Source organism: Ochotona curzoniae, unplaced genomic scaffold (genome assembly GCF_017591425.1).
Source record: "Ochotona curzoniae isolate NIBS_2020 unplaced genomic scaffold, NIBS_Ocur_1.0 contig_2688, whole genome shotgun sequence".
In the NCBI taxonomy this organism is placed as follows: Eukaryota; Metazoa; Chordata; class Mammalia; order Lagomorpha; family Ochotonidae; genus Ochotona; species Ochotona curzoniae.
Window position 1 is genome coordinate 2,612,327 of NW_024465553.1, and position 265,390 is coordinate 2,877,716.

General features: G+C 56.2%; 5 protein-coding genes across 9 annotated transcripts; 2 read left to right on the forward strand and 3 right to left on the reverse strand.

The window, feature by feature from the left end:
* Positions 1-974: 974 nt before the first annotated feature.
* LOC121153095 (cholesterol 24-hydroxylase) lies at positions 975-26,365 on the reverse strand. Its single transcript, XM_040975553.1, has 15 exons — positions 26,108-26,365; positions 20,958-21,038; positions 20,311-20,392; positions 9,646-9,719; positions 9,270-9,356; positions 8,728-8,866; positions 8,206-8,316; positions 7,237-7,387; positions 7,086-7,148; positions 6,373-6,445; positions 4,858-4,942; positions 4,298-4,408; positions 1,757-1,845; positions 1,246-1,312; positions 975-1,161 (listed from the first exon to the last, which is right to left on the reverse strand). The coding sequence occupies exons 1-15, from the start codon at positions 26,224-26,226 to the stop codon at positions 991-993; spliced, it is 1,503 nt and encodes a 500-aa protein (XP_040831487.1). The 5' UTR covers positions 26,227-26,365; the 3' UTR covers positions 975-990.
* A 9,579-nt stretch (positions 26,366-35,944) lies between these two features.
* On the reverse strand, positions 35,945-47,290 carry HHIPL1 (HHIP like 1). Its single transcript, XM_040975554.1, has 7 exons — positions 47,012-47,290; positions 43,234-43,880; positions 41,654-41,797; positions 37,841-38,169; positions 37,476-37,602; positions 37,021-37,166; positions 35,945-36,034 (listed from the first exon to the last, which is right to left on the reverse strand). Exons 1-7 carry the CDS (start codon positions 47,288-47,290, stop codon positions 35,949-35,951), a joined length of 1,758 nt encoding a protein of 585 aa, XP_040831488.1. The 3' UTR covers positions 35,945-35,948.
* Positions 47,291-69,958: 22,668 nt separating this feature from the next.
* CCDC85C (coiled-coil domain containing 85C) lies at positions 69,959-122,747 on the forward strand. The gene is made up of 7 exons (XM_040975075.1): positions 69,959-70,757; positions 111,975-112,048; positions 113,307-113,309; positions 120,120-120,224; positions 120,999-121,094; positions 121,389-121,487; positions 122,072-122,747. Exons 1-7 carry the CDS (start codon positions 69,959-69,961, stop codon positions 122,159-122,161), a joined length of 1,266 nt encoding a protein of 421 aa, XP_040831009.1. The 3' UTR covers positions 122,162-122,747.
* Positions 122,748-124,522: 1,775 nt separating this feature from the next.
* CCNK (cyclin K) lies at positions 124,523-143,257 on the reverse strand. The gene is made up of 11 exons (XM_040975074.1): positions 143,188-143,257; positions 138,089-138,337; positions 136,869-136,950; positions 135,544-135,675; positions 132,592-132,697; positions 131,397-131,454; positions 130,572-130,741; positions 129,981-130,279; positions 129,365-129,398; positions 126,843-126,914; positions 124,523-125,628 (listed from the first exon to the last, which is right to left on the reverse strand). Exons 2-11 carry the CDS (start codon positions 138,283-138,285, stop codon positions 125,003-125,005), a joined length of 1,776 nt encoding a protein of 591 aa, XP_040831008.1. The 5' UTR covers positions 138,286-138,337; positions 143,188-143,257; the 3' UTR covers positions 124,523-125,002.
* A 71-nt stretch (positions 143,258-143,328) lies between these two features.
* Positions 143,329-198,503, forward strand: SETD3 (SET domain containing 3, actin histidine methyltransferase). 5 transcript variants are annotated; one of them, XM_040975070.1, is made up of 14 exons: positions 143,329-143,407; positions 156,976-157,085; positions 157,877-157,969; positions 159,153-159,301; positions 161,021-161,093; positions 161,237-161,266; positions 161,359-161,615; positions 186,246-186,304; positions 186,922-187,036; positions 191,283-191,357; positions 192,575-192,741; positions 193,471-193,556; positions 195,844-196,004; positions 197,367-198,503. In XM_040975070.1, the coding sequence occupies exons 2-14, from the start codon at positions 156,983-156,985 to the stop codon at positions 197,775-197,777; spliced, it is 1,779 nt and encodes a 592-aa protein (XP_040831004.1). In that variant the 5' UTR covers positions 143,329-143,407; positions 156,976-156,982; the 3' UTR covers positions 197,778-198,503. The 5 variants fall into 5 exon arrangements, with proteins under 5 accessions (XP_040831004.1, XP_040831003.1, XP_040831005.1 ...); XM_040975069.1 differs by lacking the exon at positions 143,329-143,407 and adding an exon at positions 143,837-143,944; XM_040975072.1 differs by lacking the exon at positions 143,329-143,407 and adding an exon at positions 144,579-144,603.
* Positions 198,504-265,390: the final 66,887 nt, after the last annotated feature.

Here is a 265,390-nt window from a genome sequence, read left to right on the forward strand (position 1 = left end):
GAGCTGTGTGGGGTGGGGGCTGCAGAGGGCAGGCGAAGGAGTGTCAGCAGGGCTGTGCAGGGATGAGGCCCAGGGTGGAGTCCAGGCAGTGGCAACCGCATCCAGAGGGGCTGCACTGTGCAGGGTAGGGTCAGCGAAGGGTCGGCCAGGCTGTGAGAGGGCATGGGGCCCCTCGCAGGCAGCTGGAGATAGCAAGGGAATGTAGCGTGGGCCTAGGTAAGCAAAGGCCTGGCCAGACGCTAGGTGGTCAAACAGGGCCATCTCTTCCAGCCACGGCCTGATCTTTGTGGGTGCCCGCTGCCCCCATAAGCTGGGGGGAGGGAACTGACAGGAACCCAGACCTGCAGCTCCACTCCCAGCCCTGCCTGTCTGTCACCTGCCCACCCAGGCATAGGAGACGGAATCTGCTCTGTGAGGTCCACCCCTGGCCCTGGCACATCAAGTTGTCACTCAGCCTGTGACCTGCCCATACCTGGCACCTGAAGCCGTGCCAGCCCCATGGAGCAGTCTCAACCTCTCCCTTCTACAGATGCACAAACTGAGGCAAGAGCGCCAGGTCATTCATGCAGTCGACACGTGTTTATTGAGCTCGGGCTCTGCCAGGCCCCAGGCCAGCACAGGGGGCTCAGAGAGGAACCGTGAGTGGACCCCGCCCCGGAGGTACTCAGCCTGCAGGGCAGCCAGCCACGACAGCAGACACTCAAGATGCAGGGTGGTCAGTGTGGTGTTAGAGGTAGCTCGGGTGCCTGCGGGAGCATGGGGGCAGCAGGGGGGCTTCCTGAAGGGAACAGCTTCAGGGGCAAGGTCTGTGCAGGGGCGGGAGGCAGGGCAGACGACAGGCAGGACAGGCAGCCGGTCCAGGGAGGACCACGGGCTCAGCAAGCAGCAGGGAGCACTGGGGACTGGAAGCAGGCAGCCGGCAGAGGCCGGCAGGGACGCCAGCGTGGCGGGCGGCGGGCAGCAAAGGAGGCCGCTCCAGCCCGCAGGCCCTCAGCAGGGCGGGGGCGGGGGCGTGGGCTGCCAGCGCCGGGGCCTCAGGGTGCAGAGCACGGGGTCCAGCGGCTTGAGCGTGGCCTGCTCCTGCAGCCCGAAGCGCTGCCCGGGCACCAGCCGGAACTCGAGTCTCTGCAACAGCTTGGCCATCACCACCTTCACCTCCATCTGCTGGGCAGGGCAGGAGTGAGGGCAGGGCGGGGCCACTGGGGTGCACTCAGGGCTGGGCAGGGGCAGGACCTGCCCTCCTACCTGAGCAAACTGCTGCCCGATGCAGGAGCGGTGGCCCAGGGAGAACGGGAAGTAGGTGAAGCGTGGCCTGCGGGAGAGAGATCCGGCTAGGGTCAGGGCACAGCCACGTCTCACTGCGAGGCCCAACTCCACAAGCAGTTGAGGGCCACTGCCCCTCTGGCCTCAACGGAAACAGCCACCACCTTCTCCATTTCACAGATAGGACCTCCAGCCTCAGGGAGCTCGCCAGCTCTGGGCAGAGTCCGAATCTGACCTCAGGGGTCTGTCCAGTGGTGCTTTGGGCAGGGACACACGACGCAGCCAGCAGTCATGTCCCTTGGGGCTCCCACTGCTCAGAGTGGACCCTCGAGGCCTGGGTTTGGGGAAGCACAAACAACCTGCCCGCTGACCAAGTTACTGCACTGCGGCTCCTCCCACACCCCTCTGGGGGCACTCAGATGCCATGTGGCCCTGCTGGGGCCGCCCCTCCCGCCCCCCAGGCCCACTCACAGACATCTCAAGGGGGACTTACTTGGGTGCGCCAGGGCTGAAGCGATCAGGATTGAAGGTCAGCGGATCCTCAAAGTATGTGTCCATCCGCCCCATGACATAGGTGCTGAACTGCCGGGCAGAGGAGCCACATGGCCCTGGCCCCCAGGGCCAGCCCCCTGTGCCTCCTGTGCCCCCTGTGCCCCCAGGGCCAGCCCCCTGTGCCTCCTGAACTTCTACAGCCACCCAGGGGGTGACTCGGAGTGGAATGGCCCCCACCCCTGGGAGTGGGATTCTGTTCCCCCAACCCTGCTGGAAGCTGGCCCAGTGTGTCAGCTAGCTCGGCAATTAACCCATTTCACAGCTGGGTAGATTGAGGCTCAGAGCCTTGCTCCAAGTCCTTGGGTGAATAAGCGACTAAACCAAGATTCAGGAGCTGCTGTCACTGTGTTTTGTAAATCAAGGCTTGCTGCGGTGTGCAGGAGGCGGGTGTGTGTAGGATATGAGTGACCACTTTGAGCTCAGGGCTGGGAGGGGCTTCTCGAAGCACACCCGGACAGCCCTCGCCGCCAGTAAGTGTCAAAGACGTGGCCACGGAGACAAGCCACCTTCTGAGAAGGCACACTGCACACGGCAGACCAGAGAGTGACACAGGAGCCTGACATGGGGCCTTGTGCAGCCATGAGACGAGCACCCCGCAGAGGAAACAGGGCCAAGCGGCCTGGAGGAGGAGGTACAGAGGGCGTCCTGTTGGTTGGAAACGCAGAGAGAGGCTCAAGACCCCGGGTACCCAACTCTCCCACACGGGGACTTCCAAAGATGCAAAATGCATCATTATGGCAAAAAAGAAGAAACCCTTTTGATTTTCCATGAAGCGTACAATTGGTCATTTATTTGAGTGAAAGAGACTTTCCACCCACCGGTTTATCCCCACAGATGTCTGCATGGCCAGGGCTGGGCCAGGCTGAGTCAGGAGCCCAGGGCTCCATCCTGGTCTCCTGTGGGGGTAGCCGGGAACTCGGCATTCAAGCCATCACTGCTCTTCCCCGGGTACTCACTGGCAGGAAGCTGAGCCAGGACTTGAAGCCAGGGACCCCAGTATGGGATGTACGCTCCCCAAGCTTTGTGCCATGTCCCCACTCTCCACTGAGCTTTTGACAGTATCCTGGTGCTGGTGGGCACAAGTAACGAAACTGGAAACAGCGTGGGAGTGGACAGGGAGCAGTAGGCTCCTTTCCGCCTCTATTGGGTGTCCGTGTTGGTACAGGATGTGTGTCCTACAAACCAAGCCTCCCCCAGCTTGGGGAGGTGCCTCTCCCAGCAGGACACAGGGGTGGCAAAGCAAGCAACTGGAATCTGACACAATACTGAGAAGCTGTGGTGGCTGACTCCCATGGCAAACCACCAGGTAGCAGTGCCTTGGGGAAACCTACCCAGATCTCAACAGTTACTGCACTGAACTAAAAAGCACAGCTGGAGGGTCCAGCACCACGGCCTAGCAGCTAAAGTCCTCACCTTGAATGTGCCAGGATCCCATATGGACGCTGGTTCTAATCCCAGCATCCCCGCTTCCCATCCAGCTCCCTGCCTGTAGCCTGGGAAAGCAGTCGAGGATGGCCCAAAGCCTTGGGATCCTGCACCCGCATGGAAGACCTGGAGGAAGCTCCTGACTCCTGGCTTCAGATCAGCTCAGCTCTGGCCATTGCAGTCACTTGGGGAATGAATCAACGGATGGAAGATCTTCCTCTCTGTCTCTCCTCCTCTCTGTATTTCTGACTTGGCAATAAACATAAATAAATCTTTTTTTAAAAAAAAAAAAAGTACAGCTGGAAGCCACCACCCCCAATGCCAGCATCTCATACAGGCACTGGTTCAAGTTCCGGCTGCCGCACTTTCGATCGAGCCCCCTGCTAACGTATACAGAAAAACAGCAAAGAGCGGCTCAGGTGCTTGGGCTCCTGCGTCCCGCGGGAAGCCTGCATGGAGTCCCAGGCTCGTGGCAGCAGCCTGGCTGCTGTGGCCATTTGGGGGGTGAGCCTGCAGGTGGAAGATTCTTCTCTCTCCTCTCTGTAAACCATTTTTTTAAAGGTAAATGTAATGCCACATCACGTTCTGTGTATACACATATACACGAGAGAGATGCCAGGGAAGGGCAAACTTCAACTCAAGGCGGGGGGCAGGGGGCAAGGTGGCCTTCTTTCCCTGCAGGGTGGAAGGGAAAAGGGCTGTCTCTGAGTGGACACCTGTGGGCAGATCCATGAACGGATAAGAAGCAATGCGTACAGGAGGGTGGGGCAGGGACGGGAACAGCAGCTGTGGGTCAGAAGGGACGTGGCCCGGCTCCTCTGACGCTCCATGTCCTCAGTGAGAAGTGGGCACCTACCTCCAGGGTGATCTGCTGCATAGAGGCCCTCCTGCAGTCACAGGGTCACCAAGCGGGCATGGCAGGGAGGCCCGGTGCAGGGACCATAAAGGGGCACTCGGGAAAGGTCAGGACCGGCCACGCTGAGAGCAGGCAGCCCCCCTCCGGCCCCCAGCCCCCCTCCGGCCCCCAGCCCCCTCCGGCCCCCCAGCCCCCACGCACCAGGAGTGGGGTGTTGCCAGGGACTCTGACACCATCAATCAGTGTCTCCTCCTCGAGCAGGCGGAAGGTGCCCCACGCAGGTGGGTACAGCCGCAGCGACTCCTTGAGAACCTGGTGAGACCGGGGCAGATCATGGGGCCAGTCAGGAGCCCCTGGACAGCCCAGGGCGGCCCAGGCCCCATTCACCCCTCCCGCTCCCAATGCTGTGTGCACACCCCCAATAGCTGGAGAGGTCGAGAGGCCCAGAGGGAGAAGGAGGCTGTGCAAGGGACTCGGTGGGACTCGGCAGAGCTGGGGCCAGGAACCTATGAGCCACAGGCTCTGCCAGAAAGCCGAGCTTGCGGAGCCCAGGGCAGCTGGGAAGCCCAAATGCGGCCTCAGGTCCTGACTGCCACCATCACACTGGCTGTGCATGGGCACTGCCCAGGAAGTCCTGGCCTCTGCCAGGCCCAGGGCGGCCCAGGCCTCAGGTGTCAGCAAGCTCCCCGTGCAGCCCAGGTGCAGCCTCTGCAGGGTTGGGAGTGCGCAGGTGCGCCCGCCTGCTTCTGCCCCAGCCACACCTGGGACAGGTACTGCAGCCTCCCCAGGTCCTCGCAGTCCAGGTGCTTCTTAGAGCCAATGACCTCATCCACCTCGGCCTGCAGCCTGTTGGGGAAGACAAAGTCAAGTTCGTTCCAATGAGACTTGCCCCATGTTCCTTGTAAGAAGTGGGAGTTGCTGGTTGAGGCTCGAAGTGCCCCGCCCACAGACCCTGCCTGCTCCCCAGTGAAGGACTCCAGCAGTGCTCCACCAGAGAGAAGAGAACCATGCTCTGGGGGCTCTGATGCTTGGCATCTGCATGCCAGACCCACGCATGAAGGCATGTGCGTGGCCTTTTCACAGTGACCACCACTGGAGACGGGAGCATGGAGTGAGCAAGCTTCAGCACCGCTCTCAGAAAGCAGGGAACACCGCGTGTCACCGCGCACATGCCAACAGCCGGTACACTGCTCCGGGGGACAGCAGACGTGGCCTCCAGAACTGGCATTGCCTAGCCACAGCAAGGCCACTGCAGGTGGCTCCCAGAGGACTCAACGGCAGGATGCAAGGGTGTCTGTGTGCTCAGAGCGGTATTTCCAGAAGCAAAGGGAGGAGTGCCGGAGGTGGGGGCTGAGCCAGAGGAAGAGGAATGAGGCCCCAGAAGAGGAGGGAGCTTTGACAGGATGCAGTGCCCGGAGAGATGAGCCAGGCCTGAAGGACCAGTCCTGCGCCACTCATCTGCACAAGGTGCTTGGGACACCCAAGGGCTGCAGCCCAGGAGAGGGAGCTTGAGGCTGGGGGGTGGAACCACCAAGAGGATGGCTCCCCACCATCAGTACTGAGCAGGGCTTGAAATGGTGCATCCCACACTTGTTAAAAAGCATGGATCTGGGAAGCAACCAAGCAGTGGGAGGCTGGGGCTGTGACCAAGTTTATGGTAAAGACGGCCTTGTACCTGGCCTGGCAAGGTTACCATGGCTGCTGTGCACGGCCTGCCTCGACTACATCTGCCTCTGGATGCCTGTCACAATGGACCCAGGTCACCAGGCCCAGGACTCTCACGGGTCGTCGCTTCGGCCCATTGCTGTGCAGCCCCTCGCCCTAGGGTCATCCCCAGCTCTGGCCCTCGTAACACCACCAGTACAGCCCAGTTCTGCCGCTGGAGTTCTGGTGGCCTCTCAGCTCCAGCTCAAAGCCCTGAGCAGAGGGAATGTGCCTCACTTCCTGTCCTCCTGTGGTCTCAGGGCTACACAGCGGGAACAGGTGCCTCCCAGGAGCTGGGAGGTGAGGGCAGGAGGCACAGCCACCTCCTTGGACATCCCAGAAAACTTGGCTTCGGGAGTAAGGGGAGGAGGGGGCTAATGGAGCGAGGGGACAAGCAGCGAGGGCAGGGATGGGGGAGGTTTGAGAAGTGCAGGGAGGAGAGCTTCCAGAAACAGCACATACAAAAGCCCTGGGGTGATGGGATGGGAAACAGGACACATTGGAGGGGCCCCAGCCCTGGGGATGGGATCCCAGACAAACTCTTCTGCCAGTCTTGTGGGCAGCACCCATACCTGGCCACGATCTCTGGCTGGCGAGACAGCTCCAGCACTGTGAACGCCAGGTGGTTGGCAGAGGTCTCGTGGCCTAGAGCAAAGGAGGACTGTGAGGCCATGAACTCAGCTTCTGAGTGCCCAAGCCCCTGGTGTAGCCTGGGCCCCGCCAGGCACCCACACCCCAGGCCCAGCCAGCCAAGCTGAGGGGGACGCTTTGATCACTGCCGCCTCTTCAGAGCCGGCTGTGATGCTCAGCAGGGTGTCCCCTTGCACATCTGACTTGACCCCCAAAAACCCCTTCTTCCCCACACCTGAACTTGGCCGAGCAGGCGTTTGCCCCATTTTGCAACTCTTGGCACACAGCAAAGGGCTGGGACCCAAGGTCTGCAAGCGGGACCCTGAGGGAGGAGAGCCCAGGGGGTTCAGGCCCAGTGACAGTGCCATTCCAAGCTGGGCTGGGGCAGGGGAGCACAGTCCAAGTGAATTCACTCAGAGGGGCCACTGGCTGACCCAGCCAGGAGAGTGTCTGCCATTGCAGCAGGCAAGGGCAGGAAGTCCTTCATCCAGGGCAGGGAATGGCACCCGTCTGTTCTGACCCTGGCCACTTCCCCAAGTCCCCTGGGCAATCCACACAGGCTTGTCTCCCCTGCCTCCCACCCCCGCAGGATCCCCGGTCCCCCCATCCCTGCCAAGGGCTGAGCCCACCCCAGGGCACCGCTGAGGCTACCCACCAGCGATGAAAAAGGTGACGAAGTTGTCGAGCAGCACCTGGTCATCCTGGGCCCCCTCCTCAGCTGAGAGACAGGGAGAGGGCGGCTGAGTGCACCTGTGGGCGCCTCGGCTGCCGTCCGGAGCACCGCCCGCCGGCCCCCCGGCACTCACCCTTGAGGATCTGCGTGAGGATGTCGGCCGGGACCTTCTCCCCTCTCTGCAGGGCTTCCTGGCGGCGCTGCACCCACTCCTTGCCCACCTGGCGCAGCAAGCGGATGCTCTCACGGATCTCACGGAGCTGCTTCCTCTTTCCTGGCAGAAACTAAGGGGGGATCTGGCTCTTACCACACACCCCGGCTGCCTGCTGCCCACTGAGGGGCCGGCTCTTACCATACACACCCCCGCTGCCCACTGAGAGGTCGGCTCTTACCACACACACCCCCGCTGCCCACTGAGGGGCCGGCTCTTACCACACACATCCCTGCTGCCCACTGCCTGCTGCCCTCTGCCCGCCCCCCGCTACCCCAGAGGATTAACAAGCTGGGAGGTCAGAAGGTGAGAAAAGTCTAGAAAATGCACAGCAGCCAGGGAGACTAGAGCATCATGAGTTTTTTCTCCCCTCAGGGGTCACGGGACGGGGGGGCCTTAACACAGCCACGGCACTCTGGGAAATAAGAGGGGTGCCCCAAAGGAGCAGGGTGTTAGGAGCGAATCACAACGCTGGGGAAGTGAAGGGGGAGGAAGGCCCAAGACATGGGCTGGCATTTGAAGCTGAGGTCTCGTGGGGCCAGAGGGGACCCTGAGGAGCAACTCAAGATTGCCTTATTTCTCTAGCCTTTGTCCTTCATCCCTGGAACATGGAAGCAACGGCTGGAGCTGCCGCAGTCATCTTAGGATGAGGAGGTGTGTGTTGAGGAGAGTGGGGCCCAGGAATGTTTGGCTTTGCCAGGTCATCAAAGCTATCCCAGCTGGCCTGTTCTTGAGATCATTTCATACGGAAAGCTTTCATGCCAAGCCCCCATTGGAGGTGCTACAAGCCTTGCACGTCCTAATTCAGAAGCCACTGAGAATCCACTTGGAGGGTCCTACAAGGTGGGGCTCTGGCAGATTCAAGTCACACGGGGCCGGTGGGGGCAGTACCTTGGCCAGCGTGTTGCGGGACGCACTGATCCCCTCCAGCATCACTTTCACCGCCTGCGAGAGCGGCTTCTGGGCACCCAGCAGCATGCTGGTCTCCATCCCGAAAGCTGCCTGACGAGAGAGGAGGGCGAGGTCAGGCCACGGGAAGGAGAGGACCAAACAACCCAGCCACAGCTCGCCGCGTCCTCCACTTCTCGGTGCGACCCAAAGTAGGAGCTGCTGCTGTGGCACAGAAGGCTAAGCCATCACCTCCAGCAGCAGCATCCCTTATGGGCACTGGTTCAAGTCCCAGGTGCTCTACTGTCAATCCCGCTCCCTGCTAATGCACCTAGGAAAGCAGGAGGGGGAGAGAAAAGCAGAGGGGGAGGACGGGGAGGAGGGGGAAGGAAACGGGGGGCGGGGGGGGAGGAAAGGGGAGGAGGAGGGAGGAGGTGGGAGGAGTGGGGAGGAGCGGGGAGGAGCGGGGAGGAGTGGGGAGGAGCAGAGAGGTCTCCCGGCCCGAGCTCCAGCCACCGCCCTCACCTTGGCCAGGATGTCAATTGTGGCGCAGGTCAGCATGTCCTGCATGGACACGGGGGTCTGCCCGTCGGCCTTGGCCTCCAGGATCTGTACCAGCTGCTCGGCCTTCTCGTTGAACGTCTCCATGAGGCTGAGCAGAGAGCTGGGGACACAGCCCGGTATGAGTGGTCCTCAGAGCGGGCCGGGAGCCCCGACGGCCCATGTCTACCCGCTCCTTGGGGACCGGGCTGTGCACAGTGTGTGTGTCCAAGGGGCACGGTGGGGGAACCTTGTTGGCTTCTCTGGGCTGCTCTTGGGAGCGCAGTCACCAACCACTCCCCTCCCTGCATCCTGAGGGGTTCACAGGGTCTCTGGCAGCCACTGAGGCTGAGGTCACCCAGGTCCCCTCCCTGCCACCTGCAGCCCGCAGTGCCTCCTGCTGCGGACAGCTCTCCTCAGACACAGAGCTCAGAAAGGCATGCAAGGACTGGCCTCAGGTCCTGACAGGGCTGCTGGCCGCCCTGCTGTACACTCAAGGCCCAGACCCCATGTGCCACCGCACTCACCTGCGGCTGAAGGCCAGCTCGATGACTCGCCGCTGCTTGTGCCAGCGCTCGTAGTTGCACTCCGACACCAAGCCCTGGCCAAAGAGTCTACAGGAGACAGACAGGTGGTGGGAGGTGGGGCGGGCGCACGGCTTCCTTGGGGGGGCGACAGTCACACCATACCACATGTGTGACATGCACCCGGATTGGAATCTCAAAGGGGGTTGAAACTGATGTGGTGATCATTCAGCACAATCATACACAACGAACGGGGAGATTTTGTGCCCCAACCTCAGTAACCCCGGAGACCCACCTAGATGCCACCTGGGGCCCCCTCTGCCGGGCCTCGTGCCCTGTGCTGCCCACCCACCCTGAGGCCCCACTCCCGGCTCCTCACCTCTCTCCAAACACAGTCTGGATGGCGCGGTACATCTTGGAGTCCTTGTTGTACTTGGTTGACATCAGGAATCTCTAAATATCCCCAAGAACCCACATGAGCTCATGCCCTATGGGAGGTGACAGATATACCCAGTGCCAGCCCCAGTGTGAGCACCTTGCATGCATGGCCTCAGGGGATGGCAGAAGGGGACACGAGGGGCTGGTGGTGTCTCCCGTGGACATACAGCTGCAGGGCAGCCCCTCACTGCAATGCCCAGACGCCATGTGCCACCTCCCAGGACAGCAGAGTTGGAACAGGCACCTGCCATTCTGAGACCAGAGCAGGGAAGCAGGAGGGAGGCCTCTGGAGCACAGGAGATGCCCAGCCCATGATTCAGTGCTGTTAGGACCAGACAGGCCATAGAGGGCCAGGGCACTTCCCACAGGCTGGAGGGCAGCCTGAGCTGCAGAGAACAGCACACAACCTGCCTGCTCGGCTTGCTGAGGACCTGAAGGTGCTGACGTGGTACGCAGCACGCAGGAGGTGCCAGGTGCCCCTCAGCCCCTGCTGCACCGTGCTGCACCCTGCTGCCGAGTCGGCCTTAAGACCTGTGTGCAATTCTGTGTCCCCTTAGGCAGACAAAGAAACAGATTTAGAGACTGGCATGTGGCTCAGCAGGTTAAGCACTGCTTGTGACACCAGCATCCCACACGGGCACCAGTTTGAGTCCTGGCTGCTCCATTTCCAAGCCAGCTCCCTGTTGATGTACCTGGGAAAGCAGTGGAGGCTGGTCCAAGTGCTTGGGTCCCTGCCACCCACAAGGACACCTGTTTGAGGTTCCAGGCTCCTGGCTTCAGCCTGGCCCAGCCCTGACTACTGTGGCCATCTGGGGAGTGAACCAGCAGATAGAAGAGTCTCTGCCTCTCTCTTCTCTGCCTGTCTCTTTCGCTCTGTAACTGCCTTTCAAGTAAATAAATTAATCTTTAAAAAAAAAGTTCTAAATGGTCCCAAGGAGATGTACATGGCACATGATAAGATGAATTGGAATCCAGGTGAGTCTCCACAGGGAGAGAAGGGGAAGATTATGGCCAGGGCGAAGGGAGGCACGGGAACAGTGGTTCAGAGAGCGGCCCTGGAGCAGGTCACAGGCATCAGGGGCTTCCCTCGGGGACAATGAAGTTACCCACAGGCATCGGGGGCTTCCCTCGGGGACAATGAAGTTACCCACAGGCATCGGGGGCTTCCCTCGGGGACAATGAAGTTACCCACAGTGTGCTGAGAACCAGGACACTTCTCACTCTCACCCACCCCAGGGCCTGCTGGTCTCTGTGAGCTGAAGGGGCTGTCCAGAACTGACTCACACTACCACAGCAGGGGTCCCGGGGCAGAACTGGATGTCCACTGAGCTGGACCTGGACACACGGAGAAGCACCCACTCCTGTCACTTCCTGTACACGCCCACACTGCTGGCTCCCTCCTGCCATAAACACCCAGAAAACTGGGCAAGAGGACTATTTTCAGACACTAGACACCAGGCAGTGCAGGACTGTAAGCGTCAAAAAAAAGAAAACTGCAGTCCTCTGACCCAGGATTACCCCAGATTCCCACCCAGTGGCGATTCTGGGACAACGACGCTAAGAGACCTACATACAGCCCGCAGCCTTGCAGATGGAGATCAGAGTCCAGGCGCATGGTGGAGGACATGAGCACAGGGGAGGAGCTGGCCTTGGCCCCCGTGCAGGCATCCGCAGGCAAGACCCAATCTGAAAAACCCCTGGGCAAAAGCAAGTTCTAAGAAAGAGAATTACTGGGTGACTGTAGACTGCAAATCTCCCCACAGCTTGCTCAGGGCCAAAAAATAACTCAAATTCCAACCGGTGGAACCGCCGAGACACACACACGGGACTGCAAGCAGAGGCTCCAGCAGGAACACACGTGAACAGGGCTGAGCCGGCTCCAGAGAGACAGTCTACCCCATGCTGCAAAGCACAGAGCTGGCCTGTGAGTAACTGCCGTCTGTTAGGAGATCCAACATCTCCCAAGGAATATGCCAAAATCCAGTGGGCCAAATACACACTGTCTACCTTGCAACAAAAAATTACTAAGCAGTGGTGGACACGGTGGTGGACACGGACATCCACACGCCGTATCAGAGCATCACTGTGAATCCTGGCTTCTCCACTTCCAATCCAGTCTCCTGATGATGCCCTTGGAGGCAGAAGGTGACAGCTCAGGTACCTGGGTCCCCATCACACACCTAGGAGACCTGACACAATCCTGGCTCCTGCCCGCAGCCAGGCTCAATCTCAGCTGTTGCAGACATTTGGGGGAGTGAAGCAGCACATCAATGAATTGAAGAGCTCATTCTTTGAAAAAATCAGCCAAATAGATACATATGCCACTAGCTCAACTGATTAAAAAGAGAGAGAGAAGACATAAATCAATAAAAACAGAGACAGAAAAAGAAAATATAACAACGGATACTTTGGACATGCAAAAACTCATGAGGAACTATTACGAGAAACTACATACATGGCCATAGACAGGGAGGCATCACCTGCCATTTTCAGATCGGCCTTTGTGGTCAAGGCTTTGCCTGGGTGTTCAGATCGGCCTTGGTGGTCAAGGCTTTGCCTGGGTGTTCAGATCGGCCTTGGTGGTCAAGGCTTTGCCTGGATGTTCAGATCGGCCATGGCGGTCAAGGCTTTGCCTGGGTGTTCAGATCGGCCTTGGTGGTCAAGGCTTTGCCTGGGTGTTCAGATCGGCCTTGGTGGTCAAGGCTTTGCCTGGGTGTTCAGATCGGCCTTGGCGGTCAAGGCTTTGCCTGGGTGTTCAGATCTGCCATAGTGGAGAAGGCACTTCCTACCTGGGCAGGAAGGAAGCAGGGGATGGCTCCAGGACTCGCATCCTGGTCACCCATGTGGGAGACTTGAGACTGAGTTTTGGGCTCCCGACTTTTACCTGGTCCAGTTCCAGCTGTTGTAGGCTTCCACTGATAGAAGGTACCTCTCTCTGTCTGTCTCTATTTGTCCCTGTCTCTCCTTCTGAATTTCAAATTTTAAAAAATTTTAATTAAAAAAATGAAAGAAATGCTAGAATATCTGAATGGCCATATGCTAATGAAATAAACAGAAAGAAAAGTCAGACCCAGCGACTACACAGAGGAACCTGGAGGGAACTGTGCTAAACAAAATAAGCCAGTTCTAGAAGGACATACATTATAGCACTCCACCTGCAGGAGGTACCCACGGGAGTTAGAGTAATAGGAACAGAAAGTAGAGCAGTAGTGGCCAGGGGCAGGGGAAAGGAATGGATGTGGAGCCAGTGTGTAATTGGCACAGCTTCAGCTTGGGAAGACAATGCATAACAATGGAGCTGTCCTCAATGCCACTGAAAATGGTTAAAATGATAAACTGCTGCACATATTTTTACCACAATAGAAAATCTGGAAATATACCATTGCTTAAAAAGAAATTAAATATGTAGCTTAGAAAATCAACAAATGGCGGTCAGTACTGTTGGCGTAGCAGTGAAAGCCACGGCTTGTGACACCAGCATTCAATTTGAGTCCTGGCTGCTCCATTTCTGATCCAGCTCTCTGCTAATGGTGTGGGAAAGCAGCAGAAGACGGGCCCCTGCACCCAAGTGGGAGACCCAGAAGAAGCTCCTGGCTCCTGGCTTCGGATTGCCTCAACTCCAGCCACTGAGGCCACTTGGGGAGTGAACCAGTTGATGGAAGACCTTTCTCTCTGTTTCTCTTTTTTCTCTATAAATCTGGCTTTCCAATCAAAATAAATAAATCTTAAAAACAAAAGCACACACAGAGAAGTCCCCCAGCCCGCAAGCCCCAGGGGCACAGCCTGCCCACCAGCCCTCCAATCGTATTGTTCCAGACTTCTCATTTTCCCTTCCACTCTCACTGGTGTTTCGGGTTTCATAAACCATCATTGAAGCCAGGACACGAATCGGACAGACCCCAGCAAGCTGCGTCTCCACCACGTTCCTGGGGGCTCGCCTGGGGTTTTTTCTCCCCGAGCTGAGCCAGAGCCCACCCACCGCCTGCCAGTCCTACCCGCTGCTTTCTCCCACTGAATGACAGGCTCTCCCTCTCTACTTCTGTTTCTGAGTGGACCATTCCAAGTGGTGGAAGAGAGGTAAGACTCCTGGAGTCCCCCGAAAATCCTCCTTGGGGTTTTCCCACGGGATGACTCCCTGCTCCCCCAGCAAGTCGAGAAACACACAGTCAGGAAACGGACTTCCTCTGGTCCCTCCTGACCTCTCTGCTACTGGTGTTTTTGACTGTCAAGCGACCATATTCCTGTGGCTGTAATTTTGCCACCACGGGTTTCTAGGCAAAAATCCAGCCCAATAACCTCGAAAGCTGCACGATATATGTGGACTAACCAGGTGACCAGGTCTTGCTGACCTAGCGCCTTCTTCCTGAGACCTGATTTATGGACAGCCCCATGGCTGAACACTTCCATGCTGGCCTCTGGTCCAGAGGCAAGGCTACTGCTCTGTCACAGGGTCCCTGGTGTTTCTCTCTCTGCCTCTTTGAAGGTCACTACCCTGACCCTTGAGGGACCTAGGGAGACCTCCTATCTTTTCACTCCCTTCCCTTTGCCTTTGCACCCCACAAAAACCTCGGGTCTTCTTGGGTGGCTTGAGTGGACTCTGGCACTGACCCTGTGGGAACTCCAGAGGGACGTGATCACCAACTTGGTGTGACATTTATAAGTCCACCACGCGCTGATGAAGGGCCACTCCGGTGCAGCGGTCTGAATTCCGGACAGGCCCCTTTTTTCAGGGAGTATCCCCACACTCTGGATGGTGATGGCAATAAAGGAAAGTTTGCGGGCACCCAGAGCTCATCCTTGTGTGGTAGGTGGGTGACACTCCCTGGGCAGCCCCACTATGCTGCAATTCAAGGCATCCTGGGGACGCAGACCAGGGGTGGCTATGCAGGTCCGCGCCCACCTCCCAACCTCTCCCTCACCGTGGCTTCCCACAGCCCAGGGCCTCGGCGATATTTCCAGTAAGGAAGAGCCACCTGAGCAGGCCACCAAGACGCAGAGAATTCTTTGCACACTCTGATGTAGTTCTAAAAACCAACCAGGGGGAGACCCTAGGAGACTCGAGTGTTCAAAGTGATCAAGGCTCTGAACAGAGCCTCGGGCCTTAAGACTTCAGCTGGTTTCCCGGCACTTTGGAACAATGAGATGCAAATATGGCATGGAATCAGCAAAATATCTTCATAGCCTAAAAATCCATGATCAAATTAGGGAGTTGACCTTCTGTCGTGTTAGCGAAGGACCTGAGAGGTAAGATCCATCCTCTCCCCTCCTCGGGTGCAGCCTTGAGGAAAAAATGCCTGTTGATTTCTCCCTCCATTTTCCAATTAGCTTAGCCCCTCTCTAAGATCTGACTAGACAATCCCATGCATGACCACACCAGAGTAATGCCTCTTGTGTTACCTGGGCCCAGCTACAGCTGGACACTGGAGTTAAAGGGGTTTCTCCATTTTGAAGCCAAGAAAATCAGTGTTTACTGCTTTGTGGCAAACATGTAAGTCACCGCTTTCTAGCTAGAGCTGCTCTATGAAGGAGAAAAAGGAGACGAAATTCTGAATATCCAAGCTTTGATGTTGTACTAAAGTGACAGGACAGATTGGTCTAGAAAGATTATATGAAGCCAAATGCCTGTTGGTTTCCAGGGCTCGTGTGGCTCTTTGATAATTCGCTTTGAGCTTGTTTTATTTTAAGGGAGGAAGATCTTTTCAAAGCTGTGACCATACACTGGTGCTTATGTTTGTAGGCCCAGATGTATTACACTTCCCATTCTGTCATTCAAAAGCAGAGAAGGCTGCTTTTGGTCTGCCGGCTCCCCACTGGCTGCCCTGGACTGGCGAAGATGGGTCCTCCCACAGGCTTTCTGGTACCACTTCCTCTGGTTTAGGTCTCTCTCTCTTCGGATCCACCTCTCTCAGATCCTTCCTATGCAGTCCACACCTCGGACGACCTCACCATGCTGTTATCCCTCGCCTGCCTAGTCGCTGGCCTGGGCAGTGGCCAGGACTGGCACCTTCCCTCCCTCAAACTCTAGCTCAAACCAACTCTGCAAGGGTTCTTGTTGTGAAGGTCCCAGGAGACAGGACTCAGGGTTGAGAGGCAGACAGAGGAGCTAAGCATCGGCCAGCAGGCCTCTGGGAACGAGACCTAGGCAGGCCCTGCCCTGCTGCTCTGACAAATACAGATCCTACCCTCCTTCGACCTACATAGCTTAAAGAAAAATCCTGACCTTTTTCCGTACCACCACCTGGACTAATGACAAGCCAGAGGACGGAAGGGTTAGCCTGTACGGGATGAACTGCCTCTGTCCAGACTCTCTGTGCTAAACTGTCCCAGATTCCGGGGCGAATGAGAATCCCCCCACTTCCTCAGAACATTTTAGGGAGACTCTAAACAAATATACTCCATTAGATCCTGGCTCAGCAGGACAGGTGATTTTAAAAGACTGATGCCTGACCCAGCCTGCCCCAGACATCAGGACAAAGTTCCAGGACACAGCGGGACCTGCGAGTACCCTACACAACCTCTTAAAGGGTTCCCCAACTTTAAGTGGGGGATCCAGAAGCATGGTGACGGGCTAAGAAGGGGTACTCCTTGGCCAGCCTCAGCTCCAGCGAGTCCCGGGACCCTCCCAAGGGCATGAACACTCAAGGACGGTCAACTGAGCTTGCACCTTAGTGTAAAGAACTCCCCAAAAGATGTTCTGCAAAGCCCTGTCAGAGGCAGGCCCATGCTCTGCGCCTGCTCAGCTAGAAGAAACCAGAGCGGTCATCACCCTAACCCTTGGTGGTCTATGAGCAGAGCGGGCAGCACAGGAGCCTAGGACTAAGAGCAGGCCAGGCCAACGCCATCCCACAGCCCCTTGTCAACACCTTCGCTCTGTTCCTTCCCATCATGGACACACTGAATAAAACCAGAAGGAAGCCCCTCATGACAAACACCTATTAACAAACACGAGATCTAGGTTTCCGTAAGAAAAGTCACAAAGGGCTCCACTACCCCAGCCTGCACAGCGACCAACTCATAACACTAGCTCTGTCCTTGGAGATGGTGTGCTAAAAACAAGAGTCCCCCGTACTGCAAGACCCTGTGGCTTGGTCTCTCTCTCTATTGTATTGTCCCAAATTTGTCGTTTTCTCACTTGAATAAAACCCTTCTTCTACACTCACCACTGTGTGTGGGCTCCTAAACCGTCACCAATGGCAGACCCTTCTCAGCAGTTCTGCAGTGCTTTGGGGGGTGAACCAATGGATGGAAGATTCTCTCAATCTCTCTGCGTGTCAAAAGAAATACCGCTGCCTTTCAAATAAATTACTAAATCTTTATTTTAAAAAAATAAAATAAAAAGAAAGCAGGGGCCCGGCACCATGGCCTTGTGGCTAAAGTCCTCGCCTTGAATGTGCCAGGATCCCATATGGGCACTGGTTCTAATCCCAGCAGCTCCACTTCCCATCTAGCTCCCTACTTGTGGCCTGGGAAAGCAGTCGAAGATGACCCAAAGCTTTGGGACCCTGCACCCGTATGGGACACCCAGAAGAGGATCTGGGCTTCTGGCTTCAGATCAGTGCAGCTCCTGCCGTTAGGGTCACTTGGGGAATTAATTATCAGATGGAAGATATTTCTCTCTGTCTCTCCTCCTCTCTGTATACAACTGACTTTGTAATAAAAATAAATAAATCTTTCTTAAAATTAATAAATATTTAATAAATAATTAAAGAAAAAGAAAGAAAGCAGACAAAACTCCTCAACCCCTCAGTTCAAGGTGAATCCAACAAGCCTAAAACAAAGATTGATACCATTCCTGAACTCACACTGCAGCTTCTCTCCCAAGGCCGAGCACCAAAGCCAGACAAAGGCAGCGCAAGGAACAAAACCTCCTAACAAGGTGCCATCAGGGCCAGCGTTTTGTCACAGTGCCTGCAGGCTCCGCGGCCCATAGGCACACCAGTTGGAATCCTGGCTGCTCTGCTTCCAAAGCAGCTCCCTGCTGGTGTGCCTGGGAGAGCAGCGGGGACAGCCCAAGCACAGGGGCCCCTGCTTCCAAAGCAGCTCCCTGCTGGTGTGCCTGGGAGAGCAGCGGGGACGGCCCAAGCACAGGGCCCCTGCTTCCAAAGCAGCTCCCTGCTGGTGTGCCTGGGAGAGCAGCGGGGACAGCCCAAGCACAGGGCCCCTGCTACCTCCTGTGGAGCAGTACAGACTTCCTGGCACTCAACTGTTCGCAGCCATTTGGCAAGTGAACCAACTAAGGGAAAATCTCTCTCAATGACTCCCTCTCTCTTTGCTTTTCAAAATAAATAAGACAAATCATTAAAAAAAAATCTAGGAAATGGAATCTAGTAATATAGAAAACAAATCATGACTAAGAATGCAATGCTGCTAGAACACGGAATATCATTTTACCAGAAGTCACTGTATTAACACACTTCTAAATTCCTTTTCTCATTACATTTTTTACAGATTTTTCTATTTTTATCGGAAATGCAGATTCAGAGAGAGAAGGTGAGGCAAACTGAATGATCTTCCAACTGCTGGTTCACTCCTCAAGTGCCTGCACCAGCTGCAGCTAAACCGATCCAAAGCCAGGAGCTTCTCCTGGGTCTCCCACATGAGTGCAGGGTCCCAAGGCTTTAAACGAGCTCCACTGCTTTCCCAGGTCATAAGCAGACAGCTGGATGGGAAGTGGAGCAGCCAAAACACAACCCAGGGCCCAAATGGGATCCCAGTGCTTGCAAGGGGAGGATTTAATCAATTGAGCTATTGCACTGGGTTCTTATTAAATATTATGGCAGTCTTTGGGCCTGGTTTTTCTAGCATGTTTTAAAAGTCTTAAACTGGGGCCTTGGCACAGTAGCCTAATGGCTAATGTCCTCGCTTTGCATGCCTGGAATTCCATATGTCCTTGCTGCTCCACTTCCCATCCAGCTCCCTGCTTTTGGCCTGGGAAATCAGAAGAGGATTGCCCAAAGCCTTGGGACCCTGCACCCATGTAGGAGACCTGGAAGAACCTCCTGGCTCCTGGCTTCGGATCAGCTCAGCTATAACCATTGGAGCTACTTGAGGAGTGAATCAGCAGATGGAAAACCTTCTCTGTCTCTCCTCTCTGTATATCTGACTTTCCAATTAAAATAAATAAAGATTAAAAAACAAAAAGAAGCCAAAAAAAAAAAAATCTTAAACTGGGGCCAGCACTGTGGCTCAACAGGCTAGTCCTCCATCCTTAAGTGCCAGCATCCCATATGGGCACCAGGTTGTGTTCCAGCTGCTCCACTTCCCATCCAGTTCCTTGCTTGTAGCCCGGGAAAGCAATGGAATATGGGCCACAGCCTTGAGACCTTGCACCCAACTGGGAGCCCTGGGAGAAGCTGCTGGCTCCTGGCTCCTGGCCACAGCCACCATTTGGAGAGTGAACCAATGAATGAAAGACCTTTCTCTCTCAGTCTTTGTAAATCTGCCTTTCAAGTAAAAAATAAGTCTTTTTTTTTTTAAAGAAAAAGTCTTAAACTGTGGTTTTGCTTGAAATCGAACTAAAAGTAAAATAAACATTCTGTTAGTGACATGGTTGCCAACCTATCCTTGACCCTTCTCAATGTCACCACAGCCCCCTCCAGGCAGATGACCCCACCCCTGCGTGCCCTGAATGCCATCATTTATGGAGAGACCCATGTGCCAGGCCTGGCCGAGACGGCTCCCACGCACCACTGCAGCTCCACTGGGGACTGAGGTCAAAGAGAACGCCGTAACCTGTTCAGACCGAAGCCCTTGACTTGACTCTGCCGATCACAGCTGGTCTGATGCTGCTCTCAGTGCCCACTGCATGGCAGGCACTGCGGGCGGAAGTGCCTGCTTTGCCTTCCAATCCTCTCAACTGGAGACTACGGGGCTGCTGCAGTGGCGCAGTGGGTTCAGCCACTGTCTGTGAGACCAGCATCCCATAGCGGAGGGCTGACTCCAGTCTTGACCACTCCACTTCCCAACCAGCTCCCTGTTATGCATCTGAGAATGTGGCAGGGGACGGTCCAGATGCTTGGTCCCTGATCTACATGGGAGACCCAGATGAAGCTCCTAGATCTTGGCTTGTGCCTGGCCCAGCCTTGACAATCAAGGCTTTGGGGGCATGAACCAGCGGATATGAGATCTGTCTCTCTCCCTCTCTGCCACTCTGCCTTCCAAATAAATATGCAAGTAAATAAATCTTTTTTGTTTTAACGGGGGTTAAATAAGAGTTCCTGCCGCTACAGCAGTTAAATGGGAGAATAGTTGTGAAATATGTGGAAGAGATACAGCCTTAGTAAAGCACCAGTTAAGTATCTTTTGGTGAAATAGACTAGTCCAAGTTGATTCTCATCAGAGCCCCGGAGGAGAGGGGTGGAATTCCCAACGTGCAGAGTCTGAGAGGGGACCTCATGCGTGCGCATGTGTGCGCGGGTCTGCGTGATTCAGACCCGCCACAGTGGGGAAAGCCCCCGCTCACTCCTCTGAAGGAGCCCCTCCCAAATGGTGAGTGGCAGGGGAGAAGGCGTGGGGGCTGGGAAGGCACTGCCCACGCGCCTGGCCCTGGGAAGCCCCTCCGTAGCCCCAGCAAGGGAGCTGCCCCTGGAACCACATGGCCTCCTACCTTGACCGACTCGGGGCTCGTGATGATGACTGAGGTTTTGTGGAAGACGTTGACCCGTACAACAGGGCCATACTTCTTAGCCCTAGAAACCAAAGTGTCCAGAAAGAGGAGGTCAGTGGCATGAAACCGAATGCCCTGTGTCCTGGTCAGCACTCCCCACTGCCACGGGCACCGAGATCACACCACCCAAAAGTGCTCTCCAGAGAGCCTGTCCCAAGAGGCCTGAGGCACCGCCAAGTCTCGTGCCCCACTAAGCCTCCATGCCATACCCGTGAAGAAAGGGGGCGGCCCCCACCCTGTACCCCAAAAAGCCACTGTGAGAACTGGACAGTGTCCTGACTTGGAAAGTCTTCGAGGTGTGTAAAGCACCACCCCCAAACCATTGCTGTGCTCTCATCATCCCCACCCGGTCTACAGGAGAGGAGACTGGGGGCAGGGGAGGGTAGCAGCTGCCCGAAGCCCCCAGGATGGGAATGGCCAGGCTCAGCTTCCGAGCCAGCCTCACCCGCTCCCTCCAAACCAGTGGCCTGCTCTGGGAGCAGGAACGGCCTGTGCCAGGTGCCTGGATGGAGTGGGCTGGGTGGGGAGAGCTGCTCCCACATTGGGGACCTTGAGCGAAGGGCAACGAGCAATAAACCAGAACCCACCAATCCAAAAACATATCTTGGAGGACACGACCACCAGCCTCATCCTTTCTCCAGAAGTAGGGGAGGTGTCCTAGAAGGAAACTGGAAGAAACAGGAGCGATCAGGCTCCACAGCCCACCCAGCTAAAGCACCGCCCCCAGAAATCTGCTGGGTCGGCCTTCCTGGGTCCACTTCATAGGCGGCAGCACTGAGGCTCAGGGCCAGCAGCAGAAAGCACACGGGCAGGAGGTGGCCTTCTTAGAAAGGAGTTGGTATCACTCATCCCTCTGCCCCTGGCACAGAGCTCGGGGGCTGGTGCCCACATGCCACACACCTAGCCCCGGCATCACCTGGCTGCCATATCTGTTGTGAGCCAGGGGAGAGACAGAGAAGCCAGGATTAACAGCTGAGGCCACGCACTCACGGGGCACCGCTGGCACCAGGGTCCCTGACGTCCTTCCACTGGGGGACGGCTCAGCACGTCAGCCTTCAATGAGATCACCGGCTTGTTAAGGAGTGTCTGGTGTCATCTTGAGCACATTCCAAGGTGCCCAGGACTTCCTGTCTCCTCCGGGATGGCTCCCATCAACCCTCAGGGCAGCGCTGCCAAGGGGGTGAGCACAAACTTGAACTGGGAGATTCTCGGCTTGCGCGGAGTCAGGAAACAGACAAAAGCCAACAAGGATGATGTCAGACAGGGGATGTTGGGGGTGGGGCAGTGGGGCAGAGGTGACCTGAGGGGTGACACCTGCAAGAAGCAAGGACTTTGGTCCCAAAGGCGCCTTTGCCATAGCATTTTAGGCAGCTGGAGGCACAGGTGCAGAAGCCCTGGGGTAGGAGTGGGCTCGCACTATAAGGCCCAGGGGCTGGAGGCAAAGCAGTGCCCAACAGAGCCACCAAGGCGTAGGTGCACAGATGATGCTGGGCACTGTGGGCTGTGGTCCAAACTCCAGCTTAGATGGTGGAGGGGCTGGGGAGCAGAGAGGAGACCTGACTCAGGTTGAAGAGGGTCATGTGGTACTGTAGCCAGGGTGGGTACAGGGGACAGAGCAGCAGTGACCGGCAAGGGGAGATGAGGAGAGCTCAGGCTGGGGGCAGCGTGAAGGCGATGAGACACAGCCAGGTTCTGACCCTGCGGGAAGGCAGAGCCAGCAGGATGACTGACAGGTGTGAGGCACAGGGGGCATCAGCAGTGACTCCGGGAAGGTGGGAAGGACCGCTCAGATGAGGGGGGCTGAGAGGAGCTTGATGTGCCCACCAGTGCCATCCTCCAGGACTCTATCCAGAGCTGCCTAGTGGCACAGACAGGACAATCCGGGAAGTTGTACCACCTGATCCCTACTCCCCTGGCCTCTAGCAGTTCCCAGCATTCCCAGGGCACCTGCACCCGAGTTTGCCCAGCCTGGTTTCCCTACCCCCACCCCAACTAGCTCTGTGTCATTCCTGTCTCAGGAGGAGTGTTGCAGGGCCCAGTAGCAGGAGCTTGGCCTCAGCCCTATCAGGTGTGGGATGCCTCTGAACAGCTCAGGGGGCTTTTGAGCCAGAAGCTACACATTCCAGTCTGTGGCCGGAGGACAGCTCCAGGCTTAAGATATCAACTCGAGACAGGCCCCAGGAATAAGCAGAGAGAAGATGAGCAAGCGCCACCGCACAGGGCCTGGCAGCAAAGGGAGACCAGCCAAGGGCAGGCAGCAGGAGGCACAGGTGAGGAGGCAAGGTCAGGCTCGGCTCCACCTCAGGCTGCTGGGCCGGGTGGGAAGACCAAACACTTCAACCTGAGCAATTTCAGCAGAGAGGTAGCGGCCAGAACTCCGAGGGACTGGGACGCAGCAGAAGCAGGATGGGAAGAAGCGGGGCCCAAAAGGCCATCTGCCAGCGACCTTCCTGGGGGGTGAGGGGCAGCCAGATCAGGACTCTGGGGGACTCAGGCAAAAGCCAGCATGAAGCGGGTGAAAAGGGGCACTGTGTGGGCAGGAGAGGGCATGCCATGGGCTGAGGCAGGGGTGGGCAGCTATGTGGCAGGGCCACGGAAGGAAGTCCTCTGGCTGTTCCATTTTCTTGGCCACGCAGAAGGCAATTCTAAGTGCTGGGGCCCACAAAGAAGTGGCGGGGGGTAGATGTCTCCTCCAAGCGAGCGGCCATGCATGCACACCTGTTCACCTGCAGAAAGGTAAGGCCTGGCTGTAGTGCCAGAATGATTTCCCCCAAAACGACACTTTCAGAGTTCTGAGTCATTGAATGAGGACAGTCTGGGTCCTACTGCCCCTCCCAGGTCAGACGTCAGAGCCCCTTTCCTGGCCCTCAGGCACCCTACCATCTGGGAAGGAAGGCGAGTGCCATGCCAAGGGGGCCAAGGGCTTGGCAGGCAGTGGGGTCTCTACCACCTGAAAACAAAAAGGGAGCCGAGACCTATCCCCTCGGGTTCCTGCAGGGGGCGCCAGAGAGAAGGCAGAACGGGGAGGCCAGGTGAAGCCAGCAGGTGCAGCTGATGGGATGCTAGAAGATGCAGACTTGCAGCTCCCTGACCCAGGCAGATAGAAGACCTCTGGACATGCCTCTGGTGACAGACTGGACGTGGCTGGGTGGCCCAGGGAGAAAGGGGAGGGCAAAGACTTCCCCCAGCACCTCCTGTTGCCTATACCGCTGGCTGGTCAGGTGTGAATCACATTTCTCGTGTGTAGAGGAAGCTTAGGGCAGTCACCAAAATCTGGACCACAAGACGAACCATGAGGCCGCCCAGAGGGGGTGGCTGAAGGGGAGGGTCCTGCACCACGTGCCAAGGGGGACAAAGGAGCAAGTGCTCAGCTGGGGATCCGACAATGCTCCCGTGCCTAGGAAGCGTCTGTTGCTGGAATTTGGCAAATCCAGATGTGAGGAGAGAATCAGCAGGGCCCAGATCTACTCTAAAATATACAAAAACTGGGAGAAAGTAATAGACCTTTGATTGCCAAGTGTCTCCCCCACACTACCAGAAAGCCCAAAGCAGGGACAGAGGCAGGAAGAAGCAACAACCGCCTGCATGGGGTCCCGTTTGCAGCTGCTGTGTGGCTCACTGCTGCAGGATCAGGGCACAAGCGGCGCACTCAGGTGGCGAGGAGGAAAGAAGCTCCAAGCATCTGTGAAACCAGGAGTGCGAGGGGCAGGTGCCTCGAGCAGCCACAGGGTCCCTGCCTGCAGACTGGCCACTTCCAGGCAGCACGAGGGAGGAACGGCCACCCCAGGAAACTCGCCATGGCTTGGCCCATCCCGGCTGCTGGAAGAGGTGCCAGGACCTTACTTTGCTGCTGCCTACACGTGACCGCCTAGCAGCTTTTCTTCAAAAATCTCTTTTGAAAATGTATTTTCATTTCACTTCTTTGAAATAAAAAACCCAGGGGGGACTACAGCCAGCCTTCACACCCCTCCCCCAGCACCCCCTCCTCCACCCATACGTGTCTGGAGGTCACGTGGAGACTGCAGGAAAGATCTGGGGGGAAATCCAGCCGCCAGAAGGAAAGAAACAGGCACACAGGTGCTGCTCCCAGATAAATCAAAAACACCATGCTAAGCGCAAGAAGCCCAAGACGGAAGGCAATATCAGGCACGGTGCCCTCTGGGTAAAGTCCCCAGGGCCCAGAGCCAAACAGGCTGGTAGTGGCTGGCTAGGGGAGAGGAAGTAGGGGTGATGACCCATGAGGACAGCTTCCTTTCGGGGGTGATGGACGTGAGGTGACCGCTGTGCAGCTGGAGGAATGCACTACCAAACCAGTGAGCGGCACCCCTCCCACAGCTGTGTGGTGTGGCACGGACGCTGCACGGAGAGGGGCTCAGTTGGGGTCTTGCCTTCTCAAGCCACAGGAACCCATGGGGGCTGCCACATTTCAAGCACCGGGTTTGGGAGAGCACACTCAGGGGAGGGCACAGCGCAGACCTACTGGGTCTGGCTTTAAGCAGCTATTCTGAAAACTTGCCAGAGGGGCGCTGTACGTAACCAGGAGCCTTCTACCCTGGGACCCTAAGGTGCCATGTGTCAGTGCCAGCGGCTGTTAATGCTGAGAACAGAACGAGGCAGCAACGAGTCTGTGCGAGACAGACTTCGCAAAGGGGTGCATAAACTAGTCCCCAGAGACCATGACACCATGGAGAACCACACGGTGGCTTAATAAGGGCTGGGAACATGAGCACAGTATATGGGGGAGGGGGGAGTAGAGGGGCCTCCTCAGGAAGCTGGCATCCCAGCCCAGCCTGCCAAGTCAGAGCAAAGGGGCTGATCCAGGCACGGGAGGGCAGAGCGGCAGCCTGACAGCCGCGGGCCACGAGCTCTCCGCTGAAGCCATGGCGCAGGGTGATGCGCAACAGGTGCGCAGCAGTCAACAGGTGGCAAGGAGGCAGCTTGGGGAGGGGTGTCCCGCAGGAGGCTGGAGGCCGGTGGGCGCCGCACAGGGGGGCGGCCAAAGACCAACCGGGTGGAGCAAAGCGGAAGTTTGGGAAGAGAGGGAGGGGGTCGGGACCAGCAGATGGAGGGGGCCAGCGCCCAGAGGGCTCCAGGCGCCGCCCCCCATACACCCCGGGGCAGGGGCCTGGCCAGTCACGCCATTCACGCCAGTCACTTGGGACACTTAATTTAGAGCTGGGTTCTCGAGCCCTGAGGTGCTGGGGAGTCCGGGATGCAGGGAACGACACCTCTAATTCACGCTTCCCAAAGAGGTGAGTGCGGTGGGGGCGGGGTGGCGGTCGGGGGCGACAAGGATGCCATGGCGGCAGCGAGGAGACCAAACGCGACCTACGTGGCGGGACCGGACACACACCAGGGAAGACGCTCGGAGCACACTACGCGCTGGGCTGGGGCAGCCGGACCCCCTGTCCGAGTCGCGAAGTTCAACGGCGCCCGCTCCGGAGCCGAGCTGGCCGGGGCCGGACCCGAGTTTGCCCAGCTGCGTGACCTTGGGCAGGCGACTCGGCCTCGGCGACTCAGTCTCCTCGTCCGAAGGATGGGGCGACGAGAGCGCCCGCGCGACAGGGCCGCGGGGCCCAGCCGGGCGCGGGGGGCGCCGGCGCCTGCGACGCTGAGTAATTGGTTACTAAGAATAGTTGGCGCCCCCCGTGCCGGCCGCTGGCCCCCGGGGCGGCCGCTGGCGGCCGGGCTGCCCCGCGCCCCTCCTCCGCCGCCCGCCCCCACCCACCCCGCTCACCTGGGCCGCGGCGGCCCCGGGATGTGCTCGTAGCGGCTGCGAGCGCGGTGCACGAAGGTGCAGCAGAGGCCGACGGCGAGCAGGACGGCGCCGCCGAGCAGCAGCAGCCCGGGGCTCATGGCTCCGGGGCAGCCCCGGCCGGGGCAGGGGTCGGGCCCGGTGCTCGCCGCGAGCCGCCTCGGCTGTCCGCGCCGCGAGCGCCTCGGCCCCAGGCCCGGCGCTCCCCAGCGCCGCCCCCACGCGCGGCTCCGCCCCCGCCGGCCCCGGCCCCGCCCCGCGCGCGCGACCTTCGCCAATCACAGCTGCGCTCCTGGCTCGGCCCCCCTCGGGTCCCCGCCCCCCTCGGCCCGGAGCCACGCCCCCCGCACCGAGCCCCGCCCAGAACGCGTTGTCCGTGGCAACCCCGCTTGCTCCTGCCCACTTTGGCAGGCTGGTTCTGCCCTCTTGGGTGGCTGCGCCCTCCCTGGCGCCTCCAAAGAACGGCGTCTCTTCGCGCGCGCGCTGTCCGAGACCCCCTGCCTGCCTCCCCCAAACCCCGGGAAAGCTCCACATACCGCGCGTCTCTCCCTGGAGCCCCCGATCCCCGCAGTGCTTTCCCGTGGTGCCCGGCCTGTCCTTGCCCAGTGCCCGCGCTGCACACCCGGGTGGCACCTGGCGAGGCCTGCGCGCCTGCACGTGAAGAGTCCTCCCGCTCCCCGGGCTGGAACGACCAGACACTGGGAGGAGGGATCCTCCCCCACGCCGACGCTGGCAGAGGCTGAGAAGTGTGCCCAGGGTCTGCTGCCCTGCCTCTCCCGGTGCCCACACAGGTATGGCAGAAGACAGCCCTCCTCCTACCCGGGGGCCTCGCAGAGTGACAGCAGTGGACAGTGAGCACTGGGGCTGGCCCCTCCTGCTCCGGGGCTTCGTGACTAGGGAGGGAATGCTCCAAGAGCGTGGACGCTGCCGGGTTCTTGCAGAAGGCCAGACCCCAGAGGTTCGAGGGCTGGAAAACAGGACACCTGAGTAGCGCCTTTCCATGGCTGCGGCGTGACGAGGGGCTTAGCTTTATGAGCTGTGCCCAGTACATGGAGGACACAGGGATGTAAGTTCTAACCTGGGGCCTCCCAGCCCCGACAGGTCCAGCAGCGAGGCATCTACCCAGGCGCGGGCACCTGCGTCCCGGTCCGGCTGCTGGGGGGCCGCGCCTTCGTGTGGCAGTGGCAAGCAGCAGCGGCAGGTGTCCACTGCAGGGACCTTGGGCTGGTCTCGGCGAGGGCAGCTGAGGGCTGAAAGCGGCCTCTGACCGGCTGAGGAAGCATCAAGGTTTGGGGACAGTGAAGAGGGAGGGTGCACTACCAGGTGAGCTGGAGGAAGAAAGGTCGCCTGACCATATCCGGCATCCAGCGGCTGCCCTCAGAATCCACAGGATGGACCTGGCTGCATGGAGCCCACGCACAGCAGGCACCCCCAGCGGTGGTTCCTGGAGGCAGGGCCAGACCCTGCACAGCCTGAGACCCCACGTGAGGTGGGCAGAGAGCAACCACAGGCCACAGGGGCCAGCCCGAGCCTGTCCAAATGGGGGTCGAAGGAGGGGTGTGGAATTGCTGTTCTCCAGCCCACCGGGCAGCACCAGTGGCCTCTGACTCAGTGGGGCCGTGGCTCACCTGGGAATTTCCATCCACAGGGCAAGAGTTGGCAGTCCCCTCTCCCTGGACGCCAAGTCCAGAGCTGCCCCAGCCCTCCTGGGAGGACATGGAGGGACACCGCGCTGCATGCCCAGGTCCGGGCTGAGCGCCTGCTCCCGCCACTGGCCAGCAGAGGGCGCTGCCTGGAAGCACGCGGCCCACGCACCCCCCCCGCCCCCCCAGCCCCTGGCTGGACAGGTCTGCAGGTTAGCCCACCTGGTCCTGCAAACAAGCCTGGCCAAGTATTACAGGTGGTGTGCATGAAACCCACGCCGAAGTCCCTGGGCTTAACACAAAAGGCATCCTTGCAAAAGTCATTGGTGTTTCAGTATGGATTCCCCATTAAAATACTGTGAATGGTGAGGTTACATAAAAGATTTAAAATGTTACCTGTATTTTTGCTTAAAAAAAAAAAACAGGTATGAGGATGCTTTAAATGACGTCAGATTATGCATCTGTTGAACACGGCCTGTATGATCGTCAAAGTGCAGCGCCTAGTACACAGCTTGGATACCCCCCTGGGGGATTAGTGGGGCCTGCACACCTCACATGCCCTGGAAGAGGGGCCCAGTAGGCCAGGGGTACGCACCTCTGCAGGCGACTCTCCTTGTGCCACAGGGCGTGGGCTTCTGGACGCAGTGCCAAGGCAGTGGGGGTGGATGGCAGGGGTGGGGTGGGGGATGGAAGCGGGGAGGGGCCTGGCAGGGCAGAGGAGTAGAGACCAAGGAGGGGAGGACGAGCTCCCCCAGAGTTGCCTGCACAGCCCTGGAGATGTGTTGCATAACCATCCTGCAACCCATCCCCCATCTGGACGAGACGCCGGGTGATGGAGAGGGGGCATCATCAGGGTGAGAGGAATTACACCGGGAGAGCCCTGGCTGAGAGCTCAAGACAGGCTGCTGTGGCAGGGAGGGCCCGCTGACCAGAACCTTGGTTCTGCTTGTTAGCCGAAGGGGCTCTTTCTCCTCCGTCTCTAAGACTTCCTCCCTGCTCCTTCTGAGGCTGGTCCTCCGGCAGCAGGTCCCTGCCTGCTCTCAGACTGTCGGCAGCTGCCAGCGGACACCAGAAAACCATGCCGTCTGGTGTTCTGCTTCCTGTCCCAGAGCGTGAGCTGGCTGGTGCCCAACAGGTCACGTCGGCTCACCTTTCACTCTAGGCTCCCGCTGACAGCCTGTGTGTCAGGGAGGCCCGGAGACTGAGTGCTCCAAGGACACAGCCAGGACTGCAGCCCAGTCTGCAGCTTCTAAGCCTCCCCAAGAGTGAGGAGGTGGGGGGAGGGCACACAGGCATCCCTAGGCTGCTGACACAGGAAGAAGTGTGTCTACCAGACCATGACCCAGCTGGGGTGTGCCAGAGGGACACGGGTGACAAAGGAACAAGCCGGGCTCCGTTAGCGCCCAGGTGGACAGACTGCAGGCTGAGGCCTCACTCACAGAAAGCAGCAACACTGGCAGAGGGCAGTCCCTCTCCGCCCACCCCTCTGCCCCAGCTCCTGCCAGGAGATGGGATGAGAGGTGGAGATGGGGGAGCTCTTGGGATGAGGAGCAGCCCTGGCCTCCAGCCCCAGAGGACCCAAAGGCCAGGGACAGAGCGGCCAGCCACAGGTGGGGAAGCAGTTCCGCCCCTCCACACTCCTGTTGACATTTAGCGAGGAACCACTGCCTGCCCAAGTCTCAGCTTCCACACCTGGGAACTGGGAGCACGGTGTTGGGCGGTGGCACCTGCCTTGACTATTGGCATGGAGGAGAGGATGACAGGTAAGATGCTGGGCGCACCTAGAAACCGCTGCAGGTGTGCGCCGTCTACAACAAGGAACACAGGACTCCCAGTGCACCCTGCCTTCCGGGGGTCAGGCCCTGGTTCCTACCACGTCTCTGCTGGCACACACACACCAGGGCCTGCTCAACTCTCAGATCTCACCATCATCACCTTCTCCCAACAGCCCCAGTGTATGCACAGGTTGGGGACGGGGGCTTGCCCCAGATCCACTCCAGAGCCCCCCAGCACGGACTGAAATCCCCTTTCACTGCCCAGGGACTCACCTACCTACCCCCTCAGCCAGAGGGACTCCTGTGAAACAATAGGCCCTCCCCTGTCTCCCACCCCGCGTCTTAGGGGTCCCGAGAGAAACAACAAAATAGCGGTGGTGAACAGTCATGTTGGCACAGACCCTGCTGACAAGGACTCTGCCCATAGCCTGCCTGGTCAGTCCCCAGGCAGGGCTGGAGGCAAAGAAAAACAGGGGCCTCTGGGACCTCCAGAGCACGGGCAGGGACAGGGGCGACAGAGGCAGCCCTAGAGGTCTTAGCCCAGTCGCTAAGCAGGAGAGATCCAGCCCCTCTGGGGTCCCAGCGGCTTCTGTGGAGCAGCAGAGTGGGAGGAGTGGGAAGGTCGGGCTCCCCAGCAGGCTTCTCCAGCGCAGGGGCTGGCCTCCTCCTGGGCAGTCATAGATGAGGTCGCCCCCACTGGACACCTCTCCATTCTCCTCTAGGTCCGCCACGCCGGGCCACTAGTCCACACTGTCTGGACCACATTCTGCAGGCCAGGCAGGGTCCAGCTGACCTGGCACCTCCCAGGCTGCTCCCCTCCCTGAGTCTGTAGGCTGTGCCTGGGTCACTCCTGCCTGGGAAGAGAGGTTCTCCTTTGTCCTCCGAGGCCGCGGCCAGGTGTGCTGTGGCTGCTGTCTGAAATGCTCGAGAGGTCACGAGAAGCACTTGTCGCCCACTCACAGCGACCCACACTGGGCGTCACACCACGCACACCTCACCCGCGGCCACCGGACGGCATCACGGGGGCTGGGGGGGCACTTCCGTGTGCACTCACTGCAGGGCTGCTGAGGCCGGCCTACGGGCCAGGGTCCTGGTGGCTGCACTCGACGCCCGCGTCCTCCTCGTGGCCGCAGTTGTGCTTGCCCACGCCGGCGTGCGCGCATTCCAGCAGGCTGTTCTCGCTGCCGGCACAGCGCACATCGTCCAGCAGGATGGGCAGCGCGCGGCCCTCGCCGAACTCCGCGCGCTTGGAGGCGCGCACGGCCTGTGCAAAGCCCAGCTGCCGACACACCACTGCGGCTGCCTTGGAGTCCCACGCGTCGTCGCACACCGTGCCCCAGCGGCCGCCCACGAACACCTCCACGCGCCCGCGCCCAGAACCCAGGCCCGCGGGCCGCACCAGGCGCACTGCGCCGTCCGAGGGCGCCGGAATCGCTGTGCTTGGTCGCCCCTGCCGCCGCCCGCCGCCACCTCTCCGCCCCCCTGTACGCCGAGTGGGGCTGGTGGGCCGAGGGGTGGGCCTGACAGGCCTCGGGGTGGGCGTGGGCGGAGCGGCCGTAGGACGCCTGCGGCGCGGTGCTTTGGTGGGTGCCTGTGCTGTGGGGCGCGGCTTGGGGCGTGGGGTGCTGTCCGTGGTGTGGATGAACTCTGCGTAGAGAAAGAGCAGATAGAAGGGTCACAGCTGCCCAGCGCGGAGCGTCCCCTGCACCTGCCCTCCGTGAGCCCTTGAAAACCCTGGACTGCCCCTTGGGGCACAGTGGGCCTGCAGTGTGCAGTCTAAAGCCAGGTGCCAGGCACTTCATCAGCAAGTACCCACTGGTACCTGCTTGCTGTCGGTCTGCTGTGGGCCCTCCCTCAGCGTCTGCTGGGGAGTGCCCAGGCTGGTGGGAGATGAACCTGACCATGTAGCCCAGGGTTCCCTGGGTGGTTTCCAAGAAAAAGAAAGGCCTTTTTGCTTCCATCCCTGGTGTTCAGGGTGAGGGTGCTGTGGTCCCGATGGGACCCTCTGGCGGGCCCAAGGGAGTCCGGCTGGCAAGGCTGCCCCTGCCACAGTGGGCTGAGTGGTAACTCTCGGGGTACATGGCAAGGCCCACATGGATCCAAGCTGGGAGTGGGGTGAAGAGCAGAGTCCCCAGTGCCAGCACTGGGTAGCTCCCGGGGTCATGACCTTTGTCCCTGCAGGATGTAGAGACAGGTAGGGTGCAGGTTGGCCCCAGGGGACAGTCCAGGGTCTACATAAAATGTGTTCTGTCCAGTCCCACCCCACACAGGCACAGGTGGTACAGCTCTGAGGTCAGGGGAGGGTCACTGTCCCCAAGCCAGATGAGTCCCTTTATCTCTTGACCCACCCTAGCCAGTCCCATTAAGAAAACCCCTCAGAGTTGAGAAGGCCCCCACTAGCAGGCTGAGCCACGGGTGATTTCCCATTCCGGGAAGGCCCTCCTGCTCCCCAGGCCACTGCAGGACTCCTCTGCTTCCCAGGCTCCAGGGAGTCCCACCCCCACCCCAGCCTGGCACGGCTCTGGGAGGCTTCCCATGGGACCCGGCACACACTTGTGTCACGGGGCCTGGGCACTAAATACCTCCTCTGTCCCATCCAGGCGGGACATAGCCTGGTCTGGCTCCGGCCTGGGGCGCAGCATCCAGCTTGGAGATGGTGACCAGAGCCAGGCCAGAGCCTGCTGAATGAGTGAGGCCCTCGCCAAGCCAGAAGCTGCTGCAGCTGGAAGCAACACCCAGACACTGAGCCCAGCCTTTCCTCGGGGCCCTGCACCCTACCCCACTCAGATGCCCAGCCCCTGCCTCCAGCCCCTCCCCCCAGACACCCAGCCTGCCAGCTGGGACAGAGCTGAGCAAGCACACTTGGCCCTCTGAGCTAGTTCCTCTGGCCCCTAGGCTGGTTTTGACAATTCTGAACCTGTTGCCAACATTTCCCATTGAGATGAATGGAGCAGCCCAGAAGGCAGGCCCAGGCTGCCTGGCTCACTTGGAGCCCCGCTCCGAGTCCATATGCTCCAGGGCAGGCAGGAGGGAGTTCCCGGCGCCTTAAAGGCTACAGGGCCTGGCAACACGGGACCCTGTCCCTGCCTAGCATGGGCCCAAGGCACGGCCCCTTCCGTGGGCCCATGGCCCCACAGGCTGTGGCCTCGCCCGGCCCTCCAGCTGCGCAGGAGTCTGCTCACCAGCCCCTGCCTCCCTCCTCACTGAGCCTCCGGCTGATGGAAGAACCTCAAGAGCCCAGCTACCTCCTAGCCACTCGCTGCCCTCTCCCCGTCCTCACACAGATATGTCCTCTTGCTCATCTCTCCTAAGAACGCTAAGAAGACCTCGCCTGGCACCAGGCGTTCCTCCCCTCGCCATGTACCTTCTAAGGCATGCAGCCCCACGACCTGGCACCTGGCCAAGGGGCCTGCATTGTGGTTAAGCCCCAGCCTGCAATGCCAGCATCCCATATGGGTGCCGATTTGGGTCCAGGCTGCTCCACTTCCTATCCAGTTTCCTGCCACTGTGCCTGGACAAGCAGCAGAAGATGGCCCAAGGAGCTGGGGCCTGCCACTCATATGGGTAACCCAGAAAAATCTGGCCCAGCCAGGAGCCAACCAGCTGATGAAAGCTGTATCTCCTTTCTCCCTCTCCCTATTTCTCTCTTTTTCTTTCTCTGCCACTCTGCCTTTCAAATAAATTATTAAAGAAGGGAGTTGAGGCCTACTAAAATAACAGTACTGCCTAGTTGAAGTTCTACCCACTGAGATAGTGTCTAATGAGAGCCAGGCTGGGGCAGTGGGCCCCGAGGGCCAGCTGGGCTGAGTGGAGGGGCAGCAGGTGCAGTCTGTAAGGTCCCCCCACCCCGCCCTGCCTCCCCGGGCTCCCCTCGGTGGGCACTTACTCTCCTTGCGTACAAACGGGATGAGACGACTCCTCACCTTCACCTGGGCAGGCTGGATCTGGCACTTGCCAGGTGGTGCCCGTCTGCCAAAGACACACAGAAGGTCATGAGGACCACCCAGGGAGCCACCCTGTCTATGCCCCCTGGCACCTGTCCTGTTGTGAGGCAGAGACAAGGAGGTGCAGACAGGGCAGAAATAGGTGACCGTCCACTGCCATGCAGCCTGCAGCATCCCTGTCCACTCTGCAGCCACAGGGTCCCAGGAACCCAGGCTGGGTGGGCGCACAGGCAGCTGCCGCCTGCACAGCGCCTGTCCTCCCCGAGGCTGCAGGCTGGGCTCCACGGGTCCCTGTGGCTCCTGTAGCTCTGGGGCTGCATGAGGGCAGAGGCCCTTGGGCCTGGGGGAAGCAGGCGGCGGTGAGGGCAGGCTCTACTGCGGGGGGCTGGGACAGAGCTGAGGGCTTGAGGGAGGAGGAGGTACAGAGCGGTTGCCAGGCTCCCAGTTGGGTCTCCTCTAACATTTTTTGCGACAACGCACAGGGAAGGAATGGAATTCCATCTTAATTAGTTTTTGGCCATGGATCTGTGGCTCTCTGAATGAGACCGGCCCTGTTCAGGGACTGCCCCCCACCTCCGTGGGCACAGACTTCAATAGGGTGCCGTCAGCACGAGGTGGGGAGCAGCCCCATGACACACAGCAGCCTCCTGGCCATGGAGAGTACGGAGGAGGGACTGGACGGCGGCTGGGAAGGCCCAGCCAAGCCACCGGGCTTCCCAGAGCCTGTCCTGACCTCTGGCTCACAGCTGGCAGAGGGGGTTGTTCTGTAGGGAATCACAGAGAAAACCTTTGCTTGGCAGAAGCTAGGGCACTGCCCTTCAAGTGCCCCAGCAGTTGTGTGTGAGCACACCCAGCCCCCTCTGCCTTCCACATTAAGGGAACATATTTCTTCCAAAAGAGACAGGAGGAGAAGGCCGGGGCTGTGCAGCGAGGGCGCCGTGGAGCCCACGCCTGGCCTCTGCAGCTCAGATTCTCCACCTCTGGGCCCCCTTCCCCTGACGCCCAGACAAGGAGGGGAGGGCAGCGGAGCCAGGAGCCAAGTCAGGGGCAGCAGCTGGTGGGAAGGCCAGGATTAGTGCAGTGCTCTCCACAGCACAGCAGCCGTGGTCACACCGGAAACGACCTCAGAGCTCCCAGAGTGGGACAGCGACTTAGCAGAAACCACAGGGCCTGCGGGGCCATCCTGGGAGGGGTGGCATGGCAATGGGCAGGCTTCCTAGCCAACAGGGGCGGAGGCACACAGGAGTCTCTGACCACACGGGGGAAGAGGGGGACACAGGCAGACAGGGCCCAGTGCTTCTTGATACAGTCATGTCACTGATTAATAGATTGTTCCTCACGGAAAAAAAAAAAAAAGGTGGTGGGGGGGAGTGGCAAACAAGGCCAAATCTAGATGGCTCCGAGCAGGGACCACAGGACGTTGAGGACACGGCAACGAAGGTATTCCAGAAGAGAAGGCAGACCCCAAGGACCAAGTAGGAAAACCCGGGACGAAGGAAGAAGAAACGCAGCCGTGACAGTCCCTGGTGAACCTGGGGGTACCTGGCCTTGGGAGCTTCCTGTAAATCCCAAACTGCTCTCCAATTAAAGACGAGGTTTCCAGACCTAACAGGTGCCTCTAGGTTTTTCCAACCCTCACGTCTCCCAGTTTGGGGCTTCTCCCGGGGGGGCCAAACCTGAGCAACTGCCGGGACACCCTCCCGGGCCGAGAACACACTGTGGGAAAGCCAGCAAACACCCAAGGCCGGAGGGTGACTCCCAGACCAGGAAGGAGGCAGTGCGGGGGCCTCGGGGGTGCACAGCAAGAGCTGCAAGGAAGCCAGGCAAGGGCTAAAGGAAAGGGGTTGGAGAAGGTTCCCTGCCTGGACTCACAGGGCCCCGGCACATGATTTAATGACTCATTTCCTCTTCCAGAAAATGGGTCACTGAGCACCAATGAGCCACGCACAGAAGGAGTCAGCATACAGCCCAGCACTTAGCCTGACACTCCTGCTCCGGGGCCAGGCACCAGGAACAGGTGTGGACAGAACCAAGGGGAGCTGGGGAGGGGCTTGAGGGCTCCTGGGAGGAGGGGTCTGCTCAGTGGAAGGCAGGTCCCAGGGCGAGGGAGGGGAGGAGGAGGAAGGGAACAGGCTCAGATGGGGACACATCAGAGTGAGGGGGTCTGAGGGGCATTCCACAGCCAAGGCCCGGGGGGAGTTTCCTCCCGGTAAGTGAGGAGTGGAAAGGGAGCATGCCAGACCGAGGAAACGGGACAATGTAGGGGAGGACGTCTGGCGAGATGGTGGCAGCAGAGTCAGGGACGCCGCGCGCCTTTCTGTCTGAACAGCCCCACCCTTGGAGGCAGGTCCACATGGACACCTGCCCATCACCAATGGTGCCTCTCCTCCCTGGGTCTCGCTATTCACATCTGAAATAGGTCTATTAGAGACCCCTGCCTTGGGGAGTCAGGCACAGGGACTTACCTAGAGGGGTCGATGACTTTGTAGATAACTCCCCGGGCAGCTGTGGCACTAGGCACGCCAGTCGACATGAAGTATAGCTCCCCTTTGAATAATGAGCAGGTGACAGTGAGGCGGCCTGCAGGACTGTCCCAGCCAGCTGCAGGCTCCCTGGTTCCAGAAATGCACCCCAACCTCAGAATGCCACCAGCTGAGATGCTGGGGCAGGCCAGACTGCCCTGGCTTCTCGGCACAGTTGCCTGGTAACGGGTCACTCTGCTTAGACCCACCCAGGCTCTGACCATCCCTCCAGCCTTCTGCCTGGTGACCCAGCCCTGGCTGACCCCTGCCTGCATCTCACAGTCAACCCCACACACCCCACGGCACGAAAGAGGGTACCTAGCTTAGCCACAGCCAGGCAAGAGGCTGCTGTGCCTTCCTTCCAGGCCCCATATCCGCAGGGGACCAAGACCCCTGCTTCAGAGCACACAACAAGAGCTCGGTGGGCCGGGGCTGGGGCTGATCCCAAAAAGGTTTCCGAGCCTGGGCCCTTTCAGTCCCCCTGCCCCCAACTCTGCCAGCCATGGATGTTGCCTAGCAACCCTGACAAGCATCCACAGGGCCAGCTTGCCCCCCACCCCCAACCCGGCTTTTGTCGGAACAATCCCAGAGCCCAGACAAAGGCAGGAGGCTGGAGCTGGATCTGCCCTCGGGGGCCCTGCCTCCTGCCCTGCCAACACCAGAGCCTGCTGGCAGGCGGTAAGCCGTCTACACTGCTTTGAAATGCCGCCACTGAGGTGGTTTCCAAAGGGCTCCCAACTCCTGCCTTCAGGAACCCAGGATAGTGGTAGAAGTCTCTGGAGAGGCACTCCTCCCAACCTGCCTGCATCCCCGCATTCCTGATCCACTGACTGCTGGAGACCCTGTCATCTGGCTGACATAGAGGGATGCGAGGAAGCAGAGCCTCAGAGAGGTCAGGACTTGTGCAGGAGGGCGCACAGGTAAGGGCTGGCCTCCAACGCCTCCCTCCGCGGAGCAGCTATTACTTCCAGCCTGGGGGTGTTGGGGGCGGGGGGTCTCAGGGACGCTCACCGGCTTCATCCTCAGCGAAGGAGATGATGTGTGGGTAGTAGTTGTTGATGAGGCCTGGGAAGGCGCAGGTCTGGCCACGGCCCATGCAGATCTCACTGTACTGCCACTGGCCTGTCCCCTCATTCTCTCGGAGGGACATCAGCCGTCTGCAAAGGAGCAGGAGCTGCGGGAGTCTTGTGGGTGTGATGTGCAAGGGGGACCCCACCCCAACCACAGTGTCTATCCATCCATCTGTCCAGCCAGCCAGCCACTCCTGTGTCCACAGGGCCAGGGCATAAGGCCACCCACCTGAGCGGCTCTGCACAGGTGGCGAGTGACCCGGGAATTACTACCCCTATTCTACAGGCTCAGGACGCACACAAGGAGGAAATGGGCAGGGCCTGGCCGACATTGCACCATCTACATGCACACCACAGCAGCCAGGGGTGGAGCCCTCCAGCCCCCCTACTACTTACCCGCTCATGAAATCACCAAAAATGTAGAGGCCATTCAAGTTGGGGTACTCACAGCCTCGGTACACATAGCCGCCGGTGACAGACTTGCCCAGCTTGTGTGGGTAGGCAAAGATGGGCAGTACGTCATCTACACAGGGGACAGACAGGATGAGCCAGAGAGTACCCACACGGCTCTGGGAACAGGATCACCAAGATGGCCTGAGATGGAGGTGCAGGAGGGAGAGAGCCAGGGAGGTGCAACAGGTCTCCTCCAAGGAGACCTGCGTACAGCCTTGGGTGTGGACGGGGGTCCGGGATAGGGGCCACGGAGGTGGGAAGGGGGCACCCGCGGGCCGAGGCCAGGCGAGATGCGGGCAGTCACCCACCGAGCGAGGCGTTGGCGCACAGCTTGCGGTCATAGCACTCGAAGCCCTCTTTGGCGCGCCAGCCGTAGTTGCCGCCGCGCTCTACCAGGTCCACCTCCTCGAACTTGTTCTGGCCCACGTCGCCGCAGAACAGGCGCCCGCGGCCCGCGCCTGTCACCGGGTCGCCGCGGTCGAAGGAGCAGCGCCACATGTTGCGAACGCCCAGGGCGTAGACCTCGGGCCGCGCGGTGGGGTCGCCCACGAAAGGGTTGTCGGGTGGGATGCGGTAGAGCGGGCCGTGCTCGTTATGTTCCACGTCGATGCGCAGCACCTTGCCCAGTAGCGCCGACCTGCGGGAGTGACGGAGCGCCGGCTGCGGCCGCTGGGAACGCAGGAGCCTCACAGGAGAGGTGCCTGCGCCGGCTGCAAACCTAGGCTGGGGGCAGAGAAGCGGCTCCTGCCAGCTCCAGCACTCACACACTTCCCACGCGTAAGGGACATCTCACCGCCTGCCAGGCCCTGAACCCAAGCCCTGGCTGCCAGGCCCTGAACCCAAGCCCTGGCTGCCAGGCCCTGAACCCAAGCCCTGGCTGCCAGGCCCTGAACCCAAGCCCTGGCTGCCAGGCCCTGAACCCAAGCCCTGGCTGCCAGGCCCTGAACCCAAGCCCTGGCTGCCAGGCCCTGAACCCAAGCCCTGGCTGCCGCAGGTCACCCACTGCATCATCTGCATCTCTCCGAGTGAGTGTGACCCACAGTCGCAGACACGGCAGTGGAGTTTGAGTCGCACAGGGGGCCCTGCCGCCAGCCCTGCTCGGTTCTGCTGCATACAAGGTCATGCTGGAGGGCAAAAATCCCCCTAGAAAGAGTGCCTGGCTCCCTCTTTCTCCAGTACCCAGCCCGCTGACTACAACAGTGGATGAAGAGGGAGCCGCCAGAGAAAGAGCACAGTGAGGGCCAGGAGTTGGGAAAGAACCAGGACCCATCCCTAGCGCTCCCATCCCGGTCAACTGGAACGCAGGGTGTCGCTTCTGGTTTCACTGGCCACATGATAAAAATGACGGAAAATCCATAATGTGCTTGGAGGACACCATGAAGAGGAAGGGCTTTCCAACTATGCTTCTTTTACTTTCTGTCTTCCGTCCACTGGTTCACTCCTCCAAATGGCCACCATAGCTGGGCCTGGGACAGGCTGAAGCCAGAAGCCAGCCAGGGGACTAGAACTTCATGTGGGTATCCCATGTGGGTGGTGCCGTCTTTGGCTGCTTTCCCAGGGGCATTAGCAGGGAGCTGGATCAAAAGTGGAGCAGCTGGGACTGAACTGGCGCTCATATGGAATGCCAGCATTGCATGAGGCACCACTCCAGCCCCTGTCTGTGCTTCTCCATACTCCTATTAAACACATCACTTTTGGAGTGGATACTGTATGGCAATGAACCAAGTCCTGGCTTGGGATCCCCCTCCACTTCTGGTGCAATTCCTGTTAACACTCCAAGGAGGCTACAGATAATGGCTTGGGCACTTGGGGCCTCGCCATCCAGGTAGGAGAGCTCTCTGAAACAGCCCGGCCAGCCCTGGCAGTGCTGGCAGCTGCTGGCAGTGGTTAGGGATGAACCAGTGGATGGAAGATCTGTCTCTTTCCCCCTCTCTCGCTGTCACTCTGCTTTTCAAATACATTGTAGGCACTTTTTAAAATGTGTCGCTCCCTGTGCTTTCTGGTAGCACTCGGATGTCCCTAATGTGGCCTGCCATGGTCTGCATGTTCACATGCTATGTGTCATCACTCTTACACAGCATTGCACTCATGTGCTGCCTACCTCCACAGACACAGAGCCAACATCCTCTTATCCGTGCTAAAGCACTCCCCATCCCCCTTCACAGATGCCTCGTGCTGCTTAACCCCTGTCTGCTGGCCCTGGTTCCCCCCACCCCTCCAACCGGTGAGCTTCCCCCTGTCCCCCAGCTGCTCCAGCCTGCTGCACATCACAGCAGAGACCCCGCCCTGGGGGCCTCCACACCACCCGGCAGGCAGAACTCATAACAGCAAAATAATGTGTTGAGGTTCTGCCCAATTACCCACAAGCTTGTAATTTCTGTTTTCTCAACTTCCTTTGCAAACACATCCCAAACGCAAGAAAGCCGGCTGGCTCTCACACTGCTGCCGAGGGAGGCACAAGCCACACATTGTGAGCGCCTTATTGGCTGTCATCAGCATCATGCGCGCTGTTCTAATTTTCTGCGCTGTAGAAGGGTTGGTGGTTTGCTGACTTAAAGACTCCCAAGTATCCCTGTTTATGTCTGTGAGGTGAGCATGTGCGGGTATGTAAGGAGTGCACTGAGGGCAGGCCTGTGCTCCTGCTAAGAGATGTGCACATGAGAACAACTTCCAGCTCCCCACCTGGGGCACAGGGGGTACTATGTGACACTTCCAGCTCCCAGCGGGCCAAGGCGTGCCCCTTCCCTTCCTCCGGCACTCAAGCCTCAGGCTGATCTTAGTCCTTCCTTTTGTTGAGTGTCCCAAGGCAGGTTGTGGTCTTAGGCAGCTAGTTCATGGTCATGAGCTTGAAAGCCACATCTCCCCTATCTAGGTGGTCCTTTCTGCCCATCTATGATGCTCACCTATCATCCTCTGGAACCTGAGAGGGGGCAGAATTGCATTATTGTGTAACCACTCCCCTCGCAAGCTCCCATAAAGGCCCATGATAGGGAGGGGCTGGCTCGCTCCCTCTCTCTCTGTCACTCTTGTACTCTGACTCTAGGCCTTCCCCATTACTCACTTGCTCTCCGGCTTCCCATAGACAGACTCCCAGGACAGGTCGCCCCTGAACATGGCCCCTGTATCCTGTATTCTTCACTCTACTCACGGCGTGGGCAAGTCAGTGAAGATGCAAAGGTTAAGATGCTTTGTATTTCTAGTTTGTGTATTCTCAAGGTTTCCCGCGGGGGTATGGCAATCAGTGATGAATACGGACAGAGGAGCCAGGAAAAGGTGAATGTTAATAGCTGTGTGTGTTCAGGTATGTGCACGTCTCTCAGGATAACTGATATCGCTGGGGAAGCTGGGACATGGGTCTTCAGTTTCACAGACAGGTTTCATGATAATGTCTATTTGTTCCTCTTAGGGTTTCAATTCAGACTGGGTTGCCACCGGACTTCTAATTTGCTAATTTCTAGTGGGCCCTGCCATCACCAAGCTTGGCTGACAAACAAGATCCTTAATACATCCTAGACCTGTCCAGTGCGGTCTCTTGTATCCCACGACAGGTAGACATGGTCAGTCAAAAGACTGGAAAGATCTTACAACCCTGGAGCAATGAAGCTGATGAGCATATCAACCACTCAAGCAGCACCTTGAAGCACCCTCCCCCACAGCAGAGCCTCGAAAGCGTCGTAAGCCCCATGCTGACTCAGTTTGACAGCGAGGAATGGTCCACTCCCCCTTCCCTCACTGTGCACACAGGGGAAAAAACTCCAAACATTTGTCTCATCCCCTTTCTCCATCCCTTGACCCTCGTCACCCTAACAGACCCACATGGATGCATCCCTCTCAACTATGCAAACAACAATACAAAGAAAATAAAATCAGTGCCTTCTTCCCTGGGCTCCCTGACGTCACTCAGCAGGTGGCTGTGACAAGGGGGCTAGTATGACTACCAACTAGCAGACTCCCCCTGGAGATGATTTTCCTCCCCCTCTAATTCACGGGGTCCCCAGTGAGCCGCAGGTGGATGCTTCGCCCCTGCTCCGTATCTCCCGGCCCCGGGGAGAAGCTCCCTTGAGGAAGGGGAGAGAAGAGCTTAGGTAGACCAAGCCACAGCCAGCTCCAAACACACATACTTGTTTTGGGCATTTCCAAACGTCCCAAAGGGATCACCGGCCATCCCGCCATCTCCGGTGAAGACATAGAGGTTCCCGTCGTCCCCAAAAAGCAGCTGGCCCCCGTTGTGGTTGGAGGCCGGTTCCTCAATCTCCAGGATTATCCTAAAAGCAGATAAATCCCCACCACCGATAAGAATCATTACCCAGATTTCCTGACATGAAACCCAAACCGAAACAAGTCCCAGCATAAAACCTCCATGTCATTTGAAGCGACTGTTCTGAGTAACTTGCTCGAGGTCACACAGCCCACACACAGCGCACCAAGCTGGAACCATAACACCAGTATCCTAGCTCTGGTTTCCTGCTTTGTTAACTGCCCTCCACTGCTAGCACCTGCTGCGTTAGGAATATGTCAACTGTTGACCTGGTCCCAGGCGTACATGATGGTTCCATCATCCCAGCATCCCACCGCCGGCTTTGCTTGCTGCAAACATTGCACCTGCACCCTTGCTTGCTAGAATCTTGACTCCCAAGGACCCTGGGCAGAGGGCAGGGGCCACATTCAGTGAGCCACTTCTGCCTGGGAACCTCTTATGCCGCCACTACAGGAAGCTGAGAGAAAAGAGCAGCCAAGAGGCAGGGAGAAGCTCACGGTGCTGCCTCCTGGAGCTGCTGCACAAGAGGCAGCAACAAAGACCCCAACAGGTCCTACAGAGGGGTAGGCACTCGGCCTGGTGTTGGGTCGCCTGGTCCTTCAGAGGGGAGCAGGTGTTTGGCCTGGTGTTGGGTCGCCCAGTCCTTCAGAGGGGAGTAGGTGTTTGCCTGGTGTTGGGTCGCCCAGTCCTTCAGAGGGGAGCAGGTGTTTGACCTGGTATTGGGTCGCCCGGTCCTTCAGAGGGGAGCAGGCTCTCGGCATGGTGTCTGGGTCTCCCAGGCCTTCAGGGTGACATCTGAGCATTGGCTCCAGAGTACTGGCTCTGACTTCCAGCTTCCCACTAGTGCAACGCCCAGAGGGCTGCAAGTGGTGACACAGGTGCTTGGGTATCTGCCACCCAAGACCTGGATGGTATTCCCAGCTCCTACCAACCCCAGTTATTACAGGTATCTTGGGAAGACAACCAAATAGATAGAAGCTCCCCTGTCCTTTCCCTGGCATTCAACAACAACAACAAAAAGTTTAAAGAACCAGAGTGAGGCCCAGCATAGTAGACTAGTGGCCAAAGTCCTTGCCTTGCATGCACTGGGATCCCATATGGGCATTGGTACGTGTCCCAGCTGCTCCAGTTCCCATCCAGCTCCCTGCTCGTGGTCTGGGAAAGCAGTGGAGGATAGCCCAAAACCTTGGGACCCTGCACCCAATACGGGAGACCTTGAGGAAGCTACTGGCTCCTGGTATCAGACTGGTTCAGCTCCGGCTGTTGTGGCCACTTGAGGAGCGAACCAGTGGACAGAAGAACTTTTTCTCTGTATCTCCTTCTCTCTGTATATCTGCTTTTCCAATAAAAAATTACTAAATCTTCAAGAACCAGCCTGTGGAATTCTGCTCCTTGCCTCCCTCAGCGCTGCCCCCACCCCAGCCCAGGCTCCCCGGAAAGCACCTTTCGGAGCGGTGATCCACAGTGTTCTGGTCGTCCTTGGAGATCTGAAACTCGCTGATGCGGATCCACTCGTGGTAGTCCACGCCCACCGAGTAGTAGACGTAGAGCTTGCCGTTGAGTCGGAAGCGGGGGTGGAAGGCGAGGCCCAGGAAGCCCCGCTCGTCGCCCTCCCATGGCGAGGTGAGCACTGCTCGGCTAACATTCAGGAAGGGCGTCTCGAGGCGTGTGCCATCGGGCAGGTAGGTCCACACCAGCCCCACCTGCTCGGCCACAAAGAAGCGGTGGGTACCATCCTGTGCGTGCACCATGGCTACGGGATTACGCAGCCCATTGGCCACCTCCTCCAGGCACAGCTGTAAGCAGCCACGGGCGTCAGCTACCACGCGGCCCAGGTTGGAGTTGAGGTTCGGGTTGACCAGCAGGTGGGGGAAGCAGTAGTCCACATCATCCAGGGCCATGTGGCGGCAGAACTTGGCCCGGTTGTCCTCAAGCGCCCAGAGCTCAGGGTCGGGCGACAGGTGGCGGAACAGGCCCCGGCAGGTGAGCCACATGTCCAGGCAGTAGTCCTCACAGAGCCCGGGCAGCGTGCGCAGCGGCGTGGATGGGTCCTCAGCATCGTACAGGTGAGCTGCGTAGGGCGAGCACTCCTGTGGAGACAGGTGGGACTCGGCGCTGCCCTTGTGCGGCCTCTCCAAGCCCTCTGCTGGCATGAGTGCACTCAACCACAGCCCCCCAGGACTCCCACCTTCCCACGGCTGGCCCTGGGTTTGGCCGCAGCACCTTCTGAGCACCTGCTGTAGGCGAGCCACAGCAGGGGGCGCTGGCTCTACCCCCTGCCCCCTCAGGCCATCCCCATCCCCCCTTTCATTCCTTGTGACCTTCTCACTTTGCTTACAAACCAGACCCCCGCCCCCAACGGTTATCTGGTATTATGAGGAAATGCACTAGCTTACATGCTCGGGACATAGATGCCATCAGGGCAGGAATTTCTGCTCATCTCGGCCACCACTGTCTCCCAGAGCTTTGTGGAAATACAGGTGTGGGAACCTGAGTGGGCCTTGCCAGTGCCCAGCCAGAGCCGATGCCAGGGTTCCAGTGCGAGGCAGCCAGGCCCTCTGGACCCAGCTCCGCCCAGCTCCAGCCTCTCCCTGCTGCTCCTGACACCTGCCCTCCTGCTGTTGGCCCCCTCTGACCTCAGCACACACTGTTCCCGTTGCAGACAGGCCCTTCCCTCTGTTCTCTGGCAGGCAAAGTTCCCACGTCCCTAGGGAGTGGCCCTAGCACAGATGCCAGGAGCTCTCAGGCCCTCAGAGCTAGAGGGCCAGCACCAGGCATGTCCTCGGGAAGCCACTGAGCCTCAGACCCACTGTACAAATAAGGAAGCCGCCGAGCACCCGGGCCGGGGTTTGAGCCAGGTCTGCCCAACTCCACGGCTGGCTCGCACGGACCCACCCCAGCTCTCAACGCCCACAACCACAGCAAAAACCTTGGGCCTCCCTGGCCTGCAGGCTGTAATTATTCACCATGTGTCTGGGCTCACCAGGCTAAGGCCAGCTCTGACTCAGCTGAGGGAGCACGTGACAACCTCGGGTCATGGTGACTCCTCAGACGAGGAGCTGAGGCTAACAGAAGGCCACGTGCCAGGAGATGACCACACCAGGGCCAAGACTGTGTCTCCTGGCCACGCACTCACGAGTCAGCAGCTTCCCGGACAAGCATGTGCTGGGTGTGCAGTGAGCTGGGCACTGTCTGGAGACACAGTGAGGAGTGGGAGAAACAGCCTGGTGAGGATGAAGCAGGTATTTACAAGCCCTGTGCTTCCCAAAGCCCAGAGCTGCAGGGGTCTCAGACACCAGGCCTCTCACCCCTGCGCCCTTGGGCCCCTCTCTCATGGTCTCCACTCTCCGACTCATCCACCCTGCAAACACAGTGCCCACACAAGAGGTCAGTGCAAGCAGTGGGGCCAACGGCTCTTGGCAAGTTAACAGCTCCAGCGATGGGGACTCCCGAGCTTCTGGGAAGCATGGGCAGAAAACCCGCGGGGCTGGGCCAGCACTGTGGCATGGCACAATAAGCTTCTACCAAGGTACCAGCCTCCCTCACCGGTACTGGTTCAAGTCTCAGCTGTTCCATCTCCAATCCAGCTCCCTGCTATCACACCCAGTAGAAAGCCTGAGAACTTGGGTCTTTGCACCTACATCACGGTGCCCTTCAATGCCAGTCACCGAGCCAGCTGACTGCAGTGTGAGGGCAAGTTGATTCCATGGGAGGCCCACAGCAGCTACGGCGCAGAGGCCATGTGCCCAAGCAGGCCCCGGTCCTCCCCAAGGACACAGGCATTTGTTGGAAGAGGGACTTCCCTGGACTTCCCCAAGGCCCCTGACATGCAGCCTCCATGCTGTCACCAACAGGCCCCTCGGCTGCCTCCCTGGGTGAGCTGCGTGGTCCTGGCTGGCTCAGGGCTCAGCCCTCCTGCCAGAGCTCACCACAGGCTCGTCAGGGAAACAGTGACCCAGCCTCAGCCGCCCTCTGCAGACCCACTCCAGACATGAGTCACTCCCAGAGGCGCCCAGGGCTGCCCCTCTGCTGGATTCCCCATTAGCTTGGCCTGGGCAGATGTCACCAAGCCTTCCTCCTGGCCCTTCCTGCCCTGCTTGCATGCAGTACTTGTGAGTTGAGCACAGATGTACAGATGCGTATGCCCTGGGTGGGGGCAAGGCCCTGGGTGGGGGCAAATCCCTGGGTAGGGGCAAGGCCAGGTGGGGGCAAGGCCCTGGGTAGGGGCAAGGCCAGGTGGGGGCAAGGCCCTGGGTGGGGACAAGGCTGGGTGGGGACAAGGCCGGGTGGGGGCAAGGCCCTGGGTAGGGGCAAGGCCCTGGGTGGGGGCAAGCCCTGGTGGGGCAAGGCCCTGGGTAGGGGCAAGGCCGGCTGGGGGCAAGGCCGGCTGGGGGCAAGGCCCTGGGTAGAGTGACAGGGCTGCAGGAAGGTCCACAGAGGTGAGCAACTCTCTTCTCAGCATGCTTCCCAACACCCTCTGTGCCTCTCTCCTAGGCCTCCCAGCGCCTGGCCCATGCCTGACCACATGAGCAACAGGGAGGACCCTAGGCCCAGCAGCTGGGCTGTGTCACCACCACAGGGCCAACAGCCAGCCACCTCTGCGTCTTGCCTGAATGCCTCCTGGATGTCCCTGGGCTGGACACGGGAGAAATCCAAGCTGACAAGCTGACCACTGGGCTACCTCCTGCAGGGCCAGGGCTAGACTTAGGGCTTCCACAGATGTCCACATTGCCCCCTCCAGCCAGGCCTGCCCTGTTCGTGTCAGGCACAGGTCTCCAGAGAGCTCCTGCCAGCGGAGGGTGCCTTCCAGGGAGAGAGCTGGGAGACTTGCGGAGTTCAGGGCCTGGGAGGGGGGCCAGGCTCACAGGCAGCAGCGCCACCCCGCGGGACTTGCCCCCAAACCCACAGCCTTGGCAGGGATGGGCAAAGCAGCTGAGAGCAGGCAAACGTCCCACCCGGGTCCCCAGAAACGGAGGCCTACTGGGGCCAGCGGGGATCCCAGGTCAGACACACCAAGCCCCCCAAAAGGGAGGGATGTCCTGAAGCAGGAGGGGTCAAGTCACAAAAATGAGGCCCCCGCCCCCGCCCTGGGCCGTATTGCACCCTCCACGGGCCTCCAGCCTCCCACCCAGCGCCGCGCCGGTGATTCCCGCCCCAGCGGCGCTCCCCGTTCCGCGCCCCGACCCACGGCGGTGCCGCCGGCCGCCGCGCGCCCGCTCACCTGGCACAGCAGGTCGAGCGCGTAGCCGGCGCACGCGGCCCACACGGCGGCGTCCACGCGGGCAGCCAGGGCCCCGAAGCGCTGCGCCAACGCCGCGTCGTGCTCGGGCGCGCAGCAGCCGAAGGCCGAGTACTGCGCGCAGAAGCGCAGGGGCTCCGGCGGCCGGAAGGGCGGCCTGAAGTCCAGGCACTGCGGGTGCGCGGCGGTCCGAAGCGCCCGCAGCGCCAGCAGCACCCGCAGCGCCAGCAGCGCCCCGGCTCCGGCCCGCCGCCCCGCCATGCCGGCCCCGCGCCGCCCCTCGGGAGCGCCGGGCCGCGCCCCGAGCACCCGCCTCCCGCCTGCCGGCACCAGGGCGCTCGCGGCGCCGGCGAGGGGCGGGAGCTGCCCGCGGGGCCTCGGCTTGGACGAGCTCGGCGGCCGGACGTCCCCCAGGACCTCCGGACACGGCGGGCGGGGCGGCGCACCGGCCCTGAGGCTGCCGTCCGGTCCCGTAGCTTCCCAACCACAATGGCCGGGCCGCCTGGAAGCCCCGGGTCCCAAGTATGCGAGCTTCGTCGTTTCCGCCTGGAGCTTGGCTTCTCCCGCCCCAACACCCCTCCCAGGGGCGCAGTTCAGCTCGTGAAGCACCGGAGCCCAGGAACCCCGAGGCTGGACTCCAGGGTCCCAGCGGCCACTCACACAGGGCCAGGGAGGCACAAGATGGAGACGGGTCTCAGGACGCTTCACGGCAAGCTAAAAATGGAGGTACGGGGCCAAGGACAGGTGAACTGTAGGCCCGGGCTGAGTGGCCTCCTCTCCGGCCTTCCTGTAGAGAGGTAGTTAGCTCAGGTGTCTGTCGGATTGATAAGTTAGTGAGCCCAGGCACACTTAAGGTGTGCAGAATGGGGTGGGAGTCGGGTGTGTGTGGTGGCATGGTTGGCTGATCCTCCACCTGCAGCGCCTGCCAGAGGCTGACTGCTGGTGTCCCGCTGCGCCCTGCCTCCACCCTGGTGGAAAGCCTGCCAGAGGCTGGTCCATGTGCTGGATCCACAGATTGAAGTTGAAGTGGTCTCGGGATGTGGGCTCCCCGGGCTGGCCGTTCTCCAGGTGAGCTGGGTGCCTGAGGGGGCCGAGGCCTCAGCACACAGACCTGGCACCTCCACACTGGCTCAGGCTCCCGGGACTCTCCTGCCTTGGCAGCACAGGGCACGGTGTCTAGCTTTTGATGGATTATGTTGCCAGAGGTGCAAGGCTCAGACGTGACATGTGCCACAGGAGCAAGCAGCGAGGTTTACTGAGGACATGCACCTGCTGGCCGGGCAGGCCGGGCAGCTCAGCAAAGAGCTGGGTTCCCAGGATGCGCCCAGGCAGCACTTGTGCTGCACAGAGCCCACCGGCAGACCCACAGAGCAAGTTCTCCAGGGCTTTCTCAGGGCAGTGTCCTTGGATCAAATGCTGGCACAAGCCGGGGCCAACCCTGGCCAAGGAGGCCCTTCCGGGGAAGTGCGGTGACAGCAGGGAGAAGGGAGGGCTCTGAGGACCTGTGACGACTCCAGCCTTACAACACTGCCAGTGTTGTGGCATTATGGGTTAAGCCACTGGCTGTAATGCTGGCGTCTCATATGGGTGCTGGGTGGAGTCCCAGCTGCTCCCTGATAGCGCACCTCGGAAAGCCACTGAGGATGGCAGAGGTCGTTGTGCCTCTGCACCCACGTGGAAGACCTGGAAGAAGCTCTTGGCTCCTGACTCTGGCCTGGCCCGGCTCCAACCACAGTGGGCCATTGTAGCTATTTGAAGAATAAAGCAGCAGATGGAGGATCTCTCTCTCTAGCTCTCTCTCTCTGCAACACTGCCTTTCAAGTAAACCAAGTCAATCTTTAAGAGAGAGGAGTAACAGTAAAAAGAAACCAAGCACCACAAGATTCAAATATAAATTTTCAGTCAAGGACTAGTCATGGGCCCAGCACAGTAGCCTAGTGGCTAAAGTCCTCACCTTACACATGTTGGGATCCCAAAAGAGCACCAGTTCTAATCCCAGTAGCCCACTTCCCATCCAACTCCCTGCTTGTGGCCTGGGAAAGCAGTTGAGGACGGCCAAAAAACCTTGGACCCTGTACCCGTGTGGGAGACCCGGAAGAGGCTCCTGGCTTCTGGCTTCGGATCAGCACAGCTCCGGCTGTTACAGCTACTTGGGGAGTGAATCATTGGATGGAGGATCTTCCTCTCTGTCTCTCCTCCTCTCTGTATATCTAACTTTATAATGAAAATAAAATAAATCTTAAAAAATAAAGGACCAGTCATGAACTTAGCATATCCATCAATCATGAATGTGATGATATCAGCATGGGATAGATCTGGTACACAGTTAAGGCCTAGCAGGAAAGCTGGCGACAGGGAGAAGAGATGAGCAGTAAGCCAGACACAGGGGCACTTGAGAGAAGACAACTTGAAAGCTGAGCCGGGAATCAGCAGTGCGGTCACAGGAGGGAAGGTGCCTTTGCCCAGCCCTCCGGAGTGTGGTCATGGCTGAGGGAGTGTCGGGGCTGGGCAGGGGCTTGCCAGGAGCTCCTGGGGAACACAAAGACCGGCAACAGGACGCCCCAGCCGTGTGTGGCGTTTCCAAAGGTGGGCAATCTGACCCACTGGAAGACCAAGAGGAGAAGCGAGAGGGGTGCACAGCCAGCGGAAGCCAGAGGCCAGGAATTCTCAGATGAGTGGCACACGCCAAAGAAATGACCCAGGAAGCTGAAAGGGCAAACAGCAGGTGCCTCAGATTCAAACTCCAGCAGAAGAGATTTGGGAAGCAGCAGGAGGAACAGATGCGCCTTTTCTGCACAGGAGCCAGGCCAGCACAGTGGGATGGAAGAGAAGCCGCCCGCCCAAAGTTCGTCTCCAGCCAAAATCTTGGGAGTAAAAGCAAGCGGAGGCTTTCGCAGAGGCGCCCGCAGCCCCGCCAGCAGCCCCGCCAGCAGCCCCCCCCTGCGCGGGAAGAGGCGTGGTGACCCAAAGCAGAGCTGTGTTACTTCAGAATGTTTCTTCTGTGTCATCTGCTCACACCTCTGTAGAGCTACAATCATCCTAAAATAACTTCATTAGTAAAAAGTTACAACAGAAGCAATAATGCATAATTACATACTCCACAACAAAAACTTGAACAGTTTTTGTAAAGATTCTTTCATTTATTTATTTATTTAAAAGTCAAAGAGACAGAAAGGGAGGGAGAGAGAGATCTTGCACGTGCTGACTCATTTCCCAAAAGACTGCAAGTGCCAGGGCTGGATCAAACAGAAGCCTGGAGCCAGGAGCTTCTCACCCACCCACAGGAGTGCCAGGGACACAAGGCTTTGGGCCGTCCTCCACTGCTTTCCAGGCCGCTAGCAGGGAGCTGGATCAGAAGTGGAGCAGCAGAAGTTAACAGCCTCAGAAAAGCAGCACAGGATGGCCCACGCGTTCGGGGCCCTGCACCGTGTAGGAGACTAGAAGAAGCTCCTGGCTTGTGACTCAGCTCAGCTCTGTGCTGGTTGTTGCATCTGTCTGGGGGAGTGAGTCAATGAATGGATACTCTCTCTTTCTCTGTAACTCTTTTAAGTAAATAAATAAGAAAGAGAGAAAAGTGCAAGAGTTGTACTCCAGTCATTATCTCTGGTTTGCCGGCATCATAAATGCTGGTTTAACCCATTATGCTGCAAACACTGACCCATAGAATATTTTTTAAAATGTTTTAATTGTATAAATTTTATTTCTTAAGGGCTACAGGAAAGTGGATGACAGCGTCGTTTTCACATTCTCTTTTCCTTCCTGTATCTGAGGGAAGGGAGAGATAAAGGGAGAAACCGCACCCAGCCTCCCACCCATCCCAGGGTCCCTGAGGTGGGGCAGGCTCCGAGGGCCCTGCTCCAGTGGTTTGATAGTTCAGCAGTTCCATATTGCTGCCGATCTTGCCACTCTGCTAGCTGACATAGTCCACCTTAGAGTCTCCGTTTGCCCAGTATTCACGGCCAACTCTTGGCTGGGATAGTTGATTGATTTATTCTGTCCTCCGTTCTCTGTTATGGTACCATGGGTCCTCTGCAGGCTCCAGTGGACTGCCATGTCCTCCATGTGCATCTGGATATGCTGTCCACTGTTCCATGTAAGCCAACATGAGGCCAGTGCAGTGGCTCAATTAGCTATCCCCCCACCTGTACATGCCTGTTTCCCATATGGGCACCAGCTCGTGTTCCAGCTGTTCCACTCCCTTCCAGCTCCCTGTTTGTGACCTGGGAAAGCAATGGAGGAAGTCCCAAAGCCTTGGGGCCCTGCACCCATGTGGGAGACCTGGAAGGAGCTGCTGGCTCCTGCTTTGGATCAATTCAGCTCAAATAAATCTTAGACTCCCAACTCATTTTTAAAAATTAATATATGCATTTAATTATTTGAAAGGCAGATGGAGTGAGGGGAGAGACATTGAGCGAAATCTTCCACCCCCAAATGGCAGCAACAGCCAAGACAGGACCAGGCTGAAACCAAGAGCCAGGACTCCATCCAGGCCTCCCAGGTGGTGCAGGAGCCCAGCTGGCCTGGCCGGCCTAGTGCTTTCTCAAGCATGCCTTGGGCAGCTGGCTTGACTTCTGCACTGGCCATGTCTCCCGTCACAGCCAGGGGTCAGTGAACCCAGTGATGCCCAAGAGCCAGCTGCCCTCAGCCACAGGTGGAGATAGTGCTAGGAGTTGTCTCGTGAGCATTGGCAGGGAGAAGGCTGGGCAAGGGGCCTGGGGTCAACAGAGAGCTCAAACTGGACACGGAAAGCTTTTGTGAAGGCCTCACACTCACGGAAAATAACAGAAGGAAGGGTTCCCAAGAACACGCCACTGGACTCCAGGATGTCCACGTGTGACCACGTTGGCACTCGGATGTCAGGAATCTTTGAATGCACAAGAGCCTGCACACCCTGTGTGTCCGGCAAGTGGTGCTGATAATCAAGGGTTTGCGTTTGGGTCCTAGCTCTGCCACCTTGGACAGCTCCCTGGACTGCTTCACGTCTCAGTCTAGTCATCTGATGAGTGGAGATAATTCACGAGGTCATTAGAGAAAGCCTAGCGTGCAGTCTGTACTCAGTAAAATGAGAGCGGGTGCAGACTGCGTGCTGCCCACCCCGGTGCCCACATGCTCTCCTGCAGATGTAGCGTGCAGGTGCCATGGAGTGCACAGAGCAGCAACCAGCAGGTGCCGACACTCTGTAGCAACGGCCCGTCGCCACCCGCGCCTTAAGTGGCTTGGAGCTGCCATCTCTTTAGAGCTGGTTCCTGCTGATCTAACCGCACTGCACCACCTGCTGCAGAGCGCCTGTCGCCCAGCGGCTGTTTCACACCCTGACATCCCTGAGCCCTGGGCTTGCCAAGCTGCCCTTTGGGTTGCTTTTTACCCCTTTGTGTTGTTTTTTGCTGGTGCCACTGCTCTCTTTTCAGAACACCTATTTTACATTTTAAATGTGGGAAGAGAGGGAGGAGGAAGAGATGTGGGTGTTCCCACTTAGCAGGCTCTTGCCAGCTCCTCACAGGCAGTCACCCGCCTGCAGCTCCCCACTGCCCACCCACGTGCTGGCAGGAACCCTAGATTGTCTCCCTGGGCCTCCCATGGGCTTCAGGGGCTCGCCCCCCACCTCACACCCCCACCCCCGTGCAAGCCTGTGCTGCCAGCACTTTCCCCAACCTCCTGCAGGTGGAGACACTGAGGCACAGGATGGTGGCAGAGTCCACAAAGTGGATTCACGTCCTTGGGGCTCCAAGGGTGGAGTTGGCAGCAGGGGAGGGCCTGAGGCCCCGCGTGAAGCCCAGTGCCCAGCGGGTGTCCCTCACAGCAGCCAGGACCGGGCTAGGGCAAAGGCCAGAGCCAAGAACTAGCTGTAGCTCCCATATGGGTACAGACACACAAGTGCTTGGGTCATGGCCTGCTGCCTCCCAGCATGCATTAGCAGAGCGCTGGATTGGAAGAGGAGTAGCCAGGACTCAAACCAGCCACTCTGATTTGGGTTGCAGGCTCCAAGCAGGGGCTTCAGCTGCTGCAACAGCCTTTATGCCCACCCTGAAGGTGCGTTCTCTTTAGCACAGTCGAGAGGAGAGACAGAGAGGAAGATCTTCCGTCCGATGATTCACTCCCCAAGTGAGCGCAATGGGCCGATACTATGCCGATCCGAAGCCAGGAGCCTCTTCCGGATCTCCCACGCAGGTGCAGGTTCCCAAAGCTTTTTGGGCCGTCCTCGACTGCTTTCCCGGGCCACAGGCAGGGAGCTGGAAGGGAAGCAGGGCTGCCGGGATTAGAACCGGCGCCCATATGGGATCCCAGGCGTGCAAGGCGAGGACCTTTAACCACTTGCGCCACAGCGCCGGGCCCAATCAATAGACTTTATACACTGAGGGTCATATCATATAGGATTAGGGTGGAGGTATTTAGCTCAGCAACAAACCCATCTACTGTTTCTGTGCTTTTGTTTGGAAGTCCACCAAGTGTCCTCATACACATACTGTCCACTCAACTGTTGTTTTTTTTTTTTAAGATTTATTTATTTATTGGAAAGTCAGATATATAGAGAGGAGGAGAAACAGAGAGGAAGATCTTCCATCCGATGATTCACTCCCCAAGTGAGCGCAACAGCCAGTGCTATGCTGATCTGAAGCCAGGTTCAGGGTCCCAAGGCTTTGGGCTGTCCTCGACTGCTTTCCCAGGCCACAAGCAGGGAGCTGGAGGGGAAGTGGAGCAGCTGGGATTAGAACCGGAGCACATATGGGATCCTGGCATGTTCAAGGCGAGGACTTTAGCCATTAGGCCACCACACTGGGCCCTAAAATAGGTTTTTACTTGCATGTTGCATGGGTTTGTGAAGCCTCTTGTGTCTGTGTACAATGTGTGGACATAGTGTACATCCTGTGAGCCCCATGTGTGACTCTGTTCTTGGCTCCAGCCGCCTCACAGGAGGCTCCCCTCACAGGAGGCTCCCCCCTAACAGGAGACTCCCCTCACAGGAGACTCCCCCCTAACAGGAGGCTCCCCTCACAGGAGACTCCTCCCTCACAGGAGGCTCCCCCCTCACAGGAGGCTCCCCTCACAGGAGGCTGCGGGCAGGTTCCATGTAAATACCGTGACCTTTTACAGAAGGGCCTAGAGTGTCCTCAGGTTGGAGTGTCTGTTGGGGGCAGCAGGGAAAGTGGACTCAACATCCAAGACAAACGCCCGTGAAAACGGGCACACCTGGCCTTAGGCTCCGGCCTCGGGCTCCCTCTGGCAAGTATTAAAAGTGGTGCCAGTGTCTTGTGGAGCCACAGGGACAGGTAGTCCAGTCCCCTGCAAGATTCTTTTGTTTTGTTTTCCATTTTTTTATTGGAAAGGCAGATATACAAAGAGAGACAGGAAGAGCTTCCATCCACTGGTTCACTCCCTAAGTGACTGCAATGGCCGGATTTGAGCCATTCAGGAGCCAGGAGCTTCTTTTTGGTCTTCCAGTGGAGGCTCCCAAGGCTTTGGGCCATCCTCTACTGCCTCCCGAGGCCACAAGCAGAGAGCTGGATGGGAAGTGAATCAGCTGGGACACAAACCAGCAACATCATGGGATCCCAGCAGATGCAAGACAAGATTTGAGGACCACTAAGCTATCGTGCTGGGCCCCTGTTTTGTGTTCTTAAGATCAGTATATGTTCATGTTATTTATCTTTGTTCTGTTTCATTTTTTGCTGAAAAACTGATTTTTGGCAGCCTGGTGACATAGTCTTCGTGGGATGTCCATGGGCACAGGGTGGGGACAAGGCCGCCTCTCAAGTCCAGAATCCAGAATCCCACCCAGGCTGAGCCAGCCTGGACCCCTGTGCCTGCAGTTCCTGCTCCAGCCACCAGAGGGGGACCTTGGCGGCCATGGCCGGCAGGTGACCAAGACAGGAAAAGCTGCTTGGGAAGCTTGGAAGGAGGCACCCAGGCTGGGACTCTGACATTTCCAGAAACACTGCCTTGTCTACGTCCTCCCTCCTTCCTCCACCATGAGTAGGGGTGGCCAACCCCATGAACTCAGGGTCAACTGAGGCCCAGGGAGGGGACCCGCTGGACAGCAGGTTGGAGTGGGGACCAGGAAGCTAGCCACTCCTCCTGAAATGGAAAGGAGAAAACTCTGTGTTTCAGATAATAGAGGATTGATTTATAGGTGGTCAAGTCTTTTTAATGCAGGATGCCCTACAGCCAGCCGGTCTCTCTGGCTTCACCAGCCCAGATTGAACAATGTGGGGTCTCAGGTGCCAACCCTGGCAGCTGCACGTCAAGCACACTCAAGGCCAACGAGTCCCGCAAGGTCAGGTCCCTGGACGTTGATGGCAGCCCATCTGGCGGCAGCCCCTGGCGGGGATAAGGCCGCTGGTGCTCTGCAGCTGCAGGGAAGCCACAGGGAAGGCAGAGGCCCCTGGCCTGAGCCTAGGATTGCACTCTTCAGCCGCGGCTGCGCTGCCTGTGCAACTGGGGTGCTGGGCTTGCAAGGGGGCGCTGTTGAGTTGCGATGTTGGTTCAGGCCCTGACAGCTCCGTGCCAGTGTGGCTAGGGAGACATTGGAGGATGGCCCTGCACCCATGTTTGCCTCCTTTTTGAGACAAGGACACAGCTGAGCTGGCTCCTGTCCCTGTGATTACCAAAGCAGGAGAAGGGGCAGCAAAGTCCCAGGGGCTGGAGGCGTGGCTGCGGAGGCCTGAGCTCACATACCTTGCCTGGCCCCCGTCCCCTTGGGTCCTCGCGCCTCAGCACAACCCAGCAGGCACTGCTGCTGCCCTGTCCAAGAGCAGGAGATGGCCAGTCCAGGAAGGCCCGTCTGGGCTACACGGCCAGTGAGAGGCAGCTCACTGTCCAACCCAGGTCTCTGTCCCCAGAGCCTCATGTTGTCTGGCCTCAGGTTCCTGGGCCTGCGGCCTAGAAGGCAGGGCGGTGACCAGGAGCGAGGTGGACAGCCCCGTGCTAGCTCCAGCCCCGCCCCAGCTGGGTTCTTTCCCCTTGGAATCCCACCCCTTGCAGATTCCAAGACAGTGTAAAGTGCCCTCCTGGGACCTGGCACACAGTAGGTCCTCACCAGGCTTGTTTCCACTCATTCCTGTCCGTGGGAGATCACAGTGTTCCCTCTCTGCAGACAAAATATTTACATTTTGAGCGAGGCTGCTGTCTCTGGGCATGAGTGAGGGTGGAATTCCAGGCGGTCTGCCCGACTGAGGCGGGCGCTCAGAGCAGTGTTATGGACTCTTCAGCTCCCGGGGCCTACAGCATCACAGTCCATGAGCCAGGACCCTGCCCTCCCCTGCCTTCCCCCGCCCTCCCCTGCCCCGGCCCCCCTAGCACGGCAGCTGACAAGCGCACCACTCCCCCAAAATCACCCGGATTCCCTGGGGCTGAGCTCATCTCCTCCCCAGGGAGAGGAGGGTGGTTTTCCTGGACTCAGACCTTGGCAGTTCCCGTCTCTCAGGCCAGCCTCATGAGGTCAGAGGCACTGAAGGGGGTGTCCTTCAGGCCGCCCTGGGCACAGGGGCACCCCTGTGCCAAGCTCCATGGTTGGCCTTCCTGCCGGGCTCGGCCCATGCTGCCACCGGCAAGCCCTGGCAGGGTCACAGCCCACTGGCCTGGGCACCTCACTCTGGCTCCTGTTTCACCACTGAACTTGAGGACAGGGACTCACCAGTCTGTGGACTGCTTGGCCACAGCTTCACGGGGCTCTTAAACCCTCTGCCAGGCCTCTCTGGGCACTTCCCTCGGGATGCTTTGGTTGGAGCTGAGTCAGCTGCAAGGAGCCCCCACCTCAGCCCTAAGTGCCCTGGAATCTCACGGAGTTCCCTGCCTTCTGCAACTCGGGCACTGCTCTGGCATGAGCTGCGGGGTTGGCTTAGCCAGCCCCACCTTTCCTCCCTGCATTTTCTCTCCTTGGCTTCCACCTGCCGGTGCTGCTACAGAGCAGAACTCTAGTGCAGCTGACCCCTACCTATGGCTAGGACACACAGCACACACTGTCTGTTTAGTCCCCAGGGTGACAAGCCCTGCAGATGCTCAGCCTGTAAGCCTCAATGCCCCATTTCCGAGCACATGAGACCAATTGCACCAGCTGACAGGTGCTGAATGGTTATTTTTTAATTTAATTATTTTTATTAAAAAGGCAAATCAGATTTTTACAGAGAGAATGAGAGACAGAGAGAAAGATCTTCCATGTGCTGGCTCACTCCCCAAATGTCCGCAATGGGCAGAAATGAGCTGATCCGATGCCAGGAGCTTCTTCCAGGTCTCCCATACAGGTCCTGGGGCCCGGGGCTTTGGGCGGTCCTCTACTGCTTTCCTAGGCCACAAGCAGAAAGCTGGATGGTTAGGAACGCAGCCAGGGCACAAATCGGCACCAACATGGGATCTTAGTGCCTGCAAGGTGAGAATTTAGTCAACTGAGCCATGGCGCTGGGCCCCAGCAAGGTTATTTTCTCTGCATTCCCAAACACCTCCCAAAAGTTGGCCTCCTGGTTAGGCTTGGGGTGCTGTGGGTTCAGCTGTGGCTTGGGACCCCTCCTCACTTATCAGCGTGCCAATCTGAGTCACAGATGCTCCCCTGCTAATCCAGCTCCCTGGACGGGGAGGCAGCAGAGGACCACGTCCTGCTGGGATCCCTGTCACCCATGACAACAGGCAGATCCTGACGGACTTCCTGGCTGTTGTCTCCTGCCTGCTCAAACTTGCAGCTGTAGGGACCAGCAGACAGAGCTCTATCTCTCCTGTTCTGTCCGTCTGTGTTTCAAAGACGAAGGCGCACTTGTGTAAAGGTGAGGCAGGTGGTAGAGCACTGCAGGTTAAGTCACAGCTTGCAATCTGGGCATCCCTTTGGTTTTCATCCCTGCTGCTCCCCTTCCAATCCAGGTCCCTGCTGATGTGCCTGGAAGGCAGTAGGAAATGAGAGTCCAGCCGCCCCGTGGGAGACCCGGCTGTAGTCCGGGGTTCCAGCTTTGCCTAGGTCCCCGCCCCGCTTGCTTTGGCTCTACATTGGCTGTTACCGGCAATTCCAAGACTGAATCTCTGTCACTGCCTTTCAAATAAATACTTTAAAAAAAAAAAAAAGATGACTTTTGAAAAATAGTCCATCTCCTGAGCTGGAGACAGAGGGATCAGCTTCCGTTGCCCACTCCAGGTTTCCCCAAGAGCGTGTGAGGTCAGTGGACTGAGGCATGGCTGGACTGAGGCAGGCCCGTAGTGGCAATCGGCAGGCACCCAGGAACTGGCCTGGTCCCCGCAGTGGTGGCACCCGGCTCTGGCTGTGACCCCCGCCCCCGCCTACCTTCTGAGGCCTAGCATGGTCCTGTGCTTGGGCAGAAAGTCCTGCCTTAACCCCTGCCATCCTGGTTGCTATTTCAGGGACCCCAGGGGGGAGGGTTCTGAGGCCTGTTTGGGGGAAGGGGTCGGAGCCTGACCTGGGATAGGGGAGGGGCCCTGCCTGGGAGGGACCCAGGTCCTAGGGCCTCTTTGACCAGCACCAGCCATTCCGACCCAGCAGGGCAGGGAGAGGCTGGGTGGGGGAGCACAGCTCTCTGCCTACTGGAGTTTAAGCCTCCTTCCAGCCTCTCCCAAAGCTGTCCCTGGGAGCAGAGGGCTGGTCCTCCTGCCCCTCCTCCCTCCGCGCCGGGCACTGCTGCGGGATGCTGGAGACTCAGGGAGCCAGCCCCAGGTTCAGAGCCTAGGCCGGGAGCTCCTGCAGGAAAGAGACCACCTGTGTCGCTTTCCTCTGGAAGCGCCAGGCGGCAGCAGCCTGGGCACCGGGGAGAGGCTGGCTCCTCCTGCCGGAGCTGGGCAGCAGGAGCGGGAAAGCAGCAGTTGTTCCGTTCAGAAATCCCATTTCTGGGAACGCATTCCAAGGACAGGAAAACAAGTTTGTGTGGAGTGACGTGAATAGCTGGCTCTGGGATCAGCCCGGTGCTCAGCTGTGGGGGAGCCGCCTGCGGTGAGACAGGCCAGGCGAGGCTAGGGGGAGGAGGAGGAGAAGGGGGAGGAGGAGGAGGGGGAGGAGGAGGAGGAGGGGGAGGAGAAGCTGGCCGGTGTGGGCCGAGGGTGTCCAGAGGAGGTCCTGCTCTGGCACTGGCACGGTGCCAGGCCCACTCCAGTGCCAGGCACACAGCCCAACTCCAGGCCTTGCCCGCGGGTGGGGAACTCCACCACTAGACCCAGCCCTGGCTACCCACGTGGCTTCCATCCCTGGGCAGGCTGGAGTCAGCTGCCTTGGTCACCAAGCTGAGGGGGAGGGGCTACATTGTGACAGCCTGCTAATCTCCACAGGGGCACCAGGGCCTGGGCTGGGATGATGCTGAGCCCTAGGGCTCCCAGCTCAGGTCTTGGAGGGTCCCCCAGCTCTGCTCCAGGCCTGTGGGGGAGAGGCCGAGGGGCTCTCAAAACCCCTGGGCCCCTTCCCGTTCCTTCTGTAGCTGGGTGTTCCTGGAGGTGCCCAAGCCCCTGTCCTGTGCCCTTGAAGCTCCGGATGTCAGCAGGGACCTGTGATGAGGAGACCCAGAAGAGCTCCTGACTGCCGGCTTTGTCCTGGTCCAGCCCTAGTTACTGAGGCTGCTTGGAGAATGAATCAGTGGATGGAAAATCTGTCTCTTTTGTTTCTCACTCTGTCTTTCAAATAAAATAAATAGATCTAAAAATGTTTGTTTCTTGGAGTGCCTGTATTCCACGTCATAGAAACTGGTTCAAGTCCTGGATAATTCATCTGGTCCAGCTTCCTTTAAAAATTCATTTTTATCGGGCCTGGCAGTGTGGCCTAGAGGCTAAAGTCCTCGCTTTGAACATGCCAGGATCCCATATGCGCTCCGGTTCTAATCCTGGCAGCCCTACTTTTTTTTTTTTTTAGATTTATTTTTATTATTTTTTCATTGGAAAAGCAGATATACAGAGAGGAGAGACAGAGAGGAAGATCTTCCGATGGTTCACTCCCCAAGTGAGCGCAACGGGCCGATACTATGCCGATCCGAAGCCAGGAGCCTCTTCCGGGTCTCCCACGCGGGTGCCGGCGCCCATATGGGATCCCAGGCGTGCAAGGCGAGGACCTTTAACCACTTGCGCCACCGCGCTGGGCCTGCAGCCCTACTTTTCATCCAACTCCCTGCTTGTGGCCTGAGAAAGCAGCCGAGGACTGCCCAAAGCCTTGGGACCCTGCACCCGCATGGGAGAACCAGACAAAGTTCCTTGATCCTGGCTTCAGATCGGCATAGCACTGGCCGTTGCACTCACTTGGGGAGTGAATCATTGGATGGAAAATCTTTCTCTCTGTCTCTCTTCCTCTCTATATATCTGACTTACAATAAAAATAATTCTTTAAAAAATTTAAAAAATATGTTTTTTATTTATCTGAAAGGAGGAGTCACAGAGAGAGGAGGAGATTTCCATCTGCTGGTTCACTCCCACTGGGATGGGGGCAATGGCCAGTGCTGAGCCATGATGGAGCCAGGAGCCATCGTGTGCTACCTTCCCAGGTGCACCAGCAGGGAGCACAGTGAGAAATGAAGCAGTCGGGACTTGCACCTGCACCATATGGGATGCTGGTATTGCACTGTGCTACAATGATCCGGCTTAGGAGGCCCCTGGACCCCTGCTGCTGACATGGGAGACCCAGATGGAGCTGTGGGCTCCTGGCTTCAGCCTGGCTCAGCCCTGGCCATTGAAGGCACGGAGGAGTGAACCAGCAAACAGAAGTGTGCCCACTCTCTCCTCTCTTTCAAATAAAATGACAATACATAAATAAATAATTATTATTTTTTTAATTGGAAAGTCGGATGTACAAAGAGGAGGAGAGACAGAGAAAAAAATCTTGCATCCATTGATCCACTCCCCAAGTGGCCGTAATGACTGGAGCTGCACCGATCTGAAGCCAGGAACCCTGTACCTCTTCCAGGTCTCCCAGATGGGTACAGGGTCACAAAGCTTTGGGCCGTCCTCGACTGCTTTCCCAGGCCACAAGCAGGGAGCTGGAAGGGAAGTGGGGCTGCTGGGATTAGAATCAGTGCTCATATGGGATCAAGGTGTGTGCAAGACGAGAACTTTAGCTGCTAGTCTACTGCACAGGGCCCAAATAAATACTTTAAAAAGTAATACTTGGAGAAGTCTCATTTCTGTAATTGGTCCATTTTATTAGCAGTTTCATTCATCTCTTGCTGCTTCTAATTCATGTTAGCTGCATCACAGGGTTCAGCATCCATGAGTAGGGAGGAGTGCTGGGAGCTGATGCCCCATAAAAGGGGGCCACGGGGAGAGAAGATCCGAATGCAGACGTAGGGGGTGCTGGACACTGCACCCCTTGGCTGAGGCCCTGCCTAACAGGGCTCTGCAGGTCCGTGTGTTCCCTGCAGGAACAGGCTGCCTCGCAGGCCTGGCAGTCCCTCCCTGTGCACAGGTGACAGACTGGCCTCTGCCCAGGTGAGCTCCTGAGATGCAGAGCTCCTGGGATGCAGCCCATTCTGTCTGTCAGCTGGGGGTGTCCCCACCTACTTGGTGAGATGTCCCTTCCAGCAGACACTCAGTGTAGGATGTGTGACTAATAAAAGTGATTAATCAATTGACTGTCCTGCCGAGAGCTAGGGTGGGGGTGCTAGGGTCACTCCCGGTCCTGGAATTTGCAGTGCCTCACCCTCAAGGCGATGGAGGCCTGCTGGGGAGTGGGAGAGGAAGTGGTTTGGTAACTGCAAGGGTCTATGAATGAGGGGCTGCTGGGTGGGTAGACCCTGCACCAAGGAGCCTCAGTCCCCTCTAGGTAGGTGCCATGTGTGCTGTAAGCAGAACCTGCATATCTGTATAGGTTCTGAAAAGAGCAAGCAACGCTGAGTGTCCGGGAAGATGTTCTCCCGGTGCCTATAGCACCATTTCACCTCATGCTGTTTCTGGCTCTCCGCTCACATGCACCCAGGCAAAGCTTTGGTTCCAGATGTTTCTGCCATTTGCCCCTCCCCATGCGCCTCTCAGCCCTCCCTCCCTCCAGGGTTTTGCTTAGCTAACCTCTGGTCCAGGGTTTTAGGACAGTGATCCTGCAGGGGTCATGAAGCAGCGTGTTTGTGTGTTTTTCTCTCTCACGCGTGTTTGTCCTCTGCTCTTGGTTCTGAGCTCACAGCTGTCTGCAGCTGTAGTCCAAAGGGGTTCAGTGGAGCCCTTTTCTTCAAGCTCCCCACCCCCAGGGCTTGTCCCTAAGGGAAGGGCACTCCTTCTAGGGTGAGGCTCCTGCCCCCTGGCCACACTCACACCCCTCCCCCCCAAGCTAGTGCAGCCCTTCCAGCCACTATCACCGCCCTAAAAAATGGTCCAACCTTGTATTTGGTTGGTCTTTTCCATAAAGAACTCAGGCAGGAAATCCTTTTCCTGAACCTTTTTAAAGTAACTGATTGCTCTGTGATCTGCCGGCTTCCAAGGTCACTAATACCAGACTTTTTTTTTTTTTATGAAAAAGCATGCTTCAAGGGGTTGGCGGTGTGGTGCTATGGGTGAAGCCACATCCTATTCTGGAGTGCCTGTTCCAATCCAAGCTACCCTGGATTTTTTTTCCCACATGGGTGCAGGATCCCAAGGACCTGAGCCATCGTTCTTTGCTTTCCCAGGCCATACGCAGAGAGCTGGATGGGAAGTGGAGCAGCCAGAATATAAACTAGTGCATATATGGGATGCTGGCACCACAGGGTGGAGAATTACCCTGCTAGATCATTCTGCTGGCCCTAAGACATATTTTATTTTAAAGACAGAGTTATAAACAGAAAGGGAAAGACAGGCAGTTTTCAGGTCTGCCCCTAGCTGGTTCATTGCCAAAACAGCCACAACAGTCAGAACCACTCTTGGCTGAAGCCAGGAGCCTGGAACTCCCCCTGGGTCTCCATGTGTGTGGCAAGTGCCCAGCAGCTCTGCTTGGGATCCAGCTCCCTGCTAATGCACCCAGGAAGGCAATGGGTGGTAGTCCAAGTTTGGGGACTTTGCTACCATGTTGGAAACCAGGATGGAATAGCTGGCTGCTGGAATTGAGCTGGCCCAGATTTACCTATGGCAGTCATTAGGAGAGTGAACCAATGGATGGAAGAAAGATCTCTGTCATTAGCTTCTCAAATAAATAAATACCTGTGCCGCCTGGTTCTGGGGAGTGCTCAGCCATGGGTGCCAGTCACATCTCCAGGTGCTCCGGCAGAGTTGGTCTGAATGGGGCCTGAGCATTTTATAGGTGATCTACCAAGGGTCAGGGCTGAGAGCCAGAGGGCCCAGGGCTGCCCACCTGGTGCTGGAGGCCCAAGCAGGCACTGCCTGCGGCCACAGGTACTCAAGGGTCCAAGACTCAGGGTCAGGGGCCCTGTGCTGTGCAGGCTTGGCTGGACTGAGGGTTTTTCCCCCATGTTTATTTTCACCTATGTTAAAGGCATAGGGAGAGAGAGATTCCTTCTGCCAGTTCATAATTCAAATGCTGGCGCCAGCCCGGGCTGGGTCTCCGTCCTGGTGGCACAGACCCAAGCATCTGAGCGCTCAGTTGCTGCCTTCCCAGCAGCTGGCCTGGAAGCAGAGCAGCCAGAACGCACACCAGCACTCAGCAGGAAAGCTGGCATCACAAACCACAGCTCCTTTCTGCACCTCCAAGCCAGCCCAAGCCTGTCCTCGAGTAAGCCCAGCTCTTCAAGCCTGTTTGCTAGAACTTCCGTGCCACCCAAGACAGGAATTCCCCTCAGGATGGCCCAGGGTCCTCCCTGGCCACTTCCTGTGCTACCACTGCTCTCCATCCTGGAAGGGGGTGGAGGGGCATGGCTGCCCTTCTCAGTCCCGTGGCTTCTGCTTAATTCAGCAACCTCCTCATTTGTTCACTCAACAAACAGGCTCTGTGTCAAGTGGGTATCTGAGCCTTTGTGGCAAGACAGAGCACTCAACAGTCTTGGCTGTGACCCACTAGGGGCAAAGTTTTTTTTTTATTGTTTAAATATTTATTTGTTTTTACTTCAGAAAGAGAGAGAGAGAGATCTTCCACTGGCTGGCTTATTCTCCAAATGGCTGCAGTGGCCAGAGCCAGGCCAGTCCAAAGCCAGGAGTCTGGTACTTTTGGGTCTCCCATGGGGTGAAGGGGCCCAAGAACCTGAGCCCTTCTCCACTGCTTTCTCAAGCCATCAGCGAGAAGCTGTGTTGGAAGTGCAGCAGCCAGGATGAGAACTAGTGCCCACTTGGGATGCCAGTGCTGCAGGTGGAGGATTAGCCTACAGTGCCACCATGCTGGCCCATGAATTCAGTTCTGTCCAGTGTTACCCCGTGTATCTGAGACAAAGCACCGGGTGCTATCAAGCAGCAGGGGCCTGGAGGCTGGGCCTGCAGCCAGCAGAAGCCACATTAACAATTAAGGTCTTTCATTCCACCCTGGCTGCATGAAATATTCAGCTGAGACTGTTCTCAGATGTCTGCGGTGGGCAGGAGCGGCCTTGTTGGCCATAGACCTGAGGCTTAGGGCAGCACCTGTGGCTTGGCATGCTGCGGGGCTGGGGGGGGCACATGTGGTTGGTGCAGCTGTGACAGTCACCAGTGGAAAAAGCCGTGTGTCTGGGGACTGGCACTTGCTTCCTGAAGGAGACCTTGCCACTGTGTGATGACAAGCCACGCAGATCATGTGGCATTAATTTGCATGTGTGAAAGCATCAACTTGATAAAGACATTCCAAAGAGCTCACGAGTGGGTAAAGCTGCTGTGCTGTTGCTTCTTTTCCCCCTTGAAACACTGGGCACCGCCAGTGTAGGGGCCTGGGTGAGTGAGCGGAGTTCGGGAAAGCCTGCCCTGCATCATTCAGTATCAGTCACTCTCAGCTGGGACCACTTGTGCCCCTGGAGATCTGACCATGCTCAGAGATATTTGTTTTATTTATGAAGATTACTCTTATTTATTTATTTGAAAAGCAGAGTGAGGGCTCTTTCATTTGCTGATTCACTCCCTGAATGGTTATAACAGCCAGGGCTGTGCCAGGTTGAAGCCAGGAGCCTGGAACTCCATCTATGTCTCCCACATGGGCGGCAAGGACTCAAACACTTGGGCCATGCTCTGCTGTCTTCCTAGGTTTATTAGCAGGGAGTGGATTGGAAGTGGAGCAACCAGGACTCGAACCAGCGCTTGGTTATGGGAGGCTGACGTAGCAAGCAGTGGCTTAACTGTGCCACAATGCTTTTCACACTGGGGTGGGGGTGTTCCATGCCTTGGAGACACACCTGATACTAGAAGACAGCACAACCAAAGGGGAAGCAATGAGTCCACCGTTCAAGGGGCCACCCCTGCGGAAGCCACCATCCTGGCAAACTGCTGGGACCAGCCTGTAAAAGTGGGCGCTGAGGCCCTGTGAGTGAGAAAGCTGGAACCGAGAGAGGGCAAGAGACCGGCCTGTCACCCAGCAGTGGCAGAGGAGTGCCGCCTCCCGGCTTACGGAACTGTGCTGCATCAACCCTGAACACAGACACTTCGCTCTCCAGGTGCGTGAGTTCTACAGCTGGAGGCTGCAGTGGGCAGCGGGCAGGTGCTGCTCAGACCCCACCTTGCAGAACCAAGGCACAGGGTAGGGGACACGGCTCCAGGGGCTCTGGGTTCTAATCCTGGCTCAGGTGCTTGCTTATGTGTGACCAAGTGGACCTCGTGTGAGCCTCAGTTTCCCCCTCTGTAAAAGGGGACAGCAGGTTCCTCTGTCACAGGAATTCTGCGAGGCCTCTGTGGGGGCGAACTGGGGAAGCTGGGGGCCTGGAGAGGGCTTCATGGTGACATGCCTGTCGCTCCTCTGTGGGCCTGGTGTTCTGGCAACATCCTGGTCATTCAGGTAGGACCCCAGGGCCTGGCTGCAGACTGCTTAGCACCATCGCCTTGGCCCTACCACCAGGTACACTCAAGCACCCTGGCACCTCTGTCTACTACCTGGGAGTTCACACTCAGTCAGACAAAGGCCCAGGCCGAGGGAAGCCAGGCTCAGTGCTTAGGGCTCTAGCATCTGTCCATGGGACTCATCCTGGGTGTTGGTGTGTGGGCAGTGTCCAGCTACACAGTCTGATGCCCCCTCCCTCACTCCTGCTCACCCCCAGGCCTCTGTGAGTGCTGTCCCCTCCTCCTAGGGTCTCTTCCCCCACAGTCAGACCCAGACTAAGCAGCCTTCAGACACAGCTCCATGAAGCTACTGCAGGTGCCTCCAGGGCTCCTGGAATGATAACCTCCGCTCCTGTTCCAAATGCACATATAATTGCACACGCACCTCAAACTAAGATGCAATTAAGGCATGTTTACACCTTCAGAAGACCAAAGAGCTAAGTGACCTGGGCGCTTCCTTCCGGGGGCTTAGCTTCCGCCTCTTAGGATGATGGCTGCAGATTGTACTGCTGTGCACGCAGTCACAGACATCCAATAGTGCCAACTCTGGGGTCTTGGCCGAGGGCTCCTGCCGTAGGTGGCAGTCAGAAGGCCTCTTCTGCAGTGCGTGTTTTGTACTGGCTCGCATGTCCACGTGCCTCACTGGAGGGCCGGGGTCAATGCCTGGCTCCTGCTCCTGTCCACGCACTCTGGAGGGCCAAGTAAATGGGGCTTGGGGTTGGTGCCATGGGATGGCATGTGAGGCCTCAGCCTGCAGTGCTGGCTCTTTATAGGGGTACAGGTTCACGTCCCGGCTGCTTCACTTCTGATCCAGCTCCCTGCTAATGCACCTGGGAAAGCAGCAGAGGATGGCCCATGTCTTGGGGACTCTGCACCCACGTAGGAGACCCAGAAGAAGCTCCTGGTTCCGGACAGGTCCAGTTCCAGGTGCTGTAGCCATTTGGGAGTGAACCACTAGATGGATGATCTCTCTAGCTCTCCTTTCTTTCTAAGTCTGCCTTTTGAAATAAAGAAAATAAAACTTTTTAATTTTTATTGGAAAGGCAGATATACAGAGAAGAGAAAAGACAGAAAAGATCTCTTGTCCAATGGTTCACTCCCCAAGTGACCGTAATGGCTGGACCTGAGTCAATCTGAAGCCATGAGCCAGGAGCTCTTCCAGGTCTCCCATGTGGGTGCAGGGTCCCAAGGCTTTGGGCCATTCTTGACTGCTTTCCCAGGCCACAAGCAGGAAGCTGGATGGGAAGTGGGGCTGCTGGGATTAGAACCGGCGACCATATGGGATCCTGGCGCATTCAAGGTGAGGACTTAAACCACTATGCTATCACGCTGGGCCCAAGAAAATAAATCTTTAAATAAAGAAAGGTAATTAAGTTTCTGCCTAATTCCATTAGGAGCTCCTCGGCCAGCTTTGGCCATTGTGGGAGTGAACCAGTGGATGCAAGCTCTCTCCCTCTCTGCAAGTAAACAGAAGGAAGCAGGCCTTCTCCTCTCCTCCCCGCATGCCTGCCGTCTTCCCAGGACACGCTGTGCCAGGTGCTGGTCCCGTGTTTGTCAACGGCAGCCGATCATCTGACAGGCTTGTGTAGCATCTTCCTCCTGGGTGAGGCTGAAGAAAGCCCAAAGCAAAGAACACAGTGTGGGGTGGCACCCTGGCACCTGCTAAGACACTGGGAGGCTGTGTGTGACATCCATGGCCGGACAGATAAGGGACACCCCTCCACACCACTGTGTGCACCTGCGAGGTGGTGAGAGGGTACCCTGTTTTAGCGCTGCAGTGGGGAGCAGGGCCCCTGCCTCCTGTGCCTGGGGATCCCCACCAAAGCCCTGCGCACTTCTGGGAAGGCGTCAGCAACGCTCTCAAGGGCGCGAGCTGAGGGACTCCGACTCCACACAGGCTCCATGAGGGAATACCTGGGAGGCTGAGGATCCGGTGGGAATCCTGCATTCAGGAGAGGCTCTCACAGCTGGAGCTGTCTCAGCAAGGTCCGGGTGGGTGGTGGTGAGGGGGCGTAGCTCCAACACAGAGGAGCGAATCTCCCAGGGCTGGCTTCCGTCTGCAGGAGCCTGGAGGTGTGGCTTCCTCCCCGCAGTCACACCTGCAGTTCCATCTCCCCGCCACTCCAGCCCCTTTTTAAGCTCAAACATTCCTGGGCCCCCCACCCCTTGGAGTTTAACCCCGGCAGCCAAGCCCCCACGTCCTTATATGCATTCCCGCCCTGATTCCTCCACCCTGGGGCCCAGAGAACCTCTAAAGGGGCGGGCCAGGCCAGGCTGCATCCCCAACACACCCTACCACTGCTCCCGGCGCGGGTGCCTCGGGATCACTCTTGCCGACCCTCTGGCCTCAGCTCGCACCCCCCGGGGACCAGCCGCACACCTTCTCGCCTTGCCCGCACAGGCCACTCACCGGCTAACCTCAAGGAGTTGGCGCTTCTGTTCCCTCCCCCTCTGCTTCTGTCCTTGTCGTTCAGATTTCAGCTTCCCTGTGCCCACTGGCTCTGATGTGAGCCAGCCAGCAGCCAGCACTCGCACGCAGTCTCCCTCACAGCTGCTTGGTGTGGTCACCGGCTGCCCTCCACCCCCCGGGGTGGGCAGTGGCTACGGCCATCGGGTCGCGCAGAGGCCCCCGCGGCGGGGCTGGAGCAGGCCTGGCGGGAGGTGCGGCCGCTCGGGAGGAGCCCGTGGCCCGGGCATCTGCGTGGGCGCGCGGTCCAGCCCGCGGGCAGCCGGACGTCGCGTGCGCGGGTTTTCCCTTTGCGAGCCCAGGCGAGGAACGCCCTCCCCGCTCCGCTCTCGGTCTGCGCGTCACGCACGGGCTGTGGGGGGGACCTGAGAACAACGATTCAGACTTGCAGGCTGCGGGCAGACCCAGGTCCCCGGGGGGCTGCCAAGGGGAAGGGTCCTGCGGCCGGCTTGGCGCCCCCGCACGCCCGCGTCCCGGACACCTTCCCCTGCCTCCCGGACGGTTCCACCTCACGAACAGCAGGTTGTCGTCCCAAATCCGGAGATTTAGCGGTCGGGAGGACAGAGGCGCAGAGCTCTCGGCACCACCCACGGCAGGCGACAGGGAGGAGCGTGCGCCCCGCGCTCCAGGACGCGGCCAGCAAGCCGGGCGCACGCACCGTACCCGCACGTCCGGACTAGGAGCGCACGCCGGGGCGGAGGAGCCCAGGGGTGGCGAGAGGGACAAAGGGCGGCCCTGCCGCGGGGGAGAGCGACCCCCGTGTGTCGGAGCCCTATTGTTCGTCCAGTCTGCTGCCGGGCTGAACTCCGGCGACTCCGGAGGGAGAGGGGGAGCCGTCGCCCGGATGGCAGGGATTTGTTTATTAGGGCGGAGGGAGGGAGGGAAGCAGGGCGGGCGGGCGGCGGCGAGGGCCCCGGAGGGGGCCCGGCTCCCCTTTCCGCGCGTCGCCTTTAAGGCAAGCCCGGCCCCACCGTTCCCACCGGCCCCCTCCCCGCAGCCGTACCTGCATTTTCAAAGCGCCCTGTAGCCCAGGGATTGGCCGAGGCCGCGTCCTCGGGCGCAGAAACTTGAACCGCGGGGAGGGGGACGTTGGAAGGTGGCGGGCGGACCGTACCAAGTTCGCGGCCTCCCCGCGCGCGCCCCGCCCCGCCCGCACACCCCCGAAGAGGCCCAATCGGGCGCGCGGGAGGGCGGGACCGCGGCTCGAACGCGCCTGTGGCCGGGCGCCGGGCGGGCGGGCGCACCGCGCCGAGGGGTGGGGGCAACGCCGCAGCCGCCGCGCCTCGCCTCCCCCGTCCCCGCCGCCGCCTGGCTCCCCGGAGGCGGGACCGCGCCGCGGCGCCCCGCCTGCTCCCCGCCCGGGGTGGGCGGGTCCGGGCCGGGACTCGGGGAGCGGGGCCGGGGGCGGGCCTCCGCCCGCTTCGCCCGAGCGCGGAGATCCCGGCCGGGCGGCCGCCGACGCAGCAGCCGTCCCCGCTCCCGAGCCCCGAGGCGCGCGGGGTGCCTGGCGGCCCAGGCGGGCGCTGCGTGAGGGCGCGGGGGGCGCGCCGCCGCCAGCCGCCCCCCGCCCGCGCGCGGACCGGCCCAGTGCAGCCGCGGCGCGGGGAGCTGCGGCCCGGCGAGGGCGAGGGCGATGCCGCGGTGACGGCCCCGCCATGGCGAAGCCCCCGGCGGCGGCGGCGGCGGCGTCGGAGGAGTTGAGCCAGGTGCCGGACGAGGAGCTGCTGCGCTGGAGCAAGGAGGAGCTGGCGCGGCGGCTGCGGCGCGCCGAGGGCGAGAAGGTGGGCCTCATGCTGGAGCACGGCGGCCTCATGCGCGACGTGAACCGGCGGCTGCAGCAGCACCTGCTGGAGATCCGCGGCCTCAAGGACGTGAACCGGCGGCTGCAGGACGACAACCAGGAGCTGCGCGAGCTCTGCTGCTTCCTCGACGACGACCGGCAGAAGGGGCGCAAGCTGGCGCGCGAGTGGCAGCGCTTCGGGCGCCACGCGGCCGGCGCCGTGTGGCACGAGGTGGCCCGCTCGCAGCAGAAGCTACGCGAGCTCGAGGCGCGCCAGGAGGCCTTGCTGCGTGAGAACCTGGAGCTTAAGGAGTTGGTGCTGCTGCTGGACGAGGAGCGCGCGGCGCTGGCGGCCGCGGGCGGCAGCGGCAGCGGCAGCGGCAGCGGCGGCGCGGGCTCCCGCAGCTCCATCGACAGCCAGGCCAGCCTGAGCGGGCCGCTCGCGGGCGGCACGGCGACCGCGGGGGCCCGCGACGTGGGCGACGGCAGCAGCACGTCCAGCGCGGGCAGCGGCGGCAGCCCGGACCACCACCATCACCACCACCACGTCCCGCCCGCGCTACTGCCCCCCGGGCCACACAAGGCCCCCGACGGCAAGGCCGGAGTCACGCGTCGCTCCCTGGACGACCTGTCGGCGCCGCCGCACCACCGCAGCATCCCCAATGGCTTGCACGGTAAGCTCCGCGCGCGACTTGGCGCCCCCGGGAGCCCCCGGGACTGGCGCTGGGCGCGCGTGCGTGGGGGCGGGGCGGCCGCCGCTCTTCTTCCCTGCTCCTCCGGCCGCCGGCCCCGCTCCCCCAACCCCTACCCGGGGGCTGGGGCCCGGGATTCCCACGGCCACCTGCCGTGCGGCTTTGGGAGGTAGCGACCGGGTCAAGTGGTGGTGGGTGTCAGGTGCCGTTGGCCCGGGTGGCAGCCCGCGCGACCGCGGCAAGTTCCTCGTGGGAAGCCGGGAAAGCACCCCCCCCCCCCCCCCCCAGCGAACACGCCACGTTCCCCTCTCCCTTGGAGCAACAGGCGCCCCTTGTGTACGGCTGGCGGGGAAGGGGCCGGCCCGCAGAGCAGGCGACCCGGAATCTTCCTGGCTGGCTGGACTGTTTTTCTCAAACCCTGCTAAGGGGAGGCCCCGGCCTGCCTCAGCTTCCTGGCTTGTACCCTGGAGGTGACGGTTCGATGTGGGCATTTCCCAGCTGCTGAGTTCCTTTACAGGAAGTGCCCGTCCTGAGTGGCGGGGGTTGTGTGGAAGGACCTTTGACCCCAGGAAAGCTCCACACCCAAGCCCAGCACCGGGGGTGTCTCCCACGGGGAGTGGTGGCCTGTGGCCGCCCAGCCCCCAGCCCCCAGCTCTGTGACTCTGCCCACCTGTTTCTTCCTGATGGTGGCTCTGCCTTTGGTTCTGGTGGCACTTAGTACTGTCTGAACTGTTTGTTTGGAAGTGGCCCATTCTGAAACACTGTATCCAAGCCTTCTCTGATCCTGGGAGGGATGTGCTGGCTCTGGTTTGGTGGCCCAGTGGCCTCTGCAGACCTGCTGGGTGCAGGGAGACCGCTGGGCAGGGGAGGGGCTGCACTGCCACAGTTTTCGCTTTCTTGACCCTGGTGTGCCCGTGGGTTCAGGGCAGGACTGCATCCAGAGTGCTATTTTGTTACCAATTAGCAATCTATGAGTACACCTCGGGTTTCTCTGTAACTCTACGCACTGCTGCAGGTCAGCTCGGAGCCAGCTGGTTCCATCTGCTGGCACTGCACCCTGCTGCTGTCAGTGCGAGACCCACCCCTCTGGTCACCCCTTCCTGGGGGGCCTCAGTTTCCCCAAGTACAATGTGATGGGAGGGGTGGCTGCTGACCTGTGGCCAGGAGATGGAACGTGTCTGGCTTTGCTGTGGCGTCACCAGTGACACTTGGCCAGAGGGACTCTGCGGGACAGCCGACTGGCAGGAAGTGTGGGACGAGGCAGCAGACACACAGCCTGGTCTGGCTCAGTGTCTCACCACCATGAATAACGCAGGAGGGGAGGACTGGGCTGGACCCAGGCTTTTCCGTGCCCCCGGGGATGAGGGGGGCAGAGGTGTCGGATTCTGCAGCCCCCCAAGTCCCAGGGCCCATTTGGAACATTTGACTGCTACAGATGAGCGTGTCTGTGGAGTGCATGTGCTGCGTTTCTATCACAAATTCCAGTTGTGGCCAGAATTGTGCTTGCTGAGTTTTGTCTCTGGAAGCCCAGCGTGGCCTTGGGATCTTTTCCACCGGTGTGCTCAGAACTGCGCCACCGCACTGTGGGTTTCTCTCTGCTGGGACCCAGTGCCCGCAGATGTGTGGAGATTGTCCGTGAGCAGAGGGAGGTGGGGAGAGGCTGCCCAGGGGGTGGCAAGGTGGAGTCAGGTTGCTGACCTGCCCCACACCCACCTCCCAGCCTCCAGCGCTGGGCCCACAGGGCTCCTCTTAGCTTATGTCATCCCATTTCCCAGGCAGGCCTGTAGCCATTCAGAGAAGTTCTGGGCCTGCCTGGGAAAGCTTCTGCCCCTGGACGAGCTATCCTGGGTGGGGTTTCCTCGTGGGCTGCGGCCGGTATCCTTGTGTGTGTATCGTCTTCCTTCCTTTTCCAAGATGTGTTTATTTGGAAGACAGAGTGATCTATTGCTGGTTCGTTGTCCAAACAGCCGCAATGAGCAGGGTTGGGCCGAGCAGGAGCCCAGAGCAACTAGCTTCTTGAGGGTCTCCCACGTAGGTGCAGGAATCCAAGCATTAAGGCCATTTTCCACTGTCTTTCCAGGCGCTTTAGCAGGGAGCTGGCTTGAAAGTGGGCAGCTGGGGCCCGGCGTGGTGGCTTAGTGACTAAATCCTTGCCAAGCATGCACTGGGATCTCATGTGTGTGACAGATCGTGTCTCAGCTGCTCTGCTTCCCATCCAGCTCCCTGCTTGTGGCCTGGGAAAGCAGTTGAGAACGGCCCAAAGCCTTGGGACTCTGCACCTGCGTGGGAGACCTGGAGGAAGCTCCTGGATTCAAGATTGGCTTGGCTCTGGTCATTGCAGCCACTTGGGGAGTGAGCCTTAGAATGGAAGATTTTTCTCTCTGCATCTTGTCTCTGTAAATCTGCCAAGAAAGTGGGCAGCCAGGTCTGGAACTAGCCCCTGTGTGGGATGCTGCAGTGCTGATCCTGGAATTGTCACACTGTGACTCCACTTGTTGATTCCTGGCTCAGGTAGATAATCCCACTTCTGTGCTCGGGCTGTGAGTCTTGGCCCCTCCCCTGAGCTCTGCCTAGCCCCTCTGGGAGGCAGGACCTTAAGTGCTCCCAGGGACCTGTGGGACTGCAGCAGGTGGGGTGGGGTCACGTGGTTGGAGACTCCTTGGAAACTTGCCAGATGGGATTGGGTTTTGTCTTCCCAACTCCACTTGCTGTTCGGGCAGCCCTCTGGGAAGTGTGTGTGCTTGCGCTGGCCACCGGTTTGCCCTCAGTGGCCTGGGGGCGGTGGCCATCAGTATTGCAGGTGGCCCTTGGCCTGACGGGCCCGAGCATGCTTCTGCAAATCTGTTTACTAGGGTCTGGTGGGCCCTCCCGAGGGAACATGTTGGGACAGGTGAACTGAACCCCAAACACTTTGAGCTGGTGCGGTTTTCAAACGAAAGAATTCACAGATCTTTCTGCCCCTACACCGCACCTTCCTCTACCCTCTGCTGTCTTCTCCCCTGTCTCCACCCTGCGCCCGCTCCACACTCCCCTGTCTCCACCCCGCGGCCCGCTCCACACTCCCCGCTCCCCTTCAGCTGCCTCGGAGCATCCAGAGTCTCCAGCCAGCAAGCTTGTGGGTGGATTCTGCCCGTTTTTTTTTAAGTTTGGCTTAAAACTTGAGCTGCCGAAGGCAGGAATGGTTTGTTTTTGCTAATGTTTTTGTTGGTTTAGAAAGGAGGAGGGCTCCAGGGTGGTCTGGGATCTTAAGAAAAAAAGACAGAGCTGGCCCTGCATAGATCTCTTTTGTGTGGCCTTCTGGCTCAGCTAATAAGGGTGGGGAGTGAAAATCAGCCAAGATAACGGGCACGACTTCAGCCTCTCTCCCTCCCTTCCTACCTGGCCCCTGAAGGATTCGTCTGTGGCCGTGGGGGCCAGCGGGCAGTAACCCTGGGGGGGCTGGGGCATGCCTAGCTCTGGGCAGCTCCTAGGTGTATTGGAGTGAACTGGCCCAGGAGGGAGGCCTCGGCTCATCTCTGTTGCAGATGGGGACTCTGAGGCTTGGAGAGGGTCCGGGGGGTCTGCTGGGGGCCTGGCCTGAGTCCCTGTGCTCCAGGCCTGCTGCCCAGGGCGTGGGGCAAGCACAGGTGCCACCTGTTCTCAGGAAGCCTGTGTACCTGGGGCCTGCTCTTTCTGGCATGAAGCAACTGATGAACAAGCATGGTTAGCAAGCATGGATGCTCCTTTGGGGGAGCATCTTTCATCACTTTATTTTTCCTTTTTCTTTTTAGTTATTTTTATTGGAAAGGCAGATTTACAGAGAGAAGGAGAGACAGAGTGCTGGTTCACGCCCCGAGTGGCTGCAATGGCTGCAGCTGAGCCTATCTGAAGCCAGGAGCCCAGAGCCTCCTCCGGATCTCTCATGTGGGTCCCAAGCTTTGGGCCATCCTCAACTGCTTTCCCAGCCTGCAGCAGGGAGCTGGATGGGAAGTGGGGCTTCCAAAATGTGAACTGGCACCCATACGGGATCCCAGCACGTGGTTGGGGAGGATTTAGCCACTGAGCCCTCGCACTGGGCCTCCTTCCTCACTTTCATTCCCTTACTCTGGCCCCTAGACTGGCCCGTGCCTCAGGGGTCCCTCCAGCAGACCCCCTTCGGCCCCAACCTGGCCTCTGAGCCCTTGGTTTGATACTGTCCTGGGAGCAGTGTGATCAGCAAAGAAATCTGCTGTTCCCTTCATCATCAGTTTCGCATCCTGGAAGCTTTCTCATTGGGACCCGTCACCTTTATCTGCACAGTGGAAAGCCTGAGGTCTCTGGGCAGGCATCGGCCACCTGCATGGAGGGAATAGAAAGCGCGTTCATGCCCATGGACTGGCAGTGCGGCTGTCTCTCCCGGCCTGTTGTTCTTTAGCTGAGCTGCCGGGCTCCAGCTGCAGGGTCCGAGGGCTGCGGGGGGACCTTGGCCTCCAGACTTGCTCTGTGATTATGGCAGTTTGCCTAGCTTCAGTCTCAGCTGCTCCATCTGTATCGTGAGGATAATCAGCTCCAAGACTTAGAAGTGAGCCTTAAAGGGGCTGGCACTGTGGCTCGACAGGCTAATCCTCTGCCTGCAAGTGCCAGCATGCCACATGAACATTGCTTCGGGTCCTGGCTGCTCCACTTCCCATCCAGCTCCTTGCTTCTGGTCTGGGGAAACGAGAGGATGGATGGCCCAAAGCCTTGGGACTCTGTACTCGCAATGGAGACCTGGAAGAGGCTCTTGGCTCCCAGCTTTAGATCATCTTGGCTCTAGCTTTGCTGGCCCTTTGTCAAGTGAACCAGTGCATGGAAGACCTTCTCTCTGGACCTCTGCCTGGCTCTGTGGTTGGGGTTTGGAGCCCCACATAGTCCTGGGGAGGGGTGGTAGGCTGCAAGGACCAGCTGGGCCGTGGAGCTTGACCTTAGAGGTGGTGAGAGACGCTCCCCGTGGAGAGTAAGGCCACACTGGCAGGCCTGTGTGGTGTTCTGATGATTCCTACCTGCTGATTCAGGCAGTCTGAGCGTGATGGTTCAGGGGCATCACTGGTGACCGTGTGGCCTGGGCTGGACTGGGGGCAGCAGGGGAGGAAGTGGGGGCATTTAGGGCACTGGTCCCAGGAGAGAACTTTCTCTAGGTTCTCAGACCTGGCAGGTCTGCCCCAAAACTCCCCTCCCAAACCCTGAGTTGTTCTTTCTGAGTTTCTGGTGTTGGTGTGGCTTGGGGACAGAGAAATGAGCCTGTTGGCATAAAGGGAAGTAACATTTGATCATGAGAACCCAAGAGTGGGCCCTCTCTGAGCAAGCCCCTGAGCTGGTCACTGTAGTGTGTCTCCAGGCTGCTGTCCCTGGCCCTGCAGGCAGCTGGCTGTGAGCAGGTCTGCAGTGGGGCTGGTCAGTTGGGATGGGTGCCCTGCAGGCAGCTGGCTGGGAGCAGGTCTGTAGTGGGGTTGGTCAGTTGGGATGGGTACCCTGCAGGCAGCTGGCTGGGAGCAGGTCTGTAGTGGGGCTGATCAGTTGGGATGGGTACCCTGTGGGCAGCTGGCTGGGAGCAGGTCTGCAGCAGGATCAGTTGGGATGGGTACCCTGTGGGCAGGCGGCTGGGAGCAGGTCTGCAGTGGGGTCGGCTGGTCAGTTGGGATGGGTACCTGCGGGCAGGCGGCTGGGAGCAGGGCAGGAGGAGGAGCCTTACTGATTTACCTGTGTATGTTTTTGGCTTGCTCCACGTGCATGTGTGGGCCACAGGGTCTGCTTTCTTTTCCTTCTCCCTGGATTTCCAGTTCCAACTCCCTCGGCCTTGTCACCAGGGCGATGCTGTCAGGTATCTGTTCTGTCCGCTTGGAGGAGGTGGCAGGTGCATTCATGGCTGGTGGCATCTTAATGGGGAGCCTTAGTGGGACTGGGGAGCTGCAAATGCACAGCAAACTGCTTAGGTGCGAGGAGGAGACTTGGGAAGAGAAGGGACCTGTCTACCTTCCTCTGAGCTTGTGAGGCTGGTCTGGCTCCAGGAGGGTGCCATGAGCAGCTTTTTTCTTTCACTCGCATCTCACAAGGATGCTCCTCATTGAAATTGCTGTTTTGGCCGAGGACATGGCTGAGGGTGGTGAGGTGAGTCACACCAGCGTACACCAGCAGGGGCAAGGGTTTCTGTTCCTGATGCCCCATTTCCTCTGAGAGGTGCCCTGGCATGGCTCTCCACCTGTGCAGGGTTGCACTGGGGGTTCAGAGAAGGGGTTGGCTGAAATGGGACTGAGAAGGACCTTGAAGGAGGAGCAGGTCTGTAAAAGTTGAAGAGGTGGGAAGGAGACCAGACATGGCAGGAAGGCAGATGGAGCCGCAGTAGCAGAGCTGGCGCAGTGGGCCTTGAGGGAGGTGTAGGTGGGCCTAGGTAGAGACTTGCTGGGGATAGGTGTGGCCCTCCAGCCGATCTGTGCCCACAGCTGCAGGTCCCCAGGTCAGACAGGCAGATGGAAGCAGCAGGTAACCCTGCCTGGGTGTGTGCATCCCATCTTGTCTCTGGGCCCATGTGTCCCTGTCTGTAAGGCTGGAGGCTTGGGTGGGCTGTGCTCGGGGTCTCAGAGACCCTAGCCCCCTGTGGCCCCTTGAATCGCAGTTCTGCCACAGACAGAATCAAGAGGAAAGGGCCATGGTCCCTGCCCTGGTCACTGTTGGGGCCCTGACAGCCAGCTCTGCTTTATGCACCAGGGGTTTCTCCTGTCTCCACTGCACAGCCTGGGGCAGGCCTCAGGGGGCCTGCGGTGTGGATGGGGCTGGTGGGACTGCCTGAGACCTCACAGGTCCTGCTCTGTGGCTTGGAGGCAGTGCCTTTGTCAAATGTGCCGAGGTGGCCTCTGGCCAGATTCTGTTCCTCCGGGCAGATGCAATGTGCTGCCAGCCCGGGTTTGCATGGAGGGCTAGTTGTCAGGCTGGGTCACACAGGATGCCCTAGGCTCCCCTGCTGGTGTGCTTTGCTGGCTACGAGGCTGCCTCTTGGGCCTGCAGTCCCTCTGTTGGCTGTCTCATTTGTCCCCCGATCATGGCTTTCTTGGGGGCCAAGTCCAGGCTTCCTGACATGCAGCAGGTGCACGGTCATGATCAGTGCTGGGGAAGGGATGAAGAACGGCAAGGTCCCAGCTGGGTGCTCCCCGTTAGTGCTGTTCAAGCCAGTTAGTGATCAAGCGGTCAGCTGTGTCTCCACTTTCATTTCCTGCGAATGGCATCAAGAGGCTATGAGTACAACCCCATTTCCCCTCTATTTCTCCTTAATACTTACTGAAAAATAAGCCTTTTTAAAAATACTTGTTTTTTTTAAAGTCTGAGTTACAGGGACAGAGAGAGCTTCCACCTGCTGGCTGACTGGTTTGGTGCAGTGGCCAGGGGTGGGTCAGACTGGAGCCAGGGGCTCGGGCTGCATCTCCCCCGTGTGTGCAGAGACCCAAGCACTTGGTCATCTTGGTGCTGCTTTCCCAGGCTGTCAGCAGGGAGCTGGACTGGAAGTGGAGCAGCTGGGGCTGCTGTGGTTGTTTTAGGCAATGGCTCCATCCTTTGGCTTTTGTGCAAAGGTTCCTAACTGTGGCTGCCTGTTGGCTATCACTTGGGGAACTATTAAAACAAAAACAAAAAATAGTGGCTGGAGCCTGGCCCCTGGAGGGGCCCAGGTGGTCCCAGTGTTGTCGTCCTGACTGGATAACTAGACTTGGTTGGAGAGCTTGTGTCTCCTTAACTGGAGCTGAACTGGAGCTGAACTGGGTCAGCGAGTCATGGGGGCCAGGAGCAACCGGGCTGTGGTGGATTGGCGGGGAGGGGATGGGGAGAATGGGCCGGGGGCTGCTGCAGGGGCACGGGTGCCATGGCTCTGTGCACCCATGCACCCAAGGGGCTGCCTGCTGCAGCGGAAACTGGTTGGGACATGTTCCTTGGCCTGGTGTGTTCCCCGCCATCTCCCTGGCCCACGAGCTCAGAGTTCCTGCCCCAGCACTGCCTTCTGCATGGCCATTGTGCTGGACTGAGCTGCCCCAGATGGGATGGGGACCTTTGTAGACTGTATTGAGGGGGACAGGTGTGACCAGGGCCCCCGGCATCGAGACAGAGTGGCAGCTTCGTAGGAGAGTCGACCCATTTCCAAAAATAGAGCAGCCACTGTCAGGGCGTGCGTCTCTTTGTCTCCCCTATTCTGCCTTCCCGTGGGCTCCCAGGTTGTAAGGCAAGAAGGAGGCCGCCTCTCGTGGAGGAATCCGAGGTCCGCCAGCCACAAGGGCCCGATTGTGTGCAGCTCTGACCCCGCCCGCTGGTCACCAGCGCTCTGCTCCCTAATGAGCCCGCTTTGGGAGTGGCTCTTTGTGGCAGGTTCCGGCCATGCAGCCCGTGCCAAGGTTGCGTTTCCTGGCCACTTAGTGTCCCTTGGTAGCTGGTGGGACAATGGGTGCACCACTTTGATGCTGCAGCGGCAGTTAGGAAGTGAGTTTCCGTCTCTTCCAGCACCTTTTATCCCCTCCCCCAGGCCCAGCCCCTCCCTCTTCTATTGTCTTTCGTCTCTTCTTCCTTTCCCAGTCCCTGCCCTGGCTCATGTTTCCTGGTCCAGCTCTTTCAGACCCCTCCCTCTACCTTCCCGCCCCTTGCTCCATTCCTTCCTCACCAGAGAACGTTTCTGTTGTCCTCTGGCACTGAACTCTGTCATTGGGCCCTTGCTGGTGTGTGCTGTTTGTCCCCTGCAAAGCTCGTCCTTTGAACCAGAGGGAGCATTGCCCCCCCCCCCCCAAGCATTGTGAGAGCAGCCCACCAGCCCCCTGTACCCACTGCCACCCCCGCCCCCGTTGTGCCCTGAATCCCTGTTGACCCCTGGCTTCTGTGTCCTGTGCCCTTTGGGCCCCCTCCCCTCTCTCTGTTGCCCAGCTGAAGGCCACCTGACATCTAGGTTTCCTGAGCTGCCTGGAGATTCTTGTTGACTCCTGAGTGAGTGACGTGACAACCTTCTCGCATCAGTTGCATCACACACCTGGTACCTGCTGGGGACGGTGAGGGAGGAACATTCCCTCCTGAGGGTCCTGGAGGGCCATGCTTGCTGTGGCCAGTACTTCCGGGACAGTTGCCAGGATTCCTACCCTGGCTTTGGCTTTCATGACGTCCCTGACCAGCCTCTTGCACCCACTAGAATCCCACCTCCCTGTGTGGTCTGGGTGAGTCCTTGGAGGAGGACAGGCCATGTCCACGCATGGATGCCTTGGCAGCCCGTGCCAGGCTCTAGGTGGGTGCCAGGGCTGCCCACGTGCAGGGCATGGCTGCTCTGGAAGGGCCACACAGCCCTAAGGGGTCTCCTCACAGAGCCCGGCCAACTGGCTGCCAACAGTCAGCTCCAGATTCGCAGAACTAGGCCAAGAAGGCTGCAGAATTAGGAAAATAAAGGTAGTGGCTTTTAGATGGGGGTGGGTGGCCAGGGAAGACAGCACCCCGCCATCATGTGGCTTCCTGCCTGTGGCGATCAAGTGAACAGGTACCTCTTGAGGTTCTGTGGGCCTCCGGGGCCAGCTGTGGGCTCTGGTGCCAGTGTTCCTGGCAACAAGCCTGTTGTGTGCCCTCCTGGGGCCCTCAGCTGCTGCTCTGGGCCTGTGGTGTGTGCGGAGGGGATGGTGACATCTGTGTGGTCTCTGGGGGCTGACCCACAGAGACGACCTGGGACTCCTAGGCATGAGGCCTCACCTGTCCAGAGGGGCTGATGGGGCTGTTTTGCCCTTTCCCTGAAGCCGTGATGGTGAGGTGGAGAGTCGGGGTGACGGCTGCACCTGTTCTCTCCTGTGGGTGTCTCCTTGCTCAGTTGGCCTGGCTGTCCGTGCCACCTGCTGCCGCCTTCGCCATCGGGAAGGCCAGCTCCTGCTGACTGGGGGTGGGTCTCAGGAAGCCCCCTGTGCTCCTGCCTCCCAGAACGTGGACTGCCCGGCACCTGGCACCTTTGGAGTCTGCAGAGCTCCATTCTGCTGCATGTAGCTTTGTCTTGGTGAGAGCTGGCCCGCCTGTGGACCAAGGAACCTGCTCTGGCGTGCTGAGCTGCAGTGTTGTGGCAAGCCTTGTGTGAGGACCCCCTAGTTTGTGGTGCAACCCAGGGTCTTCAGAGCAGGCAGGGGGAAGCAGAGGGGAGTGGCTGTCCCCGGGGGCTGCCCACTGCAGGTTGCCAGGGCTCCTTGGGTCCTGGGTGTGAGCCCCCTTCCCTGATGCCCCCACCACTTTGGCTGCAGGTGCCTGCTGCTTGCAGTATGGGAGCTGCTGCGGCTGGGTCCCTGCCACGGGTTGCGGTGATGAGGCTGACGATGTCAGTTTCTCGCTACAGCTTGTGCCAATTCTGGCCGTCCTCGGTGTTTGGGGAGTGGACCAGTGTTGTCTCTGGGATAAGAAATGAACGTATTGCCTGCCTATGACGTGGAAGCTCAAGGCCATCTTCATGTCTCTGGCCTGGCTCGTGCCCGTCTGGCGGCCTTGGACGGCGAGCCTGGTGCCCACCCCTGCCCAGGCTGCGGGCATTGCGTGGGCCGAGTCCTGAGCTGCTCGTGGTCTGTGTGATGGACACAGGGCAGTGTGCGGCTCCTCGTGCACCTCTGCCCACTGGGCTTTTATTCTCATTGTTTTCTGCTTCAGTCTCTTCCGGTTTCCCAGGGCCTCATCTGTGAAATGAGGTGGTTCAATCAGGTCCCCAGAGGAGCTTGGGAAAGTTCTGGAAACCCAGGCCCTCCCTGGTTGTCTGCTGTTCCGGTGAGGATGGTGGGCTCCGGGGAAAGGACAAGGATGTGGGAAGGTGCCCCTTTATCTGTGGGCTGCTCTTCTGTGGTGCCAGGGCAGCTGACAGGTGTGCTTTTGTGGGCAGCCAGCCTCCTCCCCACCCTCTGTCAGCTGAGCCCTGGACTTGCCATGAGGCTTTCCCTTCCTGGGAGCCTTGGTAAGAAGGGACCCTGAGCTCCCATCCAGCCCTGCTAGACCTGCTGGATGGGACTTGCCACTTCAGGTCCCCCTAGGCCTGTGTGTCCCCCAAGGCAGGGAAGCTGACCTGGCTTATGCTGCTCAGATGGGAACAGTGTCCTTGTGGGGAAGGGAAGAAGGCCAGGCGCTGGTGCTCCCAGCATGGCCAGTCCCAGGTCTGAGGTCTGGGGAGGGGGCTCTGTGTGGGCCATCTTGCCTCACTGGTTTGGTACAGGAACGGGCCAGCCTTACTCTCTTGCCTGGCAGGGCCTAGGTGAGGAGGGTACTTGTGCCTGAACTGTGCTGGTGGTTCACACAGGGATTCCCCATCCCCTGCCCTCCCCCTTCCCCCCATCACACCAGCCCTACACCTGCTAATCAGGTGCCAGGCGCTTAGGGGTAAAAGCTGCTGTGCTGCTTGCTCAGTGCTTGTTTAACCCTTGCAAACCTGAGAGGCTTGTGTTTTCCCCACTTGACCCAAAGGGAAACTGAGGCACAGGACAGCCCAGTGTTTTGCCCAAGGTCCCGAGCTGGGATTTGGCCCCTGGCACCCTGGCTCCAGGCTCCCCACTCCCCCAACTGTATGGCCTTCCACATCAATAACTTCTCTCGCACGCACATCAACTGTCCATTGTAGAAAATCCTCTAAGGATGACTGCCCCAATCCAGCACCCAGACAGCCTCCTGACAATGGTGATGTCACGGACCACCCATGTCTGCCTTCCTGTGAGGGGGAGGAGTGGCGGTGAGTTGGTCATGGGGAGGAAGTGAGCTTTCTTTGCTGTGTTCCGGGCAGTGGCATGGTTGTAGGAACTGGTGAGTTGGGATCTGCTTTTCCCAGCATGTTTCACTGGGGTGGCGTCTCTGCCTCTGGTTTCATCTGAGATGTAAGCCCTCCCCCTCCTTTGTGAGCCTGAGGGCAGCATCCCTGAGTTATCCTTGGGGAGATCAAAACTTCTGGCCTCCACCCCTGCTGCTGCTGTGGCTTCACTGCTCAAGGTAGCACCTGCTCTTGAAGGATCCTGTGCTCCCAGCCGAGAAGCATGGAAGACAGCACAGAATCCAGCATCTAAGTTTTAAAATCAGCTGTAATCCTACCCTCCCTAGGAATAGCAAAAGTGGTACGATGGGGTCCCACCTACCCTTGCCCCGGTTTCCCCACAGTAGATGTGTGGTGTGTTCTTGGAGCCGGGTCACTAACCTTGGCCTTAACCCAGAATTGCACCTGTTTTTACACACACTCGTTTCATGTTTGTATGCGTAACATTTTATCACATATAAAGGTTTGTATACACACTTTTGTGTTTTGGAGCAGAGTTTAGAAGGACAGAACAATTGAGAAGGTAATAGGGGAGTCCCCTTGTGCCCTGCCTACAGGCTCCTGGTGCTGGTTTCCTAGCAGTAGTCTGACATATTGGGTGAGCCAAGGTTGATCAACTTGAGCCCATACTTCATTTGGATAATGTTTTCTTCTTGGGCCTGATTCGATGTACATTTAAGATATTTATCTGAAAGACAGAGTGACACAGAGAGAGAATCCATCTTTGATCCCTTAGTTCACTCCCCAGATGGCTGCAACAACCAGGTCTGGGTTAGGCTGAAGCCAGTAGCTCCATCTGAGTTTCCTGTGTGGGTGGCAGGGGCTCAGGGTTTGGGCCATCCTCTGTTGCTTTCCCAGGCACATTAGCAGGGAGTGGCATTCAAAGCAAAGCAGCTGGGACTTGAACCAGCAACACTTGGACCAGGCGTCCCATCCCAAGTGACTGCTTCCCCTCCAGTGCCCCATGGAGGGGCAGGGCCCCAGCAGACTGCACTTCCAGGAAGAATCTTGCTCATGGTTGCTGCAGCGTTTTAACTCCCGTGGCCTGCTGTGAACATGTTGAGTGTGTCACTGCACCGACTGCGCAGGACATGGGGATGGCTTGGACACTTTGCTGTGTTCACCTTGGTTGGGTCAAGCTGCCACCAGCGACTGGCGTCCCGTAGCAGAGCTCCGGTTTGAGTCCTGTGTGCTGTCCGCGGGTGCAGGGGAGACCCAGATGCGATTCCTGGCTCCGAGCTTTGGCGTGGCTCAGCCCTGGCCATTGTGACCGTTTGGAAAATGAACTCTCTGTCTCTCTGTCACTTAGCCACTCTGCCTTTCAAATAAATAAAATAAAGCTTTAAAAAAGCAAAACAAAACCCTGAAACTTGAAACCCTTCAGTATCTGGAACTTGGAATGCGACATCCTGCACAGAAATAGTTTGGGATTTCACAGCGGTTTGGATTTCAGATTTTGAGGTTAGTGATGCCCAGCCAGCGAAGTTTGTGCAAGTCTCCCAAATCCCCCACATCTCCCAAATCCGGGGCACCTCTGGACCTCTCGCTTTGTGGAAGGGGCCTCTGCCTGTGTGCACCCTCGCAGCAGCCTGGCGATTGCTGGCTGGTGGTTTTTGCTGCCCTCTCCCAGGGCCGTTTCCACCGGGCTGCTGGCGCCTGCCCCCTCCGTGGCCTCTCCAGGAAGGCTGTGGGCAGCGGTCTGGCCAGCAGGATGTTTCCCTGCAGGCCCATTGAGAAATCCCCCTGGAAATCCTCCTTTGGCCCTGGCGCAGGCAGGCGAGAGAATTGAAGACAATGGGGATGCAGGGAACAAAGGGTGCCATTGTCCAGCCTGTCCAGGCAGGGGTAGTGAGCGCCAGGACCCCAGGCAGGCTGACCACCTGAGCGCCAGGGCCCCAGGCATGGATAATGAGTGCCCGAGTGCCAGTGCCCCAGGCAGGCTGACCCATAGTGCAGGTGGTTGATTTCTCCTCGCTAGCAGGGACTCCATGCGCAGTGCTCCTGCCTGGCGGGAGGTGGAGCGTCTGCTCTCTGCCCAGGGATGTGTGTGACCCTTGTGACCAGCCTGGCTAGCTGTTGGTAGTCTGTTCAGAGAGCCTGGCCACCTCACCACCCACCACGGTGAGCCTGGGTCTGCGACCTTGCTGTGTCGGGTGCACCTGCCAGTTCTCGCTCCTGCCTCCCACCTGCCCTGTCATGGCCTCTGCTGACCCTCGCTCTGACCCTCCTGAGGTTTCGAACTGTGGGGGAGGATGAAGGGATTCAGCCTCAGCATCGGGTTCAGCTGCTCTGGCATCTGGGTTCAACTCCTTTCCCTACGCTCTTGTCCCATCTCTCTTAAGCGTCCGTGGCTGTAGGCTTCCACCAGGCTCTGACATGCCCTCTTGCAGGATCTTGGCTGAATTCTCTACCTCTGTTTGCAAATTCTTGATTGTTTCAGTGCCACCCCCTTGTTGCTTTTTCAGCGCTTCTTCCAGAAGTAACTGGTAGTGGGTGCTTGGAAGCCTCGGCAGGGTGTGGGGAGCTGTCTGATGCCAGGGGCTGGGCCTACCTGACTTCAAGGCTACCTGGGAGCCGCCTGGCAGCCCCAGGCTCTGCCCCCATCCTCCCTGTGGAGTTTCTGGAAGGGGTCTTCTCCCCAATAGCTGCCCATAAGCGTGAGACCAACATGGGTGGACTAAGCACCAGCCCTGACCTGGGGACTCACCTATGGTTGCCATAGTGGGCTGCTGCTGGGTCACTGCTGGGGTACAGCTCTGTGTACCTCCATTTCTGCATTAGTGAGAGGGCCAGGAGGTTCTGGGGTGCTCTCTGACCATCTTAAACTTAGTGCCTGTGCGTGTCCTGCCCCTCTGCCCCGTCCCCTGCTCCGTGGCTGAGCCTGCCTCACCGACCACGGCTCTGCCTTCTGCCTCTGGCCTGGATTGTTTGGGCTGGATTCCAGGGATGGCTCCGCGCGGGAGAAGTGGGAGAGGCTGGGACCGTCCTTCTGCTTCTCAGATTCACCCTGTGGCAGACGGTGCAGCAGGCAGAGGGCGGGGTGGCCTCACTCAGCATTTACCCTTGACCCGGATCCTGGGGCAGGGCTCCTGCTGCCCATCACAGGAGGAAGGAGGCCCTTGACTTCTAGGGCGGTGAGGGGTGCTGGTGCAGAGTGGGGAGGAAGGAATTGTGAGTGTGTGTCCGTCCCAGCTGCCTACACACCACGTTCTCCCCTCCTTCACTCTGTGTATGTGTGTGTTCATCGCAGCTGCCACACACTTCCCTCAGTTCAGTGGTTTGAAACAATCCCTCTGTCCCCACTGCTTCTATTCCTGCTTTTGACCTTTCGTTCGATGCTCATGGGCTGCGGGCTGCTGGCTGCTTTTGCAGTGGTGGGTTTGTGACGTGTCCCTAGAGAGAGGACAATTTTGTTGCCTTTCACACAGGGCTGTGTTCCCCAGGCCCCTCCCAAAACAGAGCCGACTTTGCCTGGCTTTCTCATGGGGGGTGACAGGAGTGTAGCAACCCTCTGGAAGGGGCGTCTGCACTTGTGGAAGATTCGCGTGGCAGGTGCCTTGGGCAGTGGGGTGGTACTGCTGTCCCCAGGCTCTAGGCCCTCCTTCCCTGTCCACAGGCTGAGTGCATGGATGAGGCCGCTTGCTGGTCTGCATGCCCCATGGTGCCCTGAGCAGGGCTTCTGGCCCCGTGGAGCAGGAGCCTGGAGGGGCTGCCAGGACGGGTGGGGTTCTGTCCCTAGCCTGCTATTCCCAGGCTGGCCTTATCCAGCAGAGGAGCGGCAGCTGTGGGGGCAGGCCTGGGTGGTCCTGTGGGGCTCTGGTTCCGGCCTGCCAACCCCACCTGAGCCCTGGTCTCCCCAGTTGTAGGTGGGCTCTAGGACGGTCCCACCTGCGAGGTGCGTGGATGGACCCCGGCTGGTGCTCTGGGCTTGTCAGCAAGTGACAGGTGCTGCTTTATTCACTGTGCTTATGCAGCACCTTGGGCAGGAGGAGTGAGGAGCAGGTGCAGATTGGAAGCAGAGGGGAGGGGCTTGGGGGTTCTGTGTCCTGGTGCAGCTCTGGCCCCAACACTGTGGCCTTGGGTTCCGAAGAGTCCAGCCAGCTGCAGGGCTGGTCCGGGCAGGGGTAGTCCTGGGATCTACCATGTACCAGCTGCCTGGAGGAGGGAGAAGTGGGTATGGGAGGGTACTAGGGTGGAGGCATCCAGAGTGGGATTAGGGATCTTACTGGGTCACCTTGGGTGTGTTCACACCTCCCTGAATCCCGATTCCCCAGGTCCGACAGTTCATCCCTCCCACCAAGTGCATGAGATTGTAAAACTAAAAAGACGCCCAGGAAAAGGGAGAGGTGGGGCACGAGCTTGTGGTTACAGGGCAGCCTCTGCTGCTGTCCCCATGAGGGCTATGGCACTGCTTGCCGGTACCCTGGCCACTTCTCAGTGGTGTGCTGGCCGAGCCAAAGAGGCAGGACCCATGGGGGTGTGATGACTGACTAACGTGTGACCTGGCGGAGGTGGGGTGAGCCTGCTGGGAGCTGTGGCTCAGCTGGACTCAGGGGCCATGTTGTCCTGAGAGCTAGAGCCCCAAGGGACACGTGCTGGCTGACCGGCACACCCCTTCCTAGAGACTCAGTTTCAGGTATGGTCGGTGTTGAGGGAAGGGGGCTTTGGGAGGCCTGCTTGGGGCTCTGGGGATACCAGTGACCATGCTGTGGCTTTACTACATGGCACCAAGTGACTGGGGACCTATTTGTGCTGGAATGTGCCCGCTGGGGCTCTGTGTTACTGTGGTGACCCTGGGGGGCAGGGATTGGGATTCAGGCAGGCCGCCCTCCTGCCCGAATGGTGAGTCCGCAGACGAGGGCAGGGTACTGCTGTGGCCTGGGAGGGCTGGCATACCCTGCGCTGCTGTAGCCCTACAGGTCAATTCCCTGGTGGCCCGCTGACCTTTGGCCTCAGTGTCCTGGGGTGGCTGTGAGAGCTGGCTCCGTTTATCTTGTTTTATCGCTGACTGCCTGTGACAGTCCTGGTGCCGGGAGGGGCTGTCCTGGGGGCCTGGAATAGCAGGACTTTCTGCTGGACAGGGGACATGGTTCATGTCACAGGGTGGGGGAGAGGGGCGGGGTGCACTGCCCACTTGTCCGTTTAAGGTGAGGAAAGTATGCAGGCAGGCCCTGGTGAGCCTTGGAGACGTGCTTGGAGACGTGGGCCCCGACTCAGCCCACACCAAGCGAAGGACTTGTGGGTTCTCTGCTGCTGCCCTGGCAGCTCCAGCCTTCCCGGCACTGCCCCGGTGAGCAGTCGCAACCCTGGGTGTTGACCGAGGGTCAGGCAACTGTGAGGGTGCTCGGGCAGAATGGGCTGGATCCCAGGGTGGTGCCTGCTGGACAGGAAGGAGGCCTGCAGGAAAAAAGCCTTGTCCCTCTCAGCTGGGTGCTGCTGGAGGTGTCCTCTCCGTGGCCCTGGTGAGTCCCTTGCTTCCAGGGATCCCTGTAAGCGAAAGTGGGGTTCTCAGGGTGGCCCCATCCTACTGAGGAGCTTCTGCAGCTGACCCTTGGGTGTGTAGGCCCTGGGCAGTCACAAGGCCACAGGCTGTCCTGGCTGATGTCCCTGCCAGATCTGTCCTTGCATTCTCTGAATTCCCACCTCGCAGCCCTTTCATCTGTGTCACCTCCCTGCTAGGATCTGGCCTGGGACTGGCAGGGAGTTCCTGCTCCTCAGCCTGCAAGGAGCCAGCGGGGGCTGGGAGGTGTGGAGTGAGCTGGTGGCCACGTGGCTGTCTCCAATCCAGATCTGCTGACTACTCCTGTTAGAGCAGCTTGCACCATGCTGCTGAGCCTGCTTGGGACTGGGGCTTTGGTCTTGGACAGGGCACCTGGCCTGGCAGAGCATGCAGCTGACAGCTTCTGAGACGGGCAGATTCAGGCTGGAGGCCAGGTGGGCACCCAAGGAGCAGAGGGAGAAGGCAGGTGCCCGTGGCTGGGGGTTTCACTCCTGCATGCGCCTGGCAGCTGAGCAGTGCCCACTGGCCAGCGATTCACTCACTGAGCATGACCAGTCCACCCTGAGATCTAAATAGCAGCTCCTGAAGGCAGCTTCCCTCCCTGCCCCGCCTCTCTCCAATCTGTCCTCCAGGATTACCCCCCCCAAAGGCTCTAGGGCCCCCCCTCATGTGCATATTGGCTGTGGGGAGCTTGGGGAGGCTGGGGTGTCCTGCGGGGCGCATGGCTTAGAGAAGTGTGAGGATTTGCTCTGGGTCACCCAGCTGAGTCTTCTGGGTCCCTGGTGGGGATACTCAGGCTCTCAGCTGCTTCCTGCCCTCGGGGACAGGGTGTTGGGACAGGGTGGTCGGGCCTGGCCACTGGCCGCCTGCTGTCAGCGATTCTCTGTGTAGCCCAAGCCTCCCTGGGGGGAGCTGAGGCCCAGAGTTGGCAAGGGACAAGTGATCCCACCTCGACTGCTTCTTGCATTTACAGGTGGAGTTCAAAACAACTTCCACAAGGGGAATGGGAGGGCAGGTCCCACAGCGGCTTCACCCCATCCCCTGTCGGGACCCCCAGGAGGTCTCCGTGTCCATTACTGCTTGTGTGCAGGTGGTCAGGGTGGTCACAAGGCCCTGTGGGGGCTCCGGGAGCAGTCCAGGGCTGCACGGGCAGTGGGCGGTGCTGCCGGCTGTGCTGGGGGCTCTCCCCGACCCCTCAGCTTGGGCACCAGGCTGTGTCCTGGGCCTTTTCGTGGTCTCTGAGGTCTGCTCGAAGGTCACTGTCACTGCAGGACCCAGAGCTCAGGCTGCTTGGCTGTGATTGTCCCCACGTCAGAACAGATGAACTGGGACCCAGGCCCCGGGCCCCCACGTTTGGGTCCTTTGCCCTCTGCAGGGCTGGACATCTGGCGATGTCCAAGGAGTACCTGTTGTGTTCCAGCCTGAGCACCATGTCCTGGGCTGGGTTACTGTGAGAGACAGGTGGTGGGACAGAAGGCTTTCATTTGCCATCCCTGCTGGGAAGTACGTGTTACCGAGCTTGGGTGATCAGGGGCTTTCCAGGAGCAGGACTGAGGCTCCTGAGACTGGGGACCCAGGGCAGCGGCCAGGCACATCTGCTGCTGGACGGTGAGCTTGGGGTGGGGGTGAGACACCATCTGGGAACACTGCAGGGTCCTGGGGACCAAGGCCATGGCTATCCCATCCAGGCTCCTGCCGGAGATGGTGGTGGTCCTGGGCTTTGCAGGCCACTGGTACTTGGTGGACAGTGCTTGGTTCTGGGAGGTTCAGCTGCTCCTGCATTAGAGGGAGTCTCTTAGGAGGGCCACCCTGGAACACACATTGCTAAGGTTCCCCGCCCTGGATGTGCGACCCCTGAGCCCTGCCTCTGACCTCTGGATTGGGAGAGGTTCTGCAGACACCCCATGGGGCTGGTTGGGCCAGCCCTGGGCAGGGCCTGGCTCACTCCCCTGCGCTCCTTTCCCTTAGGCTGTGCTGAGATGAGAAGGGAAGGGGTGATGAGGTGGGCGGTCCTAACTGGCCTAGAGGGGGTGGTCTCAGGACAGCCACTGTGTGGCTGCCTTCCTGAAGCGCTCACCAGCTCAGCTAGCCTCCAGGGAACTGTAGCCTCCGGGAGAGCGAGCATGGGCTTGCTGGGTCTGGCGGGATAGTGACCGGTGGCGCGCCCTGGACCAAGGCTGATGGCCCTGCTGTGCGAGTTCAGCACATGCGTGTGCAAGGTGCACTGGGACCAGCCCATTGGTTGGAGTGGGGCATTCATTCGTTAGGGACAGGTGGCTGCTGCTGCCAGCACCATGCTTGTGCCAGCACCAGGCAGGCCTTGGGAAGGAGACGTGGCTTAATTGCACCTTCTGGAAAGACTGGTCCTTGGTCTCAGCCCCTCCTCCAGCCGCTGCTCCCTGCATTTATGCCTGGGCAGGCCTGGTGGCCTCTGGTGGCACTTCCTTTGTCTTCTGTCTGGATGGCATTGTTGGCTGCAGGGAGAGTGTCCCTGGCAGATGGGGCCACTTGGGCACAGGCAGGGCTGGCAGGGCCGAGGAAAGCCAATGTGTGTGTGTGTACTGGGGTGTGGGGAGAGATCTGAGGGGTTGGCCCTGCACTGACCTTGAGCAGAGCAGCTCACGGAGTCTGGGAGGTGGGGGTAGGGCGGCTGCTGTCCCTGCACCCCAAGAAAGAAGGAAGCCCCCTTGCCTCTCTGGGAACGCTGGGCCAGGGGCCTGCTCTGCCAAATCCCCTCCCAGTCCTGTGCCTGTGAGAGATCTGACCGGGGCCCAGTGGAAGGATGGCATCAGATAAGCAAGGGTGGTACCTGAAGGTCTCCTCCTTGGAGCTCTGGTCCCAGCTGCATGGGCCCTCCCAGCCTGACTCTGTGTGGACTGTGCTCCCTGCTGTGGCTCCTCCAACATCCACAGGGTGGGGATGACGAGGGATGAGGAGGAGGGAGGTGTGGGGGCCTAGTCCGCAGGAACCTCCTCAGCTGACCCCCACATTCCTGACCATCCCGAGTCTAGCTGGAGGAAGAGCCCTGGGCTGGCTGCCACACGACCACGGGCGAGGTCAGCCTCTCTGGGCCCTCTCCGGGTGCGGTCAGGAATGGCAGGGCTGTGCTGAAGGTGCACGGGTGGCCTTGTGGGGCTTGGATTCCTGGGCAGTGGCCAGGTGCTGTGTGGGGCAAGGTGGCCAGCAGGCCCTGGGTCAGGCTGGGGCATTGCGAGAGCCAGTTGGGCAAGTACTCCATGTGCTGGTTAGTTTCTGGTTCCAGGGTCCCTGTGTTGTGTGTTTGAAAGGCTGGAGTTACAGAGAAGGAAAGAGAGAGAGATCTTCCATCCACTGGTCGCTCTCCCACAGGGCCTTCAGTGGCCAGAGCTAGGCTGCTTTGGAACCAGGAACCTGGAGCTTCTTCTCCGTCTCCCTCATGGCTACAGGGACCCAAGGACTTGGGCCATTCTTTGCTGCTTTCCCAGGTGATCAGCAGGGAGCTGCATGGGAAGTGGAGCAGCTGGGACTAGAACCGTCCCCAACATGGATGTTGATGCCCCTGGCCAAGCTTAACCTGGTGTGCTGCAGTGCCAGCTGCCAGCAATGGCTTCTTGTTGCCCTGGGAACCTCTTGTTTCTCCTGAAATCTACACCTGAGGAGCTGGATCACATGGGTCCTGCTGCGGGCCTGTGTGGCTGAGTTTGAGGCCAGGGCTTGGTCGGCAGTGGGGGTGGGGTTGGCTCGCACTGGCCCTCCCCCAGGGGGGCAGAAGCTGCCAGTTCACCTGCTCCCTCGGAGCCTGCCTCTGGCTCCTGGCCAAACCACTAATACTAACACAGCGGGCAGTCATGCTTCTGTGTCAGCATGTGGCCCAGGCTGCCCTGGAGCCCTGCCTGGAGACCTCCTCCCTGGGGACCTTCCCTTCTCAGCTCCCCTGGCTTCTCTCTCTCTCTCATATATATATATATATATATCTTCTGTCTGCTGGTTCGCTGCCCAAATGGCCACAGCAGCCAGATGTGGGTGAGGCTGGAGCCAGGTGTTAGGAATTGTGCAATTCTGCTGTGTGGATGCAGGGACCCAAGCATGGGGGTCACCTTTCCTTGCCTTCCCACGCACGTTAGCAGGAAGCTGGATTGAAAGCCAGGTAGCAGCTTAGGCAGCTGTGCTACAACACTGGCACTCATCCCCACCCTAAAGGACCTGGTGAGAATGTGGCCCCTGGAGCCCAGAGGAAAGCCAGGCACCCTAATGGGACTGGGGCATCTCAGCTCCCTCTGGGCTGCCGCCTCCTCCTGTCCCTAGGGTGAGTCACTTGGCCGTTGTGTCCAGAACAAGACCCATGGTGAGTCAGGAGGGCCTTCCCGGTTGCTTGTCCTGCAAGGATGCCCAGTACCCCTGGCTCCTGCTGTCCCCCAGGCCTCCGGGGGTGGGGAGGGCGGAGGGCAGCTCTGTCCTGTGGCTCTGTCCCAGGCAGCTGCCCTGGCTGCAGGGTTAGACCTTCCAGGTGGGTGAAGGCCTCCCTGGCCCCTCTGTCCCAGCAGCTGGAGAGGTGGTGGTCCTGAGATGACTGTGGGGAGCGGAGTCGGGGTGGTCATCTGGGGCACGCCCCGATCTCGGGGAGCTGGTCCCTCATCTCATGACTAGACTGGCTGGGCACCAGGGAGACATGTGGCTTTGATGAATTTGGAGCACAGTTATGTGACCCTGTGACCCTAGACCAGAGGTTTCCAGGACGGGGCCCATGTCCCCTGGGGAGCAGACGGCCACTCTGCCCAGATTCTGGGCTGTTTTGGACTGTTCCGGGGCCAAGCTCCCTTGCTAAGCGCCGTCTCGGCATCTGCTCCCGCGAGCTACCCTCCCCCCATGCCCAGTGCTTATGGCTCAGTCCGGGGTGTCCAGAAGGCCTGTTGGCCAGATGCCTGGCTTTCTGTAAGGAAAATGTCATTTGGATGGTGGCCAGGGAGACCTAGATGACCGGACTTTGTACCCAGTGTGGGTGAAATGGGCTCGGGCAGACTAGCACCTGCACCAACTTCCTGCCCTTTTTTAAAAGATTTATTTTATTTGGGGCTTGGCATGATAGCTCAGTGGCTAAATCCTTGCCTTGCACATACCAGGATCCCATATGGGTGCTGGTTCATGTCCTAGCTGTTCCACTTATCATCTGGCTCTCAGCCTGTGGCCTGGGAAAGCAGTCGAGCATGGCCCAAAGCCTTGGGACTCTGTACCCATGCGGGAGACCTGGAAGAAGCTCCTGGCTCCTGGCTCTAAATTGGCTCAGCTCCGGCTCTTGTGGCCACTTGGGGAGTGAACCATCGGATGGAAGATCTTTTTTTTTGTATTTTGTTTTCTCTGTAAATCTGCCTATTCAATAAAAATAAAATAAATCTTTTTTTTTTTTTTTAAGAGGGAGGTCCTGCCCTTGGGGGTCTTGGGTCCAGTGGTAGAGGCTGATGGATGTGGTAGGGGTGGGGGATGGCTGATAGATGATCAGATCAAAAGATGTCAGTGGCATTGGTGTACTAAGCAGACAGATAGTGTGGCGACATCCTGGAAGGGCAGTCCTGGAAGGTTGCATGGAGGAGGAGCCTCCAAGAAGAGCTGGGCACATGCTGAGCCTGGGGAGGGCCCAGACAGCTTTAGGTGTGTGGTGAGGTCAGTGGATCTTGCTTCTGCTGGCTTTTCCACCCGCTCCCATCAGTCATGTGGTGGAGGGGTGGGTGTAGGCTGGGTGTTTCCAAAGAGGACCAGTGAGTGGTGAGGAGGAGGTGTGGGGTGCTGGGGGACGTGTGATGACAGGGGCTGCCTTAGGTGGCAAGGGGTGGATCCCACACCGGAGGGCACGTGGGTCATTTCTAGTCAATTGCAGGGGCATGGTTCCATCTGGGGCAGCCCCACCTTTGAACTTTGTCCTGCAAGTCCTCCTCCAAGGAGGATGCTTGTGGTGGCCAAGGCAGGGAACAGCCCGGGAGTTGCAGGACTGGTGCCTTTGCCACATGCTCTGGGCATCATCCTGGCCCTTGGACATGTGTGCTGGGACCAGGGGCGCAGGCCCGGGGCTGATGGAGGCACTGAGCAGCGCCATCTCCACAGGCAGCTGTGTCAGCTCCACAGGCAGTGCTGTGCCTGTTGTCTCCCACGCGCTCCACTGCTCGGGGTCTTAGCCTCCTGCAGTTCTGCCCACTCTCCCTGGAGGGCTGTTTCTGGCCCTCGGCTCCAGACGGCCCAGCTGAGATGTGTGCTGGAAGCTGCCCGTGCCCAGGGGCTGAGGGAGCAGGGGGTGGCAGACCAAGGGCGAGGGGTGTGGCTTGGTCCTGTTCCCAGTCTCCTGCCCATGGCCCTGCAGGGTCCTGACAGCGTGAGCGATGGATGCGTGGGGGCCGCTCGGCACGTCATACCATCTGTTGAGGTTATTGTCCATCCCACAAAGGCCGGAGCGCAGCGGGACAGGGGCCCTGGCCGAGGAATGGACCGAGAAGAGGGAGGGAGGATGTCTGTTTCCCAGCACACGCCCGGCCGCTAGGAGCTGGTCTGTCTGCCCTGGTGACAGTGGCCCTGTGGCTGTCTGGGCCAGTGGAGCCGAGGGCTGGCCTCGTCCCAGCCCCGATGTTCCACAACTCTGCTGCCAAGCTGATTTACTACCCTTCTAAGATGTGTCGGCAGTTTTATGTGCAGGGTAATTAAGTGGTGTATGGATGGCTCAAGAGTAAGTGCCTGCTGCTTTAATAATTAAAACAGACTACCCCGCCTGTTTCTTAGTGCTGCACTCTTTCCCCTGTCAGGACCTGGAGTGACAGAGTGTGCATGCGTAGGTGTGGGTGTGACTAACCACATATCCATGCACACGTGTGTGATTTGAGTGTGCTCACACAGCCGCATGCAGGTGCATATGATGTCATGGGAGTACAGAAGCATGTCTGTGTGTATATCCCTATGTGTCAGTACATGGACATGTGTGATGTGAGGTATGGGGGAATGCGGGGAGGAGGCTCTGCCATGGCCTCTTGTTGCCATGAGAACTTTCTGGCACATGTAGCACCCTGGCAGGGGGCACCTGTCCTGGATAAGCCACTTTCCCTGTGACCTGGCTCATCCTCGGGCAGGTTGAAGATGTCGTTGGCTGTGTGGGCCTGCCCTGATGCACACCAGCTCTGGCCCCGTGTGGCTGGACTGTCCCTCCAAGCCACAGCTCCTGTGTTGGAGCTGTCGCCCCATGACTGCGTGCCCACCCCCAGTAGCACAGCTGCCCTCCTCCGGGGCTCAGGCGTATGCAGCTCTGGTGCTGTCGATACTGGGTTAGGGCTTGAACCTGCTAGAGGGTAGACCTGGCTGGACACAGCCCTTGCCTGTCACCAGCAGAGACAGGCCCAGGGTCAAGTTCTTACCCAGTAGAAACAAAACATGGGGCAGGCCTGGGCCCTGGGTGGGACTTTGCCCTGGGTCAGGCCTCTGGTTGGATGGAGCTGAGGGCAACACAGAGGCAACCCAAGGTCCTTGTGTGGTAGCCCAGGGGGGAGGGGCAGGAAGGAGGGTGCCAGGTCCCCATGGGCCAGCTCTGCTGCTGCCCTCACTCTCATTGGCTGGTGTGTGTGTTTTTTTCTTTCTTTTTTTCTTAAAGCTATATCTGTTTCTTTGAAAAGCAGAATTACAGAGAGGGAAAGACAGATCTTCCATTGCTAGTTCATTTCTCACTGGCTGTAGTGGCTGGGGTGGGGCCATGCCGGAGCCAGGAGCCTGGAGCTCCATCCAGGTCTCCCAGGTGGGTGGCAGGAGCCCAAGGCCTTGGGTGTGTTAGCTGGGAGCTGGATTGGGAGTGGGGCAGCTGGGACTTGAACCAGTGCTGCTGTAGGATGCCAGCTGCTGATGTCTTCATTCTGAGATCCAGCCTGGAGGAGGCTCCTGTGTGGGTGCTGCTGGGGTCTGCCCACATATTGGGGTGTCCAGGCTCTGGCAGTGGGTGCTCCTGGCTATGACGCCACCAGCTCTGGTGTCTTCAAGTTGGGACTGGGGTGGGGGAGAAGTCTTGCCAGTGTTAGTGGTCGCCTGGCTCTGAGCACGAGGCGCTCCCAGGAGCAGTGACAAGCACCTCTTCTCCACCCAGGGTGGGATGTGGAGGAGGAGGGAGTCCTGACACCTTGCAGGCAGGGTTGGAGGTAGCAGTGGGGGAGGGGCTTGGCCCAGCCGGTGGTCTAGAAGACTGGACTGTGGAGTATGTCCTGCATCTCCTCCCTGAGGCCTCCTCTGGCCCTGGAGGAGGGGCTTGGCCGCAGAGCCTCTCGGCTCGAGCAGGTTCAGAGTGAGCCGTTGGCTGGGTGTCAGGGCAGATTGGGGTGATCTTTGTGTGATGGGCTTCTCCAGGCTGAGGCTGTGACTGCAGAGCCCCTCTGCAGCTCCCCCTTCCAGAGGTTTCTCAGTTCAGTGCACGACCCTCTGCCACCTGCCACCACGCGGGGAACCCTAGGAGTGCCTCAGCCTGCTGGCACTGCCAGCTTCCCCTGTGTAGAGTGAAATGGGCCACGACTTAAAGTGACTGATTGAGAAAGACAGAATGGGGCCAGCTCTGGAGCCTCTGATAGGGGTGGGGTGGGGGGTGCCTTGGGGTGCCAGAAGCTGAGGTGCCGGTGTCCAAGGGTGGGGCTGCCCCTGAGTGCAGTGCTCAGGGCAAGGCTGAGGCAGGGGACCCCTGGCGGGTGGAGCAACCACGCCCTCTTCATTTCCTCTGCGAGGGGCTACCTGGGGAAGGGTGGGGAAGCTCCCCCAAATCCTGCTTTTCCCAAGACCCTGCGGGGCTGCCCTGAACTCTTCCCTGGGAGACCAAGTGGGGACCGGCCTCCCCACTTTGAGCAGAGCTTCCTGTTGTCATCTGATGGCACTGGGGCATGCTGTGGCAAATGGCCAGTGGCACCTGCTGGACTCTTGAGTCTCGCCACCCGCTCCCTCCGGTGGACCTGGCAGTCCCTGTGGTTGGACAGCATGGGCGGCTACTGCTTCTTCCCTGCAGTGTTTGTTTTTAAATATTTTAAATTGATTTTTATTTATTTGAAATGAAGGAAACAGCGATGTAGATCCTGATCTGCTGGCTCATTCCCCAAATGTCCACACAGCTGGACCTAGGAGGGGTCCACACAGCTGGGCCTAAGAGAGGTCTGCAGCAGCTGGGCCTAGGAGGGGTCCACACAGCTGGACCTAGGAGGGGTCCACACAGCTGGGCCCATGAGGGGTCCACACAGCTGGGCCTAAGAGAGGTCTGCAGCAGCTGGGCCTAGGAGGGGTACACAACAGCTGGGCCCATGAGGGGTCCACACAGCTGGGCCCATGCGGGGTCCACACAGCTGGGCCCATGAGGGGTCCACACAGCTGGGCCCATGAGGGGTCCACACAGCTGGGCCCATGAGGGGTCCACACAGCTGGGCCTAGTAGTGGTATGCCAGACTGAAGCCAGCAGGCCACAAGCTCCACCTGGGCCCCAGGCACTTGAGTCTTCCTTACTTACTGCTGTCCAAGGGTGCTTCAGTAAGAAGCTGGATTAGAAGCTAGGGAGCCGGGGCTGGTGCAGTAGCCTAGAGGCAGCCTCGTCTTACATGCACCAGTCTCTGGGTGGAAGGTCCAGGGGAGCTCAGCTTGCAGTCGGCCCAAGACTCTGAGACACATGGAGATGTTTGGTGGTGCCAAGGCCAGCTGCAGATGGCTGAGGAAGACGGGGCTGAGCTAAAGGGCCTGTGCTTCTGGGCTGTGTCCCGCTCTCACCTGCGTTGTGTCATGCTGGGCAGGACGAGGGTGGCAGCACGCTGGCTCTCTGCTCAGCACTGGCAGTGAGGGGCACTTCTCTGCTGTCACCACAGCCTGGCTCTTGGGTCCCCTGGCAGTGGCCTGGAAGAGCTGCCACTGAAGCCTCTCCATAGGGGTGGTTGGGGGAGCTTCTCTCTTGTGGCCTCCACGCCGGGTCAGCCTGTTGGCCTGGCTGCCCCTCTGTGTGGGCTTAGCCTGTCCTTGGGGGCAGGTGTTTGATGATGAGCCCTCCGGGGGCCTTGTGTTTGCGCCCTCCCTGCTTGGGGTCCTAAGGGACCAGCATCCAGCCTTGGCCTGGGGCCTTCTGCTTTCCTCTGCCCAGAAACCTGCAGGGCTCTGGTGTGTGAGCTTGGTGCAGAGCCTTGTGCCAGGTCCTGGCTGTGGCACCTGCTGCTCGGTGAAGAGGTGCGAGTCTCCCTGTTTTTTGGGTTCCCTGGTCTCCTCTAAACCTGTAAGAGCAAGTAATGGATTCTTGCGTCAGTTTGGTGGCAAAGTGCTTCACCCAGCACCTCCCACCAGGTCCCTGGGGTGCTGGTGTGGGGGTCCCTTTTTCTTTTGCTGCAGGGAGGTAGCGGGAAGCGTGGCAGGATCTCCTGGTGGAGCACCCCAGCTAGCTGCTGCACCTGAGGTGTTCTCTCTGTTTCTGTGTTTACAGATGAGCTGCAGCTCCCACGCCTCTCATATCAGCACTGGGAGTCCAGTGAAGACGCTGCCTGCCCCGCCGTGGAGCTCTGGAGCCGAACCCTGTGGGCTCTGGTCTGGGCTCAGAGTGGTGCAGGCTCGCAGCTTCCCTGGGCCTCTATGAGGGGCACGGACGGCACCGTGGCTCTGCCTGATGCGTCCCTGTTGGTGTGCGTTGTTGGGCACAGCCTGGAAATGATGCATGTTGTGAGGCGCCTCACTGGGGCCACCTGCCCCCATGCTGCTCTGTGGACTTGACCTCTAAACCTACAGGCCCTAGAAGTTAACGCACCCCACTTTGTGCAGATCCCGGGGCCTCCAGTCATCCTGCCTTGTCTGAGGGCCTGGATACAGCAGTGTCTCTGCCTTGTCCGTGGTTCTTGCCGCGTGGGGTCATTGGCATTGCGGGTGGGCATCCTCCCTCTCGCTGACCTGCGTGTGGCTGCCCTGTTATTGATGCATTCTTGCTTGCCATTCTGTTATTGATGGATTCTTGCTTTATCCGGGGGGGTTGTAACCCCTGCTCTCAGCGCGATTGCTGGTGCCACCTGGCCTGGGCCAGACAGCTGGCTGTGAGCGAGGAGCACAGAGGCTCTGGTGGCCAATACAACGTGCATCCTCGCGGGCGCTCCAGGGTGGGAGTGAGTCCCTTCTGTCATGAGCTGTGTCCTCAGACACCTTTGGGGTCAGGCCGTTGGCGGCAGAGATTAGGATGGACTGAGCTTTACAACCTGCAGGGCTCCGAGGGTCCCCTCCCAAGGCCTCATACCTGTCTCTGCTGAGACCAGGAGTGGGCTGGGTACAGTTCTGGGCAGCCTGGCTCTCACTGCCACCTACGAGTGGTGCCTCCCAGCACCCCGCCCCTCCTGCAGGAGCCAGGCCTGTTTGTTCTGTTGCTAACCAAACATTGACCTCATCCTGCCCTGCTCTCCCGACCTTCAGGTCTGATCTTGTTCCTAGTTTTCTTAAAGAAACACAGCCCCTTGGGTTGGCTGGCACCTTGCAGTGCTACTTCCACAGGCCCATGTTCATCTGTGCCCACCTGCACCTGCTGTTGGCTCTGTTGGCCCTCTGCTGAGGGCTGCCACTCTGAGGCCCAGGTAGGGCAGGAGGCCTGCTGAGAGTCACACAGCAAGGTGGTGGTGATGGTAGGGGCAGCACTTGAGCCCTGGCCCCTGGTGCATGGACTGTGCCCTTCCCCACGGGTACCCAGGTATTTACTGAAGATCAGCTTTGTAGCCCTTGCCTGGTAGAGCTGTCCTGATGCTTTGGCCATCCACATCTTTGAAGAGTGCCAGAGTAGGTTGCTTCCAGGGTGACAGGGCAGCACCGTGGCCTCCCTACCCTTGAGTCCCAGCCACTGTCCGGAAGGTGAGTCCCGGTGGCTGCTCCCATGGGTGGTTCCTCTACCCCCAGCACCGAGTTCTTTCCCTGACTTTGGCCACAGTGTCCAGCCCAGCCAGGGCTTCCACGTTTCTGCCCGCACCCGCCCCCCCCGCCCCCCGCAAGCTTGCTCAGTGACTGGGCACTGTTCTTCCCTGCCAGGGCTGGTCGGTCCTCTGGGGACTTGATCCTCCCTGATTACAGATGAGGAGGCCATGTGGCTCACTGGGTTAGATCCCCCAGCCAGAAGTGGAGAGGCCCAGCAGGCCCCAGGCCTCTTTCTCTTTTTTGGATTCTGAATTTATTTATTAGGAAGTCAGAGAGGGCCAGCTGCCGGAGCTGGGTCATTTCTCAAATGTCTCGGATACCAGCTATGGCTGGACCAGGCACAAGTCAGGAACCCAGAACTCAGTCTGCTTGTACAGCTTGGGTGGCAGGGACCCAACGACTTGAGCCATCGCCTGCTGTTTCCCAGGGTGCACGTTAGTAGGAAGCTGGCTGGGAAGTGGAGCTAGAATGGAAGCAGGCTTCTGATGTGGGACCTGAGTGTCCTTGGAGGCTGCTGTCCTGCAGACCCACCCCCAGGCCTCTCCTGGCCTTGCCCTCTGCCTATCCCTGGGTAGGTCCTAGTCTTTTCCTCTATTGCAAATCGTACCCTGGCCCATCCCAATGGCTGGTGGTAACTGAGGCTCTGACCAGCAGGTGACCTTGCACTCCTAGCCTACTGGTCCTGTTTTGAGCCATACACTGGTGTTCTGGTGCCAGTAGCCATGTTGACAGTAGAGGGTTTTCTAGGGGAAGCTGATGTCCCTTGAACCCCGGAAGCTCATGGTGCACCATGTGGGAGAAGTTTGGGTCCAAAAGGCTGTACTTCAGCTGTACTTGCTGGGCGATGGCAAGCAGCCGGGCATGGAGAGGTGGCAGCATGGAGAGCGGGCAGGCAGTCCTCTGAGCGCTGACACCGAGGGTCCATCAGGGCCAGTGCCCACAGTTGGGGCTGGTACAGGTGCCTGTTCCCGGGCATGGAAAGGTGGCAGCACGGAGAGCGGGCAGGCAGTCCTCTTAGCGCTGACACCGAGAGTCCATCAGGGCCAGTGGTACAGGTGCGTGCTCCTGGGGACCTCCTCTTGTAGTGAGGGACACCAAGGCTGGGGTGGGTCCCAGTCTAATGGACCCCTGGGCTGGGAGCCTTTGAGGGGTGCAGGGTTTCCTGCTGTGTCCCTGCCCTCCTCCAGGGCCTCCTCCTGCGCCCTGGAGCTTCAGGGTTTGCCCTGGCAGCTTTCTAGTCTGACTTCTGGATGGTCTTGGAACAAGACGTCCTGCTTGGCCTCCTCGCTGGCCAGGCCAGGGCGGGGGCTGTGGCCAAGTCGGTCCGTCTCCTCTCCTGCTGCCATCACTGGATCTGCCCTCCTGCCAGGGTTTGATCTGTGCTGTCCTGAAGTCCTGTGTCCTGGGGCTTTGAACTGGGCGGAGGGGTTGGCTCTTGTCCTCGCTTACTTGCCCCTTCCTGTGCTCAGCTCACTCACTCACCCACCTGGTTACTGCTTAGGCACTCCCTCTCCTGCTCACCCACTCACCTGCTCACTCCCTCCCTCCCTCACAGGCTCACCTGCTCTCTCCCTCACTGTTTGGTTTGATTGCCCTGCCCACCTCCTCCTTGTCCTGTGGCCTTGGGTGGGGCCCTGGCACTGCACCCCCTAAGAACAGGGTTGGGCAGGTGGTCATTCCCTCTGCATCCATTGTTCAGGTCTGCGGTGGCCTCACCCAATCCCTGGGCTCTGTGACAGCCAGAGGAATACGTCCTCTGTCGCTTGGAGAGCCAGCTTTGCTTGGTGGTCACATGCCACACCTGGCTTAGTGGGGCCATTACTTAGGCTTTGGCGGCGTTCTCCAAGTTGAACCAGAGGGGAGTGTTTGCATTATGAGTGAATGATGCCTTGATACCTTGTTGGCTTCAAGTAGCCTTTTAGCATGACTGCACTGGGATAGGGTGACGCCCACTACATCAAGCGATAGCTGGGACAGTCTGCCTGATTGACAGAGGAGGCTGGCACAAAGCTGGTGTGGCCCGGCCCAGGCCGGTTGTGGCTCAGTGCCGTTGTGCATAGTGGGCTCCCCAGGCCTGGCCTCAGCTCTGTGACAGGCCGGTGGAGGTGTCTGCTCCTGGCAGGGTCCTGCACACAGAGTGTGCGCAGAGGAGGGGCCTGAGGTGGTGGTGCAGTGTCTGCCTGGTCCCTGCCGCTTTGCAGAGGTATCAGAGCCACCTTCCAAGGTAGGCTTCTTGTGTCAGTTAAAAAAAAATTGCTTCATTTATTTGAAAGGCACAGTTGGAGAGAGTTCTCTGTGCTGCTTCCCTTGAAGCCAGGAGCCTGGAACTCCATCTGGGTCTCCCTCATGGGTGACCATCTTCCATTGCTGCTTTCCAAGGCGCGTGTGCAGGGAGCTGGATTGGAACCAGTGTTCTGATGTGGGATGCCAGCCTTCTGCCCACAGTGCTGGTCCCTCTCACCTTGTTTGTAAATGAGATGGAAGCTCAGAGTGGTGAAGCCAGAAAGCTGATGTCGCAGTGACGACTCTGAGTTCCTGGGTAGGTGTCACTTGCAGTTCTGGGGCTCAGAAAAACTAAAAATCCAGGTGTCAGTCAAGGCGTCATCAGGGCTCGCCTGCCTCCAGAGCTCCTGGGAGAAGCATGGCCCTCCCCAGCCCGATTTCCTCTCCCCCGCCTCCCTACTCATGGGCTGGGGGACGTTGTTCTGCCCCCTGCAGTGTACAAAACCAGGCTGGGAGTTTTCTGGAAGGAGGGCTCCTGTGCTGTCATTTGGGAAACCCCAGGCCTGAGGGGGGTGGAGAGGGTGTTGATGCAGCTGGGGCTCGACCTGTAGGAATTCCACCCTGCTAGGAACGGCCCCCTTCCTGTGGAAAGCCTAGCGGCTCTCACGTGCTCAGGCGCCCTTCTCCTCCTCCTGCAGTGAGCCTGGGCATGAGAGGGGCTGGTGCTTCGCCATGCGATTTCCTCCTCCCCAGGACGTTGGGGAGGCTGGCCCCATAAAGCTAAGCTCACCTTGGCTTTGGTCAACAGTCACCCTGCAGTAGGAAGCCTGAACTGGCGTCTGTTGTGGCCAGGCAGGCCCTTGCCGCCCGCCTAATTGCAGGGACGCCGCTGCCCAGGAGACAGGAGCGCGCCTATGCTCGCCCTCCGCCCTCTGCGTCCTCTGGATTATCTGGGCCTCCTGACCTCATTTCTTGGGGGCCTGGGCGTGGGAAGTGGCCTAAGTCACAGCTAGGTTGGACAGAGAAGGAACTGCCGTGGTCCCTGTGTGCCGGCCAGGGGCTTCCCACCTCCAGGCCTCCGTATGGGTGCCACACTCCTGGGGGTGCCTTCCCCCATGGGGTGGGGAGCAGGACCAGTTCTAAGAGCCTCTGTGAACAGGCTTTTCTTTAAACAACCTGGGAATTGGCTGGCACGAGAAATTGGGTTGGAGTAGGAGATGTGTGACATCAGGACACGTGTAGCATCAGAATTGTGATGGGGGGACCTGGGGCACCAGGAATGGGCAGCATCTTCTGGAGGCTGTGCTGTCCCTGCCTTTGCTTCTCCTTGTTCTTATCTGTAAACAGGGTGAAGCGTGGAGGAGGGCCAGAGTGGCGTGGTCCCCAGCCCACCTTTACTGCCTCGTCAACAGAAAGTATGTGTTAACATCTTTTCCTGCTAAGAAATCCAGCGTGACTGGTAGCACCCAGGCCTGCTGGGTGTCCCCTCCCCGCCTCCCAGGAACAGCCCCGGCCACTGGTAACCCTGCCTCGCATGGGAGTGTGTTTCCCCTGGCCGGCAGGCGTCTTCAGTGCATGACAATATCGTGCAGCTTGTCGCACTCGGCATAAGCGGTGTCACGTTGCGTATCCTTGGAGACTTTGCTCTGAGCTGGGGCCGTGCTGGTATGTGTGATTGGTTCCTTCATTTTTACCCGGCGTCATGCTTTCTGGTGTCTGGTTAAGCCACATTCTAGCTGCTCTCCCTGGAGGCCTCGTGGGTTTCCAGTTCTTCAGTGGTGATGTCAGAGCTGCCAGGTGCTCCGGGGCAGCCGTCCTGCAGCCTGCTGAGCGTCTTCAGCTGCTCTGACACCTGCTGAGCCCTCAGCGGCCACCTGCTGCTCTCAAGCCCTCGCGTCGGACACTGCAGGCCTGGCACCTGAGCTGGTGCCTCACTGTCTCCCCCTGTGTCTCCTGATTGCACCTGCACCTGGCTGTCGGAATCTCCGGAAGCCTTCCTCCTCCTCAGGTCGCTCCTGACCCGGGTGTGTAGGAATTCCACAGCATTCTCTTCCTGTCCCTTTCCTTGGGGCGGGGACCTGTGTGGAGTGCCTCCCAGGCGCTGTCTTGTGTGTGTGTGTGTGTGATGGCTTGTTTTTGTTTCTTGATTAAGAAATCTGTTTCTGATGCTGGCTCAGTGGCGCAGTAGGCTAATCCTCCCCCCTGTGGCATTGACATCCTGTATGGGGGTTGGCTGCTCCGCTTCCAATCCAGCTTCCTACTTGTGGTCTGGGAAAGCGATGGCGGATGGCTCAAGCCCTTGGGCCCCTGCATCAAGATGGAGCGCCTGACTCCTGGCTTCTGATCATCTCAGCTCTGGTTCTTGTGGCACATGGAAGACCCTTTTGTCTCTGCTTCCCCTTCTCTCTGTAAAATCTTTCACATAAAAATAAATAAATCTTCAGAAAATATAAATCCATTCCTATTTAAAAGCCCAAAAATCCAAAAATATTTCTTCTTTGAAAGGTGGGGAGGGCCTGGCGTGATAACCTAGCAGCTAAAGTCCTCGCCTTGCGCACGCCAGGATCCCATGTCAGTGCCCGTTCTGATCCCAGCAGCCCTACTTCCCTTCCAGCTCCCTGCCTGTGTCCTGGGAAAGCAGTGGAGGACGGCCCAAAGCCTTGGGGCCGTGTACCTGCGTGGGAGACCTGGAAGAGGCTCCTGGCTCCTGGCTCTGGATTGGCTCAGTTCCAGCCATTGCGGCCACTTGGGGAGTGAATCATCAGACGGATGATCTCCCTCTCTGTCTCTCCTTCTCTCTGTATATCTGACTTTCAAATAAATAAATAAATAAATAAATAAATAAATAAATAAATAAACAAATAAATACATTTTAGATATATGTAAAAGAAAGGTGGGGAGGTAGAGTTCAGTCTCGTGTCTCCTGGTCCAACCCACCAATGCCCACAGCAGCCAGGGCTGGCCAAGCTGGAGCTGGGGTCCTGGGGCGTCATCAGTCTCCCGTGTGGGGGCAGGGACCCACACACTTGAGCCTTCATCTGCTGCTTCCCAGGGTGCACGACGTTGGCCCGGAGCTCGATCGGAAGCTGACTGGGGACTTGAACTTGGCATTCCGATATGAGAAACATCCTGAGGCTATGCCAGATGTCCACCCCCCAAAACTATTTTAACTGTTTTTGGTAAAAGCTTTATTTCATTAAAAGATTGATTCATTTAGAAGGCAGAGCACTGGAGTGGAAGGAAGGACATTCTATTTCCTGGCCCACTCCTCAGATGGCTGCCATAGCCAGGTCTGTGCCAGGCCAAAGCCAGGAGCCGGGAACTCCGGGGCTCCCGTATGGGTGGCAGAGGCCCAGGTGTTCGGGCCATCACAGGCTGAGCTCCCAGGGGTATCAGGCTGATGTTGCAAATGGTGGCTTACCCCGCTGCAGTATAGTCCTGGACCCCTAACTACAGCTTTATTGAGATAGAATTCACGTGTGTGTGTGCAGATCTGTATTCTCATTGTTCGTTCTGTGCTATTTGGTGGTTTTCCAGGATGCCCTTGTCATGCCTGAGGGCACCCCCTTGTCTCAGCAGTCGCTCTTGGTCTGCGTGGTCACAGCCTGGGAGCTGTGGATTCACTTGGAGGCTCTGTAACCGTAGACAGCTTGCAGCTGTGGGATCGTGTGGTGTGTGGTCCCGGATGCCTGGCTGCCTTCCCACAGGGTTCGTACTTGTTCAGAAAAGGCCAAGTTGTGAAGTTTTCCCCATATATTTTTTTAATCGATTTGCTCTTGTTTCAGATTGGTGTATGCTAGCTTGTACTCGCGGGGTGCAGTGTGTTGTGTGTACACGGCGTGATTGTGTAGTCCAGGGTGTTGGTGTGTCCATCCCCCACACAACTAGCATTTCTTTGTTAGGACAAAAATCCTCTTCGAGCTGAGTTTTAAGAACTCTCCCATCTGTGGGCTCGCTTCCCAGACTCCTGCAGCTGCTGGGCTGGCCTGGTCTCCCACGTGGAGGCTGGCACCTGCTGTCTCCTTGAGTGTGATTAGCAGGAAGCTGGAATTGGAAGCAGAGCTGGGATTTGAACCCGGAGGCTGAAATGGGACGTGGCCTTCCCAGAGGGTGTCCTGTTAGGCCGAATGCCCAGCCTGCCTGTGTGTGGTGTGGGAGTGTTCCCCGTGGTCGCTCACTGTGCAGCATCAGAACTTATCCTGCTCCTGTCTGTCCCCTTGCGTCCCCTTGACCAGCCTGTCCTGTCGCTCCATCCCCAGCTTCCAGCGACCTCCATCCTACTTCCTACTTCCACGACATCAACTCTTCTGGGTTTCACGGGGTAGGACCATCAGGCCCTTGGCCCACACAGCCCTCTGTCTCCCTGGAAGTGCGCCATGCACTGACCATCCTCCATCAGCCAGCACGGGTGGGGGGGCATGCTGATCTTTTGCTGGGCTCCAGTGTGTCTGCCATGCCTCTGGGCTCTTCTGCCTCAAGTGCGGCCTCCCTGGCTCTGCTTTTCACCGTGTCCGTGGAATTCTTTCCAGTCGCTGCTCTGCTGCCAGGATTGGCCCCGAGGGCACCCCCATCCTCCTTGCACTTGGAGTCTTGGATTCCCGTTCTGCGGTGGCTCATCCACAGCCGAGGTCCCTGCCAGTCACTCCGCGCTGCTTCCTGTCCGCCTTGGCCACACCTGCACCCCACTTCCTCATCCTGCCCCACCCCCCACCGGGGGGCTGGAGTGTCCCCCTGAACACACACACGTGTACATGCTGTTCTCGTTCTTGGCCCTGGATAGCCGCTGGGATTGTGGGGATGTCATTGGCCCCTGTGGCCTCACGCAGCCCCTGGCCCCAGCAGAGGCACTTGGTTGATGTTGCGGAAGCCACCCTCCCATCCCTGTGTCCCTGGAGCGCTCCTTGCTGTGTGCTTTGTGGCTCCGGAGGCTTGGCACCGCGTGCTCCCTCACTCCGGTCTGCATCCGGCAGTGTCTGTTGTTCTTGCTGCCTGTTCAGCCCCATAATTAGTGGTCAAAGCCGGCAGGGCATGGGTCCCGTGGGCTGAGCGTGGGCCACAGGGATCTGGCTGTCCCTGGCCAGGCCTACCCGGAGGGCGTTTCAGTGGGGTACAGCTGCCCAGCCCTCCCCTTTACCCCCAGGAGTGTGTTTCTGCAGCCTCCAGGGAGGCAGTCTGATCTTGAACACTCCCCAGGGAGGCAGCTGTGTGCCCTGCAGCCTGGTGCTGGCAGCTCACGCCACGGCAGCGCCCCCTGCAGGAGCAGACCGTGGGTGACCATCCTTGGCGCAGGTCCCCCAGGGACAGTGGGGCCATGAGCCAGCAGGCACCGAGGGAGGTTGCAACCTCCCTTGATCTGCCCATGGCCACATTAGGAATCTTCCTTGTTCCAGAGACTCCTGCTGTCCCCTACCGGTGCACTGGGTTGCCATGAAGTTGGGCGCTCCTTTCAGCCTGGGACCTGGGGACCTGGGGATTGCCCCGGGTCCGAGGAGTGGGCATGATCCCTCTTTCTGGTCAAGTGCTTCCGTTGCTCTGACACCTCGACTCTTGGCTGACCAGGACAGGTAATCCTCTGAGCATGGTCCCTGTGTACTGCTCAGATGGGACCATGGATATAGCAATGTTGTTTCTGGTTTGTGTGCTGTCAGGAGTTCCAGGAGAGGCGCAGCCTGGCAGTGATGGAATGTGGACAGAGAAGCCAGGGAAAGGTGACTGCAGCTTTGGAAGTGTGTCCAGGTTACTCATTGCGTGTCTTTTAGGATAACTTACATTGTTGGGGAAGCTGGGACATAGGTCTTCAGCTTAACGGATGGACTTCAGGGTAATGACCATTTGTTCCTCTTGGGGTAATGTTTGGTTGCGTTATGGTTGGATTACGTTTGGATGGATGATGATTGGTTGGATTGCCATATGAACTTGTGTTTTGCTATTTCTAGTGCGCTCTGTTATCACCAAGCTTGGTTAATAAAGACTCCTTAATTAAAAAAAAAAAAAAAAAAAGGGTGCGTGATCCTTCAAGCCCTCCAAGAGGGCAGGACCTCTCCAGCTCTGCCAGCCCAGCCCAGAGGGCACCTTGGAGGAGGCGCACAGCCAGTGCCCAGGGCCTTGCTTAGGACACTTTGCTGAGGGTGATTGGGCCCCTGTGGTTCCTGGACCTGCTGGGCCTGGCGAACAGACAGCAGCTGCCTGGGCACACAGGTGGGCGCTGTGGTTGGAGTCTGGAGCCCAGGGTATGGGGTGCTGAGCAGAGAGCAAGGAGGCTGCCTGGGAGTGGAGACTGGCACACACACTGGCCCATCCTGCACAGGCCTGCAGTTGCTGCTTCACCTCCAGGAGCCTCATTCTTTGCCCGTAGCTGGGGGGTTCATGTCCCTGCTTTGCCCTGAGCAGTGGCCGCGGCTGGTTTGTGATCAGGTCCGCGTGGGAGCTTGGTCGTTCCGCCTGCAAGGTGACTGGTGGCTCTTGTGGGATGACAGCTCTTGCCTGTGGTTGGAGGTCTGGAGTGGGGTCCCCAATCCTGCCCCCTTCTGAGGGGGGAGGTTCACGATGGGTCAGGGGGTTGAGGGTCCCGCTGGAGGGCATTGGCTGGCCTGTGACAGGGGTGCAGGTACAGGCTGTGGTGGCTCTGTATGGCACAGCTGTGTCCCAGAGAAAGTACCTGTGGACACGCAGCATGTCCTGCCCAGGTGAGGCCTGCGCGGGTGGCGGGCGGCACGGGAGAGAAGGCAGAGCTCTGGGAAGCTGGGGTAGGGTTGGAGAGAGTCGCCATTCTTGGAGCCATTTTCTGCCTTCCAGGGGAGCCCTGTTACCCAAGGCCCTGCTGGGCTGGGCCCTGAACCTGGGCCACTGTGACCCCCACCCCCCGACGGAGTACAAGTGAAGGGAGGTGACTCCGGGGAATGCACCTGTCTGTGGCAAGCCCTGGAGCCACTAGCTGGGTTCCCACAGAGGATGTCATTGTGTACCTGTGTCCCTGGGTGTCCGTGCATGCCAGTGTCATTCTGTGTCATTGTGTTGGTGTGTCACTGTGTCCCGGCCCCGGACGCAGCGTCTGTGAAGAGACGATGAATCCCAGCCTGGGTGCCCTGCCCAGCTCCCTGCTCCCACGGTCCCCTGCCAGGCCTGCAGCCCCTCCTGGGAGCCTTCCCTGCCTGACCTCCCTGTCGTGTCTGGCTTCCTGGGGTTGTCTCCCAAGCAGTCCACTTGAATCTTTGTCTTGTGGCTTCTGCCAAGGCCCCGGCCAGCGCTTGGGGTGGTCAGTGGCAGGGGCAGCACAGGGACCTGCCTGAGGGCCTGGTTGCCAAGCCGATGTTGTGTGAAGGCTTAGCGTGCCAGCACGGTCCTGGGTCCCTGTGCCCCCAGGGAGGGCAGCCAAGGGTGACGTCGGCCTCCCTCGTGGCTGCAGCTCTCATCACAGTAAACCCGAGGATTAATCTAATTACACGCTCGCCTGAGTGCTAGGGTTCCCGGGTGCCCAGTGCGGGCCTGAGATTCGAGGCTGCTGGGGAGTGGGGGGGGGGGGTTCCGAGTTCTTCCCGTGGCATGAGTGCTCCCGGCGCCCCCCCCCCCCCCCCGTATCACTTGTGAGAGGCGCCACCTACACGAGGCAGTAGCGGGGACAGGGTGGTGCTCTCAGCTCTGGGGGAGCAGGCTGTGTGGACACAGTGGGTGTCCTTTGGTGTCTGAGTCAACCATTTGGGATAGACCCCTCCTGCTGTGGCTGGGTGGTCTTGACTGGGTGGCTTCTGCAGTTGTTCTGAAACAGAACCACCCAGTGAGTGGGTTTGTTCCCTGCTGCACAGCAGGGGGCCCCAACAAAGGAGTGAGCGGGGGCAGCTCCTGGCTGTGGGCCCTGAGGTTAGGTGCTGGCTGCGGGTGGCTTGTGGGCTGACCTTCCTGGGCCGTCTCTGTCCTTTTGCTCTTGCTGTGGTCCATCTGGGAGGTGGTGGGGAACTTCAGGGGGCGGGCAGACATGCGGGGAGCCCTTGGCTCAGCCGTGGGAAGCGGCAGGTGAGGCGGCCCTGCCACAGGCCTGCCCGCCCCATGGTTCTGTGGCCGCCCAGGGTAGTGCCAGGTAGCACTGTCTCTGGCTGTTGGGCACAGTGCCAGGCTGAATCTTCCTCCTGTACAGGCTCTGCTGGGAGCTCTGACTGGAGGTGGGGCTGCAGCAGAGCGTGGGGAAGCAGCTGGCAGCCACAGATGCCCCCTTGTCTTTGTGTTCCAGCCCTTCCCAGAGTGGCCAGACACTAGGCCCTGATGACCTGCTGGGTGACCTGGCTGGTGAGGGAGGAAATGGGCCATTTTATTCCCATGACTTCCTGATCTGGGAAAGAGGGCCGTTGGCTGTGTAGGTGCTGTGGGGCTTCAGTGGGGCGCTAGCTGCAGGGGGAGCCAGCTGTTCAGGTGTTGTACCTGGGAGGGGCATGCCTGGGCCAGGAGGGTGCTGGGCTCCTGAGTGCGAAGGAGCGAGCTGGGGGCCTGTGGGCTTCACTGGCCCAGTGCTGGCTGCAGGCACTTCAACACTGCGCTGTAGGCCCGAAACAGGACAGGAAGTTGGGGCCAGTGGAGCTGTGCCCGATGCACAGGCTTGGGTGGGGTGGGCATGGGAGCTGCCTGAGTAAACTGAGGCTGGGGAAGGAGGACCTGGGCAGGGCTGGGCTGTGGGCAGCAGTGACCATGACCGCAGAAGGGTGTGAATGAGTCAGGTTGACAGCTGCATGCTGGGGCTGGCCGCGTCCCTGTCCTGGGCCTGAGAGGGGAGGCTGGTGCAGTCGCTTGCTGCGTCAGTGTGAGGGGGACAGGTCACTCCACTTCTGGGAAACTTGTTTGCTTGGCTGTCACCTGGCGTGTCCCGAGGTGGAGCTGCAGGGTAGGGAGAGGACCCAGAGCTGGCCCCTGCAAGGCTGCGCATTCCTGAGGGCTGAGTCCCAGAATTGCTGGGGGCTGGGCTGGGGCACCCCAATTCCTGCTCTGGGCTGGGCCAGACATTCCCTGGCGGAGTGGGTGGAGTCTCCGGAGGGCCTTTGGGTGTGCTCAGGGACACAGTGGCCAGGCTTTGGCAGGGAGCTCTATGTGGGGCCAGGGCTGGGCCCAGGCTGTTCTGTTGGTCCCTGCTGGGCGTCTGTGTACCCCACATCTGCCCCTCACGTGAGCTGGGGCTTAGCGGGGAAGCAGTGTGGTAGCCACACAGTGCAGGGGCACACCCAGGGGCTTGCCCCCACCGGCACTCACTCCTCTTCTGCCCAGGGCGTGTGCCTCAACCTACAGCACCCCTGGGGAATTTGACACACCAGGTTGGTTGAAGTATCTGGCATCCAGGGCCTTGTGTGACGCAGGGTCACTGCCTCCCCCTTCCGTCTATATGTGCTGCTGCGCAGTGTCTAGGACAGGGGTCTGGGCTGTGTGACCACTGGTGGGAGATGTCACAGCAGGCTCCTGGCAGGAGGGACGCCTCACCCAACTGGCTCATAGAAGGGCACTGGCCAGCACCTGCCCAACTCTTGCAGTTGGCCTGAGAGTTGCACCTCTGCCATCTGCAGGAGCATCCTGGGGTCCAAAACAGCTCACCTTGGAGCAGGTGTGGTGGAGCGGGGATAAATTCCAGCTGCTGACACTGGAGCCCCAGTCGTCCTCCCCCTAGGCCCTGGGCAGTGGCCAACTGCGTGGATCAGAGCTTCTGTGGGGGCCTGAAGCCCCTGGGGAGCCTAGGACGGCTGGGAGAGACTCACAGCCATTGTCACACAGCTCCAGGAATCAGACTCGGCAAGGTGGGTTGTCTCCCAGGGATGAATCTGTGATGGCTAACAGGCCCTCCCCTTCCTCTCTCCTACAGATCCATCGTCCACCTACATCCGGCAGCTGGAGTCCAAGGTGAAGTTGCTGGAGGGTGACAAGCTCCTGACACAGGTAGATGAGCTGTGGCGGTGGCTGCCCCAGGGCTCCCCACCACCCCAGTCTCCCTGGGGCCCCAGGGCTCCCCACCACCCCAGCCTCCCTGGGGCTACTGCCTGCATGGTGCCCGCTGCTGCTGCCTGCCCCACACAACAGCCTGATCCTGCCTGTAGCTCCTAGGGCCCGTGCTGGGCCTGGGCCAGAGATGGCAGAAACAGGGATTGGTAGAGGAACGGGTGGTGTTGCCCCTGTGTCCATGGGGGCTCTGGGAGAGAGGCAGGGGGCAGAGGGGTGAGCTGGAAGAATGGGCAATGCTGCCTGCTATATAGGGGACAAGTGCCTGCCTCAGAGCTGGAGGCCTCTCCTGCTGGGGAGGAGTGGGGAGGCTGTGGTCAGCCCCTGTTGGGGTGCTCTGCCCACCACTCCAGCCTGCGGCCCCCTGGAATCTAGCCCAGGCTTTATCTCAGTCTCCCCCCTCCTGCTGCTGACCCAGAATACCCGAAGTGTTTCTCTGGGAACCCAGGGATGGCTTAGTTGATGGACCCCATCGCTAGGCGACCACTGTGCTCGGCACCCCAGACAGCGAGCAGAACCCCACCCTCACCCTGCTCACAGCTCCTCCCTCCCCTTGTTACTCTGCCTTGTGGGCCTTGTGAACCAGAGCCTGGTGGGACCTAGCAGGCCATCCTGCCGATTCTGCACGCCCGCACGGCCATGCCCCATGCGCATGTGAGCACAGGCGAGCCAGTGCTACGGCTGCAAGGCTGGACCCCATCGTGCTACATGTTACATGTTTTTTTCAGGGGCTGTAGACAGAACAGCTCTGATGGAACTGGCTCCCCGAGGCTGGGGCTTGCAGTTCTACTTGGGCCTGGCCTTGGGGCACCCTGGTTGCTAAGGAGGCAGAGCCAGCAGCAGACTGGCTGGGATGGGTGGGGGTGCTCATTGGGCTAGTGTGTGTGGGGAAGGTGTTCTGGGGGCTGGAGGGCGTACCCTTGCCAGGAAGCAGATTGGTGTCCAGGGTATAAGGAGGAATGTCACCCCGGGGTGAGAGAGAGAGATCAGTAGCTGGGACTGGGACAGGCCAAAGCTAGGAAGGTCTCCCAGCTGGCTGGAAGGAGCTCAGGTACTTGGGCCATCTTCTGCTGCTTTTCCTGGCACAGAGCTGGGTCAGAACACAGACCAGTGCTCATATGGAATGCCAGCATTGCAGGCAGTAGCTTAGGCCACTGTGCCACAACACAGCCCCCAGGTTAGTTGCTCTTTGGAGAAGCAGGTGCAGGGCAGAGTGGGAGCTGGGACTCCATGGTGCTATTGGTGTTGTGTCCCTGAAGGGGCGTGTGTGTGACAGGGAGGGTGTGGGCATGTAGGCCTAGCCACAAGCCCACTAGGGGTTCTGCTTCCATGGGGGCAGGAGTATCCCTCAGTTCCTGCCCAGCAGAGCCACGGCAGGGGGGCCTCTGACTGAGGACATGTGAAAAACGTGGTCTTGCTGGCCGTGGACCAGCTCTCCGTCCTTGCTGGGGTACACCCAGCTTCCTGTGGAGGCCCCCAAGCATGACTGTCTGCCTGCCTCAGATTCACCTGTGCAGAGGCGGAGGTGGACGGAGCACGAGCCCTGAGCATTGGAGAGGGGCAGCCAAGTGGGCAGGGGGCTGTCCGTATTGTCATCCCCACCTGTGCCTTGCCCTGGCCTTCTGGGGGCAGACCTGGCCTGAGCCTAGGCTTGCTGGCTGCAGTGGCGAGCGTGTGGTTTAAGGTCAGGAACCCGCCTCGGTCCTGCTGGGATCTGGAGACCAACTAGTGCAGGAACGCCTGTCTCTGTAAACTTGGCCTTCTGCCTGGGCAGTCTGGTGAGGCCGAGACCCTTGGGGGTGGCCCCCTGAGCTCGTGTTTCTGTGTTGTGGGCACCCAGGTCCTTTGCCAAAGCATAGGGATCTCCTGGCAGATGGGTATCAGGGTGGCACCCAGCCAGCATCCTGAGAAAGGGGGCAGCTGTGGGCTTTGCCTGCCCTATCCCGGGCTGCAGCAGGAGGGGCCCGTCCTGAACCCCACAGCCAAAGCCCTAGGAGCCGCTGGCATTGGCACAGCTGTAGGAGTGACCAGACTCCCAAAAGGGCCTCCTGCTGGGCCTGCCGTGCACAGCTGCCTGCTTGAGCCTGGGGGGCGAGGCATGCCGCTGGCATGGAGGGCACAGCTGTTGGTGGTTGGGTGGGGGAAGGAGATGGAGAGATGGGTCCCCCGACCTGCTTGGTGCTTCCCAGGCTACCTTCAATGTTACCAGCTCCCGGGGCCCACTGGCACTGCTCCTGCTGCAGGGCTGAGCAGGCTGGGGCTGCCCTCGGAGCATGCCCTCTAGTCTATCCCCTAACCCCAGCCACCCTTCTCCTGTCCCAGCTCGAGGCTCAGCTGGTGAGATGGGGTGCGGGAGGACAGCTGAGTGCCCTGGACTTGTCTGGGGGTGTGGGAGGCTGGGGTTTATGGGGCTGCCTTCCTCCTGGGTTCCCTGCTCAGGCATCACTCCATGGTCCCCCCGGCCACCTGCAGGTACCTCCGTGCCTGCTCCCAGCTCTCCGGGCTCCTTTGTAGATGGGGCAACCCTCCCTTGGAGATACTGCCCTAGCCCTGCTGGCCTGTCAGCTGCTGGAGCGCGGGGCGGCAGGGTCTGAGTGGTCACTTCTGAATGTGCCACACTCAGTGCCAGCCTCCCCGACTGGGCTGGGCGGGAGGGGGTGCACAGTAGGGAGGCCAGGTGATGGCTGCCGCACGCACTGGGGAATGGAAGGGACGCTGACCGCTGCCTCACGGCCATGGCCTGACCCTCGGTTACGCTGCTGTTTGAATCTCAGCAACCGCAGTTGTAGCCACAGAAGGCAGAGGAGGGAAGGAGGAGTTTTTGGGGTGTGGGTGGCAGAGCCTGCCTGTCCCCAACCCCCCGCCCCCGCCATGGCCGCTATTTAACTCCAAAATAGCTTTAATTAAAAATGTGCCCAAGTGCTCACAGGCTAAATGACTGTATCGCAGTTGGTATTTTTTCTCTCGTGTCGGCTTTAAAATTTCATCAGCACAGCTGCTTCCTGTGCGGTGACTCATCGTGGCACTCGGTGCGTGTCATTACTTTTCCCTTGGATTCTCTGCTGTGCCCAGTGGCTGGTGGGGGCCAGGCCCGCTGGAATTGACACTGGGGCCTCCCCTGCTGGGTGCATAAATGAAGCCCCACCCATTGTAAGCCAAGAAGCCCTTGGGCTCCTCTCTGGGGTGGGCGGGGGGGGGGGCGCAGGCGGCTGGCGGGAGACCGTGGACCCAGGCACCCCTCCTTTCTGCACCCACCACGGGCCCCGGACCCTGGGTTAGAAGTGACCCAGGCACTGCGGCAGCTGTGGATAGCAGCGGTGGGTTTCCTGGCATGAGCGCTGTATGCTTTGCCAGGACTCCTGGGGCCATATAGAACCCAGACCTCTCCCTCAGTCTCCTAGAGGCCCTGAGTTCAAGGTCAGGGGGTCAGCAAGCCTCTTCGCCTTGGCGTGTTCCCATTGCAGGGGCCCAAGCTTCCCCACTCTCCCAGGCACATTAGCAGGGAGCTGGATTGGAAGTGGAGCAACCCAGACTCGAACCAGTGCCCAGCTGGGATGTGAGTGTCGCAGGCAGTGGTTTTGCCCTCACATCAGCCCCATCAGTGACCTTATTTTATTGTGGTTCTCTCTGCTAAGACCCCATCTCGGGTGGGGTGGGCATGGATTGCAGCGCTTCTGCCCCTGGGACTCAGGGCAGCCCAGGTCTGTGCCCGGCTGCTGACCCAGCCTCCTGCGCGGGCAGCGGGAGAGGGCCCAGGTACCTGCTGCAGCCCTGGGTGGAGTTCCCAGCTCCTGGCCTGGCCTTGGCTCATGCAGGCATGTCGGGGTGTCGGCTAGCTGTGCTTGCTCTCTGTCTAAGGTGTGTGTGGGGCTGGGGAGAGACCTCCCATCTGATGAGGTCTCTGAGATCCTAAGCTTAAGACAGTTGACCTCACAGGACGGAGGGACACTGGGCTGGGGGCATGGCTGCCCCAGTGTGTCGTGCTGTGAGACCATGCCTGAAGCAGCATGCCCTCTCAGCCTTTTAGGGTTTGTAAATGGCAGCTGACCCAGGCGTCTCCCCACCCCTCTTGGTGTCTCTGCCTCTTGTCTGAGGTTTGTGGTGTGGACTCAGCTGCCACCATCCGAGCCTGCATCTTGGTAATGTTTCCTCGGTCCCCAGGTGGTAGGGCTGTCCTCGTCCGAGGTCCTTGTGCCCGGGCATCGCGGGACACTGGCCTCCTGGTATTTGCAGCAGCTCTGTGGGCTGCTGTCTTGGGACCCAGTTCGAGCCCACCCCACCTCTCCCTTGCTAGGGGTCTTGTCCGTGTCCCTGTGTTGTGGGCAGTGTCACACCCAGTACTGGAGGGCCAGACTCCACCCAGCTCCTCCTTGGCAGTGACTAGCAGGTGGCCAGTCCAGTCCCATGGGCCAAGGCGAGGCTGCCTTTCCCGTAGGGGCTCAGCCTGCCTCGCCCAAGCCAGGCTGAGAAACCGCAGTCACTGGGCCTGTTGCCACCAGCATTGTCCCCATCTGTGACCTGGGTCTATTCATGGTGCCTGCCCCATGTGTGGCAGTTGCTGGCCTGTGGGGAGAGCTGTGGTGCTGAGGGGGAAAGTGGGGTGCCATGGGCTATTGCCTCTGGGCTCTGAACCATCCCTCAGCCTCTACTTAGCCCCAGAGCTGAAGCCGACACACCAAACCTTGGGCAGTGAGTCTTCAGATGTGCAGGTCCTCAGCCAAGGCAGGTTCCTTGCACAATGCCAGTCTACCCCCTTCCAAAGCTCCCTGCCCGCCGGCTGGCCTCTCCATTCCCCAGAGCAAGCACTGGGACCCAGGGCGAGTGACAATCTCTGTGTCTGTGGGACCTGACCAGGTTGTCAGCCACCACGCCCTAGGCCCTGTGGTCCTGCTGGTTCCTAGCTCTGAGCTGGGCGCAGTGCTGGGTATGTGCAGTGAGGCCAGCCCCCTGCGGAGCAGTGAGGCCAGCCACAGGGTCCCCCCAGGCGCCACCGTCTATGGTGCAGGCAGCCCCTGGTTCTACCGGCCTGCACTGGAGCCAAGAGAAAGTGAGAGAGGCAGATGCAGTTGGCGTGAGCAAGTGGCTCTTGTGGGGACCTTGCAGACCATCCGCGCCTCACTAACCCTTCTGAGCTGGCCGAGATCTTGGATTCAGGGCCAGTGTCCCCCTCGTGTGAGCTTTGGAGTGAGCGCTGAAGTGGGCTCCCTGGGGATGCAGTGTCCTTGTTGGCCTCCGGAGTGTTCTCCCGAGGCTCTGTCACCACGGGTGTGGCCTCCCAGTCCAGCCCGGCCGAGGTGCTGTGGCTTTGCACCCTGGAGGGCCGGGGTGGGCAGCAGTGGTGGGTGAGCCGGGTGTGTGCTGGATGACGCTGCTCTGTTTCCTTCCAGCTGCCCCCTCCCTACGGCCGCCCGAGGAGCTGGCTGCAGGTAGAGCTGTTGGTGTGGCCAGCGTGTGCCGTGGTGCTGTGGGCTGTTCTGAGTGCTGTGTGATGTGATTGCCGTGTCCCCATCGCTGTGCCTCACTGGGGGGGTGGGGACTGCCACCATTCCGTCCTTCCCAGGCTCCGCCTTCCTTGGAGCTGCTGCTTTGTTCCAGACATGGTGCCCAGGAGCCTAAAGCCGACTGGGAGGGGGCAGGCCGATGGCAGCGCCTGCTCTGCAGAATAGCCCTGTGGTCAGAGCAGGTTAAGGGCTTGGCTGGGGTGGTCCTAGTGCCAGGTCTCCATTGCCTCAGCTGTGGTCCTAGGAGCTGGCACCAGGGGCACTGTGTGGCCTCAAGGCCCTGGCTGTGGTCCTGCCAACCTTTGGGCCTGCAATGGCTTTCTCTGCATTGTCCTCCTGCCACCCCTGGGCTTCCCACCCCCGCCTGCCTGTCTGCCTTTCCCCACAGGGGCGGAAGGTTGGCTAGTTCAGGGTTCCTTGCTTCTCACTTCTGCTGTGGTCCCATGGAGCCAGGCACTTGTGTGGGCATTGCAGGACACTCAGCAGCCTCCCTGGCCGGCACTCATTCCTTGCCAAAGCTACCATCCCGGATGACAGCCAGGAATGGCTGCTGTTCCTTCAGACAGAGCCACCAGCTGCCCTGGCTTGGGACCATCCAGCTGTGGCAGACAGGACCCTAATGAGAGCGCCACAACGTGCTGAGCTCATAGCTGTCACTGGCCACCCTCCTGCCCTGTCCTCTGGGACCCACCTGCTGTGGAGCGTGAAGGGGTGGCTGGGTTCCATTTGTGTGTTAGATCCTGGCAGAAGCGTGCTGGGCTCTGCCGAGGGTAACAGATTCCAGGGCCCAGTGAGGGGTCTCAGCCTGCCCAGCAAGGCTGGGGGTGCTCATTAACTCCTTGTCACATATGCACATCCCATCTACTCTGGGGCCCTGAGTCCTGTGACTGCCGGCAGTGCTGTGGGAAGAGGAAAAAGGCAGTCTGTCTGGTACCTTGAGGCAGCGTGGCCCATGCTGGGCCATGGTCGGGAGAGGACCCAGCGGGCCTGGGTGGCTGTGAAGCCCTGGGCAGAGGCTTGGTGGGGTGGGCCCTGCAGTGGCCTCCCCCCGCCCCGCCCGCATAGGCAGGTGCTTCGCACCTCATGTCCCTTTCCGTGGGCCTGGGATCCACTCTGGGCTGCTCCTGTGTACCTCCCTGTGTTCCCCGTGCCCACCAGCCTCCTCTTAGCCGCCCAGGCCCCGGCGGTAGGCAGCAGGGTGCTTTAATTTGAATGTGAGTGCAGTAATGGTTACTCATTTGATGCATCATTACTCACATTGCCCCTTAATGAGTGTGCATTTCTCCCCGCCTGGCTCGCTAATAAAGTCCTGGACGCGCAAGTGTTTACAGATACACAGCTTGCCTGCTGCTAATTAAAAAATGTCCCCAGCCCATGGCCCATGGGCACAGGGCTCCTCCAAGGAGGTGACCTGGGGTGGAGGCCCCGCCACAGCCCAGGGCAGAGACGTAGACAGAGTGAGGCTCCAGCACACACCCGCCTCTGCCATGTGTGTGCCGGGAAGCGGCAGGGCCCAGCTGTCCTGGTCCCAGTGGCCTATAGGATGAGCTGTGTGTGCTGTGCGGCCGTGTGTGGGCCCGGCCAGTGGGGCCAGGCAGCCGAGTGCCCCTGGAAGAGCAGTGGGGGCTGCCCTGCTTTCATGTGGGTGCTGGAGCATGCCCACTTGGCGGTGTGCCTCGCCCACTCTTTGTTACCTAGTGGGAGGGGGCTTCTCCAGGCCAGACCCTTATGGTCCAAGACTGACACTCCTTTGTGGATGATGCTCACAAAACCCTCTGAAGCTTGGCAGGTCTTGAGGGCCACTGCAGGAGGGTGGGTCCCCACTTCTTGGTGCCCCTCTGACCTTGGGTCCCACCCAGGCCTTTCCTGAGGCTGAAGGGACAGCTCCTAGCCACGAGGTGCCTGGCTAACCTTCAGGCACCCTTTCAGTTGTGTGGGGTACACAGGCCCTGCTGTGACTTCCTGGCTTAGATAGGTCCCAGGTCCCTCCCTGGCAGGTGCAGCGGCTTCCCCTGCAGGGGCTCCTGACACCTGCCCTGTGCTGCCTCCAAGCCCCCGGGGGTAGGGTCTGGTGGGGGTGAGGCCCAGGCTCTGAGCCGCAAGATGTGTGCAGGGTCGGGTAGGATGGATGGGGCTCCCTCCCAGACTGACAGGCAAGAAGGACCCCCTAGTGTAGTGCAGCCTCCACTGGGGGCCCCGGTGGGCACTTTGGAGGTTTTCTTGGTGAGGAGCAGGTTGTGTCTTCTGCTGGGGCCAAGAGGGAGTTTGGGACTGGACACTGGGTGGGCTGCTGGAGCACCCTGAGGGGGCTTCCTCCTGCAGGGAGCTTCCCTGGGCACTGCTCACAGCCCAGGACGTGTGGGGCCAGAGCAGACGAGTCTGGGACTCAGGAAGGCAGTTGTGGGTAGCAGGGATGCCCCCTCCATCAGTCCCTTGCTGCTTCCTTCCCCCGGTGCACGCCTGGGCTGGGGAGCCAGCCCCCTCTCACTGACCATGTTCTCTCGGCCCAGGCCGGCCCCGGAGAGTTCCGGACGCTGCGAAAAGGCTTCTCTCCCTACCACTCGGAATCCCAGCTCGCCGCCCTGCCACCACCCTACCAGGACGCCCTGCCCAATGTAAGTGCCAGCCTCAGGTCCCGCTGCAGGAGGAGAGGCCTGGGCTTGAACTATCCTGTTAGTAGCTTCCTCTCTGCTTTGGGAGTCAAGGCCCTTGCCTGCGGTTGCCCGTGGAGAGGTGGGGTACATGTGGTCAGAAGCTCCTGGGCTAGTGAGCACAGGGTCTCCCTTTGGACAGGGTGGCATTGCCCACTGGGAGCTGGGATAGGGGGATGAGGAGAGGGTGGGATGGCGAGGGGAGGGGTTGTGTGTGTGTTTCGCCCCCTGCTGGCAGATGGGTGAGGGTGGTTGAGTGTGTGGGTATCTGGCGCCCCCTGCTGGCGCATGGGAGAGCACAACCTCCTGTGCACAAGGTCTGGCCTCTCCCAGCTTGGTTTCCCCACAAGGCCTAACTGGGCTGCAGTTAGGGAGCCAAGCGCCTTATGGGATGCTGGGTGTTTCCATAAGTCACAGCCCCAGTCTAGCTTCCCCAGTCTCAAAGGCTGTGCAGTCTTTAGGGCCTGGGCCCCCTAACTACATGGTCTTAGTGTCTCACCCTCCCAGAGCAGCCTGGCTCCTGTAGGTACAGGTGGGCCATGGGCCGTGGTCAGCCTGGCCTGGCCCCTTGTCTCTGCCGGGCAAGGGGCCATGTGATCCGCAGAAGGGGGAGTACACTGGTGGGACTGGTGGTTTTTGGGATGCCCAGCTCCTACCCCATGTCCTCTTGCTCAGGCCCTGGCCCCACACCCAGTCCAGGGGTGTAGCGGCCAGCTGAGAGTGTGACCCCTTCTCCAGGGCCCAGCCTGCCCCGTGCCTGAGCTGCCCTCGCCCGCCTCTGCAGGCTACAGCTCCGCAGCCCAGAAGCCCGAGGCTGTCGTGCACGCCATGAAGGTGAGTGCGCGGGGCACCGGGCACACTGCAGGCTGCTTGGGGCCTCTCTGTCCACCGTGAGGGGAAGGACTCTGAAGGGTCAGGCAGTGGGCAGTGACCCCACGTATGCCACCCGCATGCCATTCCGGAGCCTCTGCAGCTGGGCACACAGGGGCCGGCTGGGCTATAAGCGGGCAGAGTTGGGCTGGAATGAAGCTGGTGACTGGGCCACATGATCCCAGCCTGGTCCCTCGTGCAGTGGCTTTAGTGTCCCTGGGTGAGGGGCTGACATGTGGGCTGGGGCACTTCCCTCAGGTCCTGGAGGTGCACGAGAACCTGGACCGGCAGCTCCAGGACAGCTGCGAGGAGGACCTGAGCGAGAAGGAGAAGGCCATCGTCCGTGAGATGTGCAACGTGAGTCGCCACGTGGGGCTGGGCAGCCACGTGCTCAGGGGCCCCTCCTTCCAGAGGCCTGCGCAGCCACGAGCTCAGGGGCCCCTCCTGCCAGAGACCTGCACAGGGTCCCCACCCCCAGAGCCACCCAGGGATTCTGGATGGAAATCCACTGCCCGGCCTGGCCTTGTGCACTGCTGCTGGGCTGTTCTGCCTCCTGAGCTGCCGGAGCCCCATGGTGCTGCCACCTGTGCCTCTGAGCTGGGGCTGCCTTGGGGTCTGCCTAGAGGAGCCCCCACATGCCTGCCCAAGTGCCCCTCCTGTGGAAGCTGGCTGGCCATGCTCCTGGGTGTCCTGGTCTGGCATAGCCCTCTTGGCCTACTTCCTAGTTCTCCCCAGGGTAGCCGTGAGGGAGGCTGGGCCCACGTTGTGAGTGCCCTGCCCAGGGGCAGGCAAGCAAAGGGAACCTGGTCTGGGCATCTCTAGGCCCCTGTCCCACCCAAACTCGGCCTGAGGCCCTTGGTGATCCTGCAGAGGGAGGGGGCCGTGGCGTGCATGGGCTCGGGGTCAGCTTCCCACTCACACCCTGCCGCACTTGTCCACAGGTGGTCTGGAGGAAACTGGGTGACGCCGCCAGCTCCAAGCCCTCTATCCGGCAGCACCTGTCTGGCAACCAGTTCAAGGGACCCTTGTAGGGCCGCCCTTCCACAGCTGCGGACTGGCACACCCGGGGCCCAGCACTGTCTTCCTTCTTGGGGGCGGATTGTACATAGGACATGGCGTGCTCTGGCCTGGTGGCTGTGGGTGACTGACCAGGCCTGCACCTCCCACCTCACTCACCAGCAAACCACCGGACAAGAAGCCGCCCACCTGTCCCCAGCGGGGCCCCAGGCCCTGGCAGCGAGAGGCCGGAGGCTGCTGGGACCCAAGGCTGAGGGATGGGCCTAGACTCCTGTGTCTTACCGCACCTGCACCCTGCTGGCTGTGGGGCACCTGGGTCCTGGGCCCCTGGCCCTCGTCCTGGCTCAGTGAGCTGCATGGCTGTCTGCAGGCTGCTCTGGGATCCCAAGTCTTTTTTCTGACCCCCGCCGTGCCCGACTGCCAGCTGCTGCTCACCCTCTGCCCTCCCATCCACCCTGTGCCTGTGGCTCGTCCCTCGCTGTAGTTTACATGACGGGTCAGGAGCACAGCGGGAGGTCTCGTGCAGCCTGAGCCAGCCATGTGGAGCTCCTCTCTGGACAGCAGCACTGGGCCACAGCCGAGTCCTCTAGGTAGCTGTGGCCTCCCACCAGGGCCTGACCACACCCTGGGGTGCTGTGGACAGAACTGGGGGTGGGGTGGTCTCAGGTGGTGGGAGTTCTGACCTCTTTGTAAAGGAAGGAACTTGTCTTGCTTCTGGCTTTAACTTGCCGTACAACCTTCTGCCAGTCACTCAGCCTCTTTGGGCCCCTGCTGAGAAACTGAGGTCTCCACTGCTGGTGGGGGCTGGGTGGCGTGGGCCCAAGCTCAGTCCTGTTGCCTCGCTGTGGGTGTCATTCCCTGCTCTCTGAGCCACCAGTCTCCTGAGACCACTGTGAAGGGAGAGCAGTGGCTGTCCTGTGTATGGGAGGTGGTCGTATGGCACAGCAGAGTCCCTGAGCCCAGAGCCCTGGCATGGGCCACCTTCCTGACCCCTGGCAATGCTGTGTCAACACACACTTGCTCAACGAGCCTTCCTTGCTCCTTCCATGGTACAGAGCGCGTGCGACGCCCAGGAGGCTGTGTCCAACCAGCAGGTCCCATCTGGGCCCACGGACCCAGGGCACAGGGACGGTTCCCATGGCGTGTGCCTATGGCACCCTTGGGTCCTAACTCAGGGGAAAGGCAGAGGCCCAGGGAGTGCCAAGTGGGCGCTGCACTGGAGAACGAGCTGTGTGCGGCACCAGGGAGCTCGCTCTTGGCCGTTGGATGGACACCTGCTGGTCAGAGCCCAGGGCATTTGCTGCCCGGGTGAGCTTCCAGGCTGGGAGGGTCTTGGGAGACCAAAGAGCTGCACAGTCCCGCAGTGGGTGGAAGGGGAGCCCGTGGTGTGTGTGTGTGTGTCGGGCAGCTCGGCCACCACTGAGTAAGCAATAAGAAAGGGCCCCTGCGACGGGCCAGGGGGTAGTGGCCTGGAAGTGACCAGTGAAGCCCTGCCAGTCCCTGATGCTGCATGGGGTCTAGACTGGAGCAGCATGTCCTGTGAGCCCTCCCATCTTTCCTGGCACCCCGGCTGGCAGGCAGACACCTGTGGGGTGCACCCCATGTGGAGTCACAGAGCCAGCAGCTGGGCGGGGGACAGGTGGGGCCCCAGTCTCTCCCCGGCTGCGCAGCACGGGGCCCACCTACTCTGGTGCCTCGGCTCCCACTGTGAGGGATGCCGCTGGCCCCACCGCGCAGGGCCTCACCAGCCCCAAGTCAGCCTGCTGAGCCGTATTTAGGGCGCGTATTCCTGTCCCACGCACCAGTGTTTAAAGAGAAAAAAGTGACCTTTCATTTTTTTTTCTTGAGACTTGAGTGAGCAAATTGCATACTACTGATTTTCCTAAGAACAGACTGGTGGCTGCCCAGTGGGGCAGGTGGCTGTTTGCTGGGCCAGTGGCAGTGCTGGCTTTGGCCGTGCCCGAGACCCGGGCCACCCACCTGTCCGCCCCTTTGTACCTTCTGTTGAACCACTACGATTTGGGGAGAGAAACAAATAGAGCTTTTTGATAGTGCGGTAAACAATGATCTGAACTATTTTAGTAACGGAGTACTCGACCTGGTTGTGATAGTGTCTACTTTGATGAGCTAGAGAAATAAAGGCCTCTTGGCGAGCCTCGGGCTGCGTGCTTTCTGCTGGGGAGGGGCCCGAGTCCTGCCCGAGGGAACACGTACACAGCAGGCAGGAGCCCCACCGCTTCTCAACAAGCCGTGGGCCGAGCCGTGGGCGAGACTGCCCACTCCTACCCCAGGCACCAGGGCTGCTCCCACAAAGGCCTGTCAGCTGGGCCGGACTGGGAAGGCGGGAGCCCCACCTTCCACTGCCAACAAAGCGCTAGTTGCAGAACAGATTTTATTGGATAACAAAGAGTTTGTAACTGAGATGGAATTCACAGTTTGTTAACGAATCCGCGATCAGACGTAAACTCGTCACTCTCCAAGTACATGGTGCCCCTTTCTTGAGGGAAAAGAAGGCCACCAAGGCAGACCCCGACGCCTAGAAACAGGAGAATGTGCCGACTGCAGATGGAACTGGACTGAGAACTGAGTTTCCAGAAAATAGGCACTGAGTCCTGAAGCTATTTATTGAGCCAATATGGCTGGTGAACATTCTCACTCGCAGAGCGCAGCCGGGCAGGACAGGCGCTGCCCTGGCCATGCTCCAGCTGTGGTCCCATCCCACAAGGGGACCACCCCTACATCATCAGGGCCTGCCTAGCATCCCACAAGGGACCCTGCTGCTACCCACTAAACTAATCTTCAAGTTGATTAGAAAAAACTGAGGTTAAAAAAAAGAGAAAGAAAAAGGCGTCAGGTTATCTCAACCAAGCTGCTCGTCCTAGCCCCCCGACGGGTGGCATACCTGGAGGGGGAATGGGTGGGGGCACGGGTGGCTGCCCGCCAGGGGGCACAGCGGGTGGGGGGTAGCTAGCTGGTGGCAGGCCCAAGCCTGGAGGAGGGTGAGGTGGGACTGCGTGAGTTGGGGGCAGGCGTGGGGGTGGGGGCGGGAAGTTGGGGTTGTATGTGGGGGGAGGTGGCGGGTAGCTAGGAGTTGGGGGCGGAATGGCGGGTGGGGGGAAGGAGGCTGGGGGAGGAGGCACAGGAGGCGGGGGCGGGTTGGGGGGGTAGACATGTGGGTGGTAGGGCAGGTGGGCAGGGGGGCCGTAGGCAGGGGGCAGGGCGCCATAGGAGGGGCCCTCGGTCTTCATCATGGACTGCAGACTCTGGTAACCTTCCCCAGACATGTAAGAGCTGGTGGTGGACATCCCGGTCATGTAGCTGGAGGGGGGCGGGGGTGGTGGCCGGTGGGGCAGGGGTGGTGGCTGGTGCACAGAGGCCGGGTGGGCTGGAGGAGGAAGCTGGACTTTGGGGAGGTCGCTGGCATCCACGGGGCCTGCTGTCTCCGCGTCGCCTAAGGCAGTGGCAAGAGGTGGCTTCCGGTCTGTGGAAGAGAAACGGGTCAAGGCCTGGCTAGGGGCCGTGACCTGGCTGCCTTGATGAGCCCTGGGCAGGAGTGCCCAGTAACTCTCAGGCCGAGCAGCAACGGGAGGCTGGACTCCCAGGACAGTGTTCAGAGGGGTCGGGAAGACCGCACTGCTGTGGGCCAGGGTCCCATGGGCTGCTGTGGCCCATCTCCAGCAAGCCTGGGTCCCCCTTAGCCCCACTGCAGACAAGTCAACATTTCCAATGTACTCATTCATGCTGTTACCCAGAGAAGCGTTTAACTGTCCCTGCAGTGTCCTCAAAGGCCAGCATGCACACATGTGGCACACCCCCCACGTGGAGGTCACTGGTGCTCAGAACCAGGCCGCAGGGCCCTCCAGGTGACTGGCCACGGGCCTCACTCCACTGCAGTCTGTTACCACACACTATGGACTGTGATTTCCCAGGCAGTGTCAAAGGAGCCCACTCCAGGGAGCCAGACCCTCCGTGTCAGTGTGAAGTGAGAGGAAGGCTCAACACAGGCGTGCCACCTCTGCTGAGAGGGACACCAAGGATGACAAGACTGGCGTGGACACAGCAGCACCCCTGCTCTCCCCTGGCTGCTCCCAACAACGCCAGGGAAAGAGCTCTAAGCCTGCAACAGAGACGGTGCCCCCTTGCTCCAAGGCAGAGTATGCCCAACTCTAAGGACTTAAGACATCTGCCACCAGATCCTGGACCAGCTGTACTGCCACTTACAAGCTCACCAAGAAGCATGGTGTCTGCGGCCTTAGCTGCCCTTGCTCCCTGAGCTGCCACAAGGACCTTGAAAGCAGGGCCCGGCTGGCGCTGCGATCTGGCCCAGAGTGGAGAACAAGGCTTCTGCAGTCTTTAAGTCCCCGACTGCTGGGACTGGTTGACAAGCACGGAAAATCTCAGCCAGGGCACACGCCAGCCACAGGCGCTCCTCTCAGAGGCACAGCCTGCAGTTTCACAGCAGGCTCGGGCACCCCCTCCAGGAGGACCCATCTCTCCCACCTGCTCGAGGCTGGCCTTTCCCGAGACGGCACCAAGGTGGAGTTGGGTGGAAGCTGGCTCCTGCCTATCAGTCAGTGCCCCCATGGCCTACTGGGAATGCCTCGAGCTGGCCACCCAGGGTGACCCCGCTTGGACTGGGGGGAAACACTCCTCAGCTGAGTGTCCTCCCTGCTGGCCTGCTCCAAGCACACGTACCTGGAGGCGGGTGGGCCGGAGGCAATGGCGGGTGAGCAGTCTCCATTTTGGGGATTTTAGGTGGTGGTGGTTCTAAAAAAGAAAAGGTGAATTAAGACTCGACTCCTACTTCTTCGTGTGGATAAACACGTGCAGTCGGAGCTTCCCTGGGAACCGAGAGGAGTGCAGCACGGCTCTGTGGGAGCCTGGGAGGCCTCGAAGGCCACACTGGGGACTGCAGTGGAGCCCAGTTCCCTGGCTTTAGCTCTCTAACTCCTCACTGCACAGAGCACATGGGAAAGGCCCTGAGCTCTGGGGTGCCCCCGGAGAACCCTCCACCTTGCCATGCGCAGTGGGATGGGAAGCTTTCCAGCACGCAGCATGCCTAAGTTGCTCCTTGGCTGGGGTGGCAGAGGTCTGGGGGCACGCGTAGAGCACAGTCCCTGGGGCTGCTGGGGGGCAGGCCGTCACCAGGATCCACAAGGACAAGGCTCGGTGGCCCAGACTGTCCGTTCCGGAAGGTGGCAGGCATGCACACCTCATGGGAGAAGAGCCTGTGTGCCGTGGTCCTCCTGGAGCTCATCAGCCCTGGGCCGAGCGGCACCCGACAGGAGGCTCCTCTGTCACCTCGGGCCGAGCGGCACCCGACAGGAGGCTCCTCTGTCACCTCGGGCCGAGCGGCACCCGACAGGAGGCTCCTCTGTCACCTCGGGCCGAGTGGCACCCGACAGGAGGCTCCTCTGTCACCTCGGGCCGAGCGGCACTGCGACAGGAGGCTCCTCTGTCACCTCGGGCCGAGCGGCACCCGACAGGAGGCTCCTCTGTCACCTCGGGCCGAGCGGCACCCGACAGGAGGCTCCTCTGTCACCACGGACCACTTTGCTTTGGTGTCCTTTGTCTCAAAGACAAGCAGACTCAAGGTCCAGGGATTTCTACTCTGGACAGAGACCAATTCCTCCTACGTGATGTCTGCTGCTGCCATCCACCTTGCCTCTGAAATCAGGGCCCTCACTGCCCAGCCCCATCCCTACCACCCTTCAGCCAGTGCTCCCCCCACACGCCACCTTCTCACCCAGTCCCGTCCCCATGGCACCTGCCTCGGTTCCCCCGTCACAGCCACACGAGCTGCAGCTGCAAACGCCAGCACTGCTCAGGCAGCAACATACAAGTGTAGAGTATATCACACGAAAAGTGTAACCAACTGAAACGAATGTTATTGGTGCACTCATTACCTAACCTGGTCAATCAAAAACTTTAATGCGCCAGCAACATGAAGCTGTTTCGAGAAGATACATTCTCTTTCCTCACAAAGACTTGCAAACCTTCGGCTGGACTTGGGCCAAAGGCATCATAGCACGGCATGCTCAGCTGTCCTCTACGACCGTGAACTCTAACTGCACAGCATAGCCAGACCTCATGGCCCTCCTCTTCTGGTCCCAGGACCTGCCTGCAAGCTTGCCCCGATTCCCGTGCAGGCTGGGATGTGGTCTGGCTGCATTCCCACGACGGCTACGTGCAGGACTACACACTCAGCGGGTGGGATCTAGCCTGCTTTGGTGGCAGAGGTGACAGAGGAGACTCTCGTCTGAGTGCTGCTCGGCCCACAGTGACAGAGGTGACAGAGGAGCCTCCCGTCTGAGTGCTGCTCGGCCCACAGTGACAGAGGTGACAGTGGAGCGGCTGGGATCTAGCCTGTTTTGGAGCTGGGCCTTTGGGATCTGACCAGGACCAGCATTAGCTATGGTGTCAGGGTGGAGAACAGAGACGCACTCCGTCCCTTGGCTGCAGCACAGTCTATTCTTGCATCTCACACTTATGTCAACTTGGCGCTGAAAACAAGCCCCCTCCCCAACCGTTCCCAACACGGTGGGACCCCTCCTGAGCTTTATCCTAACCCGAAGCTCTCACAGCAGCTCAACGGACAGGAGCTGAGCAACAACAAAGTGGAAGCCAACAGCATGCCTTCAGAGCTCCACAGTCAGGGCAGACTGACACAGATCCAGAACATTCCTAATTTCTGTTCTGGAAGTTTTCAGATTTTGCTCATTCTCCCTGTTTATTTCTAATAACCACTGCTGGTACAAAGGTTAAAAACAAAACAAAAAAAACCACAAAACCCCCAAATCCCCAAAACACGCCGACAGCAGTGCCAGCAGGCCTGTCCCCCGGCCCAGCTGGGATGGGCACAGCCGCTGCATGGCACTGCTGCCATGTGCAGCATGGGCCCTCGGAAAGCCCACTCCTTTGTCTATGACAGCTGAACTCATGCCTAAACCCCCAGCTCTCCTGAGCTGGAACTACACTTCTGCGGTGACACTCCTCCTGCATGCCTAAATGTACTTTTATATGAATCACTAGACATTTCTACTGCCAGTCATGGTCGCTGTCTTGGTACTTTTCATTAAAGCAACCTCTAAAAATCTATGGTGATGCGCCAGGCACACAAGACCGGGCACTCTCCCTGGCAGACAGGCCCAGTGTGGGACCGTCACTGACACGGAGAAGGCAGCACACCGAGAACACGGCTCAGACCGAGCGCTTACCTGCGGCTTTGCTCTCTTCCTTGGGAGAAACCACCTGTCAGAGACAGAGAGACTGTTAATGCAGATCCGGGCACTCGGTGGACAAGACAGGAACGCCGCTGCTGGCCTGGACCTAACAGGCCATCTTCCTGCTTGCTTCCACGGAGCCGTCCACACAGCGCCGAGGACACGACACTTCACACTTCCTCCCGCAGTCACCACACAGCACGGCTGCCTCTTTCTCATACGCTGACACTGGGGCTGTGAGGGCAAAGCCTTCCTCTGCCAGCTGGCTGCTCTGTGAGGGATGGGGATATGCTCCTTCTAGAAGCTTACAAGTGCCCCGTGCCACGGGACACCAACGAGGGGCACTGACTGAAGAGACAGCAGCTGGGACCACACAGGGTCAGACAAGCCCTGTCAGGATTACGCTGGCGGAGGCCAGAGAAGGCAGACCAGCACTCCTGGTCCATCCACAGAGGCCGTCCATCCTGCGAGCACACCAGGTTCGGGCTTCCCACTGTCATGAAGTCAGAGGGAGCCTGCTTCTCTGGTCAGCAACAGGAAGTGTTGAGGGGAGACGCCAAGAGCGGTTTGGATTTGGGGACTCCCAGCGGCTACCTGGAAGCTCACTCACCACGGCTCGCTTCACCTGTCGCGGAGGACTAGGCTGTGGAGATGGCTTCTTGGGCTGCTGTGCCTGCTGCTGCTGCGGCTGTGGCTGCTGCTGCGGCGGCGGCGGCGGTGGCGCTGATGGCTGGGCCTCCTTCTGTGGGGGCTGTGGGGGTTCGGAGCCCTGGGGCGGTTGCGACTGTTGTACTTGCGGCACTTGCGGTGCGGGTTGGAGAGCTGGGGGCTGCTGCAGCTGATGTGGGGTGTGATGAGGCATCTGCTGCTTCCCTTGGGAGTAAAGGTCCAGGATCTGGTGGCAGATGTCTAAGTGACAGACAGCAATGACACCACAGATTCGTATCAGAAAGAAAATTTCACAGAGGAAAAAATCAGCAACCATTCTCTCACAAGGATCAACCGGTAAGGCAGGACTCACGCAGGACAAACAAACTGCTCTCTACAACATCCTGTACACTTCTAGCTCGCCAGAATTACATGCTGCGACACAGCGAGACATCAGAAATTTTCATTTTAAGACCCCCTGAAAACACTGCTTTCATATGCTTCTGGAGACTCAGCCGCGGAGCTGCGCTCAAGGCAGGACGCCCCCACACACCTTCCAGAACGTCCACAGGGACGTCCTGCACAAACTGCTCCCACCACCGCCGGTACAGGGGCTTCGAGGTCCACTCCTGGATCTCAAATTTGCACAGACGTCCTGCGAGGTACATGACGGCGACTGCTATGATCTCCGGCTCCCACTGCAGCGACAGCGTGGTGCAGAGGCTGCAAAGCAAGAAGCACACCGCTTGAACCGCACGAGCTCAATGACTGGTCCAAGTCACGACGTCGCGGGGACTCCACCACCTTCTGCCTTGTTTATTCTTCACCTGCATAACTCACGCATTCTAGAGAAGTCTCAGCCTTCTAAAGGTACAAAGTTATTTTAAACATAGGCACTAGGCTATTTCTTAAAAAATACGACACTTCCAACACATTAAAAATCTATGTCACACAATACAAATGACAATGCTTTACATCTGTTGAAACAACAGCCACTGGACTGTTTCTTCAAGTCAATCCTCAGGGTGGTCAACATGTGCAAACCTAATGTAAAGGCAACGTCAGCCTCGGGGCGCAGCAAGCCGGCGGCACCCTGCCCCCTAGTCCCTCCCACCCCACCCAGATCCTGGGGCCTTCGGAAGCACACACCAAGCTCTTGGATGACCATCAGTGTTTTCTCTCTCTCACCACTGTGTCGCTGAGGCCGGAAGGAGAAACCCTCCTGGAAAAGTGACCCACGACTGTCCCCAGCCTGGCCACCAGCTGGCCCCTCCTCCAGGGGCAGGTCAGCTTCCTCTGACACAAATGAGGAATTCAGGATTAACGAACCCCAAAATCTTCTGTCTATTTCAACTGAATCAACACTGAATAGGAGTACCTGTCATTCACAAATGTCCATGCCATCTGAACCAACTTCTGAATTTTGTTTTTATCACCTACAAATGAGAGAAAAAAGAGTAATTGGTGTTGGAGGGAAGAATTCACAAGAAGCAATAGATTTTAAAAACTAGGGTGGGGAGCTAGCCTTGTAGCACAGTGGGTCACACTGCTGCATGTGACGCTGGCAGCCTGTACTAATTGTTAGTTCCAAGGCTGGCGACTCTTCTTTTTCACAGATTTTATTTTTATTGGAAAGGCAGAATTACAGAGAGAGGGAGACACAGAGAAAAAGATCTTCCGTCCACTGTTTCATTGTCCAACTGGCTGCCTATGGTTGGAGCTGAGCCGAGCCGACCTGAAGCCAGGAGCTTCTTCTGGGTCTCCCACACAGGTGCAGGGTTCCAAAGCTTTGGGCCGTCCTCTACTGCTTTCCCAGGCCACAGGCAGGGAGCTGGATGGGAAGTGGAGCAGCTGGGATGTGAACCGGAGCCCATGTGGGATCCTCCTGCGTGCAAGCTGATGATTTACCCACTGAGCTGTTGTGCTGGACCCACTACCCTGCTTCTGACCCGACTTCTTGAGATGCACCTGGGAAGGCAGCTGATGGCCTACTGTCACTGCCAGGCACCCAGCATGGAAGACCAGGATGGCATGTCTGACTGTTGGCTTTAGTCTGGCCCAGTCCTAGTTGTTGGGGCCATTAGGGGATCAAATCAGCAGATACAAGATTTTCCTTTCTCTGTCACTCTGCTTTTCAAATAAAAAACAAACAAACAAACAAAAAACCACAGACATCTCACCTAAAACAATCATAAAGCAAAAATACAACAGACCAAACACTCTGGTGAGTTTAGTCCATTCCAGTCTGCAGCAGAGGACGCTGGCCTGGGAGGCCTGGGTGAACGACGCTGGTCTGCCTGCTCTGCCCTGCTCACACATGACCAACGCAGACAGGTCGCTCAGGGAGACCGGCTCCAAGGCTGACTCAGTAATCTATTTAAAAGATCCCAACCCATGTTCCTGCCTCATGGCACTTGGCAACTGGATGATAGGAAACATCATTCAATGATAATTCTGAGTAGTTTGGGCAAGCTACATCCTGACTTTACACACCGAACTCCTCCCCTTAGAGATGCAAAATTGCAAACACTTGATTTCAGAAGGAAAAGTGCTTTTAACAACATCCCCCTTACCTTTGAGCTGTTTTGCATACTTGAGTAGGAACTGGTACGGATGCTCCACCTGCAGGTCAAACTTGATGGTCTGTAGTAAGATTCTCTCCAGAACCATTACTTCTTCCTGAAAGGGAGTAATCAGCACTGGGACAGGAATCACACTCCCAGACCCCAAGTTAATGAAAATGCCAGTGTGCCCACGCCCCCTGCCACTTCTATTGTAGCAAGCTTTCTGTTTTTATTCTTTTCTCTCCCACTCAGGCTCTTAAAATGCAGAGGGAAAATGATAAATTCTAAAAACAACTCAAAATAGGAAGATGAACTAGAGGATTAACTTAGTAACATCTTGAAGAGGCATTCATTTTGTTTCCAGTGATTTTTTTTAACTTTGTATTGTTGCTCTGAATTTTTTACTTTGTGAGTCACTCTCACAAAACATACTGTCACTTTATATAGATAATGTTCTTTCAAAATTCCCATAAACAGTTTCAATTTCTCAGGAATTTCACTGAAAACCTTCAACAAGGCAGGCAGCAGGTGAGAGCGTGTGTGCAGGGGACACACCACCGCGCTGAAGTCACAGAGCTGCGCTGTGTGCGCCCACGGGCACGTGAGCACATACTGGACTGAACGGCTTATTTCATCACTTTCCCTCTCCTCAGAAAGTTTTCTTTAAGATTTATTTTATTTTATTGCAAAGGCAGATATACAGAGAGAGGGAGACACAGAGAAAAAGATCTTCCGTCCACTGTTTCATTGTCCAACTGGCTGCCTATGGTTGGAGCTGAGCCGAGCCGACCTGAAGCCAGGAGCTTCTTCTGGGTCTCCCACACAGGTGCAGGGTTCCAAAGCTTTGGGCCGTCCTCTACTGCTTTCCCAGGCCACAGGCAGGGAGCTGGATGGGAAGTGGAGCAGCTGGGATACAAATTGGTGCCCATTTGGAATCCTGGGCATGGAAGGTGAGGATTTACCCACTAGACTATCACGTTAGGCCCCAGAAAGTTTTCTGTTTTGTTAGGATTCTTGTTCTATCAAAGTCTGAACTTTGGTATTATGTTACTAAATATTATTCCATAGAAATACCTATTTTGCTATTGATTGGGAACTTGCTGAATTCACAGATCAAGTAAAATGAAGACATTTAAATACATTTCATCTTCCTATTAAAAATTTATTAGTATCTTGTCAATCCTTTAGTTTTAAAGAAACCTGCCAGTTTTCACAAGGGTCGTCTCTGGATATTTTACCGCTGCTTTTGTAAATGCAGTGTTGTCTCTGATCACGCTAACTAGCTCATGTTCCTAACAGGGACTTCTTGAGATCAGCTGCATGGCTGTCCCACCTAGCACTGAAAGGCAGTCTGCAGGGGAGAAGCACAGGGAGCCTCCCTGCCTTCCGAGAACAGGGGGAGAAGCACGGGGAGGCTCCCTGCCTTCAGAGAACAGGGGGAGAAGCACGGGGAGGCTCCCTGCCTTCGGAGAACAGGGGGAGAAGCACGGGGAGGCTCCCTGCCTTCTGAGAACAGGGGGAGAAGCACGGGGAGGCTCCCTGCCTTCCGAGAACAGGGGGAGAAGCACGGGGAGGCTCCCTGCCTTCCGAGAACAGGGGGAGAAGCACGGGGAGGCTCCCTGCCTTCAGAGAACAGGGGGAGAAGCACGGGGAGCCTCCCTGCCTTCGGAGAACGGGCCTGGAGGAGCTCAGGGGCAAGCGGATGCATAGCCGACAGGCTGTCACTCTCAAGCACAGTGCAGACTAGAGACCAAGGTTTCCTAACCTAGTTTCCTTAGTGCTGTCTCATGAAAGCTTTAAGGAATCTTTGAAATTTCTACATGGCCTTCCAAAAAATTCCTACCTTTAAAAGCTTTTTCCCCATTACTGTCATTACTTGTTTCTCAGAAGCGTCACCATTTGCTTTAATGCAGAGATGACCTCCCACCATGTGTTCCCACCCGCCTCCAAGCTGTGGCTCAAGGGCAGGTGTGCGGTTCTGTCTCAAACACCCAACGAAGGGGAGGTGCTTCCAGGTCCCCCTGCAGACTCAGGCAGGCCTCAGGGCAGTGTGCTGGGCACACTGCCTCAGAGCTGGGCAGGACGATCCTTCAAAGCGCCGGCCACAGCTCATACTCTGATGTGTGTGTGACACCCCATCCAGCACAGGCCAGCACAGTCCTACTCTCACGGTGCTCACAGCTGAGTCATTGAAGTAATTATTTCTTAAACATCAAATGGTAAATTAAAAAAAAAAAAAAGTCTTGGGTCAGGTGTGGTGGCACAGCTGGCATTAACATTCATACCAAGCCCATGTTAATGGCCTGGCTGCTCCACTTCTGACCTCTCTCATGTGGCCTGGGAAAGCAGAGGACAGCGCAAGGCCTTGGGCCCCTGGACCCATGTGGGAGACAAGGAAGAAGCTTTCAGCTCTTGGCTCCTGGCTTCAGATCTGCTCAGCTTTGGTTGTAACGGCCATTTGGAGAGTGAATCAGCAGATGGAAGATCTCTCTCTCCTTCTCTTTCTGTAAAATCTACTTTTCAAACAAAAATTAACAACAAGTCTTAAAAACAAAAAAAAAGAGCAAGCTACTGCAGTGCTATGAAGGATGAACAGCAGGTACTACACAGGCACAGAATTGGGAAAATGCCATGGTCCCCACAGTGGCGCTTTTACAATGCAACAAAAACTTGTATACAACTATTTAGCAATCTTTGCTCACACTGGCATGAGTTTGGCAAGGGGACAGAATGGCTACTTTGACCAGCAGCAATCCCATGCAGCACATTTTACCCACACTGGCAGCACAGAAGCCAGCCTGAGGCAGGACCCATTGCTGAGGATGCTGAGAGGGGTGGCACTGGGGGCAAGGGAGGATGTGCACACCAGCCCACCCTGCTGGCACAGCTGGAGTGCCAAGGGCAGGCCGTGCTACATTCGCTCCTCTTAAAAGCCAGGCACCTGTGCTTTGGTGCGCCTACCTTTGGATCATCTCCAAACTGACCAAACTGGACATCATTTAATAAACTCCGCGCTGTTTTGATGATATCTTTACATTTTTTGGGTGTTTCTTCTACTTTTCCAGCCAAAAATAGACAACACGCTCCGGTCACCTGGAGGGAGACAAAAGCCCTTGCTGTTTGTTATCGAAGATCATGCAGTTTTGGTCACCAGGATCAAGCAGCCGTCCTGTTCTCCTGCCATGTGCGTTCTCCTTCACCCATGTGCTGCTCCACAGGGCAGAGACTGCTCACACACCCTCCTCACCTCACAGATCTGACTTCATAAATGTAAAATACAACTTTCTTCAGAAAATGCCAAAAAGGAGAAGTCACAGAAATGAGCTTTCCTTTAAATTTGAAACATAGCCCTCTGAAACGAGAAGCTGTGCGTGGAAAAAGGAGCCACCCACGGAAGCACACATCTGCAAGCCCTCCCGAGTCCACCTCCCACCTTTCCTGCCTCTTTGCTACACTCTGTCCCCACAAATGCTTATGCCGAGTCGGGCCTTTGTGGGGTCAGCCCCTCAATGGTAGGCATGAGTCTCCTAAGAGGAGAGGCCCAGCTGAGAGCTAGATCCCCATAGGACAGGGAAGGTGCCTTCTGAGTCCAGGCAGCAACACCCTGACTGGCTGGCCCCCGGAGATGGGGAGTGTTGGCTTCCAGACCAGGAGGAATCCTGTGAGCCTGAAGGAGCCGAGCACCTGGGCCTGCAGCTGCACCCACTGATCTGTCTCCAGCCTCCATCTGCCCCACACCACTCCCGACTCACACAGCTCTCACTGCCTGGGATGCTGCCCCACGCCACGCTGACTGGCAGGAGCTGTGCGCCTAGCTTCCACTGCTGGCTGGGGCTGGTATTCATTGGCTGGCTGCCTGAGCCCACCTCTGCATGGCGCCCAAGGCTGAACTTCCTCCTGGGAGACCGCCTCTGCACTCTCCCTGGTGCCCCAGATCAAGGCGTGACTGGGCAGTGCCTGGTTGGTGGCAGGGAATGTACAATGTCTGTTTCCCCTTGCTTTCTTTGTCGGGTCACAATTGCAATCCCAAATTTATTTTGGGAAAGTTAACAAGGAAGTAAATTTTCACACAAAATACAATATGTTGTCTAGATTAGAACACAATTAATTGGGAAAAAAAAACCCTCAAGTTTGAGGATATTTTTGTTTATATACTTACACAGTACACACCATATCAAAAGCAATACTTCTGGAAAATATAACACAAATGGCAGTACAATCAGCCCACCAAACTGTGTGGAACCAATAACACATGGCAGGGTTAACAGTAAAATGTAAACACTTACATATCTTGGGAATTGCTTGAAGGAATGAAACATATAGAAGCGATGAAAATAAATTATTCCAGTTGCCAGGGTATCATAATGTCTGTTGTTCTGGTTAAGGATTTTACTGTAACTCGTATAGTTTTTCTTTAGTTAAATGCAGAAAACAATAAAGAGAAGCAACAACACAAGCATGGGTAAAGCGAGCACGGCCAAGAGCAAAGCGGGCGGAGGGAATCGCGGCAGCAAAGTGTTCATAGGAGCAACCCGCAGAGACACTCGTACTGCGGCCTGTGGATGCCATCTGAAAGGCAGAGAGAGAGAGGGACAGACAGAGGGAGAGAGGGACAGACAGAGGGAGAGAGACAGAGAGAGGGAGAGAGACAGACAGAGAGAGAGAGAGAATACCTTCCATTTGCAGTTATTCCCATACGCTCACATCATCTGGAGCAGGACAGGCTACAGCCAACAGACAAGGGGGTCTCATGTGGGTGGCAGCGGCCTTCTTAGACCATTTCCACCAACTTCCTGGGGACATTAACAGAGGTGGACTGGAAATGAAGCAGCTAGATTTGGTACTCAAGCTGACTCTCACTTGGGGTACCAATGTACCCCAAGAAAGCTATGACACAATGTTGGCCTCCAACTGTGATTTTTAAAAGTTCCTATCTGTTTCCATTTGAAAGGCCGGGGCAGGAGGAAGGGGGGTTCCAGGAGAGAAAGTGAGGGGTACGGAGGTAAGGAAAGGGGCACTTGGGGGGAGAAAGACGGAGGGAGAGAGACAGAGACAGATAGATATTGTTAACTTTCTTCCACCTGCTTGTTCCCCAAATGCTCCCAATAGCCACTCCGGACCCGGCTGAAGGTGGGAGTCAGGGAACCAAAACTTGAACCACAAGGTGCTGCCACCCAGCTGTGTGTGTTGGCACACAGCTGGAACTGGGAAGGGCAAAGACTTGAACCCCAGCGCGCTGACATTTGACGTGGGTGTCTCAAGCCGCCTCTTAAAGGCTGTGGACAATGCCCGGTCCAATGTGATCTTAAGGGGGCTGTTTTTCTCCTGCGTGGTTATCTGCAAATTCTACATATTAAAGGACAAACCCCTGAAGAGACAGGGAAATCAAAAAGCACATTGGAAATAAGCCAGCTAAGGAGTGCCCTGCTGGGCAATCTGAGCGCGTACTACTTATTCTCGGTGGGCGGGGGAGCCACCTGCAGAGATGGCAGAGAGATCAGGATACAGTCCCAGACGCGTGCCCACATCAAAGATGAACCGGGCTCCTTCTCGGCGGTACCGGGCCTCGGTGGCTGGATCAAGTCCTTCGAGTTGGGAGGGTGTATGAGCCAAGTCTTTCTTATCCCAGTACCAACATGGTTTTGTGTGGTCCAGGTTTGCTGAAGTTACTGAAGGGCTTGAATTTTCTTTATTCTCCTTCATTTATTGACGTATACTCGTTCTTTCCAAGAGGCGCTCTGAGGACGTCCGACTCCTAGAGAAGAGGCAGCAAGGTTGGGAGGGGTGCCACACTAAGCGGCTTCTGTGATCATGGGCTGTACCTGATGGGGGTCAAAATCGCCACAGCAACAACAGCAACCGTTAGTGCGCAGCTCAGGCTAACCTCCAAAGCCACGCTCGGCCACACCACAAGTCCTGTTAGCAAGAGTATTCCCACTCCAGTGGCCACGGATGGCTAGAAAGTTACTTCATCTGGCCTTATGGAAAACACAGGAGGCACTTGGAAAGTCAGTAAGTCTATAGCAGGTAAATTCTTTGTAAAGATTTATTTGTTTTTATTTGAAAGGCAGAGTTACAGAGACAGAAGGAGTGACAGAGAGCTTCCATTCACTGGTTCACTCATTCATTCCCCAGATGCTCTCAACAGCCAGGGCAGGGAACGTCTGGAAGCCAGGAATCAGGGGTTCTTTGCGGGTCTTCCATGGGGGTGCAGGGTCCCAGGGCTTTGGGTCGTCCTCGACTGCTTTCCCAGGCCACAGGCAGGGAGCTGGATGGGAAGTGGAGCAACCGTCCTCAAACACCACATGGGATGCCAGCACTGCAGGTGGACTTTTTAAGCTGATAATTTTTTATGGTCGACAAAGATGTCGCACATTTCCAAATGTCCCTCGGCAGAAAAAGGTGTGTCATCCTTGGAAGAGTTAAAACTAGACACATATTTGGAAGAAACTAAGTGTGCCCCACTCCCTTCCAGTCTTACTTCACTAAACACACTTCTGCGGTCCAGGCTTGGTTTCCACTGTTGGGGCCAGTCGGAATCCACTTCTAAGACTTATGCTCCAAAATAATACAGCACCCCATCACATTTCCCCTCTTTTAGTTTAACTTGGTTTTAGTTGGGCACTTGGCAAAACCTTCAAAATGGGAAAGACTGCTGAAGTGAGACACACGAATGAGACATGGGTTTAACTACTGGGGGGTGGGGAGAGGCAGAAGCCCTGCGAAGAACTCCCCAGGACCGCTCTTGCTCTCGCTCTCATCTTTTTCCTGTTTCTCATTCAGGCAAGAAAATGCCAATCTCACCCAGAGGCTACTGGAACAGGTAAGGAGGGCAGGGAAGAGTTCCACAAGAGGCCTCAGGGCTCCTTTCTTTCTTTCTTTCTTTTTTTTTTTTAAAGCTTTATTTATTTCTATGTGAAAGGCAGATTTACAGAGAGAAGAGACAGAGAGGTATCTTGTATCCGTTGGTTCATTCTTCAAATGATTGCAACCACTGAGGCCCGGCCAGTTCCAAGGCCGGCGCCTGGAATCCTTCCAGTCCTCCCATATAGGTGTAACATTACAAGTGGAGCAGCAAGGACTCAAACTGGCAGCCATATAGGAGGGCAGAAGAGCAGGCAAAGGCTTCACAAAGCTATACCATGGCCCTAGCCTACTTTTCAAACAAAACACACAACAACAACAAAAGGCCACTGACCTGTATACACCTAATGAATGGCTTATCTGCATAATTCTTACGCATCACAGAAACATCTGCACCACACACACAAGGCTCTCACATCAGTGGGGCAGGAATGGAACGAACAGGCTGTAGATCAACAGGCAAGTCAGACTGCGAGCAGCAGAGGGTAGGTTTTGTTCCTCATCAGAGGCCAAATGTGCCAGTCGGAGGGGGGCAAAGGGCCAGGAATAATAAAAAAGTACAGTAAGGCAGTTAACCTTGCAATGAAGCTCCTGCGGCTGCAGATACAAGTGAAAACTTGTGACGTGTGCATCCCAGAAGGGCTGCAGCTCGTGTCCTAGCTACTCCACTCCCTGCCAGCCACGGGAGACCTACAGTGCCAGGCTTCAGCCTGCTCAGCCCTGGCCATCTGGGGCTGGACGAGCCGTGGAAGAGGACCCTTCCTCTTTCTCTGTAACTCTATTTCCAAGCAAGCAAGCAAACAAACAAACAACAACAAAAGGGGGGGGGAAGTTCTTTCTCTGAGAAGTGAAAGTTGGACACAGATATAGATAAAACTAAACACATTCAAGTCCCCGGTGTCCCAGCCCAACTCTACTGATAAGCAAGGAGTGGTGAACAATCCATGACAATGAGCATAAACGAACAGAACAGAAACATTCCTCTAAGTCATTCATGGTCCTGGAAAAATCCTTGCTCCACTTTCATAATCCTACTCTGTTAGTTTTCAGTAATTTTTTCACTAGACTGTGAAGCTAAAAATCTTCTCATCAGCAGATTGTGGTTACTGTGAAAACTTACGAAGATTTCTGAGCTCCACACTGACAATCTCCCTGTAAGGGTGCATCCCGACATGGGGCGTCAGTATCACAGGGACCACCCTTTCCAGAACGGAAGAGCCATTTAACACTGTGCAGGGAGAAGCAACAGTGGGACACTAATCAATTCATCCCCCTCTCTTACCACCAAACTCCTGACCTTCACTGGGCCACTCTCAAGAACTGGATACTAGGGCCCGGCGGCGTGGCCTAGCAGCTAAAGTCCTCGCCTTGAATGCGCCGGGATTCCATATGCAAGCCAGTTCTAATCCCAGCAGCTTCACTTCCCATCCAGCTCCCTGCTTGTGGCCTGGGAAAGCAGTCGAGGACAGCCCAAAGCCCTGGGACCCTGCACCCGCGTGGGATACCCGGAAGAGGTTCCTGGGTCCTGGCTTTGGATCGGCATAGCTCTGGCCGTTGCGCTCACTTGGGGAGTGAATCATCAGACGCAAGATCTTCCTCTCTGTCTCTCCTCCTCTCTGTATATCTGACTTTCCAATAAAAAGAACTGGATACTAGTTACAAAGTGGCCCATGTCACTGCTGAGTAGCAGTAACAGCCACTCCCAAGAACTGGATGTTGGTTACAAAGTGGCCCACGTTACTGCTGAGTAGCAGGAGCCGGCCTCACCTCCACCTTGTCACTGCACTCATCTCCTGCTGATCTTTGTCAGCTTCCTTCCCTACATCTGTTATAGAGATGGCACCAAGTCACTGATAAGTGAAATCCACCTTTTAAAACTCTCTGACTTCTCTTGAGGTCTCCTTAGCTAATGGCTGCTTTGAAAATACAAGCATTTTTACATTCCTTTCTATTGTCCATGGGGAGCCGGGGGAAGCAAGCATTTTCTCCGAAGGGGCTTCAAGTCTTCTCTGAATACTGCCAGTCAAAATGGGGAAAACAATCCTGTCACTAAGCCTGTGCAGCGGATGGAGCGGGAACACTGCATTTCTGCCGGACTGTGCCTGGGCACCCTCGTGATCCACACAGCCAGCAAGGGCAGGTGCAGCCTGTCTGCAGATCCAGGCACCACTTTCCCTCAACCTAGAAACCAGCTCACCTCTGCAAAGGAGCCCGGGAACCTAGAAGCATTTGTTGTCAGGTCAGTTCTTCCACATCGGAAATACTCATGACTTCTGCGGAGATGTGAATTTTTTCTCCCTGTAAATCTGGTGTTGTCCTTCAGGAAGACACTAAGCCACGCACATGCTATGGGTCGGGTACTAGGAACAGATACCTCACCCAAATGCATTTGTCAAGTCCACTACGACAGAAGCCTCTGTGGGCTCGCTTCTGTCCAGCAATCCCTCCCCCACCATCAGTCTAGCTGAGTCGAACAGAGGAAAGTGCCTCGTGTCACATGACTGTTTCCTGAGGTGCCACAAGTTTGAGGGACCAGTTCTCCTTTCCCACATATTTACAACTCCTGTCCACTTAATCAGAATCTGAAAAGTGAATAAATTCCAGCACCAAGAGGCACCACTGCGAAAACTCAAGCTGTCCCAGACCCCTGTGTTATTACTGTTAACATTTTTCGGTAAATCATCACTCTAGTTAGGATTCCCTCCAGGCTGTGAACAATGAGTTTACATTTTTCCCCGTGCTCCCTAACTTCAACTGTGTTCCAACAGGAGTTAGGAGTCAGTCCCCTTTGATGTCTTTATAATCTCTGTAACTACCGAGAACTTCTTTGTCCTCACCCAGTTTTCATCTTTCTCTCATTCAACATATGCCCTGGTTCCAATCTCTCAAACCACCACGCCAGCTCATTCCATGGTCCAAAACTGGGAACAAGTATTTTTTTTTTCTTTATGACATTTAACTTCAAAGAAAGAGTACTTAAAACTTAAGAACCTTATTAATAGTGCAAATGTTTCTTTATCGCTTATGGTGGAAAACGCAACACGTAGGAAATAATGACTTAATGCAAGAATCAACTAACATGCTTTAACAGTGCTTCGCTGCAATCAAAATGGTAGAAAACGGGGAGGGGGACTCTAAAAATCAGACACTAAGGACAAACATTGAAAAAAAATGAAGCAACCCTGGCTTATGATATTTACAGGCAAGAACACGATACCGACACAGCACTCGCATCGCCCATCCACTCTTGGAGGACAGTTTACAAAATGCCCCTCCAGAGTGAGCGTTCTAAGTCGTTCCTAACCTCAGGGCACTTAGGAGAAGCTCCGTTTAACTGGCAATTCAAGTATAGGAAGCGTTACTGGAGCATGGAACAGCCCACAGAGAAACGCTCCGGACCTACGGCCCGCTTCTCAAGAACGGACCAAAGAACAACTCCCGGAACCACAAGCCCGACCTACCTTCCCCAGACGGAGGTGTTCGGACGCGCCTGTGCCATTCCCTCGGCATCCCCGCCTGCCCGACCGGCCCGGGCTGCGGGCTGCGAGCCACCTGCCCAGCGCGGACGTGGCGTCTGCGCCTGCGCGGCCCGGCCCCCACCTGCCAGGAAGCCCGCGCCGGCCCCTCGCCCGGCTCCCGCCGACGCCATCGTGCACGGCACGAGGGGCTCCGCCAGCGAGCGGCGGCAGGCTCCCCGGGCGCGCGGGAGCGAGGCGCGGCGGCGGTCGGTGGGTCCCTTACCTCTCGTCTCAGGCAGGCCTCTTAGCTACGTCTCTCCTTTCCGCTGGTGGCCATCTTGGATGCGGAATGCTGTGGGCCGTACGTCATCGCGCTGCGTCTCGTGACGATGGGTGAGCGACGGTAGGCGCGGGGAGCGTCAGCGCCTGTCAGCCAATCAGAAGAAAGTAGGACTCTTGGAGCAGGAAGGAGCCACTGTACGCCCTTCTCCCTCCCACCTGAGGTGAGTGGCAGCTGCGTGCAAGGGGAGGAGCCAGGCAAAGCGCCCAAGCCACCGGCCACGCCCTTCGCGGCGAAAGGGAATTCGGGAGCAACCGAACGTGCTAACGGAACTCGGACGAGAAGGCGGGGTCCGGGATGCCAGTTGTCCAATCACAGCCGTGGCGTGGGCCAAGTGCAGCCAATGGCGGCCGCGGGGCTGGCGGCGGCTGATCCGGCCGCTCTGGCCCTCGGTCCCATGGCCTTGGAGGACCCCGGGCGGAGCTGTGGGCCGGGAGGCGGGGCGGAGCCGCGCCCAGGCGTGCGAGGCGCGAGCCAATGAGCGGCGGCGGCGCCGGCTCGGGGGCGGGCCCGAGGGCGGGGCCCGGGGGCGGGCGGAGCCGGGTTGGGCCGCGGTGGCGGGGCCGTCTCCGGCCGCCGTTCCGCCCCTCCCGTCCGGCCGCCGCCGCCGCCGCCGCCGCCCGGGGGGTTGGTTGAGGCGGACGGTGCGGGCCCATCCTCGGTGTGGTATCCCCGCTGCACGGAAGGGGGAAGCCGGCAGGTGAGTGCCGACGGTGGCGTCTCCTCGTGCGCGGGCCGGGGGGTCCCCTGGCGTTCTCCGCCCCCGAGCGCTGCGAGGCGGTCTGGCTTCCCGTCCGGAGCCCCTTGGCCCTGCTCCGGCCCGCGCGGGTCCCTGGCTCGGTGGGCCCGAGGACGCCAGGGTCGCGAGCGGGGCCGGAGGGCGCCCCTGGGCCTCTGGCCAGAGTTCCGCGGGCCGGGCGCGCCCCGGTTCCCCGAGCTCGGCGGCAGGTGCAGCGGGCGCCCCGGCCCCCGGGCTGTGCGGGCGGCGGCGCGCTCTGGTTTCCTGCCGGCCCAGGCCGGGCTGGCTGGCTCGGTGTCTCCCGCCCCAACGCTCGGGGCCCCGAGAAGCCTCGGGGCCCCTTGGCCGTGCGGTCACGGAGACCGTCTGGAAAATAGGTCACCGTTTCCCACGCGCCCCGACCCCCGATTCCGGGGGCAGACACCGCCCCCCGCCCCGGGCCCGAGAAGGCCGTCCGGTTCTCAGCTCTTGCTCGCAGCGGCGGGGCGGAGCGGCCGAGGGCGCGGGCCTCGCCCCGCCGCAGCCCCTGGGCCGGAGCCGTGGTCACGCGCGGCCCCTGCCTCGCTCGTCCCCAGCGAGGATGTGGTGGCGCGTGGCTTGTGCCCTAGGCACCCCCGAGGGTGAGCTTGGCCCTGGGCACCCACTGGTGGGCGCGTTCGCTCGAACTCGAGGCGGCCGCCGGGCAGTGGATTTTATCTGGGGCCCCAGAGCTCCCTGCTCCGCCTTCGGAATTGATCCTAGCGGTATTTGAAAACGGAACTTTGGTAGAGGTGTTTATTTATTTTTTTTTCAAGCGAATGGCGTTTAACTCGAGCCTACAGCAACGTTGAAACAGCTTTGCTGTGCGCCGTTGACGTGTGTGTGCCAAGGATCGCTGGGCCCTGCCACGCTGTGTTTATGCGGGCTGCCATGCGTGGAGTCCTCCCTCACCAAATTAGTCCCAGGGGCGGCTGGTAATTGATGTTTTGGTGACGTTCCAGCGATTTGCTGAGGAGTTTTTCTCTGGCCTAAGAGAACTGTTTGCAAGGCCTTTTCTTGGCACCCCGGGCAGCTCGGGTTTTGAGCCTTTCTCTGCCCCTTCCTCCCTCTCGCAGTGCTGGAGTTGATGCCTGCCAGGGAAGTGAGTTTCTGTTCTCCATGCCGCGGGACTCTCAGAAGCCCTGCTGTCGCAATTCCCTTCCATGTCGTGGACATTTGGGTCACACTTGAAAGGATGATTACACCTTTGCTTTAGAAGCCAGCCGAGAGGGACGAGTGAAGGGGACACTCGTAGCTGGTTTTCCATGCTCAAGTTCAGCCACCGCAAGACCCCTTTTGTTTTGGGAGCTCTTGATAAATGGTTGCCAGCACCTCTTAAAATGCACGCTCTCACTTCTAGACAAGTGTGAGGAGGTTACGGCATAGCGGGTTTGCGGGGAGTGTGCTGGTCCTGTTAGCAGCAGGGTTGGCCTTCGGGCTGGGCGTCTTGGGGAGCTGGAGGCTTTGCAAGCTTCTTAAAAGTTTACGCTGTTTCTGTTTTCTGGTCACTAATCTGAAGTAGCTTTTAGGGATGTAACCAGCAGTGGGTACTGTATCTTTTTCTGGTTGAGTTTGACCAGTGCCTTTCCGGGAGGTTTGTCTTCTGGAGTGCTCTGTGTCCCCGCCAGCCCATAGGCAGGGTACTGCTGGTGGTGGGGGGGTGCTTTCTCTCCTAAGGCTTTGGTTCTGCCCTCGCTCTGCCTTAGTTTTCTCAGTTTGCTCCTGTTTAGGCTTTTGTTTCTTTTGTGTTTGACCAGTGAAGCACGGTGTTATTCACTACTGCATCCTCTCGTACAGTGTAGAGATGTTTGCTCTGGATCTCAGTCCGGTCTGGGTGAGATTTCATAGTTAGGAGTAGTAGCTGAGGATTCCTGTTGAACTGCAGAGCTGCCTCTACAGATGTACTTGGCCAAATGGATTTCTGTGCATTGTAGTTCCTATTTTGTTCATAAATTTGGTGTTAATGATTTTTATAGAAAGGCGTAATTTACATCACCTTTATTCTCAAGGTGAAAGTGAGTTTTCCACCAAGTGTTGATACACAAAGTTTATTACAAAGAAGTTGAGACTTCACTGTTTTTAGTCTTGAGATAGTCACATGGGCAAAAAGCTTAGTAGAATCTACAGGATGTAAACAAGTCCTAAAACAAGGTTAAACCTCTGGTTATGAAGCTGGTATTCCAGGGTCAGAATGATGATTGGCGTCCCGGCTGGTTCCCTGCCCACCCAGCTTCCGGTTGTTGACTCAAACGTGGGGGAGACCTGCATGGGGTTAGGAGCTCCTGGCTTTGGTAAACTTTGACAAACTTTGGTTGTGATTGCCCTTTGAGGATTGAACCAGCAGGTGGAAGACCCGTCTTTGTGTTAACTGCCTTTCGAATAAAGGTCTGTCTGTATATACGCATATATATAGTGTATATATATGTACATGTATATACCTTCTCAACTGACTTTCTTATTTCAAATACTTTGTGTTAGCTCTGCGAATCACGCAGGTTTTAATCCAGCAGGGAAGATGGCAGGGGGAAAGGAATGGAGGCAGAGAATGAGTTTCCTGCCATAGTGACCGGAGGGGGCTGCAAAAGAAGAGGGAGAGGAGAGAAAGTGCATGTGTGCATAAGGAAGAGGGGAGCACATGTGGGATCCTGCTTTTATGGCCAGGATTTGGGAACTTGGGGTGGTGAGGGCCATGGGCGGGCCACTGGGGATTGGTAGGCAGGGACCAGGGGGAGGGGCTCCAGCGGATTGGTGGGTAGGGCAGGCAGGTATGGCGCCACGAAGCCGCAGCGGATTGGTGGAGAACAGGGCTAACGGGAATATCTGGGCTGATATTTGAATCACTCCTCACACTTTTTAAAAAAAGATTTATTTATTTTTATTGGAAAGGCAGATACACAGAGAGGAGGAGAGACAGAGAGGAAGATCTTTCATTAACTGCTTCACTTCCCAAGTGGCCTCAACGGCCAGAGCTACCTCGAGCCAGGAGCCAGGAGCTTCTTCCGGGTCTCCCACACCGGTCGGCTTTGGGCTGACCTCGACTGCTTCACAGGGCACAGGCGGGAGCTGGATGGGAAGTGGAGCAGCTGAGACACAAACTGGCTGCCAATATAGGATCCCATCGTGTGCAAGGCTAGGACTTTACCCACTAGGCAACTGCACCAGGCCTACTGCTAGCACTTCCTAAGTAGAAGTGAACCAGTTAAGGTAAGTCCAGTGGAAAACTAATGACCGCCAAAGAGAGGCAAGTCTAACTTAAATTCAGGCTTTGACGGGGACCTGAGTAGTGCTGGTAGAAGTGTTGAGCCCAAGTACAGTTCCAGCCTCTGCTGTGAGGGGAGTGGAGGGACGGAGCAGAACGAGGCATTTTCAACTTTTTTTTTCCTACCCTTTTCTTTTTTTTTTTTTTTTTACAGGAAATTTCCATATTGTTTCCTTCATGTATCTGAGGTAAATGGGGATATTAAGGGAGAAGCCCCACCCAGTTTCCCACCTACCCCAAGTCCCATATGTGGAGCATGCTCTGAGATACTTGCTCAAGTGGATTCGATAGTTCACCAGTTATGAATCCCCGCCAGTCTCACCTCTCCAAACACAATGAGGTCGTTGAAGAATCCACTGATTGACATTTTCCATTATAGCGTCTCCATTTGCCCGGTATTTTTCTGCCAACATATAGCTGAGGTGGTTGATTGACTTGTTCCGTCTTCTGTCCTTTCATGGTTAGGGCTCTGAGTCCGGCAGTCTGATTGGGGAGATCCCCAAAGAAACTTTGTCTGAGGTGTTCCCAGGCCACATTCTTGTATGTACTAGCAAGCACAGGGCCCAGCACAGTCCATCGTCCCGATCAGCTGGTGGTTGAAATTGCTGGGTTGGTTCTGTTTTCAGCTTAAAGTTTCTTAAAAAGAATAAAAACTGTAGTGAGTTGAGCCACCATGGGAGATGCTGGCATCCCAGGGCTCCACTTCATCTCGCTTCCTGCTAAAGAGCCTGGGAAAGCAGCTCGAGATGTCCCCATGTCCCTGGTGCTGTGGCCCTGCCTTCATTTGGGTAGTGAACCACTGGGGGGATAATCTTTGATTAGGTAAATCCTTCCTCCAGCCCCCACCATTTTTTTTAAAGGAAAGACTAAAACTTGCACAGAGCATGTAGAGATCAGAACTCTAAATTTTTTTAATTGACAATAAAAATTGTACATGCATAGAACTTTTAGTAAATGGGCAACAATTTTGTTTTTTGTTTCCTGATTTTTAAGGAACAGACTCCATTAGAGCACAGCACAGTTTAAACTCCTTAGGAATCAGTGGCGTGAAAGCCTCGGGCCGGGAACATTGGGAATGGTGCTCCAGTGTCAGTAGTTTCCTGCTAACAGTCCAAGCCAGGGTTACTGTTAAGAAAGTAAAAATTGTGGAAAATTACTCCCTGAAATTGCTTTTTCACTGTGGAGTATTTACCCATACTAACAAGGTTTTCATTTGTTGATGAGGATGACTCAGCATTGTTGAGCATGATTGTCTCCTAACTTCTTACAGTTTTTTGGCTCCACGAGTTTGAAAGAGGGTGGTGTAGACGTGCTGGCTGGGCAGAGGCTCCGGTGGAAGTTTTGTTCCTGTTCAGATTTAACTTGAGGCTAGCAAAAATCTCTTCTTGCATTTTAAAGGGCCAGGGGAAGAAATCCTTTACATCTGCTTGTAAGGGATGGCTGTTACTGTGACCCTGAGAGTTTTAGGGACTTCCAAGTGGGGTTGATTTTGAGTTTAGCCCATGACATTATTGAATATCGGTAAGATTGTCGCCAGCATGGTGCTGATGTGTGGCATCTTGCATAAATGGTGAACCTATCCAGGCCCCCGCTCCCGCTCCTGTCTGCAATGGGGGCGTAGTAGAGCTCTCGTCTCACTGTGGTTCCTGATCCTTAGTGAACGGCCAAGGGTGATGGTGTTGGGAGCCGCCCCAGTGGTACAGCAGTTTCAACAGCTGATTCACTTAATGGAGCAGCACATCTATCTTGTTGAAGACTAGTTTATGTAATGAAGGGCTTCGGTGGTTTACCATCTTATCTTAAAGGCTGTGTCATTTCTCAGATTAGTCATAAAAGAAAGAAGCCTGGACCCCTGCACCTGCTGGCACACAAGGAGAGCTGGGACTGGGGGCGGGCCTAGAGGGCCAGTGCCCCCGGCTTCCCCAAGCCAGACCACTGCATCCTCTGGCAATGCTGGAGAGCAAGGGGCAGGGAGGCAGGGGATGGGCTAAGTAAGTGAGCCAGAAAACTGGTCCTAGGACCTCCTTATCTCAGTTGCTGCACTTGCCTGCATGGGCCTGTCAGGGCTGGGGTGTGTGCTGGGCTGAGGGTTTAAACATTGAGGCTGCAGGGTCTCCCTGGGCCAGGTGCAGCCCCGTGGGAGTAAGGGGGGGGTCACTTACGGTTTTGGCTTTGGCATCTCTGTGGGCTTCAGATGTGCCACCAGCTGCTGCCTTAGGGACCAGAGTTGTGGGTGTGTGATCTTGTGCTAGGTGCACATGCAGCCTGATTGGATCACCTTTGTTGCTGAATCCTGGGCAAGAAACCAACAGCTTCTCCAGAGTGAAGATGAGGATGGTGCTGGATAGAAATTCTCCAGCCTGTGAACGTGGTTTGTTGGATGAGCTAGAAGGTCCTGTGTGCCTTCAGCTGCCTTCTCTCTGACAGTCGGAGACCCTGAGGCTAGGTGTTCTCTAGCCACAGTGAACCTCAGTCTCAGTCTGCAAACCCTGACAGCTCAGATCCATCAGACCACCAAGATGAGCCTGTAGCAGACCTCCAGCTGAACTCAAAATGGCCGTATTAGACGCTTGAGCCGTACACGGGGTGGGGGGATTAACAAGGGGAGAGCTGGGTGTGCCTCATAAATTATACAAATTGGACAATATAAAATGTTTATGAGGGTTATATGGGTTATATAGGAACTGTACTGCTTTACAGTTTTTGTCTTATGTAATGAAGTTTGTATTAAAAAAGAAAAAGAAACAAACCTGGAGCCAGTGGAAGCAAGAGCAGCCGCTTGAGCTTGAGGAAAGCTGGGGCAGTGCTAGGAGGGTTAGCCCAGGCTGTGTGCCAGGGAGGCTTGGCCAAGGGGAGGTCTTGGCCATTTACAAGCTGCCCTTGGAGACTGGTGTACTGCAGTGATGGGGTGCCGTGAATGGCTGTCCCTGGAGAACAGAAGCCTTTGGGAGGCTGGCAAACTGTCAGCTGACCCTTCGGACCCTTTGACCCTGGCCTGGCTCACAAAGTGGAGACTCAGCCGTGCAGGTGAACGGGTAGCCCTGGTGACCAGCAGGCCCTGGATCTGCCTCTGCCGCTTAGCTGGGGCCTCCGTCCTCGGGGCTGCCGCACTGCCGCCCGTTTGCTGCTTGCCTGCACGGGGCAGTGGGTGCAGAGCACGCACTCTGAGGCCTGGAAGTGCCGCACAGGGTGGACTTGGAGCACCAGGAGGTGCTGTGCCCAGTGGACTTTCAGGTCCTGGTGCTGGGTGTGGGCTGCTGGGAGGCAGTTTCTTGTCAAGTCCCATCTGTTCTTTCACGTTTGATGCTTTTTTATTTTGGAAAGATGTAATAGGAAGTTATTCTTCATGATTCTTTGCTTTACAAAAGCTTTTTCTTTGGGGTAAATTTCCTCTAAATGAGAGCCTTGTGTTAAATATGTTTATGGCTTAAAGCCAAAAACTGTTACGTATTGAGAAGTCAATCAGAAATGGTTTAAGCATCTTTAAGGTAATTATTTATATTACTGGAAAAGCAGTAAAAATCTTTGTGGAAAGCAACCATTGCTTTGGTTCTGTTTATTTATTTTTTTAATTTGAAGTTCGATAGCATATATTTAACCAAATATATTTGACTAAAATATATGCTTCAAAATTATTTTGTGTCAAAGTTGAAAATGTACTTACTGTATGTACTTAATATGCACCTTAGAGTTTATTTATGCTGATACTTAAGTGGCTACTAAATCGAGAAAAAATCCGCCTGTCCCCCCTTGCCTGCTGGTTTTACCTCTTGGTACTTTGGAGTTGAGGATGTCGGGATGGAAGGCAGCGTGGCAGTGGTGGTGTGAGTGTGGCAGGCCGCAGTGAGGAGCCTGCTGCCTGTGTCTGCCTGTGGAAGAGCAGGCATTGCAGAGCGGGTGCGTCTCACCTGGCGAGTGTTCTGGCTCTCCTAACCCACCATTCTGCCATTTGTGTCTGAGCGTGGTGACCTGATCCTGAAGGCCTGGGAGGGCGTGCTTGCTGGCTCGGGCAGGCCTGGGACAGCTGGGAGCCCGAGAGGCGAGAAGGGCACGTGGCCGTCCTGCCTCGCAGGCATACAGCTGTGCAGACGGTGAGAAACAGAGGCTGCGATGTAGGTTGCCAGATAGTGTCGTCAGAAACGCTTATTCTAGTTGTACTTAGTTGAAAGCAGTATTTTCAGGGGAACTCCAGGAAAAAATGCAATATATGTGAATGTATATGTATGTGTGTGTGTATATCCTTTCAGTTTAGGTTTTTTCATTTTTGTAAGATTTATTTATTTTTTTTATTGAAAGGGCAGATTCACAGAGGGGAGGAGAGACAAAGATCCTTTAATCCACTGGTTCGTTCCCCAAGTGGCCGCAGTGTCCAGAGCCGAGCCAGTCCAATCCGAAGCCAGGAGCCAGGAGCCTCTTCCGGGTCTCCCACATGGGTGCAGAGTTCCCAGACTCTTGGCTATCCTCTACTGCTTTCCCAGGCTTCAGGCAAATGGAGCAGCCAGCACACGAACTGGTGCCAGTATGGGATCCCTGTGGTTGCAAGGTGAGGATTTAGTCACTAGGCTACTGCATTGGTTCCAAATTCTTCCATTTTTAAAGTTTGTTATTTGAGAGCAAGACGGAGAGAGAATGAGTGGCTTCATTTGCTGGAGACAGACAGAGTTCCCATCCACTGGCTTGCTCTCCAAATGCTGAAGCTGTGGGAGCTGGGCTGGGCCCAAGTCTGAGTCTCCTGTGTGGTGAAGAACTGTAGGTGCTGCCTGCCCGTGTCTGCATGAGCAGCAAGCTGGAGCCGGAGCTAATCCCTGCTTTGTTACTTCCTCTGAGACAAAAAACACTTGGAATTGTCAATGTACTTCTCAGGATTTCTCTTGTTCAATAGTCTAAGATTTTTTCTGCCTACCAACTGAATTCCCAGAGGAGACTGTTGTGTCATATTGCATAAGCTTAATCCTAACCCCTGACCCTCAACTCTCTGTAAATTTATATTTTTACTTAGGTTTTTTTGTAACCTTTCAGTACAAGTAGTTAAATATTGACTGGTTGTCACCTTTTGATTACTTTTGTAATCATTGGCGAGAGAAAGATCAAAGCTAGCTAACTGCTATGATGCACAAAGCTTTGTTGGCACAGCGCGGCGTGCCCCTCTGCAGTGTCTGTGGCAGTGCGCCTGGCCGTGCGGTGCTCCAGAAATGGGAGTTGTGCTTTCTGTCCTCCATGAGACAGCGGGTGAACTGCAGCGCTCTGCAAGCCCAAGGATGAAAGGGTAGGGGCATCCAGGCCAAAGTAGTGGAGCAGAGATTGTACGGGTGAGGGAATGCCATGAGGACTGGCAGACTTACAGGCAGACTGGTGGTTTGTGGGGGTAAAGGCAGGAAGGTAAAGGGCCCGGCTTGGTGGCCTATTGGCTAAAATCCTTGTCTTGCATGCACCGGGATTCAATATGGGTGCCAGTTCTAATCCCAGCAGCCCTGCTTCCCATCCAGCTGCATGCTTGAGGCCTGGGAAAGCAGCAGAGGACAGCCCGAAGCCTTGGGATCCTGCACCCGCATGGGAGACCCAGAGGAAGAAATTCCTGGCTCCTGACTTCGGATCAGCACAGCACCAGCCGTTGTGGCAGCTTGGGGAATGAATCATTGGACGGAAGATCTTCCTCTCTGTATATCTGACTTTGCAATAACAATAAAATAAATCTAAAAAAGAAAAAAAAACAGGCAGGAAGGTAAAGGGCTTTGGCTGGGGGACAGCATTCCACAGTTACTAGTTGTGGACAACACCAGAAGGAAGGGCTTGTTGAACGTGCAGGGGCAGGCCCCGGTGGGGCAGGTGATTGGGTGGACTGGGAGACCATGGACAAGGGCAGACAGCCCTTACTTAACTTTTTTTTTTTTTTAAGATTTGTTTTGTTTTGTTTGATAGGTAGAGTTACAGAGAGCGGGGAGGGACAGCTTTTCCATTCGCTGGCTCATTTGCTAACTGTCTGCTATGGCCAGAGCTGGGCCAGTCCAAAGCCAGGAGCAGCTTCTGGGTCTCCCACTTGGGTGCAGGGGCCCAAGAACCTGGTCCATTCTTCACTGCTTTCACACACTATAAACAGGGAGCTGGATGGGAAGTGGAGCAGCTGGGACACAAAGCTGGTGCCCGTATGGGATGCTTGTGACAGGCGGAGGCTTAGTCTGCCACCACTGCCCCTTTCTTAAGTTGAAGAATATGCCTAATCTTAGGCTAGCTGTATTCTCTCCTTTAGGGTCTCTCTCCCTGTGGGAGGAAAACAGGCTAAAGAGAATTCCAGAAGACTGAATGCCAAGATAAACCAGCCTTAGCGTCTGCTAATAACCTTGAACATAACCCTGACTGAGCTGTGTGGCAGTGGGGACTGCATGGGAAAGCTTAGAATTTCCCAGAGGCAGTTGGGGAATTTTGCAGGACCTCAAAATCTGTGAAAAAATTTCCTAGGAGAAGAAAGGGGTAGCAGCATTCTCCTGGTATTGGTTGAAGGATGTGAGGCGCAACAGGTGTAGCCAGGCAAGTCGTGTGTCTAAGAGCAGAAGCCGCGTATGTAGCCCTACAGTTCTGTTGAAATGAAGTTCAGTAACAGGCAAAGCTAACTCATGTTGACTTCAAAACAATGGTTCCTAGTACGTTGTGGAGTGTTGAAGGGGTGGCTGTGCACCTGTGTGGATGGCAGGACCCAAGCAGTTGGGTCATCTGTTCTCCCAGGTCCCTTAGCAGGAAGCTGGGTCAGAAACAGCATCCGGGCCTCAGTTTGCACTCGGATAGTGGATGCAGGCCTTGGCGTGCCTTGAGCGGCCGTGCCATGGCCCCGGCCTGTGGAGAGAAGGGAGTGTACCTTAGAGCTGCGTCTTGGAGCTCCTGAGCCTTTGCGGCCTACACAGTGGCAGGTCCCTCCAGTGTGCGACAGTGTGTGACAATGTGCCTCTGCAGTTCTTGCTGCCAGGCCAGCCAATCTGCTATATTTGGAAGTGTAATTAAAATTCTTATCATCAGACTTTTGTTGGCTTTAGTTATTTTCGGGTTAAGTGCAGTGTCCTCCTGAGGGATGGCCTCAGTAGATGTGAGAAGGCCTGAAGTGCAGGGAAGAGTGGAGCTGGTGCAGACTCTGCCCTTTCTGGCTTGCTGTGAGTGGGCTGTGGGGGCCCAGTTCTGCTGTGAGTGGGCTGTGGGGGGCCCGGTTCTGCTGTGAGTGGGCTGCGGGGGGCCCTTTCTGCTGTGAGTGGGCTGCGGGGGGCCCTTTCTGCTGTGAGTGGGCTGCGGGGGGCCCTTTCTGCTGTGAGTGGGCTGCGGGGGGGGCCCTCTGCTGTAAGAAGACAGTCTAAGTGCAGGATCATCAGCTCTGTGTGTGTGTGTGTGTGTGTGTGTGTGTGTGTGTCCGTGCTTTTGGTTGCAAAATAATTCATTTAATTGCTGCAGAGTTCTGTATGTTTGGTGCAGTTTTATTTCAGTGACTGACACTATTAGATTTATTAGAGATGTAAGTACATATTACTGTTTAAACTTTAGATACTGTAGAGCAGATGACCACTTCTTAGGAAAGAGTGCCACTTTCTGTGTTGTAGCAGGTGCTCATGTTTGCATGGATTCAGTCGCAGGAGGATTAGTGATCTATGAGGGAACATCAGAAAATTTATGGGAAAATAGAATTAAGATAGTCTCATTTTTGTGTAAAAAATGAGATCCATGTGTGTTTGTTTTTTTTTTTTTTGATAACATACATTTTCAGTGAACTTTTGAGGATCCCTTGCAATGGATTTTAAACATTTTTGCAATGATATAAACTTTTTCGTTCTGTGTTCCTGTGGACCTTTTGAGGGACTGTGGAAGGGTGGGGCAGAAGTTGCATCTTAGTTCTGTTGCCAGAGTAGTGGTCCTTTTTGTAGTACAGATGGGCCAAGATGGTGCTTTTAGGTTTGCCCCTGGATGAAGTGTGACCTGCTGGCAGGGGCTTCCGGGAGGCATCCCTGGGTGGCTAGTTGGTTGCTCCAGGAGCTTTGTAGCCGTCCCTCTGCCCCCGTCCTGGCTGCCATTTCAGACAGCAAATGCAGACTGCCAGGCAGCAGCTGCACTCAGGGGCTCCCTTGTCACGGCACTGCCTTGGGAACTTCCTTCACACCCACAGCCTTTATCTCGTGGAGATCTTGACCTAGAGGCCACTGGTGTACCCTGCTTGGGAGAGAGCCTATTCAGATCTCATGTGCAGGATGCCTGCGTCGGGGGTTGGGACAAGGGGTCTTGGGTTTTGGAAGAAAATTAGACAAATTCCCTAGCACTTTTTTTTTTTTTTTTTTTAGGATTCACTAGTTTTTTCCCCCTGATTACTGGAAAGTTAGATATACAGAGAGGAGGAGAGACAGAAAGATCTTTCATCTGCTGAGTCACTTCCAGGTGGCTGCAATGGCCAGAGCTGAGCCAATCTGAAGCCAGGAACTTCTTCCAGGTGTCTCATTTGGATACAGGGTTCCTAGGCTTTAGAGCATCATCAGCTGCTTTCCCAGGCCACAAGCAGGGAACTGGATGGGAAGAAGCGCCTCTGGGACATGGCCTGGTCCCAGAGGCCTGGTTCCACTAGGGCCCATATGAGATCTCAGCACAAGACAAGGACTTCAGCCACTAGACTACTGCACTGGGCCCTCCCTAACACATCTTTGAGCTATAAATGTCGTAAACATTTGTCTAGACAGTCTAATCTGTCTCTTAGGATTTATAGTTACTATTACTGGAAAGGTACTTTTTTTTTTTAAGAAGTGATTATATATTTAAAGATTTATTTATTAAAAGGTAAAGCAACATAAGAGGAAGAAGCAGAGATCTTCTTTCCACTGGTTAATTCCCCAAATGGCTGCTATAGCCAGGGCTGGGCCAGGCCTCTGGGTACCTCTGTGGGTGACAGGGCCAGGCCTCTGGGTACCCCTGTGGGTGACAGGGCCAGGCCTCTGGGTACCTCTGTGGGTGACAGGGCCAGGCCTCTGGGTACCTCTGTGGGTGACAGGGCCAGGCCTCTGGGTACCCCTGTGGGTGACCAGGCCAGGCCTCTGGGTACCCCTGAGTGACAGGGCCAGGCCTCTGGGTACCCCTGAGTGACAGGGCCAGGCCTCTGGGTACCCCTGTGGGTGACAGGGCCAGGCCTCTGGGTACCTCTGTGGGTGACCGGGCCAGGCCTCTGGGTACCCCTGTGGGTGACAGGGCCAGGCCTCTGGGTACCCCTGTGGGTGACAGGGCCAGGCCTCTGGGTACCCCTGTGAATGACTGGGACCTGAACACTTGAGCCATCATTTGTGGTCTACTCAGACTCAATAGCAGGAAACAGAAGTGGGAGTGGAGCAGCCAGGACTTCAACTGGCAATCTAGTATGGGGTGCCAGCATTACAAGTGGTGGCTCAACCTGCCACCCTTAAAGCAGAGTGGTTGGTGTGTGTATAATGTATACGTGTCGCGGAGCAGATGCTCAGTAACTATGACCGGTGCGCTCTTTGTGATGAGTAACCTTGTGAAGAGGAATGCACTTTTGTTGCAGAGACTACAGAGCAGACTTCCCCTGTTTGCCTCCAGATGCTACCCTGACATTGCTTCTTCTGGAAGGAAACGTGAGGCTCTGAGATCCGTGAAGACCAGGACACTGTGGACTTTGTTTTCTTGCTGGTTTTTGGCCCTTAGTAATGTGGTTTTTCTGCCTTTCTCCCCATCCTCTTCTTTGCAGTCAGAAAATGGGAAAGAAGAGTCGAGTGAAAACTCAGAAATCAGGTCCTGGTGCAACAGCAGCTGCGTCACCCAAGGAGATCTTGAACCTGACCAGCGAGTTGCTGCAGAGTGAGTCTCACAAGGGGCACTCTGACGGGGCAGAGGTTGGTGCTGGTGTAACCTACTGTGCCGCAGCACTGGCCCTGGCTCATGTCTTCAACACTGGGTGCTTGTTGGGGGAAGAGCAGAGTCCATCTGGTTAGCTTGGTAGTTGTCAGTCAACACCTGATTACTTCACGTCTTGAGGGGGAGGGGCCTGGAGACTTGCCTGGCGCCTGGGAGGGGCCATCTGACGTGGCTGTGAGTGTTGATCATGGCCGGGCGGCCAGCTGCAGGGTCTCCTGGGTGCAGCCTTCAGAATTGCCTCTTTGGCAGTAGTGCTGGTACCTTCTTTTTGTTATTCGCCCCAGAGCACTCATGCCAGGGGCGGAAGGTGTTTGTTGACTAATTGTCCTTGTGTCCAACTTCGCTGGTCCCCTTGGAGAGCCATTGTTACCGAGAGTAACCAGAAAGGAGTTGGACCTGTAATGTTTTCTTTTTTTTAAACTAGCTCATAAGAGTTTTGGGGAAATATTTTGTATTTTAACTTAGCTTTTTTAATTCCCCTGTTTATAATTGTGTTCTGAGCAGCAAGGTTCAGTTAGATGCCAGCTAAGCATTCTCGCTTGGGTGCAGAACATGGTCATAAGAGGCACGTTTAGGGCTCCTGGGGGTTTGTGTGTTGGGAGGTGTACTGACCTGTCCCCTGCCTGCCACCGGCTTGTCGGGGAGCGAGGGCTCACGGCAGCTGCAGCACCCTGCATGCGCTGTGCGGCTGGGCCGCAGGAGCAGCGGGAGTAAGCCCTGACTCTCGATTCCAGAGTGCAGCAGTCCTGCTCCTAGCCCTGGGAAGGAATGGGAAGAGTACGTGCAGATCCGGGCACTGGTGGAGAAAATACGGAAAAAGCAAAAAGGTAAATGTCACCAGAGTGAGAATCTTGTTTTCAGGATGTCATGTGGAAACTTGTCATAAGTCAGAAGGGTTCTGAGTGTAGTGAGGGATCAGTGTCGTGTGTGCTCTCTGCAAGGTGGCTGTGGCAGTAGCTTCCAGGTGGGAAAGTCATCAGACTGGGCGTTGCCGGGATCGCCTTACTCCAGGGATGCCTCTACCTGCCTCAGAGAGGGCAAACGTGTACCTCTGGAAACTGAAGGGACACGGCCCTTATGAGTATTTGAATATGCTTCATACTGTATTTCCTTCTGAGCTCCATAATCATGCGTGATGAGCATGTGTCTGCTGGCTGGGTGGTGTCGCTGCCACGTGTTACTGCTGGGCTCTGGCCTACACGGTTCCCTGAGATATGGGGCTGCAGAGTCTGAACCTGTGTTTTGGGGTGCATTTGGTCGTTGGCTCGTTGGTTGTGAATGTTGTTGTGCAGAGCCACAGGGACGGCAGAGGGGGAAATGTAAGAAGTGGTGTGCCCTGAAAACGAGGAAGTGTTCTCCTTTCTTGTCGTCGAGGGAGTCAGGGAGGGTTGTCCCGGGTTACTGTCAGTGGTGGTGCTCTGCACGGCACACGCACCTGTGAGCGTGTTCCTTGAGCTTGCCTCAGACTCCCCTGTGCACCAAGCTAATCCTTTGTCACCAGATATGTCACCTGGAGCATTCTGTGTGCTCTGGATTTCTGTTTGGAGTAGATGTTTGCTAAGCTGTTACTGACATCACAGTGTGTGTCATATTGCCTGAGTGACAAACACTGCCACATGGTGCCTTGCTGTGTCTGTGTGAACCTGACTGCACTTACTGTGCGGGGTGCTGTGGCTCCTGAGCACCTGCACAGGTGTGCACAGACGGGAGATGCTGGCTGTCACCCTCAGGTGGGTTTGTGGAAGCAAGTGTGAGTGGGAGCGACCTGTTGGCCTTCCGGAGGGCCGAAGCTGTGCACTGTGACTTCTTCCCTGATGGTGGCAGTGAGGAAGCCTCTTCCTGATTTGCCATTGCATCCCAGTCAGGATCTTATGTTCCATTTTTGTGGCATTGTCAAATACTTGTCTGCCCCATCAGGAATTTGGTGTGTTCTCTGTGGTCTTCTGAGGGATTGTCCATGATCTATGTCCTAAAAACCGCCTTTGTTTTCTGAAACGTGGGCTGTTACAGGTCTGTCCGTTACTTTTGATGGAAAGAGAGAAGATTACTTCCCTGAGTTAATGAAATGGGCCTCTGAAAATGGAGCATCTGTGGAGGGCTTTGAGACAGTTTACTTCAAAGAAGAGGGCTTTGGTTTGAGAGCAACGAGAGATATCAAGGTGAGTGCCTGCGGTGTCCACCTGAGGACATCGCGTGGGCAAGCGGGGAGCGTGTTGGAAACTCAGGTCTTCCCCCTGGGCCTGGAGGGGTCTCGGCCTGGCTGTGTCCCTCATGCTCCCTGCTGGCTTGTCCGCCTGAGCGCCCTGCTGCTGGCCACTGCCTTGGACAGGACTGTTCGCATGCAGAACCTCTGTTAGGAGTCTGTAGAGGGAAGCTTAGCGGGTTTTGAGAGTAGCTGAAGAAAAGCCAGTGGCCTTGGGGCTTGGAGGGAGAGTGCACAGGTGCTGGCAGGTGTAGCAGAGGGTGGGCAGGGCTGAGGGTGCCAGTCAGCATCTGCCGTGGACAGCAGAGTGGCTGAATGAATCAGCCACTGAAACGGTTCCCCAGAGGCAGTGAGGAAGAAGAGAGACTGGCGTCTGCCAAACGAGGAGTGGTTTGCTTTGCTGCTGTGCTTCAGACAAAGGCAGCCGCGGGCCCCACTCCTGGCCTCGCCTGAACTTCATCTGTCTGCTGAGCTTGGGAGATGAGCTGGCGTGGCCCTTCCCTTGGTGGGAACTGGTGGCTCACTTGAGCCCTCCGTGCCCTGCTGTCTGCACCCTCTCGTCTTTCGGGGGGGTTCTGTGTGCTCCTGGGATTCAGCAGGCAGTGTTTCAGGCAGCCACCTCTTGTGCCCTGTCACTGCTTAGGGCTGGGATGGAAGGGGGCACTTAGACATTTGTCCTCACCTCCCCCGGATTTCCTTTGGCCTTTCCCACGGACACTGACCTGGTCTGTCAGGCGTCTGCTCTGTGGATGGCTCCTTGTTTAGTATGCCAGGCTTCTGAGCAGGAAAGCCAGCTAACCAGCTAGCCAGGCACAGGAGCAGTTCCTTCATTGTGCTTATGGTCCATATAAGGGACAAGACGTGCGGACAGTTTCGGCTGCAGGCCATGATGAGGTCATACTGTTGCATGTCCTCCTCTTGCATCTGACCAGAGGCGTCATCAGTGTGTGAGCTCAGCGTGTCTTGCCGTGGCCTGTTCTGCGTGCTCTTGGTATCGATGTGTTTATTTTTGGTGTAATCAACCTGCATTTCTTAGAGCTGTAGAGGCCATAAGGTTTGATGTGGTCTGGCTGGTGAGGGCCACTTTCCTCCTTGGCAGGCACCCTGCTGCTGTGTCCTCCCAGGGTGCAGAGCTGTGGACACGTGTCCAGCAGTGCAGATACACACCAGGATGAGGGGTCCCCTGTTGCCAAAAATGAGATCTTCCTTTGGGGGAAAGTTTCAGGAACTTGTGCTTTGGTGGGGGGGCTGGGCCTTAGAGCCCAGGAGGAGGAATGTTGCTGCGGCTTCGAGAGTGCTTGGGGCAGTCACACTGATAGCTTTGGGTTTTAGTTGAATGCAGAAATGGTGCTTGAATTTGTTTTGGGAACTTTTAGAAGTATAGGGAAGAAGTCATCACCATTTTTGCTCCAAGTACTGCATTTGCTTCAACGTAAAGCTGCCAAGGCCTTCCTTGGGTTATTTGCCTTGTCAGTCTGCAACAGCATTTGGCACTATGCTGCTGCTCGACGAGGGCTCGCGTGGACCCTTCTGTTGGGAAACACGCACAGTGAGTCACTGTTGTTCACTCTGGATTTGTATTTCACATGTGGCTGAGTTTCTGACCACAGATAAAGTTAAGTTGAAGTTGGTAATGTGTTTTGACAATTCTGTTTTCTTATTTCTTATCCTCTAGGCAGAAGAATTATTTTTATGGGTTCCACGGAAATTACTAATGACTGTTGAATCTGCCAAAAGCTCTATTCTGGGTGAGGAGAACTCCTGTCTGCTTGTTCCAGGCAAAGCACAGTTGCCACAAACTCGTGGTTGTAAATTCCATTTTGTGGGGCTTCAGGACCTTATTTGATTGTTTTCCTAACTTGTGAAATATGTATCAGGTCTGTTTTTTTAGCTGATGACAAAAATGCACAAGACTTAAAAGGTTCTAAATTTTCTAAATTTTACTATGTATTTTGAATGAGTGCTTGAATGAAGTTTGTGGGACTTACACTGTTCATTTCTGGGTTAATTCAGGGCCCCTGTATTCTCAAGACCGAATTCTTCAAGCCATGGGAAATATTGCCCTGGCCTTTCACCTGCTGTGTGAGCGAGCCAACCCCAACTCTTTCTGGCAGCCCTATATCCAGACCCTCCCCAGCGAGTACGACACACCGCTCTACTTCGACGAAGATGAGGTTCGCTACCTGCAGTCAACACAAGCAATCCATGACGTCTTCAGCCAGTATAAAAACACAGCACGGCAGTACGCCTACTTCTACAAGGTTATCCAGGTGAGCCCTCGTTCACAGGGCCCGGTGGTTCGGAGAGGGAAGTGACCGCGCCAGCCTTCCGGAGCATCCTGCGTAGGACACTCCAACATCTGCTGCTCTTCACTGTTTCCGTTTTACAGTGGGACTACTGAAACACAGATAAATACAGATGCCTGCCTGAACTTGGCTGTGGTGTTAACACAAGCAGCAGGTGTTCCTGAGTTCTTATGGTCACGGAGGTTTTTTCAAGCAAGAGATTACAATGAAATTACAAAAGCCATAACAGGTAGTTAGTACGCAAAGGTGCTCTGTGTATAAATTTTCCAAGAAAATGAAAGTCCCTGTTGGAATTTCTCCTGTATGTTAGTAGTCAAAGACCGGTAGTTTAGTTCATTGTCATCTGATTTTGTTTGTTTTTTAAAATGTGCCACATATTGCGTTAGCTTTAATTGGTTGCAAGTAGCACTATCATAAAAATCTCTGTAAGGCACAAGCATTTAAATGACACCTGATTTCACACGATTGCACTGTTGGGATTTTGGCAGTTCTGCCAGCCCGGCTTTGGAAGCAGTTCAAGGCCAGGGCTGGCACCACATCCCCGCAGGGCTGAGCGCTGTCTCTGCCTCTTCTGGAGTCAGCCCCCGGCTGCTGTGCCTGCTCGCATGGCAAGTGCAGAAGTGAGCAGCTTGCTCCTTTTTCCTTTCTCCTTTGGCCACCAGAAATAGGCTTGACTTGATTGTTCTGAGTTTTCCTGTCGTTGTTAGGTTTAATTTGCAAGGAGTAGTAATATCTTTTTTGTAGATAGTATTGTTTTCCATATATTACTTTAACTTTACAGTGTGCTCACTACACAAGAATTTTTGCATTCTGTTGCTCTGCCCCCATCAACTAACTCCAGTAGGTTAAAAGCAGAATGATAATTCTTGTTGTCTTGAGGTGGAGGTCTGTGTGTGTCTAAAGCTGCAGCCTCAGTAACGATTGTACAGTTGGACATCGCTCCGTGTTTTCCGAGTTTGCCGAGGCAGCCCGCTCTGATGGAGCCGGATCAGGACGCAGCCTTCCGTGGCATATGCACCTGCACTCCCACAGGCCCAGCTGTTCAAGGCTCTTTGGGACCTGAGGCTTATGTGTTGCTTCTCAGTTCTCAGCCCTTCATTTTCGGTGATTGACAGTAAAACCGACCTTAGTAGGTCTGTCTTTGTGGTTTCTTATGGTTGGACGTTTCTGCTGCTCTGTTTCTCAAGTCTGTTGCTGCTTGTCAAAGGTTGTGGCCCTACTGTGAGAGGAGGCAGTTCTGGCGTCAGCCTGGGGTTGCCGGGTAGGGACAGGTCTCTGGCAGTGCTTTTGCGGTAAGTAGTTCCTGCAGCACTCAGGTCGTGGAGGTGCAGGAGCCGGGCTTTCCCGGAAAGAAGTGATGGAGACTGACCCTCGGCCCTCTCCTGCTGCGTGGAGAGTGCTTACAGAACCCAGACCCACGAGTTTGTTGAGAATATTTCCCCTGAGTGAAAGCAGTGTATTAGCATGTAACAAGGCCAAATGTCTTTTTTTTTTTTAAAGATTTGTTTATTTTTATTGCAAAGTCAGATATACAGAGAGGAGGAGAGACAGACAGAGAGGAAGATCTTCTGTCCGATGAGTCACTCCCCAAGTGAGCGCAACAGCTGATGCTATGCTGATCCGAAGCCAGGATCCGGGAATTTCTTCCTCTGGGTCTCCCACGCGGGTGCAGGGTCCCAAGGCTTTGGGCCGTCCTCGGCTGCTTTCCCGGGCCACAGGCAGGGAGCTGGAAGGGATGTGGGGCTGCCGGGACTAGAACCGGCGCCCATATGGGATCCCGGGCGTGCAAGGCGAGGACCTTAACCACTGCGCCACCGCACCAGGCCCAAGGTTACCCCATATCTTTACTGTGGTTTACAGTTTGCTTAAAGTCAAGCCTACCTCTGTGTGGTAGGCCTTGGGGTCCCTGTAGACTCCCCCAGCTTTCTCATCACATTCACCTCAAGGTGCTGAGTGTGTGTTGTATCTGGTGCCACACAGACTGTGGTGTGTAACCAGACTCCTCCAGCAAGCCGTGCTGGTGAAATGTTATACTGCAGCCTAACCAGAGAAGAATGTCCAGAAGCTAAGTTTAGAAATGGGCTGGGCTGCGTGTGGGAAAAGGCTTGTGTGCTTGAAAATCCTAGTTGGCGGCAAAATTTTTATCAGCGTCAAGTTGAAGTAGGTGTCTGACACTGTTGCAGGGTTTTCATAATCCTGTGCGAATGCTGCCGGGAGGTGAGGGCTCAGAAAGCTCAGCTCCAGGTCAGGACTCATGGAGTAGGTAGCCAGTGTGGTGGTGCAGAAATCAATGGAAAAGCAGGATTCGACTTAAAGCCGGATCACAAGAGGTGGTCGGGAAGCAGATTGTGTGAGCGGCTTGGCCTGACCAGGCTGAGTGGTAGCCCAGGTGTTTTCCCTGCTCGTGGACCTTTCCTGCCCAGCCACCAGGGCAGGTGCTACTGACGGGGGCCAGCTCGTCTTGGCAGGAAGGGCTCTCTCTCTCTCTCTTTTTTTTTTTAAGATTGATTTATTTATTGGAAAGTCAGATATACAGAGAGGAGGAGAGACAGAGAGGAAGATCTTTCGTCCGATGATTCACTCCCCAAGTGAGTGCAACAACCGGTACTATGCTGATCAGAAGCCAGGATCCAGGAACCTCTTCCGGGTATCCCACACGGGTGCAGGGTCCCAAGGCTTTGGGCCGTCCTCGGCCGCTTTCCCAGGCCACAAGCAGGGAGCTGGATGGGAAGTGGAGCTGCCGGGACTAGAACTGGCACCCATATGGGATCTCGGTGCGTTCAAGGTGAAGACTTTAGCCGCTAGGCCACGCTGCTGAGCCCCTTTCTAATTTATTTTATATTTATATGAAAGAGCTGAACACAGAGAAGGAGAGTCGGAGAGGTCTTCCTTCACTGGTTCTCCCCCCCCTTCCCCATAGCCACAATAGCTGCAGCTGACCTGGTTTGAAGCCAGGAGCTTCTTCCGGATCTCCCACAAGGGCAGGGACCCAAAGACTTGAGCCATCCTCTGCTGCTTTCCCAGGCCAGAAGCGGGCAGCTGGATGGGAAGAGGAGCTGCCAGGACACAGATTGGTGTCCATATGAGATGCTAGTGGTGCAGGTGGATGTTGTGTGGACTTCACCATGGTGCTGATCCTCCCCCTCTTTTTCATTTCATAGGTCTCTTAGTGTAGGGGTTTCTGTCACCCTTAATTTGATCACGCAGGTACAGCAAGGTTGGAGATGGAGAGATTCAGTTGTGTACCAACTGCTCTTTGACTTCAAGGCAAGCGTCCACTGCTGCTGTCTGAAGTCTCACCTGGGGCCGGGCGGTGCTGAGCCCCCTTCCCACTCGGGCTGTGTCTCCTGCTTGGCCACGGCTGTTCCAGAAAGAGGGCAGCTGAGAAGCAGAGGGGCTGCCCCGTTCGTTCTTGGCATTGCTTGGCTGAGTGGCTCTGCCCAAGCAGTCATTTCTCCTGTTTCAGGCTGTGCCGTCCACTTTGGCAGAGCCACATGGGATAGCACAGGGTGTGCATTTGCACAGATGCCTTGAACTTGTGTTTCCAGAAAACTCTCTCTTCTGCTTTCAAAAATTTGTAGGAGAAGCCTCTGGGCCAGGTGTGCGTTGGGGCACAGTGGGTGAAGCTGCCGCCTGGGATCCCTTGGGATCCCTGCATCACATGTTGTAGTGTGGATTTTAGTCCTGAATCCTCTGTTTCCTGTTTAGCTCGCTGGTAGTATGCCTGAGAAAGGTCCCAAGGCTTTGGTCACCCTACCGTGACTTTCACAGAACTTCCACCTTTGAAATCAAGTCTTAGCTAACCATAGTGCGGCCATCTTCCCCGGAAGCTCATTTTGGCCTGAGACTGTCTCCTCGTCTGCAGACCTCGTGTGCAGCGTATCAGCTGTCCCACTAAGGCTAGGTCCCCATCCTGAACCCCATGTTTCATTTAGCTGTCACGTCTCCATTGCCTCCATCCTGGGACTGTGGCGCAGGCCTCCTGACATCGCAGGAGAGTTCTCCTGGCCGGCCCCTTTGCAGAAGCCTCTTTGTCAGTAGCATTTTCACATATTGAGATTGAGGTCATGCAGTTTGGCCAAACGCACCAGAAGTGATGTTGTGTGCTGCTCAGGGCGGTGTGGGTTGGGTAGTCTCATGACGTAACTTTCCCCCCGTAAATTGTCGTTTGTCCTTTGTAATGTATGAGTGTCTTGCAGGAAGCCACTTTTGAGAGCCTCGAGTGTCCTGTTCCTCACTGTACTGTCATCCATCAGTTCTCGCAGCCTCAGGACTCCTGTCTGGAATGGTTGTGCTGTGGTGTTTACCAACTGGCAATTTTCTGCTTCTGTTATTCCTTCTCTCTATGTTAATTGAAAGCTTAGTGTAAGGAAGAGCTGTCTCTTCCTGTTCTTAAAATTCGCTGTTATTCGCAGCCGTGTGGGCTCAGGGCTGTTTATTTCATGGGTTATGCAATACATTATTACATGAATTGCTTAAGATGGCTGTGCCTGTCGAGGTATCCGACTTCCTGCTTAGTTATAACCACTTCGAAGTGTGTGTGTGTTGAAGCAGGGCAGCCACCGGGAATCCAGATGCATGAAGACACTTAACGGAACTTGTTGGGATCAGTCACTTGAGAGCCACCCAGCTCCTCTGCGCCTTGGTGCCCCTCTTGTGGCTGCGGACACACCTTCCCAGCTGTCACTTCCACTGGCTTTGCCTGGAGACAGATGAATGTGTTCTGAAGGTGACATGCTGGTTTTCCTCCAGCTTTGCAGCAAGGTCACATTTACCAGCTGAGCGTGTGAGCTGCAGAGGTGAGAGGGAGGGACTGATAGGCACAGGTGTGCAGGGTGACAGGCAGTGGCTCTGACTGTGGAGCGATTCCTGTCTGCTCGATCAGCTAAGGTGGCTGGGGGCTCTGCAGTGTGCCTGTGGAACTGTCCTGGGGAGGGCCCAGCAGCCCCGGAGCCATGGTGGGACGTGAGGCTGCAGGTGATGGGCGAACTCCATGTGCTGTCCACGGGGTGTGTTCTGAGGACTGGAGGGTGTGGCCTGTGGGGACTCTAGCGCTCAAGTCCTGGAGCTGGCATGGAGCTAGTCTGGTTGGCCTGGAGCCACTGTCTCCTCTCTGAGCTGGTTTCTTGTTGCATTCATGGTACAGGAAGTAGAAGAGGTGTCAGGGCACAGCCATCTGGTGGGCGGTTCCCTTTGCAGCAGGTTAGGTTGGGCTCCCTGAGGCTGCGCCCAGCTCCCCAGTCCCCCGCAGGCTGAAGGTACTATTGTCCTTTCTGGAAGAGATGCGACATTTGCGGTGAGGAAGCTGGTGGTGCTTGATGTAGTTATCTTTTCATTGTTATTTTGGCCAGTTTGAGTTTTAATGATGAAGAAACGGGAATAAACTGGGCTGGGGCAGTCAGCCAGGCGTCTGTGGAGCAATGCCCAGGCCTTGGTCATCTTGGTTGGGTCGCTGGCTGTCCTACTGGACGCCCTGGCCTATGGCCTTGCTGTTCATCGTTGATTTGTGAAACATGTGAGAAGCTGTCCTGACTTTGCCCATGTGTAAATTATTCTAAGGTTTATGTCACTTTCATAAGTAAAGACTGTTGATATATCTTTTTACATCCAGTTGTGGTTTTAGCCATGTTGCCTTGTTTGTGTCATGTTACAGCAGTTCAGATGGTCTTCCTCCTGCTTTTTGACTTCAGTTCTAGTGGTCTGTGAAGAACTCAGTGTGACGTGCTTTTTTCTGCACAGCCCTGTTGCTGGTGCCTGTCCCTGTTAGGGCGACTCAGGGCCTGTTCCTCTTGGCAGGAGGGTTGGCAGTGCGGGGCGTACTGGGTCCTTCCTGGGAGGTTTCTTAGGTCTGATCTACCCCTCCAGCCTGCCGTCCCTTCTGCCTGGAGGCTGGCTGTGGGCTACATGTGCCCCTTGCTTCCCTCCTTACCTGGCTTGCAGGCTGTGGCAGCCATGGACATCTTAGGAATGGAGGCCCAGCAAAGCGGTGTCTGGGTGCTGTCTGATCCCCCCACTACTGGTGTGGAGCTTAACTGAGGACCCCTCAGGCTGTATGAGTCCTGCCTGAAGCTGGCAGTGCCCCAGATGTCCTCTTCCCTGGAGCTGTCTCCTCTGCTCCTTCCTGGACAGACTCATTTTCTTCAAGTTCCCTCCCTCCCAGCTCCAGCTGTAACATTCTGAGTCCTGGGGCTTTGCCACAGGTCTTCTTGGTACAGCTTTGTGCTTAAAAAACTTTTAGTTTGTTTTTGGGATTTTTTTTTTAAAGATTTTTTTTTTTTAATTGGAAAAGCAGATTTAGAGAGAAGGAGAGACAGAAAGAAAGATCTTCCATCTGCTGGTTCACTCCCCATACGACCACAATGGCCGGAACTGAACCGAAGCAAATCCAGGAGCTTCTTGGTCTCCATGTGGGTGCAGGGTTCCAAGGCTTTGGGCCCTCAAGCATAGGCAATGCTCCGTAGCTTTGTGGAGGGAATCAGGCAGTCAGAAGGTGAAACAGCAGATACCGAATAAAACTGGCCAGACACTGCGTATTTCAGCTCCTTTTGGCAGTCCACTGGGAACATGATTGCTTTTACTTTGCTTGGGACCCTTGGCTGGCAACCACAAATAGCCTGGCTGAGTCAGACCTGGCACCCCTTGGTTGTGTGCTGGCTTCTCCTTGTCCTTCCAAGTTGTGGCTTTGATGCTACTGTTGCCTGATCTCACTGTTTAATGACAAAGGTGGCAAACCTTTATTCTGCCAAGGGCCATGTGGGTGTTGATAACATCAAGTTGCAGGCCATGCAACATTGTCAGCTTAAAAATTAACCTGCTCAGGCCAGCCACAATGGCTTAGTGACTAAATCCTTTCCTTGCATATGGTGGGATCCCATATGGGTGCCAGTTTGTGTCCCCGGGGCTCTGCTTCCCATCCAGCTCCCTGCTTGTAGCTTGAGAAAGTGGTGGGGAATGAGGAAGCTCCTGGTCCCTGGCTTTGGATTGGCTCAGCTCAGCTGTTGCATTCATCTGGGGAGTGAAGCAATGGATGGAAAATCTTTCTCTCTGTATCTCCTTCTGTATAAATCTGCCTTTCCAATTAAAAAAAAATTTTTTTTAAATCTTGAAAATAAAATTAGCTTGCTCTAGAATTATTGAGCTTCAGTCCTGCCTGTGGATGCTGGGTCTCACGTGGACTGTGGGTTGAACATCTCCCACCTGTGGTCACTGCAGACACTGCTTGATGTCTGGAGTGGCTGAGACCCTCTGTTGTGAAGCCTGATTCTTTTCATTTCCTTATTTCTGGTGTTGAGCTTCCCTCTTTCCAGTAGTACTGAGAGCGTGAGCATGTGCCATAGTTCCTGCAGTGTTCAAGGGGAGGGTCTTGTATGTGGAAGAGGGTGTTCAAGACGCTGGCCTTCTGGGCTAGCTCTCTGTCGCCTTCTAGCAATGACTAGCACCTGGACTTCATCTCCTGGTCTAGCTCTGCATACAGAGCTCAAGGGTTCTCCCTGGAATGTAGATGGTAAATTATGTCATACTAGTGGCTTCTCTACAGACTTGAATAAAAAGGGAACGTAAGGGCTGCCAGGTGGTCCCTGTCCCCGCCTCAGGCTCTGATCCCCTCCCTTTCCTCCTCTGGAATCATCAGAACCCCTCAATCCTTTGGTTTTAGCTTCCAAAAATTTATTTATTTTTATTGGAAAAGCAGATATACAGAGAGGAGGAGAGACAGAGAGGAAGCTCTTCCATCTGTTGAGTCACTCCTCAAGCAGCCACAGTGGTCGGAGCTGAGCCAATCTGAAGCCAGGAGCCAGGAGTCTCTGCTTGGTCTCCCACACAGGAGCAGGTGCAAGGTCCCAAGGCTTTGGGCCATCCTCGACTGCTTTCCCAGGCCACAAGCAAGGAACTGGATGGGAAGCAGGGCTACCAGGATTAGAACCGGAGGTCATATGGGATACCAGCGCTAGTAAGGTGAGGACTAGCTGCTAGGCTACCACACTGGGCCCTTGGCTTGTCATTTCTGCTGCAGAGGTGTCTCTGCGACTGTGTTTGTCTGTACATATTATCCATCCCTCCTGGAGGGTCCTTTGCTCCTCACACTGTGCCTGTCTCCCAGGAGGCTCATGCACGTGCAGGAGCACCCCATTGGAAGAGTGAATGAGGCCGCCATCCGGCCCCTCTTACCTGCCCCAAACCGTGTCCCTGCAGAGCTGCGCTCTCAGGCAGGCGGCTCTTCCCAGTTGAGTGGCAGTTCCCTTGGAACACCTTGGTCCCTGCTGAGACAAATGGTGGCTCTGAGGACTGCTGTGGGTGTAGGCATCCTGGCCACAGTGCTCACAGCTGCTGTGGCCCTGGGTGGTGTTGTGCCTGTCCTTCTTGTCTGTGTCTTCTAGGAAGGGGGGATCCCAGGGGAGGGGCCTCGGTCGAATGTTGGACAGCAGTACCCGGATGACAGCCTTTGGTGTTTTGAGCTGTTGTGTTCTTCTCTTCCTCCTCCTCCTCCTACTCGTCGTTTTCTTCTCCTCCTTTCTCTCTCTCAAATTTATTTGAAAGAAAGATTACACACAGAGAGAAGGAGAAGCACCAGAGTCTTACACCTGCTGTTCCACTTCCCAGTGGCTGGAGCTGGGTCAGTGAGTCTTCTGAGTCTCCTGTCTGAGTACAGGGCTCAAGCACTTGGGCCATTGTCACTGCTTTTCTAGGTGCACTGGCAGGGAGCTGGGTCAGTAAAGGAGCAGGTGAGACTTGGACAGTGTCCCTGTGTATGCCAGCACTGCAGGCCGAGCCTTACCCATCTGTTCCCATGGTGCTGCTGGTCCCTGCTGTGTTTTTTAGAAGAAAATAATTTTTTCCCCCCGAGAGATGGCAGTGATGTGAAGTTTGCTTTCACAATGCCCACCTGTCTTTCCTTTATCTTCTGGTGCTCCCTTTTGGGCCTCTTGTTTCTGGACTTGGACAGAGAGCACTCAGAGTTGACTACATCTTGGTGGTGGTAAAGTTGCAAAGAATATAAGAGCAGACCCTGAGGCTCTTGCCTTCTGGAAGTCTGTCCTGGAGATGGGAGGAAATCCCTGTGTGGGACATGTGGGCAGAGGCCATGGTGGTGCTGTCTGAGCTCCCTGCGGGCTGGGGCTGTCAGATGGTACCTGAGTGGCTTGAGAGGTGAGACTGGTCAGGGAAGTGTCGTCAGCGGCGGTCTAGGGCTGAGGACGAGCAGCTTGTGCAGCAGGGATGTGCAGAGAGGAGCAGCTGGAGTCCTGCCATGGTGTGTCCTGGGCACCTGCAGGAGCTGCTTCCCCAGAGCTCCCAGGATGCGGCACAGGCTTGGCCGCAGTGACTGCCCAGTCACCTGTTCAGAGGTAGACCCATTGGCTTGACCTGGTGTGATGCAGGGATTTCAAGACCGGCCCTATGAGCCAGTCTGGTGTCGTCACCCTGCCCACAGGCCCCAGTGCTGTGAGGTCATTGTGAATTGGTAAACTGGTTTTGGTATGGCATCGGAACTGCCACTACCAGCTTTGGAGTCCCTGCCTTTATGTGGCCTTCAGTGAATTAAGTGGCTATGGTTTCTGCCAGCAGAAACCCTGGTTGGTTTTCTGTTGATCAGTGAATGGACTCCACTGAGGGACCCGGGAAGTGCAGGTGCTGGCACCTGGAAGTGGAAACCTGATTATCTGGGTGTGGCATTACAGTGACAGAGGAAGGGTTCCATTTGTTCCCGGTGCTGAGTGCTGGCTTGGGGTGTTGCAGTGTCGGCCCAGGTATGTGGAGGACTTAGAGGAAGAGTGTATTATAGAGCTGAGAGTCAGCCTTCCGTTTCCCCTACTCCCCTCTGCGCTGGGGTTTCCTCGTCAGCGGCTGCTGCATCCCCTTGAGAGGCATGGGGGTGGCTGCTGTGGGTCCAGAGCTTAAGCTCTGCTGGCTGAGCAGGTCAGGTTCTGCATGGGAGAGTGTAGTAGGCAGAGGCAGAAGAGGGGAGATGAAGGGGCAGCAAGGGTCGGGCTTCACAGGGTGGGGCTGCTCAGCAGCTCCTGAAGAAGGCCTAGGAGTTGACCTTGTGGAGGCTAAAGGGCATAGCATGGCCACTGAACATGGCTGGAGTCTGGTGGTGTAGGGAGTAGAGGAGGTGAGGGTGGAGAAGTGGACAGACAAGAGGAAGGGGACAGAACTGCTGCCGGGGTTGTCGTGAAGGCCACGGAGCCCCTGCAGCCCTCGGCTCCAGGGAGGAGATGGAGGCCTGTCTGATGGTCTGTTTCAGGACTGCAGTTCCTGGAGGTGGTGATGGACTGGGACTAAAGCTTATGTCTCATTCAGGGCCATCGCCTCTCCATGTGTAACCATGGGAGCTAGTCGTTCCTGCCTTGAAGGTTTGCTACATAACTCCTGCTCAGCCAATCAGATTCTATTTCAACATGAGTTGCAGAGAGATATTCTACAGTTTCCAGGAATGGAAGTGCCACACGGGCAGGGCTTTGCCCGTGCTGTTCAGGACCTTAGCTCCATGCTGGTGGTGGGGAGTGCTCATTGAATGCTCAGTGAGTAAGTGGCTCCCACGTGGGGCTGAGAGTCTCCTGCTGGGGTTTGTGGCCTCAGCACTTCTCAGCACAGCGCTGAATCTCCTTTGAGTGTGTGGGAAGGCATTTCCTCCCTGCAGAGGCTGCTCAGTGTAAAAGCCCCAATGGGACAGGCATTTGGCTTTGGTGGTTAAGATGTTCGGGCCCTCAGCACAGTGCCTGGACTGGATTCTGCCTCCAGCTACCTGGGATGTAAACCCTGGTGGACAGCAGTGGTGGCGTAGCTATCTGGGTCCCTGCTACTCATAAGGGAGACCCAGATTAAATTGGCCCTGGGCCCAGCCCTTGCTATCGTAGGCATGAGCCTGTCTGTCTTTGACTGCTAGATTTAAAAACATAACATGGCCCAGTGTGGTATACTAATGGCCAAAGTCCTCGCTCTGCAAATGCCAAGGTCCCATATGGGCGCCAGTTTGTGTCTCAGCAGCTCCATTTCCCATCCAGCTCCCTGCTTGTGGCCTGGGAAAACAGTGGAGGATGGGATCTTGCCTGGAATGGGAAAGCCTTGGGATCCTGCCCCCTTGCTAGACCTGGAAGAAGCTCCTGGTTGCAGATCGCTCAGCTCCGGCCATTGCAACCACCTGGGGAGTGAACCAATGGACAGGAGATCTTCCTCTCTGTCTCTCCTCCTCTATATATCTGACTTTCCAATAAATAAAACTTTAAAAAAAAAAAACCAACTAACAAACAAATGACCTTTCACACTCTTAGAAACCGTGCCCTGACAGTGGGTTAGGGCATACTTGCATGCAGAAGTTGTTCTAAGCTGGCCTCCCTTTTTTCTTGTGTATTTGTGAGGGGTCATTCTTCATGTCAGGTGGACCCTCACCTGTGCTAGCGTAGAGGCACTCTGAGCATGGCTGCAGGGCTGCGCCAGGGCCTCTCATTGCTTCCATGCCCAGCCCTGGCCCTTGTCCTGGCTTCCTGGGGCTTCTGTTGTAGGTGGAACTGCAGGTGAGGGAGGCGGGTGGATTACGTTTCTGGATGATTCCGAGCTGCAGAAGAGAGTGTAGGGTTGGCTAAGGCTGTCTTGGTTCTGAGAGCTGCTTGATGTGCTGAATGCAGAGGCATGGTAGGCAGGCTGGATCCTCCTCCCCGCCAGCAGATCGTCTTCAGACCATGACCAGTCATTCGGGCTGTCTGGCCTCAGCGTCCACAGACAGAACAGAGGTGAGAACCTGCCCTGTTGGCCCTGCTGGAATAGGAGGCCAGGTGACAGATGGAAGGGGAAAGGAGTTTCTAGCTAGTGTATTGCCAATGTAAATGCAGTAAAGCTTGGTTTGTAAAGAGCAGCTGCCTGTGACCCCCCTCGCAGTGCTGAAGCGCTGATTCTGGGACTCGGAGTGGTGGCGGTGAGTGCCAGGGGCTCACTCTTCCGCTTTCAGCCAGCTGCTGAAGAACTGTTGTGTGCCAGGCACCTGCAGGGCTGGAGACACACGCTTCAGTGTATTTCCTCTTTAGTCCATAGTTCACAAGCTTGTTAGCGAAGTAAGACAAATGGGAAAAGCTAAGTGACAGCGAGGTGTTTGAACAACAGCTTGCCACAGTGGAAGAATAAACTGCAGGCAAGGGTCATTAAGTGAACTTCAGAGGCAGGAGAGAGGTGATTTAAGAATTTACTGCCTAAAAATATAGCTATAATGTAAGGTCAGTGAAAGCCAATTATAGCTTTCAAACATTAAACCTTATAGACTGGTTTTATAAGATTTTATATAGAGTCTGTTCCAACAATGTACTTGGCAAATAATAGAAGATAAAAATACACCCTGCTTGATGAATGGTTTCAGAGTGACAGCGCATGGGCTTTTGACTGCTTTGTCAATCCTTAGAATAAATAAATTGTAAAAGGGAATATTTAGTTATCTGGATAGATTGGTAAGTTTTCCGTTGTCTTACAGCTCTTTTAAAATTGATGTTTAACTTACTATGAAGTACATGTATATTGAAGTAGGTTAACTTCGGCACTGAAGTAACCACTTCTGGCTGGAGAGTCCCAGTGTTTGTGGCAGCCTAGCGTGCCCGTGTACATTGCTGTGTGTCTTCCTCTAGAAGCTGCATGGCGTTGCCTTTCCCAGTTTGAGTGATGACGCACCTCTCCTTAATCCTTGTGGATGTGATGAGAATGCAACAGAAATCTTGGTCATTCTGCATCTGTGCCAGTAGCCTTTATTGAGAACAAAACCCAGTACGTTAGTTATCAGGAGCTTTCCATGGGATATATGAACTGGTGGAGTATGGTCTTGTTATTTGGTGGTTCCAAAAGCAAGTTGGAAGCATGAATGTAAATGGACTGGCTTTTGCAGAAGATAATCCCCCCCTTCCAATCTAACAGAAGCTTTTTTGTTGTTGTTGTTTTGAACTTTCACGTTAGCGCCTCAATGAAAACCTACATTCTGACTTTTTCTCTTACATGGAAAACTCAGAAGGCAGATTGGCTCCGAGGCATTCTGTTGTTTTTTGTTGGGCCTGTCATGTGGTTCTTTGCACGGAAGGCACGTTGTTGGTCAGATGGAGCGGAATTGGTTCTTCATTGTTTCCGCTGTGGGCTAGTTGCACGTGCCCCTATCAGGTCTTTGTACAACTGACCGCTTAAACACACAAGTATTAGTAAAGTAGCTCTGTGGGCTACTTAGGGAGGAGAAAGCCGTTCGAAAGTGGAGTTGGGGTGTTGGTGGCTGTTACCCGAAAGGGAAGGTAAAGATGTGGTTTTGAAAATGTGTGTTGAGGACCTTGTGGAGGTTCATTGTGTACTTCTTAGGCATGCGTGGCAGCGGAGTGGTCACAGTGAGAGCGGGAAAGCAGCCCTGGTTAGGTGGGACACCAGGGCATGCTTCATCACTCTGGCAGGGCCACGCTGGGCCCCTGGGCACTGCTGGCCTCTGCCGCCCTGAGCCTCGTGTGTGCACAGGGTGTGTGCCAGACACGTGGAGATTTGGACTCAGACTCCTGGGTTTGTGTGGCAGCTCCATCTCTGAATAACCTGAGAGATGGCAGGTCACACTGCTCAGTGTCCCCTTCTGGGACGCAGGTGCTGCTAATGTCAGCGTAGTATCCGGAAGAGAGAGGACATCATAGTGCTTTGTGAAGTGTAAACCTGCGCAAAATGGCAGGACATTCATTTTGTGGGAACTTCTGCTTTTTCAAAAAACTTTTTTTTTTCCCTCAGAGGTTTATTTATTGTTATTGGAAAATCAGATTTATAGAGAGGAGAGAGAGAAATATCTTCCATCCACTGTTTCACTCCACAAGTGGCCGCAATGGCCAGAGCTAAGCTGATCCAGAGCCAGGAGCCAGGAGCTTCTTCCGGTTCTGGGTCTCCCACGCAGGTGCAGGGTCCCAAGGCTGTGGGCCATCCTCTACTGCTTTCACAGTTTGCAAGCAGGGAGCTGCATGGGAAGTGGACCATCCAAGACATGAACCAGGGTCCATATGGGATCCCAACTCTTGAAGGGGGAAGATTAGCCAGTTGAGCCATTGCACTAGGCCTCAGATGTCCAACTTAGGAAAGTTTTGGCTACTCCGAACACTTTTGAAATAATAGCAAATAGCAAAAGAGGTGACATCACAAAAATGCTATTGTGTTATCATAGATATACTAAGTTATGTTTGCTCGATTTATTTTATTTGAAAAGCAGAGTTTGCAGGCAGACATCTTCTATCTGTTGATTCACTTCTCGAATGGCTGCAGTGGCTGAGGTTAAGCCACGCAGAAGCTAGGCACCTGGAGTTGTACCCAGGGTCGACGTGAGAGGCAGGGGCTCATCTTTCGTGTGCAGGTCAGCACTCACCTTTCATCTTTCCAGCTTTTCCAGATGCATTAGCTAGGAGCTGACCTGGAAGTAGAGCAGCTAAGACTTGAAGTAGGGCTCCTATGGGATGCTGGCATGACAGGTGGCAGTTTACGCACCACAGTGCGAGCCCCCTTTAATTCCACTTCAGTTGCATCTCAAACGGTTCGTTCCCAAAAAGGCTGCAGGAACCAGGGCTGGTGCAGGCCAAAGCCAGGAACTTCTTCCAGATCTCCCATGGAGAGAACTTGGGCCATCCTCTGCTGCTTTCCCAGGAATATTCTCAGGGAGCTTGACGGGAAGTAGAGCAGCTGTGACCGGAACCATGCCCATGATGGGTGCTGGCACTGTAAGTGGTATGTGATCTATGCTGCTGCGCACAGTCCTGACCCTGGAGGAGATGGTTCTGGTGATACTTGGGGTGAGTGCTTTATTTTCCCTCCAAGTCATTGAGTGTTTGGGGAGCAAACGGAGGCGTCATCTAGCTGTCCCTAAGGTGAGAGTGTGTTTTCCTTGTCAGCACTGTGTGTACCATTACGTAATGATGTAAACAATTTGGAATGTTCAGCTTTGCTTGTCAAAGAGGTTGATTTGCAGACCAACCACACTTGGACAAGTTAACATAGCCTGTATAAAAAAAGTGTGGCTAGGAAGTGTGCTGAGTCGGAACCATGTGCCTGGTCTGCTTCTGCCTGCGGTCCAGGATAGGGGTCAGCGTGTTGGGCCTGCCCATGTATGCCAGGGAAAAAATGTTGAATGAAAGCAAAGCATCCATCCGCTGGGCAGTCCTGAGCACAGGAGCTGGTCTCCTATCTTTCAGAGACTATCTCTTTTTGTCATTAAGGGTGAAGCATGTTAAAGAGTTAGAGGATTTATACATTGATCAATGAACAACACACAAGGTGTGTGGGGGGTATCTGTGTCTCATCCTCCAGCTACACTTCTGGGGAAATGGAGTGCTGAATGTTGAGGCTGGAGGGCTCAGGGCGCCCCCTGCTGGGCTGTTCACATCCTGTCTGGCCTTTCTGCTGACCTCCCACTTGGCCGGAGTTCCTCTGTGATCTGCCACGCGGGAAGCCAAAGCCAGCTCTGTCTTGCCCTCTTTCTCCATATCACTCTGAAGGGACTTACCCTACATGCTTGAATTAGTGAATGAATGAGTGCCATGCCTGGTGCGGTGTGAAATGAAGTGCAGGGTGGCGTTTTGTATAATGCTTAGGTTAGAAATTCGGAGGTCACTAGAGGTCATGAGGTTTATAGGAAGAGGGATATTACTGCTATCAGGGTTGTTCAGAGACACAGTTTAAGATTCCTTATGGATTTTACAAATCCTTTGGAGAAATTAAAAGGTGAATAGCAAAAATAATGGTCATTTTGCTAAGCATAAAGTCTTAATTGACAAAGCTAATGATGTAGAAAAACCTATGTTGGAAAATGTCACTCTGTTATATGTGTCTGGAAGTACAGATGGGAAAACAGATTTTTTCCTTTTACAGAAGAATCATTAAGTGTTTCGGAAGAGGTTTCTCCTCGACACCATCTTCCACAGCCTGAGTAATTTGAGGCTAACTAAACTCTGCGGTGTCTTGCTGCGGAAGAGGTGGCTAGGCTGCTGCTCACCAGCCCTGAGGCTGAGGGCATGTGGTGTGGCACGCGTACGTGCCATCAAAGCCCTCCTTTGCACCTGCCGTGGACAGAGCCAGTGCCGTGGGAGCAGCAGTGGACCGCCCGTCTGCCGCTTGCGGGGGGTGCTCTGCTGAGGCCAGCCTTGCCCGGAGGTTGGCTGGGAATGGGCTGCTGCTCACACTCCAGGCTTGCGAGTCAGCAGCTCTTAGTGGCACCTGCCGGCCTGCCTTGCTGTGCTCCGTGCTACAGTGGGCCCCGAGGCTCCTGCCCCCTGCTTGCCAGCACTGGCTTTTGTTGTGTAGTTCACTAAGCTGGTAGAGTTGTTACTTCTTGTGCCAGTACAGCAGTTGGCTGTCCGTGCAGAGGTTATTCCTGGGTGGTCGTGGTCCTCAGCCCTTCCTGTCTTTGTGGGGCACTCTCTGTGGCGCTCATGTGTCCGCTTGGACACGGGCGCACAGGTGAACCAGGCACCCAGATGCCCCAGTTGCTGTCCTGGGGCATCATGCATGCAGCTCTGGGCAGAAGCTCAGTGCTTGTTGATTCCCATTTTCCCAGGCTTGTGTCTGCAACCCAGCCCCCGTAAGCTGCCCTCACTGCTGCCCTGTGTGGCAGGAGTGTCTTCCACTTGCTCGTCTGCGTCTCCTGGCTTTTCACAAGGCTGCACACACTGGCCCGTCGTGGCCTGGATCAGAAGCTCAGTGACTTTCTGGGCACTGTCCCCTTCATGTTTTTCCTTCTGCCCTGGTCTCCTCCCCTATCCCCTTGGCTCATGGCCTGCTCCTCTGTCTCCTGTCTCTGTCCTGGCCCTCGTTGAGAGCACTCTGCACTGCAACCTAAGCTCCACCTGCTCCGTCCCTTTGCCACCCTGCACCTGTGCGCTGCTCGGATCTCCTGTTCAGCAGCCGCAGTGGCCTTTCTCACAGCACCCTGTTTATGTGCCTCGCCAGGCTCCTGTGGCACTGCCCACCCGTGTGGGTGTTGCCCTTTCAGGGCCTGGGCTTAAGAGCCGGGGGTGGGACTGATTTCCAAAGCCTAGTTCTGGAATCTTCTCAGAATAGCTTAAGGCAGTGGAGTGGATGCATCACTCTCCGTTGTTGGTGAACAGTTGAACAATTACCTAGTTTTAAGGTGTTGCTTAGAAGATAATCTCTATTTAAATGGAATTTGTTTCCAGAAACTGTTCAGCAAAACGTTTTCTCTTAGAATGCTAGATGTTATTTCGTAACTATTGATCAGTAGAGTGTTTAGTTACAGAAATATGAGGCCAAGTGTAACTGTTGTGGGGTAAGAGGCAGAGGCTTGGGTTTTCCCGTTTGAGAGACAGAAACCAGGCAAGCCTGGCAGGGCAGGCCTGGCGCACGAGTGCCACCTTCTCCATCTCAGGCTTGTGTGGTTTCACGGCAGGGTCCAACTTCAGCAGTGCTTGACAGGAGAGTTTAGCCTCATAGTCTTTTCTTTTTTTTTTTTTTTTAAAGATTTATTTTTATTATTTTTTTTTATTGGAAAGGCGGATGTACAGAGAGGAGAGACAGAGAGGAAGATCTTCCGTCCGATGATTCACTCCCCAAGTGAGCACAACGGTCGATGCTATGCCGATCCGAAGCCAGGAGCCTCTTCCGGGTCTCCCATGCGGGTGCAGGTTCCCAAAGCTTTGGGCCGTCCTCGACTGCTTTCCCAGGCCACAGGCAGGGAGCTGGAAGGGAAGCGGGGCTGCCGGGATTAGAACCGGCGCCCATATGGGATCCCGGGCGTGCAAGGCGAGGACCTTTAACCACTTGCGCTACCGCGCCGGGCCCTAGCCTCATAGTCTTTCAAAGGCATGTAAGTGCTAATGGGAGAGTAAGCAGCACTGGTTGACTGCCTCCTGCCCTTGTGCATGTGTGCATGTGTCTGCACGTGTGTGTGTGACCGCGTGTGGTGTGCACATGTGTGTGTGACCGCGTGTGGTGTGTGGCAGTGCTTGGGGAGTTAAGCTGCCTGTTCTGAATTCTTAATGAAATGAGAGGAGGATTTTTTTTTCTAATCAATTTAAAATGAATCTAGAATTTTAATCAAATGAAAAAAAAAGTACACACACACCTTAACCCAAAGGCATGGGCATTTTAAATCAGGTTCAGCTGTTCAGGTGTCTTGGCTTCCTGTGGTGGCGCTCTGTTAGTGACGTGCTCATGAGTCATTGCCTTAGGAATGAGTTCACACACTGCATGGAGGCTTCTATCAGTAGGATTCTTGTTTTGTTTATCTAATCTATATTTGAAGCTTCCCTTTTCACATGAGACAAAATGTTTTTTGGTTTTTTCAAACTATAGCTCTTTTAAAAAAAAAGATTATTTATTTGAAAGGCTGAATGAGACTGAGTGAATGAAGCAGCTTCCTCCTGCTGCTTTACTTCCTGAAAAGTTATAGCAGCCAGGCCTGGGCCAGGCTGAAGCCAGGAGCCCAGCTCCTCGAGTCGTCGTTGGCTCTGTTCCCAACTTGGTGACCCACCCCTTGTTGAGCACAACTTGGGCATCTGAGGAGGCAGCGGCCTCAGAGGGGACCCGCGTGTCCCTGGACCGACTGCTCCGAAGGCCAGTGCTGCCTGGGGAGCGTGGGAACGCAGCGGGCAGGTTCAGTGTCTTCCTCTGCCAGTCCCAGGGCAGTTCACAGAGATACCCCGGGGCAGGATTTGTGGATGAACACATCTCTGGTACTCAGCTTTGTTGATAGTCAAAATGCTGGTTGAGTGTGACTGACTTTGGCTAATAACAGCTTCTCTGTCTTCAGGGTATACAAGTGGTAACTAATAAACTAACTGTTAGAGAGCGTGACAAGTTCAGTTAAATTCAAAACTCCTGTGGGTGGAGAGCCAGGTCAGCCAGTGGGAGAACAGGGCACCGCCTCCATCTTAAAGCAATTCCGGAGATTTGTTGAACAGTGTTATTTCTGCACTAATCTCTTCTTATTCTAATAGTAGGGAAAACACCTTTGCTATTGAAAAGTTATTTAAATGAGCAGAAAATCCTAATTTAATGTCTATTGATATAGTTAAATTTTTATTTGGTCATATTGAGAGAATTCAAAGAACTTTATGATGAAAAATTCTGCAAAGGATTGGATATAATCTGTGTTTAAAAATAAAGTTCTTAGCAATTGATTTTTCTCCTTGTGGGTAAGTTTGTGAGGCAGGCTTTAATGCTGATTTACAGCCGGCACAACTGAACCCTGGAGCCACTAGCTGTTCTGCTGCTTGTTAGGCTGTGAGAATTCTCTGGAAACAAAGGGCTGGCAGAGGGGCTGACTGAGCCTGCTTCAGCCCAGCTGCCTGCAGGGGGCTGACTGAGCCTGCTTCAGCCCAGCTGCCTGCAGAGGAGCTGACTGAGTCTGCTTCAGCCCAGCTGCCTGCAGGGGGGCTGACTGAGTCTGCTTCAGCCCAGCTGCCTGCAGGGGACTGACTGAGCCTGCTTCAGCCCAGCTGCCTGTTTGCAGCTTCCCATCCACCTGCATTCAGGGAACCAGCAAGGGCTCCATGGGCATTTCCCTGTGGAGGGGGCCAAGCTTGTTTTCCACCCCAAGTTCTTCTGTTTCTTCTGTGTGGGGGAGGAGAGGATCCTTCTTTTTCCTTCCAGCGTCGTCCCCTCCCTGTGTTGGGGAGTAATTGCTGGGTGGGGCGTGGGGCCACCAGTCCTTTAGGGCGTCCAGGAAAGCTGTCCGCTGCCACTTACCTTGCTCGTAGTTTGCAGAGAATGCGCCATCCAGGGAGGCAGTGGAGCCCAGGGCAGGCTCGGAAGGGCACCACGGGCTGTCGAGCCCGGGATTCTCGGGGCCTCGCTCTGGAGTGCAGACTTCCAAGGCGCCTCTGATGTGGCCCGTGAGGCCCTGTGGCCGAGTGCGTGCCCAGGGGGAGCTACGGGATGCCCCCGGCACTGGGACACAGACTCCCCCTCCTCTTTCCTCCCCAACTGTCCGTTTTTGTGTGTTCCCAGGAAGGGAAGTACAGTACAATCCAGCTGTCGCTTAGAAAAAGCCAGGTGCAACTTGACGCTTTTAGTTGGTTCTGGCTACAATTTTGAAATCAGTCCTTGATCATGCATGAAGATGGCGTGTGAACTCCTGGGGAACATGGTGTCCGGATTCTGCGAGCTGCACGAGGCCCGCTTGCGGGATCTCAAGGCGGCTCTGAAAGGAGTTGAGTGGGTGTCGGGGAAGCCGGGGAAAGGCCAGTGCTCTTGTGGAAGGAACTCTGGCTGGGCGGGCCTGCGCCCTGGCTGTTGCCTAGGGGACTGTTGGAGGCCTTCCCTGGAGCACGGGCTTTCTTTTGGACGATTGTGTTCGCAGCTGCTTCTCCATGTAAGAGGAGAATTCAAGAAAGTTCCTGGAAAATGGAAATAACAGAGAACCTTGCTGCCGAGTCCTGCGCCGCATGCACCATCCCCCGTGGCACACGGCTCCGCCAGCTTCCGCAGGAACCTCGTGTGCGTGAATTTCACGGTCTTTTTACACACACAAAAATTTCTCTGTGTTTTTCATGAACATCTTGAAATACCCTCCAATTTATGAAAGTGCTTACCTTTATTTTATTTTATAAATGTGTATTGTTTTTAAATGTGAAAAACAAAACCCCTAGCTTGAATGTGTTTTATTCCTGTGCAGAGCTGTTAATGTTTTAAAGCTGTTTCGTGTACTAGATGTTTCCGAGTTTCATGTAGTAATGAATTTTCTTTATTTTGGTTCTTTACAAAGGTTTGCTTTGTGAGTTTAAAATTAGACTGCCGCCGACTCGTGTAGCACATATTAACTGTTTATTTAGTTGAAGTGCACTCTGTATCTTTCCTTCCTGATCAACCTGAAAAATTTGCATGCCACGCTGCAGTCATCTTCTTTTATACTTTATTAAATATCTGTCAATTATAAATATCAAGGTTTTACATTAATGTCAAGATAGTACATCAAAAATTCATGGAATATGTGACTTTTTCCAAGGGTATTTAATACTTAATGCGTTTGTGTCATTTTTCTTTCCACAGATATTGACAGGTTTTATTAAGTGTTTGTTAGGGAGATTTCATTTTTATCAAGGGACTATAAAGAGAAGCTGCATGCTAAATCAATTTTTTAGAGCCAGAATATTGTTCATTTTTTCATCTTCAAACACTTATAATCTGTAGGTTTTATTTAAATTTCTTCTTGGTTTATTTTTGTTCCATGTGAGTGATAGTTCAAGACAGAACTTTAATAAGGATCAAATCTGCTGACTCTTGGTTTTTAATTTCCTTAAGCGTAGCTCCCAGACCATGCACTATGGCCAATTCTTCAAAATGTCATACTTACATATTTAGCAATAGCGCTCCTTTTTATTGAAGCCAAACAAACAGTTTTAGTTATTAATCTTTCCCATACCTGGTGATGATTTTGTATGAGGGGCTGTGGCGTGCCTCCTCCTGCTGGCAGGGAGCGGGTTGGTGCTTGCCCAGGAGGTGAGAACACCGGCCGCTTCAAGCCTCTGGCCAGCGTGCAGAGCTGTGCGCGTGGGCGGGCTGGGGGCTGCTGGGGGCCTTCACATCTGTGGTCAGAAAACAGCATAGCCGAGATGGGTTGGTTGCACAATAATTAATTTTCTGATTTCACTTTTGCATTTTATGATTTTTAAATGGTTTATTTATTTATTTGAAATAGAGGAAGTGAGAAAGAGCCCTTCCATGTGTTGGCTCCCTCTGCTGGATGGCTTCGACAGTGCTGGGCTGGGTCGGAGCTAGGAGCAGCTACTGGGCCTCCCATGTGGGCACTGGGGCCTGAACAGTTGGACCATCTTTCACTGCTTTTCCCAGGCGTGTTGACAGGGACAGGGCATGTTGACAGGGACAGGGCACTGGATTGGCGGTGGAGCTGTGGGGGCATGAGCTGTCCTCTTGGTGGTCTCAGCTTGAGGACTTTGTTCCAAGGAACTTCACAACAGTTGAGTTTTTCAAAGATGGGTCTTTTTTTTTTTTTTTTAAAGATTCATTTTATTGATTTCAAAGGTGGAGATACAGAGAGGGAGGGGTGAAAGAGACTGGTTTCCCCCACGTGTGCAGGAGCCCAAGCATGTGGCCCATCTTCCACTGCTTTCCCAGGTGCGTTAGCAGGGAGCTGGTTCAGGAGTAACTGGGACTCCAGCTGCTACTGATGGGGGATGCCAGCATGCAGGTGGCAGCTTAACCCACGATACCACTGTGGTGGTCCCCGGAAGATAGCTCCGTGGACTTTGATTTGTCCAACAGGAAAAAGGTTTGTTTTTTTGTTTGTTTTTGTTTTTGAAAACAATTCTATTCTGAGCTTCAATGAGAAGTTGCTGTCTTGCCCTTTTTCATTCTTTTGGAGTAAGTAAAAGCATTTAGCTTCAAAAGTAACTTTTTCACTTACAAATTATTTTTGTTATCTGAGTATTTTGAAGCCGTCAGCCCAAGTCGTGGCTTAGCAGAGCCAGGGATGACGGCGTAGGCCTTTGGGTTCCTCGATGGCATGTTAGGCCCCTGGCTGCAGCCCGTTACAGCCCTGACCCGCGGGACTCTGAGTCTGGAACAACAGACAGATCTACTTTTCAAAAACAATCACAAGAGTGATCTTGATATGTAGATTTTCTGTACATGAAAATGGAAATAGTAGCTGGTTTGTGATAAACCTGATTGGGATTTGGACAGAGCTGCTAATGGAGGCTCTACTCTGGGAACTGACGAACTCTGCCCTTGGCCAGCAGGTGGCGCCAGTGCCACGGCAGTGAGAGCCCTGCTGATGGGCCTGGCTTGCCTTGCAGAGCCCCGTGTGGGCTGCCCGTGTCGGGTGGCCTTGTGTGGGCGAGCTGTGCGCAGTAGACACGGTGGGCACACCCTGGTTTCCCAGACAAGGACAGCCATTTCTAACAGGTTCTGCAAACTCGGACAGTCCTCAAAACGACTCTTGTTCTTGTGCTCCTTTTTTTATTCTTTTTTATTGACCTAATCAGGACTTGGTCAGGAATGAGAACTTCCGAATTGGGTGAGACGTATGTGGACAGGAGGACAAGGTCCTGGCCTGTCTCCTGGGTCCAGGGGGTCCTGCGCGTGGGGAGGTTTCTGGGGCTGTTGGCCGTTTGTTTCAGCAGGTCCCAGCGTTGGGAGGGTCTTCCCAAGCCGTGCTGAGATGTGACATCTTGAGCCCCAGTGTTGTCATCTCCTGTTTTTCTGAGAAGTCAGACTTGGGGGTGGGCGTCTGTGGCTGACATTAAGTGCGTGTGGGATTGAGCATGGGAACTTACTGCCTTTCAGATAGCATGGTAAATCCATAGTTTGGATGAATTAAAATGTTTCAGGACAGCAGAAACGCTTTGCTGCCTCCTGGGGTTCAGAGGGACGAGTGTGCAAAGTTGCCGGTTGGTCTTGGCTTCATTGTCAGTGGGGATTTTAGTGGAAGATTCCTCTTCACAGTGCTGAACTGTAGGGAGAGGAGTCCTGCCTGCTGCTTGCTTCCGGAGAGGCCCGGGCGCATTGCAACGGAACAAAGCTCTAGTTTGCCTGCCTCTAAGGCCCGGGCGCAGCCCCTGCCCTGCCCGCTGCCCTGCCCGCTGCCCTGCCCGCTGCCCTCGGCCACGCCGGCCCGCCCCCTGCCGGCCGTTCCCAGCTTTCCAGACTGTGTGTCATTTTGCTTGTTGACTCAAACTGCCGCATTTCAGTTTTGGTATCAAAGGCGTGTGTGTGGAATGTTATCTGAATGTTATCTGAACGTACCCTCCGGGTTTTGACTTTGCCTCCAAACGGTTGGAACTGGGCTGAGCACTGAGGGGCTGCGGCCCCCAGGCGCCCACACCAGCCTGGCCTTTGTGCTGTACAAGTCGCCTAAAATTGCGCACTACTTATGGCTGTTGTTTCCTAATTCACTTACGGTTGGAACCCATTTCACCTGATCCCTCCTGTCCTGCGTGTGCTGCAGTGAGCGCAGTGCTGGGCGCAGCCACAGCAGGCCCTCTGTGACACCGTCACCGAGACCCAGGCTTGGCAGCCACCGCTGTGAGAGCAGCTTTGAGTTTCCTAATTGAGACAAAGGTTTTTTACATGCTGAAGAAGTCTTGGGGGGCAGCTGTGAGGGCAGAATATGAAGTGTCAATTTTTCTCGTTAGTGTGAGGTTCCAGACGCTTTTACCAAGTGCGTGTTTGTCCACTGGCTGCTCGCTGCTGTGTCTTGCGGGTCTCGTGGAGCTGGTAGCGTCGGCCGGGTGTGATTCGCTCACACAGTGCACATCACTGCCCATTAGTGACTCAAGTCGGGGCTTAAGGAAGCACCTTTCGGTGGATTCTAGTGTGTGATTGCTCCAGGACACGCCCGACTGAGGGCCTGAGAGCTTCTGCTTGGGTTGGTGGCCCACCTTAAATCTTATTTTGCATGGTATCTGTGGGTTCTGGAGTCAAAATAGGAAGGAGCAGATTTATATGGCTGCTGGGCACAACAAATTAACCTGACAGTGATGTATGGGAGCCTAGTAGCCCGATGATCCCGCGCACGCGGCTGGGCGCCGCCTGCCTCATTTGGCTCTTGTTAGGACCGCTCAGGCGGCTGAGTAATGAAATTCTGCGGACTGATTTCTCTTTCCTCCTTTTCTCTGCCCTCTGCTTTCTAAAACCTGTGATTCCCAGACCCATCCTCAAGCCAGCAAGCTGCCCCTCAAGGACTCCTTCACCTACGAGGACTACAGGTGGGTGTGGGACGCAGCACCTGCTGGGACCACTTGCAGCATGCAGATGGAGCTGGCCTCCGAGGCAGCTGCGTCTTGGCAGCCCCGGGGATGCCAGCAGCCTGCTGTCAGCAGGGCTTCCTCGAGGTGCACTGCCAGAGACAGACCTTGGCACCCAGTGGGCCTCGGCTACTTGGTCCTTCCCAGCAGATTGGGTTACTGTGAAACAGGAATCTGTTCCTATTGGACAAAAGACTTTATAGTGCAATTTAAAAGAAATCACATCCCACATTTTGTATGATTCTTCGAGAATTTGTGACCGGAAAGGAATTAGATCATTTGCTTTCCATTGGAATTTGAAGTGGCGCAGAGTCGGTGTTGGGTGAAGGCGGGTGGGAAGGTGGGCAGAGCGGGGGAAGGTCTGGCCTGGGAAAAGAGGAGCTGCAGGGTCGTCTCCTGTCCCCCCTGGCTCAGCGTCCCGAGAACCTAGGTCGAGGTGTCCCTGGTGAGCAGAGTGGCCAGCCTTTGACACTGGAGGACAGCTTGGTGATTCTGTGAGCAGTCGGCCGCGCAGATTCCAGCTCTGTTCTTGTTTCGTGCGGGGGCTTATGATTCCACTGTTTCTGTCACGGTTGTAGGTGGGCAGTCTCGTCTGTCATGACACGACAAAACCAGATTCCCACAGAGGACGGCTCGCGTGTGACCCTGGCTCTGATTCCGCTTTGGGACATGTGCAACCACACCAACGGCCTGGTAAGTGTCTCCTCTTTTCAGATGTGGCAGCTGCCTGTCGGGCTCTCCTGCTGGGCGTCACGGGGGAGCCAGCGCCTCCCATGGAGGAGGCTGGGTGGCCGCGCCCTCTGTGGACGCTGTGCTGGGAGCGCCCATAGTACACTCCGTGTGTGTGCTGAGTTCTAGTCCGCATGTCCGTGCTCTTCTCTTACTGCAGCAGAGACCAAGCCAGCATTTTGGATTTATGGAAGAATGTCTGTTTTGACACCTTTCTCCTTTTCCTTTTCTTTGCTGACTTCCTGTTTTCACTCCTGTGCCTTCCACTGGGCACCAGCCATGCTGGCCGACCTGCTGTGGCTGGCATCGGCCTGAGCCTGGTGTGTGTGTGTGTGTGTGTGTGTGTGTGTGTGTGTGTGTCTGCAGCTCCCCCTTGGCCCTGGCGTGTGCCAGTCAGTGGCATCACCAGACACAGGAGTGCTGGGTGGGTGGTGTGCTGTTACTGTCCCCTGCAGCCCGAGCGGGGCTCCGTCCCTCAGATGTCCCGGCTTGCTGTCGTCACACTGCGTGGCCCTGGGTCGTGGTGCTCCTCCAGGCTTGAGACGTTCCAGCAGGGAGCAGCGTGCGCTGGTGCGGTGGGCTCTTGTTCCCCTTTACAGAGTCAGCTTCTGTTGTTGTTATTGTTAGTAGCATTATAAACAGAATATAAAGAAATACTGGAAGGGATTATTTTACGTCTGATTTCACGAGGTGTCCAGGACAACACATTTACCCAACGCCAGATACTTAAGATAGAACATTCCGTGCCAGTTTGGGGAGGTTTGCAACACGTATGTTCTTGAATGTTAAGAGTATTTAAACTGTAGCAAGAAAAGAACAGTTCTACTTTTCTAATTACGTTTTCACCTTCATTTAGATATGCTTGATTTAATTAATAATTCTAAGAAATAGTGGCATGTTTTATCATTTGTTTTCGTTAACGAGTATAATTTTACATCCTTTGTTCCTTTTTTTCCTTCAGAGATTTTAAACTGATGATAAGCCTGAGATTAAAAGAACATTTTCGGATCCCTTTTCTGACTCAGCATGTGCCTTTGCTGTGTGGACCCCGTCGGTTCCCTCTTGATTGACCATCGCAGTGCTTTGTTGTTGTTAACATTTACACAAAGCGTGCTTCCTTGTAGGACAGCCGACGGACACCCCACCCGCACGTCCCCAGCAGCAGGCCCCCGCACCTGCAGCCGAGCCCTGGGCTTGCGGACACTGCTTGTCTCCTGCTGCCTGCAAGGGAAGGGAATAAAGTTGGAAAGCTTTCCCCCCGTACAGGACAAGAAGTGCCTCAGAGTAGCCGTGGTGAGCCTATGGCAGCCCACGCTGCCTTCTGACCTGTTCCACGAGGTCCCTGCCCTGCTGGGTGGAGCAGAAAGCGTCTGAGGTGCTGGCCACTTCCCACGCCACAGGCTTCATGGGACACTGACCAGGAGAGTGTGGGACATAGAGTTAAAAGATGACATTTATGGAGGAACCCCGGATGTTTGAAATGTGCCTAGCTTTTCCGTAACAACACAGTTCCCATGAATGTTCGGTGTCCCCTGGCGCCTTGACTCTGGACCTGCATGCCACGTGTGGGCTCGGGCACTCTGCTTGGGGAGCCTGGCTCCGGGGCAGCCTGCCCTTTGTGTCTGCCTCTGCCCCGCCGAGCTTGCTCTCACTGTCAGCCGAGAGAGGAGGCAGGAACTGACCCAGCAACACTGCTGATGACAGTGTCCCAAAAACCTGCTGGTGGGAGGAGGGATGGAAGAGCCGTGGCACCAGCAGAAATTCCATCCCGAAGCAGCGGGAGAGAGCTGCCGAGACGCCAACGCTGTGGCCTGCCCACGCTGTGGCCTGCCGCACGCCCCCAGACAGCCCCTCCCGGCTCGGGCAGGGCATACTGTCCATGCAGTCACCTCAGTAACCCTTGCCTGCGGGGGCATGGCCTTGCTGGTGGTGCTTCCCAGATGACTGGGCAGGGAGGGGTTCCCGTGTCAGACACAGGGACTCCCTCAGCTCCAGTGAGCCCGGCTTCCTGCCCAGGCCGGGCTGGGCTGCTCCCTGCAGCTTGTGTAGACTGTATGTTGCCCTGGCGCTGTTAGAGCGGGAGGTCCCTGGAGGGGGAAGGGGGCATTGTTTGTCCATTTTATTCCTATCCCAAATGCATGATATTTCCTCAGTGAATAAAATAACATGAAACAAACACTCATGTCTGGGGAAAAAAGGCCAGAAAAAAAATAAACTAAAACCATGCATTATAATTTTCCTCTTTCTGTTGGGGGATCATCTACCCTGCTAGTTTTCTGTATTACTCCTCAGCACATAAGCTAAGCGGGGACTCGGCAGAGACACCCTACGAGTGACGGGGCCCCTACACTGGAGGCTGTCGCCAGCTGGCAGGCCCCTGCCGCCTGTTGTGCGTTTGGTTTTTCACTTTAATCTTTCCCAATGCCTTCCTGGGACTGGCACTGAGGGGGTCATTGGGCTGGGCCTGGGTGAGCGGGAGAGGGCAGGATGGTGACGAGCGGTCCCCTCGAGCCTGGGCCCAGTGCTGGCCAGCCCCACTAGACTGCTCCAGTGTGCACTCCTCCTTTAAGATGCCTGGTTGTTGATGCCTACACGAAGCTATATGCTTTTTTTTTTTAAGACTTATTGATTTGCTTCTTTGAAAGAGTTAAAGAGAAAGATCTTGCTTCTATTGCTTCACTCACGTGGTTAGTGGCCGGCACTGGGCCAGGCCAGAAGCCAGGAGCTGTCGTGTCCTTCAGGTCTCTTGGGTATGGAGGCAGGGGACCGTGTGCTGAGCGCTCCAGACCTTGGTGTCCTGGCGGAGCAGGGAGGGTCCCCTAGCGCTGACACCTGGCTGGTTCCTGCGCTCCTCGCCCCTCAGAAGTGCCTGCTCGAGTTCTGCAGCCTTTGTGCACTGCGGCAGCTCCTGGGACCTGGTCAGCAGGTGCTGCTCAAAGTCAGCTTCTGGGCACTGCATCAGATGCTGTCAGAGCTTCACGGAATTGATTTTAATCTGAATCAAGTGACACGTTCCGCTGTTTCTCGTTGGGCTTTGCTCCCACTGGAGCTGGAACAGTAGAGCAGGTGGGTTTCAAACCAGCACACAAGTGGGATGCCCGCATCACAGGTGGAGGCATAACCCACTATGCCACAATGCTGGTCTCCGGTCGCTGGGCTTCAGGATGAGCTGCACAGCCTTTTGTGCTAAACCTGTTCCCCAACTCAAGTCATCTTTTGGGTTGCAGTAGTGCCAGTGTGTTAGCAAGTAGCAGCAGGAGGGGTGCCGAAGCCCTGCGTGCCAGGCACAGGACACGGGTTTTGAGGGTTCTGTGACGGGCAGGCGGGGCCACAGGCGACTCAGTGTTAGGCTGGTGAGGGCGTAGCGGGAGGTGCTGACTCTGGCTCGGGTTCGAGCATTTCTCTTTCGTTGCAGTAGACTTAGAGATGCTTATGTCATGCCTCTCAGTAGGAAAAAAGGAAATGAATTTGACTTACCTAAAAGTTTGAATTTCTCTAGTTTCAGAGTAACGTGTGCGCATAATTTCAGGAGTAGCATCTGGTACAGTGGTTAAGGGACTGCAGCTGGTGGCTTGGCGTGCTGTGCCACAGCACCAGTTCACCTTCCATCTGACTTCTTGCTGCTGCAGACCCTGGATAGTAGCAGGGATAACTTAAGTAGTCAGACCCCTGCCACTCGACACAGAGACTGGGAGTGAGTTCTGGGCCTCAGGGCTTCAACTTGCTCCAGCTCTGGATGTTGTAGCTCTTTTGGGGAGTGAATCAGCAGGTGGAAGATCTCATTTTTTTCTTCTGTCAGTGTCTGCCTATCAGCTACCACGAAAACAAACTCTAAAAATGAATCTCATTTCTTCTGCCCTGATTGAATCTCCGGTGGAAACCCCTGTGGTTTATCAGTGGGTGGGCGATAGGGAAGGGTAGAACCTACATCCTGAATCAGCAGTCTGCGGGGAGGTCGGGCCCGGCCTGGGGGCCACCTGCCGTGGGCACGGTGGGGACAGTAGCCGTACAGGAGGGGACCAGTGTGCGGTCAGCCATGCGTCGGTGCTACCCGTGTTTCGGGCAGGTAATTTTCCGTGAGGGTCTTGGGTGTGACGGGTCTCCTGCAGAGCTTTCCAGAGCCTGCAGGAGTGTCTCTACCTTTGGTAAGGTGGGTGTGGCGTGGACACGTCCTCCCTCCTGCTTACTGTCCTGTGCCTTCCCCCGGCAGATCACCACGGGCTACAACCTGGAGGACGACCGCTGTGAGTGCGTGGCGCTGCAGGATTTCCGAGCCGGGGAGCAGGTAGGCCCTGAGCAGCGCCTGCACAGTGGGCTGGGGCTTCCTGAAGCACATTGCCAGCCCTGAGGCTGCCCTTGGTGTAGGGTGTTTGGGGCAGAGCTTGGGTCCACAAAGAGACAAGATCTTAGAGTGTGAAGTGGCCTGGTGGTTCTGGCATTGTTGTTTTTTCTCTTTTCTTTTTTTTTTTAAGATTTATTTTTATTGGAAAAGCAGATATACAGAGAGGAGGAGAGACAGAGAGAATGATCTTCCGTCCAATGATTCACTCCTCAAGTGAGCCCAATGGCCAGTGCAATGCTGATCCGGAGCCAGGAGCCAGGAACTTCTTCCAGGTCTCCCACGTGGGTGCAGGGTCCCAAGGCTCTGGGCTTTCCTCAGCTGCTTTCCCAGGCCACAAGCAGGGAGCTGGATGGGAAGTGGAGCTGCTGGGATTAGAATCGGTGCCAATATGGGATCCCGGCGCGTTCAACGCGAGGACCTTAGCTGCTAGGCCACGCTGCCGGGCCCCGATTCTGGCATTGTTAACTGAAAAGAAACTGTCTTAGGGCAGAGCTGTTTTTGTTGTTGTTGTTGTTGTTTGTTTTTGGGTTTTTTTTTTAATTTCATAAACTCAGTTGCTTTTGTTTCCTTTTCTGTCGGTTAAAGCATTCTTTGTGAAGAGCTAATATTTAAGTGCAAGAAAAAAAAGAAGTTGGACTCGGAACCATATGCTGTCATGCACTTTCACTTTGACCTGTGATAGTCAGTGTAATAATGTGGGTGGGGGCAGGGTTGAGCTTCTCAATGACTTGAACATTGTGTGTCTGCAAGGACGACCTTCGGGCTCAGCCCACACCCAGGCAGCCCGGCAGCTCATTGCCATCGAGAGGGAATTCACAGCCCGTCCTGCATGGCACACAGAAGCCACAGGATGCCCGGGGCTCCTTAGAGTCTGCGCCCTGAACACTTGCCGCTCCTTCCGTCCAGGGACAGAGCCTGCTGCATGCTAACTACATCTTAAAGTGGCAGCCTGGCTGTCCCTTGGAGGGAGAGAGGGTGACGGAGCCCGGGACCGTCTGCTGGGCGGTGGTGACCCTGTCACCCTCACCTGCAAGCTATGTCAGATGGCAGGCTGTTGGGCTGTCCTATGCTGGCCCTACCGAGTGGCCGTGGGTGGGGGAGCTTTGCCTTGATGCTAAGTTTGTTTTATGTCCCTTTATTTTTTCTTTACTATATCTCAGATTTACATTTTTTATGGCACGCGGTCAAATGCAGAATTTGTGATCCACAGTGGTTTTTTCTTTGACAATAATTCACACGACAGAGTGAAAATAAAGCTTGGAGTGAGTAAAAGCGACAGGCTCTATGCCATGAAGGCCGAAGTCCTGGCTCGCGCTGGCATCCCAACGTACGTAGAAAAACACGGTCAACTCGCGCTGGTGGTGCTGGGAGCAGCTGCGGTGCTTGGGACTGGCGCGTGGATGGCACTTGGCTGCTGCATGCTTGGGCACGGAGTGTGTGGCCGGGGACCGGCGCTTTCGGATAGCGCTGCTGTGTGGCTGCAGCGTTGGGCATGCTGTGGCCTATAGTGCTCATTCATTAAACAAGCACTTGGCTACTGTGAGTGGCGCTCGCCTTGAAAGGGCTGCTGCCCTTGACCGATTTGTTTCACTTTATTCTTTGCCACCATTAGTTTCTCTAATGAAGTCATGATTCTCAATGAATTCAGGAGTTTCCAGTGAAATTCTTGGAGATTTCCTTGCATTTAAGATGTAAAATGATAAAGAAGACCAGAATTATAATTAATGAGTTCTCCAGGGAATGGAGGAACCCTCCTAATGAAAATAGATTATCCAGACCTTTTTTATTGAACTTGTCAATATTTGATTAACGATGAAAGTGTGTATGCCGCATAAATTATTGTTCATGCTTTTGAAGAGCCGTGGGTGTGTTGTGGTGTGTGCCCCGAGGTGTGGCTGCTAAAGATAGGTGGAGCTGGCAGAGTCCTCGCCCAGCACCTGGTCTGCCAAACTCCACTTTCCTGGGGCGGGGCGGAGCTGGGACGCTGCGCACGGACTGCGTGCAGGGCCTTGCTGTGCGGCCAGCGGTCACTGATGCTGCTTCCTGCTCTCGGCAGGTCCAGTGTGTTCGCGTTGCATTTCACGGAGCCTCCCATCTCCGCCCAGCTCCTGGCTTTTCTCCGAGTGTTCTGCATGACCGAAGGTAAAGTGATGCTCATCTTTTTTCTGAGTTCAGTGGCGTATAAACAGGCGTACGGGTTCAAAGAGCTCGTTGCTGAAAACTAAAGCTTCCTTGGCAAAAGGGAGGGTGATCGATTTCCCCACAGGATATTTGGGGTCAGGCGTCCAGTTAGCGTGAAGAGCTGTTCTTCGCCACGGCCTTTTATTTCGGTCCCAGAATGGGTTCGGTGTATGCGTTAAGCATCTACTGGTGGAGTTGCTAAAGCAGGGTATTTGGATTTCTTATATTGGCACTTGTCCTGTTGTGGCCGTGTTTCTGTTTTAATCCTAAATTTAATCCTAAATATGTACCTCTTCCAGTTCTGTGGTTCTGAGCTTTTGTTTGAATGGTGTGAGTGCATGGGGAGTGTGTGTGTGTGTAATCCTGTGTGGAACAGGTGAGTCGGTTGGAGTGAGTGATGGACTGAGCTGACCAGTCGTGTCAGGCACTGGCCAAGGTGGAAGGGGAGAGCCTGGCCAACTAGGGCAGAGCAGTCGAACATGGCTCTGGTTGCTTCATGTCTGGATCCCACGGGAGGTGCTGTGCAAACTCAGGGCTTGCTGTCCTGTGCCGCAGCTTGGAGAGACTTAGTTCCTGCCCAGCCCAGAGGCCAGCAGGCTGTGGCTGCAGGGCTTAGCTCAGGAGCTGTGCTCACTGCTTCCTGAGCGCCTGGGGTGGCACGCTGGCAGGACTCTGCCGGGAGCTGAATGTCGGCTGTGGGCCATTCTTGCATATACAGGAGTGTGCGGAAGGGGGCGCCGCAGTGCACTGCGGGGTGTCAAGTACGGCACGGACTTAGTTTTTGCCTTGTTAGCCTTGTGTGACAGGATGTTCCTGTTCTGATGTAAATGGGTTCAGAGTGGCAGACGACTTGGACCAAAGTCACTCAGGGAGTGGTAGGTGACCAGGTATAGAACTGGGTGCTGTTAACACCAGCATCCTGCTAGCTGGCAGACAGCGTCTCCGTGCAGGGATCCCTGTTGGCCTAGGTCTGGGGGAGATGCTGCTGTGTGACTGAGGTTAGGTGGAGGAGGACAGGCAGGAGGAGTATGAGCGAGGCTGACCATGGTGCTGACCGAGGGAGGAACTTGAACATGGGCCAGTGCATGGCCCTCCCTCCAGTAAGCTGTGCCATCCTGGTGGCAGAGAGAAGCTCAGGAAGCCACTGAGGGTTGGGCCGGGGTGGGCTGTGAGCTGAAGGAACCCTGCTGCAGAAGCCTGTGGCTTGTCGCTCTCATCCCTGTCCCAGGGGTTGCATCTCCAGTTTCGCTATTGGAAAGAGCAAAGGAGAGGTTCTGTGGCTGTTGGCCTTGCGCAGGGAAGCAAAGAGCACAAGCTGGTGAAGGCAGGATGTGAGCATGGTCCCTGGGGGTTTGCAGTGGCTCATGGCAGCTCCCCGGGGGTGGGAGGCTTCTGGCCCTGGGAAGCCCCTTGTTTCGCCACCACTTTACTGGAAAGTCGTAAGTTGAAGCTCCTTAATGTTGACTTGACCTTCAACCAGTAAATACAACTTAATAAACTGCTGAACATTGGACAACTTCCATTCCCTTCAAAACAAAGTCCAAACTGCTCCAGTCCGTTTGGGTCCTGATTCTGTATGGGCAAGACAGCTGGGTGTTCTTTCAGTGACCACCACTATGGCACTAGAGGTTGGTCTGTCACACACTGTGCTGTGGCCTGGAAGCTGTGGGGCAGTGTGCTCCAAGGATGCTGTCTGGAGGTGGGTGACGCTGAGGGCTGTGTCCTCAGGAGGCCAGCTGTGGCCCGTGTAGGGGTGTTGCCTCTTCTCAGGCCTGATTGGAGGTGATGTGTTGATCTGTAGTTTACAAGTGCGCTGCATGTTCTCCTTTCGTTAGGATGTTGGCAGGCTGTTGCCCTGTTGTTCAGGTTTGAATTGGCATCGATAAGCACTAGTGCCGTTTTGCATCAGGAGAGTCCCTGGGCTGCTTTGACCACCACGTTACTGTCCCTGCGTGACTGAGCTCTTGGCCGGCAGAGGTTGAGGACAGTCTGTGACCTGGGTCACTGCAGGCTTCCAGGGCCGCCCTGCAGCACCTGGCCAGTGTCCCCCAGAAAGGACACGGAGCTGCTTTGCCCCAGCCCAGAGCTCAGCCCTGCACTGTGCTGGGGAACTGGGCAGCTGGGCAGGGCCGAAGTACTGGCCGAGGTGTCAGGCACAGGGAAGAGCTGCTGTTGGAAGGCTCTGTGTGGGGAGGTGAGCGGATGTGCCGTGCCCCTCCTGACTGGCTGCCCCCTGGGTTTCTTGCAGAGGAGCTGAAGGGGCACTTGCTGGGGGACAGTGCCATCGACAGGATCTTCACCTTGGGCAACTCCGAGTTCCCTGTAAGCTGGGACAATGAGGTCAAACTGTGGACATTTCTCGAAGACAGAGCCTCCCTTCTGTTGAAAACGTATAAAACCACAATTGAGGTAATTAGGCTCAGCAGGTGAGGGTTCAGGCTGTGCTGGCTTGGAAAATGTTCAGTGCAAGAGTGTTCCCTGCATGTGAACTGCTGTACTTCAGTCAACATCACTGTGGATTTGACAGTTTCTCAGTGTTAACACTTTGCTGTTTAATACACTATACTTACCAAAAAAATTGTGATGAGGCTTTGCTAGTTAGAATACAAATCTTTAAAATTACTTAGTGTGCTTTCAGAATTTCTAATTCATGTGACGCCTCAACCCTAAGCTTGCACTTGTGTGTTCAGAGTTTACTGGCAGCTGCTGGTTTGGGGTACTTACTTCTCCCCTGAGAGTGGCCGGGCCCCATTGCTCCAGGACAGAGCAGGAGGGTGCTCCCCCAGCAGCCTCGGAGCACCTGCCTCATGACTGCGGCATCTGAGAGGGAAGCAGCGCATGCAAGCCATCTCCCTGTCTGTCAGATGTGTAAACAGAAAAATTAGGGATTTATTTGAAAGGCAGAGTTACAAAGACACACAGACAAGACAGAAAGACCTTCTCTCTACTGGTTTCCTCCCAAATGGCTACAACAGCTGCTACTGTCCCAGGCCAAACCCATGAACCCGTAGCTTAATCCGGGTCTCATGTGGGTTCCGGGGCCCAAGGACTCTGAGCCATTGTCCACTGCTTCCTTGGGTGCATTGGCAGGGGCTAGGCTAAAGTGGAGCTGATGGGGCTTGGATTAGTGCCCATATGGCATGCTGGCATCTCAGGCTGTGGCTTAACTTGTTAGGCCACAGCCCTGCCCCCCCCCCCTTTTTAATGTGACAGTTAAAAAATAGATAAAATTCTCTGTCAAACATGTTCACACCATTTAATTCAACCTAGTTTGCTTTTGCAAAAACAAAGCACTCTTAATTTTTTTTTAAATATTTCTTTATTTGAAAGACGAAGTTGGAGAAAGGGAGGGAGAAGGAGAAAGAGGGAACTCTTCCCACTGGTTCATTCTTCAAATGCTGCGATAGCCAGCATGGTGCCAGCATGGTGCCAGGCCAAAGCCCCCAGCTGGAAGCTTCCTGCACGTCTTTCATGTGGGTCGCGGGGGCTGAGGCAGTTGGGCCATTAGCAGGAAGCTGGATGGGAAGTGGAGCAGCCAGGACTCAGACTAGCGCCCATGTGGGTGTCAGCACTGTCGGTGGTGCCTTCACCTGCAGAAGAGTAAGGCTTCCTCCCCCGCTCCCTTCTGCGCTGAAGCCCTAATTCTGCCAGGTGCCCGTGTGGTCCGGCACCCCAAGCTGCCCCCTGCCCCGCTGCCTGGCGCCCGGCCGCTGTGGGTGTGTGTCCGGCCCCTGTGGCTTTGTTAGTGAGCATGCTCTTGTTGTTCGCCAGGGAGACAAGGCTGTGTTGAAGAAGCAGGACCTTTCTGTCCGTGCGACCATGGCCGTCAAGCTGCGTCTTGGCGAGAAGGAGATTTTGGAGAAAGCGGTGAGGAGCGCAGCCAGCAGCCGCGAGTACTACCGCAAGCAGCTGGAGGCGCAGGCGCCGCTGCCCCGGTACGAGGACAGCAGCCTCGGGGACTCGAGTCTGCCCCTGGTCCTGAGGAACCTCGACGAGGAGGCCGTGGTGCAGGAGGCCTTGAGCAAAGCCCGGGCTGCCGAGAACGGGCTTGTCAACGGCGAGAACTCCGTCTCCAGCGGGAGCCCGCCCGAGCGGGGCAGCCCGAGGCCGGAGCGGAGCCCGAGAGCGGCCGAGGCCCGAGAGCCTTCCCCGGGCGGCCGGGTGGCCGAGCGCAAGCCGTGAGCGTGGCGCCGAGGGACTGGGGCAGCGGGGTCGCGAACGGTCGCCCGTTTCCGTCGCTGTGTTTCCTTGTCAGCATTTTTCTTTCTGCACAGAGGAAAATATGTTTTTGCTGCTTTATATAAAAAGAAAAAGATTTTTTAAGTTATTTTAAAAATCTAGCTTCCTGTTCTGATCGAGGTTGCCATCTTGCTTCTAGGCAGAACACAGCCATTCTCGGACAGCCGCCCGTGCGAGTGCCTTCGGGGGCTGGCGGCCCGAGGGGGCCAGCGGATTTTCTTCCTGGGGAAGAGTCTGGCTCCTCAGCTGTGCCGCCCGCCAGCCCTGGGGGCACGGGGGCACATGGGGCACAGCGGGACACTGCACCGCCCAGCACGCAGCCGAGGGCCGGAAATGCTGGCGTGGGCAGAACCCTTTTTTCCTCCTTAAAAAAATTGAACACCCCGTACCAAAAGAAGAGGTGAAGCGGCAACCTTTATTTTACTAGTTTTAACTGTGGATGATAATCCTAATGATATGAATCTATATACGCCACAAAGCTTCTAGAGCTTTCTCGAGATGTGTTTCCCCTGTGTTTTTATTTGCCGTGCTGTGTCCTTGCTCCTGGAATCCGCACGGGGGGCACCGAGAGTGAGGCGGCTCCTGGTTCTCTTGGTTTTCACACACGCTAGAGATTTTCAAAGCTACAATTTTGAGTAAAAACCGTTATTAAAAGAAGAAGATGATTAATAGCTTCGTCTGTTCCTCTTCTTTGGAGTAGGGCAGGCCTGCTGAGTTGCTCCTGTGCAGGCCCCCTCCTCCCAGGCAGTCAAGCCCTGGTCCTGGGAGGCCAGGATGGCCCAGGTGCTGCCACCGGGTGCCGCGACGGCTGCTAGGCAGGGCACAGGGCGGCGGGCCTGCGGGGAGAGGAGCCTCAGGTGTTGGGTCAGGAGGCGGGGGCCGTGTGCTGGGGTGCAGTGGGGCCCGGATCCTCTCAGAAACCACCGGTTTTCTGGCCGATTGCTCATCTCGCTTTGCCATGTGTTGTCCCCTCATCCTGATATTTTGCCTGCTGGCTGTACAACCTACTGAAAAATGCTACCGGCTCTCCCGAGCGAGTGCTGCCCTCAGCTCTGCCGTTGGCCGGACAACCCTGTGCAAGTGGACGGCTGCCCTGCCCAGTGTCGAGGTGAGTAGCTTGTAGCTGCCATTGTCTGATGCCTGTGACAGGACTGGGACGTGTCACCTCCGCCGGAGTTCGGGAACAGGTGTTGGTGTTGGCATGTGCCAGCTCTCACGTCAGCTCCCCCCGAGACTCACCTGGAAAGGTAAGGAAGCAGAGGGGCTGAGACCAGAACTTTCTGACAGACTGGACTACAGGTGTATTTTCTTACTGCAGTACAGTTTTTTATTGCTCTTTGTAAGAACTTTTTTGAAAGTATTTATGCAATTTGGACATAAAGGTGTCATGAGTAGGGGGTTTTCCAGATAGTCCCTGGAAGTTTCAAGAAGGCGCGGCCGGCAGGCGGAGCTGGGCACGTGGCCTCCAGCAGGTGTCTCGGAAGCCCCTGTTCTGTGCCAGTCGGCTCTTCTCCACCTACAGTGCCTGCCTGGGGAGACTGGCAGCAGGAAGCTGTTAGGGAAGGTGGCCTTGCAGCGGTGAGCAGGCCCCGAGTGAGTGAGGCATGGACGGCTCCCTGTCCTCACCCCGGGGAGAAGCGCCTCACGGTGAGCCTGCCGCGCTCGCACGCCCTCGGTGTCCTCAGAACCCCATGAGAAAGTGCATACTGAAAACCCCCATTGTCATCTGTGGTAGAAATAGGACCCTCTGCCCAGTCAGGAAAGTTCCCTTCCGTTCGTTGGTCTGACCAGGAGCTGCAGGCGGTCAGGACGCACAAGCCTGTACACGCCTCTGCCCTAGCTTTTCATGCAGCCTGGCAATCGATGGGCAGCCCCCCAGCCCCTGAGAAGTCAGGCTAGCCTCACAGGAAGTGCACTTACCTATTTGTCTGTGTACAGGACACTAAACACACACGTCCCCATCACGTAGCGTTGTGGGAAATGAGGGAATTAATTTTGTGGGTGTTCTTTTCAACATTAATGGGAAGTACCTACGTCTTGCCTCAGGGCTGCAGTGTCCACAGCTGTAAGGGACATGGGTGACTGACTGGCCTTGTGGCACTGTGGTTAGGCTGCCACCAGTGTCCCCTGTCAGTTGTCAGTTCTGGTCTAGCTCCCTGCTGGTGCACGTGGGAAGGCAGCCGAGTGTGGCCTGGGGACCCAGGTTCCCTGCTGTTGTAGTCCCGTGAGGAGTGAACCAGCAGCTGGGAGAGCCTCCCGCTCTGCCTCCTGTCCCAACAAATGAATCCATTTGGGACACAGTGCATGGCGACTGGTTTGGGGTGTGAGTTGGGAGAGCAGCAAGCATCAAGTGTGGCTGTGACCACGGGGCGCTGAGCGGCATTCTGGGGGTAGATTGCTCTGTTCCTCCTAGTTATTGCCCTGGCAAAACAAATGCATTTACTAGGGTGTAACTGAGACCCTGACCCAGGGATTTGGTTCCCTTTTTTTAAAATGTCACTCTGAGGCGGGGATGGAGTCGAATCCAACATAACCTCGTTAAGGGTCACCCTACTGTTTTAATCAGCAGCACCTCACCTAATGTATTCCTGAAATTCCATGTGTAAATTGAATTTGAGTAACCCGAATTGTATTTAAATGCACTGGCGAATTTGTTATTTAGATGAAGGCGCCCTGCTCATCGGGGAGGCTGGGGCTGGGAGAGGAAGCCAGAGCGAACATGCTCTCCCTGTCTGCATGTATTTGAAGACCTGTCGGTGAAGCAGGGATTGGACCTGCTGCAGTCTTTGCACCAGCACAGCCAGGGGCAGCACATGGGGCGGTGTGCAGGGTGCTCTGTTAACAGCTGCCATGACAGGGCTGGCACTCGCCTCCCTGGACCAGGACAGGCAGGTGGGTCATTGGAGGCATAGCCCGGGGGATCCGAGCACACACCGGTGGGCTGGACCTGGCCGCAGCCCAGCTTCCCTGTTCCACCTTGCAGCCTCCTTTGGGGGACCCAGTGCTCCTTTCCCCAGAGAATTCAAGAGCATCCCCTGAGACAGAGCCTGTTTTGCTTGCTTGTTTGCCAGCCCGAATCCTTTCCCAGAGGCACAACACGCTCATGGCCCTTGAGTAGGCACTGGGACCATGACTCCTGGGGTGGGACCCGGAGGCTGGGGCACTTATACAATGACAGTGGAGACAGCTTGGGAGGCTCATTGGTCACCAGTGTGCATGTGGGACCCATGTGCATGTCCACAGCAGTGAGTAGGCAAGGAAGGGTCAGACATGTCCAGGACCGACGATGAGGCCTCCAGGAGGAACCCCCGGAGCCTGACCCCGGTCACCGTGTGGGTGGCATGGGAGGTGTGGCATTGCCAAGAGCTGCTTCAGGAGGACAGATGGGGAGATGGGGTCACCAGCTCGCCACACAGGTGCTGTTGCCCCGGAAACAGGTCAGTGTGCAGCAGGCTGGGCTCTGCTCAGGGACTCTGCCATCATGACACAGCTCGACTCATTTGGACACTCTGCGAGGACCACATCATAAACGTACACAGTGCACATACTGTACGTGAATCTTTCTCAGTTTTCTCCTTCCTGCAGCAGAGGAGTTAGGCCAGCTCGGGGCAGAATGAATGTGGCTTTCTGGGTCCACGCTGGGACCTCATCGCCTGGTCCAGTATGGGGATACTGCCCGAGCTGTGTTAGCAAGGTGGAGGCCAGCCTGGGGACGGACAGACACGGGTTGATCGATGCTAAGCTCTCCTTGCCCTCCCCACTACTAGCTGGGCCCTGGCCCCTCAGGATCATCCTTGTGTCACGTATGGTTCTGTAGGAGGTGCTTAGGCTTCCCCACCCCCCGGGACCCCCCTGGGACTGCAGCACTCTGCTCACCCCTCCTGTAGCCATGTCCACCTTCTCACGTGTTTGACACACATGGAACTTGCTTGTCTGGAAAGGACCCCCCCGCCACCGCCAAGCAGATTCTCACCCAGTGCTTGCATTGTCACCTCTAAGCAAGCTTTTAAATCAGAGAAGAAAAACTGCTCATCCGGAAACTGGGACTCGGAAACCACCTGCAGTGCACCCTTGTCAACACTACCTTCCACAGCTCCAAGCAAGCTTCCTGAGGTATGACATGAGCCTTGATTTTCTTTTTCTGGTTTTTTTTTTTTTTTTAAAGATTTATTTATTTATTTATTTATTGGAAAGTCAGATATACAGAGAGGAGGAGAGACAGAGAGGAAGATCTTCCATCCAATGATTCACTCCCCAAAGTGAGCGCAACAGCCGATGCTATGCCGATCCAAAGCCAGGATCCAGGAACTTCTTCCGGGTATCCCACACGGGTGCAGGGTCCCAAGGCTTTGGGCTATCCTCGACTGCTTTCTCAGGCCACAAGCAGGGAGCTGGATGGGAAGTGGAGCTGCCGGGACTAGAACCGGTGCCCAAATGGGACCCCGGCACGTCCAAGGTGAGGACTTTAGCTGCTAGGCTACGCCGCCGCCAAGCCTTGGTTTTCTGACCTGAAAAGGTTGCTCAGAGGAGCGGGTGTGAATCTAGCAAAGTGGCAGGGACATAGTAGGTGTTCAGGGATGGTTCCTATGGTTACCAAAGAGCTCATGCGAGAAGCCACCATGTCCCAAGTGAGTAGGTGTTCTGCAGCCTGTGACATATCCACCAGCCACTCAAGGCAACACGCAATGTCACCTTGCCCCATGCCGTGTCTGCAGTAGGCGCTACTCATGGGAAACATCTAATGTATGCAGACCAGCTCCCAGCACTGCTGTATACACAACCATCTGAACAACGCCTTTTGAGTGTGTCAGGGCTTTAAAAGTTTTTGAGCAAATTCAGAAGACACCCTTCCCTGAATGCAGGTGCAAATGACGCCCAACTCCAGCAGCAGAGGACGCAGCCCCTGCCATTGCAGCGCCTGGGTAGGGGTCTAGGGGACCTTTGCAGGTGCACCCAGAGGAGCAGCTACTGCTCTGTCCTACAGAAATGAAAATGATGCTTTTCTTTTGGCCACTGGCCTTTATCCAATTGCCCTGCTGTGTCTCTTGCTACCAAGTGACTTCAGCAGTCACACTGTCCAGTGTGTGGTATAATCAGCCATGTGGCCATGGCCCTTCCTGGATAGTCAAATGGGGTGGCGTCATGGGAAGGCCGGATCAAGGCGAAGGGGAGGTGGAATTCCAAGCCCGGCTCTGCCCTACGGAGCCGGGCATCTCCCTAGATCAAGCCCAGGACACTCTTGCTCGTGTCTCAACGTGGTTTCCTGCCAGCAGCAGGTGCTGCAACTGCAAGTACAGCTCTCCGCTGGGTCTGACGAGGCTGCTGTTCTGCAAAGCTGCCTTTGCGACACTATTTTGGGAAGAGTCAGGCTGAGTGGCTGCTGCAAGCTTTGGCTTCATCATCACTGAGGGTGGATGGGGTGACAAGAACCCAGGACACTGCCCTGGTGGTCTGAAAGCGGGGTTCCTGCCATGCTGAAGCCCTCAGCTGAACCCCAGCTGAGCGTGAACAGGAGGGGAGAGAACCCACCTTGTGTCCGAGCCTTGAGCAGCTGTGCTGTGCCTCCTCGGGGTGCCCGGGGCCTGGACAGCTGGGTCTTGTTTCAGAGGCATTCTGACTTCCAACAGGCCAAGGCAGCAAGGGGAACTGCCTGACCAGACCCACAGTGACTCCGATGGGTAGCGCAGTCTCCCGGCCAGCTCTAGGGAAGACAGAGTTTCTGAGCAATTAAATTGTGATTGGGTCCAGGGCAGACTTGATAATTGCTCGCAGGTAGCAATTTAGTAGAAGAGATGTTACTTATGACATGTGTCAGAAAGGTCAAAGTTAATACTTCCTTGGATATTAACCTACTCTTTGAAACTCCAGAAGTTACACTTTTTGGTCATTAATTTTTTTTTTACAAGCAGAGATTTTGACAATTAACCCAGTTAATAAAGGTCAAATTTCAATTTTTCCGAGTTCTGGAGTATTTAACTTACTGCTTTTGAAAATGGGAAGACAGAGGATGATAAATAGTTATTAGATGGGTACAAGGATGTCGGTCTGCTGTCAGGAGGAGGATTCTAAAACAGCTGATCTTGGAAGAATAGAATTGCTGTGTATCTGATTACAAGATGAGGAAATAGAGAAATAAGCCCTGATGGTGTGTGCTAGCACGAGAGTGTAAGTATGTGCACTCCTTAAGCCATCTCAGCATTGCAGTCACTCAGTTCTATCCACTCCTGGCTTCAACCAGTGAATCTGCACATTTCAAAAACAAGTCACTTCTGCAAACTTGCAACAAAGCATACGTGGGTTATGAGCCAAAATGCTTCCCCACCTGCCAGTATGCAGGAGGATGCACGGGCAGCTGGGCAGACAGAACAGCCTATGCAGCCTGGCACTGTGACCGGAGGCGGGGGGCCTTCTGAAACACTGCATGATCTGCTAGTATCCAAGCATCTTCCAAACGAGTGGTTTGCACTTTGCAAGAGGGGATCTGGCTAGACCAACTGTGTGTACCTGGGACATGACAGTGAAGTCTGGAGGGAAAACCCGGAGTGAAACGATCTCTGCCCTGGTGCTGGTCCGCACACTCCGTTTCCTCCATTGCTGGCTTTCGACACAAACCTGCTTTGCCAGATGCTGGCACAGGGAGCTTTGCCAGAGGCTTTGCAGATGCTGGCACAGGGAGCAAATTCTCTCAAGTTAAACTGCAGAAGCATGTGGAGAGTACAAGATCTGGGGGTGGGCCCACTAGGGAAAGAGTGGGCACCTCCCTTTTGGGTTGCCACTCCGACTGGTGAGCGTGAGAACCAGGACTGCTAGACATGCTAGACAGAGAGTGGCACCTGCTGGCAGGTGTGTGAGCTGGATAGTTTGCTGATTGGGTTGAACTAGGCTTCAATGCCCATTGACATGTACAAGAGCTAAATGGAATGTGGGACAGACTGCTGTACATATTGGCAAGCACAGGAACCAGGTCAGGGGGCTGGCCTGGTGGTGGTTATTGTGGGTCGCTCCTACTAGGCTGCAGCTCCCACTGGTTTACGTGGCCAAGTGTGTAGTAGGTGGGACTGGGCTGGGCTCCAGTTTTGTAGAGGACAGGGCTGGAGACGGAACTGACCCAGCAATTGCAACCACCAGTGTACGTGTAAGCTGATTCTGGTGACAGACTGCTGGACCCTGTATCGGCAAGCACACACAAGAATCGGGTCTGGGATTGCCTCAGATGAGGTTTCTGTGGGGATTCTGCACTGGACTGCTGGACTCAGAACTTCAACCATGGAGAAAACTGCAGAGTCCATGGTCTAACCGTGGAATGCTTGTGTCAGAACTGGGCCTCCTCACAGTGGACAGCATGGCCAGTGGGACATGGAGGATATGATGGTACCTTAGAACCTGCAAAGGACACCTGGTACCATAACAGAGGGCGGAGGAGAGAACAAATTGAACAACTGCCCAGCGAAGTGTTGGCAGTGAGAACCTGGGCCAACGGAGACTCTGAGGTGGACTGTCAGCCAGCGGGTTCTGCAGAGGTTTCGTTGTGCTTGGAATGGCAAGATCAGCAGCAGTTCAGAACTGCTGTTCTATAAACCACCTGAGCGGAGCCCTCAGAGCCTGCCCCACAGTGGGCACCTGGGATGGGTGGGAGGCTGGATGTGGCTTTTCCTCTTATTTCTCCCCTCCCTCCAGATACAGGAAGGGAAAGAAAGAATGTGAGAACAATGGTCTACCCACTTTCCTCTGGACCCTTTGCGCCCTAATGAACTATGTAAAGATCAACAAAATAAAGAAAGGAAAAGAAAGACACCCAACCCACAGGCAACCCTCAGCCTGGGTAATTCAAGGTGCTCCCACTATTAGGAGCACCTACACAAGATAGGATAGAGGAAGGCCTGTGTCTCGCTCATCCCAATGAGGAAAACCAAACCTCGCTTTCAACACTGGGCAAAAATGAACAACCTGTGCTCCTTGCCTGGAACCATGGTGGGAGCTCTCATGTGGCTGCACCCAGCTGCCTGCTTGTGCCAGCCAAAATAACAGGCCAGCTTGGATGCTGCCCAGGGAGACCTGAGGCAGAAGCCTTGCAACCCACTGCCCCAAGGGCTCACGAGAGGCCTTGGACGAGAGGTGGCTTCTGGGGTGCCCTCAGGCTGTGATGCTGCTGTGCCAGACATGTGCCACAGGCCAGGCTGCCCGAGGCAGTGGCATCCACATCCTCCATCACAGAGCCTGTTTTTGAGTCCCAGCCCCACTCCTGCTTCTGCCTTCCTGCTCATGTACACCGGGGAGGTGGCCAGTGATGGGCTCGATTCGTTGTGTCCCTGCCACCCACCAAGGAGACCCAGATGGAATTCTCCGCATGAATCCTGGCCAAGCCCTAGCTGTTATGGGCTTAGCAGACATGAACAAACACCTCTTCTGTCCGTGCCCTCTGCCCCCTGCCCATAGGGGTGTTCCCCAGCCTTAGCTCCTCTGGCCTTCATGCAGCCTTGCTGGGCCCATTCACCATCGAGCCCAGTTAGCATCAGGGTCATGTCCAGCCCAGCTGCGTGTCCTCACTACCCCGGCTAGGAGTAGTTTCCTGGCAGGTACTAGCAAAACACCCAAGGTTAAGCAAGCCGTTGGGCTCAGCCAAGAGCAGCCTCCCCTCCCCTAAACCCGTCCTTACAACATAGCACATTAGAACAGCAGCTATACAGCCACATTTCCGATGGTTCCAGCAATGTTGTGGTCCACTAGAACACACATGGGCTGATGCGCTGATGGAAGCAGCCCAGGGTGGGTACTTGGAGGGTAAGAAGGACAAATCACTTCACTCAAGTCCACCTGCCGTTGGGTGGCCAGAATGTGACTGGGTTTATAGAAGGGCCATCAGCAGCTAGTCATGCCGGTGTGCGCTCCCAGTGCTGCCTGCTTGGGAGAACGCCCAGAAAGGAAGAGTGGGGAGCACAGAGCAACACTTGCAGGCCCAGAAGTCCCTGGAGCCGGCAAACCTTCTTCAAGTCCTGGCACACTCATCCTTGCTGCAGAGCAGCAACACGTGCAGAAGCAGACCTCGACCTTGGATGCTCCTGCTGGGGTCTGCCACCTCTCCCTCTACACCCTGTTCCAGACACTGCTCACTGGTTAGGAAAACCAGTGGGTACAGCTAGAAAAAGGGTGGAGCTGAGTGAAGGCAGTGAGGGACGGGCAGCCTGCAGGGTAATAGCCGGTGGTGTTGGTGACGTGCAGTTGAGTGCTGTGGGGTTTGGGAGCTAGGTGGGCCTGGAGCCGTGACAGCCCGGGCAGTGAGCTCACTGCACACCCAGGTGCTGTTTGCAAGCACTGTCTTCCCACCACAGCTGGCGGGGGCTGGTGCTGCGGTGCAGCTTTCCCCGTGGGTACTGGTTTGAGTCCTGGCTGCTTCACTCCAAATGCAGCTTCATCCTGGGAAGTCAGCAGTGCTGGCCCAAGGACTTGGGTCCCTGCACCCACCTAGGAGCTCCAGGGTCCTGGCTTTAATCTGGCCCAGCCTCAGCTGTTGTGGCCATTTAAGGGAGTAAGCCAGTGGGTGGAAAATTTCTCTTTCTCTCTCTCTCTTGTTGTGATGTTGCTTCTCAAGACAAAGCAGTAGAACTGCAGAGTGCTATGGGACTCCTGGTGACACCGCAAAGTGAGGTAGTGCTGAGAAGTGATTGTGTGGGGTATGAGGCCCTGGGAACTCTTAACAGCCCCTGAGTTGGTCCTCTTGCCAGTGAACCAGCAGAGGTGGCAGCTTTTTCTTGTGGTGGAATTCCTCTTGTTAATGTGAGCAGAGAGAAGACATGGGCCCACCACAGGGAAGCAGCACAGCAAGGCTTGTGCAGGCAGGATGCAGCGATGGAGGCCGAAGGAGTGGAAACAGCAGAGCAAGAGAGGAGATGGGACGTGCATGGCCTTAGTGTCTCCCTGCATTGCGTGCTGATCACCACCAGGGCAATCCCTGCTTAGCTCTGGTGCCAGCTGACAAGCTTCTAACCAGGCGGCCATGGTCAGCATCATCCCAGGGCCAGAGCCTCAGCGACGTGGAGCCTGTTCTGGGTTCCCAAGGCTCCGCACTGCCTCTGGCCAAGAATGCACAGCCTCAGTCCCAACCAAAACCCAAACTACCAGGCATGGGAGATACTAGGCAGCAATGGAGGCCAGGGTTCTCCCAGAGGGAGACAGAGATGGAGGAATGTCTTGGAGAACTTGGACACCTGACAGCCAAAGCCCCGGGGGGCCCTGGAAGGGACAAAGGACAGCCATGGGCGCACAGGAGCAACCTGGTGGCACTGCTGTCCCAGCTTGCCGTGTGACGGCCATGGCAGCATGCCCAGGAGGGCTGTGGACACTCGCTGTTGTTCTCTGATAGCTTTTTGTTAAGCCTAAAGTCAGCTCATACACCCAATGAAAGCAAAACGAGAGCCAGCCTGGGGATGAATCCCTGCGTTCCGGGGTCCCACCTGCTGGGGGGCAGTGTTTGCATCCCAGCTGGGGGAATGGAACCTCAGACTGGCATCTGTGTGCTGGGGTGAGGCTGCCAGGGGGCCTTCAGTTTCTTATTTCCGAGTATAGCAAGAACTGCAGACCAATCTGGAGCAGCACATAAGGGTCCAAGTGTTGCTTTTTTGTTTTTCAGATGAAACACTAAGAAACTGATAGACCATACAAAAGAAAGGGTACAGGGTGTTTCAGTCAACTGGTAAACCCCAGCCAATAGCAACACAGACTGCCGTTCCAGCTCCAGGAGAGAAGAGGCCAGGCCAGGCTGCTACGTGTGCCTTGGGCTTTGCAGGAGCCAGTCCCTGCCCCTAGTCTCTGCCCCTCACACCTGCCTGTCCTCCTCTTTTCTCCCCCACCCCAGGTGCTGCCACCTGCCTGGGGAATGGTCTCTCATTGCACCCCAAGCTTGACCCCACATCCATGCTGAATGCAGACTATCTGAGAAGGCTGCCAATGCAGGCAGCAAGAGGAAACCGTGGGACTCATCTTCCAGGCACGCGTGGGGATAAGCCCTGGGCCGAGCCCCTTCCTCGAGGACTCGGTTGTGGATTCTGGTTGGCTCATGAGGGAGCTGAGGTCAGTGCTGGTGTGTGCACCTGCAAGTGTGCGTGTGTGTGAGTGCATTGTGAACACGAGTGTGCACATGGGGATAAGATGTGTGTGGGTGAATACATGGAAGAGTGTGTGAGAGTGCATGTGTGTGAGTGTTGGGATAAATACCTGTGAACACGTGTGTGAGATTTTGTTACCACCGCACTTTGCATCCGCCATGCTGCTGCATTAGCCCCTCCCTGACCACCAATTGTGCGTTTTTGGTTTTGCTTTCCCCACCAGCTACTCACCTTGTGGAAGGATGTCCAATGCTAACTTGCTCATCTTGGCACGATCTCTGCTTCCTAGCTGCGGTGAGTTCCTGCGGCCGTGTGGCTGCGAGGGAGGTGGGGGCTCACCTTGCACCTCGCGGCGGGTGTGTGGGGACAGGAGGCTGACAGAGCTTCCTTTGGATCCACTTCCATTCAAGATGGCCCCAAGAGGCCCAGCAGAGTTTGGGCTGATGGGTAGGAGCACTTGCAGGGGCACCTGGAGGGCCAGGTGTGAAGGGCAGGGCAGAACATAGAGCTGATGGAGGGAGCCTGTGTGAAGTCTGACCCAGACTGTGGACCGGTCACACTGGCCTGGCAGGACCAAGGGCCCGGGTCAGGACAGTGCAGAGGGTTCAAGCCTCAGCTGGTTGGTGGGGAGGGGGATTCTGAGCTGCCTGAAGGCTTATGGTAACCGAGCTCCCTCAGAAAGCACTGTTGGAGCAGCCTTAATTCCAGTTGGGGGAGACTGGGGTCCTGCGTCCTGGTGCTGGTGTGGTCCAGCCCTCAGTTAGGTCCATAGCCAGTGCCTGTGAGGACAGAGATGGGCCTGGAGGTGCACACTGGTGCACGAGACCAGCCAGGATGAGGGTCAGAGGTGAAGGGAGTATGTGCTCAGGAGCCATCTCCGCTGTGGGTAAGGGGCCAGAGGCGCTGGGCAGGGTGTAGCGAAGCCAGAAAAGAGGGAAGAGCAGGAAGAGTGGCTGGCAATGGGAGAACTTCCTGGCTGTCCGCCCCTTGGAGTGGTGACTACAGGGTTTGTGCACTAGGAAGCGCTGGGGATTGCCCAGTGTGGGGGACCCAGTGGCTGCAGTTTATCTGCTGTCCCACTGCATGAGCAGCAGCAGTAGAAGCTGAGAGAGTCAGCCAGGTGCCAGGGAGGGCTGCAGGCACAAGAGGGACTCACTCTGGGCGTGGCCAGATGTGAGGCTCCGCCCCCTCGCCAGGGCCCAGAAGGAGCAGGCAGCGCCAGATCCTCACAGTCATGACCACGTGGAGGGCAGAACAAGTGCTGCTGAAAGGTCATTCATCCGAGAGAAGGAAATTAAGGCTCTTCCTGGGAGCTGTCACCTTTGGCTTTAATTAACATCAAACGGCTGCACTCCTGGCAAGGCCTTCACATGTTCCCAGGGACTTCCTGAGTGTGTGTGAGTGTGTGTGTGTGTGTGTGTGTTTCAAGGAGACAATCCTCTTGGCTAAAGCAGGGTTCTGGGCACTACTCAGAGCCCGCTCTGTGGTGTGGCACCTTGATGGCCGGCAGGTGCCAACAGCAGAAGAGAACAGGACCTAGGACAAGGAGCTGCAGCAAGGAGTCCCCCGGCTGGTGTGTCCTCAGGAAGGCAACAGAGGAGCAGGACTGCCAGTGCTTGCAGCCTGGCTGCCGGTGCCAGGGAGTCCAGCTCTCAGTGCCTCAGTGTCTTCACTTGGAGAATGGGACCCAGCAGCCATTCCAGGGATCGTGGCTACCCAGGGCAGAGACTCAACTGGCTGTGGTTAGAGCAGCTTGTTGGCAGTGTCTGTCCCCTGCCAGGTGTGTGCTGGGCACCAGATGGACGGTTGGACCAGATGGAAGGCCCCCCCCCCACCTTGAAGTGAGGGGCTTTTACAAACCCATGGTGGCTGTTAGCCTCTCTTTCCTCCCTGAGGGACTCCTGGGTATGTACCCCACTGTATCCTGTTGTGCCAACCCCAGCCCAGAGCACTAGGAGACAGGAGGCCACCCTGGGGTACAGGCACTGTGCAGTAGAAAGGCTGTGGTGTGGGTTAGGGGCCTGGGCTGGTGGAGGGGTAAGACCCTGAGACATGAGAAGGGCTTGGCTCTCATCTGTGCACCTGCTGCAGGAGAGTTCAACGCTTGTACTAGTGTCTCAGGTGTGCGACAAGAGACAGAACAGTCTGGAGTGGGAGCAATGCCATGGAGCTGACCAGTTCCATTGGGGACAGACGGGTGAATGAGTGACAGCAGCCCTGGGCCTCCCCCTGGTCCTTCTGTACCTAAAAACAAACAAACAAACAACTCAGAAGAGATGGAAAGGAAAGGAAAAAGAAAAGAAGCCAGCTTGGTAGCCTAGTGTCTTAAATTGTCACCTTGCACGTGCTGGGATCCCATATGGGCACCATTCTAATCCCAGCAGCCCTGCTTACCATCCAGCTCCCTGCTTGTGGCCTGGGAAAGCAGTTGAGGACAGCCCAAAGCCTTGGGACCCTGCACCCGTGTGGGAGACCTGGAAGAAACTTCTGGCTCCTGACTTTGGATTAACTAAGTTCCAACCATGGCAGCCACATGGGGAGTGAATCATTGGATGGAAGATCTTCCTCTCTGTCTCTCCTCCTCTCTGTGTATCTGACTTTCAGATGATAATAAATAAATCTTAAAAAAAAAAAAAAAAGGATTTGTTGATTTACTTGAAATGTGGAGGCAGGGGGAAAGAGTTCATTCATCCACTGATTCACTCTTCAAATTGTTGCAATGGCCAGGGCTGAGCTAGGCTGAAGCCAGGCACTTGGATTCCTATCCGGGTCTCCCACGTGGGTGACAGGGGCATCTTTCATTCTCTTCCCAGGAGCATCAGCAGGGAGCCTGAGCAGAAGTGTCTCGTCGCTTAACGCACTGTGTCACTGTACTGGCTCTCTTTAAAGCACAGCTAAAATATGCCCAGGGTGAGCCAGCACCCAGGAGCGGGTGGGACTGAGGCCCCATAGGCCCAACATGAGACACAAGACCCTAGACTCCAAACAGGGCCAAGCATACTGCCCCATGCCCTCAACTTAGGTCAGAGGCAGCTGTGGCCCCCCAGCTAGTGTGGCTGTGGCCTTCCTGGGTGGGCTGACTTGTGACTCAGCAAGCAGTCACTGCATCACGTCACAGACAGAGGGTCCTTCCTCTGCTCCGCCTCTGACCTCCTGTAGATCTGCATGTCCCACCCAGCTCTGATGGAGACACTCAAGATTCTAACAGGATGTGACAAGCTGCTTCTGGTCCTCGGATGGATGCGCGAGGAGACGTTCAAGAATGGCCAAGACAGCTTGAAACAAGAGAAAACAAGGAGGGGATTTTGCCCGACAAGATGTCAAACATATTAGAGAATAATTTTAGCAAAGATAATGTTATATTAGCACATGAATAGATAAATAGACCCTTGGAACAAAAATACACAAGATGAAAAACCCACACCCAGGCTCATGCATACACTGGGATTCTGTATGTGAATAAGGGTGCTATTTCAGTCACAGGAAAGTAAATGCTGGAGCAATTTACTACCTGGGAAAAATTAAATATACTTTGCCCCATCACACTGTTAACAAGAATTAATAGCAAAGCTAGCAATGTTGTTTTCAACATTTCTGTGAGAGGAGAAGAAAACAGAAAAGCACATACATGACCTGTCACTGTAAGCAAGATCTGCTGCACACTGGAGTTCACGAGGCCAGCTGCAGGGCTTGCAAGCCTGCATGAGGAAGGCTCAGCCAGCAGAGAAGGGGCAGCTACGAGAACATGTTCACAATGTGTGTAGCAAGCGGACATCCAGAGACGGCACACACAGTATTCAGAATACAGAAAGGACAGCCCCTGGCCCCTGGGTATCACTGAATTGGCCTGTTTTAAGGACCAATGAATCGCACATAGAGCTCAATTTTTAAATGATTTATTTGCAAAGCAAAATTTAAAGAGGCAGAGAGAGAAAGAAAGAAAATCTATAATCTGTTGGTTCACTCCCCCAGATAACTGCAATGTCTGGAGCCAAGCAAGGCCAAAGCCAGGAGCCTGGACTTCCATCTTGATCTCTGATACACTTGAGCCATCTTCCACTGTTCTCCTAGGTACCAAAGCTGGATTGGAAGTAGAGTAGCTGGGACTCAAACCTGCACTCATGTAGGGAGTTGATGTCACAGGTAGTAGATTAAGCTGTTGTGCCATAAGGCCAGTTCCAACTTTAGTGTTCATCTGAAGATACTCTGATGATTAGAAAACAGCAGTGCTATTTCTTGACCCGTGTCACGTAGAGGCGCAGCTGCTGCTCTGGGCACACAAGGACAGGGGTGATTGGTCATCACAATAAGGCCCCGTGTTCTGTAGCGTCACTCTTCTTGTCATACAGATGAGGAATCAGAGGTCAGCATAACGTCTTTAAAACTAGCAATCCAGCAAGGGGCTTATGATTTAGATTTACTTACCATCTTCATCTAAGACTGGAATATCAGACAACTGCTTAAATACCTAAGCTGAGCAGCCAACAGGAATTCCAAAGCTACTGACTTCAAAGTTAGGACTGCAAGAGGGACGGCCGTCACCACCTTCATTGTTTGGCACTGCCCCCACCTAACGTGAGAAAAGATGTAAACATAATTTGAATACAGAGTAAAGGGAAGAAGTTGCCTTTTTTTCCCCAGATGATGTAATTGTAAAGCTAAGAAATTCAAGTGATTCAACAATAACTAAAAGCCAAAGTGGTTGGATACTGGATAAATAAGGAAAACAAATTAGCTTTTCCTTACGTTGGGAGTAAAGGGAAATCCATCACATTCCCCAGGGAAATGAAGCCACATCTTTGAATGCTGTAACAGGCTAAGTGGAGGGCCCGGTGGCGTGGCCTAGCGGCTAAAGTCCTCACCTTGGATGCGCCGGGGTCCCATTTGGGCACCGGTTCTAGTCCCGGCAGCTCCACTTCCCATCCAGCTCCCTGCTTGTGGCCTGGGAAAGCAGTTGAGGACGGCCCAAAGCTTTGGGACCCTGCACCCGTGCGGGATACCCGGAAGAGGTTCCTGGATCCTGGCTTTGGATCGACATAGCATCGGCCGTTGCGCTCACTTGGGGAGTGAATCATTGGATGGAAGATCTTCCTCTCTGTCTCTCCTCCTCTCTGTATATCTGACTCTCCAATAAATAAATAAATCTTAAAAAAAAAAAAGTTCACTGTGACTGGTGATCTCTTTAAAAAGGACAATTTGCAGATAGACAGACAGACACACACACACACACACACACACACACACACACAGAATGCCATGTGCAGATGAGCTCTGCTCCCACAGTTGAGCATCTTCTAGTTGCCCAGAGAGAGGCTCGGACAGACCCATCCCGAGCACCTGCTGAGTGGCGTGACCTTGCCCATGCCAGGAGCTGGTACTGCTGGCATGAAGAATGGTGAGTTTTTGCTAGGCTTCTATCCCTCAGTTCCTGACAGCAGCCGTGGATGAGCGGCCAGCAGCTGACTGCCACAGGCGTGTGTGCAGAAAGCAGAGTGATGGAGAACTCCCTTTGAGTGTTCACCTGAGGGTGCTGGGCTTGGAGAGGATGCTAGGTTTCCCAACTCTGCTTTTTTTGTTTGAGCTGTTATAAGGAACAGATACTACTGTTTCTCTCTCTCTCCCTCTCTCCCTCTCTCTCTCTCTCTCTCTCTCTTGCATTTAAAAAGAAAAGGATTTCTGTGGATATTTAGCATCATGGTTAAACCACTGCTTGGGATGCTGGTGCCCCATACATTACTGCTTGGGTCTAAGTACCATCTCTGCTGTTGATCCCAGCTTCCTGCTCATGTGCACCCCGGAGGTGGAGGAGGGAAGCAGATGGCTCAAGTCCTTGGCCCCCTGCCACCCATGTGCAAGACCCAGAGGAGTTTCCAGCTTCTGGCTTCAGCCTGGTCCAGCCTTGGCTTCTGCAGGTTTTATGGAGCAAAGCTATGGATGGAAAAATCTCTGTCTCCCAGATAAGATGAAAATAAATTAAAAAAAGAAGAAAGCAGAAAACAAAGGCTTGTCAGGGGGGCTGCAGGGAGGGCTCAGGGCCTCTGGGTTTGCATTTTGACCTCCTGAGACTTGGTGTTCCCACTGTCTCCCCGAGCCAGCAGCCGGCTCATGGTGCCCACAGTGGGTGAGCTACGGACTTGCCGAGGCAACCAGCCAGGTAGCTCTTGATCTTCTGCCTGGGGTGTGATGGCTGAGGGTGAGGATGAGGAGGAGGGGGGAGAGAAAGATGAGTGCAGGCTAGAATCCCCAACATGTCCCCTTCCCTCCCTTGCCCATTCTCCGGTTGTACTCCAACTCAGGTCTCACGTCAGGGACTCAGCAGGGCTGAACGGGTTGTGCGGAGGCTAGGATCGGAGCCTGGGTTTGCCTGGCTCCTGCCCTGTTCCCCTCTCCAACTGCGGGACCTGCAGATCTCACAGGCAGTTGTGGCAATGTCCCTAGCCATGTCAGGCCTCTTCCCTGGCCCCATGGGAGCCTTCTGTCTTTCAGAGTGGGCACGGAGGTGGGAAACGAATGCATGCCCCCACCCTGCAGCCTCCCAGTAGTTCCAGTCGGTTTGCAGCAATGGGGGTGGCTTGCATTATTCAACCCCATAGAATAGTCAAGCTGCCGGGCAGAGGAGCAGAGCCTGTCAGGGCTGGCTGGGCTGTTCTGCAAAGGGCTCCCAAGGGCCGGGGCAGCTGCGGGAGCCTGGGAGGCTGCCTGCGTCTCTTGCTGGGCAGCTGTGCCAGCCCAGCATGACCCAGCAGCCGTGTGTGGGCTGCCCGCACTGCCTGCCCCGTGTCCTCATCTGGAAGATGCATTATTGAGTGCAAGCTGCTTTCCAGCCAGACTCCTGGACACGGCAGCTCAGCTGTGCCCCTATGGGTGCCAGGAGCCCAGCGTTGAGGAGCCCTGCAGGTGGGGCAGGCTCAGTGCGCAGGGCTGGTGAGGCCTCGCGGCTGAGACTCCCTCCCCCGCATCCCCGTGTGGAACTGACTCCCAGGACTAAGCCTCCTTTCCACAGGTGCACTTGGACTCCATGCAGTCTCTAAGTGAACTGGTCTCTAAGTCAGACATAGCTCGGGGAGCCATTGTCCTTGAGTGTGCCCTTCCTGGACTCTTGGGTAAGACACTCAAGGGCAAAGGTCAAGGAGCTGAGATTCCTGGGTCACTGGGTCAAGAATTCCTTCCCCCTCCTCCCTGGACCTTGAGTTTGACAATGGTAGAACCATAGGGCTGGTTCTGGAATGTTCCGGAAGCCTGAAGGCTTCACCCTTCTGCAAAGCTCATCTAAGAAACAGAATGTAGGAAATGAGCACCTGGCAGAGTGTTGGCAGGTGCCCATACTTTGTATTAAAGGTACAAGAATTGTCCTTAAAGGCACACACACAGAGCACAAAGTTCTTCAAACTGACACCACCATCCAGCCATCCTGAGCAGATTGATATGGAGACCGCACCCTCTTACCTGTCCCCTCCCCTACCCCTCAGGAGCACAAAGGCCCACCCTCAGGCCAGGCACGGCTCTCACGGAGTGGGCATCCTCCCTCCCGCTGTAGTCCCCTGGCTATCCTCCCATTTTGCAGACAGGAGTCTGCGGTTGGATTGTCTCCCTTGCTCTAAATCCAAGTTTCTCAGCCGCAGCCCTGTTCATGCTCAGGCTGGAGACTCCGCTGTGCCCGGGCGTGTACCCGCCACATGCCAGGAGTGGTCCTCCACTATGACCAGCGGCAGTGTCTGCAGACTGCACTAAGCGTCCCCGGGCAGTGGAGGCCGAGCCTCCTCGCGTTGTGCACCGCCAGGCTCTGTGATGGGCGTCGCTCGGGCCAGCGTTGATTCCCCAACCGGGCTCTGGGCGCTCTTCCCAATGTCAAGAGGCCAGGAGGCCCTCACGGTGCCCTAGGGATTGGTCCAGTTATTCTCATTTCCTTAAAAAGAGAGAGAGAAATCCAATTATTTATTTAGTTACCTGAAAGAGTTGTAGAAGGAAAGAAAGCCTCCATCTGCTGGTTCACTCCCTCCCCGTGTCTCACTTGGAGCCCCAGGAGGAGCAGCTCTGGGCCGATGCTCAGCTTCCCATGGCACAGGCCTGGCAGCGAGGCCACCAGCTGTGAGTGGGTAAGGGCCTGGCTGTGCATGCTCAGACCCCCTAACTTACACAGCCCTGCCGTTTGTCGATGGAGGCACTGGCTGGAGAAGCTACAGTTCCCCTTAGCGGAGGCTGTGCCATTAGCCCAGCTGTCTCTCTGCTCTGGCCTCTTCCCAGCTGGGGGGGACCGCAGTCTACTTCCCAGGGCCTCGTGGCACCGTGGCAGAGAGCCGCCTCCTGCCCACAGCCAGGCCCGGACCTCTGTGCAGCTGGGCCTGGCCACCTCCATGGCGCTGCCCTTCCTCTCCACCCTGCTCTTCCGGGCCATCGTGTCCCTGAAGCCCCATGCCGGCAGGCTATCCTTTCCCCACAAGCCAGGCAGGGACTAGCCAGAAACAACTCCCCGGGGACATGAGGTGGTCCAGCAGCAACTGTCTGGCCCACTCAACCCAGGACACAGGACGTAGCTCATCCAAGTGGGCCTGGGAACAATGGGCAACCTGCTAGGGACAGAGCCACATCTTGCCCAGCCAGGGCCTCCAGCAGCCTACCTGCTGTTTGGCCCACAGCTCTGGGTCTTCACCCCCACTCTGGGCTGCCACTCCGGCCTTGGAGTTGGGTGTTGAGAGCCAAGGCTGGAGAAGGCCCCTCTGTGCTGCGTGTGCTCACTCGGAGCCAGGAGTGTCCTTTCTGGCTGCCATCATCTTTGTGATGCTCTCCTTCGTTGCATTCCTGTTTGCCTCCTTGGACCATGAGCTTTGTAAGCATAGGAACTCTGTTCTCTCTACTGTTCTGGGGTCTAGCACAGTGCCAATCCCCAGGGAAGAAGGCTGGCCGATTGTTGAATGAACTGCAGGAATTCAAGAGGTGAAGACATATTTATTGTGGAGCAAATGCGTAAGCCATTGATGCTGAATGGGTACAACAAAGAGTGAACTAGCTAGTAGGAGACTCAGTCTTCCCCTCTGTAAAATGGGTTGGTACCACCCACAGTTACCATCTCTATTTGGTGTTGGGTCACACACAAGTGGAGCCCACTCACCTGGTCTCTGGGCCTCTAGCTCACCTTCCGGCTGCTCAGTTGGCACGTAGCTCCCTTCTAGGTCAGAACCAGTGAGGAAGGGGTCCCTTCTCCAACCCGTCCTGCCCCTGGGATGGTGGTCCTGGACTCTGGTTCTGCCACATCCCTGGGTTAAGTACAGTGTGGGATCCCAAAGCCTTGTACATCCTAGCTTGTCACTGCAGCCCATCCAGTGAGTGACCAGTGTGGGCAGTGAGGACAAGGAGCAGTGGTGACATTCTCCTTCCTACTGAGGAGGACCTTCTCCTGCTGGTGGCCAGGGACAGCGTCCAGGGACCGTGGAGACATTTGCTCCAGCCCTTTCCCAGTTGGCTGTGCCACAGGAGAGCAAAGACTTCCAGACATGAAGTCACCGCCTGTTTGTGGCGAGAGAGCAAGAAAAAAAGCCGCGGCAGCCTTGTGTTTGCCTTATTAAGGCTCATTTTCTCATTATAATTTTCCCTCCTAATTGCTAATTTTCCAGCTTCTCCAAGAACCAGTCTACTTCTGCCTTGTACCCCCAGCCCCCGCTCCAAGAGCTGGTGCTTCGAGAAACTGCCACAGATGGGCAGAAGACAAACACACATGCTCGCCTTGAATTGCTTAAGCTCCTCTGCTCTGGCTGTGCCTGGGACGGGCGACTACCAGACTCCGGGCACACAGGGCCAAGGATGCAGAGCTGAGGCCGGGCCCGTGTGGGGAGGCCTGGGCGCACGGCTCCACGCTGGCCTTGACGGCAGGCCACACCCTCTCCTGGAAAGGACTTCTGAACCGCGTTGCCCACCCGGAGCTGTGCCTCCACGTCCCCTCAGTCGGTCACCCCCACCTCCAGGCAAGGATATAACCTTGGAGGGTGGGGATATCGCAGCTGCCGCCACTGCCCGCTTAGAGCAAGTCTTTCTGTCTTGTCCACAGGCCTGTCAGGTCACTGAGGAATCTGCTGGGAGCCGCAGAAACCTGTGTGCATTCTGTGCATAGCGACCTGAGCAGGTGCCTTCTCTCCCCAAGAGCATCTCCTGCACGTGACGGAAGGGCAGCACTGGGAGATACTGCCAGGGGTCTCCAGGCTCTGGGCTCCCTCACGGGTCTGCAGCCATGTGAGAGAACCTGGAGAGCCTGCCCATGGTGTAGTCAGCCTGCCAGTGGGATGGCGGCATGGTTTGGAGTGATCCATGGTGGGCACGGTGCATCCCCTTGACCTCAGCCCCGGATGGGGATGGAGACATATGCCAGTAGCCCATCTGACAATGACCTCCCTAGACTGGCAGTTGCTAGCTGTGTTGCTGTCATCTTTGAATTTTCTGGAAACAAAGGCCATGGTTATTATGGACCCAAAGTTCACCTGGGCCAACTTGCATGGCTTACAGACTGAGTAGCTAGTGTCAGGAGAAGGGCAGTGTGCTGCTAACATGGGCTGAGACCAGTCTAGAGTCCTGCCCTCTCAGCCTGTGCCCCCAACTTCCACATTCTCTCCTTGCTGCACTGAAAGTATGCCTGGGACTCCACTCCCTTGTTCTCCACGAGGAAGCTATGAGGGGCGTCTCCTGCCGAACGCTGACTTAGCCTCAGATCAGGAGCCAGGTCTTCTGTCAAGGTGACCACATCCTGGGCAGCACCAGTAGCCACCGAAACGGGGTTTTAACCACTCCGAATCTCGGAGCTGTGGACTGGGGCTGATGTCATGGAGCTAGTTAAGACTCTGCGTGGTGATGCCTCAGAGGACCATGCCTGCTGCTTAGCTACACACTTGTGCACCTGCATGCACCTGACCACACCTAGGCTCACAGCCACACACACCTGTGACCCTACCAGTCACCTGATCACGCCCACTGCTTAGCGACACACTGTGCACCTGCACTCACCTGACCACGCCCACGCTCAGAGCCACACACACCTGTGCACCTGCACGCACCTGACACGCCCACGCTCAGAGCCACACACACCTGTGCACCTGCACGCACCTGACACGCCCACGCTCAGAGCCACACACACCTGTGCACCTGCACTCACCTGACCATGCCCACGCTCAGAGCCACACGCCTCACTCCACTCACTGATCCTTCTCCTTCTTTGTCCCACCTATCCTGCTGTATGTCTGGGTGACTGTGCCTTCAGCCACAGTTTTTCCTGCTGGGTCATAGGCTCCATGATGGTGGAGGTTCTTTCCTGTTGCTGAACCCCCGTCCTGCACTTCACCTGGGACTTGACAGACTGAGGGAAATGAGTGGGAAGATGTTAGAGGGAGTCTTTGCATCCCTTTGGTGGTTTCCAGTTGACAGAGGTCCATCATTTCTGTTCATTACAGTTGTGTAGTTTCATCCCTGTGAGGTAGGGATTTATAGGCCCATTTTATAGATGACAGGACTGAGGCCCAGAATTTGAAGGAATGATGCCACTTCGGTGGCTTGCTGTCACAGTTTCACTGAAAGGTAAATACAATGAAATACAAACGAATGAAATGAAATTGAAGTCTGTGTTCCCCCCAATCCCGGGCTTCCCTGTCATGGACCCCAGGGATTCCAGGCTGATGGTACCCCCTTTGCCAACTGCATGGGGTGCAGGACCCCCAGGACAAGGCGCTGCTGTCATCTGGTGCAGCATTTGAAAATCAAAATGCCTGACCATGGTCACATGGTTACCCGGTGGCTAAGTCTGGACTTGAACCCAGGACAGTCTGGCCCTGAGCTGGAAAGACAGCCGGTTGGGGGTTGAACCTGGCAGGGGGCTGCTGGGGAGGGGGACGTTTCTCAGAATCTGGGGTGGCCTGGGAGCAGCCGCCTCGTAGCTCTTGTTTCCACTGCCCTGGCGTTTTCTCTGCCTCCGTATGTTCGAAAGAAAGAAAACAATTTAACGACAACAACACAGAAAAACTTAGATCATTTAGAAAAAAATACAAAAAAAATCTGACTTATGTGAAATTTAATTTAATTTATTTTTATACCAGCAGCTGTCAGTTCAAAGAACAACAACAAAGCGGCCATCTGTGCTTGATTTCATCAATCCGCCGTCGATGGTCACGTGAGCATGGCTTTTGGACGGAGGCAGAGCACGTGGCCAGATCTCGGTCTCCCCTCCTCCGCAGTGGGCCCTCTGTCCACACGGGCTGTGGGGGAGCAGGGACTCGGATGGAGGGTTCCCTTGTGAGCTGACACCTGCAGGTCTAGCCTCTTCATGCTGGCTCCGCCCCTCTTCCCGCAGTGGGCCTATCAGTCCTGCGGGGCATACCAGTCTCAGAGTGGCTGTCCTGCACCCAGACTGCTGACAGCCAGGCTCAGCCCCTGCTCTGTGCAATCCCAGAGCCGTGTCCTTCTCAAGTCTCCACGTGGCCTCCAGAGCTTGAGGCTCCTGCGAAAGATCCCCGTGGTTTGGGGTCTCCGTACGCAGCACCTCATGAAGTCAGAGCCTGGGGCCGCTCTCAGTCGCAGCTACATTCACACAGAGCCAGGCCCCACCCGCTGGTTCCTGCTCCCACGCTGTGGGCTGGACACCCAGGTAGGGGTGCTGAGGGGCAGGTGGCACTGCACAGATGGCTTCAGGGACGTCCCTGAGGTGAGTCACACAGGGTGGCGGAGGGCCACAGGGCCCAGCTACATACAATGCCAAGAGACTGAGGGGCTGCTGGCTGAAGCCCCCGCCCATCAGGGTCAGCCCAGGCTGCCTGCCTGCTACAGACGGAGAGCTGGGGGCTCTCGGGGTGGGGAGAGGCACACAGGTCAGCTGTAGCACCCACAGGGGTTCAGCTCTCTGGGCCGGTGGTCCCCTGCCCAGCGGCCTCATCTCTGACATGGGCTGAGTGCCCCCATTTCTTCGCAGTTTGAGACCTTCCTGCCACAAACCCCTTCCCCTAGCAAAGTGCCTCCCTCCCCAAAACAAAGACCCCAACCCTCCCAAAACCAACGCCAAAGAACCCCCAGGAGGGATTCCTGGCCAAATCACAGCTTTATTTACTGCGGAATTAGATAAGAGCGAGCGACTCAATCATTAAAATATGGATCAAGAAAAGTCACATTTTTCGATGGGCCGTATTAAAGAGAAGGGGGAGGACACGCCGTTGGCTTGTCATCATCTCGTTAAACAACAGATGGCCGCTGAGTCACCGCTCCCGGCAGCCGGGCTGCTGCTGGGCTGTTGGCTTCCTTACTGGGCCCGGGCACTGGGGACTGGGGGGCCCGTGGGGTGCAGAGGAGGAGGCGTCCTGGCTGCTCCCCCGCCACCTGCCTCCGTCTGCCCATTACACTCCCCACTGCTTGTGTATGTCTTCTCTGGTTCCTCGGTGTGCTAGCCCTGTGCTGGCTGTGTGTGTGTTGGAGGGACACAGTCCTTGTGCCCATGGAGTACCAGCCTGGCTAGCAGGGCAGACAGGGGACACTGGTCCCCTGGGCCTGACCTGGAGCCTTGCTCTGAGGTGGGACTCTCTGCCTGGAACCTGACCTGTCCTGGGAGCCCCTCATTTCCCTCCCCATAGGCACCCTTTCCCTGTTCCTGCTTTCCCACAGGTCCCACGTGGGCACAGTGCCACATTCCTGGAGCAGAGGTGCCCCTTCCTGCCTTGAGAGCTATCCTTTGCACGTCCTGGCTTCTGGCTGCCTGGCTGTGACCCCATGGCTGCCTGCATCTCGCATGGGCAGTGTGGCCCACAGCTGTCCATCCTCTGCGGGACACCAGCAGTTGCGCCACAGCAGTGTCCCTGGCTGCTGTGGCCCTCGTGACGGTGGGGAGCAGAAGAGGCTACAGTGGCTCTGACTTTGAACTGAGTCACTTTCAAGAGGGAGCTGGGGAGTTTGTGTTCCTGGGTGCCCACTTGGGGGTGTTATGAAGTTAGTGTGTACCCAGGCCTGCCAGGCTGGGTGGTCTCGTTTTCACAGGACTTCACTGCAGACCCTGGTGGTAAATGCAGCCCCCTGGCTACTAGTGACTGTGCAGCTCAGGTGGACAGTGCTGCTTGTGGGAAAACAGCCATGCATGGGCCTCAGGAGCCCATCCAGCCCAAGAGAACTGCCTGGGTTCTGGCGAGCCCAGGTGCTGCAGGGTGAAGCCAGGGCTGAGAAGGGTCTTGCGTGGCAGTGTGCATGCCCGCCCCTTCTCACCCAGGCCCCGGGTGAGGGTGCAGATGACACCAGCTGGAGTGGTTGCCCCAGCAGACCTGGCTCTGGCCCTGCCCCTGGCCTGTCTTGGCTGTGGATTTCTGGTCTGCAGTGACTGGGAAGCGTGCAGTGTTCACATGGCCAGGTCTGCAGGCTCCCATCCTGGGGCCTTGGGCTGCAGGTGGTGCACGTTCTCACTGATTGAGCTCTTGTCCTACTAGGGGCTTGTGCAGGTGGGCGTCTGCCAGCATTCCTCAGGAACGGGCGATGGGGGGTTGTGTGCTGCGTTCCCTGCCTGACAGTTCCTGTTCACCTGGCCTTTTACCGGCTCCTCTTGTCTGTGGGATAAAGAATGAAATTTCCCCCAGCATCATCTGGCCTTGGGGCTGGCAGCCCCTGATAGATGGGTGTTAAGGAATCATTTCTGTTGGTCCTAATACCCCCCACCATTGCCAGATGCTGTGGCAGGCTGCATGCTCACCCTGTCCAGGGAGGCACTGGACTTGGCTGGCTCAGGAGCCCCCTCGCACTCACCAGGTGTCCAGTTGCCTTCTCGGAGTCACCGTCTGGGAGCTGGGGTCCACCTGGGATCGATTTCGCATCAGGGTAAGGAGACTCTGAAATCCCCCAAGGTCAGGAGGCCGAAGCTATTCTGTCTGCACACTCCTTCCGATGAACTCAAACCTGGCCAGCGCCACGTGCAGGAGGCAGAGTGGGCACATTTTCCACCTAGATCCAGCCTAGAAGGCTCCTTGTTCTTCAGGCATGTGCATGCCCTGCCCTGGATCTGGGCCCTCAGAGCAGAGGGGCGGGACCTGGGCCAGACGCAAGGATGTGACCATGGTCGCATGTTCTTGTTTCTGTGATTCCTGGGCAGGCCCCTCCATGGCGAGGCGAGGCTCCCATCATCTCTCTGGCCAGGCAGACTGTGGCCCCCTCCACAGCGGGGGGGGCTCTGGGTAATAATGAACACCGACGTATAGGGCATCACGAAGACACATTAGGATCGGGGGAGGGGGGCTGGGGGGGGGGGGGTCTAAATTTATAAAAATTCGTTAACTGGGCATTAGAAAGATTTATTAGTAAGAAAAATTGCGGCGGATGGACGTGAGTGGAAGTGAGCAAATGTTACAAAAACTGTCGTATTCTCTCACTTAGAGGGGAATTAAGATTTGGTAGAGGGAGGTCAAATAATTCTGTCTATGTTGGAAGAGTATAGAGAATTGAGACGTGGATGGGATCTTCATTGTTGATGATAACAAGTAAGGCGGGGTGGGATATGACTCAGGTGGAGATAAGGAGGGGGGGAGGGAGGACAAAGTGAAGGATGGGGAGGAGTGGGACACAACAACATCTATGATATGATGAGGGGGAGGGGTGGTCTAGGAGGGAAGAAAAGGTCTAAATATTATACACATATATAATTAAAAAAAAGAGAAATGAAAAAGATGTATAAATGGAGGATCTATAGATTGATAGGTATAATAAAAGATGGGAAGGGGTATAATATGAGATTTTTAATTGTGGGGTATCCCTTGGGTGCTATGGTGCCCCAGAGACAAGTCCCCCTCCAGAAACCCAAGCCTGCCCGGAGAGCTGTCGCCACGCCTTCCCGCTTCAGGAGCAATGTGGAGTCGTCTGCTGCCGGTTGACCCTCTCCAGTTGCATTCCGCCAGTCACTGAGTTTGCAGACAGAGTTTGTGGTTGGACATGGTCGTAATTGATCAGTCAGGAAGGCGAGAAGGATACCGAGGGCATTTGCAGACATCTGCGTGTCTTGTCCACGAGGGAACGCCCAGATCCTCGTGTACCTTGCTTAAGAACGACAGACAATATCATGATCCGTGAGTGCCGTCTGCTTTCCGTAAGAGGGGAGATGGTTACGTGGTCGCGTAGGACATTCTAGGCTGGGATCTCCTGTGGCAGGGACATCGGGCACCGAGTAGGGACCCCCCTGGATAAATCCCTACACACAGGGCTCCATCACCTAGCACCCCGCTCAGTCACCGCAGCCCTGTTAGGCGTCTGGAGGCCACCGCAGTCTCCTTGCTCTACAGAAGGCAGAGCTGAACCCCAAGGGCTGCGGTGGCCCTGCCACGTAGGGCTCCCCTGCTGTAGTTTGTTCTCCTCCCTCCTAGCAGAACCACCACCCAGCAAGCAAGTACCCAGGCTTTCCCATGTTCATCAAGGTGGCTTTTTCTCACTTCCAGAGCAATTTGCATTGGGCAGATCCTACACATTAAGCTGAAATTTGGAAAATGTATTGGTCCTTGGGAATACGTTATTTAATATCATTTTCCTTCCCCAGGAGCAAGTATTTCAGAGCAGGACGGCAAAAGTGCTAGGGAGTGTAGAGGAAGTAGCAGGCTTTGTGGAGGAGATGAACTTTGGTGAGAGCAGGGACCTAAAGTTGACTGCGGGTGGAGTGACTGGTTCTCTCTGATTGATGAGCAGGTGGTGGAAGGGTGCGATGGCAAGGGAGTCATGTTGGGAGACAAGGACATCCTGTGGAGAGGAAACAGTACATGCACGGACAGACGGAGGGCCCAGGTGTGCCCTGGTGCTCATACACACAGGTTCATATGTGGACAGAGACGGAGGGCCCAGGTGTGCCCTGGTGCTCACACACACACAGGTGCAAACGTGGACAGAGACGGAGGGCCCAGGTGTGCCCTGGTGCACACACACACACACACACACAGGTTCATATGTGGACAGAGACGGAGGGCTCAGGTGTGCCCTGGTGCGCACACACACACAGGTGCAAACATGGACAGAGAGGGAGGGCTCATTTGCAAGTCCATAGCCTCGGGAGGGGTTGCCATCCTGTGATCAACAAGCACCTGGCCTTGCACACATGCGTGAGTCCTGCTGTCCCCGGCACCCTGTGCCCTGCACGGGACGCTGCCCCCGTCCAGACGCTGCTCTTGCTGAAAAGCCATGCGTTCTACAGATCGGATTTTCTGATCAAAAGTGAAACATAAGTGACTATTTTTTTTTTCCGAAAAGTCCTTGCTGTTAGAACATAAAGGAATGAACCATGGTCTACAAAATACTTGCAAGGTAGTGGAAATAAAGACACTTTACAAGAGCACAGGGATCCCCAAGGCAGGCTTGTTGTGCTAAATGCACCATTTATAAAAAAGCAAGCGAGGACATGCATGGTTTCAGCATGCAACCTGAGAAATTGGAGAGAAAGGAAAGAAATCAGCCCCAATAAGACAACAACAATGAAAAGGGTAGAACAAAACCCAGGGCAGTGGAAAGCATGTGGACACCTCCATGTGAAAAGCTAAAGTTGAATTGATCTGCTGACTCTAATGAGATGAAAAACTACTAAATATTAACATCACTGCGATGGGGATGGGGCTACAGAGGGATGGTTTGTGGAACGAGGAAGATATGCTAATTCTTTGGTGCTTTAACCTCCCAAGGGAAACAAGCGATGGTCCAGAGAAGACATGATTGTAGAACATGTTGACATTTTGATAAAAACGCTTCCAAAGGAGCATGGCAGGCAAGACAGGTCGGAAGAAGTATTTACGCGTGTTCTTTTTTCTTGAAAAGCCAAGGGAGAACTAAGCCACCGTCTGCTGATTCACTCCCAGAATACCTGCAGCAGCTGGGCCAGGGAGGCTGGTACTCAGTCTGGGTCTCCGAGGTGGGTGGCAGGACCCTCGTTCCTTGACCCTTCCCCTGCCTTTCCTCCCAGGGAGGATCCGCTTAGCCGGAAGGGGTCAGGAGCAGAAGGTGCGCACAGGTGCTGTGAGGTAGTTGATTGTGAAGTGATGTTCAGTGTTGCAGGGACAAGTGTGTCAGCAGCGATGTGAACCTGCCCGGCGGTAAAGATGCCGTGAGAGTGGGCCCGGGGCTGTTCGCCTCCGCACCTGACACCAGCGTCCCTGCTGGCTTGGGACTCCAAGAAGCAGTGTGTGGGGAGGACCCAAAGGGTTGGGATCCCTCCCCCCTCCCCCAGCACAGGAAACCTGGCCCCAGGTCACAGCTCCCACTTTGGCTCAACTCACCCGGGCCGGGCGTTTGGGGAGTGGGCTAGCAAGAGTCTCACTTTCTGCCTCCCTCCTAAAAATAAGCACCCCACTCCCGCCAAAATTAATCTTATTACCAAAAGAATCTGTGAAAGTCAACCCCAAGGCAAAATGATGGGCTCATTTCACTTAAGGAGCACAGATGCAAAAATTCTAAATAAAATGCAAGTCAAATTCAATAGCACATTAATGATTCATCCAAGTCTAGTGGACTTTGTTCCAGGAATGTAAGACCAGTTCAGGGAAATCTGTTAGCACAGGAAATCACACCAGTGGGTTACGTAAGGAAAAAGAAAAGCCATACATGGCTATTACTGCAGATATGTCGGCATGGCAATTTGGCCACAGTGAACGTGCATCCTGGTCCTAAATGGGACTAGGGGACATGGGTTTCACGGTGCGCTAGGCACCCTGCTAAGTATTTGAGGTGGTTTGGATGACAACACGCTGTGACAACTTACGCAGGGTCTGATGATCTGCGGGCCCTCCCTGCACCTGTGCCTCTATCTCCCCTTCTCTGAGGATCACCAGAAAGTCAGGGACAGAAACACAGGCAGAGACCATCCAAATGCCAGCGACAGTCGGGGTTGAGCCAGGCTGCAGTCCCAGAACCCTTCTGAGTCAAGCTGAACTCAGGTGCCTGCAACTCCGTCTGGGTCTGCGATGTGGATGGCAGATACACAAGGACTTGAGCTGTCGCCTGTTCTTCCCAGGTGCCCAGTAGTAGGAAGCTGGATGGAGAAGAAGCTGGACTTGAACTCCGGGGCCCCTGTGGTGTCTCAGCCTTCACAGCAAGCACCCTTCTCCTTAGTCCTACATACACTCAAGAACTTGAAACCTCTTCTTTGTCCCCATGTGACACTCTGGTGCATCCTCCATCTTCTTGCTCCCTCCTGTCCACGGCAGCTCCTGACGTGGACACATGCCATGAGGGTGTATCGCAAGGGGCACACCGAGTTTTGGGGAAGGCTCAGCTGTACTTGTGGGACGCCCCCAGATCCAGCAGCTGCAAGAGGGTGGCCGGGCTGCACTTGGCCACTGAGGGCCTGAGGTGGGCGGTTCTGCTCCTGGGGCGTTGAGGTTCTCCCTCTGTTGTCTCTGCAGGGATCATGACGACAGCCTCTTGGTCTAGGGAAGCTTGGCTGCCGTTTTCACATCGGGGCAGAGACAAGACGGGAGCTGGGATGTGCTCTGCCAGCCTCCCAGCCTCACTTAGCTGGGAAGAGGGGGCAGGGCTTGGTCGGGGGTCCTGAGGCTGAACCACGCGGTGTCTGAGGGGACGCCTGGCCACGATGGCGCGAGCTCATGACCCTGCTTTCCGGGACCAGGGTGACGGGCTCGGAAGCTCAGACAGTTGTCCGGGTTTCTGGATTTCTTTCCCTTCTCCCTGGAGCCGTTCCAGTGGGCCCGGCAGCCCCTCTGGTATACGTCCGGGGTCCTGCCAAGAACCTTTCAAATGTTCCCTCAGAAAAGGCCAGACCTGTTCCCGGGGCTCTGCGCTGGCCAGATCCCACCCTCTTCCCCGCGGCGGAGAAATAAAACACGGAGCTGCCGAGCAGCTTGGAGGAGTGGAAATGTCAGCGCGACACCCTGAGCTCTCCTCCGAGCCTGGAACTCGGAGCTGCTAAAGGTTGCCCAGAAAGCAAACTGTTGGCGGAACCGAGGGAGGTTCCTCGTCTGGGCTCCCAGACGAGCCTTGGGCAAGCGCCAGCCCCGCCCTGCCCCGGGCCCAGCCTGCTCCAACCACTTGTGGCTCTGGGAACGCCTCACCCTCACCTCCCCTGAAACCCTCCTTTTCCTCGCACTTTTTGAAGACGCTGTGATGTGCGTTTTTTTTGAAGCACCCCCGCATTTGTCCACGAACAATCAATGCTTTCCAGAGCCCAGCACTCCTGAGCTGCAGAGGCCAAACCGTTCTGTGCTCCCACTGCATGCAGACAGGACCAGCCTGTGCACACGTGTGTGTCTGTGTGTCTTGTATGTATATTTTGTATCCCCGTGACACACACATTTGTTGTACATGTGCCCGTCATTTGCTGTGTATATGCTGTACCTGTGCATGTATGTGCATGTGCTATGTGTATGTTGTATGTACACGCACATGTGTTGTATCAGTGTGCGTGTGTGTGGGCTCCGCTCAGAAGCAGGGCAGGCATCCTGCGGGCAGGTGGAGGCTGCGGTAACAGACGTCCAGCTGGCGGCACCGTGCGCCTGCGTGAGAGCACCGACCGTGCCCGCGTCTGAATGCTGGAGCAGCAGCCATGTTCTTGGAGCCAGTATGCTGTGGGAACTGTGAAAACCGTCTACCCCGCGTGGGAGGCAGGCGCCGCTCCTGTTTCAGTCCTCTCTCTGACTCCAAAGGTGAGTGGTTTGTGCCAACCAAACCCCACGGTCTCCCTCGTGGCCCCACAGCCGAGCTGGGCACAGCGTAGGTGTGGGGTAGCTGGGTGGAGAGATGGTCGCAGCTCGTAGCCTCTTGCGACATCTGACCACTCTGTGGGCAGACATCGCTTCTGACTCGGGGTGTGGGGGAGCCTGCGTAGTCGCCCAGGAGAGGCCAGGGATTCCAGTGAACAGAAGCAGTGAGCCCCAGGACACGCATGCTCACTTAGGAGGTGGCTTTTCCCACAGGCTGTGGGAGCTGTGGGTGGTTTCTTAGTGGGAGGAACCTATGCCGTATGGCTCATGGTAGACAACCGATTCTGATGCACCCGTGGGGCAGGGTAGAGGATCTTGTAGCAGGTGGGTGAGGTGCAACCTGGGGTGGCATCGCCCTGTGACCCCGTCACCCCGTAGGCTTCATGCAAATGTTCTCTTTTCTAGGAACACGGTCATATTGGATCAGGGTCTCCCCAGGGCCTCATTGTAGTCCCATCACTTTGAGTTCATTTCATTTTGCCTTGGCCTCTGCCCCTGGCACTCACAGTGTGGGATGAGAGACATGACAGGCTGGGCCGCAAGGAGGGAGGGGTGCAGGGTCCCCAGCACAGGAGGGTAGGGAGACACACGGCTGTGTCCAATTCCCGGCCCTGGGGCCAGCAGCTGGCATGCAGGGGGCAGGAGAGTGAATGAGAACAGACAGGCAGAAGGCATGGAACGGCTGGTGGAGCCCAGTCCATGTGGTGTAAGGGCCCAAGGCTAGGGGCCATCCTCTGCTGCTTCCCCAGCCCATTAGCTGGGTCAGAAGTGGAGCAGCTAGAGCACGGTTTAGCACCCACATGGGGTGCCCGCACTACAGGAGGTTGAGCAAGCCGTGGCCCTTAGAGATCTCAGGGGCCACACAGACTCCTTGAGAGGAGTGAGCCAGAGCTCCCAGGACATTTGTCAGGGGCCAGGAGCCATGAGCCTCATGCTGGGACATGACCTGGGCCAGTAGGGACACCGAGTAAAAAAGAAGCCTTTGTGGTCCAGGAGGGTGGAATGACAGCGAGGGCAGCTCAGGGGAGGAGCTGCAGGCTCCAGCCCTCACCGTGCAGTCCGACGGAGGTGATCTGCTTAGAGACCGAGGCAAAGCTGGTAGGCTGTCCATCCCTCTGCAGCTGAGGGAAGCTGGAGACGCAGCTGGGATCCGCGGTGGGCAGCTCAGATGGCTTCAGAGAAGGGTAAACCAACGGCAAGTGTGCGGCTCACATGGCGACTTCACCCATCATTCCTATGTTGTGTTAGCGCTGCCGGCTCACGGCCAGGTGAAATGGGGGCAACGCTGCTGGGGGCAGTGTGGCTGATCCTGGAGCCCCAGGGTGCCAGGGTGTGGCTCTCAGCTGGGCCTCGAGACACCAGATGTTTTTCTGGTGTTTCTGGGAGACCCAGTGTGGCAGACCCCTTCAAGTGGCTGATGCTGACACCTGGATCTGCCGTGGTGGGGTGGGAGAGAGTTCTCTGGACCCGTGACTCTCAATTTGCAGTCTCCTGGGGTGTCCAGCCTGCTGAGTCTCCCTGTCTTCAGTGAGCCCTGCAGGGGTAGGGACTTCGCAGCGCCTGGCCTGGTCCCCAGGCCACAGGGGCTGAACACAGTGTCCTGGCCTATCCACGGCTCTCAGGTGCAGGTGGGCACAGGCTGGTCTGCTCCCGGGCGGCCAGCCCCATGCCCAGGTTTTGGCAGCAGGCTTTGTCCAGCTCCCTGCTGAGCCTCTGTGAGTTGGCTAGGCTGGCAGGTGGGATGTCTAGGATTTGGTGGCAGGGCTAGGTGATTCTAACATCCATGGTGACTAAGAAGAGGGGCAGGCGGAGCGCTCGGGGCAGGAGACGGGCCCAGGGTCGGTGCCTGGAGCCATGTTGCACGACCTCCTGGTGAACCCTGCCAGGGCAGAGCAGGGCCCTAGTTCCCCCCACCTCCAGCCCTCCAGGCACCTGAGGAGGACCACGGACCAGGAAGCATGTCCCCGAGACCAAGTGGCATGTGTGGTCAGTGCAAGCCTGTCCCTGCCCCTACTCCCTCTGTGGAGTCCATTCCTGGGATCGCCGACAGAGGAAGGCCAGCAGGAAGTGGACACAGAAGCCACATGGGTGAGAGGCCAGCCAAAGCTCAGCCCACGGTCATTTTCTCACCTCCTCTCCCAGGGCCCTGCCCCTGGCAGCCCCGCCTGTGCGGTCGGCCATCTGGGCGGGCCTTGAGCTCTGTGGTCACCAGGCCCCCCAGGCCTGGGGGAAGGGCACTCCTGCCCAGCCCGCCGTGCACTGCTCAGCAGGCCACACCCATAGCGGTTTTGACCCTTCCTGTGTGCTCCAGGAAGCCTGCAGTCCTCCTGGGACTGACCCTCCCGGACCCATCTGCCTTCTTAATTCAGCTCAGCTGAGAGGGACTGTTGTGCTTGAGCCTCACTCCTGCCCCCACCCCGGAGGCCTGCACACCCAACCTTGAACTGCCCACCTGCTCTCTGCAAACACAGTTCTGGGTGCCAGGGAGCACTGAGGTCCCCGCACCCCCCCCATAGACCAGGATTCAGGGTGTGCCAATCCATGTGGTGCCCCCTTGTGGTGAGCATGCAGATGCAACTGACCCCTTGCTGAATCCACAAAACACAGCTTTCTGACGCTTTCCTTACAAACTGCAAGCCCCCCAAGTCGTCCACAGTTACACATGCTCATCCGTGCAGAGTCATGTGGTCCCCGAAATGCTTCCTGTGGGGCTGGGGTGGCCCCGGAGACCCATACTGAGAGAGGGGAGACACGTCCCAGGTGCTGAGTCCCCAGCTCTGGGCATCCATCTGGGTCAGTCGGGATGGAGTGGGTTTATGACTTGTAGGAGGAGACAGGTGCAGACGGATGCCAGGGGAGGCCCAGGAGTGGCTGGGCTGAGAGGGCACATGTCAGCGTGTGCCGCGCTTTCAGAGGTGGGAAGCAGGCACAAAAGCACTGTACACTCTGAGTCCTTAGTCTTTAAAAAAATTATTTATTTTTATTGTAAAAGCAGATTTACAGAGAGAAGGAGAGACAGAGAGCAAGGTCTTTCTTTTTTTTTTTTTTTTTTTTTTTTTTTTTTTTTTTTTTTTTTTTTTTTTTTTAAAGATTTATTTTTATTATTTTTTATTGGAAAGGCGGATATACAGAGAGGAGAGACAGAGAGGAAGATCCTCCATCCGACGATTCACTCCCCAAGTGAGCCGCAACGGGCCGATACCACGCCGATCCGAAGCCAGGAGCCTCCTCCGGGTCTCCCACGCGGGTGCAGGTTCCCAAAGCTTTGGGCCGTCCTCAACTGCTTTCCCAGGCCACAGGCAGGGAGCTGGAAGGGAAGCGGGGCCGCCGGGATCAGAACCGGCGCCCATATGGGATCCCGGGCGTGCAAGGCGAGGACTTAACCACTTGCGCCACCGCGCCGGGCCCGAGCAAGGTCTTTCATCTGCTGATTCACTCCCCAAGTGGCTCCAATGGCTGGAGCTGAGCTGATCCAAAGTCAGGATCCAGGAACTTCTTCCAGGTCTCCCACGCAGGTGCAGGGTCCCCAGGCTTTGGGCTGTCCTTACTGCTTTTCCAGGCCGTAAACAGGGAGCTGGATGGGAAGAGGAGCAGCGGGGACATGAACCCCGGGCCCATATGGCAAGAAGGCAAGGATTAGCCAATTGAGTCATGGTCGTGGGCCCAGGTCTTTTGCCCTCTCTTGCTAGGGAGTGTGCTGTCAGCAGTGGGACTGACCGTGCTGTGTGTCCCGTCCCAGTGGTGCCGAGACGCAAAGCAGACTCCTCCAGTCATGAACGGCAATCAGCACAAGACAGGAAACCAGAAACGTGCAGGACAGCAGAGGGAGGCAGGTGCCAGGCAGGTGGAGGGTTGGCCCCGCCTTTCTCTATTCCCAGCCCTGGTGGTAGGGTGGGACACTCTTCCTTCAGCATGGTTGTCTAAACCTGGGGTCCCAATCCTCTGCGGCTGCAGTGATGGGGCGTCGGTGTGTCCCAGCAGGGGTGGGGTGTCAGCGTGCCCCAGCAATAATGGGGTGTCCCAGCAGGGGTGGGGTGTCAGGGTGTCCCAGCAGTGGTGGGTGTTGGCCCTAACTCAACAGCTTTGCCTCCCCCCCTTTCTGCCCCCATCTCCCACAGCTCCTTTCACCCCTGGTCTTGCTGGCAAACCCAGAGCTAGTGAAGTCCCAGTCTTACACTCAGATCTCACCAGGGACTAGATGTCCCATGGGTGGCAGGTGCTGTCCGTGACTCCCATGGGGTGTGTGTGAGGGCAGGCCCTGCCCCGTGGCACAGCTGCCTGGTAGGGGAGAGCCGCCTTTGTTCAGCCTCGTCCGGTCCGGCAGCTGGCCCTGGCGGCAGCTCATGCTGTGGCCTCTGGCTGCCGGCCAGCGTCCCCTCTCCTCCGGCCAGCTGTCCTGGGTGGGGAGGCAGCAGAAGCATGGAGACCCCGGAGCCTTTTGCTGGGGCCTCCTCTCTGCCAGGGCTTGCACATTTTCTTGTTCCCTGGCCCACAGAACACCCTGGCATGGTACTGCACCCACTCCTGGCACAGTAGCCCAGGAATGCCTGCTGTTGCCTGGAAGGAAGTAGAAGGCTGGAATGAGAACTGGTTGTCTCCCATCTCTGGACCGGTCCTCGGGAGTGTGCCAGGGTCTTGTAGTTATTACAGTCCCGTGCAGTCGGGGAGCGCAGCTCAGGACTTTAGCCAGAAGTGTGGGCCAGCTAGGAGGTACTGAAAGGTGCTGCTGTAGCCAGGGGTCCCGGCAGCAGGAAGCTTGGAGCCCCAGCTGGAGGAGGTTGCAGCCTTGGGAGAATATAGCCACCTCTGACACCCTCCCGAGACAAGGAAGGGGCAAAAAAGACAGCCGTTGGTCTTAGTTTGTCTGTCTGCAGTCTGGGCTTCCTATTCAGTCCAGGGCTCATAAAGCAGAACGCTTGGCTTGTCCAGGCCATGAGTGTGGCTGGCCTCGGGGACATGGGCAGGACAGAGAGGAGGGATCGTGCCATGTGGTGGAAGTGGCAGTGAATGCCCCAGATGGCTTCAGGGCCTCTGGAAGAGCCTCTGCCATCCCCACATCCTTCTGAAGCCCCTGGAGAGAGAGTCTGAGGCAGAGAGGAGGCCCCGTGGTGCTTGGCCCCTAGCAGAAAGCAGCCCATGGGACAGCCAGGCCTTGGCCTTGTCAGAAGGGCCATGATGGATCTCTGAGCACAGCAGGAAACAGGGCAAAGGTCACAAGGCCTTTGGAGGCTGGGGGCTTGCAAGAAACCTTCTCGGGGACCTCAGCTGGCAATGACACAGCTCGCAGGTCTGCTGCAAAGACTGCAAGCACAAACACAACAGCTCCCACACAGAATATACCTACTGTCTCGGGGGCTGCTATCAAGTTGTTTACAAGAGTGGTCCAGGGCCCCTGCTATTCCCCATGCCTGTGATGTTTAATTCTGAAAAGAGTGACCCCAGGCAGCCTGCACAGGCCTGGACCATTACCTGCCCACCAGTGTGCTCCGCCTAGCCCCCGCGCCAGGATGGAGGCTGCCCTGGCTTGGAAGGAGCCACCTTTCCAGGAAAACCTCCAGCTCCTGCGGCCTTCCAGCCTGCCGGCCCCTGGGCCCTTGTCCCCGCCTGTCCCAGGCTGCACGACCCCGTGGCGTGGTTCCCATTGTGCAGCCAGCACAGCTGTCATTTCTGTGGGTAGTGGTGGACTCTGGATGAGCATTTACTGATGCAGAGGGCAAGATAAACTGTGTCGCCACTGCCTGCGTGTGTGTCCTTTATGGGTCCTGAGGAGATGGCACCACCAGAGGCTGTGCTCCCTTGCCAGCCCCTTTCTGCCTATCTTTTATTGTCCACTCTTATCTCTCTCCCTCCCCACACCCCGCCCTGGTGCAGAGCCCTGAGACCACAGCCTTCTCCCAACTGCTGCGGCTTTCCCTGACCTTCTGCCCAGGCGCGGAAGGCAACTTTATCAGCAGGGCTGGTGAGGGTTTGGCTGGGGTCCCAGCCCCAGGGTGGCTGGCCAGAGAGGGGGTGGGGCAGGGGACTCCTGCCACCGCGGCAGATGCCCGGAGCTGCCCGGCTGTGGAGTCGGACTGCTGACATCCTTCTCTCCCTCCAGCTACATCCCTGCCATGCGCCCCTGCCTCGCACGAGTTGTGTTGGGGTTGCATCTGGTCCTTTCTCCTGTCCTTACTCCAAGTGGTGGCAGAGGGAGCGAGGCAGCTGCCCAAGTCCCCAGGGACGACTGAAAACGCATGCATCTTGAACCCCTTGAACCCCTGCATTCCAGCCTGCTAGCCAAGGTCGAGCGTTAGTGACACAGAGTCACCCCGGACGTGGCCGTCAGCCTGGGGGGAAGCAAGGGAACCCTCACATGGTGGCTGCGCCGCAGGGTCCCTGTCATCCCCAAGGAGCCATGATCCCCTGGCTCAGGTCCACGCAGTGTGTAGGACCAGGCGCACCCGTCTGCAGAAGCGGCTCTGCACGCCGCCGACTGCGAGGAGGATGGCTTTGCAGTTGGACGTGCTTAGCCTCGGGTCCTAGCACCCTGCCAGGCAAGCGCACTTGTCCGTGCTGGGCTGCATGGTGGACGCAGTGAAGTCCGCCTCTGGAGTGCCTTCTGTGGCTACGAGGGCCCATCCAGGTCTGGTCGGGGGTGAGGGAGCGGGGCTCGGCAGGGGGCAGTGGAGACGGGGTGGGGGGCCATCTCCCTTGAGTCATTCTCGTCTGGTGCCCAGCCCATGTTTGCTCTGTCTTTCTGGGCTTCAGCCCTTTGGCCAGTGGAGGTTAAAGATTACTGAGGAAGCTGACAATAAAAGTGCCCGGCGCACTGGCCTTTGCCCACCCCCTAGAAGACGGAGGGAATCACACATTCTGCCCAACGGCCACAACGGCGAACGTGGAGAGGGTGTGGGTGAGGGTGCGCCCTCCTCGCATTAATATTCAGAGGACAGTGGCCCTCGCCCGAGGGCCATTGGGCCAAGTTTCCCTCTTATCTGAAGCCAGGGCCACAATGTGGCATTGTTCTTTGTCTGAAAGGCCACCAGTGCGGCCCCAGCGTGGACCCGGGATGGACTCCACCTGGTAGAGTAAATATCCACCCAGAGGTGGCCAGTGCAAAGGGGAGGGGCCCTCCTGTTCTCTGGAAGGGAACAGGTTCTGCTGAGACAGAGTGGGACTCAGAGCCGGAGGCCTGGCCACCGTGGACCCCTCGGGCCTCGGTTGGCCTCCTGGGCTGGGGCGCCCGTGCATGGCCCGTCTTCCTCTTGTCTGTGTCTGAGAGTCCAGGGTCGTGTGCCCCTGCTGCTCACAGTAAGACTAGAAATACATTCTACTGAAACAGGTATCAAAATATTTAGCCACAAATCGGTGCTAACGCACATGCTTCTTGGGAAATGCAATAAATACCACTGGAGTTTCCAAAGAAGCGAGGGAAAACAACCCAGTCACAGGCACCACCTGTGCGTTGGAGAATTTTTTCTTTTTATTTACTATATTTATTTTCTAAAAGATTTTAGTTGAAAGATTTATAGACTTCCAGGAGGTTGCAAAAATAACTAACTAACTAACTAACTAAATAAATAAATAAATAAAAGAGAAGTCCCACGTATCCGCCACTGGCTTCCTTGCGCGGTGACATTGTGCCTGACTGTGGACATTATCGAAACCAGGACAGTGCCTGGGACACTGTGCCACACTAGGCTACAGAGCTTCTCCCAGCCCTACACTTGGCATGCAGCTTCCTCCAGCAGGACTCTGTGTGTCGTTGCGCGCGCGCACGCACTCCTAGAACTGCCAGCGGCATGGGGAGGAGAGCTGGGCCCTCAGCTGGCAGGAGCTGCCCAGCGCTCCACTGTGCAGTGGCACCAGCTATCTCCTTACCTTCTCTAGCACTTCTCCACCCCCTGCAAATAACAGCCATGAGCAGGCATCAGGCACTGATCAAACACGGTCCCGGGCTCCAAGGAGGTCAACAGTGGGGTGTGGGGTAGCTGTGGAGTTCCCTGGGGCCCCCACTAGTAACCAGCAGAGTGGACAGTGCCAGAGGTGTCTGGGAGAAGCCATCCCAGGAAGGAAGGACTCAGCTTCTAGAATCCGCTCCCCAGGTGGCTGCAGCACGTATGGAGCCACTCTGATGCTGGTGTCCACCTGCAAGGTGAGGGCTGTCGGGGGGGCACGGTGACATGCCCACTGTCATCACAGTGCTTCATTCCAGGTGGACCTAGGGAGGCCTGGTCTCACTGATGGAGCTCCATCTCCATGAGAGAGTGGGCTCTGCCATGGCGGTGTGTGCACATACAGGTGTGTGTGTGTACCTGTGTGACTGTGAAGGAGAGGCTTGGAGTTGCTGGGGCCTGGAAAAGCTGAGCAGCCCCTCACACGCTGCTGCGGTAGTTGGAGAGCAAGACTTCCCTCACCCATCATCTCATAGGTCGTTTGGTGACCAGAGCCTCCCAACCCCCAACACTGTGTTCCCTTAGAGGTCCCAGAGGCACAGGTGGTTGGGGAATGGGCAGGTGGAAATGACATCTGCCAACATTCTGTGCTGGAGAATTTGGCAAAAAAAAAAAAGGCCTGCATTTCCTCTATAATTGTTTGAAAAATAAATGAATGAGTGAACAAATACATGCAGGGCAACACCCCACATAGTGAGGGGGCCAATATTCTTTTGATGGTAGCTGATAGAATTCCAACACTGGTCTTCAAGGGGACAGAGTTGGCTTGGTTGGCTCACATCCTAGGTATCCTCCAGGGTCAGCCAGAGACGCTCTCAGGACACCTGGGTTGGGGTCTTGGACAACATGCTCTCTCTCTCTCTCTCTCTGTCTCTCTCTCTCTCTCTCTCTCTCTCTCTGTGTCTTCCTTTCTATGCCTGTTCTTCTTGGGATGCTGCCTTCATGTGTGTCATGGGCTGGGGAAGAATTGGCGGCCATTGGCAGTTCCAGAATCCCAAGTGTGCTGCTCAGTGACTTGAGAGAGAAGATGGCTTCTCACCAGCTTTAGCCCAAACCCTGGCTGGCTGACCTGGCTCCCGGGGCACATTTGGGCCAACCACTGTGACCAGAAAGCTCTGTGCGGATCATGAGCTCATCAGTCCTGTTGGGGAAGCTGGGTGGGGCTGAGAAGGTGTCGGGAAGACCGGCCTGCAGGGTGGCTGGTAGCCTTTGAAAAAGCATAGAGCGTCTGGAGAAGCTTATCAAGGACAGGGAGGACACCTGGAAGAGCCAGCAGGTGGCCAGCAATAGTGTGACTCAGGAAATCACCAAATGTGTGCTTGGACACTTTGATTGCAATTACCTAGAGAATAGAATTAAATTATATAATTACACGATTCTATAGAATAATATGATCATTCAATGTTTTGTCCAGATGTGTCCTTCAAAGCAGATTGTCCGAGATTCCTACATTTGAAGGGGCCAGGACAGTAGGCTTCCTTCAGCCATTCACTTCTCAGAGGTTTGCTAAGGGCTTCCAGTGAGTGTGGCGTTGGACACACTCATGAGTGCCTGATGGTGTCTCTCTCACGCTCGCATACCTTCAGGGGCTCTGCACTGTCTAAGCAGGGAGAGGTGACTGCTTAGCCTGGCAGTCAAGGCACCAGCCGAGCACGCCACATGACCTGTCCAGGCTGGTCCATCCTAGGGCGACTCATAGCTGTCCGAGTGCGCACTGCTGAGGCATTTGTTCATGGCACCCCTTTTGCCTGCAGTGCTCTCCGTCTTCTAACCTGCCTCTGGGGCCTGTGCTCCCTGGCACGCTGAATGCTGAGCGTCAGGTGACTGGTGTGAGGGAAGAGGGGCCATCGCGTCTGGGGGGTCTAAGTCACTTCCACCACTGGATCGTGGCCGGGCGTGCAGTTCCATTACTTCCTGGAAGCATTTCAACCCTGGTTCTCACGACCGCTTATCTTCAAAACTGTTAGATCATTTGCCTCCCCATTAACCCTGCAGGGAGACAGGTAGAAAAGCACATTTTTAAGACAGGAAAATGGAAGGCCAGGGTTTTCTGTTTCCGGCAACAATGTGGAGCAGTAAACAATCACTTCACTGGAAGCCACTACAAATCTCTGCGCTGAAATCATCTTCACAGTGTTTGTGAGCTGACGAGACAGCAAGGTGAACTCAGGCCACAAAGGAAGACAGAGGTGGCGTTTACTGACCCAGGTCAAACCGAGCACCGATCTTCAATGTCAGGAGGCTGTGTAAGAAGGTGTAGCACAAATCCTGGCCTGGTGGGGTCCAGTGTGATGGTCGATGCATTAATCCTTCTTGTGGTGTTGGCATCTCATATATACGCTGGTATGTTCCTGGCTGCTTGTGGCCAGAGAAAAGGAGCAGAGGATGGCCCAAAGCCTGGGGACCCTGAACTCATGCAGGAGACCTGGAAGAAATTTCCGGATCCCGGCTATGGCTCAGCTCCAGACACTGTGGCTACCTGGGGAGTGAACCACTGGATAGCAAACCTCTCTGTCTCTCCTTTTCGTAAATGTGCTTTTCCAAAATAAGTAAATAAATAAATTTTTTGAAAAAAAGATGGGAGATTTTTTCTTTCCCTTCTCTGTAACTCTGACATTCAAATAAACACGTACTTTTAAAAATAGACCTATTTAATAACTGAACGAGTGGGAGAAAATTTAAACTTTCAGAACGTAGTTTATACTTTGCAAAGTGGGATGAAAATAGAGTTCCTGGGGTCTTGAGAGAGATATCCTGGGTAATAGCTCTGTCCTTGAGCACAAAGCTTGGCACATAGTTGAAACATGGGACCTCAACTTGCCCGACAAATTCTAGAAATAGAGGGAAAGGCATTAAAGGAGATGGGTGGGGAGCCAATTGCTTGTGAATAAATGCATACATATTTTGTTTTTCTGTGGGGGGCAGAGAGAGAAGGAGGCTTCATCCACTGGCTCACTCAGACGCCTGCAACAGCCAGGCCTAGGCTGAGGCCAAAGCTGGGATCATGACCCAGGGCTTCTGTGCTGATGGCAGGAATCCAGTTATCTGAGCCGTGCACACTGCCTTCTGGACTCTGCAGGAACAGGAAGTGGAGCTGGAAGCTGGATCTGGGGTCAAGCCTCGATACTGGCTCTTACTGTCCAGATTAAGCACCCACCTTGCTTATGGATGCTGGCGACACAGGGCACCGTGCACTGAGTGCCTGCCAGGTAAAGGCACTATGCTGGGAACTTTCTATTCATCATCCTGGTCCATCCTTACAATACCTGTCTGAATTAGGCAATAGGACACGGTCACTTTTAAGATGTTCCCTTCTGAATAAAGCAAAATTATTTTTCAATGACAGTAATGCAGTTTTCAGTAACAGTCATTAGACTTTAGAGCTTTAGAAGTTAAGTAAAAATAAACTACAGCGTTGAAACAATTAACTTCCAGTAAAATACATAACTTTCGCTTACCAGACAACTCTCCTACTCTTCTTGGTTTTCACACTCTGGTCATTTCCAGATCCTGGGACTTTGTCTGCAGGTGGACACCTGTGTCTGAATTCATGTGGGTTGGTTACAAATCCTTTCGCTGGGGATTCTTTGGGTTAACTCCCTAGTGGGATATGCTATTTAGCAAAAAGTAAAAATGAAGATGTGCTAATCTGAAGCTTAAATGCATATTATTAAAACGCCCCTCGCCGTAACTCTGCTTTTCAAATAAATCCTTTCCAGAGAAAGTACAATAGTGATAGCAGCAATTATTTGGGACTTTGCGCAAAGATGTTGGTCTAGTGGGAGCATTTTCTCCCTGGCGTCATTTACAACTGCCGACTCATGGCACTGATGGAACGCAGACTGACTTCTAGCTGGTTTTTATTATTGCTCAAACATCCTGTGCCTGCATGGAGTCAGCATCGTAGCGCAGTGAGTGGAGCCGCTGCCTGGGACTCGGGCATGTTGCAGCACCAGTTTCAGTTCCGGTGACACTGCTTCTGAGCCAGGTCCCTGCTGAGGTGCGGCTAAGCATCAGGAGGATGGCTCAAGTGCTTGGGACACCTGCGTCAAGTTCCACGATCCTGGCTTTGACGGGTCCAGGCTCGATTTCTGTGGACATTTAGGAAGTCAAGCTGGTGAAGATCCTTCTGTCACTTTGTCTTCCAGAAAAATAAATCTTAAAAAACAAAAAAGCCCTATCTGTAGACAATTTGTAGCAAACGTGATGAACCCCTCTTAGTGCTTAGATTTGTAAAATTTTCCCTTTGCTCAGAACTCTCTCAGTTTGGAATTTCAAGCTTGTAATATCTTGGTGCTTCATTTGAAGCTATTAACTTAACATCGTTCTATTTGTGCGTCCCTCTAGCTCAAGTCTGTGCTATCCACTCTCTTAACTGTGCTCTAAATAGACTATTTTAAACTTTAGTTTCACATTATCGGATTTTTTGGTTATTTTTTTCTCCCAGTGGTTTCAAATTAGTATGCATGGGGAGAGTTATCATATTAAAATAGTTATATGGTCTTTATAATGCAACTGTATCATTTCTTAAAAGCAGTATGAAGAACTGAAGCATAGCATAAGTAGACACACGCACAGTCCATTCAGCGTGACTTTCGGGGTTCCTGGAAGGCCACCCACTCGCGGGCTGCCTCACTCGCCAATGAACAGGAAGTTATCAGTACTGCAGACATCCTGCCCAGCTCCACTGGTCGTTGCTTTCTTTCTCATATGTCACCTCTGGACTGCCGTCTCTGTGGCCAGCTGGGTGTGGTCAGCATCCTTGTCCCACCGCTCTCCTGGGGGAGGCATCCAGTCTGTCCCGCACACTGTCACGGCAGCATTTCTGTGTTGTCCCCTAGGGCTGGGAAGCTCTGTCCCTGGTGTCACATCTTTGATCTGTCCTCACCGCCTTCCTGTCGTTCTCAAGGTGAATAAGCTGCCTGCCTTTTCTTGATAGGATCAACTGCATTGATTTCTTTTCAAATCTGAAGTCAACGCTTGATTTCTGTTCAGTTATGAAATGTCCTAATTTTTATGATTAGCTAACACTTATTCAGAATTTTTTTGTGTTTCTTTAGGACCTCCATTTAGATTTTTTCCTATGGGAATTGCCTGACTTTGACATGAAAGCCTCTGAAGTTTGGTTAAGAGCACGCAGGACTGCTGGAGCCTGTTGCTTACATGTGGACTGGAAGGGCCGCGTTGCAGTTCAGGGGTGAAGCTTTGGCCTGCCGTGCCAGCGTTCCTTAGGAATGCCAATTAGAGTCCCAGCTGATCCACTTCCAATCCAGTTCCCTGCAAGTGTGTCTGGGAAAGCAACAGAATCTGGCCCACATGGCAATCACGGGTGGAATTCTGGGCTCCTGGCTCTGGCCTGGCTCAGCCCTGGATGGTGTGGTCATTTGGGGAGTGAACCAGTGGATGGAGGGTCTCTTTTTCAGTTTCTCTCAACCTTTTTGTCACTCTGCATACTGGACAAATAAACTGAAAAATTCTCTCCCTGCCTCCATTATCTCTCTGTCACTCACTCTGGAGAAATAAAACAAAATCTAAAAAAAGAGAGAAGAGAGACAAGAAGAATAACTTAAAAAATGTTTAATGGAAATCGCCAGTGAAGTCATCTAATCTGTGCGTGATTTTTTGGTAAAAGGTTTTAAAATTAGAAATGCAGTTCCCCAGGTAGCTGGTGGGCTGCCGGCTGCCTGTTTCCTCCTGGGTCGGTTTTGCGGAGTGCTGTGCGTGCAGACTGAATGCTTTTGCCCTCCCGAGTTCGTGTCCTGCCTCCACCTCCACCAGCAGGCAGCCAGGCTTAGATGAACGACAGCAGAGCCATGGAAGAGGCCTCTCACGTGAGGAAGGAGAGAGACCAGCAGTTCTTTGGGTTCACGCTCTGAGCTCCCAGTGAACGCCCCTTCCCTTCCTGTTGCTGGTGGAGTTCTGGCGCTGGGGCAGTGCAGACCTCCCATTGCTGAATGCCGCTGGGGTATCGGTCACTGCAACACCACAACGTTGTGTCCACTGCTTTCCTGTCTGTCACTCTCCAGGTGCCCCTCTGCTGTGCTTCTGTCCTCTCCTGTTTCCCGGAATGTGCCCGCTGTGCTTCACACTGGCTCATGTCTCTCTGTCTGATTAAACGTGTCCTTACCCTTTTCCGCCATCTTGATTCTCTTCCTAACTGTCCCTCTTAACAGCACTGTTCCAATGACTCACGTTTGCGTGTGTTCTTGGCATCATTTGCTTTATTTTTTTTAAGATGTATCTATTTTTATTACAAAGTAAGATATACAGAGAGGAGGAGAAACAGAGAGGAATATCTTCTGTCTGATGATTCACTCCCTCAGTGACCACAATGGCTGGTGCTGTGCTGATCTGAAGCCAGGAGCCAGGAGCTTCCTCCAGGTCTCCCACATGGGGGACGTCCTCGACTGCCTTCCCAGACCACAAGCAGGGAGCTGGATGCGAAGTGGAGCTGCCAGGATTAGAACTGATGCCCATATGGGATCCTGGTGTGTTCAAGGCGAGGACCTTTAGCCGCTAGGCCACTGTGCCGGGCCCTGATCATTCACTTTAAAACATTTTCTATTTTGGTTGCAGTTTTCTTGGATCTGTGAGTGGTTTGCAAGTGTGTGGTTCAATTCCCCAATACTCCAGATTACCCAGGGTCCTCACATGTTATTGATAACTGCTTTAGTTCCGTAAGTAGCTTCAGTCTGGTCAAAAGATTTGCTGCCTTGAAGAGCAGTGCACAACCGTGGGCAGAGCTCATCTCCTGCGGGTTTTGGGCGGATTGTGCAGTAACTGTCAGATAGTGAGCAGGTGCGGGAGGGTTCTCAGAGCTTCTGCACCCTCATGGAATTCCCCCCTCTTTGTACTGTCAATGCTTAAAAAAACACAAATCTTAAAATCCCCAACTGTGATTGTTGATTTCTCTCTTCCTGCCTCTAATTCCAGCAGTTTTGTTAAGTACACACCAATCTTTCATTTTTAATGTTCTTCCTACTTTTTCCATTCTTTCGTCATTATGAAGCTTCTCTTCTCTCTGGATGATGCTGCTTTCCTGAAGGCTGTTTTACCAAGGTTGGAGTAGCAGCTCCTCCTTTCTGGAGCTTTCTGTCTGACTCTGCTTTCCCACTAGCTGTTCGGATCCAATGTGTCTCTCCTGGGGACAGCTGTACTGTGTTTATGCTCCTGTCTGCTCTGACAGCCCTGTCTTGGTGTCAGGGCAGGCCCACCTGCTTTTAGCCCAATTCCTGCTTTGTTAGGATCTAGGTGTATTGTTTTGTTATTTTTGTTTACACTCCCTCTTTTTTCTTTTTTTTTTTTTATTGGTCTTCTGATTCTTTTCTGTGTTAATGACGTTTCTGGGTATTTTCTTTGGATTCCTCTCTGGGTTTTCTCCTTGTAGACACAGGCATTCGTTTTGGTAGTTGTCTAGAGACTATAAAAGGCATCTCGTATTTATCAAGTCTACTCTTATCCTAAAACACCGTATTTATCGTATATATGTCTATCTTGAAAAACGTCAGGTGAAAGTGAAGACCTTTGCCACAGTGATTTTCCTTAATGGTTTCTTCAAATGTTTGCCATTTACATTCATGATGAACCCAACAAACAGCATGGTTGGTTTTGCTTTCAATGATCATATGGCTGCCGTTTCTGAAGCTCTCTGTTCTGTCCCTGTGGCTCCGCACCGCCGCGTGGTGCTGTTCTCCAGCCGGTCCTTCCTGCGGGGGGCTGCATGGGGGGCTGCATGGGGGGCTGCTTCTCTCATGTTGAGGAGCTCCGTCCCATCATTGCAGGACGCTCGTTGCCTGCCTGCAGGACTCCTGGCGGACAAGCTCCCTGATGTCCGGGAGTGCGCGATTTCAGTGCACTCTGATGAGAAGTCAGCTCTTGCTTTTGCTTTACGTTCTCGTATTTTCTTGGTTTCTTTCAAGAATATCTTTGTTTCTAGTCCTTTCACTATGGGAGCCTAGCTGTCATCTTTGTGTTTATACCTGCTTAGGGGCTCCCAGCTTCTTGACCTGTAACTTTCACAACAAATAAGAATTTTACATGTTTTTCAGTTCTTGATTTTTTTTCTCAAATTCCAACCACATCTACACTGGGTTCCTTGATATTTCCCCACAGTTCTTGTTCATTATTTTTTTTTTTTCGTTGATCTTTTCTCTCTGACTTCTCTGGGTAATTTCTCTTCATTTGTCTTCAAGTTCAGTGGCAGTTCCCTCTCGCCATTTCCAGCCTCTTTTCATTCTATGTTCCAAACGGGCAATGGTATGGACCTTCCAATAACAGAGTATTCTTCAGCCTTCCATTTCAACCTTCCCTTTTCTCTGTTAAAATTTCCTTTCTGCTCTCTCATTAGGACCCCATTTTCGTGAATATGTGTAGGAGCTTCCTGGCAGTCTGTGTTGGTCAACGACGTCTCTGTGCATTTGGGGTCTGCTTTCTCTGACCGCTCCCCCCACCGCCTTGGGCATCCACTGTGTTTTCCCATTTATTTGTATGTCTCGTGGTTTTTGTTGAAAACTAGACATTGTGGACAAGCTACTGCAGTATCTCTGGACTCTGTCACGTCCTTCCAAGGGTCATCGGCTAATTTCCTAGGGCATCATCTCCAACTACCACATTTTCTTTCCCAAGTTCAGTTTTTGCAGCTTTGGGCTGTTGGTTTTCAGTTGGGTTCCCTGGAGTCTGCACTGCCACAGAACAGTCTGGAATGGTTGGCCAAGGATTAGGACAGGGCTCATGGCTAAGCTTCTGGGCAGGTTTTATAAGCACCTTTTGACATTGATCCATCCTGTGACTTCCTTGGACCTCTATTTTCTCTCTTACATTTTAGCCGCTCCACTGACAGTGAACTCCAACCTCTAACAGCTGCAGGCAGCAAGGATTCAACCTGTGGCTGCTGCCTAAGGCCATGAATGGCAGAACGCCTGCAGTGACAAGCATAGCCAGCTTGCAGATTTCCTCCGGGATGGATATTTCTCGGATCCCTGGGCTCCTGGAGTTCTGTCCCAGGCAGATGAGCGATCAGCCCTTTATTCCGGACTGAGGTTTGCGAATTATTCCTTCTGTTGTTCTCTCGCTTCCTGGAGTGCCCCTCAAAAATGTCAGCTACTTGGGACCAGTGAGGTGATGTTGCAGGTATAGGTGCGGCTGAGGCACCAGCATCCCATATGGAAATTGGTTCATGTCCTGGCTGCTCTGCTTCCATCCTGGCTCCCTGCTTGTGACCTGGAAGAACAACAGAGGATGGCTCAGATGTTTGCAATTCTGCCATCCACTTGGGAGACCCAGAAAAAACTCCTGGTTTCCTGGCCCAGGGCTGCTCATTGCTGCCGCTTGGAGGGTGAGCCAGTGGAAGAAAGCTCTCTCTCTTTCTCGCTCACTCTCTCATCCTAATTTTAAAGTAAATAAATAGGTCTTTAAGAAACGCCTCCCGCCCATCTGCCTGCCCCCTCCTCCCGTGTGGCAGGAGGACTTGCTGCCCTATGATCGCTGAGGACTGAGGTCACCCCCACGCCTCTTGGAAGAAAGCCACATTCGTGCATTCGCAGTTCTTCCCTGTCACAACGGCTGCCTTAAGGCACCTGTCCCCTTCAGTCTCTGCCTTTTTCAGATTATTTTTTGGTGACCTCAGAGAGTGTTTCTTGTGATAAATTCTGTCTGGATTGTTCTCTATGAATGTGTTTGCCTGAAAAATTCTGCTCTTTCAATCAGCTAGAATCTTAAACGATAGGTGTTTTCAACAACCTGTTTCCTAATTGTTTGTCGCTGTTACGTAAAAATGACTTCTTGTATTGATCTCCTCTCTAGCAGTTTTGCCAGTCACCTGTGACTTCTAACACTTGGCGGATTGTTCCGGATTTCTTCACACCTGCTATTTATGTTATTTGCAAGAACGAGTTTCATTAAACCATTTCCAGTTCTTATACCTTTGTTTCTTTATCTTTTTTTCTGTGTCGCACGCTCCAGGATGTTTGCAGTGACGTTGATATAAGCGGTGGTCTTGCGATCACGTCTTCCATAGCCAGGAGGAGCTGCAGGCCGAGGGTTCCTGCAGGGCTGTTGGAACACGCCCCGCCCAGCAGCTGGACTCTCATTCCTCTGGTCGCCTGGAGTGTTTTCTTTGTAATTATAAGGAGATGTTGAATTTTAGCAAATGCTTCTGTATCTGTTTGAGATGATAATGTGATTGTCTCTGAATGTTGGGAATTAAATTGGTTATTTTTTTTTCAAATATTAAAAAGACTTGCATTACTGAAGCTAATAATTTTAAGTCACAAAGTGCTCTTTTAAAAGAAAAATCCTAGAATTCAACTTGCTTATACTTTGCTTAGGATTTTAGCGTTTGGAGTTTATGAGAGAGACGGATCTGTAGTTTCTCGTTTTTGTGATGTCATCATTAGATTTCGACATGAAAGTTGTGACATCATCATTGGTAGTAAGCAATGGCTCCTCTCGCGCTGTCTGAAAGTGTGTGCAGTATCCCCATCCCCTCTTCCCTCTGGTCGAAAATGCACTCGCACTTCTCTTTTGGGAGAAGATTTTGAATTATAAAATACTTTCAAGTATTTATAATCATGGTTTCTAGTCAGAGTTTCTAGGTCTTGTGTCAGTTTGGAAGAGTTGTGTTCTGGGACTCTGTCCCTGGGAGTGCTGGGAAGCAGGTGTCTAACGCACCGCACGGGTGGTGGTGTCCACCTTTTGTTTCTAACATTGGCGTCTCATGCCTTTTCTGTTGGTTTAGTTTTTGGATGTTCATCAGTTCACTCTCCTTTTCCAACAGAGAACGCATGTGTGTGTTGTCACTCCACTGTGCGCCTGTTTGCCGGCTTCTTCCCGCAGCTTTGCTCTCTTCGCTGCTTTTCCCATTTTTACCTTCCTGTGCAGTTATCTTTACTCTTCTCTGACCAGATGTGGACACTGGGTCGTTAAGTTTTAGCCTGTTCTCTCCTTTTCAGGTAATGTGCTTCTGTTCTAACCCTAACTCTGGCTCTAGTTCGCTCTAGCCAGGACACTGGAACTCCATCTGGGCCTTGCAGGTGGGTGGCGAGGTGCTTGGGTCATGCGCTGCTTCCCAGGCATGTTAGCAGGGAGCTGGATGGGAAGCCGAGCAGCCAGGATTTAGCATAGAGCCCACATGTGCTGGTGTTGCAGGTGCTGGCGTCATGTGCTGTGCCACAGCAGGGGTTTCTATATTGCCTGAATGTCCTGTGGTTCCATTGCTTTCTCCCAAGTGATTCCTGAACACATCTTAGGAGATGAGTGTGCCGGATCCCCCTTTGCCGCAGTCCGGCCTGCAAGGAGAGCAGCCAAGGACACTTGTGGGGTAACTCTTGGGAAGGAGTGACTCACAGTCCCACTTCCTGACCAGATCTGGACGGCGCTTGACAACTGCTAGAGAATTCGAGGCTGAGGGGGACCGGTCCTGGGCATGTCCCTTGGGGTTAGATCATGAGCGGCTTCCCTTCGTCCTGCAGGAGAGGCAACAGACTCCTATGGATCTGTTAGCAGGGAGCTGGATTGCAAGTGGAGCAGCGGGGATTCAAACCGGCGCCCATCTGGGATGCTGGCATTGCAGACAGCAATGTTACTTGCTAGGCCACGGTGATGGTCCCAAAGCTTCTCCATTCTCAGCTGACACGACTGACAAGCTTACACACACACACACACACCTGTCTCTCCATGTGCCGGCCTTCTGTCTCTCTTTTCTCTTTACAGGTATGGTGCGTGGCCAGGGTCACACTGGACATAGTCTCACTGCCTCCCCTCCCACCACCCTTCCACTCTGTCCTCATCTAGCCCTGTGGGTAAGCGCGAGGGGCTGAGGGCCATCCATGACTCTCCATCTGGCTGTCTTACAGAGATCCTGAGGCCAGGCATATGGACTAGCATCCAATCCAATGGATATCTTTGTAAGAAGAGGTTCTAAGCCAGAAGCCAGGAGCTTCGTCTGGGTCTCCCACCTGGGTAGCAGGGGCCCAAGCTCTTGTGCCATCCTTAGCTAATTTCGCAAGTGTATTAGCAGGGTTGGGGAAGTGGAGCAGCCGGGACTGGAACCAGTGTCCATATGGTATGCTGGCATCAGAGGCTTAACATGCTGTACCAACAATGCCAGGACCTGATTTCTTCTTTCCTGTCGCTGCAAGTGTAAAACTCTAGAGCCACTTGAGCAGTGTTGTACTTGATAGTATAGTCCACAAACCCCGCCTCCCGCCGAAGCACCTTGGTTGCTGAGTAAGAAATCAGACGTACACCCCTGGAACAAACCTCCATGGTCGTGATGTGGTCTCCACGGGGTGCATGGCCATATTCAACTTTCATGCGATTTGTTTGGGATTTTCACATTGTGTTCACCAAGACAAAGGTGTAGAATTTTCTTGAAATATCCTGGGCAGGCTTTGGTGTCCTCACAAAAAAACTAAGTTGGACAGATTTCCCTTCATTTTCTGGAGCCTTCGTCTTATATTGGTGTTTCTTCTCTAGCTGGGTAAAGAAACTTCTCCGGCCAAGTCATATGGGTGCTGCTCTTCCTGTGGGCGTAGGAAGAGGGGCAGAGGGGCGGGTTTTATGTACAGATGCAGCCTTCCACACAAAGCGCTCTTCACCCCCTGCTTCTTCCCATGCCGGCAGGGTAGCTGGTGTTTTTCAAGGAATTAGTCCATTTTATCTAACAGGGGCTGGGGAAGCAGGGAGGAAATGGAAGATGCAAAGTACAAGCAAATGAACATGCACAGGCGCAGTGCATTGCAGGACAGAAAGCAGCCGGAAGAGCCAAGATGGAGAGGCAGAGGTGGGGGAGATATGGGGACAGACAGGGAGGGGACCGCCGGGTCCCCACTGATGGAGTTCTGACTGAGGACGGCTAGGACCTGACCTTTGCTTGAAGAAGTCAGACTGGCCAGTCAGGGATGAGGACAGAAAGCCCGGAGTGGAGCTGTGTATATGGGAGCCCCTGGCACACAGATGGCAGTGCCAGCCGTGAAGGGGTGGCACCACCAAGGCAGTGGGGGTGGGGAGCTGAGCTGAGGCCCAGGTGCCAAGCCCAGTGTTCAGAGGCCAAGAAATGGGAGGGGCAGGGGACAAGGACTGACCCTGGTGACACGGAGGTCACCGGCCACTGTGACAGGAATGAGCTGGGGTGGAGCCTCAGCGCAGAAGTGCTGGAGTGGCTTCCAGGGGCTGGGGAGACAGTGACTCAACTGCAGGTGCACAGGGCTCCTTTCACCAACTTGCTTTCCTTGGAGCAAAGGGATGGTGCCTGGAGGGCTGTGCACGGAGCACGGCATGTTGACACGACAGCTGCTGATCGGGAACCGGTTACAGCATGTGCCACTTCCTGGGCTGCAGTGGGCTCAGAGCTGGGGACCATGGGCAACAGGGTGTTTCCACCTGCCACGAGTGGGGGAGCCCTGCCCGGGGAGGAAGAGATGCCTGGCTGAGCCCTGGGAGGGATGTAAAGTGGTCTCCTCCCTCAGGAAGCCCTCCATCATGGACTGTACCTCACCGCCACCTTTGCTCTGCAGAGCGTGCCTCAATGCTCCGACCGGCTCCCCCCAGGATCCTGTTCATGCTCACATGGCCCTCTCCACCTGCAGGTGCTTAGGTTGGTGTTGTCCCTGGTGCTGTCCCAGAGAACCCTCTGCACCCCTTTGGGAGGGCGGGCCTGTCATCACCCTTCACTACGGAGGAGGAGAGCAGGGCTCTGGGGCTTGACAGCCTTCACCTGGGGTCACACATCATGGCAGGGTCAGAACTCTGGTGCAGTTTGCTGGGCCACCTACTCGCCCCTGTGACTTCTCCGAACTCAGCATCTCTGCCAGACAGGACATAGGCTCCAGAGGTGCAGCCTGCGGAGGAGGGAACAGAAAGGCGGGGCCAGGACACAGGCACCCCTGTAGGTTCAGCTGCAGGGCCTGCTCCCAGGCAGCTGGGTGACTTGTCGTGGTCACCAGGGCCACGGGCTGCACATGGCTTAACCCTGGCAATGGGGCCCTGCTGCTGTGCCCATGGGAGGGAAGTGGCCCCACTTCCCTTGCCTGTGCTGAGTCTTCTTGTCATGGCCACTACGTGCTGACCACTCAGGATCATTCCCTGAACCTGGGCTCCTGTGGTCTCCCCAGGACTGCCTCCGGCCGCCTGGGGACCAAAGTTCTGTGAGTTCCCAACTGCCTGTTTCTCCTTTTGACTGAAGGTCGAAAAAGCACTTGGGATCAGGGCTGGGACACCAACCTGGGCCATCCTTCCTGGCCCAAGCACAACCCCTGGGCATGCCCTCTCACCTAGCAGTCTCAGATCTCCTCCCAAAGTAGGTGGACTGCGTTAGTTCTTGGTTCCCTCCAGCTTCCAAATGTCCCAAACCCATCCATCAAACACTATTTTGAGGCCTCTGAAGTGAAGCTTGGGTGTTGGTTCACATTCTCCCACACACCTGCCTCATGCCTTCCCAACCTCTGAAGTGTCCTATGCTTGGCAAGCCGGAAGCCCCAGGTGGGAGCCCTGTGTGCGGTGAGGAGCAGGTGGGTCACCCCTGACCTGGAGGCTGTTTGCCTGTGACAGAGAAGGGTGCACAAGGAACAAAGTCTCCTGGATGAAGTGACCGCGAAGGCCTTGTGCTTGGTCTGAGCGATGGAGCAGGCCGGTTAGGGAAACACAGGTAGGGCCTTGGCCAAAGCCAGAGGACAGGAAGCTGTCATCACAGAGGTGGCATGGCCAGTCCAGGCGGGGTCTTCCTCGTGTTTTGTCGCCTAGCATTGCTTCCCAGACCCGAGGATGTGGCTGGCTGAGCCCTGCTGCCGGCAATCAGCACAGTGGTGCCCACCATGCTAGCTCCCCTGGACTTGGCTTGGGTCAGGGGACCAGTATTGGCCGGGGAGCTGTGAGAACTAGTTCTGTGGGTCCCTTGTGGCTGAAGGCTTCCCTGCTTCCCTGCTTCCCTGTCACCATCACCCTGGAGGTCACCAGGTTGTCCATGAGCACAAGCCCTAAGTGACAGGTGAACTTGGCTATACAGGCCTCTTAGATGCACAGGCTGGCCTGCTCCCAGCCATGCTCATCTGGATGGACACAGTGGGCGTGCCAAGAGGAAGGGCACAGACAGCCTTGGAGACAGGCATGTGGCTCTTGCCTGGGCTAATGCTGGTCATTCATGCTGCCCCGGGGAAGCTGTGCCCATGCAGTGGGATGCCCTCAGGCGGGAGTGTGCACAGCCAGGGGCACAGCCAGCTCAGCTCTAGCCTGTGGCCCTGGCCCCACATCTCCTCTCTCTTGGAGAGGTATAGCCTAACCAGGAAATAGTGCCAGGGCTGCCAGCCGCCCACGGACAACTGCGTGGGCTGCAAACCCCAGCACTTCTCAGAAGTGTGAACTCCCCCTGGGGCTGTGCACAGAGCAGGGGCCACAGAGCTGGCCAGCAGGCTGCCTGCCCAGGCCAGAGCTGTCTGCAGAGGCAGCTGGCGGAGAGGGGTCAAGAGGTTAAGAGGTTCTTTCTGATCTTAGGCAGGCAGGCACAGGATGGGGAGAGGGCGTTCGCCTGAATCTTCTGTGGGGAGAGAGATGGTAAGAGCCAGGGAGACGTGCCTTTTATCCCAATTCTCTTTGCCTTAACCCCAGGTGCTAACTGAGTTCCTGCCTTTGTTTAGTCATCACACAAACGAAAAGGAAACCAGCGAACCACAGGCCGCGCTCACACCTCGCCTGGCGGCCAGCGGAGGCTGAGCTGGGCTCCAGCAGGTGGCTGGGCGGGGTGCTGCTAACGTCCTGCAGCCCCGGGCACTTCCTGCAGACACATGGTACCCTCAGCCCTGGTCACGGTGCCAAGCTGGGACGAGAGCTTGGAGAAAGAAAGGCCCGCGGAGGATGCGATGAACCGATCATTGTCATTGTCACTGCTGTTGTGGCCCAGGTTGTCTGCAGCCCACACATCGCTCCTCTTTGCTGACCTGGCATTGTTCTGGTGAACACTATCCCTGCAAAGACAAATTGTGGGAGCAACTTGTCACAGGGTTGGTGGGAAGGCTTGTGACTCCTGAGCCCCCCGCCTCCAGGGACAGGACAGGCGTCTGTGATCCTGGCTCTGTACCTCTGAGTCTTACGCGTTGTCTGGCCCATGGCAGGGCCGTGGAGCAGTTTCCCTGCTATCCAGGGCGACTTGACACCACCGACTTTGTTTGCCTTGCACACCTGCAGGCCAGAGGTCTGAGCTGACAGCCCCAAGAGAGGGGCCTTCTCTTCCGGCTGCAGCGGTTGCTCCGGCGGGTAGAGGGAGGCGCGGGGAGCAGTCTGCCTTTCTCTGGGTGTCTGGAGGGGTGCGGCCATTAGATGCCAGCTCGCCTGCCCCATGCAGCTGATTCTCTTTCAGCTGATTGCATCTGCAGAAACCCTACGTCCACGTGAGGCTCTGTTTGCAGGTGCGGAGCGGAGGCTTTGAGCGACGCGGCCCGGGGGCAGTAGTGTGCCCTACACGGCCACTTCAGACACGGTGGGAAGAGAGGGGGGATGCCAAGAGGAGGATTCTGCATTTCAGCTCTGTATGTGTGCATCCGAGTACCAGGGGGCACTGCCTTGCGTGAGACAGGCGTGGGGCCCACCTAGCATGCTGCTTGACCGAGGAGCCTTCCTGCTGGGCACACAGTGTGCCTGCTGGCCCTCCTTGGCTGTCCCCGTGGCCAGTCATGTGTCCTTCACTTGGTGACAGCAGTGAGACCGGACCCAGTGCCGAGTTCCCATGTGACAGAGATGTCTAACACGGGCCTGTCTAACTCCCAGCCCTGCCCTTGTGATCCCAGAGTCTGGTGGGTATGACCTTGAATCCTGGGAAGGCGGTGGGGAGAACAGAGCAGAGCATGTCTTTAAACCGCTGTCTTGTACACACACACACACACACACACACACACACACACACATGCACATCCCTCATCCATACAGATCTCTCATCCGCTGGGTCACTTTGCAAATGCCTGCAAAAGCCAGCACTGTCTCAGGTGTACTCAGGAGCCAGGAACTCTGGGTGGGTCTCCCCTCGGGAGCGCGGGGACCCACAGACTGGAGACGTCACGGCCATACCTGCTGCTCTTCCTCAGGTGTCTCAGCAGGAAGTAGGAGTGCAGAATTGAGCGTCATCTCAACATGAGATGTGGGTGTCCAAAGTGCAGGCTTAACCACTGGGCCCTTTGCCTTCAGTCTTGGACTTTGATCTCACCCAGGTCAGGACCCCCACGCTCGGCCCTCCTCCCCCCTCTCCCCGCCTCTGAGGCATCGTCGTCCGCTGGCTGAGCCCCCGGCTGAGGTCAGGGTCGTCGGGTGCAGACGGCAGGGCGTGGGTGCTGACAGTGCCAGCTAGTTCCTGCCGCGGCTCGGCTGGCTGTGAAGGTGCCGGGAGGACGGCCCCTGCAGCCTTCCCTGTTCCAGGAGGCTCCGTGGTGCATACATAATCAGGCCCTGTGTAATTACCAGTTTGAGTCTGCCTAGGACACTAGGGCTCCCACCCCCTAATTTACCTTATAAATTTATTCTGCTAAAAAAGTCGAAAATGTCAGTCTTCTGTGAAGCTGCATAAATGAATTATCTCCCCGGATGACAGAAGGTGGGAGGAGGAGGCAGCTCCCAGAGGACATCCTTCACCGTGTGTCTGTGAGAAGCCCGCACTTAGCCTGCACCCAGCACCCAGCCCGGCAGGAGGCCTGCGCACCCCCGGCTGCCGGGGGCTGTCCCCGCGTGCAGAGCAGCCTGCTTGCACCCGGGACTGCTGAGAACGCGGGGGACAGGCAGCCAGCATCTTACCTAGGTCCCACCACATTCCCTGCACGGCCCCCAGGACCAGACACCACAGGGAACTGCTTCCCGGCGTGGTCAGCACTCCCCAGATTCTTCTGCAAAGAGTTTGATAAAACTATTTATAAAAACACATAGCAAGCCTTTAATGACACGTTAGGAGGCTTGGAAATAAAGTTCCTTTAAAAGTCCCTCTAATCCCATAATCCTAACACAATAGCAGCCATGATTTCTGAATCTCTTTCTAGTCCGCTGTTTTTCCCATAGGTGATCTGCTTTTCATTGTCACTCCTCCTTGTACAATTAGGTAAAAGGTTCAGCTGCTGCAACGTCTAATTTTGGACTTTGGGGGGCTGATTCCAGGGTGTTTGGAAACCAAAAGGAGAGAGAGAGAGAGCAAATGATAACTCCCCTTCAACTCACCCCTGGCTCCCATTTCTGAGCTGATCCCTACCAAGGGGCTCCTCCTTGCCTGGGTTCTGTGGGTCCAACTTCTTGCAGTTTGCACAGGTACCAGGTCTCGCCCTGAGATCTTGACACCCTGCTATGTGCCTGCCAGGGGCAGAGGAGGCAGAGGGTTCTGGGTGGCCTCTTGGGAGAAGCTCAGAGCCCTGAGATGTGCTCCCTGGTCCTGACATAGACCACCCCTCTGTGTGGTGGTGGCACATGCCCTGCCCAGCTTCATGTGGGCACCAAGTTCCCACCGTGCCCATGTTAAGAGGTAGAACAGCAGCAGGAGATGCCTCTGTCCCGGCCTGGAGCGCCTGGCTTGAGTTCCAGCTCTGTGCTATCCCAGCTTCCAGCTGATGGGCAGCCTGTTGCCCTTGTGGGAGACCCACACGGAGCTCCTGGCTCCTTCCTTGGGCCTGGCCCAGCCTTCGCTGTTGTAGGGACTCGGGGGGATGAACCAGTCGATGGAAGGCCTCTCTTTTGAAGAAAATGAAAATATTTAAATGAACTAATTAAAAAAGAGAGCTGGGGTCTTTGAGGCGATGAGTCCTGGGCTCAGCCCTCATCAATATTTTATCAACAGGCAGGGAGGGGCTGCGCTTGGTCCCTGATGTTCTTCTGCCGGAAGTGGAGGGAGAGGTGGCCCTGCTGAGACTGCTGCCACAGGCAGGGAGCCATCTTCGAAGCTGAGACAGGTTCTTACCCGACCCCAAACCTGCTGACACCTGGCACCTGCACACACCAGTGCCCAGAACTGCGACAAAACACATCTTAATTATGCTACTCAGTCTCAGGGATTTCTTACATTTTTTACTTTATTTATTTCAAAGAGAGGCAAATACAGAGAGAGACACATTTTCCAGCCACTGATTCACTCCTTAAATGACCACAATTAAGACTAAGCCAGGCTAAAACCAGGAGCCTGGAACTCCATCCTGGTCTGCCATGTGGGTGCAGGGGTCCGAGCACTTGGGCCGTCCTCTGCGGCTTTTCCAGGTGCATTAGCAGGGAGCTGGGTGGGAAGCAGAGCAGCCACACTCAACCAGTGCCCGTCAGGATGCCAGCGCTGAAGGTGGTGGCATTACCTGCTTTGCCATGGCACTGCCCCCACGCCACCCCCAAATCCCTTCCAACTGTCCTCCTTTGCCCCGCTTCACTGTGCCTCATTTTCTTGGTTTCTTAGCTGTTGTCCTGTCGCCTGAACATTACAGTGCCAAATGAAGACCCTCTCTGTCCTGCTGGCCCAGAATGCCCCGGCTGCTCATGTCACACCTGCTTCTTCCTTCCCATGTTCTAGTCCAGCCATTCGGGTTCCACATCCACTGATGCCTCAGGCAGCCAGCGACAGGTTTGCATGGTGGCTAGGAATAGCGGGGAGCGGGGTGGGGTGACACACAGGGACCATGCTGGAGTGACCTCCCTGCTGCCTCTTGGTGCCTGGCAGGGAGTCAGCTGTGTGATGGGGAGGGAGGCCGAGCTCTCCAGGACTAGGCAAGATCAGCTTCCTGACAGTGTGATTACATTGTGCAGGCCTGAGGGTCCTGGCAGGACCCTGTAACCTGCGGTCAGGACTCCCTGCCCCTGCCTACTATGTGATATGCGCAGCCGCACTGCGCTTTACCAACCGGCCCTGCAGCTGTGTGTCTGCAAGGGTTCTGTGGTCTGCTGTGGCATCAGGACCAGTGTCGCCAGGCCATGGGCGTCCCATGGTCCCTATTGTTACTGAGTAAGCCAGTGATTGCTCCTTCGCCTCTCCTTCTATACTCTTCCCCCCACGACCTAACTCGGCCGGGATGTTGGATGCAGGTGAGTCCAATTAGTCTTTTTAGCTACAAGCCCAATTCCTGTTCCTGCCCATCCCAATGAGCGCCAATTAACTCCTTAACCCACAACACTTAGGTATTCGCTCCTGCCCACCTGTGACTCACCTATCAACTGAGAGGGAATGGTATTGCATTGTTGTGTAACCACGCCCCTCACAAGTCCCTTTAAAAGGCCTGTGAAGTGGGGGCTCAGTCTCTCTCTGGTCAGGTGTTTCCGTTACTCTGGCACCTCGACTCTTGGCTGATCCGGAACAGGTAATCCTCTGAGCATGGTCCCTGCGTACTGCTTAGATGGGACCATGGATATAGCAATGTTGTTTCTGGTTTGTGTGCTGTCAGGAGTTCCAGGAGAGGTGAGGCCTAGCAGTGATGGAATGTGGACAGAGAAGCCAGGGAAAGGTGACTGCAGCTTTGGAAGTGTGTCCAGGTTACTCATTGCGTGTCTCTTAGGATAACTTACATTGTTGGGGAAGCTGGGACAAGGGTCTTCAGCTTAACGGATGGACTTCAGGGTAATGACCATTTGTTCCTCTTGGGGTAATGTTTGGTTGCGTTATGGTTGGATTACATTTGGATGGATGATGATTGGCTGGATTGCCATATGGACTTGAGATTTGCTATTTCTAGTGGGCCCTGTTATCACCAAGCTTGGTTAATGAAGACTCCTTGATAAACCTCAGACATGTCTGGTGTGATCTCGCTCGCACCCCGGAACACTGTAACCTCCCAGGACTGCTCTGGTAGCTGGTGTTAGGTGTGCTGTGACAGTGGTACAGCTCCCGTTGCCTTTTGCGGTTATCTTGTTTTGTTCCTCAGATCTGGGGCAGTGTGCAAGCTCAGGTTTGTCTGGCTGGGGAACTCGGGCACTGACCATCACAAAGCACCGCTGTCTTTGGGACCCAGCGTGCTTGACCCTCGGCCAGCCTCTCTTCCACGGGTGTGGGTCCAGGAGCGCACCAGCGACGCTCACGGTGTGGCCAGGTGTTTTAGGTGGGTGTACGTGGTGCTGGGCAGCCCCGTCACCAGGGAGAGCCCTGAGCTGGGGCAGCCTGGTGGGAGCCCTTTCTCTTACCTGAGTCTGCAGAGCCTGCCCACCCTGAGCAGCACAACAAGCCTGGCAGGCAGCTGACTGACAGGTGGCCTGGCCATCGCTCCTGGCTGGTGGGTTTCTCCTGTGGATGCCTCTTCTGCAGCCTCCATTTTTCATTTCGAGAAAGCCCTTGACGGCTGCCGTGGCAATGGCAGAGGCTAATTGCCTGGGGCTGGGAGCTGATGCAGCCCCTGTCACCTTCTAACAGCCTGGGGCGCGGGGCTGTGTGCATCGACGCAGGTGTCCCTGTCAGAGGCCGGGCAGGGTGCCAGTGTGGTGGGAGAGGAAGCTTTGCCTGGCCCCATCAGAACCCGCCCAAGCACCGTCTCCCCTGCTCCAGCCTTGCTGGAAGGTGTCCTTCCGGACTAGGCAAGGCGTCAGCCACCCACCAGGGCATCCCCCGCGTCAGGAGGGGAACGGGGGTCTGCTCACTCCCTGGGAAACACGCCCCGTGCTGCAGGAGTGCCAGCCTCCGGTGGGGTGGGGAGCTGCAATTCTGCGGCAGTCCGAGGGCCTCACCTGCCTTTGCCCCTCGCGGGATCCGAAGGGCTGCGGGAATAAGACAATGCAATAAAGTCACAATGAAACATCCGAGGCCTTTCACACTTCCTCACTTTCTTTAACTCAATTTATTTTTCATTTTGTGGACAGAGATTTAGTCCGGGTATTAGTTTATGATTTTTACTGAAGGAATTACTCAACACACACACATATAAAAAGGAAATATTATTTTTATCATTTATTTTGTGCCATGTATACCATAGGAGAAAAAAAATGGAGTGAAATCACTTCAGTACCGCTGTGTTTTTCATTACAAAGTTATTACATATAGAAATTACTCCAAATTATCTGAAATGAATGGAAATTATGAGGTTTAAATTCCCCAGGTTACAGCAGGCATAGCTCTGGAAATTTATTTTGTCATCTTGCTGAACATAATTGCTACAACAAAATTTCTTCCATTTTACAACTGCAGCATAACTTATTTATACCGGTGTAGCTGTAATTTTACATCAATAAGTTGCATGGGAAGGAATACACAGGTGGTAATTGAAAACAATAATTTGTACTGAGGTCCAGGTGGAACGGTTGGCTCAGGCAAAGCCTCCAGCAACTGCCAGTGGCAGCGTGCTGTCTGGGTAGGCTCTTCGTAAGCCCTTGGCCAGCACCGGTCAAACCACTGAGGCCCCCCGATCTCACCTCGGGGCTCCTGCCCCACGAGCCTCAGCCTGTGGGACTTTGCACTGTGGCCTGTCCACCCTGGTCTGCCATGGGAGGCCACGGGGCCCTGGGGCAGCTGAGGGAGGTGGGCACGCTTGGGTGCCAGCTCCTGCCCTTTCCTTCTCTGGCGTTCCAGCTTGCCTCTGGGTTGGGCGCATTTTGGTACCCGGAGCTAATTAAGGTGTTTGATAGATTTGAGTTGGAGGATGTGCTCTTGCCAGAAACATCAACGATTCGATTCCCTAAGCACAACGCGGAGCGTTAAATCCACTAATGCTTCATACATTACTGTGTTCCTTCCCAGCCGGAATGTGTGGTCTGGGTACAATAGCAAACCCATCCCCAAGCAGGCATTCTTAGTCTTCAGTTCTCTAATTGTTCCTGTTAAGCAGATACAAATAATGAAACTGCAGATGCCTGTGCTAAATCCCAGCAGCTGATGAAGCCTCCCGTTTGAATCCTGAGGTCCAAATACAGATTTGCAACAGTTGGTGATAAATCTGCCCTATTTGGAACCCAGATCCTCAGCTGGGCGGCCTGGAGACAGGGCCAAGCTTCTTCGCTTTTGCCTGCTGTTCCCATTCATGGTTCACATGGGAGAAACAGGGAGAAGAGTGTGTGAGGCCGGTCTCTGCCCCAAGTCAAATGGGAGATGTTACTGCCACATCCATATTTCAGAAGCCATCGTTGTTCTAAGGATCCCCAAGGCTTAAAATCACATTGAAATGATCTTTTTTTTTTTTTAAAAAAAGATCTAGATTAAACTAATATCAGAATGCATAGCAATCCAGCCTCACGGTTTTCCCCAGGTAGCATTAATTATCTTTTGTTGTAGCAAATTGTCTGCCTTGTAAACTGAGCTGAAAGTGCATCTCCACGCAGATGCAGTGTGGTGATGCGTCTGTAACGGAGCAACTTCTACAAGTTGCATGTACTACGGCAACATTATTGCACTTCAGCCACGGCACCTGCAGTTACAACTTTGCGGATCAGAGCAGGATCTGTTTGTTAGTTTGCTGTCTTAACCCTTATCTATTAAACAGAGGGAAAGCCATTCGGAGACAAACTCCCTGCGTTGAATTCACTCGAAAGCACGCGGGGCGGTTTCTAAAATTACAAAACGGCAGATGAGACCTCCCGGAGCCCTGCTTGCTTTCTGGCTCTGGAAGGCGTCTCTGCAGCCAGGTGTGGCTGGTTTGTCTTTTGATTTTTGGTGCGCGCCCCCTTGCACAGTCTCATTAGCGGTGCCTTTAGGAGGCAGGCTAGCCTGACTCACGCCTCTCCCTGCTCTGTTCTTCCAACAGGCAGCTCTTCCCCCTCACTTCCTTCTAAAGCAGCACAGCCCAGAGCTTGGCATGGGGGTGGGCGAAGGGGACAGCTCGCCACTGAGTCAGACTTGTCTACAACTCCAGCTTAGCCTTTATGGCAATTTCCTCTTTTTCCAAATACTGAAGGATACAAACTAATTAATCCTCGCAGCCTCATAAAGCCCTTGTTAGGGAGGTGATCATGACTGCCTGCCTCGGCAGCCCCTCCCCTTCCCCATCACCAGACACCTCATTGTCGCTCCAGTCTCAAGGCGGCTGACAGCCAGTGTCTGAAAATTCCCTTCCGAATTCTAGTGCTTTCCCCAGACGATGCGTTTTTCACTCTTCCTTTCTGGCCTGTGCTCTAAACAGGGCAGGTTGTTGGTCAGTAGGCCAGTGAATTCAGAGGGGTGCGTGTCTGTGTGTGTGTGTGTGTGTGTGTGTCTCCAAAGTGAGGCCGTTAGCATCTTCAGGAAAAGGGTCCCCTTTGCACTTTCAGTTCCATGGCCTGGCAGTTCAAGGGCAGGAGGGGGAAGCGGCACCCAGTCACACCCAACCCTCTCCACCTGGCAGCTGGGGAGGGAATCTGGTCATCTGCACCCCACAGCACTGTCCCCTCAGGCGACCAACTGGGTGATGCCAGTCCCCACCGAATTTGAATTGATGACTCAACTGAAGAATTAAAATTAGCAAGAAAATTCCAAATGAGGTGAGAAAGCTGTAGAAATAGTCCCAGTTCCCCTAGTACCCAGCCATTCAATATCATCCCTGATGACAAGGACGGGCTGGGACCATTCAATGTGGGTGTGAGTCTTTCTCATACACAGTAAAGCTGGGTAAGGATTTTTTTTTTTAAGGAAAATAATACATGAATCAGGAACAGTGAATTTGGTTTAACCCTTTGCAGGCTGCAGATATCCAGACACCAGGCAGTGGTCGTCTCGGTTTCCCAGAGCCTACTTACGCTTCCCACAGTTCACCTCCCGCTGCATCGAGCCCAAGCATCGCTTGCAGACAAAAATAAGGTGCTATGACATCATATTTTAACAAATGCAATGTTGCTAAATTCAGTACCTGATAAGACTCAACCAAACAACCACGGCAGGGTGAGTGTTGTGGTCTTTGCTCTCCGGTGACAAAGCAGGACCTCCCTCCAAAATCCAGCAGAGCCTGTATCCAGTGCGCGCAGCACCCCAAAAATGCAGCCGTGTTCAGAAACAACCCAGAATCATTCTAGAAGCTATGCCAGGAAACCCAAAAGGGTCTCTTTTGTGTCCTTCTGTTTTTGGGTTTGATAGCTTCCAGATTCCAGACCGGTGAGGCAGAAGGTACGGAGCCTTTTTAATCTGTGCATAAAGAAGATGTGCTAGAGCCGTTAGTGCCGTGTCCCTGAAAGTTGGGTGAAGTCCGTCCACGGCGGGCACTGGTGCTCTCGGTCACGGCCAGTCCAGCGTACAGGTCTGGAGGACCAGAACCAGCAGACAGGGGTGGCTTCTGAGCTCTGTCTTGTCTGCACACAGGAGTTTGGCAGAAAAGGAAAAAAAATGCGCCTGCAATGGAGCCCACAGTAATTCTGGTGTAGCTCTCTTCTGGCTACCGAGTTATTAGCTCACGTTTGCGAAGCAGGCTCCTTGGTAGGTAGAACACAACCAAAGGAAATGTCAGCTTTCTCTACCCAGAAACATCAGGAGTTCCCACTTCTCCTGCCACTTCTTATCTCAATTCTTTCCAAAATTTTGTGAAGACATAAGATAAAATATAACAGCTCAGAAGGCAAAGACAGTGCGGCAGAAGCTCAGCGAGAGCCCAGCCTCGGCTGAGTTAGGCTCATTCACAGAACTTTGAGCAGCCAGCCAGGCTGGGGTGGGGTGTCTCTGGCTGTGTTACCTGCCCCCAGCAGCACTCGGCTGCCACCCGACTCCTGCTCAAGGCACCCCCTCTAATGGGATGAAATGATTTTTAATTTCTAAACACCTCTGAACATAAAGCTAACGTGACTTGGAATATGGGGCATTACCTGCTGGAATGAGTCGTGAAGTTGGACAAGCAGAATGGCAGGAAAATGTTTTGTGAGTTCAAACAGCTTTTTGACTTGTGTGTGCGCGCAGGCACGTTAAAGACGGGGTAGAAAACGTGGCGTTTCTTTCCATAAGACTCCAGTCTGCATCAAGCCCACCCTGCCTTGGCAGTGCACCCAAGTCGGCAGCAGGTGTGGGGTGGGGGTGGGGCCAAGGGAGTCCCAAGTTCTCTGACATCAGTTCAGGGCCACGTGTGTGTACCTGTGTTGATTTCCTCTGCTGTCTTGTTAGGTTAGCTCCACCTGCACCCCCAGTTTTTTTGGGTGGTGGTGGTAGTGATCTTTAGGCGAAACGAAGGCTTCAGGCATCTTGCGTTGGGGGCCAGGGTGGGTGGTGCTACAGGGACCCCCCCACCCCGACCGCCCCAGCAGGGTGCTGGACCCTGGGTTCCAGGGGAAGGCATGCGGCTGCGTTGTTGGCCACCCCCTGCCCCGCCTGGGCCAGCGCGCCCTGCCCCGCCCGCCTGCCCGCTGCCGGGGCACCTGGGAGTGGAAACCTGAGCCCGGGGCCAGCGGCCTGGGGCCCGGCGGGGTCGAGCGGGAGGTCAAGGTCGGTGGGAAGGCGCTGCAGATCGGCTCGGAGCGCGAGACAGGGAGCGCAGCGAGACTAAAGGGGGAGCTGTGAGACCAGACATTAACAGCTCGCAGCGTTAATGATGCCCGTGCCAGACGGGCAGAGGGAGAAGGAGACGCGAGCGGCAGCTGGGCTCGCTCGCTGCTGCGCTCGGCCGCCTCTCGGGAGAGGAGGAGGAGGAAGAGGAGCCGCGGCGGGGGCCAGCGTAGGGCCGGGCAGGGCCAGTTGCTGCCTCTCCCTGACTGCGGCGCGTCCGGCCCTGCGCCTGCCGGTCCGCGCGTCCCTCTTCCCGCCGTCGGGGCAGCGCGGGGCTAATGAGGAAGTGACCCTCCGGTCAGTCAGGGGCCCGCGCCCCCTGCCCGCCATCTCCTGCTGGGCGGCGGTGCCCCCTGCCCGAGACGGGCCACGTTGATTAAGTGCGAGTTGGCAACGGCAGCTGGGACCGCCGCCCCCCCCCCCCCAGCCCCGGGCTTGGGCGCGCTGCCCGCGGAGGGGCACCTTGCCGGGCGTGGGGGTGCGGCCCGGTCCCGCTCGCAGGAGCCCCTGTCCCGAGCCCCCTCCCCTTGTAATGGACCCTTAGAGAGCGAGGGTCACGTGTCAGGATTTCGCGCCCCGGGCCGCCTGCCCGCGGCGCGGGGAGCCCAGTCCGTTCCCTCACGCTGTGTGTCCTCGGGCAATGTTCTCGCCCTCTCTGGGCACTACATCGCGGGTTCCCAGAAACACAGGTCCTACAAGCCTTGCTCGACAAATCGGGAAGGCCAGTGTATGAATTTCTTCAGAATTTTATGAAAGGTGGGTCCGGGCATTTTCTCATACTGAGGCCGCTTTTCCTGGATTCTCTGGGTGGGTGAGAGGGCCGGAGAGGGAGGCGCGTCTAGACTTTGGAGCACGTGGAGGTGGGCAGCAGCCCGCAGCCGCCCCCGCGGGGGAAGCAGGTGCGAGCCCGTCCACACCCGTAGCCTCCACCCGGTCAGCCGCAAGGCTTGCGCCCCAGGGCTGTGGAACCGCCTGCGCGGGCGCATCTGATGAAGAGTTCCGGACAGGCGGGAGGGGAAAGGGGTGCCCTCTGTTCCCCTCTTGGGCGCTGTGCGGTGTCAGGTTGCGGGTGTCGCGCCTCATCTAAGACCTTGAGAGCTGACAAAAACGCCGGCCGCCGCGAGAGAGGCGGCGCGCCCGGAGGCGTCACGGCCTGGCCACTGGCTCGGGAGAAGCCGGCGGAGCGGGGCTGGGCGCGGGGTGGGTGCGGGCAGCTGAACCCGCTCGTCCTGCCCAGGCCAGCCTAGCCAGAGCCAGGCCCCGACGAGTCCTGGCCGCAGCCAGCCAAAGTCCCCGGGAAGGCAAGAGGGGTCCAGCCGCGTGCGGGGCGCGCCCAGCCCTGGAGGCCGGGTCATCAAACAAAGTTGGCCGTCGCCCGGGGAAGGGCGGGGTGTCCGAGAGGACTGCGGGCTGGCCTTGTCTCCGGGCCACGGACAGGCCCCCACAACTCCGCCTGGCCGCGCCGGCTGGAGATCAAACGGCTGACGAGGCAGCTGTGGCCTTCCCA

Bases quoted from the DNA above. Each gene is read 5' to 3' on its own strand.
- LOC121153095 (XM_040975553.1), bottom strand. From the start codon at position 26,226: ATGAGCCCCGGGCTGCTGCTGCTCGGCGGCGCCGTCCTGCTCGCCGTC. The intron at 8,317-8,727 runs GTGAGGGCGGTG...CTCTCTCGTCAG, and splicing joins CAATTGACATCCTGGCCAAG to GCAGCTTTCGGGATGGAGAC. The intron at 6,446-7,085 runs GTGGGTAGCCTC...CCTTTGCTCTAG, and splicing joins CGTCACCTTTTTCATCGCTG to GCCACGAGACCTCTGCCAAC.
- HHIPL1 (XM_040975554.1), bottom strand. From the start codon at position 47,290: ATGGCGGGGCGGCGGGCCGGAGCCGGGGCGCTGCTGGCGCTGCGGGTG. The intron at 41,798-43,233 runs GTGCTTTCCGGG...ATCTGCTTTTAG, and splicing joins GTGGATCACCGCTCCGAAAG to GATAATCCTGGAGATTGAGG. The intron at 36,035-37,020 runs GTGAGCGTCCCT...CATTATTCAAAG, and splicing joins CTTCGCTGAGGATGAAGCCG to GGGAGCTATACTTCATGTCG.
- CCDC85C (XM_040975075.1), top strand. From the start codon at position 69,959: ATGGCGAAGCCCCCGGCGGCGGCGGCGGCGGCGTCGGAGGAGTTGAGC. The intron at 70,758-111,974 runs GTAAGCTCCGCG...TCTCTCCTACAG, and splicing joins CATCCCCAATGGCTTGCACG to ATCCATCGTCCACCTACATC. The intron at 121,095-121,388 runs GTGAGTGCGCGG...CACTTCCCTCAG, and splicing joins CTGTCGTGCACGCCATGAAG to GTCCTGGAGGTGCACGAGAA.
- CCNK (XM_040975074.1), bottom strand. From the start codon at position 138,285: ATGAAGGAGAATAAAGAAAATTCAAGCCCTTCAGTAACTTCAGCAAAC. The intron at 135,676-136,868 runs GTAAGTGTTTAC...GTCTCCCTCCAG, and splicing joins TCAAGCAATTCCCAAGATAT to GTGACCGGAGCGTGTTGTCT. The intron at 126,915-129,364 runs GTAAGCGCTCGG...TTTCTTTTTTAG, and splicing joins GGAAGAGAGCAAAGCCGCAG to AACCACCACCACCTAAAATC.
- SETD3 (XM_040975070.1), top strand. From the start codon at position 156,983: ATGGGAAAGAAGAGTCGAGTGAAAACTCAGAAATCAGGTCCTGGTGCA. The intron at 157,970-159,152 runs GTAAATGTCACC...GGGCTGTTACAG, and splicing joins AATACGGAAAAAGCAAAAAG to GTCTGTCCGTTACTTTTGAT. The intron at 187,037-191,282 runs GTAAGTGTCTCC...TTCCCCCGGCAG, and splicing joins GCAACCACACCAACGGCCTG to ATCACCACGGGCTACAACCT.